At 40.5% G+C, this 232818-nt stretch overlaps 4 protein-coding genes across 16 annotated transcripts; 2 read left to right on the top strand and 2 right to left on the bottom strand.

Annotated features, from left to right (window-relative positions):
* Positions 1–5105: 5105 nt before the first annotated feature.
* LOC135499501 (zinc finger CCCH domain-containing protein 15-like) lies at positions 5106–11472 on the bottom strand. The gene is made up of 11 exons (XM_064790281.1): positions 11292–11472; positions 10690–10788; positions 10322–10418; positions 9978–10213; positions 9517–9619; positions 9174–9250; positions 8808–8876; positions 7440–7517; positions 7089–7190; positions 6708–6819; positions 5106–6523 (listed from the first exon to the last, which is right to left on the bottom strand). The coding sequence occupies exons 1-11, from the start codon at positions 11367–11369 to the stop codon at positions 6321–6323; spliced, it is 1254 nt and encodes a 417-aa protein (XP_064646351.1). The 5' UTR covers positions 11370–11472; the 3' UTR covers positions 5106–6320.
* Positions 11473–16906: 5434 nt separating this feature from the next.
* On the bottom strand, positions 16907–156504 carry LOC135499996 (gamma-aminobutyric acid receptor subunit gamma-2-like). 12 transcript variants are annotated; one of them, XR_010449379.1, is made up of 12 exons: positions 155574–156504; positions 113248–113292; positions 49280–49408; positions 48327–48524; positions 48022–48129; positions 45776–45949; positions 45105–45260; positions 40896–41099; positions 40486–40533; positions 35600–35625; positions 23895–24005; positions 20045–20130 (listed from the first exon to the last, which is right to left on the bottom strand). XR_010449379.1 is itself a non-coding variant. In XM_064791094.1 (12 exons), the coding sequence occupies exons 1-11, from the start codon at positions 155946–155948 to the stop codon at positions 34325–34327; spliced, it is 1506 nt and encodes a 501-aa protein (XP_064647164.1). In that variant the 5' UTR covers positions 155949–156504; the 3' UTR covers positions 28890–28899; positions 34323–34324. The 12 variants fall into 12 exon arrangements, 11 of the variants coding, with proteins under 11 accessions (XP_064647162.1, XP_064647165.1, XP_064647157.1 ...); XM_064791094.1 differs by lacking the exons at positions 20045–20130; positions 23895–24005 and adding exons at positions 28890–28899; positions 34323–34367; XM_064791095.1 differs by lacking the exon at positions 23895–24005 and having other exon boundaries at positions 20050–20130.
* A 4214-nt stretch (positions 156505–160718) lies between these two features.
* LOC135499748 (metabotropic glycine receptor-like) lies at positions 160719–206818 on the top strand. The gene is made up of 10 exons (XM_064790690.1): positions 160719–162135; positions 179938–180043; positions 196623–196964; positions 198603–198671; positions 200185–200294; positions 200488–200723; positions 201076–201214; positions 202568–202673; positions 203757–203936; positions 204520–206818. Exons 1-10 carry the CDS (start codon positions 161207–161209, stop codon positions 204823–204825), a joined length of 2523 nt encoding a protein of 840 aa, XP_064646760.1. The 5' UTR covers positions 160719–161206; the 3' UTR covers positions 204826–206818.
* Positions 206819–217544: 10726 nt separating this feature from the next.
* LOC135499696 (uncharacterized) lies at positions 217545–221151 on the top strand. Of its 2 annotated transcripts, none has more exons than XM_064790621.1 (4): positions 217545–217660; positions 218046–218755; positions 219297–219486; positions 219887–221151. In XM_064790621.1, the coding sequence occupies exons 2-4, from the start codon at positions 218054–218056 to the stop codon at positions 220147–220149; spliced, it is 1155 nt and encodes a 384-aa protein (XP_064646691.1). In that variant the 5' UTR covers positions 217545–217660; positions 218046–218053; the 3' UTR covers positions 220150–221151. The 2 variants fall into 2 exon arrangements, with proteins under 2 accessions (XP_064646691.1, XP_064646690.1); XM_064790620.1 differs by having other exon boundaries at positions 219294–219486.
* The last annotated feature ends 11667 nt before the right edge of the window (positions 221152–232818 follow it).

Genomic DNA, 232818 nt, shown 5'->3' with positions numbered 1-232818 from the left:
TGTTTAGTCTTGAGTCACAAACTGGTCAAATGAAACCTGACAGCTCTACAGTGAGGGTGATGAGAAAGTCTCAATCAGACCGGATCGGTCCTGCCATATCCATCATCGTGCCAATACGATGAGGGAGCTGAGACAGTCACAAACAGAACAAATAATCAGGCCTGCGTCTCCACCGTCTGGCCAACATGCTCACAGATTAAGATGAGAGACAGTCGCAACCAGAATGAATCGGACCTGCTGCTCCAACGCCTTGCCAACATGCTGAGATAGACGAGACAGTCACAACCAGACCAGATCTGTCCTAGTTTCGCCACCATCTTGCCATCACGGTGAAAAAGAAAAGACAACCAGGACGAATCGGGCCTGCTGCTCCACCGACTTGCTGATATGTTGAGAGAGATGAGACAGTCACAACCATACCAAATAGGACATGAAAGCTCCGCCATATTTCCAACACGGTGTCTTGCCGCCATGCTGAGTGGGATGAGACAGGCACAACCAGACCGAATTAGATCGTGCAGCCCCACCGTCTTTTCAACATGATGAGAGAAACTACAGTCACAACAAGACCGAGACGGACCTGAATGTCCCACCGTTCACCAAACATGTACGCGAATGGGCGAGACGGCCACAACCAAACCACATCGGCCCTCATTCCACAGTCGATACGGCATGAGAGATAGTCCCAGCATATCCAATCGAGCCCAGCAGCTCTACCATCTTGCCGACATGGTGAATGAGATGAGACAACCAAAACCTGACCTTGAGCGTGTACCTCAGACGGTGGGGCATCTACGTCTTACCTCCTTTCTCTGTGTTGCCGACTCGGTGAGAGATGGAACATCCAAAACCAAACCGATTGGGGCATGCTGTTCAACTGTTTGGCCGAAACTATGTAATGAGACAGCCACAAACCCATCTTGGGTATGTAATTCACCGGGTGGGGCAGCCAAGTCTCATCGCTCCTCCTGTGCAGCCGACAGGGTAAGAGAGGTGAGACAGCCACAACCAGATTGAATCGGACCTGGATGCCAATGGCCGGCGACAGTCTTGCCAATAGATTTGAGACAGTCACAAATGAGCCTGGTATCCACTGACTGTCACAACCAGATTAATGCGGGCCTTGGTGGTCCATCGTGCGTGGCCCAAAGTTTGAGAGAGGTAAGACAGCCACAGCCAGACCGAATGGGACCTGGCAGTTCCACCATGTTGCCAACGCGTTGAGACATATTTGTAGATAGTCACAGCCACACTCAGCCGGACTTGCCAGCTCTACCATATCACAAACACGGTGAGAGAGTTGAGACAGTCATGCTGTCTTACCGTTGTTGCAACTCGGTGGAGGTGCCAGTCCCATTCGTTCTGTCTGTGGCTGGCTTGCCTCTCTCATAGTTTCGGCCTCACTATGAGCCCGATTCAGTCTGGTTGTAACTGTCTTATAACGCTCACAGCATGATGGCAACATTACGGTTGTGACTGTCTCATCTCTTTCACCCTTGTTGGCAAGATGGTGGGACAGTCAGGTCACATTCGGTCTCGTTATGTCTGTCTTATCGCTCTCAATTCTTTCGGCGACACGATGGAACACCCTTACCCGATTCGTTCTGGTTATGTCTGTCTTATTTCTCACTGTGTAGGCAAGACTCACAGACGGTGAAGATGCCAGGTCCGATTCAGTCTCGTTGTGACTGTCTCATCTCCCTCACCGAGTCGGCTACACCGTGGAGGAGTTGAGACGTGGTAGAGTGACATACCCAATCTGAGGTTATGGCTTTTTCATCTCAAAGTTACAGCCAAACAGTCCATCAGCGGCCCCGTTCGAATGGTTGTGGATGTCTCATCTCTCTCACTGTGTTAGCAACACGCTAGATAGTTGAGACGCGGATGCCTCACCATGTGAGGTACACGCACAATGTCTTATTTTTGTTGTCATATCTTTCCCTAATACTATATGTTGGCAAGGTGGTGAAGCTGCCAGGCTCGACTAGTTATGGATGTGATTGTCTCGATCTCTCACACCGAGCCAGGCCCGATTCGAAGTGTGGTTGCAGCTGTCTTGCCTCTTTCACCGTATTGGCGAAACGGGGGCGCCGCCAACTCTGATTCAGTCGGGTTGTGATACCTATACTATGTCAAAAACGAAGTGAGGACAGTGTTGCAATGTCCATAGTTGCCTCATAGCCTGAAGAGGACAACTGCACCAAACTGAAGCCTAAATCACAACCATACAGGGTGTCACACTACTGCAATGCCAATACAGAGGACAGTTCTGCCATGCTTATACACTTGATCACAATCATAGTGAGGACAGCGTTGCATGATGTAGTTTTTGGCAACAAGGATTAGCTGACAGGTCTGATTCGGTTTGGTTGTGTCAGTCACATCTCCCTCACCGTGTTGGCAGGACAGCCATGTCCGCTTTGGCTCACGGGCGAGATGCCAGGGTTTGATTCAGACTGGTTGTGACAGCTTCATCTCTCTCACTGTACTGGCAAGACGGTGGGGCAACCAGGTTTGATTTGGTATATGGTTGTGATTGGCTCATCCCTCTCCGCAAGAATGTTGAGCAGATCCGACCTGGTTGCGGTCTTGCCATTTCGGCGCAATGCTGAAGTAGCCAGCACCGTATCCACCCCGTTGGTGCTGTATCATCTCTGATCTCATTGTGTTGGCAAGACGGTGGGGCTGCAAGGTTTGATTCTGTGTGGTTGTGCCCGTCGCAAGTCTCTCACCGTGTTGGCGAGATGGTGGAGCCGGCAGATCTGGCCCGGTGTGGTTGTGACTGTCTAATCTGTCTCAGAGTGTGGCAAATCTGTGCAGCCACAATGTCCAAATCAGTCTGCTTATGATTGTCTCACCTCTCACATTATGTTGGCAGGATGGCGGGGCAGCCATGCAGGTCCGATTGGGTAAGGTTGTGGCTGGCTCATCTCTCTCACCCTGTTGGCAACACATTGAGAGAGTTGAGACGTGTCTGCCCATCGCGGCTGCCGAGCGCGATGGCAAGATGGTGGAGATACCACGGCCTATCCAATCTTGTCGCGAATTTTGCCATTTCGGGGAAACGGCGAAGCAGCCACGACCGAATCCATCCGGTTGGTACTCGTGTCTCATCTCTCATCGCATCGAGTTGGCATGACGATACGACTGTAAGGTCCGATTCGGTATGGTTGTGCCTGTCTCGAGTCTCTCACCGAGTTGGTAAGTTGGTGGAGTTGGCAGGTCCGATTTGGAGTGTCTGTGACTTTCTAATCTTTGTCCCTGTGTTGAAAAGACGGCGGGGCAGCCAGGTCCGAATTGGTATGGTTGTGACGGACTCATCTCTCTCCGTACGATAGCGGAGATGGTGGAGCTGGCAGGTCCGATTCGGTGTGTTTGTGACGGTCTTATCTGCCCCCCCCCCCCGTATTGACAAAACGGTGGAGCAGCCAGGTCCCAAACGGCCTGGTTGTGACTCATGCCTCATCTCTCTCACCATGGTGACAAGACAGTCGGGCACACTAGCAGGTCTGATTAGAATTGTCTCGCTTGTCTCGCTCATCTCTCTTACCGTTTCGGCTTTACAATTCAGTGAAAGAGTCGAGACGTGTCAACCCAACGGCAAGGCGGTGGGGAATCCTTGCAGGTCCGATTAGGTTTGGTTGTTCAGATATCATCTATCTCACCGGGTAGTCTACACGGTAAGCGAAAACTGAGTCGACTCCTGATCGTCCTTCCTCTATGTACCGGGCGACAAGACAAGGCCGTTCCACTACGCCAGGAGTGTAGAATAGAGGCGTTGCTGAACCACCGTGGAGGCAAGATGGTGGAGATAGGGCCGAACTTCTCTGGTCCCGGATCTTACCGTTTCGGCGTAATGGTGAAGCATCCAGGACAGAGTCAATCCGGCTGTTACTGCCTCATCTCTGAACACATTGAGTTGGCAAGACAATGCGACTGTGAGTTCGGTGTGGTTGTGCCTGTCTCAAGTCTCTCACCTTGTTGCCAAGATGGTGGAGCTGGCAGGTCCGGTTCGGTGTGGTTGTACCTGCCTAATCTGTCTTGAGTGTCTACACGGTCAGAAAGAGCGGAAACGTTGCTACCCAATTGTATGAGTGACACCTTGACGCCTTGTTTGGGGTTGTGGTTGTCTCCTCTCACAGTTTAGGCGAAACAGTTGTGCCGCCGGGTCCGAATACGATTGGTTAAGACTGTCGCATCTTATCACTGTGTCGGCAACACGGTCAGAGAGTTGGGGTATGGATGCCCCAGTCAGAGGTTCAATCTGGTATCGGTTTTGGTTGTCTCCCCCTCTCGCACCATCTTGGAAAAATAGTCGGGCAGTCACATCCCATTCGCTTTGGTTGTGGCCGCGTCATTTCCCACACCTTGTTGACAAGACGGTATGACAGCACGGAACGGTTGGTTGTGGCTGACACATCACTCACATAATCTCGGCTAAACTGTGGAGCAGTCCGGTACGTGGAGTACACCATGTTGGCACGATGATGGAACTGCAAGGTCCAATTCCGTCTAGTTCTCCACCGTATTGGCAAGATGGTGGAGTTGGCTGGTCCGGTTAGTGTGGTTGTGACTATCTATCAATGCAATCAGTCTCACCACGCAACTAGATCCGATTCGGTCTGGTTGTGACTGTCTTATCCCCCTCACAGTGTTGGCGAGATGGGAGAGCTGGCAGGTACGGTGTTTAGTGGTTGTGACTATCTGTAATGGTAACACTGGAGTTATCCGACATTGTGTCCCCCACAGGCGTTTGCTATCACAGGCACATGAAAATAAGAGATCGACTGGCAGATGCCTTTTTCTGTGTTGTAGCAGGGCTGGGTTTGTCAGCAGATGGCTGGGTTATACATCCCTTTCTCCATGCCTAGAATGCGATACAACATCGAAGACAAAGTCACAACCGTAGGGAGTGTCTATATAGAAGTTGTCACAACCATGCTCTGGACTCTCCTCACTGTACATGTATATTAGCTGCCACGAGAACCTGTCTAATAATTAGGCGTGTAATTTGCATTCTGCCCAAGTGGGTTCGGATTAGGTTAACCGGGCCTGCCAAGACGGTCCCACATCAAAAGGAAAAGCAAGGCTGGTTTCAAAGAATAACATGTTTATTCATGGCAATAACTTGTAAGACCACCATACATGGATATAGTTAGTACATGATGCATCATTTTATATTTGTACAATATTGGGAAGATTTCAGATCATTTCAGATCATAGTCCATTACATTTTCAGTCCCGGAGTACCATGCCAAAACTTTCAACAGGGGACAGCCTGCAAAGCACCACTCTGCTCATGAACAGATACAAGACTGGTCAAATCATAACATGATCAACATGTACATTTTTGTAATATTCATATTTCATAACATAATCATGTCTTTACAAATGTACACTAAGCCTTTACTTGGGTGGTACATGTATGAATAAAGACCAGCAAATGCTTTACTTCAGTCCAGTGCATAAATGCCTCATGTAAAAGAACGTGAAGTTTTCAGCAGAAGCATCAACTAGTTATCATTCATATCCCCCCCACTGACTTAGTTTTATCTGAAATGCTCATACATGTACAATGACACGTCTAGAAGTAGTGAAGTCCAAATGCATGTGGCATTGCGTATGCTCTAAATTAACAACCCTGTATCCATGAACAACCATTTTCACTTTGCAGCCAAGCAGACAGTAACTGGGGAGTTTTTCCCAAGTTCTTCGTGATCAAATTTCAGAGCTCCACAACGTAATTCACCAATTATGTCAGTAGTTTCTCATTTTGCGACAGATAGCACATCAGTAAATCACATTCCAACATCACCATGGCATGATTGTCATACCAAAAGCCAGCTTAATTTAGCTTTTCAGGAAACAAAACGATATTTTACAGTAGGTTAATCAAGCAAACGAAAAGGAGAATAATATAACTACATACACTTGGCAAATTCAAAGGATTCGGGGAAAACAAAAATAGTATAATAGTATGTGTTGTTTACCAGCAAAGACTGGCCAACGAACTTCCAAAGTACAGCGATACTCATTTGCTCCTTCACCAGAAGAAGAAGAAGACATCTTTGCTGCAGAATCACTTATTTTTGTCCGAGCACATTGATCAGGAGAAAACGTAACCCCGCAAACACACCGGTAGGATTTTCAATTGCAAACTTCTTGTTCAATACAGACAATTGCAAAAACACAGGAGGACCAAATGCAAATTAAAATCCGCCAAAATAACCGATTCTGCAGTAGAGAGAAAGTAACCTGAGCACAGGTTGAACTAAAACGTCCGAACCGAATCAAATTCTACTATTTCCTCTGATGTAGGGTTAATCGTCCAAGTCTAAAGTGTCTAAATCCTCTTCCAATAAATCCAAATCTTCCCCGTCGAATAAATTTTCGTCAATCGGCACGTCGCCCGCTATAACTTCCCCGTTTATCGTAGCCGCCATTGCAGCCGAGATAGCTTCCGCTGTCTTCGCCTCGGGATCGGGTGGTAGTGCAGCAGCCACGTCTAATTTTGCCGATTCGTCTGGAAGAAAAGAATAAAGCAGAATGTTAAAATCTTGAGAGACTGAAACTTATGACAAAGAGCAAAATAAACACCTTCGCACCAAAGAAAGGGGAGAACATCTTGCCAAGGGAACTTATTTTAGAGTAACAGAAAATATTTTTTCCGGACTGTGAGAAAAGTACGCAATGCCGTCAAGACCTACCTCCGCCATTTTTGACTATTTTTTCATCCTCTTTCCTCGCAGTACCAGTACCATCCACCTCACTTGCCATTGAAGCCAGGTCATCAAGATTGATTTCTTTCACTTCAGCGTACTGAAAGAAAAACAAGAAAGGTTTTAATTCAAACTTGATAAGGAGCCACAGTGGTGTAGTCGCTTGGGTCTCTGACAAGCAGTTATGGGGTCCCGGGTTCCATCTTCAATGCTCAGGTTACAGCACTGGTTGGGCATCTCATCTGAGTTCTACTGAAAGATTTTTAGATGTCTAGCACTTTGAGAGGCTAGTGTTGGTGCAAAGTTGTTGTCATAACTCATCAGAGGTGGTGTTATCCCCACCCTGAGCCACAATTCATTCTCACTCACCTCCTCCTCATCCTGATCCTCCCGTTCATACTGAACATCGTCCGCATCATCATCATCGCCACCCGTTTCAGGATTAAATTCAAACATCTCACGACCGCTAATCTGAATTCGAAGAAAGTTAGATTTAAATCCTCACTTTAAAGATACACGTACAGTTCAAATTCACCAATACGAGTTGCCAGACGACTACATGTAAGTGGCTTGTTTGGTTGTTTAAAAGCAAGGTACATTTGCCTGGTTCACTCCCATGTAAATTCAAACAAGTTCCTAAAACTTATGACATGGGCCAGTTTTGGTCCTCAAAATCAATGGTTGTTCACTAAATGATCACACTGTTTAAGCTATTCTTACCCCGAGCATCCTGCCCTGCTTGAAGTCGGTTTTCTTTTTATCTTTTTCCTTGCTGGCTATATCAATCTTTTCTTTCCTCTGAAAATAACAAATCAATTGTTTTAAATAGATCACAGAATATCAGACTTGTTATTATGATTATGTGACATTCTACAGAAAAAGAATGCTATTATGGTCTTCCATCACTAAAGGCCACAACCGGTATCTCTGAACTTCCAAATGTCTGGCGGCAAAGAACATCTTAAAAGTTTGAAAAATGTATCGACTTGACCATTCGTTAGAAAGAGCTTGACAAGTACTTCTTGAGTTACCATTTCTGCCAAGATTAAATTTTCTTCAAAAATCTTGCAGGCATTTTCTCGATATAAGCCCACCAAGCAAGGAGGATACCGCGGTGACGTCATATCACGTGATCCCGACCCATATTAGTGATCGCTATGGCCAATCAGATTCAGTCTACTGACAGCACCAGCACTGAACACATCTCCACGTCTCACTGTCTGGTGCGCTCCTGTACACAAAAACACCAATAGACATGAAATATTGCAATACCTTGTATGGATTCTTCCTGTGTAGAATAAAATTTACAGAGCAGATTAACTTCCACGAATAAAAAAGACGTTTGGCGTGGCCAAAGTGCGGAAATAATGGGAAATAATGTCTCCGCTAAAATACACTACGAAATACACTAGGCAATGCACTACGCGATACACGGTAGAGATGCAGTTGAGTTTGTTATTGTTTTGACTTAGAAGCCCGCCCATATCATAATATATTCATGTATTCATGAAGTATGAACTCATTTCTGTCCCATACAACTCTAAGAACAGTCAATTTCTCCTTAAATCATCACCGAAACCGCGATATCCGCAGGAAGATTTCGTTCTAGTGTCCGAAAATGCATGATCTTACAGGGGCGCTAACTCGACAAATAGAGGGGATCTATGGGGATCTATGCGAGTTTTAGGTATTACAGGTCTCGAACTTGTAAAATCTGTAAACATGCCTCCAAATCCCATTATGATAATGAAGAGATTGCCCCATATCTGGGAGACTGTTTTGAAACCATCGCTAATTTTGGAAGATCGGTGCCGGCTATTTGGTTTAAAAAACCCTATTTTTCCCCATCAAAACAGCACTTTTCATTATTCAAATGATAGCTTATTGTCTGAAGATTTATTTCATAGCAGAAAAGTACTAATAACTCTGATTTGATGCGAAAAATCTAACTTTTTTGATGACTTGATTTTCCCTTGGCCGTGGATCGAGTTTGTTTACAATATGCAGCGCCATCTTGGAAAAGCCGTGACGTCACCGCGGTATCCTCCTTGCCCACCAAGGGAGGGCTATGGTGATCGATGATCTTACCTTTCTCTTTTTCCATTCGACAAATGTCTCAAGTGTAATTTTCGTAAGATTCACACCAAGTGCTGCTCGCTGAAAAGTGAATCAGAGAGTTTACAAAGAGTTTGAATTGAATTGCTTCAAAGCCTACACGTAATATTCACAAAATAGTATGAAAGTAATACCTTTTTAGTTTTTTTAAAAATTACGTGATTGCTTTTGTCGTCTTCGTTTCATCTCATTAGTTGTCGATTACTTTGATGCTAGTGTGACATAGTTTCTTCCAACGGCAATGACGGGGAGTTGCTTCATGGTATACACCAGTACTAACTGTACAACAGCATAAAATTTGTGATGAATGTCATAAACAATATCCAACTTGTGGCCTACCTCTCTTTCTATGAGTTCTTCTAAAGACACCTGGTCTGCCTTATCCTCCTTCTTTTGGTCCTTCTTCAACACAAAACCTGGATGGAAAGGACATGAATAACTACATGACTCAATTTACACAGCTTTCAAATTCGATTACAGTAAAACCTGTCAGTTAAGGACAGCAGACAGTCCAAAGGGTGCCCTTAATAAAGAGATGTCCTTCAGTAGTTGAACTGTCTGCCAAAATCAGTGTCTCTAGAACTTTTCAACGGCACCAGTATCAGTCCTGAATTGGACATCCTGCTAACAGCATGGCCATGGGTGAAAGTATACATATTATGATTACAGATTGCAACCTTACCTGGTGGTAGTGCATGTTTGTAGTGACATTTTGCTCCATTGGGACACTGCCAAAACCATCCGTATTTATTCCCCTCAACAGCATCGAGAAAAAATTTGCATATCTGGAAAAAGTCCGAATAACCATTTAGTACCAAGTATGCCGGACAATTAATGAATGTGCCCAGAGGTATTGCATAATCCCATCCAAACACAGCATCGTGGGCATAAATGTATCTACATGAACCTGACTGCACTGGTTTTCAATGATGCTCAGTAAGAATGAACTCAGTTGACTTTTTTTGTGACATACATGTACATCTGGTTGTATTTAACTCACACCAGTCTATCCACAAGTACAATGACCGGGTTCTCCCTGGGATCGAACCCTGGCCTACTGTGTGGTGTGCAGCAGTATTAACCACAGGCTGTGAGGCTCCATTAACTCACTTCCAACCAAAAAGCCACTTTGAGAAGACTTACAATAGTTGTGGTTGGCATCTTCTTATTAGTTTCGCCGTGTTTTTTATTGACAACTTCTTCCAATTTTGCCTCGTCCCAGTTGTCCATATTATCCTCATCCTCCCGCATATCGATATACATGCTTCGTTTCTCCGCCTTCTTATCGAGCGTCAAGTCGTGAGAGAACTTACACTTCTCACCCTTCTTACATTGGCCGAGTTTGAAGAAAGCACACACGACGGACTTGGGGTCAGCACCTGGATCAAGAGGGATGTAAATTCTGAAAAATTTCGCTGACGTTTTTTTTTTTCGGATTTCACAAAGAAATAAATGTATAGATAGAAATATTTTGTGATATATCTCACCTTTACCGACCGATTGGACAGGCCTGAACAGTTTGTTCAACTCCTCCTGTTCCTTCTTCTTCTGTTCTTTCAGCGCATTTCTGTCAGGTTCAGTCGTCTGCAAAATACAGTTATCATCCTTTAGATGCCATCAACGTGTGGTATTTGTAATTTCAATTTAGTATTTTAATTTTAGTTTTTAAGCAGCCTGTATTTGTTGGTATAGGTAGCATGGGGTATTTGTAGCCCCTGCATTGTTTGATGGGGATATCAATCAACATCATAGGCAGGGGCTACAAATACCCCATTCTACTTTATATCATACAACTCACAAACGATCAGTTTCTAATGGCAGCAGTCTCATTCCGGAGAAAAGATGAAATACAAACCTTTTTCTTCACACCACCATCTTTAACTTGCTTGTCTACCATAGTAATATATTTCTGCTGCTTTGCTCCTTTTTTGTTTTTCAAGCCAAATGTCTTGTCCTGTAAAAAAAAAAGACCTGGAGGCATTTTCTTTTGGACTTTTATTGAGGGCAAGGAGAATGAACAACTTGGTCAGGTGAGAGGTGTGAAAAACACTGTTGCTGTTACCAGATCACTTACATTGCACTCACACAGCCAGAAATACTAGAATTAAGAACTTCGGTTCCGGATATGCCGATGGTAGTGGTACAGTTTGGGCATTACTGACCAATCAGCTAACAGAGCCAGCAAATGGCTAAGCAAAGCATAATCAGGTGCGTAGCCAAAGGTTTAGGCCTACCACTACCAGTACCAATATGGCCGCTCCGCCAGCGAAATAAAGAAGAAAAGGTAAGGAGAATCCATTCTTCTGTGTATACACTGCAGTGAGTGATCTTGACAGTGCATGCAGTTATTGCAGTGCACTGCATGCAGCTAGGCATGTACATGATGTACATGGGAGATACATGCATGTCCTGTTCAAAGCATGGAAAATTTCACAACCATACCAATCCATTCCATACCTCAATAATTTTCTCCTTTTTCTTCATCTCGGTCTTCTTGCTCGGACCATCTTTCTTCGCGGCACCCTTCGGTGGCATCTTGATTTATGTCTTCAACTTCCAAAAACAGAAATAATTGGTAAATAAAGGGATAATATAATACTTTATTCGACCGTATGTAGCAAAGTGGCGATTCGTTATATCCTCGATATACACATCGGGAGATGTCGGAGGAGTGTCGGAGTTCTTCTACTTGATAACAGATGACGCCACTATTAGTTCGCGGGAAATACGAAATGCGCACGTGTGGACTTGGGTATTAATTAGACTCCCAGGGCAGTCCATTGCGTCATCCTGATTGGATCTCCATATGGACTGCCACAAATAGCGGGAATTCGTACGGTTGGACGATTAATCAATGGACATCGCTGTAATTTTCTGTCACCGAATCAGATCGCTATGGTATGGATAATAGTTCAGCTGATATCACTTCATTTCTCCCGTGGTTTAGATGGTATACGTACGCACTGCGTTGAATCGTTAGTTGACCCACATGTGAATAAACAACAAATAAAACGATTAAATGCAAAAATCTTGGTACGAGGTTGGCATCTTAATGGTCATATCTGTCACCTATAAAACATGACGACAATGGAACATTGTCTCTCTTATGGACCCCCCATTGCCCATTAAGTGACCCGACCGAATCAAGTTTGATATCCATGCTATCAATTAAGTTGGAAATTGTATTCTGTTTCGAATGTTTGCAGGTTTCGAAACTGAGCGCCCTACGAACGACGAACTACAAAGTACGAGTCGAGTCGTCAAGTCCTCTTGTCTGCAAATTGATTTACGCGACACTGAACCATCTTGGTACGTGGTTGTAGGAGGAATTGGGGAAATTATAAAAAAATTGTTGATAAAAAAATGCATTTACATCCTCCTTTGGCTTACGCAACCTGTCTTATGCATTTCCACAGCTCGGCAAACGTACACGTGCAAGTATGTATGCTAAGCCAAGCCCACATGTTGACAATGCCTGTTATATTTTTGACAATGCCTCTCATATTAATCCATTCACAGAACAAAAGACTTGTGAGCAGGTAACTGTTAGCTGGCCTGGCTCAAGGGGGCATGATCGGTCGCGGTTGATTGGAACGCCAGTACCAGTCGGTTGGTGTGTGAGCTGTGGAGAACATTGCGGGACACTTTCTCCGATTTCAGACGTAAAAATGCCTTCAAATTTTCCGAAACAAATCAAAACGACTGCAGCAGAAGGTAAGGCACAGTATCTATTCCTGACAAAGGTATGGGTTGGTTTCAAAGGGTTTTTATTGTAGAAATAGTCCTACAATCAATGCGGGAATGAACTGCGCAGTTTGAAATTTCAAGCCAGGCGTGTGAATTATGTACATTACTGTACATCACTGTACTTCATGTACATGTTCAACGACAATAATTGCCATCCCTAATCAAATACCATTTGCTCAAAGAAACTAAAGGCGTATGTCCAAGTCATGATGGTGAAGATGGAAATCTCCACTGAATTCATAACGGTTTGTCTAATTATATGTAAATTGACGTAAACAGTTAACAGTTTTAAATTCAACAACCATTCATTTGGCGGCCACTATCCCGACTGTGGTGTAGCACCCGACTGTAACTGGCATGAAAAGGGGATACGCTGGTTATGGATGTCAGATCGTGGTTCCCTGACCTTTGCAAACAATTTCACTGGACGTAACCCACGCGGCGACACCAAGGACCGCTGGCTGATCTATTGATATGTTCGTAGAAGGGTGTCAAAGTCGGAGAGAAGAAGAGCCACTCTTCTCTTGTAGGGGGTTCACTTGGAAGTGTTTGCATTTGTTAGCCTATAAACACAAGATTTTAATCCTTCAGTCTTGGGTTTGGCGGAGAGAACTAATCTTACATAAGTCCCAGAACAATATCATATGTCTTTATGGCAATATTTATTCCTGGGACCCAGTACAGTGACGTTCTATCTAATATTCTTTGAGGCTGTTGATGAGACTTCTTGTTTAAACAGTGCCATTCTGCCCCCTCTAAGGCATACATTGGTAACTAATGAATTGACTGCGAAATGAACGCAGTTGAACACAATGTGAATACAATGTAATTCAGTCTCGGTTTCACCGAAAAGAAGGCAACATGTTATTATTTGATAAATAAATGTATATTATCATGATAATTAGGAGACCCTGTGTGGGTGTTTGATCCAGCATACTTTGATGTGATTGGAGATGGAAGTTTGCCATAGTGGCTTTAAAGGTATAATAAAGACAGCATTAGTATGCTGCCTGGTGCTATTCTGATGGACCATATTGCCAGGAAAGCTTAAGTGGCAGGTCTCTATAGTCTTAATTCACATTGTGATTGTCCAAGTGAAAGGTAAGTCTTGCTGAAAAGTTATTGGAAGGAAATCTTGATCTTGATATTCCTGAGTTTGACCTTTATGTTGATCTGTCTCATGATTTCATGATTTTGAATTCAACAACCATTCATTGGCGGCCACTATCCCGACTGTGGTGTAGCACCCGACTGTAACTGGCATGAAAAGGGGATACGCTGGTTATGGATGTCAGATCGTGGTTCCCTGACCTTTGCAAACAATTTCACTGGACGTAACCCACGCGGCGACACCAAGGACCGCTGGCTGATCTATTGATATGTTCGTAGAAGGGTGTCAAAGTCGGAGAGAAGAAGAGCCACTCTTCTCTTGTAGGGGGTTCACTTGGAAGTGTTTGCATTTGTTAGCCTATAAACACAAGATTTTAATCCTTCAGTCTTGGGTTTGGCGGAGAGAACTAATCTTACATAAGTCCCAGAACAATATCATATGTCTTTATGGCAATATTTATTCCTGGGACCCAGTACAGGGACGTTCTATCTAATATTTTTTGAGGCTGTTGATGAGACTTCTTGTTTAAACAGTGCCATTCTGCCCCCTCTAAGGCATACATTGGTAACTAATGAATTGACTGCGAAATGAACGCAGTTGAACACAATGTGAATACAATGTCATTCAGTCTCGGTTTCGCCGAAAAGAAGGCGACATGTTATTATTTGATATTGTATATGATCATGATAATTAGGAGACCCTGTGTCGGTGTTTGATCCAGCATACTTTGATGTGATTGGAGATGGAAGTTAAAGACAGCATTAGTATGACCATAATGCCAAGAAAAGTAAAGTAGCAGGTCTCTATAGTCTTAATTCACGTTGCGATTGTCCAAGTGAAAGGTAAGTCTTGCTGAAAATGTATTGGAAGGAAATCTTAATCTTGTGTTCCTGAATTTGACCATTAACTTGATCTGTCTCATGATTTCAGAGAATCGTAGTGGCACGCAAGAAAGGCACAGGGGAACAATTTCACATACGAGATGGAGACTTGTCTTTAGGGCACAACAATTAAGCTTCTGAGACGCTCCCTACAATATCGATGTATCTTATTTCATTTTCAGGGTCATGGAACAACTCTTCCCTCCGTGAAAAGACTTCCATGGAGACAGAAATAACTTTGGGCCAAGTCTTAGTAGAACCATACCTTATCCCCACGTCACCAACCAATAGGGAAGGACACGTTTTCCAGTGGTCTTTCCATTCTGCTACACTAGGATACGAATCCTACCAACCTGGAGCGCCACCTGTTCACACATGTAGTGCCTTCATAGCTTTTTGTTAGAAATATATTTTTATAAAACCTATTAGTGATTTTTAAACATCGACAGATGAAGATACCAGTTCCAGTTGAACATTTGAATTTGTCCTAAACATTTCAAATGTCAGTCCTTGTTTGCCTTCGAATGGGGCCTGGCGCAAGAGAGTTCGGGCTCGTGTCATACTGGGCTTCAAGGCCCGAGATCCGGTGAAAAAGCCCTGTCGTGCCTAAATACTGCCTGGAATGTTAGTTATTTGGATTGCAAACATCATTTTAGGCTTTTTTGATTTTGAATGATATCAACTAACAGGATTCAGGTCGCTTTTGAGATAGGAACTCCTTTTCTAGATTTTACAGGGTCGGAAAGATATTCTCTCACAGGTAGTAAACACGGCCCCGCATCGTGTCATATTCTGGCATGTCTCACAAAAACGCTAATAAAACAATTTAAAATCATTGGAACTTTCTAAAATTCATTTATGACATTGACAAGATATAGGAATACATTTCTGCAAAGTTTGATGAAAATCGCAGAATAGAATTTTTTTAAATCACGAAAATGTATGCACACAAAATGTACACGGACCCTATAGCAGATTTAATTGTGTACTGAGCCCGCTAGTTTAGAGTAGGCCAAACTCGCCCCAATGCCGAAATTAACGAAATCAGCGCCTCAAGATTGAGAGTAGGCTACGAAGTTACCGCTAGATGGCGCAAAATTCAAGTAAGGCAGTGCACGCTGGTGAAGGGATTGGTCGAAACAAATCTTCGAAGTGGTAGTTACTTACCAAAACATTTTGCCAACTTTGGTTGCGTTTTATGATTTTGAAACCATTATTATCATCAATGAGAGTCAGATGCTACATGTAGTGATACATGTTGTTAATTTGTTTGCAGGTTTTACTAAACCTAATGCATACTGTAGTTTGGGTACAGGATTTAACTACCGGTATGAAGTTACGTTCAACTGTAATTCTAATGTTTTTTGCATTGAAAGTGACATCTTTATTACACAATATACATTGATTTTAATAAGATTTTGCGTGTTTGCAATAATGCAGGTTTGCATTGAAACAGCTTGGTGTACTGTAAGCTTTCTGTTATACCTTAGTTATCTCTCCTTACCTTGTAATGAGTTTTGCATGAATGTCCTGACATGATTGATGGCATGATGCAAAATAAAGTTATTTTTAAAGCTATTTTCATGACTTGAGTCATTCTTATGTGCTGTCAAGGATGCTGGTCCCTGGAGCAGAACCAGATAATGTTGATATGATGCCACCCGTTGCTCTCTGTTTGATGACTGACACCTTTCTGATAGGCGAGAGAGGTGTGACCAATCTTTTGATCTTCTTCGATGAGATGGACGGCAGGCACAACCAGCACCTTACCAAGTTCTATGCTGACAGTGAAACCTCCCAAGAGGACACCCTCTCTCCCAGACTTCGTAAGGATGGATTATGGGGCAGTATTTATTGTTATAATCAGGACACATCCCTATTGATGACAGCAAGAGCAGATAACAAGTGAAGTACTTGTCATAATACCCATGATGAGTGTAGGTCCTCCAACAATAGGTTTCCTTGGAAATAAAGGCTTGTTATAGACACCCTGCAAATATTTCATTTTAAAGTAAACAAGTAAAAAACGATTTAAACAAATTCCCAGGTCGGATTCGAACCTGCGCCGAATAACATCGCTGTCTTGACGGCCAGTGGCTTTGGCACTCGCACCAACTTTCTGTGACGTCATGTCGAATTTGATTGGTTCAAAAGTTTCTAATAGTAAAGTTGTTTGGGAAAAAAATTTCGCAGTTAGGGGGGAGGGGGCAAGGACTATCTGGTATACACACTTCCTAAATCGTCCTTTATCGGACGATTCCTTTTATTACTTCCTCAATCGTCTGTTTTCGCGAATCCTGCGAAAACTCCCTAATAAAGAAAGCAACACTGGCTTTGACGGCAGTGAGAATAGAAAAGTTTTTATTTACAGTACGTACAAGGATAAATAAACTGGTGTGAAATTATCAGAACCGTACATCAGAAATATCCCACAAGATGAGGATCGAGTTGAGAACTGAGTTTTTTTCTTTTCCTCTTTTATGTTGGAACGCTTGAACATATCGCCATTGGACATTGAACAAATTGAGGTTCCTTGTACCTGGTGGTTATGACGCCAGGGCATGCAAAGATCCCACCAAGTATGAGCACTCGTCAGTGACTTGCTACGGGCTCATCCTCCTTGGCTGAAGGCACTGGGCATATATAATAATGATAAATATAATGACAGCCTTCCAGTATAAACCTGAAAGAAAATCCAGGGTATTTCTGATGTTTTACAGTATATTTTGCTGTAACTATCGAAAATGACGCTTTTTCTTTTCCTTAAATTTCTTTTGGTCGGGTAGGGCGGGTATGCTCATTTAAAACTGAACGGGTCAAAAATATTACAGAGAATGAATTAGGAGTGGACACGTGTGGTAAAGTTTTGCTTCGACTCAAATTTGCCAGCGATCTGCACACAATATTAACCACCGAGTGTTGAGAAGCAGATTCATAGCAAACTTTAGTTGAAACATCCCTAGAAGGCTATTCTATTTACAATGCTAATGTTTGTGAATGAAATGGCAGATTGCCTTTTCAGATGTGGGGTTATTTCAAAAGATACAAACGTCACGACTAAAGAGTCATTAGAAATGACTCATTACTTTCTTCAATAACTGGGCTTTCCTTGAAAGCTACGTAATAGTATCTAACAGATATAAATATGACTCCTTCTCACTTGTTAGAGCTTTAGGATTGCCTCTAAAGCTACTGCTAGAAGTACATATTTTTTTCTACTGACATATAGGTACCATCCTTAAGAATCAATTGCCCAAACGACCGAGAATCATCTCCAAGTATTCACGGTGGGCTGTCCATCTTACTGAGCAGTGGTCCTTGGAAAACGGCCTGGAAAAAATTGTGCATCACAGGAAAAACCAGCCAAAATATACACTCATTGGTAGAAAATTAACTATTTGTTGTAAATTGATCACTGGGTTCATGTACGTAGTACACGGACAGAATCAGTCCATGCATACTTTTCAGTTTGTTTGCTATCGACCGGACAAACCTACAGTGAATATTCCTCTTTATTGATGTAAATCATGCTTGAATAACCTTATCATCAGATGATCAGAAGAACACAACGTTATTTTGTTGTTAGTGACAGAGTTTTTCCAACATTATCGAAAAACTTTCTTCTTCCCGAGGACACGCCAGTTCGGCAAGTTGGGGAATTGATTCTCCAGGGAACACAGAACCCATTCATGGTACTGTCAACAAATCATTTGGATCCACCGAACTCTACAGTGCTTTGAACAGTCAGGTCCAATTAGTTCCACCACACCCGAGTACTGCAACAGACTGCAACATGCATTTTATCTAAAAAACTATGAAGAAATGATAGAGACGGAGGATTTCAAATATAAGGTACATACAATGTATACATAAAGCTGAGGATTTTCAATCCTCCTCTTTTATACGCAAACGTGGTATAGCCAGTTAAAGGGCAGCCAAGGCAGGAGCTCGAGGTACAAATAACGATCCCCAGGTGACTAATATGCACGGTTAGGGAACTAGGTCTGGTTAGACTCGGTGATAGACAATACATTTAGGGGTTACAAACCAACGAGACTGTAGTGATGCCTAGATCGACCTGGCCCACCTAGCTGCATATAGTCTCCCTTTAAAGAATGATCAATAGAGAGGCTAACATGCATTTTTACCGAGTTCCAGCACAGCTTTAAATTCCAGCTGTCGATCATAGCTCTAGACAGTTTTTCTAAAACGTTGACTCTTATACAACATTTTCTTGATTAGATGCACGTGTACATGTAAATAAAACTGATTTCACCTCCGAGATGAAATCGATCGAACAAAAATCTTGAGACTGGAAGAAGTGTTGATGGATATCACATCTATGTAAAGTTTTTAATCACAAATAGTTTGTAAGACGAACTATGTAATGTTCACACTCATATTGCACTTATAAGATTTGCATATTAGATTGTCTGTCTCTAAAGTTATTACTATTATTAAGTTCTGCTGTATCTTCATCCGCCCTCTATCGCTAAAATGTATTGGCCTATCTATTACCTAATGTTTATTAGCGTCGGGCGTCCGAGACAGTTTCTAACACTAACACTAACTGCAGCCAAGACGTCAGTGGTTATCCAAGATAGTGCAATATGGCTACCTGCAACACCCCAGTCCGAGTGCGCACCATTATGCATTCCTACAACCAGGCAGGTGACAGGCATTCGTAATATGTGACGATCATCCTCTCTGCTTTAATTTCAAGAAGACTGCCGACAAAAAGTATTTTTGAGTTTAAACGGTCATTTTGATCACCATTGCAACCTGAAAGCTATTATTCCACGTAATTTTCACGAAGTATTCACTAGTTTGTTGTTGCAACGTCCCAGCTTACCGCCAATAATTACAGCCAGAAATTTCAGGTGAAAGCCTATATTGAAGTGGTCAGTATATTGATAAATGTAGGTAGGTGCACACTGACGTAGTTTTAAACAGTTGCTGATCTCCACGCATTTTGTCAATATCTAAATAGAATTAGAATATAATGTCACTGTTACTGAATTCCTTTGGAGTTCTCGCTGCTACGAGTCATTCTGATCACAACCATTCACGGTCTAAACACGAGTCATTTCGATCACAACCTTTCACTAGTGGCAGAAGAGATCAACGAATTTTTCCGTATTCTGTTGGCTTTTTGTTAGGGTAAGATAACGGTGCATGACGGAAACTTGTTCAAAGATTCTACGTTTTTAATTTATTCCTCCAAAGATGCCTAGCTTTCTCATTGGTGGACATCAGTCATGTGAGCAGAAGACCGGTTCCAATAGGTTGTTCCAATCACGTGGTCAACGTAGGTACAACTTCCGCTAATCTACATGTAGCCTGCAGAAGATCAATCACGAAAACGTGATAGGATGATAAAATTGATCACGTGAGATGTCATGTGACTCTCACGTGATCAAGCATGGCAATCGGGTGACTACAAACCACATGCTCAGGACGCGTCATTTGGTATTTTCCCCCGTCGCTTTCCCCGCGTTCGTGTGGTTTTCAGCATTTCGGTTCTCTCCTGACACATGTTGTAAAATTTGATTAAATTCTGAAAAAAGACGAAGGAGAGATTGTTTAGGAGAGTGATTTTCGAAATAAGATTATATTTTTCCGTGGCACGAGAAGCAAGACCTAATATCGTTTTGCACACAAATTTTTCTGATAGATGGATCCATGAGTTACTAGTGGTGCCGGTAGACTTCAATGAAAAGTAACTTCAGTGAGTTTTTGGCTCCAATAGGTTCTGTTCTTCAGCATGCCTACTGAAGATAACCAATTTTGTCTTTTTGAAAACTTGTTTTTACAGTGTTTTGAAAGGGGCCGTACGTTGGACCTATAAAATGGCTGTATTTTCTGTAAATGATACTAAGAAAGGGGGGGGGGCAGGTACTACTTATCAATCAGCCCAAGGAATAATCATAATTCGGCGATGAGAAATTTGTTATTTTTACTCTAATTGCGAACCAGAGAAAAAGCAACATGATGAGATGGAAAACTAAAAGCGCCCCACTTTTCAGTTTATTCAAAGTACCAGGGGTATGACCATGATGTTCTTAATTTCTTAGAAAATCGAAAAATTAAAATTTATTGAAATGACTTTCAACAGTTTAAAAATAACATCGGAAGAGAGTTATTCAGATACAATGAATACAGTCAACGTCAGATCTGAGCAAAATTTTACACAATGTGTTGGTAGAATCATCATGGTAACACCCCGAAACTATCTTCAAACTACACTACAGAAGCTGGCCTAAGCTTAGCTCTAAAATGTAGTCATAATCACGCTACTGCATTGTTTTGAAGCGACATCTGGAATTCTTACAAATCATCGAAAATCTTTCAATTCCGATTTTTTTGTTTGTACTTTTCTCTTTTTCTTTTGCTTCTTGTAATATTCACAAAACATTCTTGTGTTTCTTGTAACAATTCATGAAAGTTGATTTGTTTCTTGTTACCTTTCACCAAAGTTATGTTTCTTAACATTTCATCAAAGTTATGTTTCTTAACATTTCATCAAAGTTAATGACGAGCTTCTCGTAACATTATCAAAGTTGATGTGTTTCTTCAAATATTTAACAAACATCCTAATAATTGGTGTGCTTCTCGTAAAAATTTCATCAACACCGATGTGTTTCTTTTAACAATTTATCAAAGTTAACAATGTTTTTCTTGTTGAATCATATGAAAGTTAATTGTATCATGTGCTTCTTGCAATGCTTCACCAAAACGGATGTGCTTCATGTGACATCGTAACTCTAACTGACGTGATCTTTTAGTCTTAGAAAGTTCTGAAGAGTTCTTGCTTGGTCAACTGGAGAGTTTGATACCCATGCAAGCGAGAGAGTCAGATAGCTGCAGTGTTGGACAGGATCTTCCCCAGTACAACCAAGTAATTCGATTCGTTCAAGAGTTTTATTTTACTCATATCGTTTCATGGTTTACTGCCATATACCCCTCCCTACCAGATTGTCAAATTTCATATTCAGAAATGAAATTCCAGATATCGCTTCGAGATAAAAATAAAAATATCACGCACAATCGAACACTGGATGCAGAAAAGCAGCCTCAGAAGAATGGTGTCCCTAAGAAATACACTCTAGGTTGTAAGATGTCTTTGGAAATTGCCAAGGATTTTCGTAACCGATGACATAAGGTTGCTGTTACGATGTTTTTTAGGCAAATCATCTTCATTTCCGATTCGGATGTTCCTTTTATTTCAAATGTAGGCAACATAAGCATATGACTGATACCTTCCTATTGAGAAGTTTTGTAAATCTCTCTCAAGAGTATGTGGGTCCATGGCGGGCATTCAGCCAAACAACCTTTACTTCAACATGCACTAATTTCGAGGTGCTTTTAATAATCCTGCACATCTTTTCTAAACTTAGAGCGTTGTGTGTTAGAGTTGATAGTTAGTTAAGAATAATTGTATCAAAACACCAGGAAAACATCACGCCTATTCTGATATCCCAAAGACCAAGAACACTAAAGCTGTTTCAGCCTTACATTTCCTTGTGTGTAAAATCCGCGACTACACACAAAGAAGTACAAATAGAATGCTTTCCAAACTAGATTTGGGATAATCCGACCTTTAATCAACATGTTCAAATGAGCACAGGTCGGAAAGGCCTCCTATTGCAGCCCTCAAAGAATAAACATGACGTTTTCCTCGAAAGCAGTAACTTACCCCAAGACCGTGTGTCTAGTCTATTGCAAGTCTGTTCCTCTACCCCGGTCTACTGTTTGCATGCTGTGGTCTGCGTCTGTCATACAGACTCGAGGTCCCAGGCTGATGCCAGTGGAATCATGGGACTAAACTCTTATCACGTGACTCTATCAACCTTAATGTCAATGACGAAAACGAACCGGTACTGTGGGAACACGACTGAGCCACCCACTCTACAGTTGATGAAACATACTGTGGCAGCACGACTGAGCCACCCACTCTACAGTTGATGAAACATACTGTGGGAGCACGACTGAGCCACCCACTCTACAGTTGATGAAATAGTTTTAAAAGCTTTTCGATCGACTCAGTGGTCGTAGTATACTTGCCTTCTTGAATTATGAACATCATGCTTATGTATACAACGATCGCGTGTTTGCAAGTGAGGTCATGCTGCCTTATCAAGTGCCAGGCCATGGTTGTCCGAGAAACATCCTTACATTATCGGGAAACCTTCCCTAGTGAAACTGCCAGGAGTTCTTATCGTGACAAAAGTTTTATAACTGGCTCGGTTGGTGATCTCGGGAGGATTATGACCAACAAATCTTTAGATTTTGTAAGGCACAGTCTGATTGGGCAAGTTGGGAAGACTTCAATATTTGAGCTCTTGCCAACAACTTTTGGTATCTGACATATCAAAATGAAAATAAAATGTTATCAATAAGTAATTAACATCAACTGACGTCATTTGACATTCGAGAGAATGCATCAAGAATCGATAACTTTGAGTATCTAACAGCAACAATTGGGCTCATTTCAAATTTGAGGGGAGGCATTAAGAATTGTGGCCTGTACTTCAGGTATCTGACCAATTAAAATTAAATTAAAATGTAATTAATAAATATTAAGTTGTCAACAACAATTGGAGTCATTTCAAATTGGAGAAGATGCATTAAGAATCAAGGTCTGTACTTCAGGTATCTGACCAATTAAAATTAAATTAAAATGTGATTAATAGATATTAAGTAGTCAACAACAATTGGAGTCATTTCAAATTGGAGAAGATGCATTAAGAATCAAGGTCTGTACTTCAGGTGTCTGACCAATTTAAAATGAAATTAACATGTGATTAATCAGTAAGTACTTAACAGCAATTGGGATCATTTCTGATTTGAGAGGATGCATGGTTATGAATCAAGGTCTGTACTTTAGATATATTGTATCTGACCAATTAAAAGGAAATTAGAATGCGATTAATAAATAAGTATTTAACAACAACAATTGGGCTCATTTCAAATTTGAGGGGTGGCATTAAGAATCATGTATCTGTCAAATTAAAATTAAATTGAAATGTGATTAATAAATATTAATTAGTCAACAACAATTGGGGTCATTTCAAATTGGAGAAGATGCATTAAGAATCAAGCATTTGACCGATTAAAATTAAATTAAAATGTGATTAATAAATAAGTACTTATTAATAACAATTGGGGTCATTTCAAATTTGAGATCAATATCTGTATACTGCAGGTGTCTGACCGATTAGACTTAAAATAAAAGTTGATTAATAGTAAGTATTTAACAACAACTGGTATCATTTCAAATTTGGGGGAAGAATGAAGAATGACTGTATCAAGTCTACATACTAGATGAGGGTAGGGGCCAGAGCCTCTGGTGCAAGGGCTGTGTCTTGGGATTCCAGCTACTTAATCTTCACCACGTCCGCATTATCCACACAGTGTGATTCGGTACGCGGCCTAAGAAAAAAAAATCAAACTATATAATAATAATTTACATGACATAATTAGCTATCAACAGCACAATGGTATCTCTTAGATTAATGATATTTTTAGTGTAATCAAACTATTAACTTTGTACTTTTCAAATCCATCAGCAGTTATAAAGGCGTAACGAAGAAAGTCCGGTGAACATAGAGTGATGTTAGTTAAGTACTATGATCGTAATGCAAGCCTTGGTCTCTATACAATGCAGATTGATCTGACATTGACCAATAGGGTAGGATAAATAATCAAATTTCATCTCAATATCTACTGTTTCGGGTAAAGTAGATGAACAATAAAATTTACCACAATCAGTTGATGTTTCGGCCTTTTGTGTCAGTCGTGTCCACACTATTACCTGCGAACCAAACACGTCACGTTTTTGACAAGAGGGGGCGAACGAGGTTGCATTCTTAAAAACAATCTTCTAAACTACAAAACATAAATACGTTACTTTGACATCTATGCATCCAACATTACTGGATTCCGAACACATCACCGAAAACCAGTCGTTTGTTAAAAAGGTGTGCGATGACACGATCTTTAGAATCCCAGAGGGGTCATCAGAGAGGTCTCAACATGAAAACTAGCTAAACGAGGGCCTTTTGAAGGGGATCCAAGAGACCTTAAGGCATGAACAATTCTATCGTGTATAAGTTAATGACAAATAAAACTAAAATTCCCATTTAGAGGTGGGTAATATACATTTATTCTCTGTAGTATGTCCGTATATTTTACACATCGTATCTATAATATGCATAATTGTTTTCTGAGATGTGGTGATCGGCGCTACTAACATGTACTAGGTGTTCCACAAATACACTTGAGACTTTTGATTTCCATTATCTCTGAATTTAAGTTGAGGAAAAGTTACTATAGTGTAGTGCAAATAGTCATATTCGATCAGATATCAAACAATTTCATTTGAGCAACTTGTTGCATTTGCTTACTCACTTCGTGGTCGTGGTCCTATATCGATAGCAGGATGCATACAATAAAAAATTTTAGCCATGAATTCAAACATATCGCGTCTTATGAACCCATTTGTTCTTCACCAAAGTTGTTAATTATAATCTTCTATAACATGTTTGATAAGTTCAATATCCAAAAATGGCAGGAGAGATTAGAAATCAAAAGTGTCAACATTTTGAAACCCACACTCTTAGAAATAAAATGTCTTTTAAGACACATTATTTGTTGACCGAAAACCATTTACAATTTTCGAAAGCTTAAAAGCTTTTGAAAAACTTAACAGCTTTCGAAAACCTTAAATGTTTTTCGGTCAACACGATGTACCACGTAGAAGTCTTTCAGCAAAATGAAGGTTTTTCAGAATCTCAAGAGCATTAGGAGTTTTTCATTTTACCGAAAATCCTATATCGGGTACATCTTTGTCTTGGCCAAAAAACATTCTAAAGGTTTTTCTAAGAGTGTAGCAGAAGATTGCCATGACTCTATAATAACTGATACCACAAGGGTATTTCATATTCCTGGACTAGCCTCACGGACAAACCCTTTATAAGCGCTTTTATTCAACTTCATTATCATCTTGAAATTAAAAACATCATACTTATGTGACTACTCAAGTTTATAAATATTATTCTATCCATGGTCCAATCTTTATAAATTATTAATCTTCGTATTTTGAGAGAAATATTGATTTGTTATATTTTAATTAGATCACAGATTGCATGTTTATTTACATGTTTTAATTTAAAAATAAAGAAATTTGATCACAAAGTGGAAAAAATTTTATCATTAAAAAAAGACCCGATCATATATTTTTTTGGCTTTTATAATCGTACCACTTACATATTTTCTGGTATAATGTTTTGAATTCCTACCCTCCTCTAAAATTTCTCTACAGTTATGAAAACCGAAATCCGACCCATAGAGCCAGCGCTCCCCAATGCAGATAATTTTTTTTACAAAATCAATTTCTGACTTTGTGCACCACTGACTTATTTTCTTGTGCAATTTTTTTCACCCTTTTTACTAAATATCTCTATAGTTATGAAGACCGAATGATGAAGGTTTTTCACCATGGCCAGCTCTATTACATACATGTGTATTTTGAATGTTAACTTTTTTTTTTCACACATCAAGAACCCTTAGGTGTCTCATAGAAGGTAGGTCTACCTCAGGACTGTTCATCACCATACCTTTGAATATAATTAAACTGCACACAGAACCGCATATTTGGAGATGTTATTTATTTAGTTTATCAATGAACAGTATTGTCAATGTTGGATATAGTGTCGGATGGATATGGTTATTATCAAAAATGTACAATGTATATTTATTGTTATTAAGGGTAGAATATGCAAAAAAGTATAAGTTTTATGTTTAAAATACAATAAAACGAGTAATTCATTATTAGAATATTGGTGTTGTGTTTCTACGATATTCCTTACTTGTCAAAGTTTATTCTTTTATTCAAAAAATAAGTATGACACTCTTGTTTTACCAATTAATGGCTCAGAGAAGCCAAGAACTCTGATTTGATTTGTATAAAATGAGACCACTAGAGGGCCATAGATTAAGTGACAATGTTTTCATCTGACTTATGCAAAGAAGCAGTTTCATTCACACTAGTTTGTCACTTTCTTATCGTACACCTCATCCCTACAGATGCTGGTAACTGCAACGCCCTTTGCCTCCTGGTCAGCCAGTCAGGCCAAGTTATATGACGCAACTACGGATATGCTTTGGACAGGGTCAGATGGGCCAAATCGAGTTTCACCAAGTGGCCGTTAGGTGTCTTATTTATATCACAGGATCATCGTCGGCACTATTACACTTGTTCTAGGAACATTTTAGCACTAATTAATAGCAGACCAAGTTCCAAAAGTTTATAGTTTTCCCCAGGAGACCACTAACTGGAGCCCCTTCCTCTCCTGAATTATAGCTGCCTTCAATGTGTTACCATCCAGGATGATTTACAACAAAACACAGACTACTCTCAATCACTCAAATCACGTTTTGTGTCATACAATCATGCAAAAAGATATGCATGGACGCCTCATGATAGTACATGTATATTTTCATTTCATATTATCTACTTTTGGCGCCCTTTTTAAATTTCAGAACAACCCAAAAAGTAGTCATTTTGGATGGACATTTGATTGGCGGTTTCAGCTTGCCATGTTCTGGTTTGAACTCTATTTGTTTACATAGTGTGATAAATCAACCGGTCCTAGATCGGTAAAACTACAGTAAAGTGTATGCATTTCTTTGACATCTTTTATATGACACACGTGACACACGCAAGGCCCTCATTCGTCAGTCTAAATTACACACACGATTTGCAGGAGACTATATACACATTCAAAACACACTCCTCATACAAATTCTGCGACGAAGGGTCGATGTATTCACTTGGTGCTGAAGTACTAAGGCATGTCGCTGCGAACTCATTGAGATTTTAGATCATTTTAGGAACCTCCAAATGATTTCACTGCAAGGAATAACCCAGTTAAGAATCAAAATACCATAAAACATGGGATGAACTTTTGGTGGATGTCGTGTAGTAGAATGTATGTGAGGCAACATCTCAACTTGTACTTAGCTGATGAAGCATGTGTGTGTATAAACTTGATGTGCTTCTCTGAACTTTAGAGCAGTTTAACTCGTAATGTTTGTCTATGATATCTTGGTGTTGGTGAATTGAACTAGTTTTTGGGAAAACTTTTGATATAAAAATGGTGATATCGATGCGGCACCTACTGGCCGATATGCGCACCACATCTCACGCGCAGAACCATTTGGTGAACTTAAATAACTAGAATATTTACATATCGATCACGTGATGCATCCGTTATGCCTTATGGTAATGATTACGGGTGACAGAAAGTGAGATGATATACTTTACATTTACATCAGTAATGACGCCATACTGCGACGTCATATCCCCGCCCACCCGTTTCTAGTAAGCTAGATATGCGGCTGTGAAATCTTTACAACCTCGCAACGAATATACAGACAGTTTTATGTGCACTAAAAATGTCTCATCATTGAAAAAAGTTTATGATAAAAGAGCCTGATCCCAGTACCAACGACTTACAGTGATCAGTTTGGCAATGCTTGTGTATGTACAGCAGCAGTTTAGCGAGGAAGGTTGCAAAGGCATCACGTGACCACTTTCAGCAGTCTAGAACGATTATCATTGGTTAAGAGTTAATCACATCAGCAAACTAAGGCTCTAGTCTCGTTAGCCTCTCGCCACCGCGAGAACACACTCTTGCAATCAAGATAGATTTTCGACTGGTACCCCATCGTCATAATATGAGATGGAAGCACAAGAGACCGATGAGACGATTGGTTTATATGCCTGAAATTTTAGGATAACGTCACATGCACATGTTTCGCATCACGTGATAACATGTTCTCTAGGTCAATTAGGGCCTGCTGGTGTGACTTGTGCCACGCATTATGAGCCCTGACCGTCATGACCCTGGAAGAAGTGGGCGAAATCGAATTACTAGCAGTAAATGTATAGCAGACGGTTTCATAATAAAATGGTAGGCATAACCCATCGTCTCATTCATCCTCTGTGCTACCATCTTGTGATACGATCAGGTACCGATCTAGATAGATTTTGCTTAGTCTCGTGTCAGTCTCCCCGAAGCGAGACCGGGTTAGATGTTGCAAAGTCTCGTGGTTTAGTAGCCTCGCCAGAGCGAGATTGGTTAGGTGTTGTTGCACAAGTCTCGTGTTAGTCTCGCCAGGGCGAGAACACCATTCAATCCTGAGGTTGCTACGATCTATCGTAAATGGCTGCATGCGTTGCGTGAAGTGGAACTGTGCTAGTCCGTCTCAGTGAGAGCTCTTTCGACTTTTCTTGCCACTCTTTTCGTTTTGCGAGAAAATCCTACAAAAGGCAAAACATCAAAAGATGGTAAAGGATAAATGAGACTCAAAGACTTTAATAGAAACCACATGCAAAATTAACAAAGTCGACACATCAAAATAATGCTTTAGAAAAATGCGAGAAGCATGTATTAGATTTTCCAGCATATTTACAGCAATGGCACACTCAATTTTAAATCATGCTCCCAGTGGAGTCAGAACACCAAAGGAGGAGTTTTCACGATGGTGACAGCAGCTCAGGGAGGTCAGGGTAGAAGGCTGGTAGACTACGCAAGTGTTTATTAGTGTGTGTTCTATTATTCTGATATGGGAGTGAAACGCATTGGATAATACACCGGCAAGTGTTCAAATATCCACGACAGTGTTCCTTCTCTCGACTATGACTCCGACAAAAGTCTTTTCCTTGAAAGGTCGGATTTCTAGAAAACCGCTGAAAAATACTAGGGCTTCCCAAAATAGTGCACCTAAGATCAACGGCCTGTGTTGAATGGGGTTAATGAGGTGGCCTAATTGAGAGAACTAATTAGTATTCACATTTAAGGGTCAGTCTACCTGTTTGGCTCACACCTCATTTTTTTTTTTTTTTTTTTTTTTACAATAAATTATTATCATTATTATTATTAACCCCATTCAACATAGGCCTTTTGTCTTTATTGCCCTATTTTAGGGAGCCCTGGTATATTTAAGTTTTTTTTAGAAATCCGACATTTAAGGAAAAAGTTAGAGGAACCGTTAAGAAGTTGGAAGAAGCCTCCTACTAGTGTATGGCAATGTCTATAGATGCCGTATGTTCATTGAATTCTTGGTCATTAAATAGTTGGTGGTGACAATTTATGTAAGAATGAGGAAACTCCGATATCGTCAAACACTTGTGATAGTGATGAGTAGTGCGTTGTGTTACTTCCTTTTCAGCGTAGGTCCAAGCATTATTTTGATGTGAGTGTAAATATTACTTTGGGAGTTCTAAACAGGGAAAATGTAAAAACTACAATTAACAAATCCAGAGCATTGCTTCATCAAAGCTTTAGACAGTTTTCTAGCTCAACTCAATATCCCATGAAACTAATCGTACCTTGTAAGTTATCTCATATCAACCCCCTACATATTCAGCACTTGATTTCTTGGTAACTTTAAGTGCAAATGTACTAAACAACATTACAAGTATACTGATACAGTTCAAATTCTGACAAATGTTTACAGTAACCACGTGTGCGTGCACGTACACGTGACGACAATTGGACATTGTGATTGGCTATTTGTTCAATACGTCACAAGATGGCGTCTGTTGCACTGTACATTAAACTTGTACAATAACTTGTACGTGTACATTCATGCAACCAATGAACATTTCAAATATATGCGTTCGCGTTTGGCATTCGAATGAAATAGAGATTACGTAGAAGCGCGCGTGGACAGCAGGAAGATTTAGTCGCAAGATAAGTTTGTAGACTTTCAATATTTCAAAAGGCAGAGCGTCTAGACCATCAACACTCGAGACCGAAACCTACAGGAAATATATTCTTTCCCTTGTAAACGTACAAGGCAGTTATATTAAAGTTGCAAATCACAAGCTTTCTCATTAATAAAATACATCTTATTGAAGAAGGACTGGAGATGATGCCGAGCCACAGCGCTAATAGTAAACATGCACTGTTCAGAGGTCAAGTTTCGATGGTATCTAAACACTTATCAAACGTTTGTGTAGCTGACGTGTATCATTCATTTGTCTATAAAACATATTCCTCATGAAAACTCTAAACAGCATTAACAGCCTGATAAGTTTAAGTCTCCAGCGTGAATGAGCGTTTTTTTTGGCATTGGACGAGATATTAGAACCAACATTCATGCACAGTGTACTATGATTGTTTCACATGAGGTATGTGGTCGAGATGGTTTTGCAGAGCCATTTGAAGTTAGTGTCACTTTGTGAGTTGAAGTTCCTGGAACAATTAGCCACTGCATGAAAAAAATATCGGAACTCGTTGTTGAACATGAAACTAAGCTTTCGAAATAGATTTTGTTGTTGGTTGTCCCTTTCGAAAACAAGTCGAATCATTCCGTATATCTCATACGATTTTGCGAATGCATGACCTACTTTAAATTTCGGAAGACAATCTTTTTAGGGGGGGGGGAGTAGCTCGAAAGCTTCAAACAGCACTACGGACCAGAACTATGGTAAAATTTAGAAATTAACACGTCTATGGCATATTCATAGGCAACAAGAAAGTTTCGAAAAAAAAAACATTGAAATTTTATATGTTTTGGCTAATGGTTGAAGATAATGAAGAACATTTAGAAAAAATGAGAACTTCTGAGGAAAACATGAAAGTCATAACTCCAGGATTAAAATTCATTTCTCATGAATTGGTAATGGTGTAATTGGCTTTCTGACTTTTAATACGATCTCACTGTGTCACTATGTACCAAAGAGACGTCATTCAAACAGCAAAATATTTGAGACGGGCTTTCTGGTTTGGAGAGGCAGGACCGATCATTTTCTAACCATTTGAGGAAAGCGAATCAAACTTGTTCATTATGTCATTGACAGAGTATAAAAGCGATTCTTGCTACTACCATTTGGATGAAAGTTTTCGTGCACCCAAATTATTCTTGCAAGGAGATATCACATTAAGCCACACTTAAGTCGTAAAAACAGGTCAAAATCTATACTGAAGGAATGGAAAATTGTCTTTATCAGTGTGTTAGGGAAAACACTTGTATTTTATCACTGGAGGAATGGCAACGTTGTATAATATTTTGAATAAGTATGTAAGCTTATGGGTATATAGCACATTGAACATTAACAGATGTTGATGAATATTATAGAGGAAGTAAAAAAGAAAATATAAGCGGACATCGTTGCAGCTTTCGTTGTTATGGTAAAGAGCAAAAGGGAATGCCATTTCGAAAAAAAATCTGCTAAAAATCAAGGATAAGTTAATAAGATGATTGAGTACTATAACTTTAAGAGGTAGTAAAATGGTCATGGTCAATGGAAACAATGATTTTGATATACATGTAACATTACTGTTATCACAACGAAATATTTCTTTCTGGTCTTGAGAAACAAGCTTCAAGATTGAAATCAACCATGACAATGAACTCTGATACGGTAAAAATCTGGAATTGGTGTCATGTATTTGAGTGTGGGTGGTACCTTTCCAGCCACCTTCCGCAGTAAACATGGCTCCTACAAGCTTAAGGATTTTTAAGAATCTTAAAAATATGTTGTTCCCACATTGAATAGCACTGTTTCTTGGAGGCGCTTTGTATTTTGACCAGACCGTTAGAAAACGGTTGAGATACGCCAGTGGTACGAAAATGCGCTCACGCCAAGCCACCTACCGTCTCCGTAACGAAATCGAAATCTCACTACAATATAGTAAACTCAAAGCAAATGAAAGTAAATAAGCTATATTGTGATTAGAAAATTGGAATAGCAGTATTATACTTCTGATATGCATTTACGTGGTTGCGGTACATGGACCTATTCCCTGTTCTCTACAAGTCCAAGCTGATTCGTGGCTGCAGAATTTAAAGTCAAGGTTTAAACGTTTTGGTATTACTTCGGGGTAGTGGTGGCAATACTGTCACGATGCCATAGTATAAGTATAGGTTGTTGTCGTTGGTTAAAAGAACACTTTGATCAAGCAGTGGTGCCTCATACTTGAAACGAAAGAGCACCGTCTCGACTAAAGAGCGGCAACGTTATATGCGAGGTTTACTTTAAAATCAAGTGCCTTTTCAGCTAATTATATGTATGATTATAATATCATAAGTGTACTCTGCCGTAAAGAGTTTTATGGGCACGGTGCTATCCTTTGGCATGTATTCGTCTTTAGGATTTTTTTTCTTACCGAATATATAAGTTTCAGTACGGTCCCTACCATTTAAAAAGTTTTTTTAAGTAGTTTACGTTTAGAAATATTTTTTTCTTCTTCACATCATTCTGTGGAATCTTTTATCAACATTCCTAACCTCATTTCCATATGGCTATGGGGGTGATATCGCCAAAACTGGCTTTCTAAATATGTGCACCATTAATTTTCTCCCCCTCCACAAAAAAGAAGTGTTGACGTCTATTCAACTAATTACATGAAACACCAGTCCTTAAAACTATACGTAGACATATGGAGGCTGCAAAAACCGCACTCACCAAGTTTGTACTTGTAGTCTAGCAAAAATCATGTTGAGAATTGTGTTACATATCGTTGTTTAGGAATCGTTCAATTGAATAGAGCTGTTGAGAAAACGGACTATCCAGGTATTTTGGTACAAGCAACGTACAGGTCACTGGTTAGTTTACTTTATCTCTTTACAGTCTTCTATACGCGTTTCACTGGCTTCACAAATGCTGAGACCCCACTTAAGCATGCAATATCTTCAGTAATATGTTCAAATGGTTCCCTATATACACACCAGGGGAAATGAGATGCCCGGTAATCCCTTCACCCGTTTGATGTGTTACTACGTTTCAGCGCCGCTTGGCTGATGATATGACGTCAGCAACAACAATCAGTTCTTTCAACCAATCAGCGGGTTGTGTTTCAGCAAGTAGAGCGGCAGTTGCGACATACAAATTGTCACTGGGAGGCTAACTTCGACCTGCAGAGCGCTGGTGGGCAGATTGGGAACCAAAAATATGTCGCCATAGTTATCATAGTGTATGTTCAATGGAGCTTTGAAGTTTACCATTTGGCACTTGCTTGCCTGAGAAAATGTTTGAACGTAGCCAGCATTTATCTCGTCAACACAGAATTCCTTGGCCACAAGCTGAATATGCGAGCTATTTATTTTCTTGCTCTAGCCATAGGTTCGACCAGTCCTCAGTGATCAATGGTGTATCAACAACATCCTGTCGACACCACTTTTAAGCCCATATTGACTGAACGTCCTAATAACATCTACATTGTCACTCAGTCAAGTTAACCACTTAAGTACCAGTGAATTTAGATGTGGTTCCATCGTAAACATGGGAGAATTTATAGAAATAAGTTCAGTTTCGTTAATTTTCAGTTTTCATCAGTACAACTGTAACCTTTTCGCGCCAACAGTATACGTTAATTCCATAGTATGATGTATACTATGTATGAGAGTTCATGCCTTCTCCATATATGGGCCCATTTAGTTACTCAATCCTTTTCATTCCTTTTTTATTTTCAGGAAGAAAGTCATGAAATTATGTGAGTATGCAAATGGGCTCCTGTATGGAGAAGGTACATTTCCATCTGTGTATAATCGCTATTTGTTGCAACCTTAATCAGTGATCTCACCAAAAATAATCTTCAAAGCAGCATCAAACATTAACACTATGATTATACAATTGGCTACACTTTAATTTCTTCAACATGTTGTCTTACAATAGGTATAAGTCGCACTATTTGATAAACGGATACTGGATAAAAAACAAATTCACGAGGTCACCTTCACAGATGATTAGTTGTTGCAAATCGCCGTGAAAACATTTTCCTATATATCCGTGGTCGATCGCGGTTGGAAATAAAAGTTACAAAGCATATGATATGAGAAAAAGGAAATTCTTACGCCTGGTTATCCATAAATATTAGAAAGAGGACAATTCTTTGCAACTTAAAGATTTTTGAGGTATGGCCTAAAACTTGGTAGGCCAGGTATAAACAATATACTAGACAAATTAGGATATGAACACGATGATGCACGGCTGCAAACTAATTCTTGCGTATTATAGACTAACATATTCCAAGAAGAAGAACAGAACTATTTATGATGGTTGGTTTCTCATGTTTTCTAAAACGATGGAGGTAATGCACTATTTCGAAACGTATATCTTAGATAGCTGAACTGATCGTCTCTCTCCAACAATTGGGAAATGACCAATTTTGCAGTGCAATAGATACATTGATGAAATATTGTAACAAGACATTTTCTTTCAGTTACAATTTTTTGAAATAAAGTATCGCATTCGAAAATCTAAAAGCATTCTTCTGAAAATAAACTCTTCTTTTTTGAATGTCAAAAAATCTCTAGCGAGCGGAATATGTAGGGCATGAATGATAGTTTTGTCAACTGACGACAAGAAGATATAGACATGTGAATCCTTTGATAAATTGGGGGCAGACTGAAATCAATCAAAAAAATGTTACCGGCCAGCAAAGAATTTTCCTCTTTCTAAAAACATGAGAAAATAGAAAATAATTGAGAATTTGATTGAGAAGCCTACACCAATTCCATGTTAATCTGCAATAACAATTAGGCCAATTTAAAAAATGTTGAGATCTTTTAAAACATGCTGCTGACAAATAATACCAAACCCAACTTCTATTTCAGATACGGTACGTCATGACAATCAGCACGATTCGTAGCGTCCCCAACACCACACGGCCCACCACAGGATGACCCATGCCCACATAGCTAAACTATCGCCACCTATAAGAGTAAAAACTCCGCCGTGCTCTGGATGCAGTTAATAACTTAACGACCACTCAAGCTCAATAATGGTTAGAGGTCAGAGGTCAAGGTGACAACGGCCATCTTGGCGGTGAAGCAACCATATCAAGCGAGGAATGGAGGATTTTGATTGGTTCAGTATTCAATATGGCCGGCACTCGTGCTGCATCAACGACATCCATAAAACCCAACGTGACGTGTAAGATTCATTACATATTGATGGAAAAGTGGGGCTGAAACTGCAAAGACAATACAAAAAACCAATTGATGGTTACCTCCTTCGGCGTTCTTCTAGAAACTTCTGAAAAGAGGAGGTCAGGAAAGAAAGAGAAATAAGAAAGAATCAAAAACCGCGCTGGTCAGTTCGTCCATGCCATGACCACTGTGACCTCTGAATTTTTGCCATTGACCTTTCTTTGAATAACATCGGCCTTGACCTCTGAACCATATTGAGCATTAGTTAGGGCTGGAGATTTGGTTCTAATGAATTGTCATATATTTAGGAATGAAAATGATTCGAATGCCAAGACGTATATTTTTTTCGGTTTCAACGTTTCGTGTAATTGTGACGCTGGTGCAAACGTGCTTTATGGAATTAAAGCTACAATGGTGACATGAACTGACACAGTGTTAGGGTCAATAAAAGGTGGGAGCACATTTGACGAATGAGAAAAGAGCTAAGTATTTGGGAGGAAATTGGGAGACAGTGATGGAAAGGCTTTCTCTAAGATGAACCTTCATATAACTCGAGTGGCTCAAAGTGGTCGATTTTAAAATAAAGATAACGACATATATCGATTTGTACGACAACAGTCAATGAGGTTAAACTGAGGGAAGAACCTTTTTGTCTTTAACAATAGTTTGCCAATGACGTCACAGCTTGTGGAAGGGTGACACGTTTACAAGGGCAAAACAAAGAAAGCTCTAAACATCTAACTTCTTCATGTGCAGGGTTGAATATCATGAGATTTTCCTTCCTGCTGGAAAATTCAGAGGTCACTCTCAAGGACATGGCATGTACTGGTAGTTCGTAAGATGGAAATATCACGCGCGTGAGCACCTATTGTCAGTGTTAATTATGTGAGAGATGGAACAATACGATGGTTTATATTGTCTAGATGTACGATGTTATACGGATCTGTACACATAAATGGACCAGACTTGAATCTAACAAGGTTGAACAGACATAATTCAACATTTACACTGACATCATCGAGTAGATCCTAATTATAGAGTTGTATACAATACATGTATTTTACTTTCTGGTTAAATAATATTCGTGTAATCCAATGGTCCTTAATCAGTATCTGTTGCAGTCATTTGATCAGAAGATGCTCAAGTCTGTAGCAAAGCTCTTGAAAAGTTAGCGCAGGCAAATGCATTTTGTTTAGTGTAACCTTTGTTAGATTTTAGTGTATGTGCGTCAGTGTAAATGTAATATTCCAGGTAGCCTTGTTGATCGTTGCGAATGTAGGTCACTTGCATTAATACAATTTTTCAACAGTAGTACATTTGATACACACATGTACAGTGGAACTCTGGTAACACGACCACTCATGGGACCGAGGTGGACGCCGACCGGGGTTCCACTGTATATCTATGTATCATTTCGTGAAAATCTTGGGTTGGTTACCTTACTGGCAGATGGTTCTACCAGAATTTGATTTCATTTAGCCCAGGAAGGTTGGTGGGTTAAAGAGACACGGAGGACATTTCAGGTGTTTGGGAGCTCTATTTTGTCATTGTGGTACAAATGATACAGAAAACAGCGTTTGAAATCCAATGCCTACAGCATATTTGCAGCCACATCAGTTTCTTTAAGACGGTGTGAATAGGTACATAGTTGTGTACAAGTAAATTCGGACCAGACTGGATATTTCGTTATAAGTGGCATTCGGAATTACTCCAAAATTTCTCTCGTCGAGTCGTCCAACTCACAGTAAGTGATGCAACTCATGATTTGACTCGATTGACACAGATAAAAGATGGAAGAAAGATGAAAAAAAATGGTGACTGATTATTTTTCTCAAAGTTTGTCTTTACTCCAAGAACGTCGATCAACTTACTAGATGGCACAACGAAATGAGTACTCATCATATCAGTCAATCCTGCCATTTTCAAGCAATATGCAAGTGCATGTACGATTCGTCCGTTTTCCAAAAAATGATTCCAGGTGAATTGATATATCTGATAACTAAATCTCTGAGACACACACTGTATGCTTTTCGGGTATATTCGACAAGGATAGGAACCAATTTCCAACCTCTTCCTCAGAGTATTGCAACACAGAGCGACTATCACTGTAGCACCCCTGTACCAGAGGTTGACAAAATCAATGACATCACTGGACGGCCATCTTCTGTTTCATCAACTACGAGTTAGACAACTGACGAGAGCAGTAACATGTGGGAGGTTGCGCATCATATAGAACCCCAACTCCGATTTCAAATCTAAGAGTGAATTACAGTCGTCTAATGGCAAGACTTCGATTTGAAAAAACGTTAAACTACGTATACCAACACAACAGTATTTCAAATTCCTGATCGGACCCCTGCATCAGACGGAAATAACGAAGTCGTATTCTAATTCGTGGTGATGGCCTTCGACTTGGATAACGACCTTTATATTCGTCTAATGTACAGGTCCAATTTGGAATTTTGAATATTACTGTAAAGTTGCAGGCGGAATATCAATATACAAACGTTCGTCACTTGTATTATATCGAATATATCACTAGATAGCTGTAATTCAACCGAGGCGATGAAATCGGATTGCAAGTCAGAAGGTTGGGCAACCTCTCTATTGTGTCAGTATGGTGCATGTGTCAATGTATTATCATGTTAGATTATGCATTGCAATCATTGTAGCAGTGGCATTGTAGCTTGTAGTATCTACCGGTTTGGGGAATTTGATAAGCATTTTTTTGGAGATGACTGAAACACTTTATGTAATAGCTTCGAATTCTTTTGCAGGAAGTGTAGCCTAGGGATCACTTTCATTTGTCGCACACGTCCAAATTAAAATAAGAAGCTTTTTGTTGTTCGTTATATTGAAATCCCAAATAATGAGAAAACAAATACATGTAGTTCGATTACTTTATTGATGTCTACCGGACATCAATAAAGACTAGTAATCGAACTTCTTTAGCAAATGGGTTTTTTATGTGTATTCTATCATGGATAAAGACTGTTCTCTCATCTATGTACGGAGAAAGCAGCAGCAGTTCGAGTCTCTGCTTTCTCTGAAGGATTAGGCCAGTTTGGCGATGGATTGAATTATCTCGTATATTGGCCTATATATCTTGGTTGGACCTCTGAATTAATTCATGATGAAGACTGTGGATTTAGATGAATGACATGGATTATCGAGAGGAGACAAGGACACCATGGTTGGGACCAAAAGGGTGGGGTAGTATCACCCGCGATATGATGGACAGATAGATAAGCAAACAGGTTGGATTTGTCACATTTTTGATACTCGGGAAGGATAAGATACTGTGCAACAACTGTGGAAAGCACGGGCACCTGACAAACAACTGCTTGAAGCTTTACATCAATGGTGGGATAATGTGATTGCTTGACAACTTGTGTGCCGAATTCAGGAAGCAGCATTTGGCTAAATTGAGGATGGGAGCTGACTAAATAAGCCGGGCTGACTATGTTGTACGGTATCTCAGCACATGGCATGCAGTGTGCGTTAACGTCCAACGCATTTGCGCTCAATGCACCTGGGTCAGGATTGGCTTTTCAGTGTCAACGACTGATGTTGATATCCAGGTTCTGAAGAGCTGCATCCGGGTATTGTGAAATGCGTATGTGACCTTGACCTCAAATGAAAACAAACAATAACTACCGGTACATGTACTATCTATGGGGATTCTACTCAAGGCAAATTAACTAAACTTGTACACATACTTACTATAGGTATGAACACTCCACATTTTAACCCATTATAATCATAGCACCAAGGGTTTACTTCTGGTCTGGTTTGTCTTTTGATTTTAAAACAGAAGTACTACACATAGGACTAACATAGTTACTCACAGGACGGGACAACTACTAGTGGATGGTGCATTGATAAAATGTCTCATCTACCGAATGTTTTTAGACTTCATATAAGTTCTTATTATCAATATAATACAGCTATTCCACAACGTATTGAAAACAGACAAAATACTGTACAGTGAATATGTGTATGTAGTGTATAAATCTATGCCGGCGTCACGGAAACGTGTGCTATTTTTTGTGCGAAGGGTCAGAATGATGGAATTGAGCAAGTGATAAAGCTGCATTCGTGTGATAGGTAAACAGTGGTCAAATAATGGCCATGTCTGTGAGTCCATGCTAAAGATAGATAAAGGAAAACTTGATAGAGCCCGAAGAAGTCCAGCTTTTTATGATGTGTCGGAATGTGCTATTGTGATGTTTTCAGTTGCGCTCAAACATTCTTTGTACCCTTTATGTCGAAAAACAAGCCTTTACGAACCATATTCAACTCATTATCTATACCACGATATTAGGTAAAATGTTGACAGCTACTGAGTGTCACAGGGACATCCCAGTTCTTGATCAGACACATACATTTACGTGTAGATGTTTCAATTTCAGAGCTTGTCTGTTTACAGTTTGACATGTTTCTACAAACACATTATATGCTGGGTGAAACACAGCTTTAATTTTGGGCAATTGCGAGTAAAGAAGAGATGAGACATTAAAGATGTGTAAAGGTAGATAGAGTGTATGAGAGGAACTGGAGGAAAACATTCGTCTGACGTCATGCACGGAGAGGATTTGACGTCATCATGCTTCAATTACCTTGCGCGCGCATTCAAGTATTATTTAGCCATGCAACATAGCTGGTGTCGCTAGTGATGTTAGTACTTTGATATATACAAGACTCGGACCAAACAGTTTGACACATGTTTTTTTCATGTTCTTTTAGTTGTAATCATTTATATACTCTTAGACTTAAATATTAGATAACAAATACATGTAAATAGTTTAGAAGTACACAGCGCCTACGTTAATGCGAAAACATCTTTATGATCTAAAACTACCTAAACAAGATAAATTTGAAATGTACAATGTATTACTCTGCTACGAGTGTGTGCAATTGTTATACTCACTATTTTGTAGAGGGGGTGCGTAATTGAAGAACTTACCCGGAATTCTCTGTCCTTTGTTTTCATCAGACGTCTTCGTTTACATGCCTGTTGCGAAATGAATACAAGTGCATAAAACAAGGTGGTACCCACTCAGAATCGACATATCTATTTATTCACCATCTACTATCTTTTTGACCAAAACAATCCACATCTCAACTGCAGGCCCTCAATGGTTTAGATGTAGTTTGTCAGAGCTTAATTCAATACTGCAAAGTGTAAAACATCCGTGCCTATTTATTTTTGATATTTTAGAAAATTTCTATAGAAACCTCATGATTTTATTCCTACTGAATATTAAATTCCAATCAAAAAAATCTTTTTTTCGCGATTTTTGTGTCGTGAATCACAGTTTTACGGTGAAATATAAATGCCTGTAAAACCTCGTTGTTTATAGCTTTTATACTTACATCAAAATATAACCAGAAGATGAAGAAAATATGACAGACGATATACATGACAGCAAACGATATGAAGACATCTCGCTCCAGTTTTGCAACAGTCGGCGTGACTATATCCGTCCGTCCATCCATTTTCCCAATAAACAGTGTCACAATGGCGTGCCATATGCATACAATGCACAGAATCACAAGAGACATTAATACATATTTATCCTGAAAAGATACAAGAAGGACTACCTGTATTAATATGCGTCTCCCATTGAACAACACATCTTTGGAACCTCTGTATGAATCTCGGCCAAAAACCCAGCCAGAAGTTGGTTACTTATTTCTTGTTCATGATCAGTCAAGGAAATAGTAGACCTTTCATCCTAACCAAACCTATCTTACAGAATGGTTCAAAACCGTATCACATCGGTGCAGATCCATGCTCATATGTCATACAATTCCTCATTATCGGATTGCCACTGTCGTGGCACTATTGACTGTTCTTTGCTGAAATAGAGCCAATTAACCATTTTGTTCTGGTGGTTTTCGGTATTCGACCAAAAATGTTTTGAATGCAAAGTCGAAGCCGGGGATATTTTAAACATTTTTAAACCTTTATGGTGTCAACTCTATAATTGTCGATTCGGTAAAAACCTTATGTGCCAATCTAAACCGGAAAAACCATAAACTATTGAAGCTTTTACTTTCACCCTTTTGATCTTTTTTTTTTGATTCGTTCTCTGTGTATGATTTTTATTGCATATTTGTGTTGTCTGCTCCTTATTTGGAGGTTGTTTTACAATAAATTATTATTATTATTATTATATCAATGTTGAGCTTGCTTAAATAAGCATTAATAGGACTGTCGTCTTCTTCTGAGCCCTGAAACTTAAATGATTCATGGTATCGTAAAATGAACACCTGCACAACCTGTACAAAACCTACGGCTCTTGTACCTATTGTGCAAGGAAGCGAGAAAACCTGATAAAATGTGTATAAAAAGCAAAGATATATCAAGCAACAATAATGAAGACACGATTAGAAAAAAGTTGAGATGATTATTCTATGACACCCGCTATAAAAAAATGTAATGTAAATTCAGAAGAAATATACAAAAGTTTGTAAAAGCGTATATCAGACGTGCTTATTCAAACAACGAATCATAGAAACAATGCACTACATGCCCATCCTAAAATGGGAATACGTATGATTGGCCACTGTTTGTTTTTGGTTCTATTTAATTTTGTCTAAACATGCTGATGAATAGATATATGGTTTACAAAGCCTTAAAGGACGGTTACGTCATCTGGAGGTCAACCATCACTGCACCATTCTCTCGGATGGCAGCCTAAACTACTCTTGTCTTCACGATATTGACCATAACAAGTAAAGCAATCAGCTTGCATAAAATGTTGTGATCAGCCCCTGGATACCGTGTTATTTGCAAGCATCCCAATATGATAACACAATATGTTCAATATTTCATTAGACACCATTCAGCCAAGAAGAAGAATCACTGTTCAGTTTTGTAGCGCATTTGTTTTGTGTGTTTAATATATTTCATGTCTCATCCCGAGGAAATCAGGGGTAGATGTTCACAGCGGGATGAGGGCCCGATTTCCTCAGGATGCCTTGCAGCAACTCGAAAAGAATATTACGTGCATGCCATGCAGTATGAATGCATTAACGATCCGAGATGAGAGACTCTCAGAGGTAAATGAAGCAGTCAGTTCGTATAGAGTGTACTCATTTGGAAAACTATTCATGTGTAAATGCAATCCGAATCATTTGCCATTTTCCAGGGGGCTTTCCATGCCACTGTGCAAATAATGGCTTGTCAGGCTCGAAACGAATACCCACTCATTATGTCCAACGTCGACTTGATTTTGATTAGCCTCTTCAAATCTTACACTAACAAGGCACCGAATTCTTCAAAGTTCAAATGTATCGGTACCTTAAGTTGGGTTTATATTCTTGGTGGTTAGTTCTATTTTTTCAAGAAGACACGCCGACTAAGACTTTTCAAAAAAAATGTCCCCAGCAATGCATGCCACGAAAACCCTCCAAATAGCAATAAAGCACAGTTAATGACAATACTGTGAATCTACATCTGGGTGGCCAGTCGAGGGATCAGTGAGGCATCTTGCACACATTTGGCTGCAATGCCTTGATTATGTTTACACACGCATTTATTGATGTACCTTGATTGAACACTTTATTGAAACCGTACACAGAATGCTTCATCTGGTTGACAATGGATCACTCTGGGACATCTCACCATTCATACTCACGATAAGCATCACATCACAGTTTAGCATATAATCAACTACTGCAAGCTTTTACAAGAGTTAGTTCATACGATGCTAAAATACACACTGTTAGCCTTACATTTTTCGCGATCTGGTTCTCAGTGAAGATTCAAATTGATTCTTTTATCTCTTACCCCTTGCCTTCCTATTCTGTATACATGGTGCATGGCTGATGAACTTGACTACTAATTGCACAAGTATCGTGGTCTTGGCTTGCACAGTTCTTGGGAACATTCCATGCAGCCTCGCCCCAGTTTGAGCATGCGAAACAATACAAGTTGGCCGACATGCGCAGGAGGCAAAGGGGTAAGAATTCCATCAAACAGTGAGCAGAAATCAATCCATGTGAAATCTATATTTTCTCTAACACCGCAAAAATGTTGTGGTTTACAGAATGAACTATAAAACAAAAGCTAAGCATGCACATGTTCGCTATGGCACATCCATTACCACGAGTTTACAACATTCAATGAAAAATGACTTTGACTTAAACTTATGCCTTATGAGCTGTGAAACTGTAGACAACAAAGCTCTACTAACAGCAGTTTTTGACAGTAGAAACACACTGTACGTTTTTACAACAAAACTTTGTTTCCGATATCACTCGTACAGTAACATATATTACTTTTTTTAGCCAAATGCATTTACGGGACTGTATATTCTGTTACAGAGTCACCTATTGATAGTGTGGATACATTGTAACAAATGATTTGAATGGAGGTTCCATTGCGATTAAATAACAATGTAAGTTAAAGACGAAAATCATAAGAAAATGCGATCATGGTATGTTAGTGTAACACACAGCCACTAAACGGCATCGCTGCAGCTTCCATTGTCACACATTGAGTCTTTTTAATTCGTTAATTGAGGGCTACAAAGGCACGTGGCTAAAGGTTAAAGATTAAGCCAAAAGCCAAGTATACTCAGAAGCATTAAGCAGAACAACGGTCTCCAAGGTTTAACAGGAAAAAATAGTTCTGAACCGATTTAATAAAAATGAAGCTGCAACTTCATCAAGTTCAAATATACGTTAATCGAGGTCAAGACGAATAAAAATCGTTCAAAACTTGTTGTCGAATTCGAAATCATTCTATAGTTAGCAATCCATTTCTATGTCAGATACCCAAGTTCAAAACAAGTTGATCAATTTTAAATTTAGCATCAAACAATCAAAGTCGTTTCAACTACTTCTTAGCTCGTAAAAGGTTAGACTTCAATTTGTGAGGATACATGCAGACATCGATTAGGCACAAGGGTGTAACACTTAAACCTTAGAAACCGTCTAAAGGATAAATCAAAACAACTAATCGTAGCCCTTGCAGTGTTAACCCCGTGCCTTCATTTCTATTCAATCACTTGGTTATTTCACTTGGTGGCATTTTGTTTGTTCCAATGTCGTCAGTTAGTCTGTAAAGAACGTAAGATTTTCTCGCAGAAATAAATGATAAAACTTTGACAACTTTCTAAGGTGGATACATGAGTAGAACTAACGTTGGATGCTGTTAAAAGCCAATGCGGCCAACTGGGTGTAGCCATATTGGATTTAGTAGAGCCACACGGGATCTAACGTTACACGTGACCTGCACGAGAAAGCACGAGAAAATCAATCGTTCAGAACAGCATAGGTGAAAGTGGAAGTTTTAGAGACACCCAATAGGTGGTCTGTGTGTTTTTGAGCGATCGACGTACTTACCATATAAGTCAGATAAGATATTTTTGGAAGACTTTGTATGACGACGAATTTAAATGCCACTGAAGTGAGTAATAGTGTAAATGAAAGTTGAAGGCGGTTCTGGGGCAGTATCGGGCTCACGGCGAAGGTTGCAAATGATAGGCCGGTGATCAGAAACTGAAAAGAGCAAAACGTGCTTATTAGCATACTAGCCCCGCCTACTACTTTGAATATTAAATGGACACTTACCATGTAAGTCAAATATGATATTTTGGGTAAGCTCTGATTTATGACGTATTTAAAGGTCACAGAGGTTAGCAATAGTGTGAAAGCCAGCACTAGCCGCTTCTGAGGGAGTGTCGGAGCGACAGCAAATGTGGCGAATGACAGACCGCTGATAAGAAACTGCAAAGAAAAATGCCTGCTGTCAGTTATATAGGGATCATCTCGAAATACATTCAAGCCACAAACAGTTTAAGTCATTGCGTATCTCGCTCTAGAGCCTCCCAGCAAGATTACAATGTGTGCTACTGATGGATTTGCGAAATCAACCAAAATCAACCGAAATCAACCGAAATCAACCAAAATTGCATATACATTACAGAAAAACGTAGTCCATGTTCTCAGGCGAAACATATCTCTACCATTATGACCATCCCTAATTCGTGAATTTACCCACCAATTTGTCCTTGAAGATGTTGAAAAAATTAACATGTAGCCTTATGTGATAAACATGATTTGGAATTGGATATGTTCTTCCTATGATTTTTTAAATGCTATGACATATTGCCAATGATTATTATTCTCTTCAAGTTATCTGTTCTTATTGTAGTATAAACGGCGGTGCAAAGGGTATTCGTTGGGTAGTTGTACCAACGACAACAACGTAGAACTGAACTGTTCAAAACTGGCTTACTGACCATGACGAGAAACACATTCCAATAGAAGTAACCCGGACGTCTCGCCGCTCGACACGTGACCGAGAGTGCTGGATGGTTTCGACTAGAACTGGAAAATTCTTGCGTCATCACTCTCCTGGTGACCTCAATGTGTTCATGTAGTCTCCATTCCTGGGGGGAGGAGGAGGAAATAAACTGTAGTGTTAAGAAAGAAAGGAAAAAGTGGCAGTATATTGTTGTTGGTTAAGTCCCGTGTAGTTTTCTAATCTAAAATCTAGACATGTAACCCAGAGGACTGAGGTCTTGGTTTAAAAAAAAAGAAAAATTGGCTGAAAAGTTCTTTAGGAAATGAGACAAAAGAATTTATAAAAAAACAAAACTTACCTATATCTGAAAGTTATGCATGTTATAGCACCCAACTCATTGTCCAAATAATGCAAAACTACAGATGGAAGAATCCTATTTTTTTAAAATTGAAGAGGTCTCGTTGAAAAAATAGTACTGGCATCGTATTTCCATGAACTTAGAAGGTTGTTGTTACTATCATTTTGAAGATCAAGTAATTGTGTCTGCACCACATTTAGTGAAATTTCAAAAAGAATAGCTTGAATAGCATTTGCATTTTGGTCTGAAAAACCTTCAATATAGATAGATAGTACAGTATCTACAAGAGTTGCCACAAAATGTTACTGATGACGTGAGCTTAACATGCTTTGTACATTGTTTTTGTACTCATGGGCAAGGAAAGAATGGACAAAGAAATAGTTCATGATCTTTTTAAATATGTTTAATCTTTCAATTATACTGAATACTACAAAACAGTTCTATTTAGTTTCCACACGCTACTTATTTTGGCTTAATATTCTTTTTACTGATAACAAAATAGAAAATTTCCTCAGTCCTCGTTTAGGGCAAACTACCAAGGAATTAACACAACACAAAAACGTACCACCAAGTTTCGACACCAACGGAACTTTCTCACCTAATGCTAAAATTACATTCAAATATAGAATATAAAAACATTAAACGTTAAACATTTGCGACAGAAAACACATTCCAATAACTATCATACAGGTATTCTGAAAACTAGTACACTAAAGATCATTCTCATTAAGTTTTGACTACAACACACCCTCTATAACATACCCTTTTAAGAAGAGCCGATTACAAAAAAGTCGAAACAACTTTACCTATTTCATAACATGAACAATTTCAAAAAGCTGGCATAAACATGCCGTCGACTTTTGATATTTTGAAAGCAAACTTATATAGTATCAAAATGTAAGAGTCAAATTTTATATAGTGTGAGAAATGCTTCCATGCACATGTCTATTTGGTGAGCAGGGGATTTAGGTCAGAGGCTAACAACTGGTTTTGTATACAGGGTGTTTCTTTATTTTCTGCTTTCAAATATCCATCCGCAAACGTGTTTTACTCTGAATGGCACTAAAGATAAGTGCTTTCCCTTTTTCTTATTCTTTCCATCTGAACTATGTCCCTGCTTACCATGTGACAAATATCTAAATAAGGTTATGGCTCAGGTAACTTAAATCAAAAAATATCTTCGACTTCATTCGATTGAACTACCACAGAATCTGTACAAAGAGTCTGCAATACCCTCCCTCCTACACCAATAGCCCAGGGCCAGTGGTTAAATCATTTTAAATCTGACTGTAATACTGGGCTTTGGAATACATAAACAACTAGGCCCAAATTCATAAAGGGCGTTTAAGGGTTAGACATGTACAACTTCTCTCTAATCAGTTTCAGGGCCTATTCATATTCTGTGAAGATTCACATGAAGGGCCAGAATCTGTCTATTCAGGAGTTAAACGCTGTTTTAAGCTACACCCTTTATGAATTTGGCCCCTAGTTTTTCCAAAGGTTTCCAAAGGTTTTCAAACTCAGCTGCGATACAATTAAATTTTCAAATGCGCAGCAGTGAGACTAAAAGCTTTTCGAAAGATATCTAGAGGTTTAGCAAAAAATACGTTTCATACTTAGGGCAATGAGCTCAACTTCAAGTGTTGACCACATGCGTATCGTAGTGTATTTTGGCATAATGTCACAGTAACACGACTAACTACATCATATCACAAGGTCGTTACGAGGCTACTAAACTATAACTTACTGCCCTAAGTAAACTCGCACCTTGGCCACGGACGTTGCATGATCTCTTTATTAAGTTACCTGAACCAATACCATCAAAAGAGAAACTACTAGAAGACTAAGAAGTACAATGAATAGATACATACATGAACACTCACCTGTTGGTCTACGAACGTCTGAACGTTGATACCACTCATTTCATTTTCGTCTGGAATGATGTCGATTTCAGTGTCTGGTCGCTCCGTCGTCATGGTAAGAGTTAAATCCTGTAAGGGACAAAAGATGGAGTATTTAAAACCGTGATTTTCGCGAAAACATAATTTAAAGAGGATTTCACATCGGCTTGTTAAGTGGTGGACAGACTCTCATTTGAAAGGCTGCCTCACAATTGAAGGACATTTAAATAAGGAAGTGCTATCACCCCGAACTAGTCACCATTGTCACTGCAACAACAATAACTTACTTGAACATCTAAAGGAAAATCGTTCAACTCTAAATTCTCTAGAAAGATTCCCTTGATTCGCCTCCTCTCCATGACGTAGGCCTCGCCTCGTGAGTTGGGCGTGGCTGTCAGCCAGCAGCTGTCCTTTGTTTCCGTAATGATATTGTCGATGTAGAGCAGTGGATTCCAATATTTTTCTAATTCTATTATTTTTAATTCCTGGAAGAAAAATAATGTACATTTTATTAGAAATACAATGAAATCCTCGCAGCAGGAAATTAAGAATATATCTGCAGACGACACGAAAGTCTTGGGGAATCTCGTAATCTAGAGATAACAAGGGTCACGGTGCTTGAGAGGTGACAGTCGATAATGACATTGTCTTGGCAGTTTCGATTATCCCCGAGCTCATCTGATCGAGCAGATTATTGGCGTGGTGTCTAGGCTGTCACGATCACACTTTCAACCTGACAACATGATGGGGTTTGGGTTTGTAGCAATGCGGTTGAGTTTGTGTAAGTTTGAAGAAAATAAAAGTATATGCAGATAAGGGCTTGTAATTTAAGATTTTCATCATAAATAAAGATTAAGAGCATCCTCGCGTACCAGAGCTTCACCTCACACATCACCTCTCAATATTTCAAACACGCCTTCGAAGTGAAGAGCCCAGACTCCGAGGATGTACTGTATTGTCATCAGCATTATTGGTTCCCGGTGTTAGTGCGGAGTTATTGTAGCAGAGAGATTACTTTCTTAATCAAGCTCCTCACAGATGAACGCGTTTTTGCCAATAATATCGGAAGTAACATTGGATGACATCGAATATTCGTATGGTGGCGACCAAACAGAACACTGGGCGTGGCACAATGGGCCCAATGATTGAAAACTTCTTAGGTAGCTGGCTGGCTGGCGGTGATCTAAGTTGACGTCATTGAGTACCGTCTAGAAGATAGTCCAAGGCCGCGAAAACCTACCTCTGTTGATTTCCCGTCTAGCTTGGGTTCCCGCCATTTTGCTTGTATAAAAACGTCCGCGTTATACTGTTCTTTTAATGTATCTATCTCTCCTATCTTTAGGAAGACTACCCGTAGCTCTACTATCACCTGGAGAAGAAGACAATAAGAATAGGATGAAAATCGGACAAAATACAGCTAGCGGAAAAGCTTATTTTGAAGACATCGATAAATCAGTATTTACGGGTTGGTCAGGGGACGGGATGAAAACACTTCTATTTCTTGATAGGAGATTTCCGTATCTCTCCTAGCCTATCACCTGATGAATAAACGATAATGAACGTGATTAGAATTACAACCAATATTATACTGGTCACCCTTATTTTACGGCTATCGATAGGTATGCCTGTATAGAATCGATCATGGGTTGACTGTTAGCTACAAGTATTTCCAGCATTTTGTGAACCATCTGCGGCTCTATCAATACCAGAATGTCATCCGTAAAAAAGATGTTGAGGAGAATATGTTTTGTGCAACCAAACGAAGAAGTGCCAACATCAGAAACTGGTCAAGAGCTTGCGAAGACTTTCGCCTCTTTCGTCTTAAGCGTGACAATTCATTTACGTAAAGCTTACTACTTAAGGTAGAAGATGAACCTCATTACAAGCGTATCAGCTACAAGTTAACACGTACTAAGATGCAAGGGGTAGTTTGGCTAGCAAATATCTTAAATTGGCTTCCTCGTCAATTACTCAGCGGCGCAAAATGTGAAACCTGTTGTGGGCATGCCGTGTGTCCCCAGCGTGGCAATCAAGATCGCCAAGAGCTAATGAAGTGCCATCAATTTTGGTCGATGAGTGAAAAAGAGGAGGACACGGTATACAAGGCTTATCAAAGGAGTTACAACGGACACTAGTAGCTTTCTGATGGAGACCACGTAGAACATGTTGCCAGCAGAATGACTAAGCTGGCAAAGCAAGAGCACCGAAGTAATGATTGAGTTAAAGAAAGGTGAAGAACTCATCATGCAGCACGGTGATGATTGCTGCCGTCCCATCCTGTTTTGATAGTAAGGAGGGACGGGACTTTATGACGACAACTTGCTGTGTCAATCGATAGGCCAATCTAAGTCTCTCCAATTTCCATTCGGCTAACATGATAAACCAACACATGACCTGTGAAGGTTGGCTCACTAGTCGCGATCCTGATTGACTCTGTGGACAGAGTTGGAAGATCCACACCGCTACTTAGTTCCCAGCTCTAGCACTATCTGGCAAACGTGATAATGACAACAGTTCGTGTAATACTGCTCTGAGTGATTCCAAGTACGTGACAGACGCTATCTATGTCTGGAATTTGCAGCTGTGACACTGACGTCTCCTGGGAAGTCGAAGGTTGAGCAAGTGCTCATATATAGGACATAAAGCACCCAACTTGATTCCACTTTCGTCGACTGTACCCGTAATAAAATATCAGCTCGGGCTTTAGGCACAAGTACGGTGGTCGCAGTTATCCTAGTTTCCTTCCGGTCCATTCATCCACCAAATCAATCAGCTAAACTTTTCACCGACTCTATTCTCATTTGAGGCTACTTGGAGCAGTGCGATTGGCATTTACCGATCGTTCAAGACGCACTAGAACGGGAAAGATTTGTGCTAAACCTCAAAGTTGACAAGTCCGTAGAATGACTTTCCCCCCAGATTAATGATAACAGGATCTGCTATGAAAAAAGGACTATCAGAAGAGAAATAGTTTCTTCAATGTCGTTTTCCCTAACCCGAAATGGTCCTGCCAAAAGAGACTGTCATCGACTGCCATCAGTTGCGGCGCCCGCATGAGCAATCATCTGTCGAATGCAATACACCCATGCCAAGCCTGCCAGCCACAGCACCTCCGGTGTGATGCCCCAACTCTCACAAGTGATAACACTCATGTCTTATGCATGTCGTCTCACCTAATATCTTAGCCTCCGTCCGAAAGGCTAATACAAATTCATTAGATTGCCGCTAACATCAAACGACACCATGGATGGTATTGACATCGCTGACACGGCGCGAACAATATATACTCCGAGCCTCGCCTTTGGAAAATGTTTCTACTTCTATACGATATTCTTGTACGGGTATCTGACATGTTTGACGCTACACCACGTTGAGCAGCTAAAAGTCGTTCGTTTGTCGCTAGGCAGCACGGACTCCAATGAAACCGCCTCTGTTGTTTATACCGCACACTGCGCACTCCTTATGACACACATTTCGGTCCATATTATTGTAGTGCCTTGAATTCAGGTTACACACAAATGCAGATCATGACGTCGTATGTGTGTATTTGACCTGTCCATCTGGTGTCTTGGAGATTCGGTCTAGCGCAAACGATAATTCACTAATAGGAGGCTTTATCCGAATTCTTAACGGTTTCTCTAACTTTTTCCTGATTAATCCGACAATTTATCCAGGATCTGTCCATTTGATATGATGATCGATACATTTCTACTATTCAACGGGTTACTCAGTACATTACCTACAGAGCAACCATGACGGCAGACTGAAAAAGTAATTGCCGTCGAAACGCTTACTGGATCCGTTCGAGAACCCACACACAGGGACCAGAAGTCGATTCCTGCACTGGAGTAGAGTTGTGGGAACGACGCAAACTACGTACACCAATCACCGGACACTTGGTTCTGTCGAGAACTGCTAAGAATGTAATTCAGTCTCCTTCCAAGTGAGGCCATTCACCTATCCTGTTGAAGTTGGTTAATCGAAGAACACGAGAAGTAAATCACTTCTCGGTCAGATGTCAGCATTTATCGCGTTACTACCATGAAGAGCATCTTGACCCGAAAAGATCTTATATCACAGTCATCCACTGTCTCGAACTAACGAGTCGATTGGTCGGATTTTTTCACTTGGTCGAATTCAGGATGACTGGAGTGTATTTAGCGGCTCTTACAGAAGTCATTGAAGAGAGTACATTTCTTTTCCTCAATTTGAAGCCTAATTCCATCTTCTGAACCAATTTATTTACGATTCCTAACAAAAATGATGCCTTGCCCTGTCTGCACTAACTGGGACTGGGAGGCACAAATAAGTAAAGGGATCTGCCATTGAGATGATACTTTCTCCTCGCCAATTTGCAAGCATAATAATGTGAGTTGTGCCACCTTCACCGAGAGCCAGTTTAATTTCGCACGGTTCCTTCTCATCCTGAAACGACTACAAACGCCGCTTGTCCTCACTTCATTTCCTTCTGCCTCCAATCAAATCATATCTAAACAGAGTAAACGGGTCTCGGAAATGAGTTCTAAGCCATATCGAGGTATGTTATTCGGCGATTCGACCAGCAAGGCTATATCCGTTAGGATCGCTTGACTAAATATCATTATCAACTTCTCAGGTTGGGTTTCCTGGCTTGGTGTTTGTACAAATCTATATCACCAAAGGCTAAATCCTGTAGTAGTAGGACAGAAACCCAACCCAAGAAGCTGATAATGGTGTTTACGTTTTTTAGAAATCTGACCTTTCAGGAAAAAGTCGGATATTGTCGGACGTTTGTCGAATAAATCAGGTAAAGTTAGAGAAACCGTTAATAAGTCGGAAAAAGCCTTCTGCTAGAGAAAGTCCCTATTTCGTATTGCTTAAACTTCAACCGAAGAATTCGAATCTTACGTATCACTATTGGTATTGTGATGACGGTATACTTACATCTATAATGCAAACTATCCTTCTGTAATGGAAGCTATCAAATTAGAGGCTGTCAAATTTGGATGTCCTTAATATTTCATATCTTTATATACGGTAAATGACATTGGGAAATTCCACTCAAAATGTTTATCAATAATCCATTTTGATGTGATCTTATTATGTTGTCAGGCATTCGGCTATCTGTTTAGATTCTGTCACTCAGGCTTTTCCAATATATAATGAAAGTGAGTATTGAATATAGCATTTTAACTGCTTGTAGAGTGGGAATCGACCATGCTTTTTATAGTAGACTATCAAAACGCAATCAATGAAATCATAGCCTTTAGTACGATTTTTTTTCGAAATATAAACCTTTTCTGCACTTTCATATGGAGTTATTCATTCGTTACAAGATAGCAAAGAAAGTAGCCTGAAGTTCCGTTTGTACCCGTCTCCCTCTGGTCCGAGCAGCTTCGCAAAAATACCGTGGCATGTGAACAAATAAAAGTAAACTACACAACGACTTCCTGCACAAAACTGGAGTTTCACACAATTCCAGAGAAACAATTCAAGGATAAAATGTACATTGAAATTTCATACAGTAGCGTGTGTAACAGTTTGATCACAAAGTATGAGGTTAAGGATTAGCGGTGGTAACAGCTTGTCTGGGAAGCAGTCTTTCAATAGGAGAAGAGATCCACCCAGGAAATACAGCTGCGGCGTTCGACACATCCATCAAAACGAACCCAATTAGGGGAGTGCAGCCAAGCCGTCAATGGGTGATTGACCAAGTTACTGGGGGCTTTGTGCTTTATCATATTTCTATTGATTTCCTCTCATATTGTACACTGTTCAGTGTACCATGAAAACGGTTTCAACCCATGCTGTTACTCTACACACGACCAAATGTCTTTTCTCAACGTGAGCATGAGCATTTTAAGACGCACCGGTATCTTGTTCGTGGGTAACGCGGCGTAAAAAGGTATCGAAATGTGAATTCCGATCAAGGGGTGATACTCTGGTTCATTGCTTTCATACTCTAACCTTATGAGTTTTCGCATCATCACTCACTAACAAATTACGATCAACGAAGACGAAATCTTCGCATTCTCTAACAATCGTGCATGTAGACCTCTTTGATTACAAATAATTCGTAATTCGTAATTGCAGTTAACAGTGAGCGGTGCGGAAAACCGCCTTTGTCTCCATATTGCGATTTGGGTGTAAGCTGGCCGCCGGACACTGCCAGTAACCTTAGCTGGATCTGACATCTTACAAAGATCACCTAATCTGTTTGATTCTATGTGATCCAAACCTGTTGATGGTAAACATCTTAATGTCACATCTAACTAGTGCCAGCCTTAGGTTGGGCGAAACCAGCGATTACTAGTATCAGTTTCCAGTCACGTGGCAGAGCCCTAAACCTGAGAAACAAATTTCTATTGTAAGCAGCATCTTGTCATCCATAACAACGACATAAGATGGTGACTTTGTTGGATGACTTTACCGCTGAACCACATTGATGTGTTAGATGTATATATTGCTCCACGACCTTTTACGCTTTGGTACTTCGAACGTGGGCGTCAAACTATATGTGTTATTCATTAAACGTCTTCGTCAATCCATCTTGTGTTTGATGTAGTTTAGACGTAAAGTATATGCATTACAACACTGAATGTTCCTATGAGGCAACGCAAATGCCAGTGTTTTCTGTCCGACGGCGTACTGGTAATAAATCATTAATAATCCCCGTTATTACTCAAGCAACACGATTCAGAGCCGTGTCATGGTAACACCAGCGACCGCGAAGGCCAATGATAGATATATCATTAGTAGGAGGCTTTTTCCGACTTCTTAACGGTTCCTCTAACTTTTTCCTCATTTTTCTGCCAAAAGTCCGACATTGTCCGACTTTCCCTGAATCGGTTTCTAGAAAACTAATGAAAAATACTAGGGCTTCCCAAAATAGGGCATTGAAGATCAAGGTCACTCTGGGTATTTGGTTCACACCTCATCAACCCCATTCATCATAGGCCTTTGATCTTCATTTCCCTCTGCTCAAAGCGCCGAGGCATCCCACTAATTTGAAGCGCCTACATTGAACGACCAAACTCTAACGTAGAAATAACTCAGGGGGTCAGAAGAGATTAAGACCGAATACCTCTCGAAAAACAACGAGGTTGGTATTTTCAACGTGATACGTATCTACATTCATGTATTTCTTGATATCATGAGCTAACGTCCTGTTGTAGAGTGGGTTGTTTTAGGATGCAGATCATCAATAATCCCTCAGTAATGGACGATGATAATCACAACAAACTGGTCTGGTCACTCTATTCTTTCTGTAAATCAGAGTTACCAATGGCACAGTAGCAACATGTTGGTAACAGCGTTCTCTTGAGTGCAAGTCTGCTCACAACTGAATACCATCCACGAGTTAGTGCGTGACATCCTTCTATAAACAGCTGAACTCTGGTTTATGATCAGATTAGCACACGATCATAATCATAAAATACGGAATTTAACCAAAGCTGTGATGCTACCACATGAGCTAATGTATGAGCTGTTCGTTTATTCTTTGAACGCCTCTTTTGGATTCTGGAGCGCAAACTACTGATCGATTAGCAAGATGTTGCCCCGCTTACACCTCGGTAAAAAGCTAAGGCTATTGTCAGCGAGGACAAAGTTCTGCCAACGAAAGAATTTCCGGCCTCACTCCTCGGTCGCTATACTACAAACTGACAACAACTCGCTTTATCGAACGTAAGACTGACACGAATTAGAGGTGACATTAACATGTCCCCTATCAACAGGTTGGATCTGATAGAATCAAAGTGATCATGCGGTATTAGTAAGATGTCTCATGTAGTTAAGGTCATTGCAAAGGCTGGGGACCAACTGTTGAATCTTTATACTAGTATTGTTATATTCCTTGGATAAAATTGAACTGTAAATGTAATGAGTAATGCACTGTCATCTCAAACGACCAGTTTGCTCAACGTTCTAATGTCATCTATTTTCCTCCTGCATCATTGATGTAAATTTAATTGTCTTTACAATATTTTTTCCAGATTTTACATTGTCAATTATCTTTCTGTTTAAACATGGAATACAATATTCGTGATCGAACTGTGGCTTGCATAGCATTGTTGTCGTGTCATGTTGCAGTGAGGGGTCAGCGTTCTCAATTGCAAGCTGTCACCGCCGTTACCCTGTCCAAAAAAAATCACCTTAGTCTCATCATTTGTTTTGTCTAACCGCATATGCCCAGCTACAGTTAACCAAGGAATCGTTGCATATCAATATTATCACAACTTTTCTCTATTGGTTTGCTGCTTCATGGCATTTCCACAGTTAAATCCAATCCGTCCATCGCCTGTTCATTAAAGACCATTCTTTATCCAAAACCATTTGGGAGGCATCCAATCTGATAAACCTAATCTAACAGGCTTGTGTATTCGCAATTCTGTATGGAAACCTAGCATTTCATCCAATTACCAAGAGCCGTCGAAAAAGACTTATCAACATTTTTATTGAAGAAAATTGACAATTTGAAAAGCCGTTTTCATGGGCGCTGTCTCAGACTGGCTTTGGCTATTGGCTATGTGTAAACAGATGCCTGTGATATTAGAGGATGCACAAAGAAATTATCAATTGTCAAATGGGATTCAGAAGAAATTGATTTTCTGATGTGAGCTCTGATTCTTGATAATCACTTTAGATTGGGAGTGCTGCACCAATGACTGCCTGCTTCATTAATGGTACTGCATCCAATCATGAAAAACCGACGTAGTAAAAAAGCAATAAAACAGGAATATTAGCAGTAACGTGGCGAATACCACATTCACGTCCAGTAGCAGAAATCGAAGTGTCTGCATAGCTGAGCGTAATAATCCTATCAATCTTAGGCTACTAAGTTGATCATTCCATTCATAGGTGTTATCAACAGAATGCAAGTCACAGTGATCTTTTATTTCTTATTTTGGGAAGCCCTAGTCTTATTGACAGGTTTCTAGAAATCCGATTCAGGGAAAAGTCGGACAATGTCGGACTTTTGTCGGATAAATCAGGCAAATGTTAGAGAAACCGATAAGAAATCTGAAAAAGCCTCCTACTGGTGTAACATCGTAGTAAAGAATCGATTCGAAGGCCATGTCTACATCCATCTCACAGCAGATCGATAATGTAGATTTCATGCCATCCAGGTGTGATATCATGCGGTAAATTAAGGTGAATTTCATGCCAGTGGCATGGCTGAGATGCATTTGAGGTATTATGGAACCACGTTGGAGAACCGAAGACCTTTTTCAAAGCCAATTCATATTAAGAAGGTGGATTTACACTTTTGAATGAGGTGTTTTGTCGTACTAGGTGAACATCAAATAATGTGATTTAGAATTTGGTGAGTAGCGCGGAATCGAAAATTGATCCATACATGTATGTGCATTATTCCCGTGACTGCCTCCGCTGCCACTAACCGAATCCGTTTTTTCTTACCATTAGATTAGTATTGATCTGGCACTCTGATTACATTTCCCTCCGGTTATACGTGCCTCGGACATGTATTATTAATTGGAATCTCTCAGTTAAAACCTGGGCGGGTGACCTTCTATTGATAACTGGTCTAAATAAGGCTGGTATCGTCGGTTTGGTAATATCTGGCAGACTGTAGGCAACAAAAACCCGCCAAAAATCAATAAGTTTAAGACACTAGTACTGCTGGGTAGTAGCATTCTGAAATCATTTATTCACAAGCCTCGATAATGAGAGGGGCACGTAAAATGAACGCAACAGAACGCTACTTTGGGTCTAGAATATTTACAAAGTCAACTCTTCTTTTAGTACACTACATGTGTTCTCCAGCTAGTTCTCTGGCCTTCTGCCGAACATAATCTACACACCCAGTATTCATTGTTGTGTCTTACATCATCTATACATACATGTTAACAAAGGCTATTAGTCAACAACCAACACTATACAATATGTAAAGCAATACTGGCTTGGGATTCACTCAAGCGTACAGGAACATATACTCACAAGTCCTTAAAGGGACTATTAAACCAGTCTTACACTAACATATTGCTCTATAACAATCTCTAAAATACTATTCTTAGCTTGAGATTGGAAGCACACAACCAAACTTTTGCAATTGTCTAAATGTGAGTTAATTGGTTAACCACAGACCGATATCACAGGACCCAATAACCTTTACCATGAGCACGCCTGAATACTCGTGTTATCTTGGCGGATTTAGAGTATCTATTGCGACAGCCACACTCGAAAACACCCAATACATGGCTCGTTAGACTTAATGATCACTGGCCACGTCCGATTCGATCTGACAAAATCAATGAAACAGAACCAATCAACATCGATTACTTCCTATATTGGACTGGTGGCCTGATCAGATTGAAGTGGTCAAGGATTCTGGAAAGGTTGCAAGGCGAGAATAGGCTAGAAAATGGCCTAGATCATATCATTTTCTTTCCATACAATACAATCGTAGTGTAAACGTTCACGTACTACGATGTAAACGAACATACAGCAAGATACTTCAATACGTACACGTCAACCTATACATGCTTCCCGAAATTGGTGGCTTGCATTGGAACTAACTTTTCCCCCCTTGTCCGTCATTAAAGGCATTCAAGTGTGTTGGTCAACCATGACTATCTCCTTTGTCCCTCCACCAAGCCCAGTTTCCCCTTATGACATCACTATTTCGGACACTCAGCACCCCATTTCTGGAAAGGTGTATTGTAGGAGGCTATTTCCGAGTTCTAAACGGTTTCTCTATACAACTATTCGATCGATCATATTTGTAATTATTCAAAATAAGTGCAACATCACAGACCTTTAGAGCCGTTGTGACGTGACTAGCGGACGAAATAACATTTTGTGATATGATTGAGGCAATAGTGCATCTCGTCAAGAGACATGTACGACTTTGATGACATACCGAGGCTATCTGAACTATCTAATCATGAGATTTAGACACCACAAAACCCAAGGAAAACGGCTCCATATTTTGATTAGCGTCACTCTGGACACAAGGCAAGACAATAACGTTGGATATGTTTCTTCCGCTTTGAACCATTCACATTCGGTTTTTAATGCGCCATCATTATCAATTCAACGCACCATATGACTCCTAATTAGCTTGACTCTCAGGATTTAATTCGAACCCAGTCTTTAATTAAATATGTTTTGATCCGAAGTTGATAGAACTCCAGTCGCGTTTTGTTCTTTCGTTCATCCCCGCTACGTTAAATGCAAAGAAGATGGCTGCAGATTAAATGAAATAGTTGGATTGCTGTTGCAGTTGAACTGATGCATTAAGTTACTTTGATCAAGGATTTGGAAGCGCTGCTATTAAAGTCATTAACGCTTCCACTAAACGCCCTATCTGCTAATGGATTAGTCCAGATGTGGTACTTTGGGATTTGACAAGGCAACGAGGACATTCTTCAACATGGTCATGGTCACGTGTGGTGTGCGCTCAAAAATAGAGAACCCGATTGCCTATATTTCCCTTGTAATTGCCCCTCAACTTCGTTGGTTCTTTCTGTAAAAGCAATTCAAAGCGTTCACCGGATTTGACATTATGCACACATACTGGTAAAATGACTGGGAATTTCGCCATCCGCCATGAGACGTTCCTTATAGCAATACATTGAACCCAAACAGTATCAAAACAAACCTCATCACATGGACCACATACTAAACATTTTATCATAAGGTAATTCCCATTGCCAGCGAGTGTGATTGATCGAAACTGTCCCCTGCAGACCATTAAATACAGAACACTAAATGGCCTGTAGCTAATCCCTTTATCCAGGCTGACACTTAGGGAATATGAATGTATCACTGCTCACCGAACACACTTATTCACATTTCGCCAAAAGATTGTTGGCCGTTTGGGCACTCAGATGACATAAACTGTTTCTCAACACTCATCCACACAACAACACTGGGCACACAGTTTGATGATGGATTGGCAATTAAAACCAGTTTGCAGTCCATAATGTGCACTCCTCTTTTCAACCTTCAGGAAACGTTAGAGTAGAAAAAGGAGAAGATGGAACGACTGTCAAAGGACGTACTCAAAAAAACTCTAACCTCTCTCTGATGGCGACCACCATTCAGTTATTTGTTTTCTGTTTGGAGAACACTCATCCACACATGATGTATGAGCTTATCTTGTAGAAGTTATCAATACTACCGAGTGGGTGGCCTAGGGAATTATTTGGTCTGCTTCCTCGGCATCCATCATATAAGCTATGAAGCATGTCAAATCACAACCGGCTTATGACACCTGGGAGGGTATCAAGAAAGATACATTGGGTGTGGTGCATGGTAACTATCTTTATTCTGGAAATACTTTTTTGAAAACACTTATGACGTTCTAGGCATGTCTTTGAAATTATGTCATTCTCTGCGTAATACAATCATTTAATTTTGACGAATAGCTGTGAAATACATGTGTGATAAAGTGTATTTGATGTAATGACCTTGTCTTCAAGGGAATGTATTGCTGTTTCCGAGGAAGAATGTCCAAAACAGGCCATTGACGTATCATAGCAAAACTGTCACCTACAAGGCTGTCTCAACTACAAGACAAAAAGATCACTGTAAAAATTAAAAAAGAAAACACGAAACGAAGCCGAGGTGTTTCGTTAAAAGATGTCACACTGTTGCTGAAGCGTTAAGCTGAAGAACAGCAAATTCAAAACGAATTGTGCTTCTGAACATCTACCGGACAACCTGGTACCACAGAACTCATACAAGCCCAGCAATTCTTATGTGACACTCTTTTCAGCGACAACATTTACGAAATTTTCATTCCATCGTCATTACACATGGAGAGAACAGTAGTATGTCAACCCGTTTACAATATCCATTCAGCTTCTCGCATATCCGCCCTCGGTTGATCCACTAAACCCTTGATCTACCTGATATGTCACACCCAGCAAAGTACGATCTGTCACTTTACCACAAATATCATGTTTCTGTTTATGAACTTTCAACATCAAATGCCCTTTGATCCCTAAAACGTCTGACCTTCTCCTTTTTTCCAACCACTCTACCGCAAAAACCATCCATCACTCAGTAAATCGCTATTATTTCCAATCTACCCACGAGCCATTGACACAATGTGGGAATTCGTATACTACATCTCTTAACCACGTCAGTCGTCTCTCCAACCAACCGAAAGTTCTATTTCCAACAGGGTTTATTTATGATGCGATTAGCATCTGCAGAGCAAATGGCACGGACGTAGTCGTAAATATGGAAAGTGCATTAAAGATAAGTAAATCAAAGAGATGTTTGGCAACCAAAAATCGTTTGTGAATGACAGTGTGTGGTTTGTACACATTGTTTCTTACGTCTATGACATTTTATGGTAAATGCCACGCAACGTGTAACAACACTTTACTTTGCCAGATATGCGTATGCAGCAGCTATACATTTGAACTTCTCGCAGCGGTGAGTGACCACTGCACAACACTGGGTGTTCGATTCTTAGAGGAGAAAGGAAGGCCCCGTTTGTCTTGATATGACGCACAGATTTTCTTATATCGTTACAAAACTGTTCAACGTGATGAATTTGGCAACGGTCTTTTTGGGTGCCGATATATTTGATCAATGACTATGATCACTTCTACGAAAACCTGACAAAAGCTTTTTTCTGTGCTGATTATCCTGCTACTCTGGTTCCAGGCGCTTCAACATCTGAAATAGATGATAACACTCAGAGAGCAACCAGCGCAATTCTCAAAGAAAGACTCGTTGACAGTTGCCTGTCAGCCGATCTGCTTAATGTTCAGAAACTAATGTTGAAAAACCTTCCTTCACCGACATGAGAACTTCTGCCTATAATTGAGTCCCAGATCGAACAGTTGCATAAACATGACCCCGATCAGCTACAAGACCTTTAGCAAGGCAAGCCAATCGATCAAATCTCGAATGAGGTTTTCCCTGCCCCGGTGTGTTTTATTGTAAGAAGGATTCGCTCCACTTGGTTGTCTCGGGTAATATGGTGAGGCCTCTCAGGATGGACGAGTGTATTACCTTGCAATTATCAAAGCAGAATATTCATTGTATATAATGACTGATATGATTGAGTTGTCTGTACTTCGTATCAGTAGATGATTGGGAATTTGGCAAATGTACAGGGTGTTGCAGAAACTACTTTCTGATATACAGGGTTGACCAAAATCCTGTAACTAAGAGAAACATGGTGAAACGAACATCTTGACGGAAGGCAAATATTGAGTATATGGGCTTCCTACAGTAATCATTAAATAATTCACCATGGGCGACTCATGAAATTAATATAACCTTTGATTAAGCAGAACATCGTCCTCACGCAAAATATTGACAAACCAAATATCACTGATTCATGGGTTTGTTTGTTTGCCCACAATGGCTCCATAGTAACTGTAAACAATGAATGCAATCGGCTTGATTGATAGCTCAGCGGCTCATATTGATTCGACATCAACCGAGTAAAGTGAGACCCTAACGTCAACAAATGAAATGTAAACCTAATAAGCGCAGCGTAATGGAGAAGTAAAACTCAGACGCGAAAAAACAGATCTTCTAGCGACATTTTATAATTTTTTGCTCCAGTTTGTTTTCGCATTGCGATGCATGATCTTTTCGTAGATATAGTATTCCATAACCAGCCGCATGATCATTATCTATAAGTATTGGTGTTTACCTATGGACTTTTTTCGGATGGTTGTGTGATTGATAAAAGGCCATGTAACTCAACAAACAATCGAAGCACACTGTCAAACGCACCCAGCAATCTGATGAGGGGGATCGTTGCCTTGATGAAATCAATCGTCCTGGGCGCAACCATCTGACCCGCAAATCCTATCCACATCCAAGCTGTACGTTCCTATATAACTCCTCGCAGGTGAGAAACCATACAGAAGGATTTTCAAAGGAGAAAGAAAACCGGAGCCAATTCATTTGACTTCAATGCTTGTCTTTTATAAGCAACTGGTGTTCCTGAGCCAAGATCCAGAATACAGGTCCAATCCAAACCAACATTCTTTCTCATTACGACACCCCAGATTGATGATAAATCACAGCCCTGCCATAATTGTGGCATCCCTAACCATCTGACCCACATTTTATCACTCTCCACAATCCAATGGTCGGCCGTAATGGCCACATTCGGGAGCTAACAGGCATCTGCCAAAGCCAGTTTCCGGGTTCAAATAAAGCATGATAGCCACGAATATCCCTAGGTTATGGACCGTCAGGTGCTTAGATGCAGGATATACTTTATATGTGTTAGCGCATGCATTTATCAGTGTCTGTGGTTCGTGGAATTAAAGCGAAAGACACAGCGCAGCTGAGGTCAACAGTGCCACAAACATGTTAAAAAATATTAAGGATGCCTTCCCTGTATTTTTGTACTGTCTCGCTGACGAATGACAATGACACATACACATAAATTAGATCTTGATTTGCTATAATTAATTGAAGGAATTCATACTGAACTGACGCTGTGGGTTGTCTCACTAAACACCGCGAGGTTGGAGCCAAACCGAGGCAACAGGCGAGGTTTTAGGCGAAATGATAGCTCCACTTGAGAAACACCTCAATTCGAACAATGAAATGTGATTTTTTTTTACTCCCCTTTGTGGACAGCCATTCCTTGGCGAATGTCCAGTTGCTTTCTTTAAGCTCAATGACATCCCAATCTGTAAGTCCTGAGATACACAATGCGGTTCTTTTCCTGTTCATCAAATGATGGTGTTCTCTCATGAACTACTTTCCTCCACAGTTTTCCTTGCTTATTTATAATAACTTAAGATAGACAGTGTATCGAGCATAAAACGACGATCAAATTGGATATTGTGTCTGTGCGCCAAAGAAGTATTACCAAACGCTGATACTGCCTCTTTTTTTTTTTTTTTTTTTTTTTTTTTTTTGTAGTCACATCACCTCCGCACGCTGATGGTCAGGGTACATTTCCTAAGACAGATCCCTGCCTGTTTTACTTTCCTCTGCTTCTTCTCTCTATCCCACACCAGTTTATTGTATTTTCTAAACCTATATGAATGTATTATTCATCTGGCTCAATTAACTGCTTTGAATTTGAATTTGAATTTGAATTTCACAACTACCAAGAAACACAATCAGCTTGCCATGATATCAATGATAGGTATCTCGGTCTGCAACAATGCAATACATTTGTGTGCCAATGCAGCAATGCTACCGCCGATACTACAAATGTACTTACAGAGCTTGCCGGTGATAACAGCCGCCAATACGTTCGTATAGCATTGCTTCGTTGAAATGTCAAGTTGGCTTACTGTAAGTTACGGCCATAATGGCGGTTGATATGTCACGAGGAAGATAAATGAGTCCCTGTGATCATGACAGTAATTCAGCCGGGCGCAATAGGCCGCAATGTGACAGCCTGTTGCTATGATACATGGTCCAGTTTTCCGCTTCGGAAACCCATCAACAGATACACAATTACATAGAGATGATTCTGCACCACGGTTTTTGTGGACTCACTGAAGCATTGACCCGGTTGCATTGTTTCCTCAAAAGAGAGTCGAGGGATTCCAATTCAAAAATAGCAATTTTGTAGCGGACGATGTACATATAGTCCAAGTTTTTGCCTTCTGCAGTTTCTCCAGCATTGTATCTCTGGCTTTTTAAAGGATGGCGCATTAGAAGCATGAAATGTATCCACGTGCATTGCGACATGATAAAAGCGTCAACAGTTATCGGAATTACCTTGGCGACAGCTAGTCCCCAAAGAAGATTTACTTAAGACATGTTTGAATCACTATTTTAATGAAACGGCCAGGGGCCATTGTGCTCACCGTAAGTATTTTTAGTAGACAGCTACAGAAAGTGCTACAGTATGACAATGGTGAATATATTTTTAACTTTGACCTCAGTGACCCTGACAGGTAGGTCAAATAACAAACCAGGGTGATATGTGATGTAGACACATCCACCTGACCATAACAATTTCATCACTTGTTACACTACAGCAATCGGCAAAAAACGATTTCCAAGATGGCCGCCAAATTAAATCTATGGCACCAAATAAATAAAAAAATGAAGAAAATGTAAGATAGAACTCAGAAAAGAAAAAAGGAAAAGATGAAAAATAAAAATATTTTTGGCTGTCCTTGACCGGGGTTTGAACTCACGACCTTTTGATTGCCACAATACGAGGAAAAACCCACAAAACATGCAATTTCGGCCATATTTGAATTCCGATCTGGCTGAAACTTGGCATACAAATAGTGGCTTCTTAGATGCATCATTACACAAAATTAAAACTCTTTACATTGAACAACGACAAAACGTACCAAGAACGGTAAAGTTTTCAACTTTGACCTCTGTGAACTTGAAAGGTGGGTCAAATCAAAAACCTGTAAGATATGTGATGTATCCTTGCTGGGAATACCTACCATGAAACTTTTATCAAAAACAAATCAGTAATAAGCGAGAAATCACACTTTTTGAGTTTTGAGTTTGGGCCCCCTGGTGGCCAAGTCAATAATCAGAACGAACCAAAATTCAGTGTAAAAGGTCAACTGACCTAGGGGGTCATTTGTTCAAAGTTTCAAGTTCATTACTGTTGCGGTTGAGAAACGTGCCATAGTTACACTCAAACGGCCAATTTACGCCATTTGACCTCTGCGACCTTAAAAAGTACGTCAAATCCGAAAAATCGTGCAACATCTGAGGTAACCTTGCTAGGGGTCCCTGCCATAAAAATTTCATCAAAAACAATTTGCTAATAAACAGGCTATTGCACTTCTTACTTTTTCAGTTTTGGCCCCCTGGTGGCAAAGTCAAGAATCAGATCAGGCTGAAATTCAGCACCAGAGGTTATCTGATATAGGGGGTAATATGTACCAAGTTTCAAGCTCATAGCTTTGGTGGTTGAGAAACGTGCCATAGTTACACTCAAACGGCCAATTCACGCCATTTGACCTCTGCGACCTTGAAAAGTAGATCAAATTAAAAACCCGTAAGACATATGATGTATCCTTGCTATGAGTACCTACCACAAAAGTTTTATCGAAAACAAGTCACTAATAAGCGAGATATCACACTTTTTAGATATCCACATTTGGCCCCCTGGTGGCCAAGTAGAGAATCATATCGGACAGAAATTTAGTGTCACGGGTCATCTGACCTAGGGGGTCATGTGTACAAAGTTTTAAGTTCATAGGCCTAGCGGTTAAAAAACGTGCCACTGTTTTTGAACTAGGATACGACGGACAACGACGACGACGACGACGACGACGACGACGACGACGACGACGACGACGACGACGGACGACGACGGACGACGGACACTGCGGTGTTGTATAGACTCCCCTACGGTGAGCCAAAAATCAAGATGACGTGAGAGTTGGTTTATAAATAGATATTCTACCAAATACATGTGCTGATGCGTCATTAGTTATTCTATTAGAAAATATCCTCGATGAAATAGACTAGTAATAGAATCATCATCCTTCCACAGCAGGCCCTTGTATCGTTCCTTAAGTACACACATTCAAAGTCCTGTTGAAATTAGCTTGATCTGTCGAGATATCTCGTCCATTACATCAAATGTGCATTATACCACATCTTAGCCTATAATTTACAAAAACACAGCGCACGCAGTTAGGCAGTTGTGCAGATCGTGCTGATCCAGCTTCTCAAAATGAATATCTTAGATGATAATTAACGTGCACGCAGGAGGTCAAAAATTGACCTTCAAGCTATATGACAGATGTAGGCAAAGGTGAAGTGAAATTGATGTGTACACTCGAACCAAGATTCAGATTTTGCCAACATCAAGCACAACTGGCTGATTTGCAAAAACCATTGATTATCATCAATTTGGTAGCCTTGTCAGGGATTGCGATAACATTGGACAAATACCCAAATGGCTGGTGATGAATGGGGTTATTTTGTCGGTTTTATCGCAAGGTCTTAATATATATCGTTTGGCTACGTTCAGCCCCAACTTAACTGCTGGGGGAAACACTGAAGTTAATGTTATGGGCGTTTGTGCAACAACCATTCAGCAATGAATGTGCAATAATGGTTGAAAGAAGCTAACTAAGATGGAGCACGGGACATTATTTTATCACAGCGTATATCAGAATGTTGGAAGTTTAAGTTGGAACTGTTCAAAATGGTTGATGACAGATAAATACTGATGCTCAGGCCGATAAGGAGAAGCTTTGTTTACAACAAATGGAAGCGGCAACTGCCTCAGGCTATCAATTCCTATCATCGAAATCCGAAGGCGAATTTCTGTGTTGCATTGTTTTATTCAAATATATCGACAACGCTTGTAACAGTCGGTAAATAACGGTATTGACGTATTGAAAACCAGTAAAAAGCACTCAGTCGGAAGGCAATTAATATCGATAAGTGTATGGTATTTGATTTTGTTCAAGGTTGAACGTAAGCTATATTAAGACCTTCTGACTTTTGGAAATACACGCATTTGGAAGCCTCAAAATGTACTTAAAGCAGCCAATGTCACAGATACAATTACGACAATGAACCAGCAGAACTTTTGGAATGACATAGTCTTGGAAAATTTACTTCGTGGTCTTGTTGGATCATGTTCTCAGATCACTGCCCATGTTCGGTATTTTTATTTGTGTTCCCAACGTGACACAGATGGCAAAGCCCCGTCGTCATTAGAAACATTTTTTCCTGAGCGTAACAATCATGTTCATCGCCATTGACTTCCCTGTCTAAAGTTTTCTTTGATACATGTACTGGACACACTGTATGCTCCCACAACTTATTAATTAACAGATGATGCAGCCTTGTCGTCGCCATAGTAACATTTCTTTCTTAGTTTCACACGTTTATCACGTTTATTTTTAATTTCTTGCTGACAAAGATATTCATTCGCAAAACAACCCCGATGACGCAACCTCGTCACACTTAGAAACCTACATCGTTTGTCTGACAAGTTACATTCAGTTATTCTTGAAGTTCAAATATTCAGTCAAACATCTGAGACAATAATTGGAATTCCATCACCTTCTTTCTCCAACAACTTTAGAAAACGCGACCTTTGCAACCTTAAAGCTGAACTGCATGAACAAAACCAGATCACCCCATGCGGCAATAGTAAGAAATTCAAACGACCGAAAGGCTCTTCTGAACACGGCCTGAAACATGATAGACCTCCAATGCTTCGATGCGCTTGATTTCACAAACCAGCAAGCCGTGGGACGATGCGGACCTTCGCAGAGAATTCTGGAAGGAAAAATATAAAAAGGTCCTCTCATCGGGACTCGAACTCGAGACCTCTGGTTTTATTCTCCAACACTCTTATCCTCAAGGCGACTGGGCTGCTTGAAATGCCTGTCGTTTTATACGCCTTTATAGACTGTGCAAACATTTGTGTGTAATCTTTGTTCGACATCTTTGAGCGGCTTCCAGTTGGCAACTGCAGGAAGAAAGTCATTGTTTCTTAGCTGTGCGGGATTATGTATGCGGAGTCTTAGTTTTCTCTTAGCAATGTTCACCTTTGTCTTGGTATCTTCTTCTATTACATGTACTTGAAAAAATTTCTGGTTCATCTTTCAAAACTAAAGCATAATCGCCATTCATATAAGATATATTTGCTGGCAGCATTTGACCAGAAAGCCCCCCTAGCTCAGACGGTTAGAGCGTTCGTATTCTGAGCCCGAGTTCCCGGGTTCGAATCCCTGGAGAAGATTTTGATTTTTTTCTCTTCCATAATTCTCCGAGACTGTTCGCATCGTCCTGTGGTTTGCTGGTTTGTGAAATCAAGCGCATCGAAGCATTGGAGGTCTATCATGTTTCAGGCCGTATTCAGAAGGACCTTTCGATCGTTTAAATTTCTTACTATTGCCGCATGGGACGCTCTTGTTTTGTGCTTGCAGTTCAGCATTAAGGGAACTATGTTCTGTTCTGTCAGGTGCTATATTCATTGATTCGCTAATTCGTTCTCGCCTAAGCATTTTTTTACGAGTCAGATTCCGTAGACTTATTTTTTTGGAAACCAACAAAGCTATGACGTGTCATCTTTTCTGCTGAAAATACTGCCAGGTATAGTATATACGTGTCGTTTTGATGACGTAACATAATCTTGAAAGATCAACATATCAAAGACATCACACGTACAGTGACACTAACATAAATGTCGTGAAAAATGTATAGAAATGTAGCCTTTCCATCATTCACCGATTCTTGGGTTGGTTAATCCCGGTGGATTATCTTTAAAATCATCCCTAACCAGTTCATTATAGCAAGCCAATAGTGGCCACTGGACATCGGACAATAACATTCTGTCATACCGTTGTTTGATCATCAGTCAAGACACGGACATTTAAAGTTCACCTTCTTTGTCTTCGTCGACTTACCTGAAGAGAAAAAAGAAAACAATACATTAAGAAAGTCCGAACGACATCACATGGGAAGTAAAAGCAGTGATATGATTCGAAAAAGTGTGGATATAAACTAAACATCGACAACACTTCTATTTAGGAAAAAATACACCTATTTGGAACCAATACTCGAAGTTCAACATGATAGACTCTTTTGAAGTTTTGGAATACAAAAGCACAGCAAATCTAATAGTTACGTAAATTCGCGATTTCAGCACATTTAGATTCAATGGCGGCCAATTCAAGCAGTGCTAGAAGGCACACTTCTATTACTTTACTGCGCGGAGTACCGTGCTTCGATAATCATCTTTTTTTCTTCAGTGATGTCTACCAGTATCCGGGCATTCGCACACACGAGTAGCTGCCCCGTCGATTCGGCCTCCAGGCTGATCACACCCGGCTTGTAGTCAGGAAACTAGAACCCATTCCGCTACTCAACTGTCACCTAGCAATGACAGTCTCATTAAACTGATAGATTTATTAGCCTGCTTGGCGCATGTCCTGTATGTGAAGTTGCAGTCAGTCGACCAATGAACATATTCATCAATTTATTGTGATACGCCCGCAGACAAATGACACACGAGATGAATGTACAGATGTTCAATTGATCGAGGAGACAGCAATTTAATTTAAGTCCAAATGCCTGAGATTCATTTGAGACGCTTGTGACTGAGATTAAAGAAATTTGTTCTTATGATGGAAGAGAGCAATAGATTTATCAAAGCCATTTTGATTTCAAATGAATTTTTAAAATCGCTTCTATTTTTGTCCTTCAGTCTTTCGACGTTGGCTAACGACGAACTATCCATTTATGAGGTAAAAAAAGCAAGCAACAATAGACTCACTGATTGGCTTAAATCGTACGCCATCCACGAATCAGAAAATATTCAATTATTCAAAATGGCAACCATTAGTCTCTAGAAACAAAACGAATACATTGGTTGCTTTTGAAGCAACAACCGACTGTCCCAATTTAGCTCGTACACGACATGATTGCCCTTGACATGACACAGATTGGACCAATGGCTGTAGAAAACACGGAAAGCGTATCTGTTGAGGGAACGCTCAATCGAATCAGGCGTCGTATTGACATGAATAATGTACGTGATACGTTTAAGGAGGGGGCGCCAGGTCTAATCATTGTCGTCTACCTACTAATGGTAAAGGTGGCCCAGAGGTGAACCATTATTCCATTTTATTGCTGAAACAATATTTCAGTTTAAATATCTATAGATCCTTGTACACCTAGCGTACATGATATAGCTCCCGTTAGTATACCCACAACATATTTATTCATATAGTAACCTAGCTCAAGTACAAATGTAGTAACTTATACTGATTACCTTGTTTGGTTGGCCGTAGCTTCCAATCATGGAGCACCCTTCATGACAGCTGACCAAACAGTATAAATCATTGCGGGAGACAAGGGTCCTTGGTCGGTTTCTTGTGTTTGTAAGAGATGAGCAAACATGTTCGAGACGAAGGATTTATGGCATTCGCTTACTATAAATCAGCTATAGAGTACATGTATAAGATAAATGATGTATTTTGGATTATTGAAATCGATGATGTATACTGAACGAATATCTTTATTCTGTTCTTCATGTAGTCTGTGACATTGGCCAGATGAATAAACAAGGAGACCAGGAGATACAAACAAAGCGATACGGGATCCGACTTACAAGAAGTATGGTATGATAAAAACTTACATCTTACAAGCGCATCGCCGTAAGGAGCGATAACAGTTCTTCCTATAGTCTTCGAATCAAGGGATCTTCCAAAGCTGCTTAAGGCGTTTTCAAAAATGATCGGACGTTGCAATGACAAGGTTAACATCGGTGATTAAATTATAACTCTCATAAGTGCGCACGTCAAGCGGATTTGCATGGAGTAAAAGCAGCTTCGAAATGTTTGAAGTGCCAAAGAAATTCACTACAATTTCATCCACGTTTCACATTTTACAATATGGGTCTACCATCGCCTAATGACACATAATTTAATTACATTTGGAAGCTTTCAATGATCTTTTTGACTGAAACCTCTCTATTGACTGAAGTAAACTTAAGTATTCTGACATTGAAGGCCGTATTCCATTTTATCTTTGGATGGGAGTTAAGGCAATTGCAATCAAAGGCAAGTGCAGCGATTATGGGAATGGTTTGGCTGCGAAACAGCGGCAGTCGAAGATGGAGAGGAAAGACCGCAAGCTGATTAGCGAGCAACGACCTTCGGCGGCATTGGTTGCTATTATGCAGTGACAGTCAGATGGAAAGGTCAGCCTTCACATGCTAAAATAAGAAAAAGTCCACCCTCGAGTAAACAGTAGGGGCAGAGCAGTCCAAAACCTGCTCTCATGATGCGTATTGATAACAAAAAAACACACACATGTAAGTTGAAGATCGGAAATTTGGGCCCATTTTTCAACCATGTAGCATTGTGACCAAGGACAGGGCCGAAAAGTTATTATACCATCATTGATTATCAAGTTATGCACTGTTGAGCATTTCGGATTTTCGGCAACCTCTCGTAGCAAGAACGATTTCGAAATCGCATTTTCGAAAGTAACTCGCAAGCAATGCGAACCTCCCATAGTCGTCCTCAAGCCAAAATCAATCAATAAATCAAAGGTCCTTGTATCTAGAGCTGCTAGCACTTTGAATGATCAGCAGTCAACGGATTTCCGTGACCATCGATCAAAGAGTTATTGACGTCAAGGACGGAAAGTATTCAAGCGAAATTCTCATCTTCTGGCATGGATGACCTTGTTTCATAATGTATCAATGATTTCTGTTGATTCGTAAGACGATTCGTAGTCAATTTTCTTTCGTAATGAAATCCATGCAGCAAAAAGATGCTTCACGAGACCCAGAACTTCTGCAAAGAACACATCGTGTACCATTGTTCACAGCAGTACATGGGCAGGGAAGAAAGATAATACGTAAAATGTCACCACAAAGCCAATAGCGAGGGCGTGAAGCAAATGTCCACCAAACCAGAGATAATTCTAAGTATCGCTGCATCACAAACCTTGTTGACCAAAGCAAGGATGGCTTTAATAATATATCATGACTTTTCAACACAATGGAATAGGCATCGCGACGAAAGCCACGCGTCTGAATTGGGAGCAAAAAGTAGAGTGTCTTCAAAGACCCAGGACATGCATTTCTCATGATGCAATCAGTGGTGGGCGTGCTTGGGGAGCTCTGTAGCTTATGAAGGAGGACTGAGAGGACTGCAAATTGCTGATAAGACACCGCCAGATAATTTGTGCGGGGTGAAGGTTAATAGCGATGGGCTAGAATTTCGTGCTCGATGAGACACATACATTTCCTTGCGAACAGGTTCTACTGCAATGATTCCACCCTTCGCCTGTTTCCGAGAGTAAGTAAGATATATATCCAGTGAAATGGCCTGGTAAGTCAAGAAGGAAGAGACAGACACCAGACATAATCATCAACGTAAGTCAACTTTGAGGTCGTGAGTTCGACACTATGAAAATCCCTCGGCCACTTCGCCATGTGATAGACAGGGCGACTCTCTCTCTAATAATGTAGTCCCATGTGATACTCTAATTAGGAAAAGCGGCAACGAGGAGCAGAACTCTCATTATTACAATATGACAACAATCACAATTACGACACGTTGCGATTAGTCAACACGATACCTGCGACCAATTTCACAAATGTCGGGAGGAGCGAGTAAGGTGTTCAAGACCTAGCGATTGTTACGTCAATAAGCACGGCCATACGATATTGTCCCGCGGGACAGACTTGTTGCAATGAGATTCTCTTTCACCTGAGCGAAGCTAACAAGTGATTCCGCCCGTGTAATTGCTTCTCGGCAGGTTTGCGTGGCTCACAATGCGTATTGGCCCACAAGGGCATTGTGAAATCTGCAAACAAATAGCCAGGATATCTTATGCAAAAATTATTTGGCCTTTGATTCTCGATCTCGGACGAAGCTGCATGATATCCCATTATTTCAAACAATGCTTATATCAAGAGGAGACTGCCGGAACGAATCACAACCGTTAAGTGTCTGCCACTTCAGTTATTCCTTCAAACCATACTGTTTTGCTTAATCGCACTTGCAAGTTTATGCATCAACGATCCACAATCACTGTTTGACAAACGAGACAACTTCATTTTAATTCACACCCTTCCGCTAACTGATGAATAAATTTTCACTAACGCCCCTTGTTACTTATAAGCGCCCATCTGCAATGTATCTTTCAAATAAGGGAAAACAGTCCATGAATTGAATTAATTGTTAAGAAGCTTATGAATCTTCTAGTAGCAAATCGTGTCTGATTCTACTATCATTGTGTTCACAGGTTGATTTTCTCTTAATTAATTATCAGGATTTTCTCAGAGGCTTGAACAAATACGGTATGGTGATTTATCAAGCTTGGCCTAAGCCAACAAACAAATATGTCATTTCCAGAAATTCTTAAAACATATATTAATGACAATCCATACCATCATAAAGGAATACAAATTACGGTATCGCTTAGAATTACGTAATTGGGGCGTTTTATTCAGAGAATTGTAACGCATTCAGTCATATCTTATCGGATCTTCTCTTTCGTGGTCTCAAAATGAAGATATTGATTGCTACTAACAAACAGCATTAGTTTCGCTTTAATCTGTCAAGTACTTCTCGAGAAATTTGCCTTCAAAGAGACGGGGTCGGGCCAAGATTTGTATACATTTTTACGGATGGACTTGACATTCGACTCGTCTACCGCCCATCTGAGATGTCGACCCAAACCGAATCACTAGTCTAGGCTTGTTCCTGCTGCGCACACGTTATTGGAAATGCCGTTTGTGGTTGACTCGGCACGTCAATGACTCGGCATGTCGGCGAAAGCAACACAGTTGATTGGTTTCTGCAGTTGCATGTCTGAGCCGTCAAATATTAAAGAGGCCGGGCATTGTGTTGTCATAATGACTCCGGATTGCTTTGTCTGAAAGCTAATCTGAGTGAGAAAGTACACATCAAATCCCCTATTTGTCGATCAAAATTGACAAGAGCGTATTTCCACATTCAGGAAATAACCGTTGCATAGAAACATGTTTTTATGCCCCAAGTGTTCCCAGAACGCTCACGACATATCCTCACACAAAGAAACAGAAGACCATTATGCTCTCGGCTGGGCTACATTAGCCAGTAATTGGTCCAGAATTTGCATCAGCGCCAAATGTCGATTATACCCAAATCCACAGTAAATCCCCCATTTTCCTCCATTACTTCGATTTGCTACGCCATCAATCTACCCAATTAGCCCCTATGTTACATGCGGTATCTGCACGATGGCTGGGACGCCACAGGAAGCCAAGGCATCCGGCAGTAGTGAAGGCGGGATGGTTTCCGGCAATGGTTAGTGCAAGATGGTTTCTGGCAATAGTTAGTGCGAGATGGTGTTATATGTCTCTTATTGGTCCTGTCCAATGTGTTATATTATTTGTATGGTACTACATGTATCAATTTGCCAGTTCATTTTATTATTATGGTCGCGGGTATTTGTTACATAAAGATTTAGCAAAATCAACAAATCCCGAAAATCTAAACAATTGTGTTGTTTCGAAATCAACACCATACCACGAAGACAAAACATAGCTCGTCTGAAGGCTATTTCACTTAGTCTGTTAGCTTTGCTTTCGAAAAGCCGTATGCGGGAGTGGTGCAGTTAGGTCTATTGTCGTGGTTAGCTAGACGCAGCGATGCATTTTTAGATATTACACAGTTAACAATATCAAAGTCAAACAAACCAATAGTATAATCCAAACAGAATTTTATGATGGCATAACGCGTTGTCTCCAGAGACAGAGACACACGAGATATGCGGAATGAGTACCAATGAAAGGAATACCAAAGACGTAGCTATTGAAAAGAGGCATTATGCTTCAGAATGGCTACCGCCTGAGTAATAGTGTTGTTTCCGAAAAGGTCAGATGGGGAGAGAGTACGTCTGGAATCGGCTTAACCAACATCGCCAAATATAATCTGGAAATATGGGGAAAGGGATTGGTGTATGTCTTAACAACAACCATTCGTCACTTTGTAATGTCTAGACCAATGCGACTTCCGACCAAACCTCTTCTGCTATCGCCTTATTGGCTTTCAAAAATGCAATGCACTTTGGTAAAGAGCGTCTCATTTTGAGGGGCCGTTAAAACGGGACTCTAAGCTATGCAGACCCGATTCTTTTTTAAACAAATGCACAGTAAAATGATGCCCTTTATGTCTCGTATGTATTTTCCTGGCGAAGTAATATTGAGATAGCATCCAAAAAGTAAAAAAGCCGGGCCGGATCACAAAAATCTTGAGATAATCCACAGAGATGTAGGCAAAGTTCCTGGAACTCAAGTGGAATGGCCCGCAGAGATCGAGTGGCCGAAGACGGACGAGAGTAGGGAGGAATTGTGGCTGACCTAGCCATCAGCTTAAATAAAAGTTAGTACACTTGTATAACTTTTCAATGAGGCAAAAGATAGGATGAATTCGTTGCGTTTATATTTATATTGTTGTTGCGATATTATGCGGTTGACTCGATTGCTTCCTCCAAATGCAAAGCGGATTCACTCCGGCCGTTCATTTCCTTGTAGCGTGTGGTTTCTAATTCTCCCGAGACCCACTGCAGGATCTAATCACCCGACAACTCGTTTCATGCCTTCATCTTGTGACTGTGACATGGCCGGAGAATTAGTCTCATCTGTCTGGCATTCACTGGTCACAACACTGAAGGATAGAATAAGAAGAGGTTGAGCGCGCAAAAAGGGAAACAAGCAATCGTGTTTATAATCCAATCGGTGTCGGTCAGGGTCAGAATCATTAGCCTGAATGAACAATAATTGTCAAGAAAATGTGTATGGTCACGGCTGCGTTTCTCATGTGTCGTCTAAGACTTAGACAACATTCAGAACGCACCAGGCTTTATTTTGAGATAATCCAGGTATGAAAACCCATCGGCAACAACAACTGTAGAAACTTGTTTTACCCGATTAAAAAGAACAAGGAACTTAAAATATAATGAGTTGATACATTGCAATCATTTTCTAAACGAAAAACAAAGTCATTCCTCTCAATTTACACCCCTTTCTCGATGTGTGACACCCACATTCTCTGGTCACTGTGGGTCACATTTTCAAATATCACAACGCTCATTGCGATAGGCGCATAATATATTCGTAGGACCACCATTTCTCCACAATGGGTTAATTATCTTCGTCGCCGATTAAACCCTGGGACTACTAGCCATCTGTTGATAGCGTGCATCTTTCAATTATTCAGCACCCACTACGGCACTGTTAATTCAGCTTGTCTGCTGCCCGTTGCGTTAGTGACATGATCATAACATTAGCTTAATTAGGACAGTTTGAGGTCAGGCAATACCATTAACTGATCTAGTAAATACCACCAGCTCTGAGCTGGGGACTCGTATATAACTATGTTAGAGACTATCATTGGACAGAGAGTACGTTCTCGAACTGAACACTGCCTCTCCTGCACGGAGCCCAGAATTTATCATTACCCACTGTAATTATGATTTAATTCTGCTACACAGACTTCTCATCATACACTGCACCGTGGACAAACTCAGAAATAACCTGGATACCTCATTCTCGTACTCCAGAGAACACCAATAATCAATCAAGTGCTTCGTGTTTCTCGATGATTAAATGGACTGGCGGATTAAATTCCAATCATAATGCGGTTTGCACATCGAAAATTTCGATTTGTATAGTAATTGCCAATGACGGAGTTGCCTTGGCCATAATACACTTTCAGCCAATAACAAGTATAAGTTTAACCTTTTTTATTGGGTGCAAATGTGATTTTTATTTCATGATGACTGTTCGAGTTGCCCGTGCTGCGCTTTTGATTAATACATCTGTCGCTGTACGTTATAATATGACCTGTGCGACTGTCAGCATCAGGTTCGTTTTGCGCGACGGGAAGCCTATCCATCTTGGCAAGAGGACACCGGTTACTCGCCTAAGGAGGATTGTCGAGTACATCATTTAGAAAATCTTTGATACATCGATAGAGTAGAAATGGCCTAACGGCCTTATTGAACGAACTCAGGCTGTGCTCTGCCAATCGAAACAATCGCACACGAGGGCAAGAGGTTAGATCAATCATTATTAAAGGACGGCTCACCGTGTAATGAGAGTGTCACTCAAACTGCAACCCTCTCTTGCACACACTCTAATAAAATAATTCAACGCACAATCCGCTGTAATGAACGCTGCTGTGTAAGATAATGTGGTATTAAAAGGATATGAGTGATGAAGGTATGTGGAAAATCATGGAATCAAGTTCATTCCTCGGGACGACCGATGATTGCGAGAAAAAGTTCATAGAACTCTAGCTTTGCCATCTTTGTAGGGCGAGTTCGCTCGATATGCCTGAACTTTGCAACCCGAGGTGACATACAATATTACCAATATTGATAAAATTACACGCCAGGTTCTTCAGGCCAACTCCTCAGGGGCCCAGAATGGCACTATACAATGTTATTATCACCACAGCCTACGGGAGAAACAATTTGATAACGTCATAAGTGTCCCTAAGCGCCCCAGGCCAACTCTTACCGGAACGAAACCGCGTTCCTCATCTGTGGCTCGTATTAGAAAATGTGACACAAATATAAATTCTCTTGCTCAACACTTTTGATATCATAACGAGTCGCCCTTGGGAACTTATGTACTCTGCCAATCAAGCGTGGGCGACGAAGATGACAGTCGCATATCTTCCTGCTGTTGTTGGTGCTGTTGTTGTGGTTAACAAGTGTTGAACCAATTTCAACTGTTACCGTGGAGCAGCCCCGATGTTACAGGTACGCTAAGCATTATACAGCGCCACCACTCAGCACTCAAGTCAGGGGATAAGGTTTTCTAGGGAACATCAACACATCTCATGCTTAGCGTGGAACAGCCACAGAGATGAACTTGACTATTGACAATCATTCGATAAAGCCTGTCTCTCGTCCTTCAGGCTAACCACATCAGGGATAAGTGTGGTGGGTCCTACACAATGTTATTACTGAATCCACTGGGGTAAACCATCTGATAGCATTGCAATTCAGCCGAAGGACAGCTTCTACCTTCGGCAGCAGACTACCTTATTGGTATGCCGCTCTACTCTGGTGGCATGTGGAGAATCGCGTTTGGCCAGGATTGCAATCCTATTTATCATGTTTATTGGGTATGTTCCATCACAAAAAGATACCCACTTGACCGTAGTTGAATTGGATGCATGGTCAAGTGGTTTGGGTCCCGACCCACAATTTAGGCAATTGGATTCAATCCCAAGATAGCTCGTATCTCATGGTTTGGTTCATCGCTTGGAATACTGCCATGCACATTAAGGAGGCTTTTTCCAACTTGCTAACGGTGTCTATAACTTTTTCCTGATTTATCCGACAAAAGTCCGACTCTTCCTTGAAAGGTCGGTTCTCCCAAAACAGGGCATCACAGATCAAAGGCCTATGTTAAATGGGGTTAATGAGGTGACCCGATTGGTGAGCTAATTGTTTTTTTGTTGTTTTTTTTTGTTTTTTTGTTGTTTTTTTTGTTTTTTTGTTGTTTTTTTTTATTCGTTCTCTGTGTATGATTTTTATTGCATATTTGTGTTGTCTGCTCCTTATTTGGAGGTTTTTTACAATAAATTATTATTATTCACGCTTAGCGTCACTCTGAGTGTATGGCTCACACCTCATTAACTCCACTCAACATAGATGTTTATTCCTTTGATCTTTATTGCCTTATTCTGGGAAGACCTGGTATTTTTTACAGGTTTTTTTAGAAATCCGACCTTTCAGGGAAAAGGCGGACATTGTCGGACTTTTGTCTGATAAATCAGTAAAAAGTTAGAGAAACCGTTATTAAGAAGTCGGAAAAAGCCCCCTACTAGTAGTAGCAGTGCAGTTACAAAGGTCAGCACATTAAAAAAGTGTCTCGGCCTATACACCTTTCCAGAAATGTGGCGCTGAGTGTCCGAAATAGTGATGTCATAAGGGGAAACTAGGCCTTATGGAGGAGGGACAAAGGAGATAGTTATGGTTGACCAACACACTTGAATGCCTTTCATGACGGACAAGGGGGAAAAAGTTAGTTCCAATGCAAGCCACCAATTTCGGGAAGCATGTATTGAATGGTGACGGGCTAGGGGATTGTTTTGCACGACCTAATACGTTTAATATCTGAGAAATGAAATGTATTTCTTTCATTATCCTTTAGTCTCCGGGCTTTCTATTCCAGGGTAGATTTTCCTACAACATCTGCCAATTTCAGTTGTAAGGCTTACCATCCTAAGCTGCCTATGAAAAGCTCAAACACGGAGCTTATAATATGCTTGCACTAATTTGCCATAATTGACTCCAGATGATTGCTGCAGTAATCAGAGGGGACGCAAAAGAGGTACCAGTAACAATCGAGTGTATTTTCAACCAAACTTGGCATAAAAAAATATCGAAATTGAATATGGAATCGATATTGTCAATCCTTATCAAAGAAATATCACGCCACAAGATTTTGCAAATGAGAAAGAGAGGAGAAACTGATGCACAATAAACAAAATTATACAGAAATTAAAACGATTCGTGGCACCATTTCAAAAATTATTTCCAGTTAAATGTCAGAAGGGACGCTCAGATTAGATTTGAGCATCAACTGTCTCGCGTAAGAGGTTTTATATAAAAATGATTTAATTAAACCTCGGATGGGTGAAAAGTATGCCAGAGTGACTCTAGAGGTGACCCGATTTTCTTTTCTATGATCCAGGCATCCAAGGATGTGTCATGAATGAGCCATGCCCATTGCAATTTCTTTAGTGCTTTATAGTAAATATTTATTTTATTATAAATGAAAGGACATGATTTTCTGTCACGATGGCGTCAGAGAGAATAACGAAATCTGATGAAATGGAAGCAAATGCTTGTGAGTTCGAGGATACGAGCTTATCATTTTACTATGCTGCTACATAAATATATTTTGAATAGGGATAATTTAATTTGCAGGGCTAATTGGTAAAAACTCCACTGTTTATAAGAAAATCTCAGCCGAAGCAGTTTTCATGTGTTGTGTCTAGATTTGACAACTACTTACTGGGCAATAAAAGCCAACTGCCACTAATAAAGCAGAACTGAGTCGACACCCTGGCCACCAAGCACAATTTGCATGGGAAACATCATTTTTTCGAATTACAGAATACAAAAACATGGCCCTCGCTTAATGTTATTACCATTTGTACTAGATTCGCTTAGTTCTTCTCCACTTACCTGATAATCAAATATATGGTCGATGCCAGAGACCAAAACTTGCCCAAAGATAGGCCAATATTTCTATCCTGGTGAGTTGGGATTGCCTTTAGAGGCCACAGGGGTAAAGAAGAACAGTACAGATACGTCCTGCCCACGCAGTTAACATAGTTACATAGATTGGCTTCGCAAAGTACCGCTCAGGATTAGGCCTCATCGCAGAGGATTACTTCTAGTCGTTTAAAACCAGACACAATTCAAATTACCAGTTTATTAAATCCGAAGTTGATCCGAAAAAGTTTTGATAAGAGGCAATATACAGTCATATCAACTTGGGTGACATTTGTGCCATTTTCGAAAAAAAAGCGCTAAGGGAAGAGTGAACCAAACACATCATAACACCAATCGAGTGTTACATCCCTGGCGGAGTTTTAGGTGTCACGGCATGTGACCCAAGGGGAACAAACCCACAGAGCCACTGCACTCAGCGTTAATCCATCAACAGCAAATTTGCTTAGCACTACCTCCCGTTTTCCAAATCAAATAAAGTACAATTTAATGTACCTCGCACCTCCTAATCCAGTGCCTGACATCTACGTCGGAACTAATGCGATTTCTGCCGACTGGTTTTGGATATGTAGCCGTCATTTTGTTGCTGTCTGTCGCGATATGGTGACTTATCAAATATAGCAAGCACATGGTGTCAAAGTGCCCGATCCTAAAATGTCCTTGCAATCAAATAAAGTAAGCCATCAACTCGATCATAGCCTGGAATGAGTGTAATATCAAAGGATGAAAACATCACTTGGTCACATCGGTTTAGTGTTTGTTAACTCCAGATATGTGAATACCATTGCTGACGTTTCTTTGTGTTCTCCCACATTCGGGGAGTGCAGAAATATTGACAATTTCAACATTTGTTGGGAACATAAGAACGATTCAGCAAAGGGCCGCCGGCGAACTTGTTTTCGCAGGCGAAGGATTAATTTCGATGCTAGTCAGTGGCTTGATAATTGTAACTGATCACAATGCAACCCCGACAGTTTCCCACTGGATGGTATATGAACTGATTAGGAGTCAAATAACTCTGCCTTTTCTGATCGTTGCCAAAGCCATCATGGCCAAAGCTTTTCGAACCAACGACAACAAAAAATAGGCATCGTGCTTTCTTTCTGTTCTTGTCTTGATTGCAATCATCTGAGAAGGCAGCGTTTCCGCACTTTCTCTTCAGTTTAGTCCTTGTTGATGACATGCCGACATAGGGTTTTGTATCAATTTCTCCTGTGGAACCATGAAATGTTCACAAAATATGCAAAGGTGACCTCAGCTGACAGTATACGACAGAAAACACGTCAATCATTTTTCATTGCTTTAATAAAAGACATTAACTGATCCTGTTACTTCATAACTTCGTGTTATATTTTCAGGTTAACCAGAACCAACTTATTTCAATACCGGCACTGCGCAATGCACATCATTTGGGTTTATGTTGACCAGAAACCTGCGGTTAGCAAAACAATGGCGTCTACAGTTGCCATGACCACCAGCGCGTTGCAGTTCCGAGATTGAACTATATACATGTGCTAGCAACTTAATTAACTCCCGTTGTCAAAATTGACATAAATCACAAATTTAATCAGGTGGGGTTGATTTAGCATTGGTTTTACCAAAACCTATCGTTTATCATTTATTATCATGATAAAAAAATACTCGTGGAGTTTATGCGCAATATTGAAATAAAAAACAAGCATGGTTCATGTTTACACTGAATTTACGTTGTCGCCTGTTTTTCACATCCATGTCGTGTGTCCTATATGACGAACAAACAAGTCATTTCCAAAGAGCTGGTCCCACGTGAAAATTGACACGTGACATTGTGACTCCTGTGTTAACCCAGCAATTAATTGATGATATAAACAACCTTTCTGTTTTACGGCATCAGTCTCCATTTGCAGTTTATCAGTGCACAACTCCCAATTAGATACATTCATAGCCATAAACTTTCGTGGACATCCTGGTGGACGCAGCAATATTATTTTCGGACCAACTAATAGTTTCATGTAACAATATTTCGAGTTGGACTGTCTGTTTTTGCCACTTTCTAAAGTTCTATGCAGAAACCATTGACAAACAAACATGACCAGAACACTTGACATCAGCAAAGTTACGTAGCACAGGAGTTGGGTTACAATTCGCCCCGCAGTCATTTCCTTCAGAGTCACTTTAGGAAATTGTTCAGAAAACCACTGGATTGGACAGAGGTCTTCGTTTCCGATTGATGGAACAGGAGCAAGGTTCTCGCCCGGAATATGAACCCTACTTACTGGATTGCTCGACCGCCTCTTGGCTTTAGATTATCTCCTGTCTCGATAATGTTTGATGGGCGAGGCGAAACAAATTTTGGCCAGTCGGTACTTCCGTGAGCCCGAAATGCTTAAGGGAAGTATTCATGGGAATCTGCTCTAAAAAGTATCTGCACTTCACCTGGATTAAGGGCATGAAATTACAAAACCATCTTTTTTCAAAGCCATACACAATTGAGGTGATCATCCTATTGCATTGGACAACACCTAATGCGCTGTTTACATTGATAATGGCATTTGGTTTAAATTATAGCAGTGGTCGTGTTTGCGACCTAGCGCAATTTGATCGTAATTTATCCCTCAAAGCTCCGCCATTTAGTTTGATTGCTTTCTATAATGGAACCGAATTCGATCTGCGATATGATCAATGAGACCAGACAGAAGTTAGGCAAAGTTAAGGAAGATGCCATTTAGGACAACTTGGGAAGGTAAACGTCCTGTTCTAAAAGCTTGAATCAACTACAGCGGAAAATCTGTAAGTTGCCGCTGTGGTGAAATACCAACTTCAAAAATAGCAAACTAAACTACGGCAAACCACTCATCCACTAATGGATTCAGCCCTTTTGTGATAATTTACATCTATATGCCACTGCCGTTTAGGACTATTGACCCCCGTGAAAACTGTTTCGTGGGAGTCGATGTTATCTAGACTTGCCATAATAAACTTTTGAACAATGGGACTTAAAGCCACGGTGTGTGCCAGTTTTAAATTGTTTAAAGACAATTGACTGTATATTGGACTCGGTCACAATACTTAAAACTGTGAGATAATGGGCAAAAAATCGTAGTCACCGTGGATTTGCATTCAACAACAGTAAAGATTTGGCGACCTCTGGCCCCTACGTTATTGTCATAATGTGATACAGTATTTTCGAACATCTTCGTTGACATAATTCGCTCGCGCTATTAGAAGTAGACATAACTTACAGGCTTGTCTGTCTCAGGCTGACTCTGGTTCATTCAGAATATTCCATCAACTAAATTTATAAAATGATATTCCGTTAAATCTAAATTCAAGATTATGTCTGTCTGTCTGATTGAACCAGACAAGCATACCTAAAAATGAAATTGCCCCGAAAAATCTCTCATAGCTGACAATGAAAAAAATATTTACACATGTATATCTAAGTCAACATGTCATGCACCAAATTGAAATTTATCGATTTCTTAAGAAAAATATTACATGTTCTATTTGTCAAATTTTTCAATTTGGAGTATAGATATATTCGGAATTTTGAATTTGCCATCCGACCATGTGTTTGGAGAGTTGTAGGAGAGCGTACTCAGTTAGCCATGTTTGGGTGGCTTATGCTCTACCTGAACGAGCTCCAGGGTAAAATACCAGCTTGTTTTTTTCCCTCACTTCGCAACGTATTTTTTTTCAAATCTCAGCTCAACAGCTTCTTGCCCCGAAGGTTAGTTGAGATTTTCTGTATTGATTGGCACGTCAAAAACGCCATGTATCATGCGAAAAATGACAGTTTAACATGGCGTCCCAGTCAAGCAGTAACGAGCCCGGGGTCTTTTTAGCATCAGGGTGTCTTGTTATGTTCCATCACGGGAGTCTGAATCTGATACCGTGATGCACTTGAAGTGGAAAGAACAGTACGAGGACACTGTGGCCAATGGGCATTCCCATGAGCCGCATCCAACAGTCGGCAATAGATGGCATGTCCTCAACAGGCCTATTTTGGAATATATAAAATCATGCGATAATCGAATGCTTTTGATATTTACAATGAAAGTATATTTGCATCAGGGAATTATCTATAAAGGTCTGTGGATGCATTTTAGAATTAAACAAAATCAAAAGAAATATCAAGTTTGTTCGCGCTCCAATATGATGAAGAATCTACAATTTTTGTCAATACTGTTTTGACTACAGTACTAGTCTGAAGAACTATAGCTACCAGACGCACCCAATTAAATTTCATGGGACACAATTTATCTTTTTTTGCCGATTCCTCGGGCAAATCAGATAGTTATCTCCGTAGAGAGACGGCACGTCCGCGATAAATGTGACATTGATTTGCCGGGGAGAGTCAAGAAATGAAGAGTTGGCTAAAAAAGGCCATAAGTTGTACCAAGAGCAAGGAATTAAATTAAATGGCCCCGCAGAAGAAACGTCTCATCCTACCATCATGATGATTGAAGAGAAATCCGTGTGCATGGCATAGAAACCAATAAATTGTTTATAATGGTGTTTTTCTAAACGTTCTCGTTGCGCGGGTGCGTAGCTAGTAGGGGGAAAATCCATCAGAAATCACAAAAAAGTGTTTTTGATAATGATTTTTGCCGAAAAATTTCAAAAAGTGTCATTTTGCCCTCTCTCTCCAAGACCATAATGCTAGCCACTATACGCCCCTGTGATGGGTCTAAGGTTCCTTGCAAACTAAGAAGAAGAAGGACTTCTGTGGACTGGTATTAGATTTACAACCTCATTTTTGAGACATCGCGTGAATCTTCCGATGACTGTCACAGAAAACAACCTCCATGGCGAGAGTCTTACACACTTTCAGGCTTGTTCCATTGTCATTGACAAAAGCTGCATGTTTTCTCCTTCGTGTGACTATACTCATGATCATAATTCCAATGGCTGTTGGCGTCGCGTTCTATTACTTTTATAGTTTCTGAAGGTGCTCAATTAATAAATCCAAACTCCTAAATAATAGATAACGCTGTGAATCGTGACAGTTTATCCCATGTTCACAACCATAAAGCACTCAGTAACATAATGAAAAATACATTTATCGACAATTTCTTCCAAACAATTTTTCCCAACACGCAACTCAACCGTTTATTTCCCAAGATTCAGAACCTCCCAGTCAAAATTTTTAAATCATCGATAAACACTGTCACGCAAGCTCACGACAATAGCTGTATTCTGATTCGATGAACCGTAAGCGTTTCTATCATATTAATCGTCGTGTTAAAAAATGCTGGGCTGCATATGTACATGAATGAATAAAAAAAGTAAACGAAGAGAAACTTGTTTTTTTTGGGGGTCAACGGGGAGTCGAACCCGTGACCACCAGATCGAAAGTCAAGCATTCTAACCGTTGATCTACAGAGGTCTTTATATTTGATTTTCTTTGCCTGTAATAGCCAAGCTATTGCGATATGAACCTTGTGTGAAATAGAGCGACACTTTTATTTCACACAAGCTTCAGGGCCCGGTTGTTCAAAAGAAGAAATACATTTTTAAAGATAACTTAACGTTAAAATTCCTAACTTGGCGTTAAGATAACGTCAAGTTTTATTTTGAGTTGTTCAAACAATATTAGCCTAACATTGGCGTTATCTTTAACGTTAGATTTAACTTACCTAAAACCCTAAGTTAAATCTAATGTTATCTTTAACTTGGCGTTAGCAGCCAATTCAAGATGGCGTCTGCCAACTTGGCACTTTTTCCTGTTGAGGGAGTTTTTCGAAATTTAAATTTAGATTTAACGCCAAGTTAGCTAACGCCAAGTTAAGGAATTTAACGTTGATATTTAACTTAACATCAATGAAATTTAACTTCTTTTGAACAACCGGGCCCAGATCACCATGATGTTGAATTCGTTGAGAATTTTTTTTGTGGCTTGTTCCATTGTCAAGCAAAGGCTGCATGTTTTTCTCCTTCGTATGACTATACTCATGATCATAAATTCCAATGGCTTTTGGCGTCGCATTATTTAACTATTATAGCTTTTGAAGGTGTTGCTCTATTAATAAATCCAATATCAATTTATAAACTCCTAAATAATAGATAACGCTGTGAATCGTGACAGTTTATCCCATGTTCACAACCATAAAGCACTCAGTAACATAATGAAAAACACATTTATCGACAATTTTTTCCCGACAATTTTCCCCAACAGGCAACTCAACCGTTTATTTCCCAGGATTCAAAACCTCCCAATCAATTTTTTTAAATCATTGATGAACACTGTCACGCAAGCTCACGACAATAGCTGTATTTTGATTTGATTAACCTAACCATTCTGTCGTATTAGTCGTCATTTTAAAAAAATGCTGGGCTATCATTATTAAGGGATTGCGGGTTTATCGACGCGGTCGTGAAGATTATTTAGAATGGCTTGTTGTGGCAATTATTAAGTTGTTATTGTCAATGGATGGATAGCTGGCATTTTGATATTTATCATCGAATAGCACCCTGCCTCATGAAAACACCAACTTTCTTGTCATTTAAAAACAGATTTACGCGACATTTTCACATCTCTTCCATTGGACAAACTCGACCTGACGTGATGGTAATCACACTTTATATTACATTAGCTCATAGAAATTTACCAAAGCGTTAGGTTGTAACTGCATTACAGGTTATGGGTTTATTAATTATTGGCTCCGCTTCAAATATGATGGTAGATTTCAATAATTTCTAATGACAACTCCACTAATTACATTGGTAATATGGTTGATTTGTGGCACGGTGGTAGCTACACGAGAAAAAAAATTTTTAGGCCTTATTGTTCAATTGAACTGCTTTGTAATTCTCAAGCAATTTTACTTCTTACGCTTGGCACAAGGCCGTAGGATGCATTCCCCCAAAGCTCACTATTCGGGTTACATTTGGGGTAAGCACAAGGCCGAACAATAACTATCAAAGAATTACTTATACTCTATATACAACTTTTCAGAAATGGGGCGCTGAGTGTCCCACATAGTGATGTCATAAGGGGAAACTCGGCCTTATGGTAGAGGGACAAAGGAGATAGTCATGGTTGACCAACACACTTGAATGCCTTTAATGACGGACAAGGGGGAAAAGTTAGTTCCAATGCAAGCTACCAATTTCGGGAAGCATGTATAGTAGCCCCTTGTTTATTCAAAAATTTCAAAAATTGTAATTACTGTACATGTGGAAGCACGTTGATCAACCCATACTATACTATATTTAATTTGATATCCAAATGCCACAAATAGAACTCATTTAGAGAAGGTTTTTGTACAGCCATTAATAAAATGAAAAGGAAATTTAACTTGTTGCAAACATATTATGTATTAAACTTTAGAAACAGAAATAACTGTTGTGCCGCGAAAGAATCTATTTCGGATGGAATCCGCAAAGTATAAACGGAGTTTAATGCACTCCGAATCCATTTTCCTGTTTGGATGGAGTAATGAACGGTCGAAATGCAGGTCATGCTGGGTACATTTTGTCAATTTCCTTCATTGAAATCAGGAAATATACGCTTCATCTACACTGACTGTTCTTCTCATACTGTATGGCCAACAACGATCTATAACGAGTCAAACAGACAGTTCGTAACGTTTCGTTTCATAACAATCACACTGGCAGTCTCAGAATGTTCAGTATGGACTTAACACGCACTGCATTAAGTGTTAAAACTTTACCAGCGACGCAAGCACGAAGAGGAGCTGAAAGTACCTTTTATGACGTCACAGTAGCTCTGGCAGAAATAATAAACATCTATCTCTTAGGTGCCGTGATCATATTCGGCATTTTGGGCAATATTTTATCTATTATAGTCTTCAGCCGTGTATGGGGACATGACCGACGGAATACGACGTACCTCCTTCCGCTGGCCGTGGCAGACCTGGGGGTGATTCTGTACGGATTATGGTCCTGGGTCCGGTCAGGCATCGACGGTCATCCCAACGGCTACTATTACTTAGAGGATAACTTTTCAACCAAAGCTACAGTGGCTTGTAAGATGTTGAACTACATCAGTCGATCATTGACTTGTGTATCTTCGTACATTATCGTGGGGTACACCTTGGAGAGGTGTGTTAGCGTTTGGCTGCCCATGAAAGTCAGACAAGTGATAACAACATCAAGACGTTACTACATCGTTATTTTTATCTTTGTTTCAATGTTCGTTCTCAATATACCTATTCTTACTTATTACAAGGTGTACATTTGGTTTCATGAACCTGTTTGTTTCTTTGATGATTCAACGCTATCGAAGTTGGAAACATTCTTTCTTGTTCAAATCGTCGATGTAATTTTAGCATACAGTTTACCATGGTTGATGATACTAGTAGGCAGTATTATGATCATTTCTCGTGTCTGGAAATCACGTGTTGCTATCTCGTCCACAGGTAAGAACAGAGCAGAGGCACAAGGTTTACTTAGCCTTCTTCTCATCGCACTGCTTTACTTAGTGACGACTTTACCATATTCGATAATGTCAGGCTTAGGAAATGGGCTTGACCTTTTCGGTGCAAAGTATTCATTTCTAGTTACCCAGAAGGACTATGATGCCTTCTTAGGTCTTATACAGGCAAGCCTGTCAATTACCTTTGTAAACCATAGCATTAACTTTGTAATATATGCCTGTACACTGAAGACATTTAAAGAGGAACTAAGAAGAATGTACGTTATATGTTGTGCTTCACAACTATGTCAGAAGGCTGATTTTCACTCCTGACCAACAAGTGTTTTTAACTGACAGATTCTCTGCATTAAAAGGCCCTGCGCCGACACTCGTCACTCGAAGCTGGTTAACCGCCGACATAAAATTTCTCTCTCGTCACTTTTCTGCTTCCTTCCCGTCAAAAGTCGCCAACATGTTTTCCTTTACCGTCATGGCGTCATTTTCCTGACAAGAATCTCACATTCTTGAGACCCGTTCAAAATACTATTCATGATATATTGAACAAAAGTACAGCATTATCAGAAGTATATTGTCGCATATTTGGAGAAGAAGACGAAATACGTTTTCTCTAAAATAAAAGAAGAAGCAAACACTTTGTTGTTTGAATGCAATTTCTTGTAATTCTCAAGCAATTTTACTTCTTACGCTTGGCACAAGGCCGTAGGATGCATTCCCCCAAAGCTCACTATTCGGGTTACATTGGGGTTAGCACCAGGCCGAACAATAACTATTAAAGAATTACCTTAACTCTATATACAACTTTCCAGAAATGGGGCGCTGAGTGTCCGAAATAGTGATGTCATAAGGGGAAACTAGGTCTTATGGTGGAGGGACAAAGGAGATAGTCATGGTTGACCAACACACTTGAATGCCTTTAATGACGGACAAGGGGGAAAAAGTTAGTTCCAATGCAAGCCACCAATTAGCCAAGAATCTCACATTTTTGAGACCTGTTCAAAATACTATTCATGATATACTGGACAAAAGTACAGCATTATCAGAAGTATATTGTCACATATTTGGAGAAGAAGACGAAATACGTTTTCTCTAAAATAAAAGAAGAAGCAAACACTTTGTTATTTGAATGCAATTTCTTGCCAACGCCCCCCCCCCCCCCCCCCCCACCCTTAGTAAGCAGCACTCGTCCCATTTATATAAAGCAACAGTGAGTTAATATCTTTCAACATGCCTAGTTCATTCATTACATTTCCGAAATAAGAGACGTAACATTTTGATTCACTGGAATTAACTTTTCCTAATAATAGCGAATTGAGCTTATTTGGATTAGATTTTGTCGAATCTTATTACAGAACAAAAGCATCAGTATTTTTAGACTTGTTGATGATATAAAGGGAAATAACGCTATTTTACATGGCACATCCCATTTTAGATGGAATGGGATTGACATGGTTGATATGCTGAGTTTGAATGAATGCAAATCTCCTCCGCTTGGGTATCATCGTTTTGTTCGTCGTGTTTAGACTTAAGTTCAAGATACATGTATTTGTTCATTAAGGGACTTGATCATAATTATTTCTCAACTCAAATAACTGTGTCCATGTAACGTGCTGTTATGTTTCTATCACCAATGCATAAGTCTACATACGTCGTGTATGCTCATTTCGTCCAACCACACAATTTCGTCATACTTTTGATTTGGCACGTCTGTGTAGTGAGCTGGGACAGACTGGAGCAAGTGGTTATCACAACGGTAGCGTAGGAACTATCGCCGAGGAGACCGAGGATTCAGGAGTTCATGTGGATGACGAACTCTTGGAGTTCAACAGTCGTCAAACTGCATATCACTAGATTCTAGATTCCGCATTAGGTATCTGCTTTGAACCAGAGCATGATGATAGATTAACATGTTTACTAGACCCGTTAGCCATTTTATTTTGCGTTTCTACGGCTAAGGTGGATTTTACCTGACTGATGATGCGATCTTTTGCAAAAATATGCTTTATGAAACTTTTTTGATCACGCTCTTGTTGACATGCTGGTGCGAATTTATGCATATAATTGATGCCACTGCTCAGGTCGAAAATCTTGATCAGACTCTTATAATATTTAATAAGATTAGTTACGATGTTTTCCAGTTTCGTATACAATCAGTCAATGTTTGGTGGGAGATTCTTAGTTAAGACCTTAACTATTACTAAGAATGTTAGAAGAATCTTGCCATGAATGAAGAGTATTTGTCGTTCACTATCTGCCTTCAGTGATTACGTAAAATTTACCATCAGTCTTCCTAATTCTAAGACTAGAGGAACTTACGTACACTCCCTTCGTATAAGTCCTCATTTGACTTCGATTGTGAGTTTTTGAGATGGATTCACCACGCAATGAATCAGCAACTGACCTCCCAAATACAACAGACAACAACGTCTTTTATGACATCACGCTGGTATTAGCTGAATTGATTAACAGATATATTCTCGGCGCCGTTGTCATATTTGGGATTTTTGGCAATCTTCTTTCCATAATTGTTTTCAGGAGGTTGTGGAGCAACGACCGCAGGACTACGACATACCTCCTGCCTCTGGCAGTGGCAGACCTAGGGGCCCTGCTCTACGGATTATGGTTCTGGATCCGAACTGGAATAGATGGCTTTCCGAACGGCTATTTCTATCTAAAGGATCCATTTTCGACTGAAGCTACGGTGGCCTGTAAGATTATTCGCTACGTGAATCGAACACTAACGTGTGTGTCTTCGTACATACTTGTAGAATACACTATTGAGCGATGTGTAGCAATCTGGTTACCATTGAGAGTACGCTTTCTCATCACAACAACACGACGTCAAATCATCGTCATATCAACTTTTTTCTCTATGTCTGCTCTGAATATACCAATCCTCGTCTATTATAATGTATATGTATGGGCTGGCGAGCATCACGTTTGTTTCTTTCACGGTTTGAAACTATCCGCCGTTGAATTATTTTGCCTTGCTGAATTTCTAGACGTGTATTTGCCCTACAGTATACCATGCTTAATCATATTCACAGGCAGTGTCCTGATCATTTTTCGCGTCTGGCAATCACATGCTACAATCTCGTCCTCCGGGAAGAACAGAACAGGGGCACAAGGTTTGCTCAGTCTCCTTCTCAATGCTTTTCTATATCTGGTAACAACATCGCCTTACTCCATCATCTGGGGATTAGGCAGCGGATATGAATATTTGGGTGTTAAATATTTCTTCATAAAATCAGAAAAGGATTATGACGCCCTTTCGAATCTTGGGTTTAGCGCTACATCGGTATCATTAATAAATCATAGTTTTAATTTCGTTATATACGCGTGTGCTTTGAAGATATATAAAGTAGAATTAAGAAAAATGTTCTGTCGGGGTCGAGCAAGTTAGTTCGTCCTGTAAGCATTTGTGGTGCGCAACTATCATGATATGGTTCTGGCAAATTGGGTTAGCAAAGGAGGAGAAGATGACCACAAGCTACTGGACACTTGGATTTAATATCTTTAATTACCATAGTCACTAGCTGCTAGGTAAGAACGTTTCGATTTTATGTATTATCATAAATGAAAGTAAAATCGGAATAAAAGACACCAGTGATAATGTTGGACCATGTAAATTATCGAACCCACGAAGTCTCGAATTATGGGTCAATGATATATTTCCATTATCAAACCAAAGACAATAATTTGCAGCATAGAACGCAGGATGGGCGAAAAATAGTGTATTTTGAAAAACATTAGTTTCACCCATCCTGCTTTCTATGCTGCAAATTATTGTCTTTGGTTGGATAAACACCAAACAGTAACAAGGAGGATGTGGTATACACTACATTAACCAGAAGGCAAGTTGATATTCGCAGCATATTTAGTCTTGGAATTTGTGCAGACTAGTGTCCTTCGAGTTATTCGTATGGCTACAAAAGAGCTATTTCTGTTGATATTGGAGATGAAATGTATACAGATATTTTTACCTTGCAATGTCTATAATAATAGCTGTACAGAATTAACAAGCTAATAACGGAGACTGCAAACTTAAGTATTTATGGTTCACAGAAAGTGAGGATCAATCAACAGTTAACACATACAGCTTTGGTTATGAATGTGAGCTGTTTTAGGAATCCAAAGCGACAAGAGATTACATAGTTGCACAGGGTCCATCAAGCTTCGAACACTTCTATGAAGACCGAGAAGCAAAGAATGACAAGGTGTTCGAATCACCCCAGGATTAGGATGTGATTCATAGAAACCAATAAATTGTTTATAATGGTGTTTTTCTAAACGTTCTCGTTGCGCGGGGGCGTAGCTAGTAGGGGGGAAATCCATCAGAAATCACAAAAAAGTGTTTTTGATAATGATTTTTGCCGAAAAATTTCAAAAAGTGTCATTTTGCCCTCTCTCTCCAAGACCATAATGCTAGCTACTATACGCCCCTGTGATGGGTCTAAGGTTCCTTGCAAACTCAGAAGAAGAAGGACTTCTGTGGACTGGTATTAGATTTACAACCTCATTTTTGAGACATCGCGTGAATCTTCCGATGACTGTCACAGAAAACAACCTCCATGGCGAGAGTCTTACACACTTTCAGGCTTGTTCCATTGTCATTGACAAAAGCTGCATGTTTTCTCCTTCGTGTGACTATACTCATGATCATAATTCCAATGGCTGTTGGCGTCGCGTTCTATTACTTTTATAGTTTCTGAAGGTGCTCAATTAATAAATCCAAACTCCTAAATAATAGATAACGCTGTGAATCGTGACAGTTTATCCCATGTTCACAACCATAAAGCACTCAGTAACATAATGAAAAATACATTTATCGACAATTTCTTCCAAAAAATTTTTCCCAACACGCAACTCAACCGTTTATTTCCCAGGATTCAGAACCTCCCAGTCAAAATTTTTATATCATCGATAAACACTGTCACGCAAGCTCACGACAATAGCTGTATTCTGATTCGATGAACCGAAAGCGTTTCTATCATATCAATCGTCGTGTTAAAAAATGCTGGGCTGCATATGTACATGAATGAATAAAAAAAGTAAACGAAGAGAAACTTGTTTTTTTTGGGGGTCAACGGGGAGTCGAACCCGTGACCACCAGATCGAAAGTCAAGCATTCTAACCGTTGATCCACAGAGGTCTCTATGTTTGGGTGGAGATTTTCTTTGCCTGTAAAGTGTAATAGCCAAGCTATTGCGATATGAACCTTGTGTGAAATAGAGCGACACTTTTATTTCACACAAGCTTCAGATGACCATGATGTTGAATTCGTTGAGAATTTTTTTTGTGGCTTGTTCCATTGTCATTGACAAAAGCTGCATGTTTTTCTCCTTCGTATGACTATACTCATGATCATAAATTCCAATGGCTTTTGGCGTCGCATTATTTAACTATTATAGCTTTTGAAGGTGTTGCTCTATTAATAAATCCAATATCAATTTATAAACTCCTAAATAATAGATAACGCTGTGAATCGTGACAGTTTATCCCATGTTCACAACCATAAAGCACTCAGTAACATAATGAAAAACACATTTATCGACAATTTTTTCCCGACAATTTTCCCCAACAGGCAACTCAACCGTTTATTTCCCAGGATTCAAAACCTCCCAATCAATTTTTTTAAATCATTGATGAACACTGTCACGCAAGCTCACGACAATAGCTGTATTCTGATTTGATTAACCTAACCATTCTGTCGTATTAGTTGTCATTTTTTAAAAATGCTGGGCTATCATTATTAAGGGATTGCGGGTTTATCGACGCGGCCGTGAAGATTATTTAGAATGGCTTGTTGTGGCAATTATTAAGTTGTTATTGTCAATGGATGGATAGCTGGCATTTTGATATTTATCATCGAATAGCACCCTGCCTCATGAAAACACCAACTTTCTTGTCATTTGAAAACAGATTTACGCGACATTTTCACATCTCTTCCATCGGACAAACTCGACCTGACGTGATGGTAATCACACTTTATATTACATTAGCTCATAGAAATTTACCAAAGCGTTAGATTGTAACTGCATTACAGGTTATGGGTTTATTAATCATTGGCTCCGCTTCAAATATGATGATAGATTTCAATAATTTCTAATGACAACTCCACTAATTACATTGGTAATATGGTTGATTTCTGGCACGGTGGTAGCTTCACGAGAAAAAAAAATTTAGGCCTTATTTTTGAATTGAACTGCTTTGTAATTCTCAAGCAATTTTACTTCTTACGCTTGGCACAAGGCCGTAGGATGCATTCCCCCAAAGCTCACTATTCGGGTTACATTTGGGGTTAGCACCAGGCCGAACAATAACTATTAAAGAATTACTTATACTCTATATACAACTTTCCAGAAATGGGGCGCTGAGTGTCCGAAATAGTGATGTCATAAGGGGAAACTCGGCCTTATGGTAGAGGGACAAAGGAGATAGTCATGGTTGACCAACACACTTGAATGCCTTTAATGACGGACAAGGGGGGAAAAGTTAGTTCCAATGCAAGCCACCAATTTTGGGAAGCATGTATAGTAGCCCCTTGTTTATTCAAAAATTTCAAAAATTGTAATCACATGTGAAAGCACGTTGATCAACCCATACTATACTATATTTAATTTGATATCCAAATGCCACAAATAGAACTCATTTAGAGAAGGTTTTTGTACAGCCATTAATAAAAGGAAAAGGAAATTTAACTTGTTGCAAACATATTATGTTTTAAACTTTAGAAACAGAAATAACTGTTGTGCCGCGTAAGAATCTATTTCGGATGGAATCCGCAAAGTATAAACGGAGTTTAATGCACTCCGAATCCATTTTGCTGTTTGGATGGAGTAATGAACGGTCAAAATGCAGGTCATGCTGGGTACATTTTGTCAATTTCCTTCATTGAAATCAGGAAATATACGCTTCATCTACACTGACTGTTCTTCTCATACTGTATGGCCTACAACGATCTATAACGAGTCAAACAGACAGTTCGTAACGTTTCGTTTCATAACAATCACACTGGCAGTCTCAGAATGTTCAGTATGGACTTAACACGCACTGCATTAAGTGTTAAAACTTTACCAGCGACGCAAGCACGAAGAGCAGCTGAAAGTACCTTTTATGACGTCACAGTAGCTCTGGCAGAAATAATAAACATCTATCTCTTAGGTGCCGTGATCATATTCGGCATTTTGGGCAATATTTTATCTATTATAGTCTTCAGCCGTGTATGGGGACATGACCGACGGAATACGACGTACCTCCTTCCGCTGGCCGTGGCAGACCTGGGGGTGATTCTGTACGGATTATGGTCCTGGGTCCGGTCAGGCATCGACGGTCATCCCAACGGCTACTATTACTCAGAGGATAACTTTTCAACCAAAGCTACAGTGGCTTGTAAGATGTTGAACTACATCAGTCGATCATTGACTTGTGTATCTTCGTACATTATCGTGGGGTACACCTTGGAGAGGTGTGTTAGCGTTTGGCTGCCCATGAAAGTCAGACAAGTGATAACAACATCAAGACGTTACTACATCGTTATTTTTATCTTTGTTTCAATGTTCGTTCTCAATATACCCATTCTTACTTATTACAAGGTGTACATTTGGTTTCATGAACCTGTTTGTTTCTTTGATGATTCAACGCTATCCAAGTTGGAAACATTCTTTCTTGTTCAAATCGTAGATGTAATTTTAGCATACAGTTTACCATGGTTGATGATACTAGTAGGCAGTATTATGATCATTTCTCGTGTCTGGAAATCACGTGTTGCTATCTCGTCCACAGGTAAGAACAGAGCAGAGGCACAAGGTTTACTTAGCCTCCTTCTCATCGCACTGCTTTACTTAGTGACGACTTTACCATATTCGATAATGTCAGGCTTAGGAAATGGGCTTGACCTTTTCGGTGCAAAGTATTCATTTCTAGTTACCCAGAAGGACTATGATGCCTTCTTAGGTCTTATACAGGCAAGCCTGTCAATTACCTTTGTAAACCATAGCATTAACTTTGTAATATATGCCTGTACACTGAAGACATTTAAAGAGGAACTAAGAAGAATGTACGTTATATGTTGTGCTTCACAACTATGTCAGAAGGCTGATTTTCACTCCTGACCAACAAGTGTTTTTAACTGACAGATTCTCTGTATTAAAAGGCCCTGCGCCGACACTCGTCACTCGAAGCTGGTTAACCGCCGACATAAAATTTCTCTCTCGTCACTTTTCTGCTTCCTTCCCGTCAAAAGTCGCCAACATGTTTTCCTTTACCGTCATGGCGTCCTTTTCCCGACAAGAATCTCACATTCTTGAGACCTGTTCAAAATACTATTCATGATATATTGGACAAAAGTACAGCATTATCAGAAGTATTATAGGGCAGTTTAGACGACAGGCGAAAAGACCGCATTCGGATCGAATCTGGATGAATCCGGATTAAAACCACCCAAGGCGATGGTACCTTTTTAGTCCGGATGCAACCACATTGATCCGGATCTTTTTGCGTTTACACGACGAAAAATTAATCCGGATTCGGGACGCATCCGGATTTTTTCGCGTCGTCTAAACGGCCCTATTGTCACATATTTGGAGAAGAAGACGAAAATACGTTTCCTCTAAAATAAAAGAAGAAGCAAACACTTTGTTATTTGAATACAATTTCTTGCCAAAGCCCCCCCCCCCACACACACACCATTAGTAAGCAGCACTCGTCCCATTTATATAAAGCAATAGCGAGTTAATATCTTTCAACATGCTTAGTTCATTCATTACATTTCCGAAATAAGAGACGTAACATTTTGATTCACTGGAATTAACTTTTCCTAATAATAGCGAATTGAGCTAATTTGGATTAGATTTTGTCGAATCTTATTACAGAACAAAAGCATCAGTATTTTTAGACTTGTTGATGACCGCATCATAAAGGGAAATAACGCTAGGTTACATGGCACATCCCATTTTAGATGGAATGGGATTGACATGGTTGATATGCTGAGTTTGAATGAATGCAAATCTCCTCCGCTTGGGTATCATCGTTTTGTTCGTCGTGTTTAGACTTAAGTTCAAGATACATGTATTTGTTCATTATGGGACTTGATCATAATTATTTCTCAACTCAAATAACTGTGTCCATGTAACGTGCTGTTATGTTTCTATCACCAATGCATAAGTCTACATACGTCGTGTATGCTCATTTCGTCCAACCACACAATTTCGTCATACTTTTGATTTGGCACGTCTGTGTAGTGTGCTGGGACAGACTGGAGCAAGTGGTTATCACAACGGTAGCGTAGGAACTATCGCCGAGGAGACCGAGGATTCAGGAGTTCATGTGGATGACGAACTCTTGGAGTTCAACAGTCGTCAAACTGCATATCTCTAGATTCTAGATTCCGCATTAGGTATCTGCTTTGAACCAGAGCATGATGATAGATTAACATGTTTACTAGACCCGTTAGCCATTTTATTTTGCGTTTCTACGGCTAAGGTGGATTTTACCTGACTGATGATGCGATCTTTTGCAAAAATATGCTTTATGAAACTTTTTTGATCACGCTCTTGTTGACATGCTGGTGCGAATTTATGCATATAATTGATGCCACTGCTCAGGTCGAAAATCTTGATCAGACTCTTATAATATTTAATAAGATTATTTACGATGTTTTCCAGTTTCGTATACAATCAGTCAATGTTTGGTGGGAGATTCTTAGTTAAGACCTTAACTATTACTAAGAATGTTAGAAGAATCTTGCCATGAATGAAGAGTATTTGTCGTTCACTATCTGCCTTCAGTGATTACGTAAAATTTTACCATCAGTCTTCCTAATTCTAAGACTAGAGGAACTTACGTACACTCCCTTCGTATAAGTCCTCATTTGACTTCGATTGTGAGTTTTTGAGATGGATTCACCACGCAATGAATTAGCAACTGACCTCCCAAATACAACAGACAACAACGTCTTTTATGACATCACGCTGGTATTAGCTGAATTGATTAACAGATATATTCTCGGCGCCGTTGTCATATTTGGGATTTTTGGCAATCTTCTTTCCATAATTGTTTTCAGGAGGTTGTGGAGCAACGACCGCAGGACTACGACATACCTCCTGCCTCTGGCAGTGGCAGACCTAGGGGCCCTGCTCTACGGATTATGGTTCTGGATCCGAACTGGAATAGATGGCTTTCCGAACGGCTATTTCTATCTAAAGGATCCATTTTCGACTGACGCTACGGTGGCCTGTAAGATTATTCGCTACGTGAATCGAACACTAACATGTGTGTCTTCGTACATACTTGTAGAATACACTATTGAGCGATGTGTAGCAATCTGGTTACCATTGAGAGTACGCTTTCTCATCACAACAACACGACGTCAAATCATCGTCATATCAACTTTTTTCTCTATGTCTGCTCTGAATATACCAATCCTCGTCTATTATAATGTATATGTATGGGCTGGCGAGCATCACGTTTGTTTCTTTCACGGTTTGAAACTATCCGCCGTTGAATTATTTTGCCTTGCTGAATTTCTAGACGTGTATTTGCCCTACAGTATACCATGCTTAATCATATTCACAGGCAGTGTCCTGATCATTTTTCGCGTCTGGCAATCACATGCTACAATCTCGTCCTCGGGGAAGAACAGAGCAGGGGCACAAGGTTTGCTCAGTCTCCTTCTCAATGCTTTTCTATATCTGGTAACAACATCGCCTTACTCCATCATCTGGGGATTAGGCAGCGGATATGAATATTTGGGTGTTAAATATTTCTTCATAAAATCAGAAAAGGATTATGACGCCCTTTCGAATCTTGGGTTTAGCGCTACATCGGTATCATTAATAAATCATAGTTTTAATTTCGTTATATACGCGTGTGCTTTGAAGATATATAAAGTAGAATTAAGAAAAATGTTCTGTCGGGGTCGAGCAAGTTAGTTCGTCCTGTAAGCATTTGTGGTGCGCAACTATCATGATATGGTTCTGGCAAATTGGGTTAGCAAAGGAGGAGAAGATGACCACAAGCTACTGGACACTTGGATTTAATATCTTTAATTACCATAGTCACTAGCTGCTAGGTAAGAACGTTTCGATTTTATGTATTATCATAAATGAAAGTAAAATCGGAATAAAAGACACCAGTGATAATGTTGGACCATGTAAATTATCGAACCCACGATGTCTCGAATTATGGGTCAATGATATATTTCCATTATCAAACCAAAGACAATAATTTGCAGCATAGAACGCAGGATGGGCGAAAAATAGTGTATTTTGAAAAACATTAGTTTCACCCATCCTGCTTTCTATGCTGCAAATTATTGTCTTTGGTTGGATAAACACCAAACAGTAACAAGGAGGATGTGGTATACACTACATTAACCAGAAGGCAAGTTGATATTCGCAGCATATTTAGTCTTGGAATTTGTGCAGACTAGTGTCCTTCGAGTTATTCGTATGGCTACAAAAGAGCTATTTCTGTTGATATTGGAGATGAAATGTATACAGATATTTTTACCTTGCAATGTCTATAATAATAGCTGTACAGAATTAACAAGCTAATAACGGAGACTGCAAACTTAAGTATTTATGGTTCACAGAAAGTGAGGATCAATCAACAGTTAACACATACAGCTTTGGTTATGAATGTGAGCTGTTTTAGGAATCCAAAGCGACAAGAGATTACATAGTTGCACAGGGTCCATCAAGCTTCGAACACTTCTATGAAGACCGAGAAGCAAAGAATGACAAGGTGTTCGAATCACCCCAGGATTAGGATGTGATTCATAGAAACCAATAAATTGTTTATAATGGTGTTTTTCTAAACGTTCTCGTTGCGCGGGGGCGTAGCTAGTAGGGGGAAAATCCATCAGAAATCACAAAAAAGTGTTTTTGATAATGATTTTTGCCGAAAAATTTCAAAAAGTGTCATTTTGCCCTCTCTCTCCAAGACCATAATGCTAGCTACTATACGCCCCTGTGATGGGTCTAAGGTTCCTTGCAAACTCAGAAGAAGAAGGACTTCTGTGGACTGGTATTAGATTTACAACCTCATTTTTGAGACATCGCGTGAATCTTCCGATGACTGTCACAGAAAACAACCTCCATGGCGAGAGTCTTACACACTTTCAGGCTTGTTCCATTGTCATTGACAAAAGCTGCATGTTTTCTCCTTCGTGTGACTATACTCATGATCATAATTCCAATGGCTGTTGGCGTCGCGTTCTATTACTTTTATAGTTTCTGAAGGTGCTCAATTAATAAATCCAAACTCCTAAATAATAGATAACGCTGTGAATCGTGACAGTTTATCCCATGTTCACAACCATAAAGCACTCAGTAACATAATGAAAAATACATTTATCGACAATTTCTTCCAAACAATTTTTCCCAACACGCAACTCAACCGTTTATTTCCCAGGATTCAGAACCTCCCAGTCAAAATTTGTATATCATCGATAAACACTGTCACGCAAGCTCACGACAATAGCTGTATTCTGATTCGATGAACCGAAAGCGTTTCTATCATATCAATCGTCGTGTTAAAAAATGCTGGGCTGCATATGTACATGAATGAATAAAAAAAGTAAACGAAGAGAAACTTGTTTTTTTTGGGGGTCAACGGGGAGTCGAACCCGTGACCACCAGATCGAAAGTCAAGCATTCTAACCGTTGATCCACAGAGGTCTCTATGTTTGGGTGGAGATTTTCTTTGCCTGTAAAGTGTAATAGCCAAGCTATTGCGATATGGACCTTGTGTGAAATAGAGCGACACTTTTATTTCACACAAGCTTCAGATCACCATGATGTTGAATTCGTTGAGAATTTTTTTTGTGGCTTGTTCCATTGTCATTGACAAAAGCTGCATGTTTTTCTCCTTCGTATGACTATACTCATGATCATAAATTCCAATGGCTTTTGGCGTCGCATTATTTAACTATTATAGCTTTTGAAGGTGTTGCTCTATTAATAAATCCAATATCAATTAATAAACTCCTAAATAATAGATAACGCTGTGAATCGTGACAGTTTATCCCATGTTCACAACCATAAAACACTCAGTAACATAATGAAAAACACATTTATCGACAATTTTTTCCCGACAATTTTCCCCAACAGGCAACTCAACCGTTTATTTCCCAGGATTCAAAACCTCCCAATAAATTTTTTTAAATCATTGATGAACACTGTCACGCAAGCTCACGACAATAGCTGTATTCTGATTTGATTAACCTAACCATTCTGTCGTATTAGTTGTCATTTTTAAAAAATGCTGGGCTATCATTATTAAGGGATTGCGGGTTTATCGACGCGGCCGTGAAGATTATTTAGAATGGCTTGTTGTGGCAATTATTAAGTTGTTATTGTCAATGGATGGATAGCTGGCATTTTGATATTTATCATCGAATAGCACCCTGCCTCATGAAAACACCAACTTTCTTGTCATTTGAAAACAGATTTACGCGACATTTTCACATCTCTTCCATCGGACAAACTCGACCTGACGTGATGGTAATCACACTTTATATTACATTAGCTCATAGAAATTTACCAAAGCGTTAGATTGTAACTGCATTACAGGTTATGGGTTTATTAATCATTGGCTCCGCTTCAAATATGATGGTAGATTTCAATAATTTCTAATGACAACTCCACTAATTACATTGGTAATATGGTTGATTTCTGGCACGGTGGTAGCTACACGAGGAAAAAAAATTTAGGCCTTATTTTTGAATTGAACTGCTTTGTAATTCTCAAGCAATTTTACTTCTTACGCTTGGCACAAGGCCGTAGGATGCATTCCCCCAAAGCTCACTATTCGGGTTACATTTGGGGTTAGCACCAGGCCGAACAATAACTATTAAAGAATTACTTATACTCTTTATACAACTTTCCAGAAATGGGGCGCTGAGTGTCCGAAATAGTGATGTCATAAGGGGAAACTCGGCCTTATGGTGGAGGGACAAAGGAGATAGTCATGGTTGACCAACACACTTGAATGCCTTTAATGACGGACAAGGGGGGAAAAGTTAGTTCCAATGCAAGCCACCAATTTTGGGAAGCATGTATAGTAGCCCCTTGTTTATTCAAAAATTTCAAAAATTGTAATCACATGTGGAAGCACGTTGATCAACCCATACTATACTATATTTAATTTGATATCCAAATGCCACAAATAGAACTCATTTAGAGAAGGTTTTTGTACAGCCATTAATAAAAGGAAAAGGAAATTTAACTTGTTGCAAACATATTATGTTTTAAACTTTAGAAACAGAAATAACTGTTTTGCCGCGTAAGAATCTATTTCGGATGGAATCCGCAAAGTATAAACGGAGTTTAATGCACTCCGAATCCATTTTGCTGTTTGGATGGAGTAATGAACGGTCAAAATGCAGGTCATGCTGGGTACATTTTGTCAATTTCCTTCATTGAAATCAGGAAATATACGCTTCATCTACACTGACTGTTCTTCTCATACTGTATGGCCTTCAACGATCTATAACGAGTCAAACAGACAGTTCGTAACGTTTCGTTTCATAACAATCACACTGGCAGTCTCAGAATGTTCAGTATGGACTTAACACGCACTGCATTAAGTGTTAAAACTTTACCAGCGACGCAAGCACGAAGAGCAGCTGAAAGTGCCTTTTATGACGTCACAGTAGCTCTGGCAGAAATAATAAACATCTATCTCTTGGGTGCCGTGGTCATATTCGGCATTTTGGGCAATACTTTATCTATTATAGTCTTCAGCCGTGTATGGGGACATGACCGACGGAATACGACGTACCTCCTTCCGCTGGCCGTGGCAGACCTGGGGGTGATTCTGTACGGCTTATGGTCCTGGGTCCGGTCAGGCATCGACGGTCATCCCAACGGCTACTATTACTTAGAGGATAACTTTTCAACCAAAGCTACAGTGGCTTGTAAGATGTTGAACTACATCAGTCGATCATTGACTTGTGTATCTTCGTACATTATCGTGGGGTACACCTTGGAGAGGTGTGTTAGCGTTTGGCTGCCCATGAAAGTCAGACAACTGATAACAACATCAAGACGTTACTACATCGTTATTTTTATCTTTGTTTCAATGTTCGTTCTCAATATACCCATTCTTACTTATTACAAGGTGTACATTTGGTTTCATGAACCTGTTTGTTTCTTTGATGATTCAACGCTATCCAAGTTGGAAACATTCTTTCTTGTTCAAATCGTCGATGTAATTTTAGCATACAGTTTACCATGGTTGATGATACTAGTAGGCAGTGTTATGATCATTTCTCGTGTCTGGAAATCGCGTGTTGCTATCTCGTCCACAGGTAAGAACAGAGCAGAGGCACAAGGTTTACTTAGCCTTCTTCTCATTGCACTGCTTTACTTAGTGACGACTTTACCATATTCGATTATGTCAGGCTTAGGAAATGGGCTTGACTTTTTCGGTGCAAAGTATTCATTTCTAGTTACCCAGAAGGACTATGATGCCTTCTTAGGTCTTATACAGGCAAGCCTGTCAATTACCTTTGTAAACCATAGCATTAACTTTGTAATATATGCCTGTACACTGAAGACATTTAAAGAGGAACTAAGAAGAATGTACGTTATATGTTGTGCTTCACAACTATGTCAGAAGGCTGATTTTCACTCCTGACCAACAAGTGTTTTTAACTGACAGATTCTCTGTATTAAAAGGCCCTGCGCCGACACTCGTCACTCGAAGCTGGTTAACCGCCGACATAAAATTTCTCTCTCGTCACTTTTCTGCTTCCTTCCCGTCAAAAGTCGCCAACATGTTTTCCTTTACCGTCATGGCGTCCTTTTCCCGACAAGAATCTCACATTCTTGAGACTTGTTCAAAATACTATTCATGATATATTGGACAAAAGTACAGCATTATCAGAAGTATATTGTCACATATTTGGAGAAGAAGACGAAAATACGTTTCCTCTAAAATAAAAGAAGAAGCAAACACTTTGTTATTTTAATACAATTTCTTGCCAAAGCCCCCCCCCCCCCGCCCCCCCCCCCCCCCCCCACACACACACACCATTAGTAAGCAGCACTCGTCCCATTTATATAAAGCAATAGCGAGTTAATATCTTTCAACATGCTTAGTTCATTCATTACATTTCCGAAATAAGAGACGTAACATTTTGATTCACTGGAATTAACTTTTCCTAATAATAGCGAATTGAGCTAATTTGGATTAGATTTTGTCGAATCTTATTACAGAACAAAAGCATCAGTATTTTTAGACTTGTTGATGACCGCATCATAAAGGGAAATAACGCTAGGTTACATGGCACATCCCATTTTAGATGGAATGTGATTGACATGGTTGATATGCTGAGTTTGAATGAATGCAAATCTCCTCCGCTTGGGTATCATCGTTTTGTTCGTCGTGTTTAGACTTAAGTTCAAGATACATGTATTTGTTCATTAAGGGACTTGATCATAATTATTTCTCAACTCAAATAACTGTGTCCATGTAACGTGCTGTTATGTTTCTATCACCAATGCATAAGTCTACATACGTCGTGTATGCTCATTTCGTCCAACCACACAATTTCGTCATACTTTTGATTTGGCACGTCTGTGTAGTGTGCTGGGACAGACTGGAGCAAGTGGTTATCACAACGGTAGCGTAGGAACTATCGCCGAGGTGACCGAGGATTCAGGAGTTCATGTGGATGACGAACTCTTGTAGTTCAACAGTCGTCAAACTGCATATCTCTAGATTCTAGATTCCGCATTAGGTATCTGCTTTGAACCAGAGCATGATGATAGATTAACATGTTTACTAGACCCGCTAGCCATTTTATTTTGCGTTTCTACGGCTAAGGTTGATTTTACTTGACTGATGATGCGATTTTTTGCAAAAATATGCTTTATGAACCTTTTTTGATCACGCTCTTGTTGACATGCTGGTGCGAATTTATGCATATAATTGATGCCACTGCTCAGGTCGAAAATCTTGATCAGACTCTTATAATATTTAATAAGATTAGTTACGATGTTTTCCAGTTTCGTATAGATATACAAGTCATGTACGATCAGTCAATGTTTGGTGGGAGATTCTTTGTTAAGACCTTAACTAAGAATGTTAGAAGAATCTTGCCATGAATGAAGAGTATTTATTGTTCACTCTCTGCCTTCAGTGATTACGTAAAATTTACCATCAGTCTTCCTAATTCTAAGACTAGAGGAACTTACGTACACTCCCTTCGTATAAGTCCTCATTTGACTTCGATTGTGAGTTTTTGAGATGGATTCACCACGCAATGAATCAGCAACTGACCTCCCAAATACAACAGACAACAACGTCTTTTATGACATCACGCTGGTATTAGCTGAATTGATTAACAGATATATTCTCGGCGCCGTTGTCATATTTGGGATTTTTGGCAATCTTCTTTCCATAATTGTTTTCAGGAGGTTGTGGAGCAACGACCGCAGGACTACGACATACCTCCTGCCTCTGGCAGTGGCAGACCTAGGGGCCCTGCTCTACGGATTATGGTCCTGGATCCGAACTGGAATAGACGGCTTCCCGAACGGCTATTTCTATCTAAAGGATCCATTTTCGACTGAAGCTACGGTGGCCTGTAAGATTATTCGCTACGTGAATCGAACACTGACGTGTGTGTCTTCGTACATACTTGTAGAATACACTATTGAGCGATGTGTTGCAATCTGGTTACCATTGAGAGTACGCTTTCTCATCACAACAACACGACGTCAAATCATCGTCATATCAACTTTTTTCTCTATGTCTGCTCTGAATATACCAATCCTCGTCTATTATAATGTATACGTATGGGCTGGCGAGCATCACGTTTGTTTCTTTCACGGTTTAAAACTATCCGCCGTTGAATTATTTTGCCTTGCTGAATTTCTAGACGTGTATTTGCCCTACAGTATACCATGCTTGATCATATTCACAGGCAGTGTCCTGATCATTTTTCGCGTCTGGCAATCACATGCTACAATCTCGTCCTCCGGGAAGAACAGAGCAGGGGCACAAGGTTTGCTCAGTCTCCTTCTCAATGCTTTTCTATATCTGGTAACAACATTGCCTTACTCCATCGTCTGGGGATTAAGCAGCGGATATGAATATTTGGGTGTTAAATATTTCTTCATAAAATCAGAAAAGGATTATGACGCCCTTTCGAATCTTGGGTTTACCGCTACATCGGTATCACTAATAAATCATAGTTTTAATTTCGTTATATACGCGTGTGCTTTGAAGATATATAAATTAGAATTAAGAAAAATGTTCTGTCGGGGTCGAGCAAAAAGTTAGTTCGTCCTGTAAGCATTTGTTGTGATGATACGGTTCTGGCAAATTAAGTTAGCAAAGGAGGAAAAGATGACCACAAGCTACTGGACACTTGGATTTAATATCTTTAATTACCATAGTCACTAGCTGCTAGGTAAGCACGTTTTGATTTTATGTATTATCATAAATGAAAGTAAAATCGGAATAAAAGACACCAGTGATAATGTGGGACCATGTAAATTATCGAACCCACGATGTCTCGAATTATGGGTCAATAATATATATTTCCCAGATGAGCACCCTGCTCCTCCTAGACCATATCAAACCAAAGACAATAATTTGCAGCATAGAACGCAGGATGGGCGAAAAATAGTGTATTTTGAAAATGGGACCGTAAAGCATTAGTTTCGCCCATCCTGCGTCCTATGCTGCAAATTATTGTCTTTGGTTGGATAAACACCAAACAGTAGCAAGGGGGATGCGGTATACACTCCATTAGCCAGAAGGCAAGTTAATATTCGCAGCATATTTAGACGTGGAATTTGTGCAGACTAGTGTCCTTCGAGTTATTCGTATGGCTACAAAAGAGCTATTTCTGTTGATATTGGAGATGAAATGTATACAGATAATTTTACCTTGCATTGTCTATAATAATAGCTGTACAGAATTAACAAGCAAATAACGGAGACTGCAAACTAAAGTATTTATGGTTCACAGAAAGGGTGGATCAATCAACAGTTAACACATACAGCTTTGATTATGAATGTGACCTGTTTTAGGAATCCAAAGTGACACGAGATAACATAGTTGCACAGGGTCCATAAAGCTTCGAACACTTCTATGAAGACCGAGAAGCAAAGAATTACAAGGTGTTCGAATCACCCCAGGATTAGGATGTGATTCTTGAGGAAATGATGACGTCACATGGTGTTGTTGTTTAATTTCCCTTTCTCCCTCCAACTAATGCTAATTCAACTATTAATTATCTTCTTCACTCCTCACATTGTGGAAAACCGCCTATCACGTTTCGCCAATTTTGACATTATCTAAAAAGATAAGCATATGCTTGCTTTTGCTTGGAAAGTGACATCAAACAAAAACCTTATATATCAACAAATACATTCAGTGTCCGTTGTGGTATCGAAGAACTTTCGAGTTGAGGCATTCTTAAGATGCTAAGGACCTTTCTTGAAATGCGAAGAGCCTTAGAGTTGGACTTTCCTACCAATACAACGGACGCACCAATTTGGCAATACGTCACAGTACACAACATTAAACACAGATCGTCCGACAATTCCTTTTATTACGCCACCGTAGTTCTGTCAGAGATAATCGACAAGTATATACTCGTCGCAATCACAATTTTCGGAATTTTTGGAAATCTTCTCTCCATCTTTGTCTTCATCAGAGTGTGGGGAAAAGATCGCATAACTACAACATACCTTCTACCTTTAGCAGTTGCAGACCTAGGAGTGATGTTGTACGGGTTATTTGCCTGGGTCAGTAGAGCCAGAATAGAAGGATTCCCGAACGGTTACTTCTACCTGAAGGATCCACTTTCGGCTGGAGCTACGGTGGGCTGTAAGTTGATCCGCTATTTTAGCAGAACGATGACCTGTGTATCTTCGTACATAATCGTGGGTTACACATCAGAGCGGTGCGTTGGGGTGTGGTTACCATTGAAAGTGCGATCCCTTGTCACAACCGAACGACGCTACGTAATTATCATATCAATCATTGCATCTATGTGTGCGCTCAATATACCCGTTCTTGTCTATTACAACGTATATCCTGCATGGAACAGTGAGTATTATTGTTTCATTTATGACACAAAACTATCAACCTTAGAACTGTTCCTTCTGGGTGAAATTCTAGACAGGCACTTGCCGTATAGCATTCCGTGCTTGATGATTTTCGTAGCCAGTGTCCTGATCATTTTTCGTGTATGGCGATCACATAGTGCAATCGCGTCTACAGGGAGGAACAGGGCAGAGGCGCAGGGTTTACTCAGCCTTTTTCTCATTGCCTTGTTGTACCTGGTAACAACCTTGCCCTATTCCGTCATTTGGGCGCTGAGTAGTGGTTATGAAGAGTTTGGATTTGAATATTTCTTCATAAAGACAAGAGAAGATTATGATGCCCTTATAAATCTTGGCCTGTCTGCAACCTCGGTCTCGTTCATGAACAATAGCTTTAATTTTGTCATATACGCATGTACTTTGAAGATATTCAAAGTGGAGTTGAGAAGGATTTTTTGTCGATGTCAACGAAAATGCTAGAAAGCGGGTCCCAGCATAACGTCCAAGCATAACGCTTTAACCGCGGCTCCTCACCTTTAGAAAGTGCCATACGCGGACATCAAATCGATATTTCGGACAAGAAGATAAGAACGGCGATGAGATTTGAGTAAAAAACAAGGGTACTCCGTTCGACACTTTTATTCTATTCTTCATTGAATAACTTTGAAAAAAAAAGGTTTAACAGAAACAATTGAGCGGACAGCCTCGTATGGCGTGAAGATATGGATTTGAGAAGTTCATGACCTGCCAGATGTGTCTGACGACGAATTTTGACATGGATTGCATGTTCTTTTTCTACGTAGTTTAGTAAGTTTAAATATGTTTGTTAGTGTAACATCACGTCATGGTAACACAGACGAATCAAATGGAATTGAATAGAGGATCATAATTATCATCTAATGTGTAAATAAACACATGAATTTCATTACGAGATGCTTTATGGCTGAAGGTAAAGTAATGAGATTTGATAATGTATGTGGTTTTACTGTACAATAATGAAAATTAGTATTCTGCATCAATGCACTACCACCATCAATATGAGTGTATTGAACTATTGGTGGTGCGCAGGACTGCATAACATTGTAGCGCAACGGTAATCAGGTAATCGTCAACCTTATTGGTACTGCATACTTTGTTGATGTGGACGAGGAGTCAACCACAATTGCCGTGTCGCAGAAAAGGCATTAAAACACCTAGATACATTCTGTGATCGCAAACATTGCCATTGGATCAAGGATCACTCCTCATGAGCATTCATCATGGAGTGGGGATGGTATCCTAGACCCCAATGGCTTGTGTCATATCCATCCGAATTGACGAGTCAATGAGGCTACTAGAAAGGATTGAATAACCAGCAAGTTTGTAACATGCTGCGAATTGCGAGCAGTGAATGAAACACAGAACAATCAACAAAGTTGTTTTCCATCACAAAAGCTGTTATCCTGGTGGTTTGTTTTTATAGCCTGAGCAACCATTGATGGCGGTGTGGCAGGAGTAATGGCCAGAGTTAAAAAATAACGCGGTGGCTCTAGGGAACACTCGGGTTTCTGATTTATTCACAGCACAGCCAGTAGATCTGTGGAGCAAATTAGGGAATAGCTTCTCTATAAATATATTAGATGCCCCGGCAAGTCTTTGCCCCTGCAGACTTCCTAACACGCCATAAGCATGTAGCAACATTTGCTTTTTACTAGAACTACGGAAGAGGTTGTGGGAAGCTACTTGTTTTAACAAAATCGCGTTCAATCCTACAAAACAGATAACAATGACGTTTAATTTACGTCTCGATGCTTCAGAAGAGCCAAAGGTCGAAAAGGAAAGTAATAGCATTTTTAGAATTTTCCTACAGGTTACGCCCACACTTGAGACAATGAAGCTAAAACAAAACAAAACAGATTATATCAACCTCCTAAAAATCTATTTGTTCCGAGCTTCTCGCTAAAGGCAACTTGGTGATGGTACAGCTTTATAATCAGGTGTTGAGAATGATGATACAATATGGTGGTACAAGCTTAACAATTCAGTGTTGAGAATGATCCAGCCTATAATCAAGTGTCGAGAATGAAAGAAGATACAGCACCAACTTTATGTAATCAAGTGATGAAAATAATGACATATATTATACTACTAATAGTGATGTGACCTACGTAGAGACACACTAATAGTTTTCCTGGTGGGAGGGGACTAATGGCACCACAAGATAACACAATTCTAAAACGACCGGGACAACACTACTAGCAACACTTCATAACAACATTATCGTGTGCTACTAACATTGGCATAGACTAACATCAGACGAAATTCGATAAACAGGACGCTGTGTGAGCGTTTGATGGGCTCTCTCGCCCGTCCTAGTCATTAAATTGCTGAATAATTCAGCAATACGAAGATATAAACATTTAATGGACGTTACTCGCTGATTCCAAGGGGATGTGACCTATTGATGTGACAAGAGACGCGAAAATCAAGGGACAACTTTATAGAGGAGTGTTCTGGTGGTTCATTATGGAGCGATGGTATTACTTTTAACCTTGTAATAACTACATTTGGGTATAATGTGGTGTTTTACAGTGTGATACATTCACCCGTGACGTTAATTATGGGCACATGATATTAACGCCAGGGTGGGATATTGCGTGACCAAAGGACTAAAATCAACCATGTTGGACTTTGCACTGCTCAAATTGTTTGGTGTCAGTTCGAGGTTGGAACGTCCTCACAGAAAACAATGTTACAGACTTTCACGAAACACCCGGAGCCATCTTCCGAAATATTAGTACAGCAAGTCAAGGATTACCATTGTATAATGAAAGTGCAGAAGAAAGAAATGTGTCCAAGAAGACAGCTATATGAGGGATAGTACATTATTTCCATTATACCAAATACATTTCAATCCCTTTAAAGGTGTCAAATTAGAACGCTGGTGTGAATCGACCAAAGAGTTTATCAAGCAACGGTGTGATCTGGAAGTGTACATGTACCTTAAAGACATGATGACGTAATTCTCGTCTTCAAATTAAGGGAAATCGCACAGAATACCTTTAAAATACTTTTTTTCACTCTTGTTCTCAATACAAAAGAAAGACAGCTAAGAATTAATTGTACGTTGGTGCAGCATTCCAGTAGGTGTCTAACTGCGAATGCATTGTGAAAACGTGAAGTGCAGAGACGACGACAGCACCGCAAACAGGGACCACACTCACTCCAGATTAGGGGTGATGACAGGGGAAACTAGGACAAGATACACTGACCCACGGAACCTTCGCCTAGAACATGTAGAGAAATCAACACTTTGATTAAATTTTGGTATAATCTAAAATTCAGTGGCGTAACATGTTCTGTTCAATAAGTCGATTTGTGCTAATGAACTAACTGCACTTGGCTACCCCCAAGAATGGATGGTCATCTGTCAGAAAATGTGATTCAAGAGGTTGAAGTGTAGAGTTTGATGAGTTATTTCCTTATTGCATTTCAAAAACGGATGTTCCATGTCCAAAGGAATTAGCTACTTCAAATCAGTTAGACATGCCACAATTCCAATACCGAGCGGTTTAATTGAATATTTGAATACCGATGTAATGATAGGATTTCGTGTAAAAGCTCGAGTAAGAATTGTACTGATTTTGTATTTATGATGCTTTTTATATCACCGATACTAAACGAGCTATGACAACTAACGGGCCAAAGTGCGAGAACGATTCTACGCGACTTGATGAGTTGGCCACTGTTCACTCTGGCTGCAGCAGATACCGGGAAAGCTAGCGCCTCGTTTCGCATCGTTCTCGCGCCGATCCCTATCTAAGGGCGTGATCAAAAGTAATGAGATTTGACTTTTTAAGCCGCACAATTTAAAAATAAAGCATGTTACACGTAATCTAATTACCAACATGGCGCCATTTTACTTTCCGAGAAAGAGATTACGATGATTCTGGGTTGTTAGCATCTTCGATCGCCGTACCTACTCGGCCCTTACATACTATCAGTATCCGCCTTTAATCACAGTGAATATACCCATGTTTTTCGGTTTGGTTTTGTCAAGGCTGCTAGGCAAAGTCACCGCACGTCAGTTGTTAATGAAACTGAGTGAACGTACTCTACCTTTTCTTTGGAGCTGTCGTCGCTGTCACTATAACCAGGACCTACCTAAAACGATAGAATAGGAGGACGTTAAGAAGAAATTGAGCAAGACGACGTGTTCTAATGGTTCTACTGACTACTGGCCAATACATGTAATGAAAGGATCGTGCAGCAAGCCATAACAGTACACCCAGCGTCTTTTATAGATGGACTTAAGTCAATACAATGTTGTGATCAGACTGACCACACTTCGGAATGTTTTCATCCGAAAATAAATAGATTCGCTGATAAAACTTAGTCCTTGATGCTCTAGTTTTGGACATCAATTGACTCCTTGATCAATACGGTAAAGGCATACGTCATGTACTCGTAAGTTTTCTATGCTGTTCTTACTATCACTATTTCATATCACACTGAAACCTCTCACAACATACTTAACTGCATACCATGTACTGTACGTGTCCCGCTGTCTTCTCGACATTGTAATTGATTGCCTCGATGGATCCGCACTGCAAGGGCCGACAGTAATGACTTTATGGACAACAATTAATACGCAGTTTCGCGCGAAGTATTGACAGAGACGACGGGGAAAGTAATTGTACCTATGATTCTGCTGACATACTAAGGTACATGATTGCTGTCGCGCATTGGATCTGTGTACGAAGTTGTTGGCGAAACGCAAAATGCGATAATCACACGGCCTTTAAAAGCGCCGACCGCAGAAGACTATGGTCTCCGGGTGCACCTTGGGGATAGGACTTTCGTCCAAGCGTCTAGGCAATACACGATCGAATTCAGCCAGTTCGATATTCTGCCATTAAAATTAAAGGAAAGCTCCTCAGAAAACGGCACATCGAATAACTACTTTGTTTATATTCATGGTGCTGTCAATGTCTTTCTCGTCATATTGAAATCATCAATATGTACACATGTCACGTCCGACAATCGAATACAAGTACATTCCGGCTACACTGTCAGTCGGATGCTCTGTTTAGTATGTCAGCGCGATGGTAGCCAAGAGGCACTGTCACTTCGTCACATCTGATTATTCGGATCGATATCATTTTCATTAGCTCTGGCGCCAGTCACCTTTGTTCAAAAATCGACCATATCCTCCTTAATCCAAGCACTAACGTTGTCTAGGAAATAAGCAACCAACACCTGATTATTTTAAGCAATTGATTTATAATTGCTGTTCTTTTAAGCATAGGTGAATCACAAATAAGTTTAGTTTCTAGGCCCGGTTGTCGAAAACAAGTCTGGTCATTAACACTGGCGTTAACTTAACTCAGCATCAACTCCTTCAGTTAATCCCTTTATCGCCAAGTTAAGTTAACGCAAGTGTTATAGTATTAGTGACAAAATTTGTTTTCATGGTCTTCTTTGCCTTCGAAATCAATATTGATAATAATAGTTATTAAATTAGAGTGCTACAATAACGAATAAAATCATTTCCTGAGCACTTTACAAAAGATAATGTATATATAAAGACACAAAATAAGTGTGACAGAAATAAAAGAAGTAGATTTCAGTACATTAAAAAAGACAATATTATTTGAAATTTTTGATAAAAAAGTTGACTAGACATTACTAAAACATTTCATAAAAAGCTGAGTTTTTAGGCGTTTTTTGAATGCATTGGTGTCCGCACATTATATTATTAGAATTCATCAGCGCACAACGAATCCGACGTACCTAACACCACCCACTGTTTTAATTACACACTCATTGTAAAAAGCACGATCTTCAAAGTTGAACTGATCGATTGAATCGTGAACTTCATTGTCTCAAAGGATTAATTTATTCATTATTGAGTTTCTCTTAATGAACCATGACTTTTACCATGGTGAGCTGCTCAAACACGGCATGTCTCTCTCAGGAATCAAAGCAGTATTGATCAATGAAGCAAACACTGGGTTTTAAAAAGGTTGTGTTCCATTAACCTACTCGCTACTGAGACAGTTGGTTCAGTCTAACTGCATTAAAACCTAAGCAACGTCGTTTTCAGAATACTTTCTCTGGCTTATTGCAAGGTGCTTTAGATTTGTCATTCAAGATTAAACTGGGCGCGGTATAAGTTCTTTGTTATTGATGGATTGACATTCTTTGAATTTAAGGCATACCATCATGGACATCATCCTGACTCTCATAGGCATCGTATTATGGCCAAGATGTGATGCTCTCATCGTCTGACGTATTAGCCACTTTAAGCAATGTATGATGGTCAAAATATTACGTGTTTGTCTTCTTCCACCTTGTTGCGAAAATTGTCTAACAAGGAAAACGAAAACAACAGGATTTGCTGACAGCGAAGGATTGGCCACTTGTTCACAGAATTTTTCCCAGAAGGAAAAAAAGATATCCCGTTTTCCTGATCTGCAAATGTCATGATCCCACGTCACATCACCCTGAAGGTTCAAACAATATAAAGCATAACAGGCGGACAAAAGTTGGTTGCCAAGCATGGTTTTACGTCAAACGTCAATACAAGTAGATATTGTCAGACAAAGCCTTCCCCAAGCTGATGTCATTATGATAAGATAGTGCACGCTTTCTTCTGGCAATGCATATGTCATAGGTCCTGTCTTTTCTGTGTGTTTATTTGGTGATTTAAAGATGAATACCTGACCTTTTGGAGAAACAGTGGTATTAGGATAATGCCCGTGCGGGTTTCCATTTGTGCATGTTGGTATCCGATACCACACACCCCATGGGGCTAAGTACTTCTTCTTATAATAGTGGGCTCGTCTTAAATGGGAATTTTTTTCAGGATTGAAACTTTGGCAGTGCACATGGTTGACAGTATTCGATCTTAAATACGTCATACTTTCTGCTTTTACTTACCTTTCTGCGTCTGAATTCCAATATTCGGCTCTTATAAAACCTCATATTGAATACAACTTTGGAATTTTAATAATTTACTGTACTTATTGTATATATTTTCATATTTTAGTTTAAAATGTAGGGTAATTAATTAATTGAGTTCGTAGGCGGCAAATCAACAGCATAAGTACGTTTCTTATGGCGATTAGAACCAAGCCTATATAGTACTTCAAAGGCGTATCTGGTAATTATAGTATACCCTAATTTGGTAATGGCAACGTTATCAATTCGCTAAAATTAGGAGACAGGTCTATTTTCTTACATTGTTATTCTGGAGGAAACCGTCTGTTTCCGCTGCCATGGGAACACCGGATGGGATATGATGGCATCACCGGTGGTAACTAAGGGGGAGTAATCGCACAACATGAATACTCGCTTTCGAATAACTAATTATATGTTAGTTTGGTGGTTTCTTTAAGGTTTGGTTCTAAAGCTTCTTGAATATTTCCGTTGCCAATAACGGCCGTCAAAGGGGTCCGACATGGTTTATGGTGCGATGGCAAACATCAATTACAGTGTGCATGACAGAGGATACTGCCACTTATATTGACCTCCTTAATGGTCTACTGCTGATTTCAAAACTTGCACAGCATTAACCGCTGCCTTAAAACTGCATGACACTACACTAACAGCTTAAAAATCTTAGAAAAGCTTAGAAATCATCTGAAACTTTGTAAATACTCTCAGCGCGGCACCGTTCTCAGTATGAAGTGTTACCAAACAAGACCATCATAAATACAACTAAACTATCCATACTATCTCAACCATAAAATGTATGAAGGATATCAATCAAGCCAATATTGCCCATTTCGCCAGTTCAATCATAAGAGGTCAATATCGTGACGACAATCTATTCATGGAGCCACAACAGAACGAATATTGCCCGTCATAAAAAATGACAAAGTGTTGCCAAACCAGTATTGGCATGTCAGAGGATAATTTGAGGCCATTTAACCAGATCACTCATTCCAGGACAGCATTGGAACAGCAAAGCAATTGAATTTTTGGCATTCGAACATATTGCGTGAGGATAAACGTCAATCTGTCGAGTTTTGTAAAAACTACAGAGTTTCTGTTCTCACTATATCGACAGCCACTGCGCGTACTAGTCTTCCTCATGTTTACATACTCCTTGAGAGTTGCTTCGGAAAAGCAGTTTTTCTCGACAATTGTTTTTGGGAACCTTTCATGGACAATTTGTGCGACTCCCGATCACCGGACGAAAGCTACTACAGGCTCTAGTCGTGACAGAGTTAAGAACAACTAACTCCTAATAAAACAGAAAAGAGTGACATCTGTTTTATCAACTGTAATGTTCGCTATATTACTGATTGCACATGTGTTACTTATAATGCAACGTTACCCGATCTGCAGAAAAAAACGTTCCGTATCCTTTCGCATCAATCAATAAAATAAGGAGAAAAAAACACCACGTCGGGTATCACGTTGGTCTTCGGCGGCTGTACTAATACAATCAATCTGATCTTCTTTGTTTTTTTCTTACAGGGGGCTCGGGGTGAACTGCTCGAGTGTCAATCAGTGTCGTTCAAAGATAGAGCCATACTCATAAGTCGTGGGTCCGACCGCTCGGCTATTCGTCGCTAAGGTTCGACGTTTCTAGACAGAAACCACGGTACTGATAGCTGATTGCAATATAATGCTAAATTTGGCGGAAATGACCGAACTCACCCTTTTTGATTCCCAGATATAATCGAGATTCATTTGAAAAAACTGGCTCTGGATGACGTTAACCAAAAGTCAATCCTTCGATCCCATTCCGTTCTAACATTGGCCAATCAGCGCAATCAGCACCATACCTTGTCTCTTCAACATAGACAAACTCGCAATTACGATATGCGTGTTTCAAAGCCCAATTTTGTTTCAGTTAAACTCCATCACTGCGTTCCTTGGTGTACGCTGTGAGCATTTGCCTAGAAGACTAATTCATTTCCTACATGAAAGTCACGGTTAGTTTTCACGGTAGCCAGTTAATTGGATTTGGTTCAGCATATTAAGCCACAAACACGTTTACTTCTGATAAGGAGGATGAACGTTAAACTAACGATAGAGTGTGAAACCACAATCGGTGGGATTAATAAGCAGGTTTCGCAACTCTTAGGAACTACGAAATCCGAATAACGAAGGTTTGTGGTGATAAAGAGTACTGCGCGGATTCATTTTCGGACGCTCGTAAATCGATTTCATAATTAATAGCACAAAGAATCTGGGAAGTCGTCCATAAAATGCATTTACATACTTCGCATTTCGTCGTTCGCAATTCATCGTAAAGGCTGCGAAATCTTTTTGTAATGAAATGGCCAGGGCCATTGTGCTCACCTCATGTGGAGGAAAGATGGATAAAGAGCATGGTATTGTGTCATGTAGTGTTAGGTTTGATGTAGGTCCAAGCAATTACAATTTCCCCAAAATGGCCAATTTACAGTACATTCGACCTCTGTGACCTTGAAAAGTAGGTCAAATCAAAGAAGACCCGGGTGACACATTGAATGGTTGTTAGAATTAGATCTACCTATGATATAAAATTGGTGCCAATCGGGCAAGTCATTACTAGGAATAATGGCATTTTGAAGAATTTAGGATTTGGCCCCCTCCCTGGAGGCCAAACGGCAAATCAGATTGCACCAAACTTCGGTACCTGAGATCACCTGACCAAGGGGTACATGTGTACTTAATTTGTGATCAATAGTCATTGCAGTTAAGAAACGTGCCATAGTTACGGCCTGACGGCGAATTTACGCCATTTGACCTCTGTGACCTTGACAAGAAGGTCAAATCAAAAACCTATGTGACATATACTGTATGGTGGTTAGATGTACCCATGATATCAAATTGGTGGCAATCGGGCAAGAAGTTAAGGAATAATCACATTTTTAAGGTTTTTGGATTTTGCCCCCTGGTGGTCAAGTGGTGAATCATATTGGACCAAACTTCGGTCCCTGAGATCACCTGACTAAGGGGTAAATGTGTACCAAATTCGGTATCAATAGTCATTGCAGTTTAGAAACGTGCCATCGTTACATCCTAACGGCCAATTTACACCATTTGACCTCTGTGACCTTGAAAAGGAGGTCAAATCAAAAACCCGGAGGATATATGATGCACCTTTGCTAGAAGTACCTACCATATTTTTTTCAAAATTTCCCGACTACTATTAAGGGAGATATTGCATATTTTCACTTTTAACGTTTGGCCCCCTGGTGGCCAAACCATGAAACGAATCGGACCGAAACTTGGTCTCCAAGGTGTCATTACATAAGGGTAAATGTGTACCAAGTTTCAACTCAATAGCTCTAACAGTTACGAAACGTGCCCTGCTAACGGACGACGGACGACGACGGACGACGACGACGACGACGACGACGACGACGACGACGACGGACGACGGACGCCACGGTATGGGATAAGCTCACCTCTCCTAAGAGGTGAGCTAAAAAGAAACCGACCTTAAATCATCACGTCAACAACCAAAATTTACAGAAGTTCATTGTGGCATTCATCTCTGACCTTTTGACCACAAACTAGTTTAGACAGAGCTTTCCAGCAAGCGATATTCTCTTTACTACATCCTCAAGGTAATCTCGGAGAGAACAACGTATGATCGCCAGCGGACTCAGTCGTAAAACGCGTACTATGTGTTGAAGAGAAGAAATGCTTCTGGTTATTGTTTTTGTTGTTCCTATCTGTGGGCAAGTCTTTGAATCACGAGAACAGACGACCGCACATCATTAAACTTCTACGTCAGCCACTAGTATAGGCTATATGTCATGTAGGACTTCTAAACTTTCTTCTCCTAATATCCTGGCGGTATCACAGATAAGACTCAAGGCAAGACCGGACTATCAAGCTCACCATCTATTTCGATGAACGTCTTTTATCGTTAGGACTGGCCGTATCTGTCATGTCATGATTGCCACTCGGTTGACATGCAGTCAGATTGCATTCTATCTATGCGGCCATCGGTACAAGTAGTGATTTGGAAACAAAAACAAGTAAATGGCGAAGTATATCAACTGATCACGCTGACGACCTGAACATGTTTTGCCGTGGAAAAGAATGCTCTCCTTGTGGGGCCGAAACTTGATCTCAAGTATTGCTGGCTGAAAACCCATTTTTCTCCCCAATATGAAATCTATCACATCTATGGTTTCTTTTTGAGTTGTGTCGATTTCCGTACCCAGTAATGATAACAAGCTGTCATGAAACAAGGACGCCTGGCAAGTTATTTATATCGAACAGTTTTCTTCCATTTTCTTTTTCCCGAAGCTTGAAGAAAACCTTATCAAAATGTTTTTTTGTGACTGCATCAATTCTCACAACTGTCTTCATGAAGCATATCGTAGACCTTCGTATTGGTTGTAAATGCCTACGCGATTCTACTAGGAAATCCATAAATTGCACACTTTCGCATTCAAAGCTTGTTCATCCACCTGCCACTTTTTGATAAATCGAATAAAAGATTAAAGGTTTGAACACAACGCAATCATGACGCTATTTGTGAAATGAAAGACGACAACCGGGCGGGAATAAAAGATGGAATGTAAATAATAACGGAACGACGGCGACACAAGAGACTCATGTTCTGATTGAATTAAGGAAAAAAAGGGTTAAGTCTACGGAATATGCCGCATCGTATAAGGTGTGGAATAATCGGGTGTTGCATGATGGACACTGAATTGGCGTTTTAAAGATTAAATTAATACAGAATCATGAGGCAGGCAGAAGGGAAAAGGTGTGCTTCTTCAGAAAAAGGCGTGTGTTTGGCAAACATCGTTTGTTGCTAAGCTAGAGGTACATGTAGTGCTTTAAGGTAAATGAGGTACAATGTACTTGTAATACAAACGGTAGAATGAAGTAGAAGGAATCTTCAGAAATATGTGACTTTTGACAACCACTATAAAAAATGTGTAGTATAGAGAAAGAGTAGATCTGTGTTTTTCTATAGATGCGATGAATGTGATTAGATATTTCCGTCACTCGCTAAAATCTTCCGTCTGCAGTCCGAAGATACATTTGTTTGCAAAGGGGATGTTAACTGACCTCAGTATCAGTTAGCAAATGATAATAGCCAAGTTAGCTACCAAGGGAGCTCGATAAGACACTCTTCATCATTAGGCTACCGAAGATAGATTCAGAATATAAATCACCCGTTTATAACCTGGAGAAGTTTGACTCGACCACTAAGCTAAATTGGCCTGGGCATTATTCACGATATATTACCTTCAACCCAAAAACTATGATTGATGAGGACGCTGTTTTAGGTGAAAGCTGTTATTTGGCCACTGGAGGTAACCTGGCAAAAGGTTGATTAGATCTTGAGCATAACTCACGATTTCATAGGGGAGGTAGACTCACTGACCACAGTGAATGATAGACCACTATATAACAAGTTAATTTTGGATCCGATGGAGCTAATTAAAGAAAGCGTAATGACTTCCTCTTGTCCACAAAGCTTCCAAACGGCCAACCCCTGTTTGGACATTCAAATCAAATTACTCGAACAGGGAGACATTCGAAATTCGAAGTCAGCTCAATAGAAGTTTAAAGGCAAAGATGTCACTGTCTAACATTCAGTAAACACTCGGATATCATAGCAAGAAAATATCATTCTCGACAAAGTGGTATCATGACTGCTTGTTTTATTATGTTCCGACTGTTGCTCTCTCAAGTCTGACAAGTGGCAAGTGACCTACATCAACACCAGCTGCTACTGACTGGCCACTTACAACCAATCCTTCTAATATAAAGAAAACTGGAGTACCATCAATATCTGAGGCGTGTAGCTAATCTACACTTGCAGAAGATGAAATATTACACATGTTACATGGGATGTTGAGATCCGGTAGAGATGGTATTTTTGGGTGCTTTTAGCTTTTAGTTAGAAAACTAACTTCGGTACAGTACAACACCTCATCAAAACAGAACCAACTAAAAATGACTTTGCACTCAGTCGTGCAGTTGTTGCCGTTTACTCCGAGCCGAAGTTTCGTGTGTTTGGGGAGGGGGTATTTGTTACTGGCATAATATCTTATGCTAGAGTAGTCAGCAAATACCACTCACTCATTTTTACTTAGTTTGTTCTGACACTTGCACCAGATACAAACTTCTCGGTTGTAGGGAGGAAGTAATCGAAGTAAAGTGACTAGCTATGATACGTGAAATCCCAATCACTACACGGAGATGAAGCACAAATCACTATAAAGTATCTCACTTGTCACTTGAAATGATCAAGTTGCAAAAGGAGAGGCAATGCAAATGGTCATATTGATTAACCTTCATGGCTCGACTTATTATTGGTATCGTCTGATCGAACCTGGAAGTTGGTAAACACGAATGGATATCATGATAAAAATACTAGTAATCGTTGCATGATGTACCGCTCACCTGCATGTTGCATCGATCTGCGCCAACGGAGCTAATGGAAGGATGAACCATTCACAAAAATAACGCGGTACGTCAATTGCACAAAACCTGTCTAGGTGGATATTTCAATAATCTATCAGGCAATTTACCAAGAGACAGCCTAATGGAGAATACGAAGTAATTGGAAAAGTTACACCATGGCTTTAAGTGCGAAGCAAACACCAATGGAACCCAAATGGTACGTTTAGTGGTTTGATTTACCAACTGAACAACCGAAAGACACGAAAAACTTGTAATGACATGGCGATGGCAGAAAAAAACACCATGTTAACCGTAGCCCTGATGAGGCGTGCATTAATATTAATTACTGCCAGCAATTATGTCTTCCATAACACAAGACACCGCTCGATTAACTGAGCCTTCCGACGCAATTTCCAAGACGAGAGCACTTTGTGAGCATGCTGGTTCGGCTCCTTTGTTTCTATTAGTCGCCGAATTGCTCGTGCGTTTCTCAGATCTATTGAAGATTTGATTTGCTATTATTGATTTACTCACTATTTCTTGTGAAACTTTACACTCCGCCGCGTCGTGAGAACTATATTTGTGGACACTACTTGATCAGAAAAAGGTGCGCCACGCTTCCAAAAATAGATGAACATATTTTCTAACTTATACAAATGGCTAGTGTTATAGCATCTTTACTGTCATCGTTTCAACGGGGACGTTTGAAAACTTGCTTCATTTTGATGCGACGTTCAAGTGATGAGAGTGCTCTTGTGTTCAGAACGGATTTGACAATCATATTGTCTGTTTGTGCCTTCATACAAAATCGGATCTAGTGCGATTAGAGATGGAATTCCCTCATAATAAATCGGATGCTACAACGCACCTCATCGCCAAGAGCATATTCTTTGACGTCGCGGTAGTTCTATCAGAAATTATCAACAAATATATATTGGGTGCCGTTGTCATATTCGGCATTTTTGGCAATCTCCTGTCAGTTGCAGTTTTCAGCAGAGTGTGGGGACACGACCGACCTACAACGACGTACCTCCTTCCACTAACCGTAGCAGATTTAGGGGCGCTTCTTTACGGGTTATGGTCCTGGGTCCGAACAGGAATAGACGGATTTCCGAATGGCCACTACTATCTTCAGGATCCGTTTTCGATTGAGGCTACGGCGGCCTGCAAGATGATCCGCTATTTGAACAGGACTCTGACCTGCGTGTCTTCGTATATCATCGTGGGCTACACGTCCGAGCGATGCGTTGCTGTCTGGATACCGCTGCAAGTAAAAGTCCTAGTCACCACGAAACGTCGATATGTCTTTCTGATGTTCAGTATAGTCTCAATGTCAGCTTTGAATATACCTGTCCTAGTCTACTACAATATCAAATCACGACCAGGAGTTGACGGCGGCCTTTGTTTCTTTCATGATCTGAGTCTCTCCTCCCTCGAGATGCTGTTTCTTGTTGAAGTCCTTGACATCTTCTTGCCATATGCTATACCATGGCTGTTTATATTTGTAGGTAGTGTCCTGATCATTTTTCGCGTCTGGAAATCAGGTGGTGCAATCTCGTCTTCAGGTAAGAACAGAGCGGAGCCAAAAGGTTTGCTCAGCCTGCTTCTGGTTGCATTGTTGTACCTGGTGACAACCTTACCATACTCCGTCATCTGGGCGTTACTTGACGCTATTGATTTTTTTGGCACGAATTATTTCTTTTTAGTCTCTCCGAAAGACCCTGACGCATTCTTTAAGCTTGGTCTGGCTGCGACATCTGTTTCGTTTGTGAACCACAGTTTCAATTTTGTAATATACGCGTGTACATTAAAGATATTCAAAGAGGAAATGAAAAGTGTGTGGAGTCGTTTTCTACGGTATGGTTAATGAAAAAATTGGAAGACGGCGAACTGATCATTTGAACAAAATGAATACAAATGGTGAAAAAACGTCTCTACTGTGCGGACAAAATGAAATCTTTGAAATCCTGAAAGTAATGGATCTTTTTCAGTTGTCCAAGCAAAGACATTTTGCGACAAATGCCGTTACTTAATTATAGGTCAATCGTCACTGAAGAATGCACAAAATCTTAAGTTAAACATCGATATTCACAGTGCGATCGGGTATATCGAGTCCAAATGTACGGCAGAATTGAAAGGGAATAACGCGTTATCTAATTAGTTCTGATTCAACATAAGCATGACCTCGAGAAGCACATTCCAGAAATACTCAATGTGCGAATGAAGAAAGACCATGACTTGAGCGATACGGAAACACGAGCTGAAGAATCTGGCGTGCAGACTTCAGCACAAGACACCCACTGAGGCCCCGGAGGTTAGGCGGTGCTCACGGTCGGATCGGTAACGTACACACCAACAACAACAGTCTGAAGATGGCTGACATGACAAGTCAATTAAAACACTGTAAGCGAGTGCATGCCCATCGACATTGACTCGGTAATTGAGAAACTCTTGTAATACAGCACACGTCTTAAAGTGATATACATGTACATAATTATCAGTGTTTATCTCACTTTAGATTTGTGTGAAAGTCACTGAACGGGGTAATTTTCCAAATGCCAGTCGTCAATTAAATAGCTTGCCGTGGTGGGTCAAAGAACAAAAGCAGCCCCAATAAGAGAGAACCGCAGGCACGGTCTTGGAAACAAGGGGGCTCATGAGGCCCGGTTCCCGGGAAAACATGGAAATTCAAGTGCCAAATAATATGCGTTTTCCGCCTTCTGGTTTGTAGTCTACGGTCTACGGTCAGCTGTAAAATAGATCCACGTAAGGGTATCATATGCATTTGATCTAGATTCGTTATTTTCAACCTTTGCATTGGATCGAAAACGTAATATGCACTTGATCTAGATTCAGTATTTCCAACCTTTGCATTCTATCAAAAACGTAATAACACACCAGCCTTGAACTAGGGGTTTATTACAATATTCTGTCGCTGTTGGCTCTTCCGCTTTCATCTAGAACCGATTCTCTCCTGATCAATCTCCGGCGGGATATTTCGCATTCCGGATATTTGAGATGTTGAGAATTCCCGCTGGAATATGTAATGAGAGACAGGCATTATGTTCCAAATCGAAGACAAGATGAACCTTGCTGTGTATTTATTTCATGTTTTGCACATGAATAACTGGGGTGATATAATTTGACAAGTGGTTTCACTCCAGACGAATAGTTTACTTTATACACCTTTCCAGAAATGGGGCGCTGAGTGTCCGAAATAGTGATGTCATAAGGGGAAACCAATCCTTATGGTGGAGGGACAAAGGAGATAGTCATGGTTGACCAACACACTTGAATGCCTTTAATGACGGACAAGGGGGAAAAAGTTAGTTCCAATGCAAGCCACCAATTTCGGGAAGCATGTATATAACATGTAGAAACATGTGGAATTTTTAGATTAAAACAAATTTTCTTGGTAATTTCTTATTCACTGTCATCACTGATATGGGCCAGACAAAATCATGTTATGGTAACTGCATGTGTTCGGTCAAGTTATTTCCATAAGAGACAATATATTTCTGTAATTGGTAGGAAATCGTTACTTCGCATAGCTTATGCCGAATGATGCTTGGATATCAGAAGCATCGTTTTCACCTTCTACATGATATATAGTCCTCATAATGGATAAAGTAAAAATTGGTTTAAGGAATTAATACCTCGCTGTCGGTCATTGGTTGTATAATCAAGACCGCTCGGGTAGACCGAAAATGCAGTCCAAAACCCGAGGCGCTTCGCCGAGGGTTTTGGACGTAATTTGAGGTCTACCCGAGCGGTCTTGATTATACAACCAATGACCGACAGCGAGGTATTAATTTCTATTCTAAAAGGTTTCAAAATTAAACAAATTAAATACGATTTGAAAGGTATATATGTTCCGTTTTCGTTAAAGAATGATCCAGCCTGGTGTCCGGAACTCCGCCATATTGTTGCTTGTGAAGATGACGTCACGCATTTTATACCTACCCAGGCGGTCATTGGTTACGATACCAAGACCGCTCCGATCAAAACGAGGCGTAATGTATTTTGTATTAGAAACAATGATATACTGTGACTAAGGCCTTTTAGAATACATTGTCAGATAGCTACCATGAGTATATCGTTGAAACTAATTACTCCATGAACCTAGCATTAGTTAATGGGTGGATCACCAACATTATCAACGATGGTGACCGACTGATTTGGCAGGAATGCAGTGCATCAGTATTGCACTACTTAGTCAGAACTGCTGAGAAGATAGTAGCTCATGGCAGCTTTCCTTAAATAAGCCAACATCCATAAAAGTAAGAAACTAACCTAGAGATTGATGGAAAAGCCCTGTAATGCACGTTCGGGTAATATCGTTTAGATATCTGTAAAGAAAACGTGTTTTAAATCCGTCCCGAACTTTAAACTTTTCAACTATTGAATCTCTTACGAAGAAGAGGAAGTGAACAAAATTGAATAGCATAACAGGTGAGCGTCTAGCTATACACATAACACTGGGTTGTAAGAATCCATTACTCAACAGACTGGGAACTCTTAGCAACGTAATTGCGTTATCCTCTTGAGCATTGTTGAGTGCGTACATGGTGTCATAGTATTATCCCAAAAGAAGCTGTCCGCACGCGGGTATCATAATATAGTACTTTTTAGTATGTTTGATATGAAATCACGCAATATCCCCCAACCATGTCACATCCCATCAAAAACACTACCGACGAGAGGCAGATGTAACATTCTGCTAGCTGGAAGTGATAGAAGTCTGATCACGATTCATCGTCAACTACCACCTCGAGGAAGCTCATAAAAATGATCTCTCATATTGAAAATCTAAATGCAATGACAGAAAAGACTCTCCGGGAATAAGAGTTTTAACATCTGTACTGGCGTCTTCCATACACGGTTCCTGTTATCTGACCGACCACAAGTAGGAGACGTCTGGCACAGAGATGACCGTAGAAATGCACTCATAGCTATGAAAGCTCCGATAGAATTTCCAATAAAACATCAGGTCAACCAAACACACTGGACTACAGCGTGAGCACTACATCTAACACTCCATCTTGAGTTTGTATTGAATACATTCTATCTCGCCCTCAACAAACTACCGAATTCTTAACAACTCATTAACAAACTGTATCATTAATGAGGGTGCATAATATAGTAAGCAGTGGGTAATATTTTCTTGACTATCTATAAATGGAGTCTCCAAAAAGGGGATATTCATGATTGGATTTTCAGGGGAAGGGGAGTGTCAGACTGAGTAAATCCATCAGGTTCAATTCACAACTTAAGTGACGAATAGAGACACATTTAACTCCAACTCCAACTTTAACAGGAAGCAATCATAGCACTATAATTGTATGTCTACCACATCTTGCCTTAAATTGCTACTTCTGCCAGAAACTATTAACTTATTTTTTTAAAATGCTCACCAAAACAGATAGAATTTTAGACGCACTCAAATTCCAAATTGCACGGCACTTGATTGGCAAGCATGCACCAGGGCGACCTCAAAACATTGAAACCATGGCAAGACAGCAGATTTGGTAATTTCCTATGGATTGTAATCAGAATGAAGCATGTCAATTTCAACAAATTCGATGACCAAGATTGAGTTCTCCACTTCAACGGGACGGGAGTTGCATGACTGGTGCACCAGAACAACCCCACCTTCAAATCGAAATGCCAATGTAAAAGGAGACCAGATAACCTCCCAATAACCAGATAACATTCTAATAAAAAGCAACCTTATTGCACTTCGATCACTTTGGAGTCATATTACGACAAATACGTCATTTGAAACTCGAATAAAACGAAAGTAAAAATCTTTTATTTCATTCGGTGATAGAAAAGAAGTCGTTGAGAATTTGCAATGGTTAGTATCCAGTTTCAAGCTATCATTCAAACTGACGGAGTGAGCATACTTCAGTATTGGGATAGCGACATGCGATCGTTTACGAGTCGAAAAGCGTTACTTTCCGCCGATATTTCGAATGAGACACATGAGAACAAAACACGTTGACACATCTGGCGCGCTCGTTTATTCTGGCTTTGACTGCTTTATAGCCCGCTTGAGGAGCACTGTTTATCATTTTAGCACCGTTTTTCAACATGAGAATGCTGTAAAGTACAATGGACGATGCACATCAGTCGTTTCTTAGGCAGCTTTTTTGTAATGACAAGATGCTTTGTGCAATGAATGCACATCGAAAGTAACTAATGGTTCTCTATGATGTGGCAGGTATTTTGATGCTGATTTTTTTCATTACTAAATTGCTTCAGTCGTTGCAGCTGTGGGCTAGACCACTTCAACTGAAGTGAGAATTGAGTTCATTCACTCTTTCGAAATTCGCCATTACGTGTACACAAATCCCTTTTGTAGATTTGTCAAGATACACGCAGTGCAATTTGATAAATAACCCGAGTTGCCGCACTTACAGAATTCACAATCAAACCGACCACTTTCTTTCAGACGCAGCCTCTCCGCATCCATAACATGATGAACTGCAGCACTCGTTAGAGAGAGATTCCCCGTCTTAAATTTAGGGATCGTGTCCTCGGGCCCTCACTTGATTAACCGGAAAAGTCGAGGGCATGCCACTCCAAATACAATCAGGTTCAGATAACGCAGCATTTTTTATCATTCGTCAGAAGCAAATTGTGAATCAATACATTTTCGAAAAGAAATATGTGATGTCGAGTTGAGTTAGAGTTGAACCGAGGGTATACTGGAAAATAAGTAAAAGAAATGCCAGGGTTTTAGTAACTTAAGTCTGACAACAGTTAGATACTTCGTATGCAACAATGATTGCTTGTGATATAGATAACGACGAATAAACACGGCTTTTCTGTTTTGTAAGGAAAATCCCTGGTGTAAATGAACATAAAGTATTCAATAAGAGCCTTTGCTACTCTTCATTAATATCACTCACTGCGTCTTGTACTCTTCTACACGAAGGGCAAATAGTTATCCCGTAGCAACACCGGCAACTCTCCTAATCACACTCTGAAGTATAAAGTCTACTTGAACTTTTGAAAAGATCTTTTCGAGGTTTTTAAGACAACACAAATATGCACCCCGTAGACGTTTCTCGTTAAAATGCAAAACCTCAACGAGTTATTCATCATGCGGGCTGCATATTGGGAATGGCTGATCAGGAATAACCTTTACAGCCTTTAATGATTTTCAGAAGCTCTATATCTGAGAGCGCAGACGGCATGGCCTTTGCTAGAACTAAGAAATACGGCATTGCATGTTAACTCTGTAATGACACAATGTATACACTTTACCTCAGGGACAATGCTGCTATTGGCAAAACGAATAATAAGAAGTCATGAGACAAATTGATTAGATATCACGGTTGGTAGCTGCAGTGACATGGACTACTGCAGTGTACTGCTTAATGTAACCGGCTCACAATCCACAGTCGTGGGTTGGAATACCAGTTTTAGTGCTGCTTTGGTCACAGCGCTAATGAACAAAGCGTTCCCATTTATATTGCCTACAATAGAGACAGTCCTTGTAAAACGTTTTGATCCAGGCCCGGTGTGACAGCGGATATAGTCCCCCTGGAGTCATAGTCCGGTAGCATTGTATTTGATCAATTAAGCAGCATGATCTATTATACCGCTAACCCTAACCAAAACATTTAGCAATGCGGGCTATTGTTACACGGACTATCAGCCCTAGGACTGCTATCCCTTGCACACCTGGTCTGTGACAGATGCTAGATAAAAACCATAAAAAATGCTTCAAGATTGACTGGGGTTAGGGAGTAAATTTGGACTTCATATCGTTGTCGATATCGGAGTATAAATCCGTAACGAGGAATATAAGTGTACCCTTCCACACAATTAGATAGACAGACCGGATATCATCTAAGCCCAATTCGTTACATTCAAGCATGGCCGCTACATGGGAGGTTTCTCCTCATCTACCAGTGATGCAGATTCCTCTGCTGTCGCATCACTGAGATAAACAAATATATTATTCAGCAGACGAGGCAATTACTTGATGGATAACCATATTTTCTAAATGTTCTAAAAGCATACATAGGTCACTTACATAAATATGTTTCCACACATCGATATTCCGTTGGTTCAAGGCCATTATTTTGGGGAAAGTATTGCAATAGCATGATCATGATATCAGTATAGCGAGGGACATTGAATTCTCAACATCAAGTTACATGTTGGAAAGTTATCCTGTACCAAGCTTTAGGTCGACACTACGAATAATGTGCTGCCTCAAAAACAAGCTCTTGTCAATAATATTGATAGTGCTTTAGGCATAACATAACATGAACTACCAGAATGTTATCGTTTTTGCAGAGCTCTGTTATTCATTTTGTTGTTGTTTTTGATGCGACTGTTGTTTGCATGAGAAAGTGAAGATGGAAAACTTCAGCCTTGCTGCTCCGGACGACCATACAATTTTACCATACGAATGATTTGAAAAAGCAGATATCATCCGATTTTCTGAGGAGGTCAGACAACGACAAAACAAATAAACACACTTCAGACGAATCGCTTCGAGGTATATGTTTATTAGTAATTACATCCCTTGCCTTCCGATATGTTTGATGTGGCCCCTCTATTCACATGAACGAATGCATTTCACTGAATGTCCTCCAACCGGGAATATAACCATTGATATTATTTGACGTGTCTTTATATCACAGCTATTTAAGAGTAGAGACTGGCATCTCCCATCAGACGCGCCATTTATATAAATATCGGCGTTGAATGGTGCTGGGTGAGGCGTTGATTATAAAGCTGTCAACGGATCGGCTACCTTTTCAATGTTTAGATGGGATTCATATCAACATCACTGGGTGGGCAATTTGCCAAGCGGCAATGGACGATGTGTGATATGCCACATATTGGTCAGAAACATGCATCACACTTAGCAATGTTTAGAACGAATATCCTCAGCGAATACAGCGAATACAGCGAACATGTACTACAAATCATGCTTTGATGATGGCAATCACAATTTGCCTGTCTGTAGCATCTTACATTTTTTTGAGTCGACACCTATTTTAGGATCCCGATATAGCAAAGATCTCTGTCCTTCATGCAAATTATCACTTCCGCATGAGACTTTCTCTTTTGATTGAACATACAAATGTTAAGGTAGAAGATACTTGCTAGATACATGTTTGCATAAATGCTCAGTATTGACAATTTTTGGAAAGTTTAAGACGTTTGTTTTAAAAAAACCTCATATCAGTTATTATTTAGCAATATAGGAGTTGAAGGCATAGCTAGCGCTAAAAAGATAAACATATAGTAAGCCACTTAACCCCCTAAAGCATCATGATAAAACTTGAATATCTCATGAGCATTTTAATATATCGAACATTTATACGTGAAACTGCATGCTCTAATGGGTTGTGTTAAAGTAAATTGCACCCAATAACTTACGCCTCTCATCAATAAACATACAATGCTCGATAAGGTGAACAACCTATCTTTCTATTCATCAGAAATTTGTGGTTTTTTTTGCATCTGTGCACAAGGAACGCATCAAGTTTGAAAAATATTTAGCTTGGATTCTGTTTCGGCGTGGGTGGCAACGATATTGCTCCTGTAGGTTCTCGTTCAACAAAGATGCTTGTTTTTATTATCATGTTCCACCAGTTTTAGCTCGTTTATTATCTGATGTTAATTGTGTTATACTTCCGAGTGTGAAACAGGAGCTTAGCCCAGTATTAGTTCTAATAAGAAAACATTACAAAAGCTTCCTAAAGCTTTTATCCCGCAAATACTTTTCTTCAGCCCTTTTGGAAGCACCAGTAGATTCATCGTCTCCGCTGATCTTTTTGTGTACCGAGAAGTAATTTTAATTACAGACTAACATAGCTCAATAACTATCTATAATTGGTATCAATTACTTTTCATCATTGGTGATACACACTAAGCCAATGGGCCAGAAGAGACAATTATCTATTTATCAAAGTCATGGACCATCTTCAGAGGGCAATCCATCAGCCGATAATATCACAAGAAAAAAAATTAAGGCTCTATATAATGAACAAGTAATCAAGCGCTTAGCCTTGCATTTAAAGAAATGCAGATCGGCTCTCAGACCAACTTGGTTCCTCGATCAAGCCCTGATGAAATTTCGTTTCAGTTTTCGAATGTTGGTTAAAATCAACTATGTGATCACCATAGAAACCTAACATTAACAAACACACAAGAATCTTCTATATTAAAGGTCAAAGTTCATAGTCTTCAAAGGTTGCATATGACCTGATAGATTTTATTGCCTTTCTCTTATTTCTGCGCGTGCTTTATTGGCTTAACCAGGTTTGCTATTGTTAGTGCTTGAACACGGCCTAAGTAACTGTAAAAATATTAACTCTATGCAATTCAAGTGAAAAATGTGATATTGAAAAAATTCACTGTTCTAAAGGTCAAAGGTTGGAACAAAAAGAACTTGACAAATATATATTGTTTTGCAGCATTGCAGATGCGCTCACGTTTTTTGACGGAGAAGCAAAGGCAATGATGGGACGGATATGATGTGTGTGTGGGTGTGTTGGGAGGGGGGTGGGGGTCATAAGCAAACTGTATCATTCATGTCTCATGTCTCGCGAATCTGGACCCGGATGAACAAAAATTGAGCTGTCTGGCAAACAAAATGGCAACAAAACAGAACTTCAGAACGCTCCAACCAGAGTTCGAAGTCGCAGCTGGAAACCAGACTTGAAAAACTAGACCGTTAAACTATTTCATGATTCAAAATCTCTCATTACTTGCCGAGGGAGGTAATTAATAATAGAGTAACTTTTGTTATTGGATTGTCCGTCGGGGATATAAAATAATTTTATTGTGAATACGCAAAGCGATCATTGTGCAATATTCATGATGCACCGTCGTCATTTATTAAGACTGAAAAATGTACTAATCCAAATGACGGGTAAATTTCATTTAAATAATATAAAAAGAATTCGACCCTTTGCGGACGCCTATAGACTGACATATCTTATATCTGGCATGATATCCCGGGAAAGAATGTTGGCATCTTGACTGGTAGTATAAAAGAAGAGAAATATATCCATTAATGTCTTAAAGCTATCACGTTGACAGTAAGATCTGTTGAACGAAGGTTTCTCTGTTTTTATATTTTGCAAAGAATTCCGGGGCGACACAAAATAGAAAAGAACGCTTTTGATTGGACTACTGGCTCAGACAACCGCATATGATCGAATGTTATGATACAGTCATTTGGAGTGAAAGAGTCGGTGTTGTAGTCTAATACAATGGGTGATATGAATAAAGACTAGTAAATGATTTTACTTCAGTTTTGTACAGAAAGGCCTAGTGTAAATGTACATGGGGTTTTCAGTAAAAGCAATTGCTAGTCTTTATTCATATCACCCAATGTCTGTCTCCGTCAGGCAAATAGTATCTAGTCATCATAACGAAGTCCATTTGTACCGTATTTTCAATTTAGGTGTCTACCAACAAAAAGACACCTAGATGATGTTGACAGATTCAACAGGGTTCTGGTGATAAATATTCCAAGGCTGTGGAAACACACGCAACAGCCATATTCGCCAATACATGTACTCATATTTCATTCATTTATGTACTACTTGTATTTATGTACTGTCGCTTGATATATAAGCCTCACCATATCTATGAAGCTATGATGAAGAACCAGCCAGCCATTATACCATCGAAAATGGATATGTTCAGTCCCGTTAGCTATCCACTAGGGAACGGTCGTAATTCGCGAGAAAAAATCTTTATAAAAACTCAAACGGTCGTCATCCATAATTATACAGTGTATAAACGATGCGCTGACAGTCGTTTATGTACAATGTACAACAACAATAATGGAACAACTTGTTTTAACATATATATTTTCGGAGCCACCATGTTATGAAGTACGTGTCTATAAAGCATATGTCTGCTATGCAAAGATGTTAAATTGTGTTGGTTAATTCCCACATGCTATTTGCAGTCAGATATCTATACCCAAAATGAGTTTGAATCCGGGATGATATATAAAACAAGTTCTGACACTCCAATTCCGTTGCATTATGCATTTGTCATGGCTGCAACTTGGGCAGTTTGATTTCAAGGAAGGAGATCGCCTTGGAATGCCTGTGACAAACATCCGCTGAGGAAAGAAGTATACTGTTATCAACCCTGCTACAGATAACTCCAATGCCTCACCAATGTCACAAGTTATAGATTGGTGCGTTGACAACCACACAAATGGTCCCGCACCGGACCTTGGATGACTAATTGCAGGTGCATCAAGCTACTGAATGTTCAATACTCTCATCAATACCTACAGAATCATCCGCTAATGACAGAGCGTATTTTGGTGTAAAATGTTTATCGATGTATCATCCTACTGATGTGTGCCATGACTGTATAGCACGGTTTGTACAGTTAGCGATATTGACAAAATCCTTTATATCGAACAATTTTCAAGTCAAAGAACGGTTTGCCCATAGAGGGATATTGATGTTGTTGCCTGATATACGAATTTGGTGACAGAAGGTCGACACCAACATTCTCAATAGCTGTCGGATGTTCATATTTAAAAGCAAAGGTCGTTGAAATTGACGGCAACAATCGGATTGGAAACACCCGCTGTTGTCTGCGGAAGGGGTCTTTACTGATACATCTTAAAACCACTGCCGTTTAAGTGTGCTTCGTGATGCTCCCTCAGTCATTACTTACCAAGTACGGCAGTTATACGACGAACATGTACATGCGAGTGTATTGGTATAATAATGTATAGTGATCGACGGTACACTCTGTCGAAGATTTTAGGCGGTTGAAGGGCATCTGTACAAAAGGACTATTATTACATGCAATAGGCCCAGTGAAACAGTCGCACCAAAAGCGGCAAAGTAGCGTTCACACACTATATTGACAATGGTTCCTGGTCTCAACCAACGTCTATTACAGAAATGAATCTGTCATAAACCATTGTACTTGTTGCGGACAGTTGCACAGTTGCGATCTCTATCCGGTGTGCAAGGGATTGTAGTCCTAGGGCTGATAGTCCGTGTAACAATAGCCCGCATTGCTAAATGTTTTGGTTAGGGTTAGCGGTACAATAGATCATGCTGCTTAATTGATCAAATACAATGCTACCGGACTATGACTCCAGGGGGACTATATCCGCTGTCACACCAGATCTGGATTTAGGCATGTGAGCAGAGAGACCTGCCTGGAGTCTCACGCCATCAGTCTGTAAGTGGTGATCGAACCAAATACCTCTTCACCTCTAGTATAAGACCCGAGCCACTACACCACCGCGTTTACATAACTATAGTTCGTACCGCGAGTCACCATAATCAATTCTGTCACCTTAAATAAATTTCGCCCGGTTCTTCAACCATTCTAGAATACAATAAAACCATGCAATCATTACATCTTACTTTATGAAGCATACAAACATGTACTTGGTTCATAAAGCTAAAATGCCAACTACACGGTGTGTACAGCAATCAACCACCTCGTAAGACAAATCCTTTTACAAATACTTTTTATTGTTTGAGGTACACCACATGTTACTAAAAATAAGCAAAATTCGATTCAACGTATTGGACGAGACTTCACATGCAGCAATGTACAGCATGCCTTTGACGAAGTATGTAGTCTTTGTATACAAAGGATGAAATATTTCACTGCATTCTCCCACTCATATTTTGGTTATTTGTAGTACACCCATTACGTCTACCTGGGTTTCGTCTTACAATGGTTTAATTTCTTCTTGAACACTTTCACTCGCACATTATCAGTAGAAAACTCACTGCCTCTTCAGATCAAGTTGGAGGTATATACATTTTCCAAATAATCCACCCTAGGTGCACAAATCTATTTACAGGAGCAGGGTACGTCTTGTACCGCAAATGTTGCTCTTGTTAGTAAGGAAACTCGTATGGTACAAATGAATGTCTGAGCGCTTTCCAACCGCCTAGTTTTATAAATGAGTTCCCTACAAACTCGATTAGGGGCCTACCCTGCAAGAAAACTATGGTTCGTTGATGCTGTGAAGTCGAATTTCTCTGTTTATGTCAGTTATTGTTTTCAGACTGGGGTAGACCAGAATTGCAGTAGGACCCAAATAAACCACAATGCAAAAATGATATAATTTTGGATGGAGTGGTGGCATCGCGGTAGGGTGTCCAGTTTGTGATCGGAAGATCGACACTCGGCCAGTGCAAATGGGTACTTTCAACTGGCCTAAAATGGACCAAATGTAGAGCAGTGTGCGCGGTCTATCGTTTATGGCATCTGGATGAGGTCGAGGAACGGAAGCGCTTTCAGACATCAGTACATATGCGGTATCAAGTGCTACAACATAGGAATTGTCGTCATAAAAGTGCAAGCCGAGTTGCCATTGACAAATACAAAGGAGTGTCGTCGTGTGCGTAACATGCTGATTGAAGCTCGACAGTGCATTACAAGAAAGTAATTGAATCATTTCGACTAATTACCTCATCAATGTGGGCTATTCAATGAAATAGGGTGTGAAGGAATTGTAATTACTGGCATCTTAAGTGACGGCATTTGTCGTAAAAAAAACAAAATGCCTTTGCTTGAACAAGTGTCAGAAAAAGAACCATTACTTTCAGGATTTCAAAGATTTCAATTGGACCACATAAGAAAGACGTTTTTCACTATTTGTCTTCAGTTTTGTTCAAATAATCAGTTCACAGGCACCCAATTTCTTTTCATTTACCATGTCGTAGAAAATGACTCAACACATTTCTCATCTCCACTTTGAATATCTTTAATGTACACGCGTATATTACAAAATTGAAACTGTGGTTCACAAACGAAACAGATGTCGCAGCCAAGCCAAGATTGAAGAATGCGTCGTGGTCTCTCGGAGAAACCAAAAAGAAATATTTCGCGCCAAAAAAATCACTGACGTTAGTTAACCCCCAGATGAAGGTATACGGTGAGGTCGTCACGAGGTACAACAATGCAACCAGAAGCAGGCTGAGCAAACCTTGTGGCTCGGCTCTCTTCTTACCGGAATACGAAATTGCACCACGTGATTTCCAGACACGAACAATAATCAGGACACTGCCTACAAATATAAACAGCCATGGTATAGTATATGGCAAGAAGACGTCAAGGACTTCAACAAGAAAAAACATCTCGAGAGAGGAGAGACTTAGATCGTGGAAGAAACAAAGGCCGCCGTCAACTTCTGGTCGTGATTTGATATTGTAGTAGACCAGGACAGGTATATTCAAAGCTGACATTGAGACTATACTGAACATCAGAAAGACATATCGACGTTTTGTGGTGACTAGGACTTTTACTTGCAGCGGTATCCAGACAGCAACGCATCGCTCGGACGTGTAGCCCACGATGATATACGAAGATACGCAGGTCAGAGTCTTGTTAAAATAGCGGATCATCTTACAGGCCGCCGTAGCCGCAATCGAAAACGGATCCTGAAGATAGTAGTGGCCATTCGGAAATCCATCTATTCCGGTTCGGACCCAGGACCATAACCCGTAGAGAAGCGCCCCTAAATCTGCTACGGCTAGTGGGAGGAGGTACGTTGTAGTCCGTCGGTCGTGTCCCCACACTCGGCTGAAAACTACAACTGACAGAAGATTGCCAATAATGCCGAATATGACAACGGCACCCAATATATATTTGTTGATAATTTCTGATAGAACTACCGCGACGTCATAGAATATGCTCTTGGCGATGTGCTGCGTTGTAGCTTCCGATTTATTATGAGTGAATTCCATCTCTAATCGCACTACACCCAGGTTTTATGAAGTCAAAAACAGACAAAAAGATTGTTAAATCTGTTCAAAACGCAAGAGCAGTCTCATCATATGAACGTTGCATCAAGATGAAGCAAGTTTCCCAACGTCCCCGTTGACATAATGACAATATGGATGCTATAACAGTAGTTATTTGCATGAATTAGAAAATATGTTCATCTATTATTGAAAGCATGGCGTACCTATTTCTGATCAAGTAGTGTCCAATACTTTTGAATATGTACAAATGTAGTTCTCACGACGCGGCGGAGTGTAGCTAGAAATAAAGTGAGTAAATCAATAATTCAATAGATCAAAGAATCGCAGGAACAATTCGGCGACTTATAGAAACAAAGGAGCCAAACGAATTTGCTCAAAAAGTGTCATCTGTTCTGAAAATTGCGTCAGAAGGCTCAGTTGATCGATCGGTGTCTTGCTACTACGTAGTCTCATCGTCCGAGATCACCACATAGGTAAGACAACACTGTATACGAATATCCAATTGCGGTACATGTACCAGCACGACCAATTCATATCGGTAATGGACATTTCATTAATCGTAAGAAACGCGTTGATTAATTTGGTCCGCTACTTGCGGATTGACGGATCTCCCAATTGCATGGAAAGCTGTCCTTGACAGGTTGGCTTAGCCGCAATGATTGGGATATTGCAAGACGTAGGACTGAGATAGCGCTCAGATTTCACAGCTGAAGTATGATATACTACGTAAGAGCATAAAGTGCTATTATTCAAATTGAATGTATTCATTTTCTACTTATGTTTGACTTCCTCGAGCATGATAGTTAACCTGTGACTCGGATGACAGAAGGACGCTTTGGAGGTAAGGCGCAATAATTCTACGTGATCAAACTTGCCCCAAATCCTTCCGAAACAGATGGATGCTTAACTCCACTTGCTGCTAAACGTCTTAACTTATTTTTATGAACATTGATAATAAAGTCGAGGAGAGGTTACGCGGTAACATCTGGTTAAGTTGTTTCCTACCATTATTTGTCATCGACAAACATGAGCATGATGAGTGCACGTAGTTGGAATACCCGAAGTTTGGCCTTGCTGCTGTGCCGTCACAACAAATACGCCAACTGCTTTGAAAATATTCCCTGCGGATCTAATGCTGTAAAATGAAAAATGAACTTGAACTATATTCGCCACAAATCTTTAAAGAAAATTCAATTTCATTGTCGCAAGTCGAGGTTATTCGCGAAATCCACGAAAAAAACGCCCGCGAAAATTTGGCGGTTAACAATGATAATGTATTGCAACCAATCATCGACACTACCTGGTCATATCGAATTTTCGCTTTTTCATTTTAATCAAGTAATGACTGTATTCCTTGGTTACCGAGCAATCAAACAGTGGCACGGCATTTAATTAGAACCCGATATCTTAATTATTCCCAATATCACGGAAGGTAAGGCTATGAAAGGATATAACGATATTGTATGTTAGAATCAACTGAAAACACACTGAACGCGAGTATGAAATTATGATTGATGTCTACCTGGGGAGTAGCAACAAGCTCAATGTATCGATTTTTTTCGCCAATCTAACAACCTAGTTATCAACAAAAATGTAATTAAGTAACGAATTCGTGTACATTATTAATCAAAACCCCAAATGTGCTGACTGAAATGTGGCCAGACACAAGAATACATATCCTATTTGAATGCAATGTACGATACACGTCGGACACACGCATTCCTGCTGATTTGTCAACAGAACTAGCTGGTTTCGTCATGGGGTGGGGGTGGAAGATATGGGAAAAATAGCAAACCCGATATATGTAAGCAAGAGGTGTCTTGGTTAACGATCAACTAATGATAGATTTAAGGGCTGTCATATAACATGTCCAAGTGCTATTCATTAAAGAAGTGTTTTAGACATTGCTAATCAAGTTGGCCGCGAGACACGACACAGTCTTGCTAATTATTAATTACTCGCGTCATTAGGCGAGAGGAGGAGAAGAGCAAGATAATCACGATAGAAAGGTTTCGATTACGGAAGATCAGGCTGTTCATGGCAGACATGAGTGGGGGATCTTCCGTATAAGGGGTCCATTATCTGACATAATTCCATACTGACTGGGCAGAATCAGTTACAAACCACCCATTGGTATATTAAGTGGCGGTAGATATGGTGATGTATGGGGTGCAAGTTCATACATTTGAACCAGGATATTAGATATTTAAATTTGAATTATTCAAATTATTATTATCTGAACCTATAGAGTCTATAGGTTCAGATAATAATAATTTGAATAATTCAAATTTAATCGATCGAGATATTATCTCGGGCGATCAAAATAATTCTCTCGATCGCACGAGATAAATAAGTTGATTGTCCGAGATAAGTCCTTCGATCGAGATATTTTAGGATTTTTGTTCATGCAAAAAAAAATCCTATGATGCCCTTTCCCAGCCACCGTTGTTATTGTTTTCTTTCCGCTAGCAAGGTTAATGTAAAGTGACCTTTCAAGATCGTGATGTATCAGAAAACAAATCTCTAGCCACACCAGGCGTGCCAGGTGAATACGACGTGCAACTGTCACTGGTGCCCTTATACTGACACCCTAGTCAGCTGTGTATCCGCGCCATGAAATATCGTTCGTTGATGTCATCTCTGATCGCAAAGTTGCCTTAGCTGACGTTATGAAAAGCGGAGATTTGCAGGTTAATTAGTGTGGAGGTACTCAAACCTGAACATAACCTGTCGGATTTAGTTTCTGCATCTACACCGCTTCGATGGCGGTCAATGCAGCTAGGTTTTCTGATCCTGCGACGGAGATCCCCAATGAGTATACCCAACACTTCATTGCAATTACTAACTGGTCAAGGAGAGAAGCCTTACATGATAATCTTCAAAGTCATTCAATAGCGTGATACTTTCGGCGAAGTCAAAAGCACTCTTCCTGACCAAATCAATCGCGTAAGATTAGATCCTCATTGATTCTTGGTCAATACGAGTGGACTCTACCTTCTCTGACATTCCCGATACATGACGATCAAACTCAGCGTGGTACTCAGAGACGGCTGGGATTTCAAGTTGCACAGATCAAAGTGGATCATAGACCATTATTGCTAGAAAGTATCACATGTTGTTCAGATATTGGAAGATATCACTCTTTATTGCAAGGTCAGATCAAAGAAAACGTACAACTGCGCCCAGGAGCTCGTCGAGTGTATGTATCAGAGAATGCGTTGCCGTGTTGATAATGATGAATGATATCGGAAAAATGTCTAGCATATCACAGCCTTTTTAAATCAATGTAACCTAGCCGTGCTTTCTAGTGACTTCATGCTGCAATTTATGTTTTCCAGAATTTTTGGTAAAAGAAACAATCTTATTTTTCAAATGATGGGGTCCCTGGCAGTGTTTGTAAAGTTGATGATAACAACAAAAAAGAGAAAAAAGTAGTGGATTCAAAGAGAGTAGAACCTGGGACCACCAGATCGAAAGTCCAGCATTCTTACCGTTGAACCACCAAGGCTTTAATGTTAGAGTGGGTATTTTCTTCGCGTATATGGCGATCCGAACCTTGGAAATTGAGAATAAGTACTAAATTCATTACGCGTTGGCCTATTACGTAAGAACCAGCTGCATCCAAAGAAGATGGTGCTTAAGTACCAAATGATGATAGGTTTAAATCAACAAAATGCTATCAAACCTCGAAGCAAATGAATGTATAGGCCAGGTACAAGGAGCAGAACCAGGTGAAGAGATATTGGGAGCCTTCACGCACGAGCCCACACTCCTGCAGACATGCAACTACAAGCCATACGGATCTACTGGTGTGTTCTTATGCGCGAGGAGCTCACTTCCTTTATAACACCCTGCGGCATATGGCACACCTGTAGAACAACGTGAAATGATCTCGGTAGCCTTCAGACGCGAGCTCACAATCCTGCAGATATGCAACCTCACTCCATAATGATCTAACACTGGTATTTTCTTATACATTAGAAGCTCTCTTCGTTCATTACTGCGGCATGGCACACAGTCCTGTATGATTGCACACTAATTGTTCATGACCTGCTGCACATCATGCACTAGTCCATCTCAACCATGCACTACTTCAGCCTCCAATCATGCCGTTCAAGAAGATAAATCTCAAGGTCATTATATTTGCATTTTCATTTGCATATTCATGAATAAATATCGACTTATTAGTATATGGGATTGTTTTTTCGTTTGTCGCAAAACATGGAAACATGAGTTATGCAATTTATTTAGGAGCGAGACGATGTCTCAATACCAAGAATTCCTGTATTCCCCATATCCCCTCGGGCCATTGATATAATGAATCTCGACTGAGTGGCCAGACCAGGTGATGCATCTTCTCACAAACGGTACGAGAACGCTCCCAGTTTCAGGTCGAGAATTTCTAACTAACCGTTATAACATTTTAGCTAAGCATGCGCATTTTTCGAATATCTACATTTTGTTCTTGGCCTTTGCAAGAATTTATGTTGCTGGTATGCATGTCGTTTTTCTGTTCATCGTTGTGTTCAGAATTTTGAACCAATTATATGTAGATGAAAAGGTTTTGTCTTCAGTGTTGCTTTGAACTTTCAGAACCCAACTTTGGGGGGGGGACACTATCATCGGACATTTAAATCTGTTACACTGATCACGTACATGTACATGAAAGTATATATCTAAAATGGAGGAATTGAATTTTTTTTTCATTAAGAGCCTCGACTTGGACAAGATACGACCAGACAAAATCGTTCAAGATGACCCCGATCAACTATAGAGAGGGCGAAGATTGCTTTGACATTTCGCCCGTGGCCTGCAAGACACTGCAATTATCTCTGGCCGATTAATAAGGACGAATATGTCCTAGACATATCATCATCGTCTGGAAAGTTCGATTTTAGATAACTATGTCATCAGTAGCTTAGTACTTCACAGGTCACGTGTAACATAATACTTGTCTTTATTTTAATTATCTAAAAGTTCCGGTGAGAAATCGTTGTCGGAGAGGATGAAGCCATCTTAACTACACCAATATCAACCTACATAAAGTCATACACATGTATTTCTTGTACTTCGAAGTTTGATTGGAGATATGTTTGTGTATCTAACGTCAATACTTGAAATTGAAAGCATGCCATTTGATACTGCAAAAAACCAATTTCATTAAGTGAGGTTGCAATCCCGTTCAAAACGTTCATTAAGCTATAATACTCCAAAACACGCGGATTTCTGCAAGATGAGTTTAAGGTTAGTAACATATCTCAACCACACTACTATGTCCGGACCTCGCTAAGCAGAGGACATTTCTTTGTACGAGCTACCACCGTGCTATAACTCTCAATATTGCCAGGGACAAGATAGTTCAAACTCTTGTTATATCTCTCGCATAATTACGCCATTCTCCACTTGATTCTTAAGTAATCAGGAACTGTTATCTGAACGTATTTAGTCTACGCTTTAAACTCTGACATTCTTCGTCTTAGCTTGCTTTTCACTTTGATCCATCTCTTCTTGCAACCATTCACTTCATATCCACGAAATTCATCATAAGTTGGCTTTTAGCACCAGCGCATAAGGTTGACTACTGTACTTGCATTACAAGACGATTCTTTCCAAAATTGATTGGATCCAGGTCTGAATGTTATTGGGCTGGATGAGATAGATAATTGAAGAAATCCTCCTAACTTTCTCAACGTGTTTTTTCTAGTTATTTGCCAAAGGTGAGCTTAAGTATAAAGAGGTGCTTTGTACCCATATTATATTGATTTGAACCAGTCAGTTGAACGTGAACTAGCAGTTACACAGAGGGTGGTTTAGGATACGCGGCGGTTACTAATGTCTGCGAAAAATACAGCACAGCATGTAATAAATGTCTTCATGGGTCGAATGTTTTAAATCGAGTGGAAATATTGAAGGGTAGCAGAGACTTTGTCTTTGCAATGCAAAAGCCTCAGCTTTTCTGGGAAGAAGAACCACGAGAAATGTTGTAATCCGTCATACTATAAATTTGAACTTGAATTCTAATTTATAGCTGAATAATAAAAAATTCCGATTCTCTGGAATAAAAAGGCACGAACAGAAAAGCACATTTTCTAATAAACAGTATTTTTCTTTTCTCACAGTTCGCTTTCATTGCTTAGTTACAAGAACGCGTATTTTTTTATGGCACATGCAACCACCTGTCAGCAAGCTCTTGCCTAGCGTTACAGTGTTATTGGTGATATCAAGTTTATTCAGTCAGCCACTTCAAAGGTCAAAGAATAAATCACTGTCTATCTTGACTTTTTATCACCATCAACAGGTACAGTATTGTATACCTAAATGTTAAAGAAAAATGAAGATGAAGTTAAAGAAAAATGAAGTTAAAGAAAAATGAAGAGATAACTACTGCTGTTGCATTACTCTAGTAGACTATGGTAAAATGTGCAGGCAATATTTAGTAGAAAAAAGACGCACGCGCTAAAATATATACAATGTACAGTAAAATACTCTCAAGAGGTCAATGAAAACGCCTATGCTTTGCGTGTGAATCATCACTGACCTCTTAAAAGGATGTAAAGCATTGTGAATTAGGGCCCTCATAATGTATATGAGCTGTTTAAAGAAATATTTGTAACTCTTTTTGAGTGGCATGCCGTGGTTACATTTTTGTAATGGATTGTCAGTAAATTAGGGCCAATGATTAAATAAATCTGTGTCAGAAGATACTATCTCTCCGTGCTGTAACTGGTGAGTCTGTCCCTTTCTCATAAAAAACAAAGGCGCAAGAAGACCTCAAAGCATGAGCATTACCTCTGTCTAGAAAGTTGTACGACTGGGATTGTTCCGTGACATTTACGATGTTCGTCTTTCAAGAAAACAAACTTCTATTTACGACAACGACAATGAAGTACTTGCATTGCTTGGGATCCATTAAGGCTGACAGACATGACAGGGAACCGTATATCAGTTATCAACATTGTAATGGAATATCAACTAGCAGACAGGGTGCGCTCATTTCAACACATTATCACATTCATTCGTGTAGTTTTTTACGAAAAACGAAAACTAACAATGATTGGAAAATTCACTGGATTTCCTCTTTTGCCACGAAGCATATAATGGAATGATATTTTATTATCATTAATGCATTTCTAAAAGTTAAGGCCTAGCATGGAAGGCATATTAGCTCATAAGGCGCGATTGTAAGGAGATGTCTTCCCCTAATACGCTTTAATAAATGTTGATAAAACTGGTTTTTACTGACATACATGCACATGTTACATGTCCATGTATAAGATCAGGACACTCGTTAGCCAATATAACATGCATGAAGGAGTGGTTACAGGAGCATCTTTACCATATTATCCGACTTTAGAGGTTAAATAACTTTCCAACATAAACACTTGTATATTAGCGCGTTTCATCCTACTTCATAGCACAAACAGAATGTCCTTGACATTGAGATAAGAAGCAGATAGGGTGTTAGGTATCCCATTTGTTAACCTAGTTTCTTTTGCCTGCAAGGCTTTGGGTACTAGCAGCAGTAGGCCCTGCAGACAGGTATGCCACTGGTGAAAGAAATGCTGAACAGCGGGATTGTACACCTGTAAAAACGAACATAATATGCTGTATGTACAAGTGATGCACGTACAAGAAGTTACATATTCTCGACCCAGACAGGGTTGAACACCACCACCTCATTCGCCAGGCCTACGCGGCTTATTGGCACACAGACGGTACCGCTTGCAATACACCCGGCCAAAGAAATGATGCGTAGCAATATCCCCCGCGATATCATAACACTAGCTCAAGTTCCTTTTGGCGGAGGCCTTGAAAGAACCATAGCAAACTTTCCCCAACATTACCATAGTTCCATATTTACTGGCCAAAAAGCGACAGCGTCAGCTGCTAGTCAGTAAAGAACGAACACCGAATCCGGTTAAGTACAACCACTCTCAAAAATATCAATACTGTGGGTTACATACACCACTTTCACACTGCTGAGTTCCGCAGCCTTGCTGTGCAAGCCGGCGCAAAAAAAAGTTGTGTGAAACCCGCAACTGTAGAGAGGGCATTTCATAAGCAGCACTATAGTATTTGTATTGATGGAGGGCGCATTTGCTACATTCTGTTTTCTAGAAGATGACCTGCTCTTCTTTTGTTATAATGTTTTGCAAAACTGTAATATTCAATGCACGTAGCTGGCACTTGTGATGAGAATATGAAGACATTATAGAGGCCGAGTAGCATTGTCAGTGTCATTGCATATTCCGAGGAGTATAGGATCACAGGATTGCTTCAATGCCACCATTGAATCTTACTTGCTATGCAGCTTCCCTGGGCACTCTCCAGGTTGGTATCATAAATGCTATTAGGTTTCAGATCCTAACTCGGAAAAAGACGAACACTGAACAAAGGAACTGTCTTTCGCGGCTGATGATATGAAAGCCGGTGGTTATCAGGCGCCGCGAACAAAAGCACTTTTAAAAATCTGAGTCCCATAGTTAGTATCAGTAACTTTTTAAAAGTCAGTCAACGGATCAAACTGCTGTTAATTAAGTTGCTTTCTGTTTCCTATTTTTTTATGTGTTTCTTTAACAGCGTCTCGTTTCCAGGGCATGTCGCTCCACTGCAACATATAAACCGCCTAATTTTGTCTTGTGTTTGAACATCCACCGCTACCGAGGCAAATATCACTTCCCCGCGGTTACTTCGGAACCTCTTCTGATGATTATTTAAACTTGGCTCTTCTGAGTTCCTGTTGTTTACGCTCAAAGCAATGCTTTTAAGTTCTGGGCTTCAGAGGAGGGAAGAGGCTTTGAATCTACAACATCAATAGAGGCAGAATATTTTTAGAGCTGTTGGCAGTGCACTTCAATGAAAATAGTAAATTTCATCAAAGGGCCGAGGCCCTTACGCAGCTTTTTGCAAATGGTCCGCAAAGACTTTAGGTACCGGGCAGAAGTAGACAATATTGACAAAAGCTAGCGTGCCTTTCTCGAAAAGTTTTGCACAATGAATTTTTTTGTAATGTCTTTGAACATTTTTCTTTTCATAATCCAACGCTGCTACACGTAGGTAGTGCAAAGTATCTAGTCACTACTCTGCGCGAAATCCGAATTATCAATTTCGAGACAAAAATTATATGAGTTGAATCGATATCTGGATCACATACTGTCGTTGGACATTTCATTAAAGTTACATGAAGCTTGACCATTATACTTAGCCGAATTTGCTTTTTGAACTAGCTAAGAACTAATTCCCGTCAATCAGTATACATTTCAAGGTTCCCGTCCGGATAACCGCCTGAAACAGTAAATATGATAAGACCGTTTCCGCTATGCACTTGTCATTTAGAGTCCCGCTTGGTGGTTTATACATGCCGAGAGCAGGCATTCTCTTAAGAATATCAATTGCGGAATATATCGCTATTACATTGAGGACAGTCAGAATGTTCACATCATCCTGGAAGAGATAGTAAGCATATCAAGTATTAACCGCAACTCCATATGAAAATCGTACATGAAGACACTATGGCAACATATATGCTAATAGCTTATGGTGATGTAGTTATCATGTTTGTATGTCTATATTCAGTACTTGTCCGCATCGTTAGGGTAAAAAATATGCAAAAAACACAAAACAACGCAATTACGGCATCGAATAGCTCGGAGACTGCAAAATAAATTATGACCTTATTCACTGTTTGTAGTTTGTCCGGTACTGTATTGCGTAAAGTATATACGTATTGAGTACATACCATCAAGTTTGCCTGAAACTCGATGCGGGAGGAAATGCATGATGGGATCTGGATTTGAATATTTATTAGCAAGGTACCTTTTGGGGTCTTCAGAATTAGAAAATGTCACCATTTGCATCTGTGAAATGTGTTCTGCGACAAGCATATAATGCAATTGGTAGTAAACTACGTGTTACAGGCTGACGTACTGTTGTTATTATTATCAGGCTCATATTATTATGTAAACAGTCGGCCATATCAGTAACCAAGCATCATAAGTGATCATCCCTGTTGACAAATACGTGTCGTAGTGGAAAATATATACCAACATGTATCTTTATTGAATATCATCATATCATGATTAGCATGTTCGTCCTCTCATTGACAAGTTATGGCCTATCATCATGATTAACTTCCTCATATTAATAAAGTGGCCATTACTATTGATACATGCTTACCTGCCCGTATTGTACATCATCATCATGTTTAGCAAGTTTCGTATTGACGAGTTGTAAGTTGCAACATTGGCCTATCATCATGATGACAGACTTACATTTAGTGAATTTGTTCACATTTAAATTTCGGGCCGTATGCTTGCTTCCATTTCAATAGCCTTCTTGTCACTCCGGAAACTAGGTTGGCATCAGAAAGCCTGGAACCAAATTTGCCGAGGGCTATTACAATCAACTCCAAGGACAGTGTACAGACTTCCCATTAATGTACTTCGCAAATTGCTTCTATTAGTTTTTATGTGACACCTCAGTACATCCATTGCCTCGAAACACTGTCGGAGTATTCTCTAACCATACTGGTAATGACATTACCACTAGAGCCAAGCTTCTATTGTTTTTCTCTTATCGATGCGCACCGCGGGATCACCGCGCTGATGTAGATACGAACGCATAGAGTTCATATATAGAACTAGCGAGGCAATGTTTAATTCCTCAGGGGATTTTTCGCTAATTGAATGCTGTTGATTGAACCGACGTTTCATCAGTGATAACTGAGACTAAAAGGTTTGAACGCAGTCAATCGATTTCCAGAAAGTTTGAATGACTCTGGTAACAGTTGGCCACGCTGCAGATTGAAGATGGGAGCATTGCTACTACCCGGCCCCAAATTTAACAACATTTATTTGCGACCAGGTCTTTAGCTAGTGCAGGAGCTGCTGTATTTCTCTAAGAGGCTGGTCCCCAATGCAAATACGATGCAATATATGTGCCCTAGAAGAAGTCACCGAAGAGCTACTTCATGGCCAGGCCTTTCTGGCAGTTTTCTTTGCACGGGCAGCCAGTAATAGAGAGCAGATAGTCCAGATAACAGAGTTGAACAACTGATCACGCTTCTAGGACCTGCCGAAGCAGATATATCATAACCGATCAAGGGTAGCCGATAGAGTATCCCAAGAAAAAGAATTCAATGGAACCAACTACAGTATAGCCTAAAATTTGTGCTTGCTCTACATCAATTGCGCATGTTGTCTTATCCATTATTATCCGTTATCCATGGAATCCAAACAGCCCCGAACATGACCCTCGACGGTACACCAGTTTAACGTAGTTGGAAGACCCACTCGGGAATACCCCCAGTTGAAGACTTAGTTTGATTAACAGTTGGCATTTCAATGAAAAAATAAACTCTGGTAAAAGCAATGTTCGAAAGGTCAACACAGTACGAACCTGTACCAAGGTCGTTTTTGCCGACGTAATCAGTAATGTGTCCGACCTTTCTATTGCAACTTCGTTACTGCCCAGGGCATCAAAGCTTCTTTAAGCGGTAACAAAGTTAAATGAATATATACTTTGACGTGTCCTTTTCAAGGGAGAACATATTTGACAATGGTGAAAGGTTATTTATGTCCATTTTGTTTGCACAGAAAAGGTGCTGCGCTCAGGTATGAACTTAAAGGTAGATGCGCTTCTGATAAATAAAATCCGAGCTTCCGAAGTCAATTCGTCAGCTTTTCAAATCAGCCAAGTCTAATGTCGTTTAACATACAAACACTCAACTAAGTATACCCACACAAGCATTGGATGACAAATCATTTTACGGACAATAAAGTAGTCTCAGGCATCCCTTTGAAGTATTATAGCATTTTATTCCATTTGTCTGTACATTAAGTATACTATGCACGCTCTTATATATAACCCCAGACTTAAAGGGTTTCAGAATGCTTGAACGGCAGGCTTTCCGATATAAACAAGCTTGAAATGGATACTGTTGCAGGCAAAGCGGAGGAAATGCTCCGTTTCTTAATTTACTCATTGCGAATACAATTTCATCAGCCCGTTATATAGGTGTGTGCAAGCCGCCTATCCCAATATATAAGATAATCTGACGCCACGTCTATCAATGGTACGCAATAACGTAGGAGGTTGAAGACTATGGTAATATCTCAGAAATGCGATTCTCCAATCAAGGCTATGTGCGCATTTGAAAACATCAAACACATCGTCACCAACTGCGTCCGGGAGATGTTCGCCTACATATCAAGAATCAGACTTATTCGGCATTAAAAGGGATGGTGCTATGATAGTTTATAGTTCAATCCGTGTTACACGATCATGATACGAAAGCAGTACTTGAACAAAATACAACATAAGGTGTGTCCTCAAATCTTCGTGTGTCTCCCGAATTTCAACGAAGTAATACCGATAGCCTTATCTATTTGAGGCATGACGCACGAGCACATGGAATCTTGTATGCACATCCATCATCCATCACCACTGCGCTTCCAAAGCACTGGGTCGTTTCCGTTTCATCACGGTGAAAAACAAGCCACTTTATCGTGCATTGACTACTCCTGTTTAAAAGCAACGCTTCGGTGAGAAAAAAGATGGCATCCATTTCGTGCTTTGCTAACACCCACACTATGTGCATACAGTATATACACTATCCATGCTACTTTTTTCTCTCGCTTCGTTGAAACAAAATCCTTCAAAAAGTTCCAAGTGCACGCTATTCTGTTGGGGAATGGGTTCAGAGAGAACAGCAAGTGGAGCATCCAGGTATGCAACCAAAGGCGCTTGCATACGGGTACGGCATTGGGCGTTCGTGTACATGCACACATTTACGTTCAGTAACGCATGATTCAGTTACATTTACTAAAGAAAGGCTTTCTGAGGAAAAACAGTATGGCTGATAAGCAGGGGCCATTCCATATTTTTTACACAAGATAGAAATAACGGTGTACACGGTTTTTTACCGGATAATAAATTCCGAAATAAAAAGAAAATTACAGATACAAATAGTATGACTCACTACTAGTGCAGTTCAAGGGATTTCACTTACATGTATGCTGTACATCAAGTTATGTCTCGTATTCTGCAGCAGGCTGGATCTGCAGAAGGAATTTAACAGACGTCCCAGTAACTCCAACTAATTTTTAAGGAAGTGACTATTTGGCAAGCCCGGCTTACCAAACAGCGACTTTTTCTTGTCCTGAATGGAGTGCCGAACTCATTAATATTAAAGTAAAGTCTCCAGCTCGCCAAACAGGGTAGATTTTTTACCTGTTTGGCAAGCCCGGCTGGCCGAACAGGGTGGCTTTTTAGTGCTGTTTGGCAAGCGGCTCTCAAAACAGGACAAAAAAAGATGCCTGTTCGGCGAGCGGCTTGCCAAATAGACCCGGCCAATTTTTAAATCATTTAATGACCACCTTTAGTACGTCTTTCACTACGCAGGCCACACTCAACTGAAAACAGACTGAGACAGCTTAAGTTGTCCAATGTTACACCACCTTGACAATCTATAGTCTTCACTGTTGCCATTTTATCATCTATATCAAACATTTGCATGTTTCTCTCCTATATATCTCCGAGATATTTCTCATTCCTCCATCAGAATATATCAATAAGACCATTGAGACAGATTTCAAATCATGATGTCGCGCTGTTTTCAATATAGACTGTTCTCATGGGACCAAATCATATGTCACACAGCCCTCTGAGTGATTCAATAGAGGGTCGTCTCTCCGATCATCACCGCTAGAATTTCAACACGCAATCGCTGGAGGTAACTGTGTTAGGGATTTGAAAACAGATTGGAATTAAGTCGAATAAAGTTGACTTGTGCTTGCTCGGATGTGAAGGTCTTTATTGCTGATATTATATTTGATACACTATCATTGTTTTCCATAGTATGTTTTGATGTTCAGTTGAAATACTGGACGTGTTTTAAAATGGCCCCATTACATGGAAGGAAATGAGTTAGCTGAGATTGCTTGAATGTCAGAGCATGTACATACACCTCTCCTGTGCATTTCAAAATTCGTCGCAAGAACTCTTTAAGGCAATTTTTATTGGTGTCTGTTCACTGAAATTATGACCCGACACAAAAGTACGCGGCTATATACTAAGTCACGATCAATGAAGACACTCGAGTGTGAGTAGTTAGAGTTGGGTTGCAATTTCATTAAAACTCTGGAATCCGCATTCGATCTTCCTGGCCGACAGGCGCTGGTGAAACAGGATGCCCGAATAATCAATGGTGCCGGCGACCGACAGCCGAATGCGTTAATTAGGGATGCAAGACCTACTAGTGAACTGTATCATTTAGGATTGACTGGTATGTTGCGGGTGGATCATATTAAGGAGAACTTATATTCATCTCTTAATGGAGTGCGGTGAAGTATGGCTGAAGGTGCTGGGAGTATGGCTAAAGGTGCCGGGTCACAACCCAAGGTCGTAAGTTTTGGCCACCACTTTATCATTCTCTGCGTGAAATGGCTTCAGACAGTGATAAAGTGCCCGCCAGTGCTGTATACGTTCAATTATTATAATAACAATGCATAACATGCATGATCACTTGTTCCGACGAAATTGTGATAGTGTTTTACTTCTCTTTATCGGATCAGGTGCCTTCCTCCTTCATATTGAATTTACATCATTTATATGAAGCTCATCGAAATAAGTTGGAAGTTACATACTGAAAGCTTTGGCCACAAACAAAATAAGTGAATTAATGTTCCTGCTAGCGGTAATTAGCCTAATAGCTTATGTGGTTGTGAACACGGACTTGCGCGCGTGGTAATTGCTTAATTACAACACTCCGCTAAGTGTTTTGTCAACATTTGCATAGCCCAAATGGTCTAGGCATCCTGGAGGGAATGCTAATGCGTTAACTGCTTGAAATGTTTCAACAAGCAATCTATGTTCATTATCCCAAAAGAGTGATGCTGGGGCTGTAAGGGATGTGTTTGCATTTTCAATTTGGTAAATGTGGTGCATTACTTTCATCTGGGCCAGGGTTGTCGCGTAAATCATGTAGCAACGCTGACTTCAATGATGTTGCTGACATTCTATGTGTTCAGCGGGGAGGGGGTTATTTCAGAAAATCCAATGCCCATTTAGAGATAGCGTCATGACGTGTTACAAGATTAATGATCCACATCAGCGCAACTGCCAGTGAGTAAGGTCGTGTCTTTTTCATTGCAATTTCATTTCAGGGATTGCTAAGAACATAACCTTCCTCTCGGTATTCACCTCTGAGGTCCCGGGTCAGATTTCCGGTTGGTCCCCGTACACTCTTGGAATGAAAAGGGCGACTCTCTTCGTCAGCGTAGGTTTCTTCCGGCCCGGGGTATCCGATTTCCCCCTTCTTGAATTACAATCACCCAATTTTGTTTATGGCGCTTATGATGGCCAATATTATCACAAGTAGGAGGCTTTTCCGACTTCTTAACGGTTTCTCCATATTTTTCCGTATTAATCCGACAAATTTTTTTTTTTTTTTAAATGTGTTAGCTAATTAGTATTCACTCTAAGGGTCACTCCGATTGTCTGACTCGCACCTCATTGACCCCATTCAACATTGGCCTTTGATCTTTAATGCGTATTTTGGAAAACCCCCGTATTTTTCACAGGTTTCCAGAAATCCGACCTCTCGAGGACATTTAATTCGGACAATGTCGGATTTTTGTCGGAAAAATCAGGAAAAAGTTAGAGAAACCGTTAAGAAGTCGGAAAAAGCCTCCGACTAGTGTATCCTTTGGGTGAATTGAATTTGCAAGAGAAAAACGCTTTTACACAACTCAGCCTCTCAATGAAGTGGGGAACAATTACCATCGCATAATTACCGTTATCTTTACCTGCAAATCAGCAAGTCCACCAGACGAAGCAAATCACTTTTACATTCCAAAGAAATACATACGAGCAAAGAAGAATGGTAGGTAAATGCTTCTAGGTAGGCCAAGAACAATACATAAGGTACATGTAAATCCACACAGACCAACGTAAAAACAAAACTTATCTCAACATTACACTATGTATAAGCATTAGGCAGACAAGTGTCTGAAAATAGCTCTATACTCCTGGTAAGGTGGCCTTTGGGATACATCAGCCTTGATACTGTTTAACTAACAGCCTGATGCTCTTCAACGTCTTCAAGTTGTCAAAAGCTCTTCGCACAGTACAAATATTCTAACATACCTGTGAGTAAGCATTACACTATCTGAAAATACTATACACAAAACAATACTGGTAGAAGCAAATTCGTATACCTGAAATCAAGAACTATAAAAGACAGCGAATCTGGAACATGGCCTTATCTAGTTCTAGACACCAAATTTTGCCAAAAGGAGGCTTTTACAAGGTAGATCGGCTCTAAGTCTTATTCAATGGCGGACGCTCTCTTTGGTTGGTTGCTGCTTGATTTACGTCACATAAACGTCTCTAATGATGAAGTACATGCCTCAACAGAAGTTCAAGAGCTTGTGCCGCGTCATTAATCATGACATTTCAATCCCATTTTACAAAGTGCGCGTGGTGGTAAAATTTGCTATCCTGTAACTTTGCGCCTTTGGTTGGAATGAATTTTTGAATGGATTAACATGGTGGGACAGGACGTACAGATTCGTTCGAGGCCTAGGTTGAACGAAAATCCAAACGCAATTGAGAAATTTAGAGCGACATGCAACATTTCTAAATATCATAGAGCGAACTACAATCGCCCAGCGGTTATATAGATAAAGGATAATGTAACAAGCGCTGGGACCGAGTGTAGTTTTGCCATGCACGGCGGTGACCGCAGTGTTAGAACGCGCTTATAGAATCCGGCCTTCACAGGTGTATTTTGGTTTCTCATCGATGATCGACACATAATGACATGTTCATTTGGATCAGACATTCACCAAAGGCATCTCAAGACAAAACAGCCAGACTGGCGGGAAAGGTGAGCAGGGCCTTGATCCGGCAGTTTCGAAAACATGCAGCCAATGAGCCAAACGGCCCATTTACATTCCATGCCAACATGAACTACGACCAAGCCGGGCCGCAGCTAAGTAACGTGTACCGTATAATAGATGAACGTGTACGGCAAGCAAACCGTCAGGGAAACATGATATCCTTTACTGTGGTATTTTCAAGATGGAGGCATCTGGAGTATTCGGATGCCAAAACCTTCCATATGGCAGTAAGATAATCGCAAGTAAACAATTACTAGTGGGTTAGACTGCGTAAGTACCTAACCTGGCCGCCTGATCATTATCAAAACTACTGTGACGGACGCCAGACCTGCAATTTCCAAGTATCACAATCATGAATACAAACATGTGATATCAAGGATAAATAATACAATTATTACATTGTAGTTACCTTTTCTTTTCTAACTTTTAGTCGCTCATCGGACTTGAGTAAGCCGCCCGTCCCAGTGATTGGCTTGTTCCCCGGCGTAGTAGGTCCTTTATGCCTCCGAAGCCTGTTTTGGGCATTAGTATTCTCGGAGATAACCTCCCTCAAAGAATCTATAGCGTCGATTAAACGATCGGTAGGGTCCAAGGATATCCGACATTCGGGTAATAAACTAAGAGGAACATTCTCCTGAGGCGCGTCATAGAAATTTTCAAACGACACGTCCGCGCTGTTTGCGCAGTCATTATCCGGCTCATGATCAGGCTCCTGCGTGTACTGCGTGTCCTGTAGTACAGCATTCATGAATTCGTTGGTAAGAGCTATCCTGCTAAATAGCATTAGGCACTGGCATCTGAACTGAACGAAGAGAAAAATCGGACACGCTCCGACACAGGTTCGCCTCAGTCACGTGACTCGACAGCGTTTCTAGGCCGTGCGCGCCATATTAGTTTGCGTTCGTTGTGTTCGCCTTCCGTACGATGGATTAGTGCTGATGTTCTTCGGCAACTGGCTTGATAAATCTTCACCAGCGCTATAGCGGTGGCGACAGAACTACAAATCCAATAGCTTCCAGGTTAAAAATTCCCTAACGTTTTCACTTCGCCTTTCCTGCTGCTGCGCGTAACTATGGATTCGTCAATAGTGATGGGTCGGCGCTAAAACTTCACCAGCGCTCATGCGAGTAGAAACGAAACCAAAGATCAGACTCCTGTGAATTTGCCCCTCTGTCTGCTGTAGTCGTTAGCTTCGAACGATATATTCCAATTTAGCCGCTCCCTTGTATACAATTATGCCATCAGGACTTGTGGTTAACAACACTGAGGAAATTGATATTATATATATCAAACCTCAACGTATGGCATCAGAAATGTATGTGGTTGCCTTTCTGCATTCAAAGTACACTTTGTTGCGACTTCGCGGTAACCGACTTAGTGCTCTCACTCTGAAACAATACACAGAGGTAAAGAAAAATATAAGCTGCCTTTCATATTGTTTGCTGAAAATACATGTACTGTTTTCATATGATACTGTAAGTAGATGTAGCTTATACTCTCGGTAAACTTAGGTTGGTCAAACTTGGTTGAGTGGAAATCAATATGAGCAACCGAACTAAAATACAAAATGTATACGCAAACATCTGCTGGTGGCATCAATGCTTTCTGTGTACGAAGCCGTATGTCTATATATTTTGCATGGGGTGGTAATGGTTATTGAGTGTGATGCTCAATCCAAACGTCTCGGGTTCAAACCCCCGTATCGTGAGTTGGGTCCGCAGGTCGAGCTAAAGTGATGCGTTTGAGCATAGAAATATACATAGGCCTACGGCGAGGAATGAACACACGACATTGTGACATCACCTAATGGCATCTATCTATTGGCGGGCCTCATCAATGACCGGAATGATGGGAATCTGATTGGACTTGAGTGATAAAATCACGCTTAAACATCGCAAAATGTTTTTGTGACCCATTTACAGAATAAAATCTGCAGGGCCTTCTTCACAGAAACCCTGTCAAGCCGCTAGTCTCCCTGAAACCTTTTCGGGACAGTTTCAGTTTAGACCAGATTCTATTCTATTCTATTCTGTTAGTTTCGATTAAGCCTACAGAAAGTGGTCTTCATAAAAAAGAAACCACATTTGTGTTTTTGGTGTATTGAAAAAAGGTTATCCTACGTTCATGAACATGTGTGGTAGGTTTGCAACATAACCAGGGGCGGGTTGTTCAAAACAACTCTTGTCCCTAACGCTGGCGTTAACTGAACTTGGTGTTCATTTCAAGGGCTTAACTGAAGGAGATAACGCTATGTTAAATTAACGCCAGCGTTAGAGACAAACTTTGTTTTGAACAACTTGGCCCCGGCAAGTAATTAAGGAACGTTTTGTTTGTTGGTTAGCTATTTCTGCCTGTCTACTCCAGGGCAATGGAGATCGGAGAAAGCCTTGATAAATCATCTTCTGCGTTGTTGGAGTGATTAATTACAACTCATGTCGTGAAAGAAAAAGTACTTACCTAGGGTGATTTGCAGTTTATCCTTGTCTCGATGGCTTTCTTGAACCAGTTCTTGTTTCACCAAAAAAACCTGAACCCAAGCTTGGTCATCGAACTACTGAACCGAAAATACAGCGCAAGGTACCAGAAAAACATCCTCGTCCTCAATGAAGTTAATATTGTTTGATCCTAGGGAATCGGTATAGAAGTTCTAACGTGAAAAATTAAAGTATTTATAAATACTTGGTTCTAGGCAAAGCTTATCATTACATGATACCGTTGCATGAAGTTGTGATACGAGAGTATTTTCTAGCAGTGGTGGTTGGGCATCCGAAATCTAGCACTCGTCCCTATGCCATGTATCTCTGACGCATGCATGTATATTAAGATATGCTAGTAGGCCTGCACACACGCACGTTTTCCTCAAGTATGACCTGGCATAAAACTTGTACTGTGTTACACTGTCCAATGCTCATGCTATTTCAGGTATTTTTCCTGGGATGGGGGTTATGTCGGTGTTGTTGCGACTAGCAAATTTTAGGATTGGGTTCATATAAACAAGTTATCGTCTATAGCAAGCAATACATGCAAATGTATGAATAAAACGCGTGCTGCCTGTACATTGCATTCAGCAACATAATTACAGTCAAGGTTTTCGTGCCCCGGCCTAAAAAGGAAGTTCCAACATCAGGACAATCCAAAGCACTAAAGTATACACAAAAAGCTGTGTGTTTACAGTAAGATATCAACTGCGAAAGACTCTTAACCCCCTGAAACCTTTTAACATAAAATAACTCGAATGAGCCGCTCAATCAGCACTACAGTCTGAGCATTTTTGACCGGTACCCCATTTGCACCTGGATCTGGGTGAATCATTCTCAGGCAAGACAGACAAAGAGGCCTGCCCAGAGTCTCAAGCTGACTGAAGGGCTCCAACCAGTGACCGTTTGGCCGCTAGCCGAGCGTCCGCGCCACCAGACACAGCGGATCCTATACAATCTCTGGATAGGAGAAGAGCCGATTGGCGAATAATTGCCAATTTTGTCTCGACTATACTAGGAGTTGCTGAATTCATTCATTCAAAATGGTACGCATCGCGTAAGAGTATCCTGAACACCCAGTTATCCCCAGCAACTCATCCAATTTTGGCACAGTGCTGCCACCAACTGCTATTCGCCAATATCCGAAAGCATAATTTGACCGCAGCTACAGAACCCCGAAATAGAGCCTTCTGATAAGCCCTTTGCAAACGAGCCAGCGATGCGAAGTTAGCACTATTGATTAGACAGTCCTTGTCACAACCGAACAGCCACGAACACATGATCAATATCAAATCAAGCTACACACCAGCTGTGAGGGGAACAGTATGTGAAGATAAACCAACTGCTTCCTTTTCCTGGTTAAGATGGAGTTTTAGGCGTCAGGCGTGTTTAGCAAACAGGAATAAAGCATAACAGCATTGTTTATCGCCGGATGCATATCCTTAAACTCCAACATCTGAGGTGTCTATCGATAGATAAGTTGCAATATAATTGTATTACAGCGACTTCCGGAAGAAGAAGGTGCCGCCGACAGGTAAACAGGGGCACAAGATCGTTCAGAAAGCCTCTTTCTTGCCTCCAGGAAAGCCTCCAATAGAACCAAGTCCAAGTCGTGATGTCCTCAGAATTGCGGGACACGCTGGTGTACACGTACCTGTAAGGTGTCGACCACCAAAAGGAGGCCGTAGTTCGAACAACAGGTCGGTGTGTTAACTGCATTATTTGTTTCATCAAACAGCACACTGATAGGGTTCTTATGATGCTTCTCCCATCAAAAGCCAGAGATGGCGCTTCATCAATACAACGCATACTCTATGCCCGCCTGGTACGTTATCCTCGACGGATCGGAGGAGCAAAATCGATAATGATTTATCCTCGAACCATGAGATGGAAACTCAGTCAACGTGTTTAGAGGTGTGAATGAACAATGTGTGTTGCCATGGTTTTCCTTTACACTTGAAAGCAGTTCTAATGTAAAGGATAGATGGATATCCCGTCCGGTCTTCCATGATGCGCTTTTTATTTGCGTGCTTCGATTTCTTTCCAAGAACTTGTTGTAGGGCAAATGCACAGAACCAATGTCATACGAATGCGCATGTGTATAACAAAGCCGCAGGCTTGCGATTGCGGCAATGTCTTATTATGTTCTAAATTATGCATCGTCTAGTGAATTTCGATATACGGAAGAGAGTATTTTATTAAATCTAATTAATAAAATCTTAGCTCTACGAGATAAAAACAGGTTTTGGATGGCATCTTGTGTCGAAATGTTATGCGACGTGTAAACATAGAAAATGAATCTGGTCTTGTTTATTTTTTTGCCTTAAACATATACTGTTGGAGTGGTAAGGCTATGTCTATCATTGCTAAATATCCTCTGATCGAAACCCACACTATGGCATTCGTATTTATTGAGACATACTGTGTAGATTAAGTATTAGCATTTCGTTACTGAAGAATTAGGTTCTGTGCAATACCCGCTCGCCTCGTACTCAATATATATACATTTCGTTGAACATTTATAAGGAATATCTCGATGATTTTTTACATTTAGCTTAACGTGTTCAGCATTACAGAACACGGCCTAAAACGAAGTATTAAATGAAATCTCAACGCCAAAACCAAATCACTCATGCAAACCAAAATATTGAAATGAGCATTCCAAATTGTATCTTCCTAGTTCTGGCATATCATTGTTCACCTTTCAAAAATTATGCGAATTATCCCGAATGGCATTTCGGCGTGTCCGTCCATCGCATTTCTATTCAAGAGCCAATAAATGCTCGCATTTTACTACATCGATAATATCCTGCGCGTCTGATACATACAGATCAGCATTTACTGAAAACACAATTTGTGCACATATTTCTTCACCGATTGTACGAATCTCTGCATCATACATATATACCTAGACCAGCATAATGTATTATCGGACGCGCCACTCGTTAGGGGTTTGTCAAGCAAGCCTACCAGGCCGCTGCCATTCAGTGCGTTGTAACGCGCTTCCCCATTGGTCGCTCTCCCTTGCTCCAACTTGATTCCTGCATAATATTATTTCGTTTCAATATGGTGTTTTGGGACTATCTTCTGTGTGCTATTTCGTAAGGATAAGGATGCTATGTAGAACATATCTAGCGGATTTTGTTTTCATAATGGAGATACTAACAACATGAGTCAGTGTACGAGATTCTATCGCAATGGATAAAGGAATACACGAGCTGCTTCTGAGCACTATTCAATGTTATGGATATATATTCTTACCAGATTTCCCATTAATTCCAAGTGGTCCTCCCGTGGTAGGAAAATGAGGGATGCTCGGTTTGGTTTGTATAGATGGTTGCTTTAAAGGTATATGCTGAATGCATGTACCTGCTACAATATACTGGCAATAGCCATGTTTACTTTACGCATATCAGCTAGGTCTCTATGAGGTTTTCAAATATGATGTAGCGGGTGAAGAAATCGCTTAAGATGTCAGAGCGTTTGCTCAGAGAACCCGCTGTATGGAGGGACATCTCAGACAAGTACATACAGCAAGGCGCTTCGTAGATCTGATATATTCAAAATGGAGTCCAATGGTGTAGTTCTTGCAGTCTGTCTAGTACTGGCATGTTTAAATCACTTAAGTGCCGGTGTAGAGGGAAGATTTCGACACGAGTTAGGCTTGAAATATAGAAGATCGAGCCGAAATATACGTTATGACGTTGGCGATGGTTGGAAATCGCCAAAAGGCGAAACAGGTGAAAGGCGGATCTATACCCGGGAGATCCCGGCCAAGATTCGTTACCTCTTTGACGTAGATTACCAATCTGGGTTGTTGGATTACATCAAATACATACAGAATTTAGGAGATCAAGGCAATTGCACTAGAACCAGTCTTGCACGGTTTGATTATGAGTTCCCGCAGTCGTCCTACGATAGATTCGCGAAGCAAATGGACGAAGCGGTCAACACTGCTAGCTTCGTCGGTGGGGTCTTCCAGACAAATAAACCGGGTAAAGCACGCCGGGATGATGGAAAGAAGAAGAAATTTGACATCAGGTTCAATGATGGCTTTTATTATTCCATTGTGCGATGGATGGTTGAGAGTGATAGTTTGATATTTGGTTGTGCCATCGGGTTCGCCACGGACCTATACTACCGCCGGGGCAACCAACCAACGTCGTTCTGTCCCTACGCTTACATGGATACAAAGACGGGAAAGACGATTGTCAAGGATCTATCCAGGGAGTTATTGTACTACCATAACCGTACAACAGGTTGCGAATGGTACAGGGACCAAAAGTTTAGGAATTTCTCCCATTTGTTCACTCAGAACACTACACAATATCCGGCGTATTCTGACAGCGTGGGGGATGTACTAGACAATGTATCGGTAACCAGTGCCACGAGGAAGGAGGGGTTATGGAGTCCTCCCTACTTTGACTGCGCAAAGGGGGCTAACTGGCTGGTGACCTACTCTGTTCCCTTCTTTGATGTTGGAGGCGGATTTGTGTAAGTATGGTAGTCAGAGTCAAATATTGTAGCATTAGCATCTAAAGCTCCACATGTCACTAACATACTATAGTGTCATATCGTTTTCAATAAACCAATCAGTACGCAGTGGACTAATTTGGTACTAAAGTTCGATTCGATGTTAAGGGAGCATCTTTTCGTGTTCTTGTCCAGGCAAGGGCTGCACCTTTATTGAATCTGCTGAGTCAGCATTTCATGGCACCTCATATTCATTGCCTCTGACCACTAATTCTTGCAAGCATTCGACCTACATAGACGAGTAAGAAGGCAATTGTCCCTTCGAGCGAGATGTAGGAACAGAGTCGAGCAGAGGTGTCTAAACTTGACATCGGATCTGCTCCAAATAATGACTTAAAGATATAACTTTAGAATATTCTCTCCTTCACAGTTTTTAGGACATCATCTAATAGCAATAATGCATTGTTGTCGAAATGTCCACCTGCATGCACGTTATTTTCAGCTGGCAATAAAAACCCGGGCATTAAGTGGCAATTTGGGGCAATGCTATATGCATTTGTACATACATTGCCTTCGTTACTGAAGATCGCAAATAACACTGTAATCATTTGCACAGCAATTAAAATGATCTGCCGTCAAACAAGCGATATCGCATACATGCATTTTTTGTTTGTTTCATCGTCCTCGTAAGTGCTTTATGTGCCCTTTAGTATATTTCAGCTAATAGCATATCACCTGCACATAATTTCTATTACAGCAAGTTGTCAGTGACAGACCTCTTCACGATATGACATGAATGAAGTGATATCTCATTATACGCCAGTGCAAATTATTACACATCAGTCTGACGTGATGCTAGTAAACGTGACAAAAATGCTACGTCAAAACGGACTCGGTTACATGATACAATTCCACATTATCGTTGATTACGTGTGCACATGTGATCTTTCTTTTCTCATCAATTAGTTCCAGTCGCAAATAATGTCACCATCGATAATGATGTAGAGTGGTATATCTTCCATGTCTTTTCATGAGCAAATGCATGTAAGTGTGCGCAAAAGTTATGATAAGAAGGTGTCTGATTTAACCTAGTCTTGTAGTATTGACTGCGTAGGTCCAACTAGGGTTAATCACTCACTATACAAGGTCGAAAACAGTCGCACAGATGCTGTAAGAACTAATATGTTACCCTTTGGAGCTAAAAATAACTGCTGTTCCAAAAACATTTAGTAGCGAGGTATCCAGATTAGAGGTAAGCGGAAATGTTCAACTGTTTGCCGACGTCATTGTATCCGGCTACACATTCGTAGGTTGAACTGCAACTGCCCCTATATTTTTTTTCAGCAGATGATAAGTTATGCAGAAATTCATTATTGTTAAGAACACGTTTCGTTGCTCTCTCTATAGGGACTTTTTACTTCGTAAATTTGGTGGTTGCATTTAGATACACCGGGTATCATGAACCTGGACATCTCCTAAACTCTCTCCTTTCTCCTGTATAACTCCCTATGTTCCTAGACTCTCCGTTCTTTTGTATCAAAACTCCAAATGTACTGAACGATACGCATGCAGACCCACCATAACCCCGGACTCTCCATTCTTTTGTATTGAAACTCCTTATTTACTGAACTATACGCACGGCAGTCGCATCATAACCTGGACTCTCCGTTCTCTTGTATTGAAACTCCAAATATTCGTACTGAACTATCACGACGGTAGCACCATCCTAATTCGTCCTTCTCGTGCAATTAAAATCCCAATATATTGAACTGTCCCAAAGGTAGTCCCATCCTAAACTAGACTTCCTCCGTTCTCTTGTACTGAAGCTCTCAAGGCAATAGTTTAAACTATCCGCATGGCAGTTCAATCTTCAGAACCATTCAAAATCAGACTCTCTCTGCTCCCTTGTATTGAATATCCAAATGTATTGAACTGACCCCGCGGCTGTCCCATCAAATCGATTGAGGTAGCTAAGAATATTATTCACCGTGTCACCCTGTTCGATATATGAAGTGCGATATCAGATTCACGAAGTTCAATACTACCTACCTACGGTTGTTTCTGGCAATATGTAGGACAAGATGGCTTCTGTTGTGATGAAAATACCGATAGCTTAGTTGAAGGCGTGTTCATGTCAGGGGAAACTCGGAGAGCCCAGAGTTCCTGCGAACCAAGAAACAGTGTGATAATCACTATATTATAGTACTTTATCTTCTCGAATCAACCACGTCTACTTTATGACAAGCACTTATAGATTGCTCATACAGAATAGTTTTCATCACATCTATGAGTTGTCGAACCCTCCATCTCTCATATTTCCACCCAAAATAACATTCTATTAGAACAGAGCAGTGGCGAGGCTGCTGCTATGAATCTCCTCTGTAAAGTATTTGCCGAATTTGCAGAAGAGGCAGAGCAGAGAGCACTTCTTGTGCTCTCAAGTTCATGAGAGTCCTCATGTCTTCGCCAGGCACTATGACACTGCTTTCCTCTCCAAATTCTCTTCCATCTTCCATGTCTTCCAAGTCATTGCATCGGCCTTACGGAAAGCTTTTCACCCGATGTCATTAAGTAGGGGTCCTCATTATCACCAGGTTTCTAGCATTATTGATAAATGCTAGGAGGCTATGTTGCTCATCATGTGGCAAATATATGATGACTAGCAGCGCAGAAATCATTTTAGTTTCATGGTCTCAAGTTAACCATAAGACCCGATCTTTGACAGATATCTCATAACCATCGCTTGATTTTTTAAGTCAACTGAGTTCCTCATGATAGGTTGCATGCTCGCACTTTGGACAATCACAAAAATCGTTCAAGATCTATTGTATCTGCACATTTTTATGTAGTTACAATTCAAACAAGCCAGAAATATCAATCGTACTATAGGCGCAAAAAAACTTCAAAAACGACGAAATTGTCAATGTTAGAGTAGATGGTGGATATATCGGATTCGATAACGTATTTTAGACTATTGTGTTTCTGATTTTCTTTTATCGGAGTCTTTGTGATTAAAACAACACGATGGTGCAAATTCTGCGTATCGATGCACGTGGGTTTGCAACCATTGTGCGAAAGGCCAAAGCACGGCGCGGGAATTGTGTTGGAAAAGAAAGCGTGGAGTGCTCCAGGGTGAAGTGATCAACAGCAGGATTGTAAAATCGAGTATTCGACGATACAATCATATTTCTCCCTAAAAGATTACTAAGAAAAATATGAAACTATGTAAGCTTATGTCTGTCATTATGTTCCTGCTACGCATCAGGCGCTTATTTCCTCTTCTTTTTCACTCAGTTTACTGTGGGTGAACAATTTAGAAATGATAATGGTCTTGCCTGTACTTGACAGTTGTGTCAGGGATAGGGTTTCTGATCGAGATATCGTGGGTTCGAATCCCTTCTGAACGACTTACTTCTTACCTGTAAGAGTTCAAAGGTAAGGGAGCAGTCAGCAGCTGCTCCTACCACCCCCCCCCCCCCCCCCCACCCTCCCCTCAATACTATGGGATGACGAGCCCCTTCATCATGGGCTTGTGCAAGGAAACGTGCTCTAAGAAATCGAACTTTTTAATATATTTTCTCTTTTTTAAGGTGTAAAATTACGAGAAATAAAACAATTTTTAGTGTTGGTCGTTAATTTCCTAACCATGATAAGCGCGCAGCCTAAGTCAACCTCAATTGAAAACACTGATATTCCGTAGGTGGCCAATGCCTTTTGGAGTGATGAATGACTGAATATCAAAGTATGACTCATACTCCGATGGGGGGGGGGGGGGTTAATAAACTTTCATATATGTCACATGATACATGATATATGATGCACTTTGTAAACACTCTGCGACTTGGAGATGATCAGCGTGGGTTAACATCATAACTCGCAAATGCCAAATGTCATATATTTGCATGCCATGGAACAGTACATGTTATTGGGTACGTGGAATTCGAGTTGTAAATTATGATATAAGGACATGGGAGACACATCTTTTGTCCTCCAACACTCTGAAAATCGGCCAAAAATATAAATGCTTTTTTGTGACCTCCAGGGGCAATGCCCCCCCCCCCCCCCCCCCCGCTACCGCCTTGACAATTATTTACTCGTTTTAGAACTGCATTCCTAGCAAAACAGAGCATATTGTAATGTAAAAGCCAGGAATCCACGCACGCGGCTGCATAGTCTGCTGAGATCAAGGGAACTACTCTATACTCAATCATAACATTCAATACCATGAATCACCAATGTTATGCTGTATTAGCGTTATAAGAAACATATTAGCGTTGGCGAAGCACTTTGGTTGTTGCTTTTCTTCTTAGAGAGGTGTAAACAATTGGTCCACTTAGCCTCAGCCTAAGCGGAATCCTCGAAATAATCTATTAATCAAATTCTATCAAAACCCATTACCTAAGTGATGGTCACAGGTCATGGTCTATATTGGAAACAAAAAGTGTTGATCTCTCAGCTACAAATTGCAGACCTTTTATAAAATTTACGACTGATATTATGCGAGTTTTAAAAAACAATTCCGCCTAGCATTACGGCATTTGGTCACAACAGAATCTTTCAAATACATTGCAAGGCACTGGTCACACCTGATTCGATAACAAACGTTTCATACAAGGATAACAAAGAACTTACTTTGCATCGATTTTACCATGCGCCGGTGCTCCTATTCAATGGCCATTGATTACAATATGTCTGACATCTGTTTAAAATCTAAGGCCTTCTAAAAGCTGCAGTCACATTTCCGTTTCTGTGAGAAAAACCTGGCGCACGCATCAATTAATTATAAATATATTTCTCTAGCATCTGTTTTCAAGATGAACTTTTAGCCATGCTTGAGTTTATGTACCGCCCGAAACATACCAAATGACTTGTATGACATTCAATAACGTTAAAGGCATGGGCAATATACAGTAGTATGCATGGATTAATTTCACTCGTATCATATGCATCACATCTCAAGAACATCAATCAGATTGGTGCAACATCTGTTTCAAGAACTTAAGGCTAGTAATTAAACGTTCTCTTTATAGCTAAAACATTATAGCAATAAGATAACTTGTCGAACACACACTGAATGGTCACAAATTGGGATACCTTTTTTCCTTGTCGGGCAACCTTACTTGTTGGCAACCGTACTTCTTGACAAGTTACTGCTTGTTGATCCATGCTAAAGTTTTGCAGTACTTTTGGCTGACATTTAATGCTCGCACTGAAAGTCAACAGCTATCTTTTATGGAGAATGGCATGAGTTAGTCGTTTTATGACCTTGATTGCTTGGGTAATCCATAACGTTATCGGCCGTATTGGCTGCATCAGGCTGGTTTATGATTCTGACCGCAACGGAGAAAAAAATTACTCCCTCAGCTCAGCGGTTCGCAGTTGAATAAGACTTTAAGAGTGACAAGATTGAACAGCTTGACTTAGTATCAGGTCGTCGGCGTTGGCTTCTAAGGGTAAGAGTTAAATTCAGTTTCAAGTTTCTGTGCCCTTCAAATGCAAATGCATACTAAAGATAAGGCTTAAATCACTATTGTCTCCACAGCCCCAGCACCCCATTGAATACAATGAAGGGTGAAGACAGACAGAGAAAAAGATTTTCCTGGATGAAACTGACAATGTTTCCAAATACTGAGATTTGAGTAAATCAAACACTGATCATGATACAGCAACATACGACATTTAACTTAAAACATCTACTGCTGATCGCCCTAATGTAACTGGCCATGGTTCCGAGTATATTGATGGCTTGCTGAATATCAACACCACGAAAAAATACACCGACGTTCCAAAGTCGACTTCTGAACGAGAAAATATTAGCCTCTAGGTCAGCAACATCCGACTGGCCGTGGGTGGATGCATTCAACGGTTTTCCAGAATCTCCCAGGTGCATTCTGTTTTACACCATGAACATCACTAACCTTGCTGATGAGATGTTCGAATCTCCGAGAAGGTGAGTGCAAGGTTTATCAGCATGGCGAAAGCTTATAAGCTTATAAGATGCAGGGGAAGTGCTAGGATAGTGCAACATCAGTAGGCTGACGATGATACTGTGCTTGATGATACCGGGCTAAAGTTTGGGTGCCACTCTCAATTTATGGCCAGTAGGCCACAAAGCCCCGTAACAAATGCTTTCATTCAGTATTTTATTGCGAATCACAAAAATGAGGAGCACAAATGTGGCAGTGTACAGTATAGCCAAGAATTGAGGCGCTATACGACCGATCGACAAGGGTACACAGACTGCCTGCTTCCCTGGCTGATCAGGATGAGGCAGCGGTTGCTATGGATAACTAGTCTAGCTTTGTCGCTGTATATAGACCACTACTCAGATGTCGGCATAGATTCACTTGAGCTTCTTTTACCATTATTAACCCTTTCCTTAATCTGCATCACCTTAAATGACATGCATGTATCTTTCTTTTAATTACTTCTGTGTGGTGTTAGATAAATTGTATTTTGCATTGTTTCAAAATCGAAACATACATCATATCAACGTCATCACTCTAGCTGTACAGTTCCAGTGCGTGGCCTATTCTTGATATCATTTTGTCATGTAAGCGGACGTAGTGATGGTGATAACGAAGTCATTTCAACGGGCTTCTGATTATCAATTTCCCATTCTCAAAGTTCCATGAACATTCGCAACTGTGCAACTATCGCTCACCATGCCAGTGGTAAAAGGAAAACTATAGAATGGTTCGCGAACCATGTCAATGGTAAAAAGAGTTATTTCGTTAACCACGTTAATGGACAAAAAAACAAATAAAATACGAGGTGCATTTCTTTTAAGTATGCCGCGTATTTTACATGGCTAGCACCTGGCCAAAACCACTTCTGAATGCTAAAAGCCCTACCATCTGCGGCAGAAAACTATCGTGGATGTTTGTAATTCTTCCTCGATTGTTATCGACCCATCGTCAAAACCTTCCAAGTCTAAGACCAACCGCGAGCGGATCACTAACTCAAACGTCTGGGGTGAATGACGTTTAGAAATGCTCATCTTATTCCATTAAGACCTACATTTGTTTATCATCTTGGGCAGTATTCCACCATGAATATGACTGACGAACCAACCTGTGTATGTTTAAACTGCATATACAAGGCAAATCTAGAGGAAATTTTTTGCAAGTTCTTTTTTAAAAAAGCGCTCGTTACGACTGTATTAAATGTAGTTATACCTTGAATGGCTAAGTATCCCATCTTACCTTGATCAAACTAAAGTATGCATTGACTTTATAGTATTCCTCATGTTTAAGGTTATAATTTCAGATACACCTGGTATTTTCGTTGTACAAATGCAATTGATATGCCACAAGGCAAGCATGAATAACACTAATTAGACAATTTGTATGCACGTTTATTTTCCTGTTTAATAATGACCGCACTGCCGTCATGAATAGACCACCGTTTCGTTAAACGAGAGCAAATAAGGAAGAAAAACTCCAAACTCCGCCGAAAAAAAAATAACTTCATTATTGTTTATGTAAAGCAATTCTTATTAGTACTGCTTTTCAAACCAGCCCTGCTTTTATTTTCAATTCGTTATTAATGGATTTAGTCAATTTGACAAAATCCATGAATGATATTTAAATGGCTATTTGAATGCCAAGCCATATGTTGTTTAATGCGTATTTCATTGCATTTTAGATTCACCGACGGTGATAATAAAAGCACCATGTCGACTTATCGGCGGTTAATATCAGTCCTTAAGTCTCCTCCTTTCACCGCCGATGACTCCCGCCAGGTAATCTGTCGGACGCACCATCATAAATGGATGGCCAATCAAATTGCTCGACACAAAGCAATTGAATGACGGCCTGAATAGATAGTGCCAACCTCCGGATCAGGTACCCTTGTTCTATACAACATTTATGTGCATTTGGGTCAGGTCAGCTTCCCTGGAACTCCCCTGGGAAGGGACTAAACCTTTGTACGTAGCTGCGTAAATCTCAACTTTACGGAGGTTTTTTCGTGGTTGCTCCGACTGCCATAGGGTACACATAGCCTCGGGTACAGATCGAGGGCCCAGAGATCAGTGCTAGTAATTTGGAAAGGATTTCATTTAAAATGTGGTAATGCAAAGACAATTTAACCAAACTGTTTGTATCTTTAAAAATAAGCAACGTCAACATATCACTTCAATTTCTTCGGTTTATCATCAGGTTAGTATGAAAATACATTCTTAAATTTCTCAAAATGCCTTCTGATTTGGGATCGCAAATTTGAGATTTCAATGAGATTGATATCAAAATATCAAATTAGACTAAATAAGTCACAGCATCAAAATTGGAAAACCAAATATGAAACCAAAAATAAAACCAAATAAGAATGTATTTCGAGACCAACTTGATAATTAACTGAGGAAATTAGAGTGACGTGTTAGTATTGATTATTTCTAAAGATGCAAATAGTTTGATCAATTTGTCTTTGCAATACCACGTTTTGAATGAAAGCCTAGTGATACAGTAAGCACATTTTATGTGTTGATCTCGGGACACTTTCACTTGAAGGTCCCGGTGGTGTCTGCGGAGAGTGTTCTGCTTCGGAGTATTGCCCAGGGGGTAATGAATACATTTCGAACGTTCCCGAGTGATTGGCTTAGGCCGAAGTTACATAGGCCTCATTCGTTCATTTACCACGAGTCATTTTCCGGGTTTTTCTTTCATTCCTCGGTGAATGCACGCCACAAGGCCGTGCTTTTTACAGGGGAACGAAAGCAAAAGGGGAAAATGAGTCCTGGGAAATGAACGAATGAGGTCTATGTAACTTCGGCCTTAAGGCTTACTCAGGAATATATATTTGCCTTCAGCCTTCAGCTATGAGCAGTTGGATCTTTTCTAGAATTTTCTAGAATTGAAACTGAACGGAACGATAACTGAATACGATTAGCAGTAGTGGACAAAAGAAACAGTAAGATACATCAATTCGCCTAATGGGTACCGGGCACATCGTATAATATGACATGGGAACACATGGTCATTAGTGTTTGAATGCATGCCATACTCCGGCGCAGTGATAGTAGTCGTGTGAGGAGGTAAAATGTCTGCTTTGAAGAATAATAGATTATTCCAGGGTATTCAGAAAAGGCAGAGGATTGCATTGGGATCCGGCCAAAATTTGGCTTGTTGGGAATCGGGGTCGAGATCAGAAAGGTTTTATAACAAGAAGTCCAGACAGCTCCCTATTCCATGCACCTTCAGTAGCATGAGACAGATAAACGAACGTTTCTGGTGTAGCAGCTGATACTTCGCTAATATAGATTGCTGAGATTACAATTAGAATAAATGATGTCACAGATGTGTGAACTCAAGGTGCCGTATTCAGAATAAGCCAGACTAGTATAGACGACACTTTTACAACTTAAAGCACATGAACGAACCTGAAACACACAGAATAGCGAGGGAAGTTGCCCATACCAGGTTAGACACCTGAGGAGTTGCCCTAGTCATGATTTCATCCAAAGCATGAATCAACATGGCCGACCACTGCGTACATCATAACACTGACCCATATTGGCGACATTATAACATTCTAGGCGTGATCAGTCGCACCACTTGCCGAACAGCCCAGAAGACAAGGTGTGTCCTATATCGATCCGATTCGATTCGTGTCTGCATGGGCCTACGTGTTTAGATGTAAGACTGATTCGGCGTTGTGAAATAACGATGAAGGAGAGAAGATATTATATTTTCTGAATATTTTTAAAACTAGTATCAATTGATAAATCAGGACAGTAACCCATATACAGGTTCATGTTGCAGTCAGTCAAGTTTTATTCGTTTCGAGTCGAATGTAAAATTGAAAATTAAAAAAAAGCTTTTTTGGTCGCTCCTGTGTAGTTAACGAACTAACGGAACCCCAAACAACTTGACATTTTAAGGCAAATTCATCTCTCCTGCGATGCGTATGCAATATACGCAGAAAGAGTGGTGACTGCCGTATCTTCTGTGTACCAGTGACTATATCCATCGGTACAGGCTTCTATCGTTTCGCGTTGCTAGGTGATGTCAACCCTACATGCCTTCGGATGGATCACGGATGTGGAAAGCGGGGTATGATGGTGTCGGAGAAGAATCAGGACATAGATGTTGTTCGATGTTTATTGCATAGTGAGAGGAGTAAAAAAAGGAAATATAAACACAGCGAAGTGGTTTAAACTCCTCGATATGTACCATACGTTATTTTGCCCCTCAGCTTCCAGTTAATAGAATTCAGGCCAGGCCCAATACACGGTCTATTTTCTTTAAACAAGCCTGCCGGCACCTAGAACTAAATTCCGGTGATGTGTTGAATGACCTTATTAGTTCGATGCGTCTGCTGGTCTTCCTTGTGCCACAAGAAACCCCATCCCACTATCGACCTCACATGGGAGAATTTTTATAATTCTTCCATGCCGACCTATCGGCGGTGAATATCAGTCCTTAAGTCTCCTCCTTTCACCGCCGATAACTTCCACCAGGCTATCTGTCGGACGCACCATCATCGCCGATATCGGCGGTGAATATGCGCACAACGACGGTGGATCAGCATGAATTCTTCAGAATATCATTCTTTAGCTTGCAATTGCGAAAATACTAAATGCAGAAATGTTTGACCCGTTGCTATGCATGAGCCTATAAAGAACAGATAAAGCATATCATTCAATTTTGATTGTATGCACTGAACTCTTAGCCACTTTTATATAAATCAACTAACTTCCCCAACCATCACACCCGTGCACTAGATGCATTAATCAATTAATAAAGCCACATTCCCTATACTTTGCCAATAAAATCCTATTCATCAAAAATCTATAGAATGTCTATGACAACCATTGGAGGAATCGCACTGCAGTGGATTTCGAACTCATGCTCTTTCTGCTCATTTACGATGTTTATCTGGCAACCGGCATTGATCATGTCGCCTGCTGTGCAACATGGTCCCTGTTCGTATGAACGTGAATAAAAAACTAATTATTTTTCGAAACTGGGCATTCGTGTTGGCTACGATTTATTTGACGCATCATCATTTTACTGACTGATTGAGAGTTTTATCTTAATTATCCTTTTCAAACCATAAATTCGTTTTATTGGCTGTCAGTTCGAAATAGAATCCTCTCATTCAGTATTATCGAATAGTTCTGATGAGAAACTGGGGGCATAGACTGATAAAACCGTTTGAAAGGATTGCTAGTCCCCGGAACGCAAGTTCCTATTCACAAGTTTCTCACATTGACCGTTCTTATACCCTATTTTTTTACTCATAAGATATGTGAGTATCCTTCCATCTGCTTGAAACTTGTTTGTAGACATTTCGGAGGCCGATGAACCTGTGCCGGAAGCAAAATACAGTGAAGAGCTTGATTGGCCTACGATTGGTCCGGCAAGAATGTTTACCTGATTCTTGATGATAATAGCAGTGTGATTAAAAATGTCGATGTCAACGCGGTGCAAGTGTATAGATCATTGTAGTAATTCATTAGTTGTAGAGTCTACAAACAGTCATTTTTTGACGATAAACCATAAACGGAACGCCAAGAACAGCATCTATAATCAATGAATCACAAAAAAAAACATCAACCGCTTTCAACAGATTGTCGACCGGTTTATTGAACCAATTGACATAATCTTTTGAAGTATTTTCCATCGTTTCTTTGTGTAGTTCTGCAATTCATAAACAAAACCATGCATGTCTGAGCTGATTGCTGGTGTTGACGATAATCAATCCATCAAAGTACAGCTCGTCCAATATATGAAAGTTTTAAGACATTTAGGTGCAAGACTCCACAATTAACGAACATTTTTGTCTTCCACGAAACCTTTAGGATTGCATTTTGTAGCGAGCAAAAAGTTATGTTTTCATATGTCTGCCGGGGTGCTGTTTTTTTCTATGATGAAATTCCCAACATAGAACCTACCACGAGCCATCATAGAATCTATGATGGGATCCGATGTAAAATTTTGCTTCTCATAATTATCATAAATTCTACCATTGACACGCCAGTGATTATATCATGTCGGAAACGTCTGCCTGACTTGGTTTTATTTCAGCGCTAGGCTTTGGTTCAATACTCAAGAACGCCCTGTCAACCAAGACACCTCGGCATCTTGACCCCAAGGTTTTGACATCGCTAACGCTCTCGATAAATGCTACTACTCATGGCGAATTATGAGTTCGATTAACAAAACCTGGGAGACATTAGTGACTGTGCATAAGGTCTACAATGTATCTGGTTTCTTTACATTGATGTTATGGGAACGCTGATATATATGAAGTTCTGCTCAGGCGTACGGCCAATAGAAAATACCGAGTAGTGTACAGAAAATGAGGGAACTATGATAATAAGCTATTCTGTGTGGTATAATGCTGATGATACGTGTAACACAACCCATAGATAACAAAGGCCTTATCGATCACACTTCTCTTTGTGGATTTTAATTTTACAAGAATTATTTGTAGTCACGTTCAGCTAATACAGCACAGCTGCAGTGAAAGTAAACATTATATTCAACTGAATAGGCGGAAATAACTCTTTATTATAATATTACCCTATACGACCTCACATTAAAAAATCGATATAAACCTGTATGCGATGCATAGTTGATGTACGCTATGAACAGCTAAGTCACGTAGGCCCTAAGTTTTGCTATAAAGTGTTTCCTCGTAATAATTCAAAATTTCGAATGAATATGTGTTGCCGATATCAACAGGACAATATTATGCTTATTTCGGACAATATTATGCTTATTTCAACCGTGAGAATATAGCCTGTACGGTTGTTTACCACTGATGGTTAGCACAATCGATTACATGAAATTCAGACTAATATGACCATTGGTTACCGATCTGTATCAATCATTAGGCTTGCTCGCTTATATACTTTGCATGTGTGCAATTTATCGTGCATCCAAGTGTCCTCTACGGTAACAATGACTGAATGAGGTGACAGTGTAGATGCATCGACAAATTTCGCAGAATTATCATAAATTTGGCGAACTGGTGAGGAGAAAGTGTACTTGGCTTAGACCTGGTTGACGAATGCGAAAAATGCAGTTTCTTATTATTACAAGCGATAGACACTATGTAGCAACGGTTTCTACTGAGCGAGAAATCTGCACAGTTAACCGACGCGCATTTCAATCAACGCTTTCTGCTTCATTAATTCTACGCAACATCGCTGGTTGATTACCTCATCAGAAATAACGAGAGCAGCGTATTCTTCTGACGGATCTGATTTAGCAGCAAATGATAACGAGGCTGGCAACATCCCTTGATGCATCATATTTAGTGTCGACTGTCATTAAGTCGTCTTGGTGATTAATAAGTCGAATTATCAACCCTTGTTAATTACCGTGGTTAACATTTACACGTGGAGCACAGCTCATGGTATGATAGCAAAATGAGCGTGATCTGCGCCGAATTGATTTTTTACAGAAGTACAGCATATGTGCTTGGAGGGTAGAGTTGAGGATGTCAATCTTATGCACTGAACGTGGCCAAATACTAAGGCCGACATGCCCAAAAATCAAGTGTGAAACATTAAACTTGACTGTCCTTACGGATATTCCCTTGCTCTCATTGCGGTTATGATCATTTTATCGAAATAGAAAAAATTCCTTGGCCACTTTCTTCTGTTAGCATTCACACTTTCTATCCTATATTTCTTGTCTCTTCATGAGGAAATCTCATATGCGTGTCAAGCCCATGTTTTGCGTGTCGTCTTCATACTAGGTTTATCGAGCGCCGACACGATGATGTCATTAGGCAGAACGATGGCTCGGCATCGATCTCCAGAGAGATGATCGTTGCACGGATGGCTTACTCGGGTCCAGTCGGGGTTAAAATTGAAATATCATGCTAATTCAGTCAGCTATTGTTTTATTTTTTTATTTTATTCGCAATTTGATGATGGAAACCACTACTGCAGTGGATGGTGACTGAACAGCCAACAGCTGGGTAATAATGTCCTCGATACCTCCGTTGGTTTAAATGCACCCCAAGAAAAGTCGGGTTCAAAAATAACAAGTGTGTTTACAAATTCCATCTTCAAGGCAAGGGGACGGTTTATATATATACAATTGCGAGCCCCAGTCTCATCTCCGAAATAAATATAGACCAAGCGATGAAAAATGTCTGAGCGACTAACTCAAGAGACTACATGACACTCATTTTGTGTCTTAATTTAGCCCCGGAAATGCGTCATAGCCCCACGCATCATGGTGACGGTAGCATAGCAACCACTGTCTGAATGTGTTGTCATGGTGCAATTCTGAATGCTCAGGGACCTTCTCGGAGAATCTTAAACAGGCAATAGCTCCTTTTTTATGTCTTGTGTGAATAATAGTCTTGTATACCGAGGTGAACATAGTTTCCTGCACAGCAGGGTGAAAACAAATGACCTTGGTTGTTTTAAAAAGTAATATTTCTTTCGATGAAAGGTCTTGCAATGGGAAGTAGTAACTGAAACAGGATTTTCTATGCAGACACCCACGTTGAAATAAACCGTTCATCAATATTGAAGGCAGAAAATCTCTTCCGTCGAAAATGTTGTCCTTGAAAAATGTCTCGCAATTTTGTATTCTGACTGATAGCTAAGACATCGAATACGCAAAATAGAATCCTTTTGTCTTCCTGGCATTCTATCCTACATGTAGGACATTTCAAACTATTACACCGGCAGCTATGACTAACCTAGCTAGGTAGGCTCTTTATAGTGCATAATACCGTAATGCACAATGAGAACCATGCAGCTATACTGTGGTCATGGTGGTGACCAGGACTGAATGTCAGGGAAGTTTACTCGAGCCTCTTTTATAGGAAGGGTATTTAGACCATTCAAAATGGCACAGCATTTTTAGAGAGAAGCTACAAATGACGCAGAGTAAACACTCAAGGTATCAGATCACTCACTATTCTTGGATCAAATAATCGATGAACAAACTCGGCTCGAATTTGCCATCCTTCAACAGCCTCGCCTCTTTCAGTGGTTTAATGCGCTAACACGCCTAGTGGCGTTGAGAAAACTGCACCGAATCCAAATTTCAGGGATTTCTCCATCCATCAAGAAATGGAACTGTCCTGCTAACTTGAACATTTGATTATGGCAAGGTGAAAGGTACTGCAGTGTGTGAATAGCTCGACCTAATGCATCAGCCAAAACGGGTTAACGAAAAATAACACTATTCTGTACTGAACACACGCTATGTCTGATCTGAGAGCAGCGAATCCCAAATTCCCGTGTCTGCTATCACAACTCTCGCTCTTCCCACCATGTTGACATTGCTTTCTCCATGAATCTACGTCACTATGGCAACGGGAGGAAAGGAGAACCATGGTGATGGTGTAGGGCATGTGTTCCTAGCGAAGACGTACAGACCCTATGAGGTGTAGAATCTAGTCGCTTAGGGTGGCCAAACCCTTTCCTGTCGAGCTCTTATTTGTTGTATTGCGTTTTTGGAAACTGTTCTTCTGAATGATGTAAATATGGTTGCATCTTTGTTCGCAAGGGTGATACCACATTCTTTTCTCTGGCTCGCTCCGAGTGGAGCACCATGCCTGATCCGTCTTTCGATGGTATCAGTTCGAGGTTGATGAAGCTGCTAAACCCTTATACCCATCGGAACAACGTCTGCTAAGTTGACATGTTGACATTTTTTTGTTGGCGATTCGCTTCCCCATATGATAAACTGATCAGGCAAGGAGCCCCGTTTCGCGATTTGTCGCCAATTCGGGGAGTTTCGACATTCAAGCCCGCAGAATCGACTATTGCCTCAGGAGCAGTATCTATTCTAAAACTAGGTTTGTGCAGAAAAGCCTACATCTGCCTTTTTTGATTTCATCGGTGGAACTCCAAATGAACTCAATCTGTAAGATGGTTAAACAACACTTGACGATCGGCAAGATTTGGCGAACATCGCACATTTTTTTTCCGCATGCTGACACAGCTAGATCAAACTATTTCCGAAAAAAAACCGTTCTGGCTCGCCGTGGTATCTCCATGGCATAACCGAATCGGTGCACTTCGAGGATTGTTGCCAGAAATGGCGACATATCAGCGTTAGGGGATCACTGCGTCTCTGCTAACGCTTAATACGTTAGAATTAACGCCAGAACAACTCAGCAAGCCCACATTTTACTGGATCATGGAGTAGGTCTTTATATGATTAGGCGACAATAATTTTCCATAATTGCCGTGTTCAGCAAGAACTCCAATGTATAGATAAGAGCTGGACTCGATCTTCATCACCATGAAAAATAAACTGCCAAAACATTCCATGATACAATGTTTACAACCATGACAACTGCATAATCAGGGCGATTCTTGCACACAGTTGTCGATGAAAAAATTATCAATAATTGAATATAAGCTCAAAATTATCAAATTAATGGATTAGAAAAGTGAATTTGTGCTGCACGAATTAAGTATGATTGAGGATGCTGTAGTCTGATTAAAACCATAGCGCAATGTTCATTAGGAAATTGTGCTCAAAGTTGTTTTGTCAATAAGTAAAGAAAGGCTAGCTTGGAGATGGGGCCTCCAGGTGACTATTATGCGCTGTTAGAGAACTTGGTCCAGTTTGACTGAGGGTTAAATATATTTGTCATACAAGTTTCATGAACAGTGTCGATGTAGAGAGATAGCAGATGCACCCATCGTGTGGTCGCCAACTTCGTTTACATTTACCGTGCTCACCATCTCTGCATTGTTACCGATAAAGTGTCGATAGGACTTAATCGGCTAGGGCAATGCACTTTCTAAAGACACGTATAAATGGCGTGATATATTATGAAACAAACCACGGACTCCAAAATGGCCATTATTTGCTACGCCACCTATACAAAACACAATCTTGACCTCTTGCAAAACGATTTCTGCCAGTGTTGGCAAATTTCACCGAGATACCCACGACGCACATTCGTCCTGTCACTTTAAGAGACTGCAGCTGCCCCTGCACTCGTCCTGTTTATTCACACTGTAGAGTTAGAGAATAACATGTATGTGCACATGCCCCCCCCCCGCCAGTGTCTACACACGAATTGCCATTTCTGGCATAGGAATAACCAGCGTACTTCTAGTCGCGTTTCTATGGAAACAGGATTCCGCTTAGCTTGCGACTCACCTCACTCATCTTTGGAGTTGTCTTATGTGGCGTGGGGATATGAGATCTTTCGAGAGGGCGCATAGACATATCGGGACATGTCGCATATACAGCAGATCTTATATGTTAGTGCGAAATAGACGGAATTGCATTGCCTTGATGGCGTAATGGCCATCGCATTCGCAGAGACGCTTGTTGAATGCTTGCGTTCTCTCCCGCCTGACAATTACATGCCTGATGCACCATCGGTGAATTGATATTTTACATATTTTGATGCGTGAGCAAGATCCAGGCTGTTGTAAAAGCATTGGAAGTGTATTGTCGTGTCGATGCAAAAGCATGTCATATGACCAATTCCCAATTGAGTTCTCTACAGATATACTGTGCTCAAAACTCTAATTAAAGTCACAAGTAATTCATATAAACGTGATGCGGCGTGTTAGTTCGTGCAATGGGGGCAAAAATTACAAAGGTCTCCTCGTTGATACTTCTTAGATTTTACGAAGACACTTTTGAAGACACTTACTTAGCAAATTACTGCCAATACCTTGATGTCTAAGGTAGGCCTGACCAGTAACCTGCTTAGTAATGCAAACTGAACAATCAGATCAAAATACTTCTCCAGGGTGACAGTGTACAAACTGTTGATTTCAAGTTCGTTAGCTTCGAGTTGTCTGGACTGACAAGTCATATATTTATTCACCTATTCTCTAAGCTAACTATTCATTGTCATCTATCTTTACAGGGGTGTGGTTGCCGTTGACATAGATCTAAAGAACCTTGACATCAACCAATGTAGCAAAAAGGGACTCTTCGCCAGTACGCACAAATGCTCAATGGAGACCACACAGGTAAGACCAGTAATCTTTCCTTGGATACCGTTTTGGTTTTGGATACCGTTTTGGTTCTGGTTACCGCTTTGGTTCTGGTTACCGTTTTGGTTCTGGCTAACGCTTTGGTTTTGGATACCGTTTTGGGTTTTGATACCGTTTTGGGTTTGGATACCGTTTTGGTTTTGAACCTTGCTTTGGTTTTGGACTCCGCCATGATCCCGTTTTCGTTTTGGATCCCTTTTCGTTTTGGACCCCCTTTTCGTTTCAGACCTCTTTTCGTTTGGATCCCTTTTCGTTTTGGATCCCCTTTTCGTTTGGATCCCGTTTTCGTTTTGGTTCCCGCTTTTGTTTTCGATCCAGTTTGGATCCCGTTTTCCTTTTGGATCCCGTTTTCCTTTTGGATCCCGTTTTCCTTTTGGATCCCGTTTTCCTTTTGGATCCCTGCTTCGTTTTGGATCCCGTTTTCGTTTTTGATCCCGTTTTCCTTTTGGATCCCGTTTTCCTTTTGGATCCCGTTTTCATTTTTGGATCCCGTTTTCGTTTGGATCCCATTTTCGTTTTTGTTCCAGCTTTCGTTTTAGATCCCGTTTTCGTTATGGATCCCGTTTTCGTTTAGGATCCCCTTTTTGTTTTGGATCCCGTTTTCTTTTTGATCCCGTTTTCGTTTAGGATCCCACTTTCGTTTTAGATCCCGTTTGGATTCCGTTTTTTTTTGGGATCCCGTTTTCGTTTTGGATCCCGTCTTCGTTTGGATCCCGTTTTCTTTTTGGATCCTGTTTGGATCCGGTTTCGTTATGGTCCCCGTTTTCGTTTAGGATCTCCTTTTTGTTTTGGATCCCGTTTTCGTTTGGATTCCGTTTTCGTTTAGGATCCCACTTTCATTTTAGATCCCGTTTGGATCCCGTTTTCGTTTTGGATCCCTTTCTCGTTTGGGATCCCGTTTTCGTTTTGGATCCCGTCTTCGTTTAGGATCCCGTTTTCGTTAGGGATCCCGTTTGGATCTCATTTTCATTTTTGATCGCGTTTTCGTTAAGGATCCTGTTTTCGTTTAGGATCCCGTTTTCGCTTAGATCCCCTTTTCGTTTCGGTTCCTGTTTTGTTTAGGATCCCGTTTTTATTTTGGATCCCGTTTTCGTTTGGATCCCGTTTCGTTTAGGATCTCGCTTTCCTTTTGATCCCGTTTTCGTTTTGGATCCCATTTGGATCCCGTTTTCGTTTTGGTTCCCATTTTCGTTAAGGATACATTTTTGCCTCACCGTTAGGGGAGTCTATACGATAGCCCTGTGTCCCTCGTCGTCCGTCGTCGTCGTCCGTATCCTGTGTGGCACGTTTCTTAACCACTTGTGCTATGAACTTGAAACTTTGTACACATGACCTTCTAGGTCAGAGGTATCCTGACACTGAATTTCGGTCCGGTTCGATTCATGACTTGGCCACCAGGGGGCCAAAACTGAAAACATAAAGTGTGATATGTTTCCTATTAATGATCCGTTTTCAATAAAACTTTTATGGTAGGTACTCCTAGCAAGAATACATCACATATCATACGGGTTTTTGATTTTTATGTACTTTTCAAGGTCACAGAGGTCAAATGGCGTAAATTGGCCGTTAGGATGTAACTATGGCACGATTCTAAACTGCAATGACTATTGATCTCAAATTTGGTACACATGTACCCCTTAGTCAGGTGATCTTAGGGACCGAAGTTCGGTTCAATATGATTCACCACTTGACCACCAGAGGGCAATATCCAAAAACCTTAAAAATGTGATTATTCCTTAACTTCTTGCCCGATTGCCACCAATTTGATATCATGGATACATCTAACCACCATACAGTATATGTCACACAGGTTTTTAATTTGACCTACTTTTCAAGGTCACAGAGGTCAAATGGCGTAAAATGGCCGTCAGGCCGTAACTATGGCACGTTTCTTAACCGCAATGACTATTGATCACAAATTAAGTACATATGTACCCATTGGTCAGGTGATCTCAGGTACTGAAGTTTGGTTCGATCTGATTTGCCGTTTGGCCTCCAGGGAGGGGGCCAAATCCAAAATTACTCAAAATGCTATTATTATTCCTTAATTACTTCCCGATTGGCACCAATTTTATATCATAGGTACATCTAATTCTAACAACCATTCAATGTGTCATCTGGGTCTTTTTAGATTTGACCTACTTTTCAAGGTCACAGAGGTCAAAATAATGTACTGTAAATTGGCCATTTTGGGGAAATTGTAATTGGTTGGACCTACATCAAACCTAACACTACATGCCACAATACCATACTCTTCATCCATCTTTCCTCCACATAAGGTGAGCACAAAAGCCCTGGCCACTTCATTTGTTTTGATCCCGTTTTCGTTTGGATCCTGTTTTCGTTTTGGTTCCCGCTTTCGTTTTAGATCCCGTTTGGATCCCGTTTTCGTTTTGGTTCCCGTTTTCGTTTAGGATCCCCTTTTTGTTTTGGATCCCGTTTTCGTTTGGATCCCGTTTTCGTTTAGGATCCCACTTTCGTTTTGGATCCCGTTTGGATCCTGTTTTCGTTTGGGATCCCGTTTTCGTTTGGGATCCCGTTTTCGTTTGGGATCCCGTTTGGATCCAGTTTTCGTTTTAGATCCCGTTTTCGTTTAGGATCCCGCTTTCGTTTTAGATCCCGTTTGGATCCCGTTTTCGTTTTGGTTCCCGTTTTCGTTTAGGATCCTTTTTGTTTTGGATCCCGTTTTCGTTTAGGATCCCCTTTTCGTTTGGATCCCGTTTTCGTTTTGGATCCCGTTTGGATCCAGTTTTCGTTTTAGATCCCGTTTTCGTTTAGGATCAGGCTTTCGTTTTAGATCCCGTTTGGATCCCGTTTTCGTTTTGGTTCCCAATTTCGTTTAGGATCCCTTTTTGGCTCACCGTTAGGGGAGTCTATTCGATAGCCCTGTGTCCGTCGTCGTCCGTCGTTGTCGTCTGTCGTCGTCCGTATCCTGTGTGGCACGTTTCTTAACCGCTTGTGCTATGAACTTGAAACTTTATACACATGACCTCCTAGGTCAGAGGTACTTGGACACTGAATTTCGGTCCGGTCTGATTCATGACTTGGCCGCCAGGGGGCCAAAACTGAAAACATAAAAAGTGTGATATGTCTCCTGTTAATGATCCGTTTTCAATAAAACTTTTATGGTAGGTACTCCTAGCAAGGATTCATCACATATCAAACGGGTTTTTGATTTGACCTACTTTTCAAGGTCACAGAGGTCAAAATAATGTACTATAAATTTACCATTTTGTGGAAATTGTAATTGGTTGGACCAACATCAAACCTAACACTACATGACACAATACCATACTCTTCATCCATCTTTCCTCCACATGAGGTGAGCACAATGGCCCTGGCAATTTCATTTGTTTTGGATCCCGCTTTCGTTTTAGATCCCGTTTGGATCCCGTTTTCGTTTTGGTTCCCGTTTTCGTTTAGGATCCCCTTTTTGTTTTGGATCCCGTTTTCGTTTAGGATCCCCTTTTCGTTTGGATCCCGTTTTCGTTTTGGATCCCGTTTGGATCCCGTTTTCGTTTTTCGTTTAGGATCCCACTTTTGTCTTAGATCCCGTTTGGATCACGTACTCGTTTTGGTTCCCGTTTTCGTTTAGGATCCCCTTTTCGTTTGGATCCCGTTTTCGTTTTGGATCCCGTTTGGATCCAGTTTTCGTTTTAGATCCCGTTTTCGTTTAGGATCCCGCTTTCGTTTTAGATCCCGTTTGGATCCCGTTTTCGTTTTGGTTCCCAATTTCGTTTAGGATCCCTTTTTGGCTCACCGTTAGGGGAGTCTATTCGATAGCCCTGTGTCCGTCGTCGTCCGTCGTTGTCGTCTGTCGTCGTCCGTATCCTGTGTGGCACGTTTCTTAACCGCTTGTGCTATGAACTTGAAACTTTATACACATGACCTCCTAGGTCAGAGGTACTTGGACACTGAATTTCGGTACTTTTTAAGGTCACAGAGGTCAAATGGCGTAAATTGGCCGTCAGGCTGTAACTATGGCACGTTTCTTAACCGCAATGACTATTGATCACGAATTAAGTACATATGTACCCATTGGTCAGGTGATTTCAGGTACCGAAGTTTGGTTCGATCTGATTTGCCGTTTGACCTCCAGGGAGGGGGCCAAATCCAAAATTTTTCAAAATGCTATTATTATTCCTTAATTACTTGCCAGATTGGCACCAATTTTATATCAGAGGTACATCTAATTCTAACAACCATTCAATGTGTCACCCGGGTCTTTTTTGATTTGACCTACTTTTCAAGGTCACAGAGGTCAAAATAATGTACTGTAAATTGGCCATTTTGGGGAAATTGTAATTGGTTGGACCTACATCAATCCTAACACTACATGCCACAATACCATACTCTTCATCCATCTTTCCTCCACATGAGGTGAGCACAATAGCCCTCGCCATTTCATTTGTTTTGGATCCCGTTTTCGTTTGGATCCTGTTTTCGTTTTGGTTCCCGCTTTCGTTTCAGATCCCGTTTGGATCCCGTTTTCGTTATGTTTTCCGTTTTCGTTTAGGATCACCTTTTTGTTTTGGATCCTGTTTTCGTTTAGATCCCGTTTTCGTTTAGGATCCCGCTTTCGTTTTAGATCCCGTTTGGATCCCGTTTTAGATCCCGTTTGGATCCTGTTTCGTTATGGTCCCCGTTTTCGTTTAGGATCACCTTTTTGTTTTGGATCCTGTTTTCGTTTGGATCCCGTTTTCGTTTTGGATCCCGTTTTCCTTTAGGATCCGGTTTTCGTTTAATGTCCCGTTTTCGTTTAGGATCCCTTTTCGTTTTGGATCCCTTTTCGTTTTTGATTCCGTTTTCGTTTTGGATCCCGTTTTCGTTTGGATCCCGTTTTGCGTTTTAGATCCCGTTTGGATCCTGTTTCGTTATGGTCCCCGTTTTCGTTTAGGATCTCCTCTTTGTTTTGGATCCCGTTTGCGTTTGGATCCCGTTTTCGTTTAGGATCACACTTTCGTTTTAGATCCCGTTTGGATCCCGTTTTCGTTTTAGATCCCTTTCTCGTTTGGGATTTCGTTTTCGTTTTGGATCCCGTCTTCGTTTGGGATCTCGTTTTCGTTAGGGATCCCGTTTGGATCTCGTTTTCACTTTTGATCCTGTTTTCGTTTAGGATCCCGTTTTCGTTTAGATCCCGTTTTCGTTTAGGATCCCGTTTTCGTTTAGGATCCCGTTTTCCTTTTGATCCCGTTTTGGTTTTGGATCCCGTTTGGATCCCGTTTTCGTTTTGGATCCCGTTTTCGTTTTAGATCCCGTTTGGATCCCGTATTAGTTTTAGTTCCCGTTTTCGTTTAGGATCCTCTTTTCGTTTGGATCCCGTTTTCGTTTTGGATCCCGTTTGGATCCCGTTTTCGTTTTAGATCCCGTTTTCGTTTAGGATCCCGCTTTCATTTTAGATCCCGTTTGGATCCCGTTTTCGTTTTGGTTCCTAATTTCGTTTAGGATCCCTTTATGGCTCACCGTTAGGGGAGTCGGGGAGTCTATTCGATAGCCCTGTGTCGGTCGTCGTCCGTCGTTGTCGTCCGTCGTCGTCCGTATCCTGTGTGGCACGTTTCTTCACCGCTTGTGCTATGAACTTGAAACTTTGTACACATGACCTCCTAGGTCAGAGGTACTTGGACACTGAATTTCGGTCCGGTCTGATTCATGACTTGGCCACCAGGGGGCCAAAACTGAAAACATAAAAAGTGTGATATGTCTCCTATTAATGATCTGTTTTCAATAAAACTTTTAGGGTAGGTACTCCTAGCAAGGATACATCACATATCATACGGGTTTTTAATTCGACGTACTTTTTAAGGTCACACAGGTCAAATGGCGTAAATTGGCCGTCAGGCGGTAACTATGGCACGTTTCTTAACTGCAATGACTTTTGATCACAAATTAAGTACATATGTACCCATTGGTCAGGTAATTTCAGGTACCGAAGTTTGGTTTGATTTGATTTGCCGTTTGGCCTCCAGGGAGGGGGGGGGCCCAATCCAAAATTCTTCAAAATGCTATTATTATTCCTTAATTACCTGCCAGATTGGCACCAATTTTATATCAGAGGTACATCTAATTCTAACAACCATTCAATGTGTCACCCGGGTGTTTTTTGATTTGACCTACTTTTCAAGGTCACAGAGGTCAAAATAATGTACTGTAAATTGGCCATTTTGGGGAAATTGTAATTGGTTGGACCTACATCAAACCTAACACTACATGCCACAATACCATACTCTTCATCCATCTTTCCTCCACATGAAGTGAGCACAATAGCACTCGCAATTTCATTTGTTTTGGATCCCGTTTTCGTTTGGATCCTGTTTTCGATTTGGTATCCGCTTTCGTTTTAGATCCCGTTTGGATTCCGTTTTCGTTATGTTTCCCGTTTTCGTTTAGGATCATTTTTTTATTTTGGATCCCGTTTTCGTTTGGATCCCGTTTACGTTTAGGATCCCACTTTCGTTTTAGATCCCGTTTGGATCCCGTTTTCGTTTTGGATCCCGTTTTCGTTTTAGATCCCGTTTGGATCCTGTTTCGTTATGGTCCCCGTTTTCGTTTAGGATCACCTTTTTGTTTTGGATCCTGTTTTCGTTTGGATCCCGTTTTCGTTTTGGATCCCGTTTTCTTTTGGGATCCCGTTTTCGTTTTAGATCCCGTTTGGATCCCGTTTTCGTTTTGGATCCCGTTTTCGTTTTGGATCCCGTTTTCTTTTGGGATCCCGTTTTCGTTTTAGATCCCGTTTGGATCCCGTTTTCGTTTAGGATCCCTTTTCGTTTTGGATCCCTTTTCGTTTTTGATCCCGTTTTCGTTTTGGATCCCGTTTTCGTTTGGATCCCGTTTTGCGTTTTAGATCCCGTTTGGATCCTGTTTCGTTATGGTCCCCGTTTTCGTTTAGGATCTCCTCTTTGTTTTGGATCCCGTTTGAGTTTGGATCCCGTTTTCGTTTAGGATCACACTTTCGTTTTAGATCCCGTTTGGATCCCGTTTTCGTTTTAGATCCCTTTCTCGTTTGGGATTCCGTTTTCGTTCTGGATCCGGTCTTCGTTTGGGATCTCGTTTTCGTTAGGGATCCCGTTTGGATCTCGTTTTCACTTTTGATCCCGTTTTCGTTTAGGATCGCGTTTTCGTTTAGGATCCCGTTTTCGTTTAGATCCCGTTTTCGTTTAGGATCCCGTTTTCGTTTAGGATCCCGTTTTCCTTTTGATCCCGTTTTGGTTTTGGATACCGTTTTCGTTTTGGATCCCGTTTTCGTTTTGGATCCCGTTTTCGTTTTAGATCCCGTTTGGATCCCGTATTTGTTTTAGTTCCCGTTTTCGTTTAGGATCCTCTTTTCGTTTGGATCCCGTTTTCGTTTTGGATCCCGTTTGGATCCCGTTTTCGTTTTAGATCCCGTTTTCGTTTAGGATCCCGCTTTCATTTTAGATCCCGTTTGGATCCCGTTTTCGTTTTGGTTCCTAATTTCGTTAAGGATCCCTTTATGGCTCACCGTTAGGGGAGTCGGGGAGTCTATTCGATAGCCCTGTGTCCGTCGTCGTCCGTCGTTGTCGTCCGTCGTCGTCCGTATCCTGTGTGGCACGTTTCTTAACCGCTTGTGCTATGAACTTGAAACTTTGTACACATGACCTCCTAGGTCAGAGGTATTTGGACACTGAATTTCGGTCCGGTCTGATTCATGACTTGGCCACCAGGGGGCCAAAACTGAAAACATAAAAAGTGTGATATGTCTCCTATTAATGATCTGTTTTCAATAAAACTTTTAGGGTAGGTACTCCTAGCAAGGATACATCACATATCATACGGGTTTTTAATTTGACGTACTTTTTAAGGTCACAGAGGTCAAATGGCGTAAATTGGCCGTCAGGCTGTAACTATGGCACGTTTCTTAACTGCAATGACTATTGATCACAAATTAAGTACATATGTACCCATTGGTCAGGTGATTTCAGGTACCGAAGTTTGGTTCGATTTGATTTGCCGTTTGGCCTCCAGGGAGGGGGCCAAATCCAAAATTCTTCAAAATGCTATTATTATTCCTTAATTACCTGCCAGATTGGCACCAATTTTATATCAGAGGTACATCTAATTCTAACAACCATTCAATGTGTCACCCGGGTCTTTTTTGATTTGACCTACTTTTCAAGGTCACGGAGGTCAAAATAATGTACTGTAAATTGGCCATTTTGGGGAAATTGTAATTGGTTGGACCTACATCAAACCTAACACTACATGCCACAATACCATACTCTTCATCCATCTTTCCTCCACATGAAGTGAGCACAATAGCACTCGCAATTTCATTTGTTTTGGATCCCGTTTTCGTTTGGATCCTGTTTTCGATTTGGTATCCGCTTTCGTTTTAGATCCCGTTTGGATCCCGTTTTCGTTATGTTTCCCGTTTTCGTTTAGGATCACTTTTTTGTTTTGGATCCCGTTTTCGTTTGGATCCCGTTTACGTTTAGGATCCCACTTTCGTTTTAGATCCCGTTTGGATCCCGTTTTCGTTTTGGATCCCGTTTTCGTTTTAGATCCCGTTTGGATCCTGTTTCGTTATGGTCCCCGTTTTCGTTTTAGATCACCTTTTTGTTTTGGATCCTTTTTTTGTTTGGATCCCGTTTTTGTTTAGGATACCACTTTCGTTTTAGATCCCGTTTGGATCCCGTTTTCGTTTTGGATCCCGTTTTCTTTGGGATCCCGTTTTCGTTTGGGATCCCGTTTGGATCCCATTTTCCCTTTTGATCCCGTTTTCCTTTAGGATCCGGTTTTCGTTTAAGGTCCCGTTTTCATTTAGGATCCCTTTTCGTTTTGGATCCCGTTTGGATCCCGTTTTCGTTTTTCGTTTAGGATCCCACTTTTGTCTTAGATCCCGTTTGGATCCCGTACTCGTTTTGGTTCCCGTTTTCGTTTAGGATCCCCTTTTCGTTTGGATCCCGTTTTCGTTTTGGATCCCGTTTGGATCCAGTTTTCGTTTAAGATCCCGTTTTCGTTTAGGATCCCGCTTTCGTTTTAGATCCCGTTTGGATCCCGTTTTCGTTTTGGTTCCCAATTTCGTTTAGGATCCCTTTATGGCTCACCGTTAGGGGAGTCTATTCGACAGCCCTGTGTCCGTCGTCGTCCGTCGTTGTCGTCTGTCGTCGTCCGTATCCTGTGTGGCACGTTTCTTAACCGCTTGTGCTATGAACTTGAAACTTTATACACATGACCTCCTAGGTCAGAGGTACTTGGACACTGAATTTCGGTCCGGTCTGATTCATGACTTGGCCACCAGGGGGCCAAAACTGAAAACATAAAAAGTGTGATATGTCTCCTGTTAATGATCCGTTTTCAATAAAACTTTTATGGTAGGTACTCCTAGCAAGGATTCATCACATATCAAACGGGTTTTTGATTTGACCTACTTTTCAAGGTCACAGAGGTCAAAATAATGTACTATAAATTTGCCATTTTGAGGAAATTGTAATTGGTTGGACCAACATCAAACCTAACACTACATGACACAATACCATACTCTTCATCCATCTTTCCTCCACATGAGGTGAGCACAATGGCCCTGGCAATTTCATTTGTTTTGGATCCCGCTTTCGTTTTAGATCCCGTTTGGATCCCGTTTTCGTTTTGGTTCCCGTTTTCGTTTAGGATCCCCTTTTTGTTTTGGATCCCGTTTTAGTTTAGGATCCCCTTTTCGTTTGGATCCCCTTTTCGTTTTGGATCCCGTTTGGATCCCGTTTTCGTTTTTCGTTTAGGATCCCACTTTTGTCTTAGATCCCGTTTGGATCCCGTACTCGTTTTGGTTCCCGTTTTCGTTTAGGATCCCCTTTTCGTTTGGATCCCGTTTTCGTTTTGGATCCCGTTTGGATCCAGTTTTCGTTTTAGATCCCGTTTTCGTTTAGGATCCCGCTTTCGTTTTAGATCCCGTTTGGATCCCGTTTTGGTTTGGTTCCCAATTTCGTTTAGGATCCCTTTTTGGCTCACCGTTAGGGGAGTCTATTCGATAGCCCTGTGTCCGTCGTCGTCCGTCGTTGTCGTCTGTCGTCGTCCGTATCCTGTGTGGCACGCTTCTTAACCGCTTGTGCTATGAACTTGAAACTTTATACACATGACCTCCTAGGTCAGAGGTACTTGGACACTGAATTTCGGTCCGGTCTGATTCATGACTTGGCCACCAGGGGGCCAAAACTGAAAACATAAAAAGTGTGATATGTCTCCTGTTAATGATCCGTTTTCAATAAAACTTTTATGGTAGGTACTCCTAGCAAGGATTCATCACATATCAAACGGGTTTTTGATTTGACCTACTTTTCAAGGTCACAGAGGTCAAAATAATGTACTATAAATTTGCCATTTTGAGGAAATTGTAATTGGTTTGACCAACATCAAACCTAACACTACATGACACAATACCATACTCTTCATCCATCTTTCCTCCACATGAGGTGAGCACAATTTCATTTGTTTTGGATCCCGCTTTCGTTTTAGATCCCGTTTGGATCCCGTTTTCGTTTTGGTTCCCGTTTTCGTTTAGGATCCCCTTTTTGTTTTGGATCCCGTTTTCGTTTAGGATCCCCTTTTCGTTTGGATCCCGTTTTCGTTTTGGATCCCGTTTGGATCCCGTTTTCGTTTTTCGTTTAGGATCCCACTTTTGTCTTAGATCCCGTTTGGATCCCGTACTCGTTTTGGTTCCCGTTTTCGTTTAGGATCCCCTTTTCGTTTGGATCCCCTTTTCGTTTTGGATCCCGTTTGGATCCAGTTTTCGTTTTAGATCCCGTTTTCGTTTAGGATCCCGCTTTCGTTTTAGATCCCGTTTGGATCCCGTTTTCGTTTTGGTTCCTATTTTCGTTTAGGATCCCTTTTTGGCTCACCCTTAGGGTAGTCTGTCTATACGATAGCCCTGTGTCCGTCGTCGTCAATCGTTGTCGTCCGTCGTCGTTCGTATCCTGTGTGGCACGTTTCTTAACCGCTTGTGCTATGAACTTGAAACTTTGTACACATGACCTCCTAGGTCAGAGGTACTCTGACACTGAATTTCGGTCCGGTCTGATTCATGACTTGGCCACCAGGGGGCCAAAACTGAAAACATAAAAAGAGTGATATGACTCCTATTAATGATCCGTTTTCAATAAAACTTTTATGGTAGGTACTCCTAGCAAGGATACATCACATATCATACAGGTTTTTGATTTGGCGTACTTTTTAAGGTCACAGAGGTCAAATGGTGTAAATTGGCCGTCAGGCCGTCACTATGGCACGTTTCTTAACCGCAATGACTATTGATCACAAATTAAGTACATATGTACCCATTGGTCAGGTGATCTTAGGTACCGAAGTTTGGTTCGATCTGATTTGCCGTTTGGCCTCCAGGGAGGGGGCCAAATCCAAAATTCTTCAAAATGCTATTATTATTCCTTAATTGGCACCAATTTTATATCAGAGGTACATCTAATTCTAACAACCATTCAATGTGTCACCCGGGTCTTTTTTGATTTGACCTACTTTTCAAGGTCACAGAGGTCAAAATAATGTACTGTTAATTGGCCATTTGGGGAAATTGTAATTGGTTGGACCTACATCAAACCTAACACTACATGACACAATACCATACTCTTCATCCATCTTTCCTCCACATGAGGTGAGCACAATAGCCCTCGCCATTTCATTTGTTTTGGATCCCGTTTTCGTTTGGATCCCGTTTTCGTTTTGGATCCCGTTTTCGTTTCTGATCCCGTTTGGATCCCGTTTTCCCTTTTGATCCGTTTTCCTTTAGGATTCGGTTTTTGTTGAGGATCCGGTTTTCGTTTAGGATCCCTTTTCGTTTTGGATCCCTTTTCGTTTTGGATCTCGTTTTCGTTTTGGATCCCGTTTTTGTTTGGATCCCATTTTCGTTTTAGATCCCGTTTGGATCCTGTTTTGTTATGGTCCCCATTTTCGTTTAGGATCTCCTTTTTCTCTTGGATCCCGTTTGCGTTTGGATCCCGTTTTCGTTTAGGATCCAACTTTCGTTTTAGATCCCGTTTGGATCCCGTTTTCGTTTTTGATCCCTTTCTCGTTTGGATCCCGTTTTCGTTTTGGATCCCGTCTTCGCTTAGGATTCCGTTTTCCTTTAGGATCCCGTTTTTGCTTAGATCCCCTTTTCGTTTTGGTTCCCTTTTCGTTAAGGATCCCCTTTTTGTTTTGGATCCCGTTTTCGTTTGGATCCCGTTCGTTTAGGATCCCGCTTTCCTTTTGATCCCGTTTTCGTTTTAGATCCCGTTTTCGTTTAGGATCCGGCTTTCGTTTTAGATCCCGTTTGGATCCAATTTTCATTTTGGTTCCCGTTTTCGTTAAGGATCCCCTTTTCGTTCGGATCCCATTTTCGTTTTTGATCCCGTTTAGATCCCGTTTTCGTTTTGGATCGCGTTTGGATCCCGTTTTCGTTTTTGATCCCGTTTTCGTTTAGGATCCCGCTTTCGTTTTAGATCCCGTTTGGATCCCGTTTTCGTTTTGGTTCCCATGTCCGTTTAGGATCCCTTTTTGGCTCACCGTTAGGGGAGTCTATACGATAGCCCTGTGTCCGTCGTCGTACGTCATTGTCGTCCGTCGTCGTTCGTATCCTGTGTGGCATGTTTCTTAACCGCTTGTGCTATGAACTTGAAACTTTGTACACATGACTTCCTTGGTCAGAGGTACTCTGACACTGAATTTCGGTCCGGTCTGATTCATGACTTGGCCAGCAGGGGGCCAAAACTGAAAACATAAAAAGTGTGATATGTCTCCTATTAATGATCCGTTTTCAATAAAACTTTTATGGTAGGTACTCCTAGCTAGGATTCATCACATATCAAACGGGTTTTTGATTTGACCTACTTTTCAAGGTCACAGAGGTCAAAATAATGTACTATAAATTGGCCATTTTGAGGAAATTGTAATTGGTTGGACCAACATCAAACCTAACACTACATGACACAATACCATACTCTTCATCCATCTTTCCTCCACATGAGGTGAGCACAATGGCCCTGGCAATTTCATTTGTTTTGGATCCCGTTTTCGTTTGGATCCTGTTTTCGTTTTGGTTCCCGCTTTCGTTTTAGATCCCGTTTGGATCCCGTTTTCGTTGCGGTTCCCGTTTTCGTTTAGGATCCCCTTTTTCTTTTGGATCCCGTTTTCGTTTGGATCCCGTTTTCGTTTAGGATCCCACTTTCTTTTTAGATCCCGTTTGGATCCCGTTTTCGCTACGGTTCCCGTTTTCGTTTTTGCTCCCTTTTTGTTTTGGATCCCGTTTTCGTTTGGATCCCGTTTTTGTTTAGGATCCCACTTTCGTTTTAGATCCTGTTTGGATCCCTTATCGTTTTTGATCCCTTTTCGTTTTGGATCCCGTTTTCGTTTTGGATCCTGTTTTCGTTTTAGATCCCGTTTGGATCCTGTATCGTTATGGTCCCCGTTTTCGATTAGGATCTCCTTTTTGTTTAGGATCCCGTTTGCGTTTGGATCCCGTTTTCGTTTAGGATCCCACTTTCGTTTTAGATCCCATTTGGATCCCGTTTTCGTTTTGGATCCCTTTCTCGTTTGGGATGCCAATTTCGGTTTGGATCCCGTTTTCGTTTCGGATCCCGTTTTCGTTAGGATTTCGTTTGGATCTCGCTTTCACTTTTGATCCCGTTTTCGTTTAGGATCCCGTTTTCCTTTAGGATCCCGTTTTCGCTTAGATCACCTTTTCGTTTTGCTTCCCGTTTTCGTTTTGGTTCCCGTTTTTGTTTGGATCCTTTTTTTCGTTTAAGATCCCGCTTTCGTTTTAGATCCCGTTTGAAACCCGTTTTCGTTTTGGTTCCCGTTTTTGTTTAGGATCCCCTTTTTGTTTGGATCCCGTTTTCGTTTTTGATCCTGTTTGGATCCCATTTTCGTTTTGGATCCCGTTTGGATCCCGTTTTCGTTTGAAATCCCGTTTTTGTTTAGGATTCCGCTTTCGTTTTAGATCCCGTTTGGATCCCGTTTTCGTTTTGGTTCCTGTTTTCGTAAAGGATCCCTTTTTCGTTCGGATTCCGTTTACGTTTTAGATACCGTTTGGATCCCGTTTTCGTTTTGGATCCCGTTTTCGTTTAGATCCCGTTTTCGTTTAGGATCCCGCTTTCGTTTTAGATCCCGTTTGGATCCCGTTTTTCGTTTTGGTTCCTATTTTCGTTTAGGATCCCTTTTTGGCTCACCGTTAGGGTAGTCTATACGATAGCCCTGTGTCCGTAGTCGTCCGTCGTTGTCGTCCGTCGTCGTCCGTATCCTGTGTGAAACGTTTCTACTTCTTGTGCTATGAACTTGAAACTTTGTACACATGACCTCCTTCGTCAGAGGTACCCTGACACTGAATTTCGGTCCGGTCTGATTCATGACTTTGCCACCAGGGGGCCAAAATTGAAAACATTAAAAGTGTGATATGTCTCCTATTAATTATCCGTTTTCAACAAAACTTTTATGGTAGGTACTCGTAGCAAGGATTCATCACATATCAAACGGGTTTTTGATTTGACGTACTTTTTAAGGTCACAGAGGTCAAATGGCGTAAATTGGCCGTTGGGATGTAACTATGGCACGTTTCCAAACTGCAATGACTATTGTTCCCAAATTTGGTACACATGTACCCCTTAGTCAGGTGATCTCAGGGACCGAAGTTCGCTCTAATATGATTCACCACTTGACCACCAGAGGGCAAAATCCAAAAACCTTTAAAATGTGATTATTCCTTAACTTCTTGCCCGATTGCCACCAATTTGATATCATGGGTACATCAAACCACCATACAGTATATGTCACACAGGTTTTTAATTTGACCTACTTTTCAAGGTCACAGAGGTCAAATGGCGTAAATTGGCCGTCAGGCCGTAACTATGGCACGTTTCTTAACCGCAATGACTATTGATCACAAATTAAGTACATATGTACCCATTGGTCAGGTGATCTCAGGTACTGAAGTTTGGTTCGATCTGACTTGCCGTTTGGCCTCCAAGGAGGGGGCCAAATCCAAAATTCTTCAAAATGCTATTATTATTCCTTAATTACATGCCCGATTGGCAACAATTTTATTTCATAGGTACATCTAATTCTAACAACCATTCAATGTGTCATCCGAATCTTTTTTGATTTGACCTACTTTTCAAGGTCACAGAGGTCAAAATAATGTACTGTAAATTGGCCATTTTGAGGGAATTGTAATTGGTTGGACCTACATCAAACCTAACACTACATGACACAATACCATACTCTTCATCCATCTTTCCACCACATGAGGTGAGCACAATGGCACTGGCCATTTCATTTGTTTTGAATCCCGTTTTCGTTTGGATCCTGTTTTCGTTTTGGTTCCCGCTTTCGTTTTAGATCCTGTTTCGATGCCGTTTTCGTTATGGTTCCCGTTTTCGTTTAGGATCCGTTTTTGTTTTGGATCCCATTTTCGTTTGGATCCCGTTTTCGTTTAGGATCCCACTTTCGTTTTAGATCCCGTTTGGATCCCGTTTTCGTTTGGGATCCCGCTTAGATCCTGTTTCCCTTTTCGCTTTCGTTTTAGATCCCGTTTGGATCCCGTTTTCGTTTTGGATCCCGTCTCGTTTTGGATCCCATTTTTGTTTGGATCTCGTTTTCGTTTTGGATCCTCTTTTCGTTTGGGATCCCGTTTTCGTTTTGGATCCCGTCTTCGCTTGGGATCCCGTTTTCGTTTAGAATCCCCTTTTTGTTTTCGGTCTCCTTTTCGTTTCCAATCTCGTTTTCGTTTTGGATCTCGTTTTTTCCCTCTTGATCCCGTTATCGTTTAGGATCCCGTATTCGTTTAGAATCCCCATTTTGCTTTCGATCCCCTTTTCGGTTGATATCCCGTTTTCGTTTTGGATCCCGTTTTCGTTTGGATCCTGTTTTCGTTTAGGATCCCGCTTTCGTTTTGGATCCCGTTTTCGTTTTGGATCCCCTTTTCTTTTGGATCCCGTTTTCGGTTGGACCCCTTTTTCGTTTTGGATCCTGTTGTGGTTTGGGATCCCGTTTGGATCCCGCTTTCCCTTATGATCCCGTTTTCGTTTTGGATTCTGTTTTCGTTTAGGATCCCGTTTTCGTTTAGGATCCCCTTTTCGTTTTAGATCCCCCTTTTCGTTTTGGATCCCGTTTTCGTTTGGGATCCCGTTTGGATCACGTTTTCGTTTTGGATCCCATTTTTGTTTTCATCCCGTTTTCGTTTTGGATCCCGTTTTCGTTTTGGATCCAGTTTTCGTTTGGGATCCCGTTTTCGTTTGGGATCCCGTTTTCCTTTTGGACCCCTTTTTTGGATCCCGTTTTGGCTTTTGATCCCGTTTTGGTTTTGGATTCCACTTTGGTCTTGGATACCGTTTTGGTTTTGGATACCGCTTTGGTTTTGGATACCGTTTTGGTTTTGGATCCCGTTTTGGTTTTGGAATCCGTTTTGGTGGATTTTATGGTTGATTCCCAAAACACAAAATAGCCGTTTTGGTTTGAGAACCAACCATATACTACTACTGGTCTCCGGTAGTCATGCAGGCTGATATACAATATCGTTTTCCGCCTTTTCTGTTTCGGCTGACATTTTCTCTTCTGATTTCAGTGTAAACACATGCCAGGATACGGGTTCCACAGAGGAAACTATAGGTGTTATTGTAAGGACGGCTTCTATTTCCCTCCGAATCCCGAGGGGGTGGACTATTTCAATGGGTCGTTGTTAGAAGAAGAATTCATTCGTCGTAATGAGGGGAACTTAGCAGGCAACTCAAAGGACAACAATCAGTGTCTTCCATGTGCACGTGGTTGCCACGTTTGCACGAACAATACGCCATGTTTCGTAGAGTATGACGTCATGCTACGGGGGATTCCCCTTGGAATACAAAGTTTTTGTATGACTATAACTCTCGTATTGGGATTTATTCTTATTCGCCTGAGGAGGAATAGGGTAAGTACTTAACCCATAACAAGTTTGTTTTCCGACATGTATTACGGTAAAGAAGTTGAAGTGTTGTGATGGTCCCCAGCCAGTGCTGCAAACAGAGGTAAACACTTCTGTCCGCAGCGAAGGCAGGAGTGGTTAGTCTTCGTAACAACAACACCAACGACAACAACACCAATGCTGGTGGGCGCATGTGAACGTCACGACTGTATGATCATGGCCGTCATTTAACCTTTTTTTACGGCAGCCACTTGCGAATGTTACTTTTACCTAAGATACTCTCGTGTAATCGAGCATCCAAATGCTAGATATACGCTCATTCGACCACTTTCTACGCCCCTGAATAGACAATTAATGACAACGCCAATTAAAAGAAATACTTCAGAGTGTTGGAGTAACGAGGTATTTCTGAGAATTGTCGTGCGGATGACTTCGGGACAGTTTGTACAAGTAAACTTTTCAATCTTTCCATCATTATTAAATTTTTAAAGATGATTTCTCGGCGCAGAGCAGTAATGATTGGCACAATATTTATTAATGATAATGATGAGCATGTACTTCTTATCCTTTTAAAGTATGCCTCAATCAACTGTGGTCGATACACAATTGTTGACCTTTGTTATCATGGTTACAGCTGAATATGATTGAAGCACACTTGAACCCACGAACATAATAATGATCACGGTTTTTGCACCCCGGCCTATACACTGTACACTCAATAACACGCATGTTTTCAATCCAACCATACCCGCTTATAAGTCACCTTTCATAGAACAACCCATAGTCCGTGCTCTGCCTGACCTCTTCAGTCATGTCAATTGTTGCAGATTTGCCCAGGTAAATCATGTTGCTAAGCAACGCATATCATTGAGACGCTTCATAAAACTATTAGACAAATCTACGATACACTTCATATGCCAATAAAAAAGGGAAATCCATCATTGGCGGGATCTTGTGTTAGAAAGCAACGCATGGTTTCTGAGTGTTCGAGAAACCGATGCACCCATGAGGAAATCAATAAAGTTTCTTCATGTGCATATAGTACAACCACACACCTATGAAGTACTAAGTGCAAAAAAGTCATTGACTCTTCTTGTTTCATAATTTGAAAAGATTCTCTATTGACACACCAGCCTAGTATCATAACAGTCGACGTGATAGAAGGGGTTACCCCTAAACCTATATAACTCAGCCACCATCAACAGATGCAACGTTGAGGTCATGTTTTATCGGTCCCCCGGCCTTTAAAGAGTTTCTCTTTCATAGAAAGCACTGGCAGTTCGTCCTTGCATTAAGGACCAGATTTAAGAAGAGTCCAGTTTTGTTCTCTTTTTACATTAGGCGGTCGTTCCGTCGTATTTTGCTGTATTGGGAAGCGCGGTGGCACAGTGGACGATCGCGTCTGATTCGTGATCGGCAAGTCAAGGGTTCGAGGCTTGGTCAATGCCACTTCGTACTTTAAAGTGGGCTGAAAAGGCCAAGTGAAGCCTAGTATGCACTTCTTGGCTTCTGCAGAAGAGTTCGTGATTAGGCTGAGGAATGAATCTAAAACGCTTTGAGACAGTACAGTTGTACGTCAAGTCCATGCATGCACGAACTGGTGAACATTATGCATATCTGTGACATGTAATTCTTTCCTTCCAGGTGATGAAATCTAGTATGTGGGTTATGTTAGAAATCCTTCTATTTGGGGCTTTACTGCTGTTTTCAACGGTAAGTGCAATTTTGAGCAATAACAGAATGGCGAAGGTGAGGTTTGATATGTTCGGGACTACGCTTAGAGTTCAAATAGACCTCGCATGCCTGCGGGACGTCCAGGTCCAACACGACACTAAACAGTTCCAGGTAGCCAAAAAGCAGCTGTTCTGGGTGGAGGGGGGGGGGGGTTCATCATATTAATTGTTATTAACACTGGGCCCTACCGGTACTTCAAAAGAAAGGAACAGTACTATCAATAGCACCAGCACTAACCACTGGAATCTGACAAGTTGAGCCATGACTCTCATCAAATCCAGCAGCCACTGGCTGACTCTGGCCTTGATTGGCTATACAGAATGGCGAGGTTAATTCCATGTCAATCAGTCAATCGGGGCACTGAGTAGCTTTGATTTACAACCTTGAATCTAGACAAGGAATCGAAACGAAGCGCAGTTTTCAATAATAAATACTGATATCTCTTATGGTTTCTGTATATTTTCGATTTTACACAATGATTATATACCTCACTTGTTTTGTCATTGGTCCGTTCTGGTTTAATTTGACAACTTTTCCCAATCAGTCATGAGTAAGTTGATTGCGAATATCTCCCATTATCCTCCAAAGAAGTTCAAAGCCCGCTGCAATTCCTCGAAAATTCCAACTGTGATATAATTAATGGTATCAAACTATATCTAACTAATATGATAGCGATACAAGATACCTGTAATATCAGCCCAGCGGTTTAAACACTAGAGCATGATTACAGTATCAATACTAACTACCATCATAAAAGAAGCAGTTGGCTCTTAACGTGTTTAACGTTACTTGAGAGTCTATATCTAGCGGGTACTTTTTCCGCTTTTGATTTGGCTAAAAATCAAAACATTTCCGAGTGATGCATGAGACTTGTGCACCAGCCATCCTATGTCAAAAGCATCTTGATTCAACATAAGCATTTCGGGTTTGGCTGAATTGCGCATGTGAATTTTTTTAAACTGACTATATTCTTCCAGCCAGTGGAAACTTATGGCAATATTGAGTTGACTTGTCTAATAATCACACCCACCCGCAAACGAAGAAGAGTGAAAAGAAAGCCATTCAATTCACTCACTGCGGCGTGTCCTGTTTATTCCTTGTGCACTACTTTGTGCAGTCATACTCATGAAGAAGCTCACAATCATTGTTAGCAGTCGTGTATATAGCAACAGCGTAATACTACGCTAGTGAAAGTAGGCGTGGAGAACAAGAGCTTGCCTCAACCGGCGGCGCCATGTGGTCATTAGTGAAATATTCAGCTTTACGGGCTCGACATGTATAATAAAGCAATGAACCACCAAAATAACCACACCAACAGTCTACGACCAGTATGATATGCATATCAATTAGTATAGTTTACAGTATGCTCTATGATATCTTACTTATATCAAGTTTGGATCCATTCGTTTGGCAGGTGGGCAGGAATGACTCAATAGCTGAATTCTTACTTCAACAGCGTTTATTACAAAACTGATTTTATTCTTTACTTTAGGTCGTCATCCAGTATTTTGAACCCAACACGACGACTTGTTTACTTATTCCATGGTTCCGAGAAGTGGGCTTCGCAATTGTGTATGGTGCTCTAATACTCAAGGTGTACAGGTTAGTATAGCATTTTGTCAGCACGACTATACCCATTGGATGTATGTTGGACTTGAAGTGGATTTGACATTGTCGGATTCGGTATTGCCTTTAATTCAGACAGTGTTTCATGCCACCGCTGGGCGTATATACAAAATGTAGTTAGAGAAATCAGTATAGTTCTTCCAAGCAACAACAAGTTATCTTTTTGCAGAGTTCTGGCTGAGTTTCAATCCCGCAAAGCACATCGAGTCCATGTGAGAGATCGTGATCTCCTGAAATATCTGCTAGGTATAGCGCTAATTGTGATTGGCTACATGTCCGCATGGACCGCAGTAAATATGGATCACGTGCGGGAGAACGATAGCCTATTGGACGAGGGCATCACGCCGGACAAAACAAAATATTTGATATGTAAATCACATTGGTGGGATTATGTTATTGAAATAGGTAAGTCGAGAGACACCAGGAGACAAAAACACTCCTTAAAAGAATGAAGGCGTAAGTTGCCTTTGCCATCGGACGGCGTTCGTCCGACAGAGCCTATAATTTCTCTGCATGTGCAGAATGCGAATCAGAGGAGAGAAATTATCAATTAAAGTAGGTTGTTATCAGTAGTCATCACGTGCACATTGTTCTACCCGGAGTTAAATGACTTGTGGTAGATTTAAATTAATTCTGCCATAATTGTTCAAGGGCTGATGCAGAGAGCATCAACTTGAGCGAGAGGGATCTAAGTTCGCTTGACACCGGTTTTATATGATTCTCACTGACTCAGGTTTGCATCGGTCTTCCTTTTCAGGGGAAATTTTGTTTCTTTGTCTTGGGATTTACCTGTGTTACTGTGTTCGATCAGCGCCGTCTGAATATGGTGAGATACGGTATATATCATGGGCCATATATAACGAGACAGTCATCTCAACAATATTGTATGTACTCAGGTAAGACACTCGTTTCTTTAAGATTTGCTTCTGAATATCAAACGTTTTTCTGCCTGTAAAATACACATCACATGAGGAACCCACCGACTACGGAATACAACTATATTAAGGGTTGACCACAGGTTCCACCATTTTGGCTAGAACCTGAAATCCTGAAGCAATTAGAACAACTTCAAAATGAAGTGAATGGCAAACTGCCACCCTTGAACTTGCCATTCACATGATCAGTTGCAGGATACCTATGATGGTATCAGGTGAGATTTTCTCAAACAGGCGAAGAACAGAATTTAGCTCGCTACAATAAATCATGACTTGAAGCGATGGGTAGCCTGGTATTGAGATTTGATTACACTACTTGAGTGATGCATATTATGTAGTATAATCATTGAATCGTAAGGACATGATAGGATTGTAATACCTGCATTATGGATGTTTTGCCATTTAGAACATTTTGCGAAATGTGACCAAAACTGCAATGACGTCATATGGTAGATAACGTTTTGCTGAACGCTTTGTCAGTGCAAGATGTAAATTTATGCGCCCATCACGACAACGGTGTTGGTTACAAATAGTTTCTGATTTAAAGGTTAACATGTATTTATATATCGAAATGTGATTTGCATTCGTATGCATAATGTAAATCTTGAACATATCAAATACGAGGGCTTTCCAATCAATCGCACCAGCGCAATCTATGTGTAATATCAGGAATCAGAATCCAGCTTCACAAAAGGGACGGATATTCATCGACAGGGTGTCCCAGATTGGAAGTAATATCAAAATGTAATATGTATATTATTATATTGAATCCTATATAGAATTTAGCATCAGATAAAAAAATGTGTGTGGTAAAAAAAATTTCAAAGACACAAAATATGGCTGTGATTATCCGGTTTGTTTTTTAAACATTATCGGTTTTAAATTTGTAGTCCAGTGACGGAGGCCAGGTTGATAATTGTTTTGATATGAGTATAAGATAATTTGAGGAACGTACATGAGAAATTGCAACAGGTGAACTGATCACACTTTTTTAACCGGCAAGAAAATGTACATCTCCCGAATGATGCGTGCAAAATTCGACACTGCTATTTTAAGTTACACGAACAGATCGAAGACGGTTTTTCTTCCAATGATTTCCAGGGGTTTTTGTCATTACCATTGCGAAAAATCCATTGATCAACGAGGTGTGTTTTTAATCACATTATTTGGAAATGAAGGCCAGATTGTATAACAAACACCATATCTGACTATAAATGACAATTACAACTTGGTATCATTATTTGATATGTTATTTACCTCTGAATCGAAGTGAAGTATTTAAGCATCATATGAATGTCTTTCCTTCTTTTTCAGACATTTTCTGTGGTTAGCCGTTAACCCAGATTACATCTTTCTCATGTACTTCATCCGCTGTCAGCTCACAGTCACCGTCACACTCATACTCGTTCTAGGGCCTAAGGTAAGCCTCACTGGTGATAGTCAAGGTCTTATAACGGACGGTGACGGTAACATTTCAAACGGAGAGGAACGAAATTACTCAAACTATAGTTCACTTCTTGACCAAGTTGTCTTTTTATTTGTGGGATCATAGATCGATTATTTGTATTGAAGCGCAGACGTGCTGGACTGGAGACGAATTTACTCCCTGCATACAACACTTATTATTGAGTGATCCAAAACTTCATCAACATCAACTTTCGATATCAAATCGACTCCTTCCAATATCAGCCTTATGTTAAACGAGTGTTGAAATACTTTTAAACATATTTTTATGGTAAACGTGATTGACTGCTCCTGCGTTGACTACCAATATGCATCAAATACTCATGCGTTGACTACCAATATGCATTAAATACTCCTGCGTTGACTACCAATATGCATTAAATACCCCTGCGTTGACTACCAATGAGCATCAAATACTCCTGCGTTGACTACCAATGAGCATCAAATACTCCTGTGTTGAATACCAATACGCATTAAATACTCCTGCGTTGACTACCAATATGCATTAAATACCCGTGCGTTGACTACCAACATGCATTAAATACTCCTGCGTTGACTACCAATACGCATCAAATACCCCTGCGTTGACTACCAATGAGCATCAAATACTCATGTGTTGAATACCAATACGCATTAAATACTCCTGCGTTGACTACCAATATGCAGTAAATACTCGTGCGTTGACTACCAATATGCATAAAATACTCCTGCGTTGACTACCAATACGCATCAAATACCCCTGCGTTGACTACCAATGAGCATCAAATACTCATGCGTTGAATACCAATACGCATTAAATACTCCTGCGTTGACTACCAATATGCAGTAAATACTCCTGCGTTGACTACCAATATGCATCAAATACTCCTGCGTTGACTACCAATGAGCATCAAATACCCCTGCGTTGACTACCAATGAGCACCAAAAGCTCCTGCGTTGACTACCAATGAGCATCAAATGCCCCTGCGTTTGACTACAAATATGCATTAAAAAGGTACCCCGACTTTTGTGTTCATTGTGTGATTATTTCTTTTTCTAGCTTTGGTATGCGCACCGCCCTCCAGACGACGACACTTTTCGAACACGAGCATTCTCAACTTCTGATGTACATGACACAATACTTCCCGAATCTATGAAACTCCACGTAGGGATATCGTCCAATGGTGATGTAGATGTGGGCGAAATAAACCTAGCTGAGATGGACCCGGAAGATATTCGGGTAAGTATCGATTCTGAAATAAATTGACATTTATAAGCTTACCCCTGGACGTGTAAACGAACGATAGAATAAAGTGCATTGGCCGACAAATACATTACATATGCGGTGGCGTCCACTCGTTATACCGTCTTCCGTCCCAAGGCCCGGATCAATATGAACATTGTTGACAAGGGTACACTTGGTCTGAAATGAAATTACATACATAATCTTACCAATGGACGTGAAAAGTACGATGGAAGTAAGTGCATTAGGGAAAGAAACGGATGTTGTCTACAGCGAGAAAAAGATATCACATATATGATGCTGTATATAATTGGGTGTATGAAAAGTATCTGAGGTCATGTCGGTAGATTGTCGACATCCTAATTAAGAAGGCTAAAACTCGGTCAAAAAATGGGAACAGCAAAGCAGACGTTCCCGTATTGTCACATACCTCCTCCAGAAACGTCTCTGCATGTGAAAATATACGTTGACTTTGTTGACTGATGTTGGACTGAAAGTAAAAAAGAAGAGAGTCAAAGAGTTCCTTAGCCTCAAGTTATTTAGATAACTGTACTCTCACCTCATGTGTTCTCTTTTACAGGCTGAACTCAAAAGACTCTACACACAGTTACAGGTTTACAAAACTAAAACTATGCGTAAGGATAACCCTCATATATCAAAGCGTAGAGGTGGTAGAAAAAACACACATCGAAGGTTTTCTTTACAAGCATTCCGCCATCATCGCAGTCACCATCACCATGACGAACACGAACACGAACTGTCGAAGACTCCCGAAGAGTCCACGAACAGTGCCGAAGGCGTGAACATTGCACTCGACGGCTCAAGTCGGGCCGAAGAGGGCAGCCATGTTTTACCTAGTGTGACTTTCAAAACGAGCCACAAATAGTTCATGTTATAAATACTCATTATGATATCATCACCTCTAATCGCTTTTTATAGGACAATAACTCAAACAGGACTGGATAAAATTATTGTAAAGTTTAACATTTAGACGATTTTAATACATTTTCTCTTCGGAATCGCTGCATTTTCTGATGCGTATAGTGCTCAAACGACGTGCTCTTATTCATGGGCATGCTTGGGGGTCAAATTGGTATTTCAGACCACGTGATGACCACGTGATATTCCGTGGTGAACACGTGATATAATTGTGCACGATGGCATTTAGATCTACATAGTTCATGTTGGAGTGTAGTGTTCGTGAAGTGTTCAGAAGAAGTCATGGTGCTACGCTTATGGAATAAAATGTGAGATTTCTGTGAATATTACCACAAGAAGCTAACTCTCATACGGAGGAGGGAAAATTCTGAGCACGAGGGATTGCGCAACTTGCAATGATTTAGCAGTTTTGAACGTCCAACGGATACCGGAAACTAGAAACTCATAAATATGGATATGATGACGTATATTCAAATTAGGAGACTGATATTTCTGGATGTTGATTCTGTACTAGAGTCACGTGACTTCTACCTGTTCTCAACGTTTAGAATATATTTTCGACCTGAATACAACTATTTAGATATGCGTGTAAAATAAAGATACTTTCTAAATGCAATGTTAAGAAAATTAGAAAAATCGAAAGATACATTTAATAGTATATAAATGTTTTAATACTGCTTAAGAGTTAATCTTTTTTACAAAATGCCGTTGTATATAATTATTTCTTGCTCCATTGAAGAAATTGAGGGAACTATTATTATTATTGATTATCAACATAATTATTCTTATTATTGTTCGATTAACGTCTCAATGTTAACTTCAAGTCAGTCCAAGAATATTTGCTCTTATTCACATAGAGGCCTCTGTCGTGCGAAATTATCAAATTCGATCAGTGCAGTGATTCACGTGACGGGCTACGTGTTGTAAGTCGTTCCGCTTGGTTCTGCTTAATCAGTACACTGCCAGTAACACCACAGTTGGGTTGAAGTTGGAGCATGAAGCCCCTACCAAAGTTACCATGGACAGAGTATGTTCTGTTCTACTGAGGTTGAATCAAATCGAACAGCATACAACGCGTAGTCCACCACGAGAATCACCACACTGTTTATGGTTGAACCTTATTCTGTTCACAAATCCTTCAGACTTATTTATTTGCCTATCGGTGCATCAAGATGAATGAGAAAATATGTCCCCCTTTAAATACCAGGTGGGTCACTAGTTAAATAGAAGAGGCACTATCGTGAACATGAAGGCTATGCACCTTGCGTAAACGCGACAGCTCCTTTTTTTTATAGAAGGCGACCCCGCTGATATTTTTAAGGCAGACCTAGTTTCTCATTCGACGAGATCACATGTATGTGATGTCTTGTGATTTTATGCAGCTGTTACAAGGCTCTTTCTTCAACAAGGCCCGTTTTGCTATTACAAAGCTATTACACCTTGCAAATGAAATGAAGTGTCTAGTCCTCTGCCAGATTTCTCATTAGCTTTGTATGTATTCAATATCGTGAGGGTGAATCTAAATAAATGCAAGGGGCAGAAGTGAATACTCTTACATATCAACCATTAAGAGAATCCTTGTGTCAGAAGAAAAATGGCAGAAATGGTGCGCATCATCACCACAGTCGCCAGCTTCGTACCCAGTATATAGTAACAATGAAAACTTGTAATATACATGTAGTTGCATATCCAGAGCTTGATCGTTGCCAAGAATTGTAAACTATATAGAACGTTAGAGGCAGGCGCCACCTGTCAGTGTTGGTAGAACCATTCAAAGCCCACACTCATCCTTCGACACAAGAGTAGTCAGTCAAAAATTGACTTTTCTGATTAGCCTGAGTATACATTTCGTTATGTGATGCTTTTCCTACGAGATCAATTTTTTCAAGGCCAAACTATTTGAATAAATGGGACCAGTCGATAAAATAAATCCTAATCTATTTTGTGACCTTACATTCAGGGATTTCACTTGGAGAGCTAGGAATAGCCTGTGTGTCTTCCCTAATTAAGGATACGTATTTTTAGTGCCCGGGTCCAAGTATTTTAATCCAGCGTTCGAATGTAACAATAAGAGTCCAGAGACAATGTGATGTAAGTTAGATTAATATTAGCTTGCTATTTATTTTCTTACAAGTGCTTTGTGTTTGACAGCGAACTCGGTTTATCTGCATTGTTTTAGCATGTCTTTCCGTGACTGCAATATAGCAAAAAGCATACCCATTGCCTAATATCACGAGGTCGAATAACCTCATTTTGAACAGCTCTGAGGCCGACAATTTAAGTAGGTAAATGAAATCGTCCGCCTAAAACCCATTCAAAGCAGCGTTGCTATTGTATTAAACTGTCCTTATATGGCCATTCACCTAAGAAATACTTGTTTTGTTTATGTACATGTAATGAGCAAATCCATGACATATATATCTAAATCCCTTGCTTTGTACTATAATTGGACAATGAAAATATTGCAGAGCAACGAGATGCGTAAGGTTTCTAATCTACTTTCCATCTTTTCATACGGCACCCTACTTCTAACCCCCCCCCCCCCCCCTCCCCTAACAAACTTGTGTCCTGATCGAGTAATATAGGCCTTTGAACTTAAAAAACGCTTAAAAGCCTAATTAAAGATATTTTGTTTTAATGACACAGCAGTCTTTTCCGATCTTGCGAAATCGAAAAATTAAAAATCCTCACCAAGCTCATCTTAGCACACGTACCATATAAGGAAGGGTTACATCAACTCGAAATCTGGTATTGATGCAAGTCACTGACACTTTTGTTTCACACCGGTCTTACACAAGTCACTTGTACAATGATTGCTCAAATCTTTGTCGATTTATTTCATGCAGAGTAACTGACTCGTCCTTGGACCAAGTCTAGGTTATACATAGTTTCACAAACTGACGCCAGGTGGCTGTATCTTCCGTTGGTCTCCTCCTTCCTTTGTCTATCTTCCTTCTCTCTCCAGTGCAGTCTTACCTTATCTTTGACAACAATGTATGTAAATCATCAAAGAGAGATTTACTGAATTAAAGTCGAAAGCTAGCATGGAAACCACAAACGCTGTGCATCCAGTGTATTGTGTTGTATATACATATGGATATGTTATTTTTATGGGCATTTTGATTTTGATTGCAGTTAGGTGTAAATTCAAAAAGAAAAGGAGATTTTACAAAATTTACTAATATATACCATTTCCTCACTGAATATGTGGACAAGACTAGTGCGGGAACCGATTTGGAGGTGGTGAACTTGGTTCTCCAAAAATCTCAAAAATTTCCCGGCTGGCGATATGCCACATGGGCTTTTGAGAACAGACTATCAAGTTAAGCAAAGGCTAACGGTTCAGTAAAGTGTTGTGCACGTTTCGGTGAACAGTGGTTTTGCTTCAGAACTTTCTTACAGCAGATTGTTACAAATCATTTCTTGAATAACCTATGGGTGATGCATGCAGTTGAAAGAACAGCAGGGTATCTTGGTCGTTCCACGGTGCGTGCTCACTCCCGCTATTGATTCAATGGTTCTCTTTTGGGGCGTAGACACGCGAATTTATAGTACTTTACGCAACTGTACAAAGTGTATAATGATAGCACGTGTATACATACAGCACTGTTAAGTAGATTCTATGTTCGTCTAGACAACACTAAGGGATGCTGTAGATTAAATATAATTTCTCATTATGAGGAACGCTTGTTTATTATTCGTTGTGTTCATAAGAAACAATGTCTTTATATGTAATTATAAATATAATCGATACTCGTTCAGAAACTAATGAGGTAGGGTTGTAGGTTAATGGGAAGCATAATATGACAGCACAGTCTGTGGCATGACGGTAACAAAAAATCCACGCTACACTGTAGCTCGTTCACCCAGCCGTCGAATAGTACTGTTAGCGTCATAACGTTGCCTGGTGCAATCGACGGCTGGGTGTTCAATTCTTTCAATGAATTCAGTCCGTTTGCAATGTCATCGAGGTCAATTTCCAGTGTCCTCATCTCAAAAGAAATACCAGTATTTTTCCCTACAAGACGAATAAATGACGTCGTTTTGTCCAGAAAATAGTATAAAGCACAAGATGTATGAGAAAATGTGCCCTCCCCAATTCCTGGTACAGATGGAGCTACTTGTTAAATTGGTGACGACACCTCTGAAGCATAGCAATTAAAATGAGTAGTATATTCCACTATTTGCCCGTAAGATTTCGAAATTCGTACGAATACATATATCTGATTTCATCAAAGGGTAGATCGTGTCATTGATCATTTGATGAGTCCAAGGGAGATTTCTGAGCTGGTGTGGTAGTTTCTTGTGAAATCGTGAGAAGCGAATTTAATCACAACTGCCGCAAGCCAATAGTCCTATTCTAGCGATTATAGATATTCCAGACCTTAAACACGCTAAGATGTATTCTAGAAGTTAGGTTCCATAAGATAAATGTGTGCTGTGTAATATCATAGCAGTTTTCCTTGGTATAGGGTTAAAATGTGATGTAAGTTGTGTTCCAAAGATGACGTAAATTAACATAGGCCATGACAACGAACTGCAGTGAGAAATAGCGAACCGCGCACAGAAATTGTTCGCGAAAATCGCGATAATGGCAGAAATATTGGGATCGCTAGAATGTCGCCAGGAATAGTTTTGGTTTCTTTTATTGTTTATCAGGCAGCCGATAGAGGACGCAAATAATCCTGAATCGGTATCATGCCTGTTGGCGCAGAAAGCATGCCATTATCTCAGTACAGGACCACAGCCTGGGCAAATATCTGAACATAAGTCAAGCCGCCGCTTAGGAAAAGTGATGAATTTCAAAATCGGCGGGCTGGGCACAACCTTTCGTTGACACTGCCAAAATGCAATAGAGAAAACATCCACAGGCCACTGAATCAAGGGTCAGTACGGGGTTAAAAGATTGTAAAATCGGATTTCTTGCTCCCTCTTCTGCCTGAACCCTTTTAGTGTTTTGACCCCTTTCCGACACTTGATTCAGTGGTCTGTAGAACGCCACAACCCCTGGCGTCATTCCAGCACCATGCTTGAGGCGCTTCAGCCACTTTAAGTATCTAAAGGTAATATACTTTACAGAAAGGTTCAACTCTTTTGTAGATTTTGAGGTTAAAGCTCTATTCTTAATAAATACATAGTTCATGTTCCATTGTGGATATCACAGCCATTTTATTACACGAATTATAGTTATGGGCAGGTTTATAGTTGTTGGGAAAGATGATTTTTTTAGTCTTAGACAGTTGTGTAATTCTGATGTTGTTCATCGCATACTGTGTAATATGATTAAACTCATTCTAATAGATGTAAACTCTAAAATATAGGACTGAAGGCAGTTTGGATTTGTTTTTAATTCGATTGTTATAAAATCATGAAAAAAACAAAGTAACAATTAGCTAGGCTATTTACGCAAAAGATGTAACTGGTGCAGTTATCTGAAGGCGCCCATACTTTACAGGACGACAACATGTAAGTAGTATTAAGGTACGGTAATTGTATAGCTCGAAAATACAACGATTAAAAGGGTTCAAGGTTTTTAAAGGCAATAGGTATTGTTTCAATCAGTCAGCCCTAGCTTCTAAAATCGAGGTCTCTGTGTTCACCAGGTTCATGATTGATTCCCAGAGTTCCAGGTTCTTTGCTCCCCCTGCCCCAATACGATATCAGACCAAATACACGGTTTGTGTAGAATTATCTGTAAAATTCCCGGGATGATGGTTGAAGTCGGTTACAAATAGAGCTAATCTATAAGTTTGAGCTAGGTTGAGGGTCAAGGTCAAGGCCGATCAGGGCTAAGAATCGGAATAAAAAAGTTGGTAGAGGTAAAGGATGGGTACTGTTAGGGTCAGGTTCTCCCACCATTCTCGTGCTCCAGAATATAGTCATTGCATAGAATGTTTGTTGAAAATGCTATTTTGCTGACCTAAACAGACTGTGGGGGGGGGGGGGGTTACATGGTGGGAACATAGAACCCGGGTACAAAAGGACCCGGGAAAATGCTATTTTGCTGACCTAAACAGACCCTGGGGAGGGGGGGGTTACATGGTGGGAACATAGAACCCGGGTACAAAAGGACCCGGGAAAATGCTATTTTGCTGACCTAAACAGACCCTGGGGAGGGGGGGGGGGTTACATGGGGGGAACATAGAACCCGGGTACAAAAGGACCCGGGAAAATGCTATTTTGCTGACCTAAACAGACCCTGGGGAGGGGGGGGGGGGTTACATGGTGGGAACATAGAACCCGGGTACAAAAGGACCCGGGAAAATGCTATTTTGCTGACCTAAACAGACCCTGGGGAGGGGGGGGGTTACATGGTGGGAACATAGAACCCGGGTACAAAAGGACCCGGGAAAATGCTATTTTGCTGACCTAAACAGACCCTGGGGAGGGGGGGGGGGGTTACATGGTGGGAACATAGAACCCGGGTACAAAAGGACCCGGGAAAATGCTATTTTGCTGACCTAAACAGACCCTGGGGAGGGGGTGGTTACATGGTTGGAACATAGAACCCGGGTACAAAAGGACCCGGGAAAATGCTATTTTGCTGACCTAAACAGACCCTGGGGAGGGGGGGGTTACATGGTGGGAACATAGAACCCGGGTACAAAAGGACCCGGGAAAATGCTATTTTGCTGACCTAAACAGACCCTGGGGAGGGGGGGGGGTTACATGGTGGGAACATAGAACCCGGGTACAAAAGGACCCGGGAAAATGTTATTTTGCTGATCTAAACAGACCCTGGGGAGGGGGGGGGTTACATGGTGGGAACATAGAACCCGGGTACAAAAGGACCCGGGAAAATGCTATTTTGCTGACCTAAACAGACCCTGGGGAGGGGGGGGGGTTACATGGTGGGAACATAGTACCCGGGTACAAAAGGACCCGGGAAAATGCTATTTTGCTGACCTAAACAGACCCTGGGGAGGGGGGGGTTACATGGTGGGAACATAGAACCCGGGTACAAAAGGACCCGGGAAAATGCTATTTTGCTGACCTAAACAGACCCTGGGGAGGGGGGGGGGGTTACATGGTGGGAACATAGAACCCGGGTACAAAAGGACCCGGGAAAATGCTATTTTGCTGACCTAAACAGACCCTGGGGAGGGGGGGGTTACATGGTGGGAACATAGAACCCGGGTACAAAAGGACCCGGGAAAATGTTATTTTGCTGACCTAAACAGACCCTGGGGAGGGGGGGTTACATGGTGGGAACATAGAACCCGGGTACAAAAGGACCCGGGAAAATGCTATTTTGCTGACCTAAACAGACCCTGGGGAGGGGGGGGGGTTACATGGTGGGAACATAGAACCCGGGTACAAAAGGACCCGGGAAAATGCTATTTTGCTGACCTAAACAGACCCTGGGGAGGGGGGGGGTTACATGGTGGGAACATAGAACCCGGGTACAAAAGGACCCGGGAAAATGCTATTTTGCTGACCTAAACAGACCCTGGGGAGGGGGGGGTTACATGGTGGGAACATAGAACCCGGGTACAAAAGGACCCGGGAAAATGCTATTTTGCTGACCTAAACAGACCCTGGGGAGGGGGGGTTACATGGTGGGAACATAGAACCCCTGTCCGTTTGTACCTGTAGAACCTGAGGACCATCGTAGGGAACATATAACCGTCGCTTACAAGAGAACATTTAACCAGGGGAACATTGATACACATCCTTAAAAATCAGTGGTAGATTTTTTAAATTGTCCATTCGAATTGCATTATGTTATTTTTGGGTTATGCAATTGCCAGCTGCCATTCACAAAGAATTCTGCCCTCAGTCCCAACTAGAGTATTATAGAGGGTCTAAACGTCCCTAGGTCTGGTATGTTCTCGACTGCGCTGGGCTACATGTATACTCTAACTGAAAGGGGTATTCGTCTATACGTTCTCTATGCTGAATACTGAACGTGTTAGAATTGCCTCGTTGCATTAGGGTCCTGACAGACTAGATAAAGTACTGGGTACCCAAACTACTCACCAGAAGGCTGGACAAAACAGAAAGATCGGGCATGGATCGGGCATGCCCGCCATTTTGGAACAATGTGTGCATGTACACTTCGTTGTATTGCTGACAAAAAGGGTACTGCTGGAGAAAAGATAAAAGTGCCACTGATCTACTCATTTCGTCAGTCCTGCCATCTAGGGAGAAAGTTTAGTAACAGTCTAATGACAGACAGGATGAGGACTTGAGATGGTAGTCTGGTCAGTCACTTGGGAAGTTCTAAACCACCATGTTGATGAAACGGTGTAAATCAAGCAAGAGCTAAACAACTAAAAGTTTCATCTCGAAGCAGTGCTATGACAAATCAATGAGAGGACTATGGCCTGGGAGACTGTATGTATGCAACAAAAATAAAGACGAATAAAATTAGACTCCACTGACCTGACACTCAGCTATTCATTACATCTGTTATCCTCCAGAGTAGTTCTGATACTCGTAAAACTCCCTGTGTTTCCACATTCGTGTGGGTCGAAGTCTAATGTTTATCAACATAGATCACACTGTATTGAATCGGAATCATAATCTGCAACCTTTCCAAGTATCTCCCAACTCTTGGAGTCAAGGCATGTCACCTCCTTGAGCTAATCCTGCCCAAACAGAATACCACCAAACGAAATCGTTCTTCGTTGCAAATTTGGGTTTGGTGGATCAAAATTATATCACATCCGACTTAAAGGGGGACTATAGACAGGAGCAGAGGGGCTAATTTGACCATCTTCGGGTGACTAATATACATAGTAAGGACACTGGGTCATGTCAGATTCACTTCAGTACTAAATACATTCCTGGTACAAGCCTCAATCATTTCGACATGTGAGAGACCCCTTTAGGCGACTTTATGTAACTTTATCTTGCCTGCCCAGCTGCTGCCTATATTGTCCCTTTAATTAAACTACCTCACCACACCCACTGTTATGTGAGTGTGATGTAGCGAGGCTACCTAGACACACAACATGCACAATGCATGACGATCTCCAGCCATAAGTTCGCTTCAAACCGTTGTCATATCACAGGTTGCAGTGTTCGAAAGATAAGTCAACAGTAGCGTAGAAATTGAATGAAATAATGGTCCTTGCACAGCTATAATCATGAGATTGTAACCACAAACAGAAGTTGCATGGCTGACCATAGGGCTGTTTTACGAGACACACTGTACACTGCGGCGTACGCGAAATGATTTTTCAACGCCGCGGAAAAAAACTCCATCAACAGGCATTAGCCATGCACGCATTCCTTATTCATTCCGTGGATGTAATCATGAGAATCTTATCTATCGATTCAATATAACAAAACTTATCAATTCAAGTTGGAAATCGACTAAATCAGTTTTTAATCCAAGAATATTCTCGAAGTTTAGAAAGTTTGATGATCTTCCGTTGTTCCGTTCAGTCAGTTTTATACTGCCTCCGGCTGCACCGGGATGCTTTCTGGTCCGAATGTTGTCTTCGGTGTCGGAGCATGACGTCCATAGATCATCCTATGCCCTTACTATTGACAATAATGATTTAATTGACCAGTAGCCTATGTATACGTGTAGGCCCTAGTAAAGTAGGCCCATATGAGATAAAGGCTACTCCCAAGGAGCCACTGTGGACTTGTTGCTCGCATTTTAGTCCCCGCAGCAACACCCGAAATCCATCCGTTTGCCCTACATATTTGTTCGTCTTAAAATGACAATGGCGGGAAAAGATGAGATCCAAGGGAGTCGTGGTTGGTGTGAGGTTATGGGGGGCATCCTGCACTAACATACCATTCCAGTCGCTACAATAAACAACTCGCATTTTAAGTCCAAGCCACACCCAAAATCCATCCCAGTTTGCCCTGTTTGTTCTTTTTAAATGACAATACTAGCGAGGGAAAACGAGATTCAAGGGATCGACAACATCCACACAAACCCTGCAAATTTCGTGATCGAGACTCTAGGCATGTCTCTTTTAACTTACTCTATCCAGGGGTATAATGGGCCAAAGTCAGCAAATGTTCAAGTTGTACGGCTGTTGATTGAGCAGCAGTTTATCTGAGTTCTACTAAAAGGTTTCAGGTTTAACCCGGGATTAAATACCAAAATGAAGTCGAACGATAACCTCACTTTATCGTTAATTGATGCAAGTATCAATTCGTTTCTTGTCCCCCCCCCCCCCCTCCTCAAGGGTAGTTACGCTATCACCACTAATCTTTGCCGAAACTTGAGTAGTATTTATTTTTCCTTTAGTGAAACTTTGGCGAAGCTGGACAGAATAAGGATGCTAATGTGTCGATGTCTTGTCGAACATACAGCCTCAGTAAAATTAGTCCGGTTACTTTATATGATGGTGATAACTGATATATTGTTGATGGCGATGTCTTGACGAAAGACCAAGTGGCATTGGTGAAAAAAGGGTGATGATTGAGCCTTAAGATGTCGCTATAGGGTGATAAGGTGTCGTACCCTTGAGGAGGGGGGTACAAGACACGAATTGATACTTGCATGACATGAGACTGAAAATCCCAATTTTAACATATTTAAGTTTATGGATAAAACGTGAAATAATATTTCAGCTACATACATTAATGCAGGTAATATCATTGTTTACAATGACAACTAATCTGAGTCGTTAACACAGTGTAGGGACAGCACTCTCAGCATTTTCTTTTGACTTCACTCCAAAGTTGAACTTGATCAACTCGTTTAGCTCTTGTAGGATTTACACGTTTTTGGCTAGCTTTCATGCTAAAAATCGGTCTAAGCGCTATTGATGTATTCTTATTGATTTCTTGTTCGTGGCTTCCAGTCGAAACTTTTACTGTAGGATTTTTTTCTTCTTGTAACTGCTTTTGAGCGCAACAACCCATTACGTAGGCTGTTTCTGAGCGCAACAATCCATTACGTAGGGGAAGACTGCTGATTACGTCATGTAAAATTGCCGAATACGTCATGTAAGATACCATACTTATTCAGACTCAAAAAATCATTTTCTTTTGTACTACAGCAGTGGTTTGATAATTTCTTCTCAGTGAAATTTCAATGAATTGCATTGCTCGTCAAATCTCGTGAGAAATAAGAATTATCACGCGTCGAAGCAGACAAACATACGGGTACTACGACATGTAAACATACATTTGTGCATGAATTAAATTCAAGAAATAAACATGACATTATCCATACGCGCCTGGCGCCTCCTATTAGTGTGATCATTGTTGTAATACTGCTTCGAGACGTTTCGACTTCACAATACTTTCAGAATAGACGAGATTTTTCGGGTAATGTTTGATAATGTTCTGACAAGTAGTTAACATGTCGATTTTACCTTTCAAGTTAATTTTTGATTTCCTCTTGGAAAATGTATTGTAGAATTCGACTGAGGGAATGAATAAGTGTATTTAAATAGGAATGACAGCATGGTTGTCTTGATTTTTTGCACCATACCCAAACAATACCCATCTCTGCGTCAATGGCTGACGTTGGTCTACCAAATGACATCCTATCCCAGCTTTGACCTCGAAAGGAGAAGAGAGGACGTCCAACTCAAGACGTTTTGTGAGGGTCTTTTGCAACAAAAATGACAGTCAACAACGATACGATAAATACCACGTCATCATAGAGGGTAAATATGTATGTTTGGTAACCGTAGTCTCATGTGGCACTCGGAAATAGAACAGCGATAACGCCGTGACCAAACTTGAAATAACGGCACTGTTGATCCCTTGTTCATAAAAAGAGCACCACAAAACCAGAGCCACACTCATTTCTGACATTTGTAGCAAACCAATATATACGGCGATTCCATTCTGTTTATGGTGAAGTTTTGCATACGCTTTATTTCAACCAGAGTTCCATCTTTTAAGAACATGAAGGACATGCAATTCTCGCAAAGATGCTACTCTCCTCCACGACATCCACCATAGAGCTACGTGTACGTCCATCTTTTGTTTCTATGTCAAACTAGCCAAGATCACTTTGCAAACAAACTTGTTCATAGCCATTTGCACAGCCCTTTGTGTTGACCTCGATATGTCTCAAAGCGCTTCACACAACTGGAATTCTGGGGGATCAACTATCAGTGTAGATCGACCTGAGAGGCCAAAGCAGCGACAGGGATTTCGAATCCGCAACACTTAAATTTGACTGGGATACCATATTCATTGCTCTACTGATGTACTTAACATTGTCACATCTTGACTTTTGCTTTGACTCAATCTCTTCTTCCTTTAAACTTGCGTAGACCAGACTGCGCTTGACAACCGAGTAAACATTTTTCTATCTAAGACGACTTCTGAACAGTTCACTGATTCCATATGCTATACTGAGTGGAAAGATGGTTTACGAGCGCCGGCTAAACTATTTTGTGCTGGACTTGATGACGCCGAAGAGTTGTGGACTTCGAACCGTCGTTGGTAAAAGTTGCGAAATCTGTATTACCACAGCGCCTTGATGATTTCGCCAACACCATAGTGCAAGTTGGTCAGAACGAGACCAAACCGATGTGATCTTCACAATTCAGTAGATGAGTGTTTGTCATGCCTACGTAAATAAACCAAGAAGATCATCCTTAGATCTTCCCATGTTCAAACATACATTATTGGAAATACAAATAATGCACTTTTCTCACTTGGATCATATTACTGGATGGAACTATTTAAACTTAGAAAGCCAAATAGTCAAATATGTTGTATGGGTATATGGTGTGTACGTCGCCACCCATCCCTGCAAAACATTTATTACCTTGTCATGGTGGAGACGAGTAGAATACTGAGGAATTGAGATTTAAGGAAGCTATGGAAGTTGGAACGCTTGAAAGGTAATTTATTTATATAATTATAGGCTAAATCAGAACCAGGGTCCGGTTGCTCAATCGGCAATCAATGGTCTGCGATGCTGACGAGCCAGTAGCATCAGTAATTATGTGCATAGATCTTTTTCTACCTGAGGGTAGAAAACCGGTGAGGGTTCGGAGGTATTCTGAGTGACTGTCGGTAAAAGACAACGGCTAGTGCAAGAAAACAAACCGCATCCTTTAAGTTGTGTTTGTCAATGAGTGTACAAAATGTATCGCATAGTTGAAAGGGTCTACCCCCTTCCCTGCTCAAACCCTCCGAGTTTGACCATGTACGCCCTTTAGCATGTGACATTTGTTTTCCCTGCACCATTGGTTGGTTTCAATTTGCTATGTCTTTATCTTTCAGATAACATAATGTCGCAGCATGTCCACGTCCGTGATCCAATAACAGGAAAATGTCCTGACTGCGACGTTCACGGAGGACACCAGAAGATTGTACAGCGAACGGGGGAAGATCCGCATGGGTACGGGCATGGCTGGCGGACCATCCGAGCACCCTTACTGTTAGCCGGGGGTCTTAACAAGCGAGGGCAGTCCCCACATCCAAGCAGGAGTCCATCACCTTCTTATGCGAACCACACTCCCTTCATATACGAAACACCTCCAACGCCTTCGATGCGGGATTTTGACAGACCAGAGCCAGTGGCAAGAGCAGGGGATGGCAACCCCATCTATATTCAAATCCAACCACCAGCGGCACCACCGGCTCCAGCACCAGCGCCACCTGTCAAGAAAACGCACACACGAGAAATCCAGAGTCAGACTGATGAAAAGCCTAGAACACCGCCACCAGTGTTTGTGGTGAACGTTCCAGAGAGCCGATCGCGATCACCGACACCTCCACGTCAGCCGACGCCTGCACCGCAGCCGCAGGTGATCTACGTCAATGCTCCAGAGAAAGAGCGACCTCGGACTCCGAAGCCAGCCCCTCCGCCCCCACCACCACCACCACCACCACCACCTCCGCCGCCCCCAAAGGTTGTTTATGTTGAACGGCCGCCGGCGAAGAAGAAAGTTGAGGTCGTCGCGCCCATTCGAACGTATCCGGAACCTCCCGTAAGTGTCCATATTTATCCACTGAATGGCTTCATAGGTCTGTGCTGTCAAAGCACTGACGTGTATCATTAGAAAACATTGCATGTACTTTTATGCAGCTGTCCTTGTTCGTCTCTGTACAACAACCTGAAAACCTACGTGTAGCCTTTTGCCGTGGGTAACCTTAACAGTGTTCATGTTGATTGCAAAGATGTTGTAGACTGGTAGAAAATACATGTACAAACTATTCTTTGAACCAAAAGTTATTGTGATGAACAAAATGGTAGTTCGTCCTTCTTCAGATTTCGCCATGAATGCTGTTTTAGTCAGCACGTGTTTCTATGCATTTGAACCACTGAAAGACTATTTTAAGTAGGATTGACCACAATCCGGTAAATATCCCGGTGAAAAGATTTAAAAAAACCAAAAATCCAAGTGAATTTATCTATAAATGTACATTAAATCCCCTTTGGGTCGTCGATTTTTGTGTACTTTTCAAGGGCAGCATATTTTTAACCATGCATGATATATCCTCATAACCCTGGATATGATTTCTCAGCAGACTACGACCTACTATCGAGCACCATCAACCCGTACAGTTCACCAATATGCCCCGCGATCGTACACGCAGGCTGGCTCCAAGGCACTGGGTGCGAGTGGGAGGCGGCGGTGCCTGTGTTGCTGTCTTGTTGGAAGTTTGCTGGCTCTACTCTTAGCCGGGGGAATCATGGGGATAGTCATGTGGAGTCAAAGTAAGTGCAACACTTCTTGCACATTTCAGTGTAAAGATAATGTTCAAGTTCTAGAAGTTTCCGCAACTCCGAGCCCCCACACACGGAGCCTCTCTTAAATCGTCAGCTGAGGGTTGAGCTTTATAGAAGCGGGTGCGTTCACTTCTTGAATGAATTGCCACTGTTTCATTTTGAAATATCCATCGGAGATCGTTCTTACGGTCACTGAATTAATATTTTGATAGATCATCAAAAAGAGCATGGGAGGCGCCAAGATTTTCAAAAGGGGTGTCATTTTCCCAAAATATACTTGGCCGGGCAATTCCCGGTCAATTTTGAAAATGTGTTTCAGCGGCCTTTCTCGTTCCTCAACTCCCGCCATCCCCGGCAACGCATCAGTGATTTTTTTTCTCCCCTGCAGATCAAAACTACCTCGAGGCAATTCCACAACCCAGGAATTTCTGGATCGTCCCAAACCTCACTGACTGCAACATCAGCCCAACCGCTGTGGGGCCTACAACTACTGTAGCCGGATGTGCCAAGACCATCACCGTGACGGCCAAACCCGGCTTCACTGTGCCGACAACGCCGGTGTCTGTCACCCAGGCTGGTGCGGATTCACAGTCGACTCCATGTACAGTATTTGTTTGGTTGTTTTTCTTTTTGATATTGTACATATTTTAGATGGTTAACAGCACGAGTTAAAATCAGTAGGTGCCGTAATTTTATCAATTCTGTAAAACCTGATTCTTGGTGCTTAAAAGTAAATCATGGTAGAAAGCAGGAGAAACAATTAATATTATGATAGTTTCGTCAACGTACTTGTCAATCCCAACTATCGCCTCATATAACTATTTTGGGCGTTCAAAGAAGACATTGCTTCTCCATTCATCTTGACAGAAAGGAGCCGTTGTGGCCTTTTTTATTTTCGGTATGCACAAAAATGCATGAGGCGTTATACATTGTAGGATTTCTATGGTATGTAAACATTGTAAGTAGATTTGGCATATACAAGCACATGCCGATGTACCGCGTGTATTGTCCATCCTTCGTCGTTAAAGGAGGAGAATTTGGGACTGATGTTCACCGCCGGTAAATCGGCATAATACTAGCATTATGTTATCTGATTCTTCTTAAAGAATTTTCAGTTTTCTTATCAAAAAAGATTCAAGTGGAAGTTTTTTCTTCATGTAATAATCTATTTACCACCGCACTTGATGGACAAAATATCAAAGGTTTTGAAAGAGAACACAGTAAAATGACATCTCTAACGGAAGCCACATCCATATTGATTGAAACCTCTAATACTAGATGGCAGTCGCGGTTTGCAAGCCACCTCAAGCAAGCCGTTAGTGAAACAATTAAATTGATTACTAGAAGAAAGAAAATGATAAAAACTATTTCAAGATTTTTTTGACTTGACGAAAGAATGTTAGATGCCTTATGAATATCAACTGATTGACGGTAAACTTGTTGATGTCTAGCCTGGTGGATGTCCATTGTTAGAATATCTACTGGACAACAGGTTGATATCATTTGGACATCAAGTGGTAGAAGTCTAGTAGACATCTAATAGAACTGTATTAGACATCTATCTATCAATATGTACAATAGAAATCAGCAGGTTTTCCCAGTGAAGATATGGTTGACAGTTCGTGCTGAGCATAAGAGACGAGAATAAAAGCTATAGCGTATTGTTGGAAATGTATCGTTGAGTCAAATTCTTCAGCGATCAGTTTTGAGTCATTTGTAGTTGCGATTTTCATTCTCACTACCGAAAAACTACATCAAACAACAAATTTGTTTACAAATATCAAGGATAGTCTCGAAGAAGCTACTACCCCGCCCCCTCCGCACGCAGCACCACGATACAATCGTGTAGAGTAACAAGCTCTTTGCTCTTCTTCGCATCACGCCCTGTCTCTTTGAGATTCCACTATTCTTAAGCTATAATCATCTCTAGAAATGGGTCGCCCAGTGACACAAGCAAGCAACAAATTATGGGATAATCCACCAAACGTGACCGGAATCAAAGACTTTACGCGACGTCTGCACCAGAGAGGAAGACTAGTAAGGGACTTTTGACGGGAATGCGACGGGAACGAGAATCGGATCGCCCGCATTATATCTGCAGCGGGCTCTGGGGGAGGAAGGGAGACCGCCACCAACCTAAGTAGGATCCTGCGAGGATAAGTTTTCTATTATGCCTTCGTGGTCAATGATTAGCGGTGACATAATCAAACTGATTAAAACATTACTTAAAAAGATTTGAAGAACGCCTTTTTTCCTTTGCTTTATGTCCGTTCTTTGCATCTTGCATCTTCAAGTCTCGACGTATAATCGTTGTCATTCCCAATTCCCAACCGCACTCTTATATTTAACTGGACCTAAAAAAACCCTTTTTTTTCAACTTCCTAACGTTATTTTTTATCCGAAGAAGAGGATGCCCTACATCTGACCATATTGTTCTTTAGTGCTATAACGAGGAAGGTCCTGGTGCCAATTTTAGCAACACCCAGCACTAAATTTGCCTGGCGATACAATTACAGCTCGAAAAGCGTCACCACAGACGTCATTGGCGCTAAATCTGGTACAGCTAGCCGGGGATTCTCAGCGTAAAATCAATCAGGCTCAAAAGATGCTAAGAGCGCGCTCCATCCACAGGAACCTCGGCCTATTTATAACTCATACAATGTATTAGCCATAGCCACCATGCACATTATCGACCTAGCCGTGCTGGCATAGCAGCGGAAGATATGCTCTTAACAACGTCAGAGGTTTAGCCTGGTGCGTCAGCCCTAGTCGTTGCTATGGTAACACTGATGTCACAGTGACGTAGGCGAACGAGGGATGTACAAAGTATGGCTGAAAGTACACTAAAACTCTTTGGATTCTCTGTGTATTTTACGTCATTTTGTGACATGTCAATGTGTTTTGGAGCAAGGGAAAACGACATCTAGTCACGGGGAAGCAGAGAGATAAGTTTGGAGCTAAAGCTCGCTGCAGAAAGCAGCGGACGGGCAAGATAATTAAACTCAGACGAAATTGACTTGAGCACCACGATAACATGCAAAGGTCATAGGCCACGGTGTCTGACTCTGGGATATAAGCAAAGCATTAGCAACACTTGTAGCATTTGCAGCAAATGCTCCGAAACGTTCTTTCTCAATGCGAACCGGGAAACATTTTGCATTACAAGCCTTTAACTTTTTCTCGTGGATTTTTTAAGCTTGTATTGAGAATGCATTGTGATTGTAAGCGAACTGCACTAGACGATAACGCATTGCGTTGAGGACAATGCCGGATTATACTTGTGGTGTGAGAATAGCAAACAAAGACGCTAATATGCTATCACTCTGGAAACTAATGCTTCTTTGGAATAGCTTCTCTGGAAGTGATGTTTTCTTTCAGAAACTATGGATATACAATACATTCTTCTTGGATTACGCATTATTACGGGAGGTATAGGAAGCAAACACTGCCGCTACAAAAGCAAACAGCCACATTTACAAAATTGCAAATTTTTATCTGTAAAATTACAACAGCGTAAAAAGCAGGGGAGTTCCATTCGATCGTTCGTTGTCTCTTTCTTAAGCTTCAGCTAAAGTAACAAAGGAAGATAGTATTCATTCCTGGATTTCTGCACGATATCCACATATCATTTGCGCGAGCTTTACATTGTCATCACCCCCTTGGTTGCAGCAATCTTGTAAGAAATGCACACACAAAAATTATACTCCAATGACGTTCAATTTATTCGAAATGTGCATATCATGCACGCTATCAACTGTTATGAGAGATTGTATGTAGCAGTGAATAAAGAATAACATCAACTTTTCAAAAAGCGAATCAAAATTATTGCTTTTTGCAACATTTTCTGTCCGTTGTATGTGCGCAAGACATCACATAAAAGAAAAAAAAATTGAACCGACAATGCAAGTGCATAAATTATGTCATCACAAAACGAATATAATTGAAAACATTTATAAGACCAGGTGAGAAAAAACAAAACGAAACAAGAAGATTTGATTTTTCCGTCGGAAGAACAAGTGCCCTTTATAATGCCATTGAATGACTGCATCTGAGATGTAAAAAGAGATCAATTTTTCCTTCCGCTGCACAAAATATCCCAAAGCACATAACGCAGAGAATCCACGCGTCTCGTCCTTGAACATTTGTGGTTTGTGGTCAATGCGATCGTTCTGGCAGCTCGTTGTGAGAAGGCTACGTTACACAGCCAATAGCCACAGATAAACCATCGTGCTAGGTTCTACTCGTGTGATCATCAGCTTTCGATCACAGCATGATCTCCCTGAATTGCCGCTGTCAAAATTCGCGACGAACGGTATATTTGAATGCAGGTACCGTCTTAACGATAAATTGAGTAGAGCACGCACAGAATTAAAGTTGCCTGCTCCTTTGTCGATAAGCTTATGTTTTATTGTGCAATCGAAACGGTGAACATAATCAAGAAAAGCCGGCAGTTTAAGAAGACAATGTAAGACTGTTAAACAAATGCAACTTCACCAAAACCATTTTTACTGTGGAGAGGTGATGCAGCACAAACCAGAGTTTCGAAACATTTTTCAATGCTCAAAGGACACAGGTAATATATATCGATTTACGTCGTCAATCAATACTTTATATACTCGAAGAAAGTTTCATGAGTTTTATATTTTTTTACTTTCATGAGGGGTTGGTCAGAACCTGCACCTATTCAACTGTACACATAATCCGATTCTGACAACCTCCTTGTAAGTTGCACTGTTACTTAATATGGACATCCTAAATATAATCTGGTATATTCGATTGCAAATCGTTTTCTAATGCTGTTGAGTAGCTATTTTTGTAGTTACGGCCTCATTAAACTATCGAACAGGTTATTGGCAAATACTGGGTGTTCCCCAGATACCTAAATGTAGAATCCAGGGTGGTGTCCTTGCAATGCGCGCGCAGTCCCATTGGCGTCATTGCATCACGTGACTGTAAAAATTGATGCTTTCGATATCTGGTCAAGGTCATGCGTGGTTGACAATTGGACCCTGGATTTCGAGGCCTTGCTTTCATGTCGGGAGGAATCGGGGGTCCCCGAGTGGTCGTTGCTTAGGATCATGGATCCGGGCACCGAAACGTTCATGCAGTGAGTGAGGCGGACATAGAACTGTCACTGCAAATCAAACAAGAAGCGAAGAGTCAAGATGCAAATCAATCGATACGACAATGAGTAAATTCCTTTTTCTCGATAAATGTTTATCAACAATGCTGAAGATATCGTTTGAGATACGAATAAGCCAATGATGCTGGCAATAGTGGAAACTGACACACAGAAGAAGACGTTGGGCTAACAGCAGGCGCATGCAATGTCTTGGCAATGTATGCTTATTGCTCGTACGCTTTTGATTTTAGGCATAAAGAGCATCCATGTCGCTCACGAATTACGATTTTCGAAGACGAAGACGAATCTTTGTATTCGTGTTTGCTACCTTTCCGATCACAAAGAATTCATCAATCGTAATCGTAGTTCATGAGAGATGAGGAAGCTCACTAAATTGCACCTCATCCGTCGTACCATTAGCAAGAGTAAACATGCGTAGCCCGGGGGTAGCCGGATTTCAATGTTGTACGCGGTCACAATATTCATCCCCAAGATGCAAAGATTCTGACAAGCTTGGTGTTTGTTCTAGCTCATTACAACTCGGGGTCAAGGGCCATGCCTTATTTTTGATACAAACACACCCCATCCACTGCAAGCACAAGTCGCAGAGCTGGACATGCGATGGCCGATATAAAATATATCGCAACCCCCGAGGAGATGGTGACACTGCTACATGTACGCTCTTCGGATCAACAAGGATATACGGTCCGTTGAGCAACAGCACTCTCCACAACAGGGCAGTCGATGAACCTAACCTTACCACTTCGTCGCAGAGTAAAATGTAACTGGCTTCCACAAATTCCCTGGAGGACTTACCCGTGTGTTACGTCACAACTCGATAACCTACGTCACTAGCTCCCCATCAGTTTTTCCTGGCTAATAAGTCTTCTTTACTGTCATGGTCGGCAATTATGACGTCATCACCAGCGTAACTTTTCAATTATTTATGAGTGATCGTGTCTCAGGGGAAATAAGTGGTTCCAACCTGATGGCATTAGCACTGTAGGCTGGGAGCTATTCCTGACTGAGAATGTGAGCTAATTATTTGATGATAGCGAGGAGCATGGGATGGGTAATTTTATCTCCAGCTTGGCTGCTCTATCATGTGCACGGTAGACAACAAGGAGCACTAGGGGTGTCGGTGCGAATCGACCGGTACTTGGCTTATCGGCATTATGAGTGACATGTCTTAACATACTGCAATAATTAGAATAAGCAGAATGAAAAGAAAAATGACGAGAAAAGTGTGGATTCATAGTGAGTCGAACTCGTGACCACCAGATCGAAAGTCTGAACCCATGAGAGTATAATGTGTGTGCTTGCCTATGCCAGCAATATATTGTAGTATTACACCATACTTATATTATGACAACTGTTGTTTTACGACGACCACTGATTTTATGACAACTTCTAATGCGACAGCTGTTATGCTGACAAAGGTATGACACCTGGTAGGAAAACAATTGATATATTAAAACAGGTAGGATCGACGACAACTGAAATGTTGACAACTGTATGATAACATACTGCCATGATGACACATGGTAGGCAGACAACAGATGTGTTAAAAACTAAAAGGATTGACGACAGTTTGTAGGACGATACAAATTGATATGTTAGCAACTGAAATGTTGACAATTTTGAACAACATTCTGCCACGATGACACATGGTAGGCAGACAACAGATATGTTAAAACTGAAAGGATTGACGACAGCTTGTAGGACGATACAAATTGATATGTTAGCAACTGAAATGTTGACAATTGTGTAACAACATTCTGCCACGATGACACATGGTAGGCAGACAACAGCTGTGTTAAAAACTGAAAGGATTGACGACAGTTTGTAGGACAATACAAATTGATATGTTGGCAACTGAAATGTTGACAATTGTATAAGAACATACTGCCACGATGACACATGGTAGGCGGACAACAGATGTGTTAAAACTGAAAGGATTGACGACAGCTTGTAGGACGATACAAACTGATATAGCAACCGAAATGCTAAAAATGGTAAGATGTGACATATTGCTAGGACACCTGGTAGGCGGACAAATGATACTATGTCGAAAACTGGTAGGATTGGCGCCAACTGGTAGGACGACAGAATTTGAATGCATGTTTTCTTCACGGCTGGTTACTATTCGTTGAGTGCCCACACTACTATGGCGACTTGGAGCTGATGTCAACGATGATGAGGATGCCATGGATAACATTCCATAACACAGGGGCAATAGCCTGTCCAGCTCTCCATGGTGCGGAACAAGATATTTCAGTGGCACGCGCGAGGGCAACATCAAATGCTAAGGAACTAGGTCAACGAAAAATAGAGGTGGGGACACCGCCATACATGCCATAAGCGTTGGAGGTCATATCCGACTTAATAGGCTTCATGCATACTGTTACATCAAATCTGGGCATCCTCTCTTGTTTCAAACCACAGTTGCCGATACTAAACCACATTTGCGAGCACTGTAGTTGGAATACCAAACATCTTGCTCGGTTCGTGCCATTCCAATACTCAACTGATCTAAAAATAGACTTTCCCAGGGCAGCGTCCAGGGCTTTAACAAATCATTGTTTTTTCCCAATACTCACACGGTACAAGGGGAGCATCACATGCACACAACTATTTTTAGTACACTTAGTTCTGCTGATGTTGTTGGTCCGACTTTCTTATGACAGGTGACGCCACTGATCTTCCACGAAGGGCCTATGAAGATAATCGTATGCGAGTAAATTGTACTTATCAACAGGCAGTTACATTTCAGTTGGTGACCTGTTGGTACATGTATGTTGTAAAAGAGGTGTTTGGCAAGTAACAGTTTGAGAAGCCTAGGACCTAACCTCTGGTCAGCACTGGACCGACAACGAGTAACTCTTTCAAATTATTGTCCCCAGGCAAGACACGATATTGGAAAGAGTTTGTTGGCATTCTTTTGGTTTCATATCACAAAATATGTGTTTTACGATTGATAGTAAGTTTATTCGCATTGTTTGTTTGTAGGAGCAGTCGGCCTATTTAAAGTACCGGCCACTGTAGCAATCTGCAGAACAAAACTTAAAATAACTAAGTCAATCAGTGCACGTCAATTTACGGTACAAGGTACGAAAAGCAACCTTATCGCTTCATTCGTCACTGAAGCTGCGGGGTACTAAACTAGACCACGGTTGAGGTAACCGTGAGCTCTTCTTTTAGCTTAGCACCAACAAAAATAACTCTCAACTATTAGATGCATATGTTTTGAGAACCTCAGCGAAAGTTCCGAACGATTGCTTTCAATAGTCGAGATTTAAATAGACAGTGAAGCTCCGATATTAACCTGACGCAGGATTTTCGTGTTGAACAAGTGGCAGAGAAAGAGAAACTAGTCCGCTTCAGAAGTATATGTTTCACAGCAGCTCAAGAGGACTCCCAATGGTCATTTGAAGGATCGCCTGGACCTGCCAAGTTTTGTTTCTGGATATCTCTCATACATTCTTGGCACATGAGTAGATGGACACAGAACAAATAATAACCTGAACATTTCATCCAGTTTGTGTACATAGCGGAAAACGTCCGAATCTAATGCACTACCTCAATGTACACAAATGCATACAAAAAATATTTCGTTACCGTGGTTACTAAAATGAAAATATCCTATTTGTTTTTTAGATGAGGACCAATAAAAACCAAACTTCAAAGATATCTGACCAGTAGTTTGCCCTCCAGAGCCCCAAACGATGCGGACATGACATTTACGAATCGACTATCTTTTGACTTTTAAGTTTAACATGAGACATAAAAATATAACATCCATATACATGCTTCCCGAAATTGGTGGCTTGCATTGGAACTAACTTTTTCCCCCTTGTCCGTCATCAAAGGCATTCAAGTGTGTTGGTCAATAACCATGACTATCTCCTTTGTCCATCCACCATAAGGCCTAGTATCCCCTTATGACATCACTATTTCGGACACTCAGCGCCCCATTTCTAGAAAGGTGTATATAGCATTTCGTCCCACTGCTGCATTTTCTGTATGAAATCCAAAGAAATCCGAGCGCAATTCTTTTTATAAAATGGACAATAGACCATGTATATAACAATGCACTTGATATTAGTCTTACCGGTTGGTTAATTTTATTGCCACCAAGTTCAATGTATGGAATAAAGACCAATCAACGCTCTATTGTCACAGCCAAGAAGCAGTCCACCTAACACCCTATAGGCAATGACATAACGTGCATGTATTCAACGTCAGTCCCTGGCTTGAGGGCAAGGTGACGAATGCGTTTGTGGTCACTTCTACATGGATATAGGTCAACAGTGTACATGTGCATTATTACATACGAATTTCCGAATTTTGTGTGGTGTTTTTGGTAAGATCTTCTTGCGCAGCCAAGGTTTTGCATGCGCGTCTTGTGATGAGTGTGATATACTTTTGAAGCATGTCCAATTTCGTCGTTGAATCTTAGTGATATATTGAGCATGTTGAAGTTCGGTCGATATGGTTTATCATGTAGAATGACATGTGAATAGTAAACAAAATGTGTGACAGCGTTCTTAGATTGATATTCAGGATTGAATTTATTCTGAGGTGATCGCTCATCCCGCCTTGGAGTAGGAATACTCCCTGGAGAAAATCACCTCCAAGTGCAGAGTGAACGCTGAAGAAGAAAAAGAAGAATGAGGTGATCGTGTGCCAAGCTAGGGTAGCTGCTGGCTAGTCTATACATCACATGTTGGAATATTCTTGGTGTATGTTTACCGGTATCGCCGAAAGACACGAATGTCCCGTGCCATACCGTAGAGTAACCAGCGGTGGGTGAAGGTATTGGTTTACATTTGAAACACAATAGAAACAAGGCCCTCCCATTACAGTGTTGGAGGGGTACAATCGGATCAAAACAATAAATGCGGGCCTCACGCCCGACAAAATGAACCAATCTTTTGTATGTTTCTTTTGTGTCGTCCTTTCCTCTCCGGATAAGCACGTATTTTTCTTACGCAAACCGATACCTTTAGCAACCGTGCCTATGCAGTATGAATGAGGTGATAAGTTCCAAGGATAGCCCTGGCTGGTCTTTCACCTCAAGTATAATTTTAAACCAACCATATTAAGTATGAAAAGATTGATCTACAAGGTCATTGACAGATCATACCAAGTGCAAGTTAGTCATCATACCATCATTACAATAATTAGTACAATATGAGGACTCGTATCGATTGATTCACAGTTATCTTAAAACGGCAACATAATGCTATTAATAGTAACAAAAAAATGTGTATACATTGTTGAAACTGTTCTATAAATTACCCAATTTCGACTCGATATGGTTCATGCTATGAATAGCTCCGGAATAGGTTAAAGAGCCATCTTTTTTTTCAGAACACACAATCTTGTGGGAGTGACTTTATTCCTATCTGTGTCTAAATGTGTCCCAAGTTACTAAAATTAGTTAATATTTTCCTTAATCTTTCACCGCCTTTCTCCCGGGCTAAAGTCTGTTTTGCCAAAGTTCATCACAAGGGAGTCGTAAATAGTTTTAATTGATAGCAATGATTCGGATGTCAGTTAATTCAATGGCTTCAAACTGATTTGAGTTCACTTATGACGCAAGTAAATCATCCTAACTTCCAGTTGCTAAGGTAAACAAATAAATACGGTTTATAAATATTGTCGTTATGGTTTCTTTTTGCTGAGAAGTCCTATCATACCACGCCCTTGCACCAGGCTATCCCCGCTAGCACCGGATAATACCGATTAAAATACAGATTAACGCGTCAACGTTAGGTCCGGATGTCCCCTTGTGACGACACGTGACAATTTAATGACGTCACTCGGGGGTCACCAGAGCTCACGCTAATATCGTCAAGCAAATGAATCACAGAAATAAAATGTATAATTAATGACGTAACCAGGTAACAAGAACTCCCCAAATGACGGCACTCGGTTCTCCGCCTGACGGGCTTCCCTCGTCATTGCCATGGTTACCAGATGAACGCTTACTGAATCAAGGTTTGGTGAATGAAACCCACGTCAGATTTGATTGAAACTGACACGAAGGGTGGGTGTTGACGTACTACGGAGTACGCGAAAACAGATTTGATTTCAAAATGAAATTTTACTACCAAGAAGTTGAAAAATACAGTAATTCAGCCAATGGCTATTGTTGTTACCAACTTTAATTAGTACGATAAACACACACTAATAACGTATTGCAGTAGACAGCTATCTACTGTATTTGGACGTCGTAATGCACGTATATTAAAATCAAGTGCGGCTTTAGTGAGTTCCGCGATCCGTAATGCATTTCTTTTACCAAATAGGCCAATCGTACGTGAGCTATGTCAGTTTCAACCTTTAATCCAAAGCATAAATTACCAGCCGACTAAATTTGATCAGTTTCTTCTCGAAATGCTTTCAGAAAAATTGGCTTTCGTACTTTTCACAACATTGGCCTACTATAGAACATCATATATCTTCAAAATGGCGCTGGGTTGGCGTCACTAGTTACAACCAATTTGTCCGATTATTTTTCATTGGATCTGATATCATTTTCCAGCTATGACAAAAATTATCTTAAAACTAAAAGTTCTCCACGGAGGCTATTTTCTTATATTATTAAAATATTATTAAAATATTATTAAAATATTATTAAAATATTATTAAAATATTATTAAAATATTATTAAAATATTATTAAAATATTATTAAAATATTATTAAAATATTATTAAAATATTATTAAAATATTATTAAAATATTATTTAAATATTATTTAAATATTATCAAAATATTATTAAAATATTATTAAAATATTATTAAAATATTATTAAAATATTATTAAAATATTATCAAAATATTATTAGAATATTATTAAAATATTATTAAAATATTATTAAAAAATATTATTAAAATATTATTAAAATATTATTAAAATATTATTAAAATATTATTAAAATATTATTAAAATATTATTAAAATATTATTAAAATATTATTAAAATACTATTAAAATATTCATTAGAGAGTTTATTGCGCTTCGTTGTAACATCACCAGCGGCGAGGTCAAAAACGTTTGTTTTGGAAGTTATAATTCACATACACGTCATTTGTAGTAGAAAAGTAACGGGCGCGTGATAGCCTGATACTGCAAGCAAACACTTTGATACCACATTTTTAAAGACATTCACAATGAAGTCGCCCACATCACATCTTCCCACCAAAAAAGATCAACGAAGGTGTGATATAGTACTATCTGATCTCGAATACTGCGTAATATACCGTTATGATGGCACTCGATTAATTTCGCCTCATTGACGCAAACGATAGGATAGTACATCTTTGTATCGTTGACAATATCTCATCGTCTATTATATGCTTAAAACTGCCACTTTTTTCAACTAGTTATTGATAACCACAGTCATTATGAGATATAAAAAGACAGACTGCTTCGGCGTTGGTTTATTCTGGTTTCGACTATGCCTCCAGTATGACGGGATCCCACTTACTGTTTACGTATAAGGAAACACCAAGCAAATCGCTGCAGTACGTTTCCATGGCAATTGAAAGCGTCCTCGATGATAGCGAGGCTACCCCACCCGGGGAGATGTAGGTCGTGTATGACGTCACATGTCCTTGAATAGAATGCTGAATGAACTGGTGGCAGCTCTAACGCAATAAATGACGTCACACCGGGAACTCCACGTGAGCTATTTATACATAATTGAGTCGAGATCGTCGGCTTGACATCCAACTGATGTAGTTGCAAAGGGAAAAGGCTTCGTCATTGGCGACAAAATATCTTAATAGGGTAACAAAATGACGTTTATGCGGTGTTGAAAAGGCTTTCCCAATTAATAACCCTTTCTGTTTTCTCACTAATGACCTGTATTTCATTTGCGGGATTTGAGCTACAGCAACTTCGTTGCAAAAGGAGTGTGTAAGGAAAACCTGTCTGATGAAAAAGTGTCACAAGGACAAAAGATTATGTAAATATTATATGATGCAACATTTCAGTATTTACTTTCGGTCAGCTGGATGACTTCCTTCTTCATGCGATCGCTCAAAAGGCTGCACATTTAGGACGAATGCTAATGTTGGATTAGTTGCCAGTCAGGGCAGTTTCAGGTAGTCCATGAAGCGCAATCCTTCAGTACAAGATGCAGCTGTTCCAAATTGAGTAGTGCCCATCCGCTCGTTCCCCAAGAACG

The sequence above is a fragment of the Lineus longissimus genome, chromosome 15 (genome assembly GCF_910592395.1).
Source record: "Lineus longissimus chromosome 15, tnLinLong1.2, whole genome shotgun sequence".
Taxonomy (NCBI): domain Eukaryota; kingdom Metazoa; phylum Nemertea; class Pilidiophora; order Heteronemertea; family Lineidae; genus Lineus; species Lineus longissimus.
The sequence above is the reverse complement of the archived record's forward strand: the minus strand, read 5'-3'. Positions and strand labels throughout refer to the sequence as shown.

Coding starts and splice junctions, on each gene's coding strand:
- LOC135499501 (XM_064790281.1), bottom strand. CDS start 11,369: ATGCCACCGAAGGGTGCCGCGAAGAAAGATGGTCCGAGCAAGAAGACC. Junction 10,419..10,689: donor ATGGTGGTGTGAAGAAAAAG/GTTTGTATTTCA, acceptor TGTATTTTGCAG/ACGACTGAACCTGACAGAAA. Junction 7,518..8,807: donor TCGAATGGAAAAAGAGAAAG/GTAAGATCATCG, acceptor TGTTATTTTCAG/AGGAAAGAAAAGATTGATAT.
- LOC135499996 (XM_064791087.1), bottom strand. CDS start 155,948: ATGCTATTTAGCAGGATAGCTCTTACCAACGAATTCATGAATGCTGTA. Junction 48,525..49,279: donor TAGACGGGAAATCAACAGAG/GTAGGTTTTCGC, acceptor TTTTTCTTCCAG/GAATTAAAAATAATAGAATT. Junction 40,534..40,895: donor TCTTCTGGTTATATTTTGAT/GTAAGTATAAAA, acceptor ATTTCGCAACAG/GCATGTAAACGAAGACGTCT.
- LOC135499748 (XM_064790690.1), top strand. CDS start 161,207: ATGGAGTCCAATGGTGTAGTTCTTGCAGTCTGTCTAGTACTGGCATGT. Junction 180,044..196,622: donor GCTCAATGGAGACCACACAG/GTAAGACCAGTA, acceptor TTCTGATTTCAG/TGTAAACACATGCCAGGATA. Junction 203,937..204,519: donor TGGACCCGGAAGATATTCGG/GTAAGTATCGAT, acceptor TCTCTTTTACAG/GCTGAACTCAAAAGACTCTA.
- LOC135499696 (XM_064790620.1), top strand. CDS start 218,054: ATGTCGCAGCATGTCCACGTCCGTGATCCAATAACAGGAAAATGTCCT. Junction 218,756..219,293: donor GAACGTATCCGGAACCTCCC/GTAAGTGTCCAT, acceptor ATGATTTCTCAG/CAGACTACGACCTACTATCG. Junction 219,487..219,886: donor GATAGTCATGTGGAGTCAAA/GTAAGTGCAACA, acceptor TCTCCCCTGCAG/ATCAAAACTACCTCGAGGCA.